Source organism: Brienomyrus brachyistius, chromosome 14 (genome assembly GCF_023856365.1).
Source record: "Brienomyrus brachyistius isolate T26 chromosome 14, BBRACH_0.4, whole genome shotgun sequence".
Lineage (NCBI taxonomy): Eukaryota > Metazoa > Chordata > Actinopteri > Osteoglossiformes > Mormyridae > Brienomyrus > Brienomyrus brachyistius.
The window spans coordinates 20,348,457-20,601,863 of record NC_064546.1 but is presented as its reverse complement, the minus strand read 5'-3'; the positions used below and the strand labels follow the sequence as shown (position 1 = coordinate 20,601,863).

The window sequence follows — 253,407 nt, the reverse complement described above, 5'->3', positions numbered from 1 at the left end:
TTACGCACCTTCATAATGCAATCATTATGCATTCATAGAACATTCAGTACACCTTCATAATGCATTCATAGAACATTCATGAGGAGCATGTAAGTACACCTTAACATCCTAACATGCCTTAGCTTAAATGTACATTAATCATGAACATTATATGATTATAACAATCATTATAATCATATAATCATATAATGTCTCTTATTAATATATACTACCGCTGTATGTTATAGTAGTATGTTAAAGTATACTTACATGCTGCTTTTGAGTGTTCTATAAATGCTTTATCAATGCATTATGAAGGTGCACTGAATGTTCTATGAATGCATTGTAAAGGAATTACAAAGCATTACTGTTTATTTTTTATTGGTATTTTCCGTCCATTTTTTTAATAAAACTAATTTTCAAGAATTCCTGAGGCCCTAAAGAACTTATCCTGTCCCTAAAAGGTGGAACATCATCCATCTTCTGAAATCACTTATCCTATCCAGGGTCACAGGGGGTCTATCCCAGAAGCTACAGTACAGCCACAAGGCAGGGAACAACCCTGGATGGGGCGCCAACTCATCACAGGGCACACTCACAGACATCTATGGGCAATTCGGCAACTGCAATTAGCCGTAGCATGTTTTTGGACTGTGGGGGTAAAATGGAATATCCAGAGGAAACCCCACAACAACATGGGGAAAACATGCAAACTCCACACACATGGAGCTATGGCAGAGACTCAAACCCAGGTCGTGCTGGTGGGAGGCAACAGTGCTAACCACTGCACCACTGAAGATCAAGGTTTCAAAAATATAAAAATTTAGATGTATATGTTTTGGACATTTTTTGGTATTTTGGATATTCCTGTGAAAAACATATCTTACAATTTCAAAAACTGAAATTTCATTTCAGCATCTCAAGGCAGTTACTGAAATACAGGGAAATGCAGTTTGACCTTAATATGTTTATAGTGTCGCATTTTCTTGACAAAACTGGAAAAGGGAACATGAACTGCTGTCAGAATTGTTGTCGTTAGTGGTGAGTTAAAATCAATACTGTGTTGAGGAGGAAAAAAGTCAACATTTAAAGGGTGAGTAATTGATGTCTTCTATTACCTGTGCTATTTTCTGTTAAAGAACTGCAGACAAGTCAAGATTTATGGATGCATAAGGGCAAAACCATAAAAATGCGAATTCTGCTAACTAACTAGTCAAAGTGCCATAATCATAGGGTAAGCATCACATGATTTATTTAGATTAATAATATAAACAATTCTGATTTTAGATCAGAGCATAGTTGACGCTTATAAGTCCATGGTTCGCAGTAATTTCCTGCTTTTTTTTTGTCTTTCAGAGTGGTCTGTTTAAGGCTTTAGAATCCAGTGTAGAAACTGCAGTCTCTGTTTCCAAGACCTTCTTCTACTACAATGCAGCTGAACCTGCACTGGTTTTATTATTTAAAAATCGTTTATACAGATCGTATTAATTTCACTCAAATGTCACGTTTTCTGGTTTTCTGAGTGAAAAACATTCCTTATACTGAAACACAGTGCGCTTAATGTAGCAAAGCAAATCCTGTCAACTTGTGACCACATCATTCTGCAACATCTAGGCCAATAAAATCCATCCATCTTCTAAACGTTCTCCTAGTCAGGGTCACAGACGGCTTGGAGCCGATCCCTGGTAGCACAGGGTGCAAGGCCAGGGTACACCCTGAGCAGGATGGCCCGATAGATTACAACAGAAGATACCTGCTTTAAAATTCAGGACAGCCCCAAGTAAATACCTCTTTATAAAGAAAATTCTGGTCACAGAACAACATAATTCCACTGCATTCCAATGGGTTTAGCCTCTTATTAAAATATTTATCATTTCTCATAAAAAATAAACAGGTGCAGGTTTGGCGTGGTGGACATCATTAATAGCCATAAACCATTTGCAAACATCAGTCCCTGAAATCAGATTTTTATCACGCTTGCGTGTTCTGTATTGAAGATTGCCTAGCTGTAATGCCATGGCATTGAATGTTATAATCGTAACATTAGTCAATATGTTAGCAAGTCTGAGCTACACAAACGTAAGTATAGCTTGTTTGGGGCCTTTTGAGTAGCATGCAGATGAAAGAAGTTCACGAAAGCAGCCACATAAGCTATATGGCATCCAATGTCTTTATTATCTCATAGTTAGAAACACAATGGTGGAAATTATGAGTCAGACACTGATGAATACGCCTGTAAACCTAGATGATATGAAATAGAAATAATTACGACTAATATTATACTACCATTATTTCTGAGTACATTAGAGAAGCTAGCAGGCTTCTGTTGGCTCTGAACAGTGGATGATTGTGTGCAGATGGCCATTGTTAGTATGATAGGTCTTTGAAAAGGAGCACTGTAAAACTCGTTTGTTTGGCGAGCCTGGGTCACCCATTACAGTAAAGACAAAGGAGATTCTTTGTTCTCGTCGACTGCTGAATGCTGGTGAACCCATTTTACACCGACAGATGGTCGGAGACACCGTCACAGATTAGTTAAAAAAAAAACAGGGCATCTACTGGAGATATAATTCTGAATGCTTCACAATTTACTTGTTCAACACTGCTTATGATATTATGGAGAGAATGATATTCTTTAGTGGAAAGACTTTCTGTTTACAGTTGATGCCTTCAGTTTGCTGCTGTCATTTTTAAGTACTGTAAATATACTATCTTCCTTTGGAAACAGGTATGAAGCGACTTAGCTATACATAAAGTTCAGTTATATAATCAATCTTTTGCCTTTTTATGCTCCAATGATGACTTCATTAATACAATGTAAAGACAAGGTTTTGTTTGAACAAATTCTCTTCCTTGTACAGAAAAATGGTCATTTACCTGGCAAATATTCATCTGTTTACCTTTTTGCTTTCATAATATCTTGAACTGCTCGAATCTTTCATTATACCCCTGATCCATAGCAAATATAAATAACCTCTGGGTTTTCACATACAGTATGTCTTGAAAAAGAGATTTTTACTTGGTAGGTGAGTAATTACCGCGGACCGTTACCTTAACGTTGAAACGAACAAGGAAACCAGGTTCGTTCCAGTTCCAGATTTCTCGGTACCGGATTGCGATCACAGTATGTCATAATCATAAGTCTGGGAAATAAATTGTCAGATGAAACTGTTAGTCACCGAGCTACGGTAAAAGCTGAAATGGAATAAAACGAAAACAGCCCACCAAATTACTCAGCTTGCCATCTTTCTCCCTCCGATTTCAGTTTCTTTTGACAAAAAAACAAAAGGCATTGAAAAGTTACCGCCGTTTATGGCCATGCCTTACGGCACATTGATTTTTTTTTCCTCATAACCGGCATAAGGCGATAATTTCTGTTTTATATTCATCAGAATTTCATGCTTCCCTAATTATATTCATTAAAATCAGATGGTTGCCAGCATGTATCATTTACTATGGCATTGTTTTACGTGCTCCCTCATTTAAATTTAACAGTTACTTGTTGTGTGGCTGTGGGTGAAAGTGAGGACTTGCAGACAATCAGGGATAATTACGTCACATATTAACAGGATCGTAAGATAGATGTGAATTATAAAGCCACGTCTAGGTGAATTTCCTTTTTATAACTTTAGTGCTACCACCTCTAAATATTAATCAGCCTGTCTGTATTTCTTCTGCATTGCCAGTGCCATCTGTGATGCCATGTTACCCATGCCAGGCTGACAGAAAGACAAAAATAATTAAATAAATAAACTGTCATGCTCTGTCTAACGTTTATTGTGTCATTTGTTTCAAGGCCGAGGTCGACCTTTCCACCCAAGGCAGCCGCGTGTCGCGGAGAGCAGTAAATTTGCACAGGTGGGGTGCGAGAATCGCTTTGCTGCGTGCGTGTGAATCCATCGGAAGTGGAAGGTAGCTCTCGTGCTGCGTGGGATAAACAACAGTCCGCTAACTCTTACAGAAATGATTTCGCTGTGAAGCTACTTTGATTGTGACTTCCAAGATTCTAAGCCTTGCCTCCCGTTTACTGTCCTGTTTTCTTAACAACGAGGAGGAGTTCTTTGCGCAAGGTCCTGGCGATGACAGCTTCGAATGCCGCAGACCGTGTGATGGGAAGTGCCACGATCTGTCTGGCCAGTTTGATTAGCGGGCTGGCGGGCAGCTTACTGCTGTACCTCCCGACTGGGAGCTTGGCATAGTCGGCCTCGTCGATTCCCCCACTGAAAGCCCCCCTCCCCTCCCCCCACCCCACACCACTCTCACTTCACGGAACAGTACCCATCGCGCCTGCAAACATTCTGTCCTTTTCCCGTCGCTCCTGCACCTCCAGCCTCCCTCTGTCACAACTCTGGCGGGCGGCAGTCTCAACCGAGAGTCAGCCGCGGCTGCTGAGATTTCCACGGTGCTGTCACTGAGCAAATGTGGGGGTGGGGGGACCGGTACTGGAGACAAAATGATGTAATGTATGATCTCTATCGGTGCTCTTCGACAAAGTACTTAGCCTGAATTTATCCATTCAGGCACGGGGCTGCTTGGAATGGTCAAAAATGATCCAACTGCTTTAGAAGAGACTGTCAGCCATGGATTTAAACATTAAAGCTGATCAATCATGGAAATTTATTATAGAATATCCCTTTCAGACACCTCATACAGAATGTGCTAATTTGTCTTGAACCTAGTGAACACATCTGCGTTACCGCAAGTGCATCGAATACCACATTACCATACAGCACAGTATGGTACTGCGGTTACTTCTCTTTCTAAACTTTCCATCCCTTTGTGTTTCTGTATTTACGTCACAAATCCACTATAGCTGACAGCAACACCATATTATGCTGCATAACAAGTTCCTTCTAGTCTGCAGCAGATCTGCTTTTGCATTCCTTCGATTGCTTTGAGTTCTCAAGAGTTTAAAAGGTTTTATGTGCATATGCTGTGCCAATTTGTTCCTTTTATAAGTTATGCAACAATATTTTTAAGACACAATGCTTAGAGACGTGATTCAGCTGGCTCCGTTTATGTCGAAGTCCTATGAAACTCAGAAAGTCAGCAGGAATTCCCACTACTACTTGATAGCTATAGATTTGGAAGAAGCCAGACATCTTCCATCACATCTGTCTGCAGTAAACAAGACCCTGCCTTCTTTCCTTGATATATAAGAGCTGATAATGTTCAACCTTCTAGAGATACTCTGAAGTCCTCCAAAGGATATACTTTCGTCCTCTGAAAAAGGCTTTGTATTTTATGTACTTAGTTCCAGATGGGTTTGACAGTTTTGCTCGAACATTGCCAACGGGGCACAGCACAAACCGGATCTCTGAAGGACGCAGCATTTTAATGTTCCATCTTCTGGGGCTTTTGTTAGTTCTTGTTTAAAGTGCAAGAACTTGCATTTGAAACTCATGGTTGAATTGTTAATGTGCATTTTAGCTCTTACACACTCCTACAATAATTGTGTTAATATGGGAAGTCACCTGACATGTCCCTTTGGGGGTCAATTTGACCCCAAGGTAGGCGTGAGAGTTAGAAAAGTCGTGATGTGGGATGATCTGATACAAAGTAACGGCAGTGCCCTTTGACAACCAGCCTAATTTTGCTTGAAGTTCGGTCCCTGAGTGTCGCAGCTCTTCGCTTCTGTATCGCCAACATTTTGTGTCTGCTTTGAATCATTTCTCTGCGCACAGTATGGTGCGTGTGACTGACCTCGAAAGGAACGGCAGTTCTTGTAGGAACAATCATATCTGTGGGTGTTAAGTGCATGATTCATAACCCAAACAAGTCGAATTTTTCAGAACATGGATTGAATAGATCAAATATAACATTAATTTACTCATTAACTGAGGTACAAAACATATACTTCTACGTAAGCAGATATTTTTTCTTTCAAATCCACCACAGGCCTGCAATTAAAAAATAGACTGCTTCTGTAATTAGACAAATTTGAATTTAATGACAAATTCTCCTTATTGCATTGTGCTGGCAGATAATTAGGTGGCTGTAAATACTATCCGTCTTGTTCTGTCATTTACTTGCTGCCATCAACGTGTGAGCGTTTCACAGTGGGATGTAGACAAAAGCTGGAAAAGTTTGTGCAGCTAACGCTATGATACATTAACGCTGGAAAGTGTCCAAAAGAAAATCCTTTCATGCACATGCTGCTGGAAGTCAATCAAAAGCACACTGTACTTTTCAAACACTGATAAACAGCATACTCTACCTGCTCTCAGCAGAGAGAATTTGTTTGGAATCAAGATTCACTCATGACTGCCAGTTTCCCTCACAAAGAGGATTTGTACAGCCGTGTAATGCATTTTACATAACCTTTTTTAAACTTCTTAATTCTTCTCATAACGCAAAAAACTCAAGTGCAGACAGAATCAATTAATTGCGCTTATTTTCTTATTTAAACTCTATTTTTTTTAGCTACTTACAGTAATGGAACACAGCCAGGAAATTTTCTGTTTTTCTTTGGAGAGACAACCCCGTGCTTAATCACACCGATTGTCTGTTTTGGCATAGAAGCTTTTTTTTTTTCATAATGTTCGTGAAAATATTGAAGTTTTCGAAAACTTCACACTTCTATTCAGTCCAGATGGATTAAGTGTTGCCATAAAGAAAGTTATCAAGCTGTGTGCACTATAAGTCTTTCAAACAAGTCATATGAAAAGTCACATATAATATCATAAATTAATTTTCTTTCACAGCTTCAGCTATTAATTACAAGAAGAACATCTAAAAGAGAGAATTTAAATCATTTACTAATGATTTTATAGTCACAATATAATCTGTAGTTCCTCCATAAAATACAAACCCTCAGATCTACAATAAATGATATAAACAACTTGGAGAAAAACAGCAAACTGGAATATTGTGTGTGCAGAGGTACGCACTTGGCACATCTGAGTGGTAAACAACGGCCAGCATAAAGCTGTATGGAGTACGGCATATGGTGTTGTTGAGTACATGACACACACAGTTCCCGACACTGCTGGGAAAGGTGTATCTGGCCAAGTTTAGCTCGTAATGATGCCCAGTGAACAGCAATCCAAATACTGCAGATGGGTCTAACAGTCACAGGAATTGTGGGGCCCAGTTAGGAGCCATTTGAACAAGTCGTCCTTGAGAATAAGGCCACTCAAAGCCAGTCCAGACGGGATACAACGTCCGCGGGCTTTTTTTTTTTATTTAGTATAGTAGTATAGTATAGTATAGTATAAGATCCGTTTTCCGTAATAAAACACATTTTTCGTGTTTGGGCTCAGGGGCCGTTACGGTTCGCCCGGCAAAGCTAAATAAATAAATAACAACATCTGGCAAAGCATGCATGTCACCTGCTAGAAATCAGCGGCAAAAAAATCTGCATTTCATAAGCGATAATGAACAGCGTGCAGACACCGTTAGACCCCTTCAAGATATTTGTTTCTTGCACGTGTTAGTATGTGTGTGCGCGAGTTAAATTTAGACATAAACTTAGAACCGGATTTGAAAGCCATGCTGCATTCTTCTGGACAGAGCCTACATATCGGACAGCTTTTATTCGCTCTTTCTGAAGTGTTCCCTGCACCGAATCTTGTACAGTTCACTTTAATTGCCCAGCATAAAGTCTGGCTACCTACCTGCAGTGACCCCCCCCCACTCCCCCCCGATACCCCGGCCGGTATCTGAAAAAGCAATATTCTGGTCAGAACTCCCTAAAGGGGAAAAAAACATAAAATTAAATAGAACATCTGAACTCAGTCCATTTCAGGTTATTGTTACATTCTTCATCATTAAAGGAACATTAGCGGTTACCATAGGCAGGTGTATGCCGCATAGAAATATTAAAGGGGCTTTTTATCGATTTTACTTGTGAGTGAATCGTGCCCCACACTAAAGCCGCAGCCTAAACTTGAGCGATAGCCCCCCCCCCCCCCCCCCCCAAATATCGAGGACTGCAAGGAATGGAAGAGAAGCCAACTTACCTGTCAAAGTGTGTGGCAGGGGAGCTGTTTAACAGCTTTATGTAACAGCCTGGCCAAAGGAACAAGGCTTTAGGTGAAAAAAGACATCCCCCGGCAGAACATATATATACAGTATATATACACCGTTATAAAAATATACTAAAAGGACATCATTCCCTCTTTATACAGTCACATATACATGTGTATGTTTAACTAAGTTTTGCTGTGATTGTTGCACAATGGGGAAAACTGTTTTTTGGTTATTTGCTGTAATGTTTAAGTGAATTAGCAGTTCTAAAATTCCCATTGTCTGTGTGTCTGGGCCATGTGTCCGTTACATTGTCATAAATACCTCTTATTCTGACATTGTTGAGACCACTGTTTTGGTCCCTACAAGCGGAAACTCTTGATGTATAAAATTCTATGAGTGCATTCAAAAAACTAATGGTCACTTATGGTTAAGGTTAGGCCTGGGTAGTGGTTAAGGTTGTCATTGCTGGGATTAGGGTTTTGCCCATAGAAATGAATGGATGGTCCCCCCAAAGATATGAATACAAACATGTTTATGTTTGTGTGTGTGTGTGTGTGTGTGTGTGTGTGTGCACCCCACAATGGTATCTCATTCTGGATCCACCCCTGCTTGTACCCAAGGCCCCACACCACTATGTGATCCCATCTATCCATCCATTTTCCAAACCGCTAGTCCTACTGGGTTGCGGGGGGTCCGGAGCCTATCCCGGAAGCAATGGGCACGAGGCAGGGAACAACCCAGGATGGGGGGCCAGCTCATCGCAGGGCACATTCATACACCATTCATTCACACAGGCACACCTATGGGCAATTTAGCAAGTCCAATCAGCCTCAGCATGTCTTTGGACTGTGGGGGGAAACCGGAGTACCCGGAGGAAACCCCACGACGACATGGGGAGAACATGCAAACTCCACACACGTGACCCCAGTGGAGATTCAAACTTGGGTCCCAGAGGTGTGAGGCAACAGTGCTAACCACTGCACCACCATGCCGCCCCCCTATGTGATCCCATAGAGGATAAATTTATCATATTAGATTTTGAGCTTACTTTAGTTGAAAAACTTTAAAAACTGCTACCGAAATATAAACTACATAAAAGACTTTTTGTTCAGGTTCACATTTTCCTAGCAAAATGTTTTATTTTCTTGATCAATAGTACCAAAACACTTTTATAGTGATTTTAGCCTCGCAATATGTTATTAAATTACTGACTTCGTAGGCCTACTTTGGTGTTTTTCAGAGTTTACCATAATGTGTGACAGAGGGACTTTAACTTAACCTTAGAACAGACAAATACTGAATGCGGTTCAAGACAAAGCTTCACTTTTCAGGACCATCAGCAGACAAGGGGGCACTAACCGCGGCTCAAGCTGCCTCGACGACAAACTCCAAACACACCTCAAGTTATTCAAGAGCTAATTCCCAAAATTATTCTTTATAGATTACCCACAAAATTAAAAAACTATTCTGCCCCGCAAATGATTATTTGACTTATGTTAATTTGCCTGCGCTTCTTTTCTTCAATACGCCCCAGTGCGTTCCTGCACACCTCGGCAGCTAGTAAAACAAATCCTCGTTCCCTGGCATCATTATTGCATGTGGAACCAAGATGCATTGTAATCATTAGAATGGGCCTTTGTGTTTTTCTAGAATCCCCTGCGCCTCAGCCATAGCCGTAATAGAACAATGCTTCGTCAATTCACATGCATTATTAAGTAGCTGAATATGATGACTCAATTTCTAGATTTCTTTTTCCCTCCACTGTATTTCATAATACATTTTATAACACAATAGGTCACAGAAACTCAGATTCTGAAACTTTAATGGTCAAAGGCTTTTAAAGTCCAAAGCGATCTTGTCCGTATGTGTTCGGTCACGTGCAGTTGCTCCTTACCTATTAGTGTGTTCCTTGGAGTCCATCTGGAATATTAACTGCCCTCATCCTTCACAAAATAGCTTGGCTGCTCTCTGTATTGGCAGCCCTCACAACGAACACCAGACGCTTGAGCACAACTCTGAATAATCACTTGATTTTGCAAGGTGACATTTAAAAATGAGATCTCAATTCTAAAGAGCATCAATAAGCTATGGACAAAAGAACGATATCCAGAGTTGAGAGGCTGTAAAATGTTATGTATATTCATTCTCAGTTTTTAGTTTAACATAATGACAAAGTCAGCCTTTACGTCCCTATCAAGACCTCCTATTTAGGCTGTGTATGTCTCCAAAGGAAATTAATTAATAAATTTGTGACACAATGGTGTTATATTACCTCTTACTGTCATAAGAAAAAGATTACCTTGAAGGTTTTGAACCATATCGTCCTAGAGAGTACTACTATTTATAGTAGTAATCATTTTAGAAGTAATTTGAAAAATTATATGTGAGACTCAGGGGGGACGTGGATGTTCTGCGGGACGAGAACGCCCCAAGAGCAGGATCATTGCTCCTGGTCTCTCTCTCTTCCTAATAAGGGGGAACTCACTCTATATCTGTGACAACCGATGTAGAGGTGAGAGGGGGCACCTGTTCACTAACCCGGCCCATCCCCCACAACAATGTACCATACTCTCACTGCATCTCACAGTGTAATAACATACATTTATATACTGTACATTTCTATACATGCATATATATATATATATATATATATATATATATATATAGGACATAGGATGTACATTTCATTTGTAGTAAAGAAAAATGAAAAAGGTCCCCAATATCCGTTATTCTGAAAAGCGTTCACTCCTGTTTGAAAATTGCAAATATGCTCATGGCCAAGTGGAAATTTTTCTGTTATTTAGAGTAAATGGGGCCTGTTCTTCACTGTACATTTTTTTGTTAATGTAAAATTCATGGGGTTCCAATCAGGTCATCTTCTCTGCACCAATTTGCGGTGCTGATTGCAGATTTTCCATTCCACTTTGCAATTTATAATTAGCCCTGTGAATAGTGACGTTCCGGAAGAATACATGGCCGGGTCAGATAACCCTAACCCAGAGGAGCACAAGCAAACAAACTATACCATTCCATACCATTTATATGCGCATTTTTTAACAATTCATATATTTTTATAACATTTATCACATTTTACTATGTGATATTCACTTTCAAGTTCACATTCTATCTATCTATATATCTACTTTTTTTGTGGCAAAAAGACGCACATCCTGATAAAGCTATTTATGTATTGATTTATTTATTAAGCAAATGTGTCTGTTCCCTCCCCAGTCAGCAGTCCCACACACATTTTTTTCTCTCTATGTTACTGTAAATACATCCATCCATCCATCCAGTTTCCAAACCGCTTATCCTACTGGGTCGCAGGGGGTCCGGAGCCTATCCCGGAAGCAATGAGCGAGCCACGAGGCTGGGAACAACCCAGGATGGGGGTTCAGCCCATCACAGGGTACACTCACACACCATTACTGTAAATACAGTTTAACATAATTAAATAATAATGATTATTTGGTGTATATAGTACCTAGCCGCATTAAGAAAATAGAACATTTCCAGTCAAACCTTATTTGGATTTAGTATATTTGCACAGTGAAACATTGCTTCATTTGTACTTCATTTGTCTATATAAAATATAAGTAAATTTTCAAAATAATAGCATTCTTTTTCAGTAAATTAATGATTGGTCCCAGTGGTAAAAAGTTCCAAAAAAGTGGTGATAATTATTGATTTCCCCCCTCTGCTCCCCCTTACTTGCGCTGAGTGAAGTTCAGGGATAATCCTCACTCAGAGCTCCGTCTCTCTCTTTGGCCATCCACCCTTTGGAGAGAGAGTAGCTCCTTGGATTAGTTCAATCGAATTACAGCTACTTGTCTCCCAGGGTGTGTCTCGGCCCTGTTAACGGCTGAGCAGAGAACACGCAAGAACAGGCATGCTCGAATTTCAGTCAACCTCAAATCCTCCAAACGTGGTAAATGCTTCAGTTGAAATAATGGGTACTTCATTTTTTGGTTCACCTTCCAGCACCTTGCCAGCAGACTTATTCACTTGCTCGCGGTCCAACCTTGTCGATCCTTGCCTGCTTTCATACTGCTATTCTTGTTCTCATGTATCATTTCTGATTGTGCGTGACGGGGGTCCAGCACAATGTAATTGATTCCTTGAGTGGAAATGAGGCGGAGCGGTAAATGAGCACCGGCCTGCTATAGTGTGGCAGAGGAATGTACATATTGGTCACATCGTGACCAATTTATGCATATTTGTGGCAACCAGTGCTGGTCAAAGCTCATGAGGCAGCTTGGGAAACCTCCCCACCTAATTGCACTCTGTGTTTGCGGGGTTGGGGGGGGGGCAGTGGTGACAAGAAATGTTGTTGACTGGGGAGGACCGATGACGGTAAAAGTCATCGACCAGTGGGAGGCGGCAAAGCTAAAATTTGTTCAGCGGGGGAATTCGGCAAGTTTGCTAAGCGACACCCCCGCAGAATACACCGCTCTGGGCAATCGCCCATCTTACTCATGCCAGGGTCTGCCCCTGCTGACAATACAGGGATATACCAGGTACAACAGAGAACTGATTTTTACTTAGACAGCTGGTGCCTTTTCCCTGTATTAATGATTTAAAAAAACAAGTCTCTCTCTCCGTTAACCTTGGACACCAGTCCGCTACTCCCATGTGACCTGCCATGGTTTCATCCCTATTTGTTCATTCCCACTAACCAAATGTACAGAATTTATATTTAAATAATGTTTTTGAATTCTGCAATAGCTAAACAACTTGGGAAAACAGAACATGGCAACAAATATCTAAATTTAAAAACACAGTTATTACAAAATATGAAGTAATAGCTTTAGTCTGACAGTGAGGCCTGCAAAGGACAGTTTCAGCGGTAAAAGAATACCCAGTGAGAGAGGCCAAGAATATCCCTGAGGAACCTGGCTTCAGCAGCCGAAAGACTGCTCCCTCCCACAGTAAAGACCTACACGATGACAGCTCAGTTCTGTACCATTGCTGTTCCTGAGGCTCAAGTATCCAGGTTCAGCCACGGAACAGTTCGTAAAACTAGCCTGGACCAGCAAGGATAGGAAAAAGATGAGAAGGATGGCATACACACACAGCACACAAACCACGGGCCTCTGGAGAGGCCCACTGCCTGGGGAGCTGTCCTTCAGCGCAGCACTTGACCGGCAGCCTGGCTCGGCAATGGCATTTGGCCAAAATTAAACACAGCTGAGGACTCTTCCACTCTGATTGTGGAACACTATCTAGGAGAGAGTGCAAAGGGCTGAGGAAGCAGGGCTTGGATACAACTCCTGCCAGCTAACTACTATCTCTTGATCTATAGACAAAAGCCAAGTAGGTGAGAAAGCAGTGAGCGGAGGGTGCAGACAGAGAGCATTCATCTGCTAGCTTTAGGTAGCGGTGTCAGGAGCATTTAGACACTCTCAGTGGTGGAATAAAACGGCCGAGCTGGTCCTGTAACACCAGAGTTGCGCTCGGACGCAGGTTACGTTGCACGCCTGGCGCGCTCAGTGGCAACGTCAGTGGTCAGCATCACCAACCGTCACTTCGACATCACCTCCTATCTTTGTAATGCTCACTTTCCGGCATTAAATAGTAAAAAAACCACGGAACACTTATTGATTTTATTCATACGCGTATCCATTTTAATCGTATACTAGCTATGCTATGTGTAAATTAGCCAGGTTAGTTTGTATATCTGAAGAATTCAAAGATGACTCTGTCGCTGTTGCCTTGGTGCTGTCTTTGTAATATTGACCTGAATATTGATCTGCATTAAACAATAAAAACATGGCTGACATTCATTTTATTCATATTAATTTTATTCAGAAACATCTAACTAGCTATTGTAGTGGCAGGTGCTATGTGTAAATTAAGTTAGTTTTGATATCTGAAATATTCGAAGATGCTTTTCTTGCTCCTCACTTCTGTCTTTTCTTCTCATATTTTGCCTCCGGCAGCTTCTTGCTCTGAAACATGGCCATTTATTTAGAAACTAGTATTATACCATCTGCAACAGGCCTACAGGCATCACATGCGTGTGATTTATGACGGCATGCCCCAAATAATAAAGGGACCAGCTGAACAGAGTGACTGCAGCAGTCATTGATTTTCCTGTGCAGTTCACAAAGGCCTCAGTAAATAATATCCAGCGATACGCCCTACGAAATGGGGTCGTCTTCTTCTGATTCTCCAGAGCAGAACGTATTCACCATCTACATGGCTAACTTGGTTAATTTCCTTTGATGTAAGTTTTCGAAACGTACAGAGATTCCTGCCGCCTCAGGAATTTTCCTTTAAGGGTTACAAATGTATGTTACTCAATACAACTGATGCAATGCTGCTTTGCAAATGCCTGACCATCTGTTATTTCTTTGCTTCTATATCTAGAACTCTAAAGCCTGGTTATGTAGGGATTTATTTGACTGGAAGGGGGGATAGGCTTTCTGCGGTCTCCGTACTGGAAAAAACAACTTCGACCGTTAGCATAGTACGAGCAGAAGCTAAGACGTCTTCATGAACCCTTTGAAATATCTATGAGTAGGTTTCATTATGTAAACATATCACATACGCAGCCAAATACGATTTTGCTGAAGAATGCTAAATTCGGATGCTGTACGAAATAAGAAACTCAGGTGCAGATAAAAAAAGAAAAAAAAAGTTCTTTGTATCTTTGGTTTACTTTCATTTTTTTTTTATTCACAGAAAATGTCGCTATTAGTGGTGCGACTTCATGCAGCAATGTCTTAATAATCTGATTATAACAACTTGAGGATGGAGACATTAATTAGCAAAGAGACTCTGTCACTGCTTGGGTCAAATTTTGTATTACATCTAAATTCATTTACTCTTTTCTATCAAAGCCACAAATATCTAGTTGGAAGTTATATAACTTAATAAGCACAGAAATTGGATGCTGCATTGGCTTCTTTCTTCCAGGGTAGCTGGTTAGAATGACTCCAGCATACCGTTTGTGTGCATTTTCTTCCCATGTTACATTTCAATTAACTGACATCCCTAAAGCTGCCTTTATGCATCCTGTGGTGAATAGGCATTCTGTCCAGGGTATAAACCTCAGCCTTTTGCCCTGTGCTGCCTGGGATCGGCTCCAGGTGATGCTTGAAGATGGATTGAAGAACAACTGAAATATTCAACATAGAGAAGCAATGGCTTTTTAAATGCTAAAAATTAATTAATTATTAAATGTTTGTTATAAAGATAGGTCGAATGTTATGCATGCATTTAATATGCATCTCAATTCAGTTTTCTTGGTATAGCGCATTTTCACATCATTACATCGACTCAGAGAGCAAGCCAGAGGCGACAGTGGCAAGTGAAACCTCCCCAGGAGGAAGTAACCTTGGGAGGAACCAGATTCAAAGGGGGGGCTACCCTCCCTGGCCTGGCAGAGGAAGGCTGAAATAACAAAGTCCTGATTTAATGTCTATGTGCTTTTGTTTTGAAGTTTTTAAGGTCAGGGTGAGCCTGGAGCCCATCCTAAGAAGCAGAGGATTGGGAACAAGGCTGGGAGCACCCAGTGCAGGACGCCAGTGCATTGCAGAGCTCGAACATGCTATGGATATTTCAGTGGCACCAATTCACATTACACAAACTTAGAAAGAATAAATTCCACACAGAGTGAATTTGAGATGGAATTCACACCCCAATCAAGGAAGTGGAAGACCAGACAAGCCACTGTGACGGCCATAATTTATTCTACCGTTTGATGTTAAATGCAAAGCATGTAAAAACTGAAACAACACAAGACAAGCATATTATGGATGGTTTTTAGGGATGGATTGACTGATTTAATCATCTAAATGTATTATTACCTATTTTTTTAATGATTTTACATTGATGACCAAAAGACAGCAACATGCAAATGTCACTGCGGCAGCCTTGTGCTTTGCTGGGGCAAAAGATTACAGCAGAACGGTGGAATCAGGAAAACCGCAGTTATTCAGCTGAAAGAGGTTCCATTTTCATACGCAGTAGATTGGCTGCACTGCTACATTATTCACTGCACATATCGGAATTAAAAGCCATAGGTTGTGAAACGTCAGTTTCTCATTTTAGGGTAAACTGAAAAAAGAAATTATGCATATATATATTGATGTGCTATGCTGCACATAGGAAGTTAAATTATATGGAAAAAAACACAGTAGCAAATCTTTACCAGTTAAGAAAGTATTGGTATTCATTCCAATTGCCTAATGGACATTAGCATAATTGGATTTCAGTCATATTCAACTGTGAGACAAGTCTTAGCGATTTAACTTGCTTGCAGTGACCTGGAAATCTTTAAATTAAAACTGTGTAAAATGAGGAACATTCTTCCCAATTTAAAAGTCATTGGACAGACTGGGGGTTAAAAGGAAATTATATATGCAGATACTGTAGGTGCATGTGTTTGTGTATGTGCGTGCGTTCCAGGTATACATTACATCGTGGGGTGCAAATGCCCCCACAATGTGAAAAAAACCTGTTCTTTTGATGTTGTGCGGACCATTTTTTTGGTCCCCGTAAGGGGAAATTCCGTAACTGCAATCAAAAAAGTCAAAATGTCAAAAGAGTTTGTTGTTTGGTTACTTATGGTTAAGGTTGTCATTATTGGGATTAGGGTTTTGTCCATAGAAATAAATGCACATCTTCCATGTCACGTATCTGGCAGTCAGTGGTAGTGAATCTGATTGTTAATCCAGACAGCGGACAGTGATTTGCAGTGAGGACTGAAATGAGATTGGAAACATAAATGTTTTGTCCAGTAAACGGTGCAATGAATTGTGTCACGTCTATGAATGAAGTAGTATTGAAAAAAGTAAAAACCATCTGAAGGATTTAACAGTAATTCACATTGGAGTCAAAATGGGAAATCGCACTTGAAGCAGAACACATCTTTACACGGTCCATTTGTCCTAATTTTTAAGTTTTGTGTCCAAAAGTGGTGGGCTTGGTTCTGCCCCGTTCATATCCCTAAGACAGTCCGGGGCCGTGCCCTTTGCTTGAGTGTATAAAAAGAACATCTCACATGCTTCACAAACCCCCAAGCTTATTCTCATCCGCGCTCCCTGCCGGTGTCCCACAATGCAATGCTAGGCGTGAAAGCAGAATCCACAGGTAAACAAATAGAGCTGAGCAGGGTGTAGACAGGCTTCGTCTGCATGGAAAGTAAACAAACAAGGATGAAAGACGACGGAGGACTGAGAGGAGAGCGGCTGGAAATGTTTTTGGGCCCCCCCCCCCCCCACCTTCTCTGAAGCAAAGTGAGGTCAGCAATTTGTCTCACGGAGGTTTCCATCCGTTTGGGAAGTCATTTCAGAGGAGCACACATTTGAATGGCTCCCATCTATTCTTCCCAGGTCTTTTATTGAAAGAAAACTGCTGACCGTTTACACAACTCAGTTTTTCCGGAACCTTCCGAAGTTGTCTGAGGGAGAGAGAGAGAGAGAGAGAGAGTGCAGATGGGGGGAGGGGGTGCTCTGGGTAACCTGACATCCCAGAAATAAATGAATGCGTCTGGCAATCAAAAACACATCACCGAAGGCATTTTTCCCATTCAAAGGATATAAAGAAAAGCAGGAGATGCAGGCTATGCAAAGCGATACCTTCTTTGTTTACAAATTCTTCAGGGAGATAAAATGAAAATTCTTATTATTTGATGACACTCTAAAGCAGCTGAGATTATTTCAGGATTCGTGGAAATATGTAAAATTTTACCCCTTTAGCCTTTCCCCTGTACCTACAACAATGTGAGCACTAATAATAAAGTGAGTTACAGTATATATTACTAATAATAATAGCCATCATACTGACAGTCATTAAGTAAATTGTGCCTGATCACTTCCATAGGTTGTACTGCATAAATAAAAATCTATTACTCTATCCTTGAAGCTTAATGTTTTGGTGAAGATTAAAAGGAATCTGCCCTATCCTTACATTATGTTGTAAGATTGCTGTTGTTCGTATTCCCATATTCAAAAAAGGGGATAGAAGTATTCCGGCAAACTATAGGCCAGTCAGTTTAACTAGCATTATTGGAAAAATAATGGAAGCTATAATCCAAGTGAAAATGGTAGATTACCTGGATGCAAATAACATTCTGAGGGATAGCCAGCATGTATGTTGCCTCACACCTCTGGGACCCGGGTTCGAGTCTCCGCCTGGGTCACATGTGTGTGGAGGTTGCATGTTTTCCCCAAGTCGTCGTGGGGTTTCCTCTAGGTACTCCGGTTTCCCCCTACAGTCCAAAGACATGCTGAGGCTAATTGGACTTGCTAAATTGTCTTTAGGTGTGCATGTGAGAGTGAATGGTGTGTGAGTGTGCCCTGCGATGGGCTGGCCCCCCGTCCTGGGTTGTTCCCTGCCTCGTGCCCATTGCTTCTGGGATAGGCTCCAGACCCCCCACGACCCAATAGGATAAGCGGTTTGGAAAATAGATGGATGGATAGATCCTGTTTACTGAATTTACTTGAGTTCTTTGAGGAAGCTACAAGAGCAATTGATCACAAAATGGCCTATGATGTGATCTACTTAGATTTCCAGAAGGCCTTTGATGTTGTCCCCCACAAACGGCTCTTGCTTAAGCTCAGAGCAGCAGGGATTTTAGGAACTGGAGCAGCTTTGACCGAAAACTGGTTAACTGACAGGAAGCAGCAAGTAGTTATTAGAGGCACAATGTCACAGTGGGCCTGTGTTCATAGTGGGGTACTGCAGGGTTCAATTTTAGGACCACTATTGTTCCTAATTTACATTAATGATATTGACACCAATACATACAGTAAACTGGTTACATTTGCAGATGACACCAAGGTGGGTGGTGTAGCAGATACTGGCCTAGCAGCGGAGAGGCTACAACAGGATCTGGATTTAGTTAGCGACTGGGCTGATACCTGGCAGATGAAATTTAACGTAGATAAATATAAGGTAATCCATGCAGGGACCAGATATATAAAGTACAGATATTTTATGGGGTTTCGTCTGGGTACACCGGTTTCCCCCTACAGTCCAAAGACATTTTGAGGCTAACTGGAGTTTGGAATTGGCCATAGGAGTGCATGTGTGAGTGAATGGTATGTGAGTTGTGCCCTGCGATGGGCTGGCCCCCGTCCTGGGTTGTTCCCTGCCTCGTGCCCATTGCTTCCGGGATAGGCTCCGGACCCCCCGCGACCCAGTAGGATAAGCGGTTTGGAAAATGGATGGATGGATGGATGGATATTTTATGGGTTCCACTGAAATAAAGGTAGCTGATTATTAGACCTCTGAGTGTATGTTGATGCTTCCATGTCTCACTCTCGCCAGTGTAGGGAAGCAATAAAAAAGGCCAATAGGATGTTGGGTTACATCTCTAGGTGTGTGGAGTTTAAGTCAAGGTAGGTGATGCTACGATTATACAATTCCTTGGTAAGACCCCACCTAGAATATTGTGTGCCTTGGAAAAGGTGCAACATAGAGCTACGAGAATTATTCCTGGTCTTAGAGGAATGTCTTATGAGGAGAGGTTAGCTGAGCTGAATCTGTTCAGCCTTGAGCAAAGGAGACTAAGGGGGGACATGATCCAGGTATATAAGATTCCAACAGGTCTGGATGTTGTTCAGCCAAATGGCTACTTCAATATCAGTTTAAATACTAGAACTTGTGGCCATAGGTGGAAATTAGCTGTTTTAAAACAAATTTGAGGAAGCACTTCTTTACACAGTGCGTACTCAGAGTATGGCATAGTCTTCCTACTAGTGTTGCGCAAGCTAAAACCCTGGGTTCCTTTAAATCAGAGCTAGATAAGATTTTAACAACTCTGAGCTATTAGTTAAGTTCTCCCCAAACGAGCTTGATGGGCCGAATGGCCTCCTCTCGTTTGTAAATGTTCTTATGTTCAGACATGTTCCTATCCATTTATGTTCAGTCGTACTTGGATGAAAACTGCTAGGAAATATATATGGTCACATGACTGACTGATTCCTGCAATTAAGATCAGGAAACAGACAAAAACGTTGAGAGAAAGTAACGGTTTATGCCTGAAAGTTCATTTTGTATTTTTAGCAGCAGACATTGCAGTTCTTTTCTGTCTGTTATCTCTTTTTGTGTAATGGGGAGGTAGGGCATCCAGTCTATCAAAAACTCAAGCTGAAACTCAAAGGCAGTACAGCAGAAACCGCTATGATTGGACCCCAAGGGGTGCAGAGTCCGTTTCATGATGAATATTGCGTTGGACTTTTGGCCATTGAGGTACTGGGTCCCTTCAATCCATTGTAGTTAACGACAATTTACGCAGAACAAAGATTTTAAAAAATAAATTTAAAAAACCTTTTCCTAGCAAAGACTTGGCATAATTTCCATCTGCCGAATGCAGAACTTCAGACATAGTGAACATGACAGCATCCTGCTACTGAAACCTAGGAAAGAACCGTAAAAGGCAAAAAAAAAAAGCAAAAAAAGAAAACTCATAGGCCATAAAAGAGACCAACAGCAATAGTCGACAAGAACAAATGACAGTTCTTTAATCAGAGTGAATCCAGTTTCACTGATGTGATAGATTTCTGGAGTGAGTGGAATAAATCACCATAGCCCTTTAAAGATATGTGATTTCTGAAAATGAATGATTCAACTGCTAGATGATTAGACGTGTAGTTTTAATACCACTTATCCAGAACGAATTTACATTCACGTTACATAAATTTGGGTCAATTCCAGGTAAATTAAATAGCCATTTGTCCTGCATATTAATCGCGGGTGACAATGTACACTGGAGGGAAGTGGTAATCAGTGGAATTCTCGTTCATCAAAGTAGCTGGAAATTTTGTTGACTGCCTGAAGCTCCCATAGATACCTGCAAAGGGAAAAACAACCTAAAGGTGCTGCAGGATGATCAGGCACCATATGGACGACTGCAAAGATGACCTGGAAAGTGACCTGAAGCCTGGGGAGGCTGGGTGATTCACCTATGGAAACTGGAGGCCGTACAGAAGACGGTGGATTACCTGCGGGGGCCTGGCTGGATCAACATGTGGAGGAAAGCCAGGAGAAAATCACAGCGACCCAGCCTAGGAGCAGGGGCCCGATGCGGTATAATACCTGCACTTCTTTCGCTTTTCATTTCAGGTGTCGGACCTTTCGAGATAATATTGTCTATAATTCATGGATGCAGCTCGAGCCCCTTGGACAGCAGTGGCTTTTCTAGGATTCACAGATTTTATAAAATGGAAAAAATGAATCCAAAATAGCTTATTGCAAAGGCAGTGAGATATTTATGTGACAATTTAAGTGATGATCTTGCAGCTGAAGCATCTACTTGGGGAAAACTATGCAAATTTTTTTAATCAGATACTGAAGACAGTTAAATGTGATGCTGTAAGCTGTGAATCATTGTTTTATTTGTCTAGATGTCTAGTTTATAAACTACAATATTGCTCCATGCACAAAAAAACAGAAGTTGACCCAAAATGAATCTTAAAACCAGGGGGAAAAAAAGGGGGAAATTAAGCAGTAATAATTCTTTACTCTGCGATGTTCGATAGTAAGACTTCTCTGGTTAAAGCAATTGTATTTATTGCAAAGCATGATGGGAAAGGCAATTACTGAGTAAGAATGAAAAATTTTACTTGAATCAGCAAGGCTCAGGGTATCAGAAATCTTTCAGTATCAGCTCCATTGGAAACAAGATGCAATCTTAATTTCCCAAAAAGAAAGAGATTTGGGTGGAAACACTGATTTCGGATCCATTTTCTCTCTGGATGACATCAGTTTATCAGATATCAGGTTTGGACAAAGGGTGTGAATGTCTTACCGGAAAGCACAGACTGCATCTTGTGGATGCTGTGTGGGAAAACGGGAGTGTGGTTTTGTGCATACAGAGGCATTGCGGGCTCACGCATAGCTTAGCCTTTTATGTTTGCCAGCAGGGTCGGGCTCCCGAGGGGCTAAAACCTTGGCTTTACAGCCCTGGTTGGTGGGTAGGGATCACAAGAGCTGCAGAAGCAGCTGGCAGAGAATGCCTTCGCCACCTGTGGACCTGGATCACAGGCCCTCATCCAAAGCCATACCCTCTCAGCTCTCAGACATTACTAAACACCTCAGCTTAATATCAGACGGTTGTCAAATGTAAACAGACAGAAAGTCCGACAGAGCAATATTTAACAGGTTAATCTGGTGACAATTGTTTAGTTTGATGCTTAAGCTTTTTTTTTTTTTTTTGCTGTTCTAAAGCAGTAGTGCTATACTGTGCTGGACTTATGAACGTCTTAACCCGAGAAAAAAAAAGTAATTGGATTTAAAGGTCAGGATTCATTTTGTTCATTTTTACTTGGATGAGAATCCGATTATTCTGTTGCAAAGAACAAAATAACTGATATTTAAAAAGCCTCCTGAGGGCATTTTGGAGAATGGTACTTTGAACATCAGAGCCATCGTGGATACAATTCAGGTGGAATTGCACTGAAGTATTCTGTGAGATGTTTTGTCTGTTTGTCTGGAAATGTGCATATTCCAGCAGTTAGTCAGCAAAATGGAAACTATCAGTAAAAATCACACAGATCAGGTATCTATGTCTTTGTGGGGACTCTCCATTCATTTCTATGGGCAAAACCCTAATTCCCAGTATGACCACTTTAACCCCCATCCAGCCCTAACCTTAACCATAAGTAACCAAACAAAATACAAGACATTTTATAGTTGTTTTATAACTGAATTTCCCCTTGTGGGGACTGAAAAAAAACGTCCCCACAAGGTCATTTGGTCCCCAAAGTATAATATACTATACACCTAACACCCCCCCCCCCCACACACACACACACATTCCTGTCTGTTATGAAGTTAAAGAAGGGCTATTGTGGCACAGTAACGTGTCACAGCACGCAGGCCATCGAGCCCGGTCGCATTTAGGGCTGCGTAGCGACTGAGCATCCTAAGGACGTCCACATCATGCAACAGAAAACATGAGTCATCATACCAGGCCACCTTCTTCCACGGCTTCAAGGTGCAGCTCTGACACTCGGACACTGTGGAGCCTTCGGCAGCGGATAAGGGTCAGCATGAGCAGTCTGACTGGCCTCTGGCTACTGTGTTATACATCCCATACCCAGACACATTGTGGACTTGTAGTGAATGAAAATTTCTTAGCTTATATATATAGATATATATATATATATACACACACAGACACACACATATGTATACATATATGTGTTAGTGAGTACACACACTACCAGTCAAAAGCATCTGCACATACTCAGATTTTCTATATTTGCATGTTACTTATCATTCACTAAAAATGCTCTCAGTTTTCTTTGCTAACAAATAAACTTACAGTATTTTCACCATTTGAGTACCATTATTAGCAAGAAAATATATCATTGCCTCATCATAGTAACCTTCTCTAGCAGTTATAACGGCAGAGAAAATTCAAGGTGTTCTTTCTGCAAGGGATACTTGTGCTGCTGTTTTGTGCGGTGAGATGGACGGCCTAGAATATGCCTGCACCATCACCACATAACCAGTTAATAAGATGCCAGGGATACATTGTTACATGCCCTTGCCATGTCATTAAGGATTATATATATTTCTTTTTCTTTTCTCATCGCAAAAGAAAGTTGTTCATTTAAAAGTTTGAACTGCCAGTCAAAGAAAAAGTAAAGACATAAGGTACTGGTTTCGCCTTACGCAGGGGGTCTAAAATTGCTCCACTTGGGAGTCGACTGAAGATAATTGTGTGTATACTGGTGAGAGTCCACTGAATCATCGTCTCCATCAGCCCAGCAGTGGTCCAGCTCTTCCACACTCTTGAGTGGGGAAAGCACTTGCCTACATTCCGGAGTTCTGGAACGTGAAGGGTGAAAGAGCATTCTAGAAAAAAAAAAACACACACCCTACTGCTTTTAAGAGCAGCGTTAACAACGCCAGTCCCAGCAAGGAAGAGGTATTTACTTAATCAGCCACAGGATCTCGTCACATATATAAACCCAGCTATGTAGTGCTTCCTGTGCTTTCAGCTAATTCCTTCCCAAGCCAATGAAGAAAGCAATGATATTATCGAGTGAAAGGATACTGAGGCGATACACACTGCCGCTCATCTACTGCGCATCTGCCTAAGGCTTAGCGCCTAGCGCGTCGGAAGCTATTCCGGCACCAGTCCCAGTCACTTCGTGGGATACCCATTTTCTCAAATCCGCAAGTATTCATCCACTTATTACATTTGAACACAATTACTTGCTAATTTCTACAGAATTCTTAATAAAGAGCATCGATTCCCATCTCTTGCTATGTCAATAAACCGCAGCATTTTGAATGCAATCGAAAACATTTGCGTTGCGGAGGACGGATAAGCTCCGGAATATCGAAAGATCAAACGGATCAGAATCTACCCTTCCTCATAATTCATATTAGGAAGACACACATATGCTAAGACATTTAAAATCAAGCAAACTGGATATTATGGCTGAGTTTTGACTATATTGATATCAGTCTATTGAAGTGTTACTTCCCTGGCTTTCGCAGAGACCACCAGCAGAGTTCCTGTGATGGATGGGCTAAGAGTGTTACTGTGGGTGGCAATTCCCCCACCTGCCAGTCGCGGTCACTGAGTGAACAACAGTGTGTGCTAAAGAGACAATCAGACATTTTTCCCTGTGGCTTTGGGGCAGTAAATGTATGTGAGTGGCAACAGAGGGAGGTGAGGCCAGCAGGAGTGTCTCCATACTGCCTCCATACAGGTTACAGTGGCCATGTACGTGTTTTTAATGCACAATGAAGGTCAGGTTTCTCAGCACATCAAGAGCTATGGGGTTTAAGGGTCCTCAGGTCCTCCTTTCTTAACCTTCATCACAAGAGTTTAGCTCATTGTGTTTCAACGGACCTTTAAATATGGTCGGAAAGAAAAAAAAAGTGGAGAATTTTGTTTTAGCCGGCGTTGACCTTTTCTGCAGTCATGAAAAAATGTGAAAGTATAAAATAAGCACATAAAGCCTCAAAAGTATCAGGAAGACAATATTCCTGAATATTTTATGTTTTAATACCTCAGACACTTGGTTTAGTATCTTACAAGTGAAATTTTCCATTCAGGAAAAGTATTACGGACCATGCCATGCATCATTGTTAAACTGCATGATAATATTTATGACTAAAAACCTGTTTCTTTTGAGATGGCCGTCCTGCACAAAAGGGAAAGTTAATTCCTGTCTGAGAGGCCAAGGCTAAAAAGATATTTCCTGCCTTTTGGACGGAGGAGAATCAGGCATCCTTGATGGGGCACTGGGTTTAATAAAGTGTAGAATGCAAGACAGTTCTGTTCCCCTGACAACCTCGCATGTTTGCACCAAGGTTTTGAACTTAATCGAAACTGTTATCAGAATCTGGTGGAGAGAGACTGGCTGAGGTTTTAAGCAGTTTACGAGGTAAAAAGACAAGGAATGTTCTCGCATTATAAATGGGATGTAGTATGCTCATCCCACTATAAGCTACATCAGTCAATCAAACATTATTGTAAAATGAACAAGCAAGGCTGAAATTAAGGTCATCTCCAACTCGATAAAGTTAAGTTTCAAATACTGATCAGTCAATCAGGCGGAAATGCATGCGATAAGAACCCATGAAAGATGAGGTCTGTGTGTCCATGGAGCAGAAGAGAGGGTTGAGTCATCGGTGTAACAGCGGCCATGAAGAGAGGAAGAAAGGAATGTGAGAGAAAACAGAAGTGGATCTCAGTGGGAACCTTCTACTGTAGGTACGTATCCAAGGTACTCAGGCAAAACCTGCCAGATCACTTGGTAGGACTTGCCTGAGAAAAACATGTTAAAGCAGAACAGAACAGCACCCGTGATATTTAGTCAACAGCTACCACAGGCAAAGGTTAGAAAAGCAAAAGGACGTTGTTCTATCAAAATGAAAATTTCATAAGAGATGACTATTTCAGTAGCTTTGAGGTGATTGGTGTACATCCTACACTTCATTGTGAAAAAAAGGAACATCGATTCATTAAGCACACAATATCTTTGTATTGTAGAGAGAAGGGATGGGAAATAAACACTTTTTTTCAGTTTTAAAATTTGGGATAATCCAGAGTACGCTTCTGAAGGAAGGTGCAACTTTGCTTGCTTGAAAAATATGGGTAAGGATTCAGCAGACGTTGGGGTGCCCAAGACACAAGCCAAAAAGGAAAACTGGTTTAGAAAAGAGGGGAATAGGTTGCAAGTGGGTGATAGAAAAAATAATGCAGGATAAACAGCTTAATGGCGCACAAAGTTATCAGGGAGACGGTAGGTAGTGGCAGAGACACCTGGAAGGTTAAGGATAGTTTCCGTCAGTTTCCATAAGTTATGAGCACTTAAGTACTCAACTAAACAAACTGTTACTATAGCTGTCAATTTAGCCTTTCCCTCAGTACTGAAGATTTTAGTAGTTTAAAGAGAGAACCAGATCTGGACCAGATCTGAAAATGTCCATGTAACAGAATTATTAATGCATTCAATAGAAATCCTTTTAATTAGATTTAATGCTAAACACAAGTAGTTGTAGGTCTGCCCAGCCACAAGAGGGCAACCTCTGAACTTTGACTTTATACCACCATGGACAGGAGGTCACAAGGCCACACCCACTAATTAAGCCACAGAGGGATGCTCCTGGTGTAAAAAGCTGAGGTCAGTAGATCTGCTTCAAGAGTCCTGGTCCCTGCCTTTATAAAAAGACATAAAAAAGAACCAAGATTGTTTTTGATTTTGTGCTTCTTGCCTGTCTTGTCATCATCTGGGCATCTTTGCTTTGCCATATTCCTTCAGTATTTTCCTTTGCATCTCTGCACCCTCTGCCTTTTCAGAGCATTGAATACTCAGCTTTTTGGCCTTCTTTTAATAATCCACTAGGACCTGTCTCTCATTTCTCAACTGGTTTGAGACTCAACCAATAGGGCTGGGGGATTCCTGTAAGTACCAGACGTATTGGGATACATTAGAATTGGCCATGGTAGATGTCAAAATATTATAAAAGTGATTTTGAACAACATGAAAATGAAGACTCATTTCTCCTATAGGACATATTGGACTTACAGGTATTATCTACTGTAATCTTTTAGATCATCTCTAAATATAGCTTATGAGCTGACATAGTCCTGGATGGTGAGGGCTCTTATCACAGAAACATAACTGTTTGCACAACATAAAGCTCAACAGGAAAAAACAGTACTGAGCATGTGAGGAAAACACGAGGTAGAAAGAATAATGGCTGGGTGGTACCAGTATACCTACCATGTATTTCTTTAAGTTACAAAAATGCATGATTCATCACTTCAGAGCATATAAAATAGAAACAGTCTAAGGACAAGTCTGATAAAGTGCTCCCAGTTAGTAAAATAGCACTGAAATCTTAGTTTAGTAGCTAAATGGTCTATAAATCACACTACGACAAAATAATCGACGATAAAAGATGAGGTACTTAGCTAGCTAGTTAACATGGTTCTTTTTTTAGGGTATACTTCGTTAGCTAAACATAAATGCCAGCAGTCGTGTCAAAGTTACCATGTAATCATTTACTAAATTAAAAGAAATGGCTTACCTTCTAGGAAATCCTCAGCACTAAAATATTTTTTCTCGAATCTGTCTCATTTGATATTTCATATAACGAATGAAGCACAGTTCATTTTTGGGATATTGCACATATTTGGCATGACACATTAGTATAGAGGGTAGCACAATTTTGTCAGTGCTTCAGGGTTAGAGGTTTGAACCTTGCTTTCCGTGTGTGGAATTTAGATGTTCGCCTCCTCTTAAGTGGTTTTCCTCCATATGCTTTCTCCTGTGGTTGAAAGACATGCCTTGTGACCTCGCACTGGATAAATTGTTGGAAGACGGCCGTGCGGTTTATAAACATTTTGATGTGAAGTGCACTCAACCTGTTCAGACGTAATCAAGAATTTGCTTTTTTTTCTCCCTACTGGCCAGGTAATTATGCATCTAATCAGACTGTTAATTTGCAGCTTTGCAAGTCAATCATGTTTTATTAATGCAATTTAATTAGTACCTATGGTTGTCGAGTAGATTCTATGTGAAATGCTCATCACTTCTATTGATTTAAATTAATTCTTAATAAATGCATTAATAATATGGACATGCCTCGACTTATAAATGAATCGTGTGCCATTAGGTTCCCTACTGAAATATCTTTTTTTTCCCACAAATGATCTAAACAAAGAAAATTAATTTCCAGGCTGCAGGTTAGAGCAATCCAGGCTGTTGTGAGCGACAGGCTATGCCAGAAATGTGTTTTTGGTCAGATGGCAGACACACCTCACCAGCTGCACTGGGAATCTCTGTTGCTGTTCAGTAATCCCCTGCCTTCCATGACAGACTGCTGTATTTATACTCCATGGTAACCACAAGAAGCAGGCACTTACAGGCCCACACAGACAACTCGCCAAAACAGACCAGTACACCCACACGTGAAGACTGACATTTGACATGCACACTAATTTTTAAAAGTTATTCATAGATTCTTTTCTTTTTGGTTTTATGTTTGTCTTTAATTATGGGCTTTATTTTGAGTCAGCAGCATAATAAACTGCATAGATCTGCATTAATTAATGCAATTAATAAAATTAGTCCTGGCATCAAGCAAAAAAAAAAAGGCAGGACTGCATTCTCACACCAGGATAGCTTTAAATTGGGTTTATTGTGACTGCTGCCAAATTTTAAATTTTAGATTTTAGATTCCAGTGCTCAACCAGGGTAAAGACACAAACCAGTTGGACAGTTTTGCATTTTAAACATGTGGTGTTCATACTGCCTGTAGTTGGCTTTTAAACCTCAACTTTAAAAGCAATACCTTGGCAGAATCAAACGTTACCACTTTCTTTGATGTCTGCCACTGAAAACAAGCCTAATAGCACATAATTTGTCTAATTTCTGATGCTGATATTTTGCATCAGGCACATTTCCAGGCTAAATGTAATTTTTTTTAAATATAGTGGAAATTTTCCTTTTATAGTCATTATCTCCTGTTTTTGTCACAGAAGACTAAACCCAAAAGGTTTATTACCAGGAATAGTTGGTCAATCAGACCAATATGGTAATAGCTTCTACCATAGGTTTCCACTAGGAATTCACTTGAGAATTTTCATTCACTGTGATGTGGTGTATTGCAGTGCTGTGTTGCACTGTTAGTGCCATATTATGGATTACTACAAAGATGTCTTCTAACAAACAGGCTTATTTATATCCAATCAATCTTGTCATAACAGATCTGACAGCTGTTAACATTTGATAACTGATTTTGAACATTTTCCAACATTTTTTTTAACAAAAACTACATATTTTTTTTTATACATTTTTTTTAATTTAAAAAAATGTATCAAAATAATTTCAAACATTTCAATCTTCAGCTTCCCTATTCACATTTTGATAGAAATAAACTTCAAGTATTAAAGCATAAGCCTTTAGATCAATATGTCTTATGACACTTAGGAAACATATTCAAGTGTCTTCAAATCTGCTATCTACTGCTTTGCCCAAGTACTCAAAATGAAGAGTATTTAATATTCTGTGATAGATTAGCATGTACACCTATGCACTTTTTAATACTAGATACACTGAAATATACACCCATGAGCACAAACATTATGAGCACCCCCCATGTGAAGCATACTGGTTGTCCATCACCCTGTCAGCAGTCCATGGCTCACCATGAGCACCCTACAAGCCTTGCCAGTTTAGAGATGCTCTGACCCAGTCGTCTGGCCATAATGACTTATGGTCACTCAGATCTTTATCCCTGCCCATGTCGAATATGAATCTCAGTTGTGAGCTTGCCGTCTAATACATCCCACACTTTGACATTCACTGTTTTTAAGAGGCAGTCAACATTATTTGCTTCACATGGGGGTCCTCAGAATGTTTTGGTTCATCAGTGAATAACTATTAAGCAAGGCAAATGGACCAAACTCATGTGCAGCTGATAGAGAAAAAATGGATTTTACTTCCCAGTAACATACATTTTTTAAAATAAAAAATGACATCTGGAAAGAGTTAAATTTTGATTTTAGTTTCATATTAACTGGTTGATTGATTTAGTAGACTTCATCTTCACCCTATACTTGCAGGCTCCCTGAGGCCGATTCGTAAAGATAGCATATCGTTTCCTCTTCTGTAAATTGGATTTTTCTTTTGTTTGAAATTTTAAATAATAATAAAATGCCTGCATCAGACATGAACTTCTACTAGTCAAATGACATACCTGTATTGTCACATCCGAGCAAATATGGTGTTATTATTCTATACATATGTGTCAGAAACAGGAAAAGGAATTTCTGAAATTCAAGCACAAAAATATATATATATATATAAGGATAGGCCATTTGGAAGATATTCGCACCTTTAAATCTTTTAAAATGAATTCAAAGGTTTTGTTACAACAATAAATCCAGTGTTGAAGGTAAGTATTACAATAAAACATCTGTTTTATCCCCCGGCAACATTTGTTTTGTTAATGTTTTAGTATAATCTTCCATTATAAGATTAAATAAGAGAACTTGTTCTATATAAACTGCTATAATTTCTTAAATGTTCCTAAGGTTTTTCGTAATTGCAGTGATGCTAATTTATCACACTGCCTAAGACCAGCTAAAGCACTGTGTAGTCCTACTTTTTAAGAAGGTTATTTCAACTGTACATTTTTTTTTGTATTTTCCTTTATTGAAATGTAGGGCACTAGCTGTTTCGCAACAAAGACTCTAACATACGATTCAATAATTCCGTGCACACTCTGCGACATCCGCATGCAGATAATTCAGCAGATAATGTATAATAATTTACAATGGTGTTTCATCTGTTTTCTATCATTACAGCCGGGATGATTATTACATTATGTTGGTATAACATGACCTCCTTTTAAAGAACACATGCTTCTCCGTGTAATAACATTATTTTGCAGGACTGCATAATGGCTTTCAAAATGTGCCATGCATTCTTGCCAAGCTTGTCCACAGATCTGATTTGTATATGGAAAAAAAAACAGTCTCTTTTCTGTCATTTACCATTTCACCAGTATATCTAATTCCTCTCTAAAGTTTCTAGGGGAGAAACGTGTTTACAGATTTTTATTTATTTATGTATTATGACAATTTCTTGATTCCTGGCTCATGAACTAGATGTTTTTTTTTTTTTTTTTTAAATACTGCAGCACAAAAGCTGTTGTAATACAGCTTTAGTGTGACTGTTTGTCAGTGTGTATTAAGAGCTCAGACTTACCATTGAAGCACCGATGGGAAAGATTCAAACCTATGAGTTCATGTTTCATTTTTGTTCTATGATGTAAAAAGGTAACCATGATGTTGTTGTGGGGCGTTTTCACTTCAGTAACGCCCCCGAGGCCCATTTTCATTATGCAGGTATTTTTAAGCAGATATTTTTATCCAAAGCGAATCGCAAGCGAGCGGTAAGTTTAAAAGTCATTCTTGACAATCTTTACTCCTGTATGGACAGTGATAAAAATACTTCTCTATACAAGAATCGTGTCTGAAATTTAGCCTAAGAAGGTATATATTGAGTGTTTTCTTGACAACCAGAAGAACTTTTACTGTTCTGAGGGGGAGGGAAAGCTTGTCCCACCACAACAGAACCTGACCCCCAAAATTCAATTCAACTCAATTGAAATTATATAGCGCCTTTCACAACAGTGTTGCCCCAGGGCACTTTACATGGGTGTGTAGTGATACAGCATCGCTAAGAAAGAACAATACAAAAAACAAAGAAAAGGGAACAGAGCAATGAGAGAAATAAAGCCAGATGACAATGGAGAAAAAAGACAAAAAACTCCCAATTAGGGAGGAAAAGAAACTCTGAGGGTCCAAAGTCAACTAGATGCCCCCCCCCCCCCCCCCGGCATGATAACATTATTAAAAAATTTGAGTCCTGCATCGTCTTACTGGAGTATCGTGCTAGGATTCTGGCATAAGTCATAACCTTTTGTTATGACCTCCCAAAACTTGCATGTGTTACATCAGACCTATTCAACCATCTGAATCAAAATACTTCTGTTTGTTTGGCAGGCATATCTTTCATCTTAACGCCAAAAAAACCTTAGTGTGGTTTCGAAGTTGGTGAACAAAGGATGGTTGAATAGGTCTGATCTAACACATGCAAGTTTTGGGAGGTCAAACATAATGGAGTTATGACTTATGCCAGAATCCTAGCTACAAAGCAGGGAAAACATGACGACCTGGACCAGCAACAGAGCTAACGGTGGGTGCAAAGGCTAATGCTCCGGATGATGCAGAGACGACACCTGCGAGAGATGGAGCTCCTGCCCAATACCACGGACGTTCGTGGCGCTTTCTAATGACACCACAATTAAGTTGTTAAGGGGATTGTGGCGGAGTCGCACTGGCCAGGTGGTGGAGTGTCTCCATTTTCCGTAATTGAGTCACAGATTACAAGCCGCTCTCCATGCAGAGATACTGGCAAGATGCAATTTAATTCAGTAGGAAACCTGAGTTTTGGAGGGGTATAGTTGCACGTCATTATCGTAATAGTGGCATAAAACGTCATGAAAGGAGACAATGGAGCCAGTGTGTGTCTATAATCTGCTTAGACTCATTGGTACTAAGGTTCTCCCTTATCCCATTAAAATCTTGCTATCTGAAATGGAAGCCATTTTTACCAGCTGGGGCTGATCTAAACTGCCAAAAAACTAAATGTGCGACCATATTTTTGTCACTGGTGCCCAGTGGTTCCTCTCTGTTTACTCTGCAGATTCAGCCCGGATTGCTGCAGAGGATTGAGTCCAAAGACAGGAACGAACACTGTGAGAAAACATTTATTCACAGCCTGTTTCATCTCCATCATTTTCTTTTCCAAATTAAGAGTAAGCCACGACCACTCACAAAAAAAAAATACATGTTGATAAGCAGACTGAATCGCTGAATATTTTAATACAATTTCATTCAAATTTAAAATTAACATGTCTAATTATTTCCTTAAAATGATCCCCATTTCCAGTTCTAAGTACATTCATTTATGGCTTTTTCGAAAATTAAGTTTTATGTAATGCTAAAAAAACTCAATTTCCCAAACAGATCTGTGCCGATAACACAATTAATCCCAGTGTCACGATTCTATTTTTCTTGACTTTGCTTTGGTATTTATTTATATGCCTATTCATACCCATCGCTGCAGTTCAGCTGGTATGAATGCAGTACCTGCTTAATGCTTACAGATAGAGGCAGCTTTGAAAGGCCAGTACATCTCATACGGCTCCTTTTATAGCGGATCGAGTCTGTTACCATGCACGCTGGCACTCCGCTTGCTGCGCTTTTGCCAAAGAGGAGATGCGACCACCCCCTGCAGCATTCAGATCGGACACGAGGACACACTCTGGCTTTATTAAGCAGCCGGAGTCCCCTGAGATATCAGACATGGTTTGTAAGCTGTGCTGCACCAGAATGAAATATTCTGGAAACACAACAAACCTTTGCGCACATCTGTGCAGGCATCATCCTGAGGCATTCTCACAGGCCACAAAAAGCACTGACCCATTGCAGGCAAGACTCAATGCATTGCTTGCCACAAAATTAAACCATAACACAAAAGACTGCTGCTGTTTGGCTCAGTGGGTTAGGCCACGGGGGTCTGTGACCAGAAGGTTGTTGGTTCAAATCCTGAGGCTGGCAGAATGATCCTGCCATAGGGCCTTGGGCAAGGTGTTTAACTGCTAACAGCTTGAACCTGCTTGCGCAAGAAAGATATTGCTTTTGATAAAAGGGGGGGGGGGGAAATATGTAGCGGAAATAAGAAGTAGAGCAATTCATTTTATGTGAAAAGATGTGCGACCTTAGTTTTGTGGAGAACAATGATTTCAGAAGCATTTTAATCACATTTGAACCCTGGTATGACACTCTTTCCCACCGCATTATCACATATATGGCTATTCCAAAATTGCACAGAGCTTCCTTCTAAATCAGGGATCTCCAGAGTGGCAAATTCCACATAAGAATAACCTCACACTTCATTTCAGAAGAGAGCAGAAATTGGTTACATTAACATATTTAGCAGACACATTTAACTATAGTGACATAATTGAGAAAGAAGACTCAACCTGTTCCTAGAGCAATTTTGAGGTAAGGGCCTTGCTCAAGGACCCAATGGTGAAACCACTCTACCCATAATGAGACTTGAACCTACTACCTCCCGGTCAACAGGTAGGGCATCCTACCCTGCTGAGCCATACCCAGCAAAGTACAAATAAGAGTCACATGTACGAGTCAGACTGGCACTAGCCCTGTCAATTTTCAGAAAAGCGTACTTGAAGAATGGAACACTGCAGGGGGAGAAGCTGTACTTCCTGCAGAAACTGTCCAATGTACAATTACATGAACTGTACATATGTTAGTCAGTCAGTTTGCCCATAAATAATGTTGCCAATTTTTGTCATTGGAGCGTTTGCTTCTTGTCAATTTTGGGATGAACCATCTATGCTAAGGTGGAAGATAAGCAAAAATCATCCAATTATCCAACTTCTAGCTGTTCACCCTGGTCAGGGTTGCGGGAAGATCTGGACCCTATCCCAGACAGCTGAGGCCACGAGGCTGGGGTGCACATAGGACTTGATGCAATTCCAAAATAATCCATCCACCCATCTTCTAAACTGCCCGCATGGTCAGGGTTGCAGAAGAGCTTGGAGCCTGTCCCAGGCAGTGTAGGGAGCAGAGCTGGGCTACGCTTTGTACCGGATGCGATTGCAAAGTATTATTCAGTTTATATTTCATGCACACTTGCATTCATAGATGGCATCTATTTTGTCCATTTCATATATTCGAGACAGATAATTTAAAACACTTGAAAAAAAAAAGCAAACTGGATATTTCTACTTGTATAAATATTTAACACATATAATTGGTCTCCAACATAAGTGTAAAACTATCCGTGGAGTAAATGGAGCGAAAAACTGTAATTAGCAAGGAAAACTGTGCTTTTTATTTGCCTTCTTTGTGTTTTTTTTTTGGACTCATTACCTTCTTGCACATCCATCAAATGTCTTGTACACTCCAGTGATCTTGAGTCTGCAGCCGTCTACAAAGAGAAAATAAAATGAAACGCAGAGACACAAAGAAGGGACAACGGCACCTTTGAAGGAGGCTTTGGAGAAACGTAGCAGAGGACTCTGGCTAAATGATTGTCAACAGGCCCCTTTCCTCTGTATCGCTGTATTATTTTAGCACTACAGATGCCTGGACACTTCCAACATACTGCCGAAGTGGCATCCTTTGCCCAGGCAAGTGTGCCGATCAATAAGGCAGTAAGGTTATGAATTGAAGATTATAGAGAAAGATTAAACAGATTTGCTAAACCAGAGAGCTCGGCTTTATGAATCTGGGAAGGGGGGAAAAAAAACCCCCAACTCACATGCACTGGAGTAAAACATCAATACCTTGACAATTATACAGTCGGAAATGTATAGTAGATTTGATTTATTAATTCAAACCACTATAAATCTGCGCAATTATGTTGTATAAAAAAAAGTATTAAGCAAATGATGCCGCAGTTACATGAGAACAAGATTGCCATTGAGAAGAATATAAAATTATTTTTGGGGGGGGGGGGGGGGTTGAGTGGTTGCAAAATTATAACCGAATCCAGTCCATGAAGCATGAAGCCTTTGCAAAGCATGTCATCAAAATAAGAGGAACAGTACCTTCATGGAGCAGGCTAATCACACACACACACACACACACACACCTACATATACACCCATATTAAAATTACTAGTTATTTTATATGAAAGCAGAACCTATACATGATGCATTGCAATCACATTTGTATCCCAGAATCATGTAACTTTTACAAAACTAAAACCCCATTTCTCCTTAGGTAGAAATACTTATAGCTAGAGTAAAGCTGATATATGCAGTGTACTTACCTGCCTTGCATTTACGTTGCTTTGGACAAAAGTGTCTATCGATTAAATAAATGTACATGTTGTGTAGAGGCTATTGTGCGTGTGTGTGTGTAACGACCCATGATTAATGGCAATAAAATCAGCGTTCCAAGGCCCAAACATAGATTGCTTTGTTTATGCATTACCACAGTCGCTTCAGGTCTAGCTTGCAGTGTCCATTAGTCTATAAAGACAGTCGCCGATTATCAGGAATTCCAGGAATCGGTGCAGTTTAAATAAAGAGCCGACAAAGTTAATTGCATGTTAGGTACTATTGTTGTAATTAAGGGCAGTTGTCACAGACAATTGTTTTTAATAACATATCCTTTTTTTACCTAAAAACATTTATACATCTTCAGAGTTCCTAAAATAAACATTTTCTCCATCCCTAATATACAAAGCCCAACCTCATACACATATCATCCCTATTTTGTTTTTACTCAACAGGATAGGAAAAACAACAAAGATATACTAAAAGAAACACAAAATTAAGACAATCTTTGGGGCCTCAAGTTAATTGTGCTTTTCCTGGGTGTAGAGATTGCTCCACTTATTAAATAGTTCATTTTTAGTACATAATCTTCTTTTAAATTCTCCACCATTGTTCTGTTTTTATCTTACAATGTCACCGATATTCTGAAGCCAGAATTCCGAACACCATCACCCGTTGCACCACGGGATATCATATTGCTGGAAATCGCTTTCTTGCCATTGAGTTCACGTTTACATTACGCTCAGAGCCAGCATTTTGCATTTCCTCTGAAGCTACTCTTAAGGTCTCCTTTTTTATTCAAACCCGAATTAGTTTGCAGAAGCTCCCGTTCCGGCATTTGCGGACCTACCGGTTCCCAAAGTCACAGCGAGGAAAGAGGCGGACTTAAATTTGCGCAACTCCTCTTTCAGTCATTAAAATTATGCTACAATTGTAAAAAGGACGATAAACAGTCCGATTCAAATTAAATAAAATAAAACAAATCAAATGGCAGAAACAAAGGTGGTGATCTGGGGGGGGGGGGGGGCGCTGCTTTTCCATCAAACTGACAGATTTAAATTGAATGTAACGCCATTTTCGAACATCCAGTCTCCCCGCCTCTGGGCAGGTTAAGTTACACTATGTTACATAGCTCAAGGCACTGGGCCCTGGATTGGCCTAATGGCAAAGATTAGCTCCCACGGGTCCATGTAGGTGGTGGGGGGGGGGGGGGGGGGGTCAGGGATGAGGGAGGACAAGTTCCACTGTAGGCATCCCGAGACGATCCCGAGAGAGTTGACTCCGGCCCCATCAGCCGCTCTGGATGTACTTCTTGATGACCACGCAGCCATGCCGGAAGAGCGGGCATGGCATGTTCTGCAGGAGTGTCCACGAGTTGGTACAGGGGTCAAAGGCCTCCATATTCCCCAGCGCCGGGCCCTCGCTGCTCACGATGCCTCCCGTGGCATGTATCTTCCCATCAAGGACGATGGCGCTAAAGGAAATGGCGCAACACCCAATTGTGATGTGAGACGGTGCAACACACATAAAATCATGAACATTTTACACTCTCTGTACGGGAATTCTCCGGTGTCCATGTATCTGAAAGTTTATTTTAGTTCACACACTGACATGTGAATTTTAGAGCTAAGGAAATATCCGCTGTCAGTGGTGTGCTCTCAAAAAAGATGAATGAGTTCCTTCATATGGATTTTTTTAAGCACCAAAAATACTTTGGCTTATTGGAGATGAGGAAAAAAATAGAGGAGATTCGCTTATAGACCATTACATAAGACCAAACAAACAAGGTCCATGTTTACAAAATCGAATCAAAACCAGTGTTGCAGCACTGTAATCTAACATTGATTTAAATCACAGCAATACATATTTTTTGAATTAGTTATTATTCCACGAGGGATCTGAGTCTGGAACGCAGACCGAATTGGATGCCACATAATAAATGAAAAGATAAATAGCGCCAACTCCTCTGCAAGCTTATCATGAATGGAGGGAGTACTGCCCAGGCTGGATTATCAAGGGCGGTGCATCTACCACGCGTCCATAGGCTAAGCATGCGAGGACTAATCACTGGACTGAAGGACTGGCACGTAGCCTTGGCTGGAGATAAACATGCCAAATGAAGTAGACGCATTGAGGGGACCTTGTTGACGGAGCTGTCAGAGGGATCGACACGCCGTTGCCACGCAAAGACAAACCTTGGTGGGTGATTAGGAGGACTTCTCAACGGTTGCCAAAACGGCACAAAAAAATAAAGATGGTAAATTACACGATAACAAATGCAACCCTGCGCGGTGGGGATAGCCTCTGAAACAAGATGGAACACCATGGCCTGCTGAGAATTGATCTCATTAGCGAAAACGGACACTCTCGCCCTGCTAGGCAAGCGCCTGGTTGGTCTATTTCTGCAGCGTTCAGATTTAATGTTGAACAGGTATAACAGGATTGTAACAAGGTAAGGCACCTGACAAAAAGCCAGCCATTATTAGTGTCATCGTGTGGGACGTCGTATAAGGGTATGTTGTTGAGCATAATAATAATAATAATAATAATAAAAACTGTCTTGCCCTCTCTTCTTTAATGTGCGCAGATAACCAAACTATAGCTGCTTCTTCCATTCAGGAGCTGTTTGTATCAGCTTCTAAGGAGAAGTCGTCAAGTTCTCTCCTCGTGAAGAGAAGGACTGGCAATCCTAGGGCCTGGCACGACGTGAGCTGCTTTCAGAGCCTTCTTCAGAGTGCCGTCATCTGAACCTCAGTATGCCTCTGGCGTCGTTATTTGGTTCAGATCATAAACTCACTTGATCCAAAGCAAAAGGGGAAAAAAAAGGAGGAAGCCGGTGTTCTCAAACTTCAAGTATTAACTGGGGACCGAATGGGAATTACTTTCATAAGAAATGTGCGCTTTGGGGAGTTCTTGCCATTGCAAAACAAACATCAGATATTCAAGAATAGCAGAGTTAGAATTCTTGTCAGTGCTAGAATGAAATGATCAGCAGGATGCCTTAGGACCTGAATCTGCCAATGACAGTTAATGCAATGTGACACCTCCATCCCAGCAACAGCCAATCAGTAAGGACTTGCTAGAGAATTAAATAATTACTTTCTCAGCTGTGCTTTTCTAGTACTGTCTTCCACAATGGGAGGTAGTGGCTAATGCATAATTGAAGAAAATGTATCTTTACTTATGAGCTCATAGACTCCTAGATTGTAGATATATAGTTTTTGTCTATTAGCTGTAAAAAAAGTCTTTGTTTATAAAAGGAAGTTGCTTAAAGTTCCAGAATAAGCGCAGAAATCAATTATGTATGTCAGATGGATTATATCTGTATCAGTCTACAGAAAACTCTGGTAGAAACTTGTTCCCATTGCAAAAGCTGAATGTTGAATGTGTCAATCTTAATATACCATATGCAATGCAATTATTTTTATATACAGTAATGATTAGCCTATAGATATATTTTAAAAAGATACATAATGTATGTATGCAATGGGTTTCATTAGTTAAATACAAGGATATTTCCTAGTTGTGTTAGAACAGTACAGTCTACATTCCTTATTCCACGCTAGAGCCACATCAGGAGAAAATTCAATGAAAAAGTCAAGGTAAAAAAATATATATAAAACAAAAAAAACGCCCAAAATGTGTGATATTTTGAAGAGCTTAAACGGGATCTTGGGCAGACTGTGGGGGGAAAGGATGAACGTATGTTGATTCTTAGCACTTAGCACTTGTGAAATTCCACTTCAGCGAGTCATGCTTTCATAACCTCGGATCAAAGCTACGGCAAACCAGAACACCTGCCATATTTGACACTGACATCCACGGTGAGGGTGAGGGTTTGAAAACGTAGTCTGGCGCCTCCTACAGTATAATGGAGTAAAAATAACCTCCTGGAGTCGTCAAGCCACATGCCTGCAAAACCGGCATCTCCTGCGGCTAACAGCCATAACTGATCACTCGGAAAATAGCCCCTTACCTGCAGAACTGCCTTGAATGGTTCATACTGGGCCCTGCTTTGATGTTGCCCTTTTCTGGGTCATAGATCGTGGTTGCTCTTGCATAGGCTCCGCCCAGAATGAAGATGAAGCCGTTCAGCGTGACAGCGGGGGCAAACTTGTTATCTGTTCAAAGCAGACATGGAGAAAGAGGTTTCGGCAGAATGTCGACTTTTTCCACGGAGGACTTAGAGACGCGCTCTTTTTCTGTAGAGGAATTTGTCATTAAAGTGATTATGCCACAGTCCAAAACACATGTTACAAAGATAAGCACAAACACAGTTCTTCTAAGGAGAATTTTTGAATGTCGGGATATTTGCTCAGTGAACAGTAATCTTGAATGACATAAAGCTACTTGATTATTCAAACCGATAAGAACTAAGCAACTGACTGTTTAAAACATAAAGTTTTAAGATGACAAAGTGAATTTAATGCAGCTGTATGGTGTTTACTCTGGGTGTGTGTGGGTGGGGTGTGGGGGTAACATTTACAGATATCTGATTTTCAATTGGATTAGAATAGTTATAATTTATGTGTAAAAAAGAAAAATCATCACATTGCGGACTGGCTTTAATTTTGTCTAAATAACACATTACTGCATCTTGTGTAGGCATAATACTTCATCTACGAAAATATTATCCCGTCCCATCTACAGGGTGCAAAATGAAATTATGCAATTAAGATTTAAATAGTGTTTTGATGCAATGTTTTATCCCTCGTCTGAGTAATCAGGTACACACAGGGGACTGGATTAAAAATAATAAATTACTGCTGGTGTCACAATTTATTATTATTATTATGTTATTATTATTATTATTATGTTATTAGTATAAAAGCAAAAATATTATTTGTATAACTGTACGCAGTTGTTTCTTGCATTTGTTTATTCGTACTAGGTAAGATATTCAGTGTATACAGGAACGTTCGCTGTGTATTGTGGGAGAGACTTCAGGCTCAACATAATCCAGTACTGAATAAGTGAATGAATGATGATGGATGGATGGATGAAAGATACCTGTACTGTAGGTGATTGCAACTGTTAATCTGCCTTGAGGTTGTATGTCCTAGATTTAAGAATGAGGTTTGGACCCCCCTCAGTATTACACACGTCTCAGGAGCAGCTTACGATGTTGCTCCATGGAACTCCACTGACGGACCTCGCTTTTCCTTAAAATACAATTATCCCTGCCTGACAGCTTGGTTCCATCACATCTGAGCTGCACCCCGAAGCTATGAACAAGGGCAAAAAAAAAAAATACAAAAAACACTAGAAGTCAGAAATCACCATCGGTCATTGAGATATCTGTATGTTCCTCAGGGAAAACAGCGGTTCAAAGCAAGGACATTAAGCACCCAAGTGATTCTTCTACATTTACCCAAAAGGGGGGTGGGGCAGTGGGGCAGGTCATCAATAATTTATACTTGCATGACAAAAAAAAAATTAAAAATCACTGTAGTCCTTCATAGTATCCATAAATACTGCATCTCCCTCATTTCTTTACTTTGTCGACGCTTAAATTTACAAACCAGGAGAGATTGAAACTGAACTTGAAGTACCATTTAACTTAATACTACTTCACATAAAATACATTGTACATAACACCACTGTCACATATTTTTTTTACGCCTCTGGTTTCCATATGTGCTGACATTTCTTGCTCTGATGACAATTTTATTTTCAGCATTTATTCCTAAAAAAGTATATCTATATAGCTAGGAGGAAATGCAAGGTGCAACAGTATCATTCCTGCAGAAACTATGAAATAAAGTTGCACTTAATTTCACACTTTGTAATAACAGCACTTTAAATATTATTATTGTTATAGCGGGTTAGTTCCAAATTCCACAGCAGAGCCAAAGAACCTTGGCAGATCCTGGACCAGAACCCAATTTCATATCAGGCAAGATGAGTGTGGCTGGGATTTTAAGACATCTAGGTCTAAGTCCAGAGACCTAATCTATCCAAGAGTTCTCAAACTGAGAGCCTGCTTGTTAAAATATTGGAGCCAAACTAATCGTTTGGGGCTCGTTCAGATTCATTTGGGGCTTCAGTCAGACAATATTACTGCATCGCTAAACTGCCGACAGCTTAGCCCAAAACTAAACAGTTAGAATTGCTTTTATTTTTAAGTGAATTTTACAAAAGTTCCAGACTCATACCACTCAGTACACAAAAAATGGCTTGTTTTTTTGCCGAATATTTGATAGACAGCAGCTTCCTAGCTACTGGGCCAACAGAGAAGACAAGAGCAAAAGACCGGAGATCTGCATGCTCCAATTGAAGCCTTACAGAACTTACAGAATGGTGCAATGGGAAAACAAGGTCATCCCAGCAGGGTTTCCCAGTCCGGTCCTCAGGAACCCACAGCCGGTCCGCATTTTTGCTCCCTCCAAGCTCCACCAAAAACGTGGTCTTTGTGTGGGTCCCAGAGGACCGGGTTGGGTAACATTGGAATACAGGATCACAGTGAGCCTCATCCTAAACATCACATGGCGTAAGGCATGGGACGCTCAGGAGCAGATGTCTGCCCATCAAAGGACAGTAATGAGGTAATAAACCACATGACACAGAGCCTAGTGGCAAAAAGAGTGTCGTTATTGTAGGAACAAAAAGGAGAGACACAAAAGAAGGGCTTGCGGGACCTTCAAGTCCCAGTCTGTCTGCACTGTTACTCAAAGTAAAGGAATAAGCAAACATTTCATGATGATTTTGGCTGCATCTAGCGTAAAACAATGATGCATAACAATCTTTTGTTAATGTACTAATGGAGAGTTGTTTTCTTATAAAATGATCCTCACAAGCAACAGTTAATTGTGTGTTAGTACAACAAGACAGTAGCCATCTATTAAGCAAGAACTTTATCAAGAATATAAACTCATAATCAATCTGCTCCCCCACCGTTCAAATCCCTGGTTCAAATATGAAAAAATTTACTATGTAATTTCCAACCTGCCCCGGGAGAAGAACATGGATCTTTTGCTTGATCTAATTTCCTGCATCTGGCTTTAATCTCCGCCACTACACTTCACAAACTCCTCTGTCTCTGATCTTTGATGCATTGTACCCTTCTCTCCAGCACCCGCACTGGGACCAGTATCAGGGAGAGGCCCCTCCCTTCCCTGAGGGAGCTTGATGAAGAACAAACAGGAGGTCTCCAGGAACGTTCTCAGCATATATTTTGCCAGACCCCCCACCCTCACTTAGATTGCGGAGCGTCAGTCTGCCGACCTGAGCAGGTGCGCACAAGCTGCAGGCAGGAATCAACAGAAAGACCAATAAGCACTTTACTTCAACTGATCCATTTTATAGACACCAATCATCTTGTAGTTTGTCAGCACTTACTGTATAGTGATTCACTATAAAGAATGGCAAATACAGTTTCCAAGAGTGGCTGAATATCTGGAAATCATTCGTTTATTCATTTTGATAAGGAAGATGACGGTGAATTAAAATTAAACTCTTTCTTCAGGTGTCCCTGCGGTTAAAGGCGCAAAGGAAGAGCAGCCGGAATTTGGTGCAAATGGACATTAAAGGGGGTTTGTTTACCGCGGGTCGCCTGCAGACTGTGAAGCAAATTATTCGCAGGTCGTGCCGCGAAATCAGCTTTCATCGCTCACGCCATCTCGCTGGCATGGAACGTGTGCGTCGGATTGTTTTCATACTTCCCTATAAAGACCAGCATCCCCTTCATCCTGCGCTGCTTTCACCCCTAGTCTATGATGACAGCTCGTTTATAGCAAAGCAACATGTACGACTGACTATACGAACGTGGAGGAAAAGAAAAGAGGGTCACTGGGGAAACCCAACCGAACGAAAGTGATGACAAAGGGCATGGAAAACAGCCGACAGCAGCAGGATACTGAACTGAAATACAGCAGAAACACGAAGAACGTAGACGACATGGATCTTTTACTTAGTCAAAAACACTGACCTTCTTCATCTAATTACAGAGGTGTCAAAGATGCAAATACACAATTTTCTATTTTGCCATGGCGAATGGTTGGGTGCGAAAATCTATCGCACCATCCGGATTCAATTCCGTTCCAATCGCTGATCTAGAAGCATCCAGGAATCCATTCAAAACACAAGTGAGAGGTCATTCTTAGGGTCTAAAGGAAAAGCATTTCACTCCACCAGGCCTCCAACTTCTCCATCCTTCCCAGTCCCTATCATACAGGCCTTTATCATCCTCACCATGGTGTTTATCTAATTTGAAGTCCTGAGGTAAACACAGAATCTCTGAGGATAATAGGTACACAGGGCTTGTTGTCATAATCACTAATGCTATAAAAATAATCAAAAAGTAATGAAGATGTGGTCCAGATGCTTACTGAGTCACACTGCCCTTATGGATTGCAAATCATACACAGCACTGTACAAAAGATTGAGGCTACCAAAGACAATTTTGTTTAAATTATCTTTATGTTAGTGTAATTTACGTCTGTAAAGGTGTGCTAACTTGTTCGTTTCAAAACCTCTCCTCAAGTTACCCCAGTATTTACAGTAACCATTTAATATACCCATGCATTAATGACTGGACCACAAGTATGCCATGTTTGTCTAATCAATATCTAGTCAAATTATTTAATTAATTAACAGAGAATGGGTGAGGCGCCCCCGAGGAAAGGTTTGGAAACCGAAACAGTGATCTTCTAGCCAGCCAACAAGACGTGTTACAAATATCGGTTATTTTTTATTGCATTACTGTTCATTTGCACATGCATGTATCCCAAACTTTATCACCATTCACTTTACGCCACTTTGCTTTTGCTTTCACTAACCGGAAAATATCCAAAGAGGATTTTCGTTTACACAAAAAAAAAAACAGAGAAAAAAAATCAACAAATGCAAAACGCTATTTTCATCAGCAAACCGATTACAGATATAGTTATGTACCGTAAAACAACATTTCTTCAACAGACCAGATGCGACGCTGGTCCCATAAGATTATAAAAGAGCTGTGAAATACCTACTGCTTAGTGACGCCACAGCACTACGCATTACCCTTGTGTCTGTGGGCATACCACCTGCACTGCAGTTATGTAAAAGTATAGCACAAGGAGTTATACTGCATAATAACTATGTTACTGGTTTATTATTTACGCTAGGTGTGTGGTAGGCTATACCATCAAATATACCAACAAATGTAAAACAAAGGTGGAAAGGTGCAAATAAATTAAACGCTTGGGCAAAAAAGTAGAAACATTCTGAGTAGATGCTAAGCACACCCATGCCCCCCGTCCTACACATACATTTACAGTAGCCATCACACACGTACACACGCACGCACATGGTTGCATTCATATCTTCCTGGACCATCCACAAAATCTTAATCCCAACATAACGCCCTTAACCCCTACCCCACCCTAACCTTAACATAAAGTAACCGAATAAAATTTGAGACTTTTGGCACTTTTAGTTTTTGATCGCTGTCACGATCTTTGTGGGGACCTGAGAAATGGTCCCCACAATGTCAAAGGCTGTCATAACATTTGGTCACCACAATGTAATATAAACATAATCCACACGCACTTAAAATTATGAATTCTGTATTATGTTTTCGAAATGGTAAGTCAGTGAACTAATTCCAAATGCCTTAATTACCCAGTTACGCGAGGGCACGCAACATAAGTTGATGTCTGATTTTATAAAGTGGAAGTTCTTAAGTGATCCGCTTCCCAAACATGAATATTTTACTAAGGCCAGCGGCTCCAGTAGTGGTAGAAGATCAAAAGGCCAATTCCTCGACTAAGGCCCCTGAAATGTATCCCATTTTAAAGCAATGGTAATTGCCACAGTAACAGATCTGACATAAATTGCATACAGTATGAAATGTGTGATCTATCAGGGAATAAGGTGATAAAACAAATTTCTCAATACCAAAAACTAGCTAAACAAAATGAAAAATGGTTGCATTACATTTAAGAAATGACTGAAACGGTCTGAGATTTTATGATTAAAAATGTGAGATCTTATTCCAAGGTCTTACCGATCATTGGTGACTCTATGAAGCTCCACGTATTTGTTTGAGGTATGAAAGACTGCAGGACGCCTGCTGACCGACCAGCTTCGTTCACCCCACCGAACACATAGATCCGGCCCCCACACACCGTAGCTGCTGCTGAGTAGACCGGTTTGGGCAACGGAGAAACAGTCTCCCATTGGTTCGTGATGGTGTCATACCTGAAATAAAAATCAAGCTTTGCTTACTAATCAAAAAGTTTAGCTCAGAGGTTTGCTAAGAGTTACACCCCCCCCCCCACCATCGATGTTTATATAAATATTCATGAAACAAGGATGCAATAGCTTTAATTTTTTTTTTTCACCTGTGCATTTCTTTTCGAATTACAAACAGGTAATATGGGGGGTAATATTCATCATAGTTAAACGAGATTCACAACACACCCGAACCTAATCTCTGAGTGGATTGTTTAGAGGATTAACACAATTGCACCAAAGATGAATCTTCCTTACCGTATCCAACAGAAGATACCTGCAGCTTGGAGCTGAAGTGATTGTGCAATATGATATCTGATGAGCCTTTGATTAAGGGCTGTGTGACCCAGATTCTAAATCCAGATTCAGAAGGGCTACAGGGACTGCGAGAGTGGCTGCTTTGGCTGCCTGCTGAGTGACGGTAAATTGGACAGGGAATGAGAATGAGGCGGATTCGCTAATGTGGACCGAAAACCCCAATTTTGCCGCAACATACAAGTCCCCTTATGAGTCAAATCGAAGCAAGCCAATCAGCTGGAATAGCAACATGATAGCGCAATTAAATATATGATATTCACATTTATTATAAATTAATTGCCTGCTAAACGAATAATTACATGATTCTGGAATTTGTGTGAAACATCTACCTTTGAGAGTGTTACGTATCCTGCAACATTCTGTAGTTCAAACCCTCACGCAGAATCCATTGTGTTAATTGATAAAACTTACATGCTTAGCTAACTGACCTCACTTTTAACACAAGTTTAGCTACAGAACTGTTACACTTAATGTCATTGTAATTCCATGTATGTTAGTTGCTATATATATATATATATATATATATATATATATATATATATATATATATATATATACATTCCTGCTTAAACCTCCACTTACTAATCACCATTTTGCTTGCTCATTATCATTAGCCTTCATTTGAATTTTGAGGCCAAGCACGAATAAGTTCAATATGTATACCTATGCTGCGTGCATGCAAACTGCTATATATTGTTCAACTTACCTTCACATTTAACGTGGTTTCATATTTGGGCCACATTGCATTTTCAAAAAGCAATTTCATAGCACAACTATACAAAACAATACTTGAAACGAGGGGACATTTTCCACAATTATAGGACTAATTTTCGGTTGAGAACTAGATGCATCTAAAATGTAACCAGAGATGCATTCTGAATTGTTGACCCATCACAGTAACATTAGTGGACATCTGGAAATGGCACAAACTCATTGGAAATGATGGTACCAGCCAAATGCGTTTGATCATATAGTGCATGCGAGCCAACGGCAGGCACCTGCGGGGCGGCGGTGAAAACACATCGCACGTGGCTGAAGCAAGACATGTTGATCTCCCAGCATGACTCCCGTGTACAGATGGCAATGAGACTAGCCTTAAAAAGGCATGCTGAGGCTGACAATATGAAACCGATGCTGAAACTCACGATCTCATTTACAGACATTAGACGTCTAACAGGTCGTGAAAAAAAAACGACCGGGTGGTGGAACATTATTTTTTTTTTTTTTTATGGATCTTTATGGATTTCAGTGGAAAGGGGCATAGATTATACATGGGAGGAGAACATCTGGGAACATCTGGAAGCAGAAATGTTGCAGGATGCCAAGGTTCTCTCTTGCGGCCAGTGAACTTTAAAAATATGTTCTAGTGGTTCTTGCGTTCCACCGATTTGGAATCTTTACTCAATGTTGATCCAATCCATTAACAAATTGCCAGAGGTGGAAAGTCCAGCTCCAGAAAGCAGAAATCCAGACCAAGATTTTGTCCCAACGACCAACTGAGTATAAAGTCACAGTCACAGAGTAGTCAACTGGTTGTTGAGAGAAAATCTTAGTCTGGATTTGCACTTTCTTGGACCAGAACTTTCCACCTCTGCAAATTATGCACGAGATGTTGCTGCATATGGTTTCAAAGGGAAAATACATTTTGAAAGAATGAGAAATATTCAATGATTATTAATCTTTTTACTTGGTTTTAGAGACCAGATAACATCACATGTACTGTATAGCATCGACAGTGGCACGGGGCGAACTCAGCTGGTTAAATTCAAAGTACCGCTGCACTTCCCATGGGAAATGTACCATGACACAACTGGTATTCAAGACCTCAGTAACCTACCGTGAGCTCATTGTGGCAATTCCCTGCCAATGCTGTTGTGACTTTGCATGGTTGAGGCTGGCTGAACTGTCAACACGAAAGCTGCCTTCCCATTGCCCAAGGTTTATAAATGCTGTGTTTCAGTGACTATGATTCAGGAATATGTGGTATTACCGATGACACTTTATACCGGATTTTCACAACAGCAACAATACAATGAATCGAATAAAGATCACTCTGACCTGCTGCAAGTTTTAATTATAATGTACAATGTTCCAGCATGCTAATGGATTTTCTAATTAGCTTCTCATAACTGTTTCCTGAGGCAGAAACGTCTTTAAATACACAAGTTAAATTATAAACAAACAGATAAGAAATATTTTGTTAAGCAGGAGTAAATTGCTTTCCGACTTGACAATTCCCTATCTGTAGCCAATACGAAACTACAGAATTTTGGACCGCGGGACAGAGCAATCAGTTTGTGTTTGCTCTGTTATTGGACAAACAATGGGAGCGAATGTTGGCTGAAGATAATCATGGAGGCTGAGTTTCAAAAGTTCCTTCAGAGCTGAATGAGCAAACACAATGGCTTCCCATTCACTGCAACTTTTTAAAAGTAGTTCCGCCACATTCTATGGAAAACACATCCCCAACAGAGGCAGAATACAGAGTTCTGTCCACAAGAGTTCCTGTGCAGTTATTCAATTATGTATCAACATTTGCACCTTTAATGCCAAAGGTTTATTTAGACCCACATCACTGACCATTCTTTCATATTCATCCCATGCACTAACATCCAATATTATAAGAAACTTGTTGTCTGTCTTTAATCCTGTTCATTAATTTATAAGAACAATCAATATTTACAGTATTTTTTCTGCTTAACAAAATTTTGAACAATAATTAACTTCACTCACTTATTAAACTGATCAATGTACAAAATAAACCAGTGTTTCATTCCACTGGGGAACTCACTAGAAAGGCTTATACTGGAACTTTGTAATTTATGACCAATATGATCATCATTCATTCATTCATTCATTCATTTTCCAAACTGCTTATCCTACTGGGTCGCGGGGGGTCCAGAGCCTATTCCGGAGGCAGGGAACAACCCAGGATGGGGGGCCAGCCCATCTCAGGACACACTCACACACCAGTCACACACACATGCATTCCTACGGGCAATTTAGCAACTCCAATTAGCCTCAGCATGTTTTTGGACTGTGGGGGGAAACCGGAGTACCCGGAGGAAACCCCACGACGACATGGGGAGAACATGCAAACTCCACACACATGTGACCCAGGCGGACCAATATGATCAATTTACTAAAAAAAAAAAAAACAATGTTTCGTTCCATTAGAGGACACCAGGAAAACTTGTATATGCACTTGATGTTTGGTCATAAATTACATCAATCCAGCAGTGTAACCAACAAAATAAAATAATCTACTTCTTGTATCTCTTCAAATAATATGAAAGATTGATCAAAGACTGCTGTTTTTTTATAAACTTAATAAGAAATCCAACACAATGTCATTACAAAAAAATAAATAAATAAAAAGCAAAGTGAAAATAGTAGACTGAGAAGAGGCAGGCCTTTCAGGAAAGTCTAAGATGCAATAAAGGAGACCTAATTTTAAATCTCCAGGTGTCCTAAGGAACAGGAACAGGAATCAGCCAGATGAAAGCCCAGCAGGCAGTCAAGTTTTTAAAGTTCCCTAATCCCATGAAGTACTGGATTATCCCGATGTGGTGCCCGCGCACAGCAAGAGATTAATATCCGCGGCAAACGGAGGGGAACGAGGTTTCTTTGCAAATGGACTGAAAGAAAAGACATCAAAGATCATTTTCATATGTGTATGGAATGCCAGGTGAAGAGAAGGAGACGAGATTCATCCCACATTTGTCGATGATGAGAATAACAATTTATATAATGGAAAAATCCATAGGAAAAGAAAGCCTAAGAATAATTTAGAGAAATGGTCGATTTGATTATTGCCTTAATGGTCAATAGAGGTGACCTGATTCTTAAGATTTCATTATGGTTATTGGAACAAAAATTGATTATGGCCAGCATGCATGCAACATTTCAAAACAGTAATCAAATCTATAAAAGAACAACAAATGAAACTTTTAATCACCGTGCGACTTTCGCAATAAAGGTAACGATGATTTGCCATGCAAGCAGTATTTGGAAATTATTTTCATTCATTGAAATTACTAAGCCTGCCAAAAATCTGGCTTTAAGAAACTAATACACAGCTTAATTTGGAAAGTGGATAATGTACCTCAAAATAGTTAAGGTAAGAGGCTAGAACTGTGAGATCTGTCAATAGGCTGAGCAATAAAGCAGGACAGGGCTTGGCAAAGAAACCTCTCGATATGCAACATTAGGCACAGTCAACCTTAAGGAAAGCCTGACTCACCGTAACTCAAAGCAAAGGACAAAAACAGGCTACTGATATACACTGATACCCTTATACTGTATCATCGCAGAAGTATTTCATTTAAAAAAATGCTGCGACGTCTACCACGAAGAGTCATACCTAAGCATGCATTGTTTGCATTGTCCTCTTTGTATAATACAAAGAATGGTACGTGCGGCATATCCAGCCCAGTTTATCGCATCTCTGTAGCATTTCATCAATATGAGATTCAGGGTTAAAGTAAATTTTCTATACTTCCTTCCCATCTGCATTTGTGTAACACCAGCTGTTCCAATTATAAATTCCTATATTACAGAACTGTTTGTTCATTTAAAAATGGCTGTTAAAAAGACACATACACACAAGGCTGTGTGCGGTATTACATATATAATTAAGTAATTAAGTATGTGTCCATTTTAATGCATGCCCTAATTACTGGACCTCTGTTTACATCTTGCTTTGTTAGTGCAATTGCAATTTTACATACAGTATGTGTAAAACCAGATGACTATTAAAATGCATAGAAACTGAATCATGGCTGTTAAATACTCCTTTATCTATCTGACATAACACTGCTTATATTTTTATTTCTGCCACATTGTTCTCTCTCTCTCTCTCTCTCTCTCTCTCTCTATCTACTCATCTAAGCTTTCCAAGTGTTCCTTTGCGTGGCAAATCTGTAACCGAGCGAAAGATGGATATCACGGAATGCGCCCAGTCACTTCCTGGCCAACACCAACAATTCCCGATTCTCTCAAAAGGATGAAGGCGGATACGCGTATCAGTCCAACTCCCGAAGCGCTCATTGGTAAATCTCCAAAAATAAGCACACACACACAAAACACAAAAAAAGCCACCAAACCGCTACAGTGCTACTTCATGCTTTCAACCCACAGTCAACCTGAAAAACGTTTGCACATGTCATCTGCCTTCATACATGCGCCATACTGATCACATCCTCCTAATTACTTTCAGTGTTAAAGCCCTGTTCTCCCAGACCTTCAGAAAAGCATGGGAGATTAAGTCCTTCTCACTGAAGGCAAAACCGTGTTAGCGTGGACAATAAAATGTAAGCAATAAGCAACACAGGACCATCGCCTACATAATGAGGCAGTGCCGAGTACAAGTCTGGCGGTCGCACATGACATTTATGCTAAAGCTGGGCTCGGTCGCTCTCCTTGAGCCGCAACCCGCATTCTCCACCCTGTTACAGATTCTGAAAGGGATGTGGGTCGGCAGTGAAGCGGATCTCCCTGCCAGACAGCAAGGTGCCAACCGTGCTTAATGTGGTCCAACTTACACGTCGATGGACCGCGCTTCCCTCCTAGAGGTCCCAGCGGTGCCATCTGTCATGTTTGGCCCCGGGGCAGGAAACGAGGCTCCCGACAAGGACACGATCAGAGGCGGTCAAGCTTTCAGCTCCGCTTGAAGCCTCGTCTGTTGCGGACACGGGCTCGAGGCGGCCAGGTAAGACCTGCGATATCGGAGACCTTTGAAATTGAGTCAGGGAACGGCGCCTGCACAGAACTCCAGGTTGGGGTTGGCGGGGGGAGGGTTTAATACTTCCAGGCCCCCCCCATTGTACCTTGGACAGCTTTTGCCCCAGGTGTGTGGATAATCGGCTCCATGTCGCAAGAGTGTTGGCTTCAATTTCTGCAGTTCCCCTCCCGCTGAGAGGAGATGCCATCCAACGTTCCCGACCCCGGTTGTCACACAGAGAAGCTCTTAGCAATGAAAGATAGGGGCTTGCCTCTCTGACCTAAGGGATGGACCAGTCGCAACACTCCAGCTTCAGTCCTCTGTAGGCCCTGATAGGCTGATCTGATTCTCCTTAGTCTTTTAAAAACACCGAAAACAAAGAGGACCAACTAAGCACATGTCATCTAAGTACTCCAAACACCACCCCTTCTCAAATGAAGTTTGAACTGTGATCATCTGAGACACTTTAGACCCTCGCGAATGCAGTCAAATGTACAATATAAGCCTTGTAGGAGCCACATTCCATTCCAATACTGCTAACATTTCTTGCATGGGGAGTAGGTTCCATGGTACCAAGAAACATCTGTGCAGGCTGATGACTCATGCAACTAAGCTCACTAATCAACCATTATGGCTTTCACGATGTCGCACAGCCAATCATTCAATAAAGGCAACCACTCTACCAATCAGAAATAATCACATTAGCAGGCATAATGTACTGAAAAACAACACATACCGCACACAGAACAGTGCCGATAACAGCAATCATCTATCCAGATGAGGGTTTCAGTCACAGCAGAAACTCATTAATATATAATGGTTGCACTTTGTTGACTTGCTTGCATCATGTATATTGTCTTTGCACTTTATTTTGCACTCTACTCTCAGAAAAAGGGTACCAGTCTGTACCTTTGTGTGTCACAGGGGCTTTTAAGGTATAGGTATGGACTCCTCAAGGGACAAACAACGTTAATGTTCCTCCCCCAATGGCACAAAATATTCCTCATACTCCATCTCTGTACCATACTGTAAATGTACAATTAGCTACAGGTAAGGGTACGATTGGCAGACCCTTGAGAGTACAGCCCCAGTATCAAGCTAGTACAAAACGGTATCCTTTTTTCTGAGAGTGTATATGCATGTTTGTCTGTACTCTACATGCCTTTCTGCTGTATGCACAGTGATTTCCAACTGGGATCAATAAAGTCGATTTTATCGTTATTTGAATATAAACTCAAGGGAGCAAGAATGAGCAGACTTAACTATACCTTTCCACATGATCCAGGTTCCCTGCCACCCCAAGTCCTCCAAGGGTGTAGAGTTTCCCATCATACACCACACTGTTGTGTCTATATCGAGGGACTGTCATCCGGGACACCAGGTTCCAATTATCCAGCAACGACATGTAACACCACACATCTGACAACAGAACTCCAGATTCCATGCCACCTACACGGAGAGATGATCCCTATGTTAATAAGTTGTGAAATCCACCCCCCCCCCCCCACACACACACACACACACACACACACATTCTTATTTCCCGTTAAAAAATAAAAACAAAAATGTCAGGTCACTGTCAGGTTCAGGTTCATCACAAATCCTTCAGAGATCAACTTCACATGAATTAAAACTGGCTCATCTAATGTGATGGCTAATGCATCTATGGTGGTGGGAGGGGAGAAGAAAATGAGGCGAATTGCGAGTTCCAACTAAATAACAGTAACTTCAAAAGTAGTTTACGTTACAATGACCGGAATTAAATCATGGAGCTGTACATGACGTTTTTTAGGACATTTAATTTTCGCTGCTAATATTAAAATGCAATTTATTCATTAATAGGCCCATTGAGATACATCAGATTTACAAGAAAATCTAAGTGTGCACACTGCAAAAAACACAGAAAAACCAGCATAAACGATACATAACAATATAGACAGATAAAAACTAAAATGAATACAAAATCAGAACCTTAAACAGGGAGATAGGATGGAGAAAATTAAAATCTATTTGATCCATAGAACTAAAGCGCATGGTTGAGATGCACTATAACGTGAGCTAACTGGTAGCCCAGCAGGAGGCAAAAGACCTGAAACTGACACTGCCAAGGCGTACAGACTGGCATACCTGACAGATAGATATTATCACCCGCTGAAATCACACTGAAGAACTCGCGGTCGTAGAAAGGCAAGCTCGCCAGGGGGTACCACTTGTTGTTCTGGGGGTTGAAGCACGTGACGGCGGTCAAGGAGCGCTGGTTCATCCCAATGGCCTGCCGACCGCCCACCAATACGATCACTTCTGCCACACCTAGGGATGGGGAGGGAGGGAGAGAGATATTAGGGCAGTAGGAGCTAACATGTGCTATGAGGTCGAGGTTTTAGGTGGAACATGGAACAGACGTAGCCGACGATCAAAGCTATGGGACAGTGAAAATGTGGCGGGTTCGTAAAAGCTGTAATCTGCATGATACCGTATAATATTTGCTTTGAGATATATGTCCTCATAATTTTTCAAAGCAGTAAGAGGTGCTTTGAGCATGAAATTATTAACTTGGCTTTAAACATCTTATTTTTATAGCCTTGTGGACAGAAGTATAAAATATCATAAAAAAAAAAAACAACATGCAACAAATTAAAATATTACTTAATTTTGGAGTTACGGCAGTCAAGTCTCCGCCATCTGTTCTCCTGCAGCATCTAAATACAGAGTGCATGTAGTCTATAAATAAAATGTGATTCCATTTAGTTTGGTCTGTTTTTCCTTAAAAAATAAATCATCTGGAACATTGGTTGTACACCGAGCAGATTGCTAATAAAATCCATCTATCCATCTTCCAAACACTTATCCTAGTCAGGCTCGAGTGGAGGGGAGGCTGCTGGCTGGATCTCAGGCTGGGACACACCTTGGAAGGCGTACCAGTCCATTCACATGCACCATATACAGACACAAATTAGCTTAGCTGCACGGTCTTTGACTGTAGAAGGAAAATGAAGTGCTCAGAGGAAACCAGCACAAACAGGGAAAATCCCCTCCCCTACAGGCATATACAGACCTATCTAAATGGGGACCTTCCATTCACCCTTAACCCCCCCGCAGCCCTAACCTTAACCATAAGTTACTAAACAAAATACAAGACTTTTGACATTTTTACTTTCTTGATCGCATTCACAGATTTTTATATAATTGAGGTTATCCAAACAGCTACCTAAAAATGTCCCCAAAAGTAAGGAAGTTTCAGGTTTTACCACACTTTGGGGACATTTTAGTCCGCAAATGTGATCTATGCAGACCCACACACCTAAGCAGGTGGAAGGACCCTTTCTGCAGGATTTCACCGGGTTGGCCTGTTTATACAGAGTATTTTTTTTCTTAAAGCGCAAGAAATGCATTTGACTTGTTTAGTAAGGGGGATATTGAGAGCATCACAAGCCTGAGTTCCTGTGCTTCAGAAACTATTACTTTTGATTCTCCGGTTGATACCAAGCTCACAAAGCTCAGAGCTCGGCTGCCGTTTCCTAACATTTCCACAGCTGAACAGGATTTACATGTTTTTTGGTAAACTTGCATTATTTGACTCAAAGCAGATGATGGCATGGCAGCCATTGAGTGCATGAGAAACGGCAAATTCATAGAATAGAATAGTGGTACTTTATTCATCCTGTGTCTTTTCACTTATCCAGCCTGGCATTCCACGTAACACAGATACATGTTCGGCAGCATTACTCTCTCAGCCCCAGGATCCGAACCAACACACTTCTGTTCACAGGCACAGTGACCTAACCCAGAGAGCCACACACTGCCCACAAGTGCACCAACTCCGAGCCTGCAACTCACTGAAGTCAGGGACCAACCAGAGGAAATTTAGAGGTATCTGTTATCAGCTTCTACCAATCACAGGAGTCCATTGTGTGTCCGTCTCTCCCCTGAACGATCCGTCGGCTGCATGCGTTCTCTCACTCTCACCTCTAGTTTGCTGTTTTTCGGTCAGGCAGGTAACGTAAAACAGCACCGTTGAATTTCCCAGAAATGCCCAAGAGGAATTTTCCCACGGATTTACAAGGTGTAATAAAGAAATAATTACAGCAGCGATACACAAAACAAAGCATTCCAGGAAACAATCTATTCCAAAGCCTAAAAAGGCAATAATGCCTTTTCCCCAAAGCCTAACAAATTGGGCTGTAAGTGAAGTTTTACAATGAAGAAACAAAACTTGAATCATGGGGACAAACTGAAGTGTTACAAGTGACACCTACATTTGGGACTTAACCTGGCCTAGTTGACCCAGCGGAGACACTGGCCCTCTGCTGATTCCCAGTCTGCTCACGTAGCCTATTCAGCGAAGGCACCCATCTATGCATCAATCTTCCATAACTAGTTATCCGGTGCAGCGTCATGGGAAAACACACGGGTCACAAGTCAGAGGACACCCTGGACGCAACGCCAGCCAGACCCATCACTGACTGCACACATACATCATCACGTAATATGGGCGATTCAGACGCAGCAATTGCCTTAAGGATGTGTTTTTGGGCCGGGGGAGGATGTGACCCCAGGAGGAACAGAATCAGGTTTATTCGGCCTAGTATGTTCATACTTACGGGGAATTTGTCTGTGGTTGTCAGAAGCTGTCATACATACACATACATGCAGTAAAGACAAGACAATGGTCACATACTGATACTGAACATGAGCACCCATCCACGCACACATGCAAACACACACACACGTATTCATATCTTTGTGGGGACCGTCCACTCATCTCTATGGGAAAAACCCTATTCCCAATAATGACAGCATTGACCGTAACGAAATAAAATATCTTACATAACTTTTGACATTTTAAATTTTTTGGTTGTAGTCACAGATTATACAAACAGGCACGCACACGCACACGCACATGCACACGCACGCACACACGCAAACATGCAACCAGGTGCTGGAATCAGATTTTCTGTGAGGCCACAGTGCTATGCACTGAGCTGTGGTTTCACTCAGAAAGCAATTAATTACAAAAAATAATATAAAAAAAGGACCCCCCCTCCAAACACACACCATGCAGCCGCACCCCCCTAAGTGGCTGAGCTGAGAAGACAAACTGAGTTATGGTGAGCTGCTAGAGGCTGCAGACCTGACTGTAGGCCATGTTCCCCCCGCAGAGCGCAGTATCACTGGAGTGTATCCGTAACTCAAGGGCATGAACTGCCATTCACGTCCCACTTACTCCCTGACACTTCTATTATGGGATCCTATTTAATTCCACCAGTGGAGTTACAAAAAAAAAAAAAAAAAAAACCCTAACACTAGCCTTACAATGGCAAACACTGGTACTAATCTCCCCTCGTACACTGTTGACAAAATACCAGCTAGAAAGGGAGACTTATCACTCCTAGATAACACCTGAGCTTGAGGCTGTGAGGGTTATGATGGAATTCAGTAATTAGACTCCCAGCCATATTACACGTCTGGGGTCTCTGGTCAGGAAAAGCCCGGATCTGAGAAGTGACCCGTATGATTACGACGAGGTGACACCTTGGAGGTCACAAGCAAAGTGAGCCACCATGTCTGAGCGCTATTCTATCAGCTACATAAAAAAAAAACAAACACAAAACAAATAATGAACCACGGATTGGAGAGCAGCAAGTCTCCTAAATCAATTCTCTCAAGAGTCACTTTCATATCTAATTTAAAGTACCTACTCAAAACGGTATCGGTTAAGTCATCTAGACTCTATTCAGTTCTTATTTCACTATATATCTTGCTCTTGTATGCGAATTAAAATCAGCATGAATTCGCATTATGAATGATTTTTCATACTTAAGCAGACTTGCATATCAGTTATGGTAATACGTATGAGCAAGAGAATTATACAGAGCTGATTTTTTTTTTTATTATTCTTAAGGGAACAAACACACTTGTCCCCATATTCATCCATACAGTTATACTTGCTTTCAGAGCAGAGGACTGTCTTTCCATCAAGAAATAAAAACCTGTCTCTTTCGAAGTGTTCAAAGATCTCAAGTTTCAAATATTGCTTGTTGGCTCTGAAAAAGCCTCCCATACCAAATCATATAGGCAACAAAAAATGCTTTTGTTTGTTACAGCACTCATACAGTATATTGAAATTATTTTTATGACATTCTTAAAATGTGTTGCTTTAATGATTCCAATAGTCTCAATTGATCTGCTAGGAATGTGATCAATATTTATTTCTGACATTATTAACATCAGCGTAGGACAAATACATGTACATCTATCTGCGTGGTTCATGATGCTGCTTAAGTGGTGTGTAAGAACATAAGAAATTTACAAAACGAGAGGAGGCCATTCGGCCCATAAAGCTCATTCGAGAACTTAACTAATAGCTCAGAGTTGTTAAAATCTTATCTAGCTCTGATTTAAAAGGAACCCAGGGTTTTAGCCTGCAGTACTCGAACTGGAAGACTATTCCATACTCTAACTACATGCTGTGTAAAGAAGTGTTTTCTCATATTCAGTTTAAAATGTTCTCCCGCTAATTTCCACCTATGGCCACAAGTTCTAGTGTTTAAATTGACACTGAAGTAGCCATTTGGCTGAACAACATCTAGACCTGTTAGAATCTTATATACCTGGATCATGTCCCCCCTTAGTCTCCTTTGCTCGAGGCTGAACAGATTCAGCTCAGCTAACCTCTCCTCATAAGACATTCCTCTAAGACCAGGAATCATTTTCATAGCCCTATGTTGCACCTTTTCCAAAGCAGCAATGTCCTTCTTAAGGTATGGTGACCAAACTTGCACACAACATTCTAGGTGGGGTCTTACCAAGGAATTATATAAACGTAGAATCACGTCCCTTGACTAAAACTCCAGTCACCTAGAGATGTAACCTAACATCCTATTGGCCTTTTTTAATTACTTCTCCACAATGTCGTGAGTGAGACATGGAAGCATCAACATACACTCAGAGGTCTAATAATCAGCTACCTTTATTTCAGTGGAACCCATAAAATATTTGTAAATAGTTTATATTCTTGCTCCCTGCAAAAATACATTTATCTATGTTAAATTTCATCTGTCAGGTATCAGCCCAGTTGTTAATTAGATCAAGATCCCGCTGTAGCCTCTGTACTACTAGTTTAGTATCTGCTACACCACCCACCTTGGTGTCGTCTGCAAATGTAACCAGTTTACTGTATGTATTGGTGTCAATATCATTCATGTAAATTAGGAACAATAGTGGTCCTAAAATTGAACCCTGCGGTACCCCACTATGAACGCAGGCCCACTGTGACATTGTGCCTCTAATAACTACTCACTGCTTCCTGTCTGTTAACCAATTTTCGATCCAAGCTGCTACAGTTCCTAAAATCCCTGCAGCTCTGAGCTTAAGCAAGAGCCGTTTGTGGGGGACAACATCAAAGGCCTTCTGGAAATCTAAGTAGATCACATCGTAGGCCTTTTTGTGATCAATTTCTCTTGTAGCTTCCTCAAAGAACACAGGTAAATTCATTAAACAAGATCTAACCTCTCCTAAATCCAAGTTAGCTATCCCTCAGAATGTTCTTTGAATCCAGGTAAACATGTAAACATGCTGAAATGTTTAAATATGCCTAAAAAACATTTGGCAAAAAATATGCATCTACAGTATATAGAGATTTTCATTGTTGGCTGCTACCATGTGATATACATAATTCATAGATCAACAGTATAGACATATTTTGTCAACTTAGAATTTTTTTGTCTTGCAAAAATCATCTCAGAGTTACCGTGGTGAAGTGTGTCAGCCCATCACGCAAACGTGAGCCCACATATACATTTAAATTGTGACCAGTGAGTGACTTTTTTTTGGCCCAGATTTTTTGGAGAGAGAAGTTCTTCCAAGTTTTCAATATGCAAGCAAAATTGCACTTCACTGCGGGCAGGTGCTCCATCATAACCAGCTACCTCATGGGCATCTGTTAAGCTTCCTGAGAAGACATCTGGGAATGCAGCTCTTTAGAGGGGACTTTAAAGCACAGCCACCATTTTAGACATGATGTGGAGAAAGAACAAAAGTTTTTTTTTTTTTTTCCAAAAAAACATGCAAATAAAGTAGCTTTCTTTGTTTTATATTCAAGGAAGGATACCTTTTATGTATTTCTGTCGATAAGTAGAATTTATTTATTTTTTGGCAGTTTAACATTTGCACAGCGTAAGCTAAATTCTCATAACTTGTACCCCGAGGACCTGACTATATCGCTGTTGTAATTTACAGAATTATCAGCGCGCAAATGTTAAAACTGTGATCTTTAAGCCATATGCTCAATTTAGCCAGCAGGAGACACAGGTATGAGGAGTAAGCGAGTAGACAGACTTAGCGGTAATGAATGATGTTTAGCCATGCATTTCAGCTGAGGGTGAGAGGTACCCCTGTGCACAGAGGACCGCCAGGTATGACAGAGCTTTGACTATTCACCGCTGCATCATTAGGAGAGGAACGTCTGGGACAAGTCGTGACGTCCTGCTAGGCTTGGCTTTCCAGCACCACAGGGGACAATAGGCAGGCAGAAAATACCCTTTGTCCTACAGTTTGTGCTTTTGAACCCACCATATCTTTTCAGGCTGACCTTGTTCCAGAATTTGTGTTTTTTCTTATTTATTTTTTTTAGATGACACCTCTTTGCTTGAGAGATTTATCCACCCGAATGAGACGGCTGCTGCGTGCTTGTCTCCAAAGAAAAAAACAAAAAGCCTAACTATATCTCCTGCCCACATTTTAAGTTTGAGGGCAAACAGCACAAAAAAAAAATCTCCTCTAAATCCAGCTTCGGGCTACAGCACACCTCACCGCACATCTCAAACTGTAAGGTTATGACCCTGACAGTCACCAGACTGCGCTCCAGATGGTCAATGCAAAACTCAAAACGAAAAAAGAAAAACAATCCAACAAAGCTAAAATATCTTACTTTCCAGCAGACGCACAAACGCTATTTTTTTCAAAATGCAGGAAAAAAATACAAGAAATTTTTATTATTAATGCATTTAACAGAAAACCCTTGAGCATCATCCACAGAAAAACCCTTAAAGTCAAGAGATAAATTATGCATTTTACACAACATCTATTCCCTCCCCCCGACTCCTTTTGCAATCAAAACGTTATAGCTACTTCTAAACCTGCAATCGCAGCATTATAGCTAAACCGACAGTATATGTTGCTCCTTTGACTCACAAAACTTCCTTAGTAAACTGTCGACTGCATCAAACTTAGTTTAAAAAGAACATTTGTGTAATGGAAACATCTTGATTAGAAAGAAAGCAATATGCAGCAGGCAAGTTACTACTTTATTTTAATATCGTCTTCAAGGAAACAAATGTCGAGCTGCATGCGCTAATATCATGGCTAGCCATCAGCTCAGCGGGTAATTTGTAAATTGGAATCATAAAACCTAAATTGTTGGTTAACGTATTCATCCTGATAGCTGTAATATCCTTCAAATGAGGCAATGTGGTTATGACTATATGAAGAATTCTGTTGTGAAGTCAGGAAATTGAATTTACACATTACTACCATAGGTATTAAAAGAAATATGTAGATGTATTTGGCTGACTTATTGAACTGTGTGTGTGGTCCTGATATTCCTTACCTTGTTGGAACCAAATGTCCCCACTATGTCATGAATACACGTTTTTTTTTTCCTTGAGGAAAAACTATTTTATAAAAATCCATGACTGCAATGAAAAAACTAAAAATGCAAAAACTTGTATTTTGTTTGGTTACTTATGGTTATGGTTAGGGCTGGGAAGGGGTTAAGGTTGTCATCATTAGCATTTTTCCCATAGAAAAATTCATTTCAAAAATTCAAAATTCAAAAATTCCCATAGAAATGAATGAGCGGTCCCCAAACAGATGCGTGTGTATGCTGTACGTTGAACTCACTCATTTAGCTATAATGAGATATATATATTTATCATTTTTTCTGTGCTGCTGTTCAGTTCAAAGTCCCTGCAAATTTCATCTTAGGGAAAATTACAGAAATGTTCAACTTTAAAATTCCAAATCTAAAACTTTATTTTTGTGTTTTTTTTTTGTTTGTTTTTTTAAGGGCTCTGGACCTCAGGGGAATGCAGATACTCTGACATGAGCAGTCACATCCTGCAGGTCTCGGAACCTGATTTTCACTGTTCGGATTAATTGGGGATGATTTGGGTCAAGGGGGTGCAGTGGCGGTTAGCATCATCTGTCATCTCCTTTACTGTGAATGAACCACCCCAATTAAAATCCTCCCAGACTGAAGCTGCATAGCTGACCCCAGAGATCATCTGAGTAAATATTCTTTCGCATCTTGTGAATTAGTTATGTAAAGCGTTCATGCCTTGAACTTCTTATGAGGGGGGGGGGGGGGATAATGGCTTGTTTTTACATTTATTTGAAACACCTGGTTGCTGTTCATTAAGTATATTAAGCGAATCTCATTTCCAACAATTACACCAAGGTTACCTAGTTACCACAGAACACAGGTTGGGTACGCCACTCTGTACTGGAGTCACCGCGGATGCTAAATAAAAATTTCATGACACGACCACCTTTTGAAAAATGACACCTTTGTTTGTGATACGGTTGTCGCTATAGTCAACAATAAGAGATTTCACAGGAAGCTGTCGAGGTCACGTACGTCTCAAAATAGCATTTGCCACCTCGGTTTACAGTTACCTGGCTACGATGCAGACTTATTACAAAACGACGGGTGGCTAAGGAGTTTGTTTGTCGTGGCGGCGAGACCTTATTATGTATACACTGACATTTGGCTGAAGGATTCAAATCAATAAGCAGAAGACGCGGAATGGGGAGGCGAAATAAAGCCGAAGTAGCTACTGAATATATAAACACTGCTGTTGCTGGGTTACAGGCTGGAAGGGAAGGGTCATACCTGCGGAGAGGCGCGGCCGAGTCCTGGGCGTCTGCATCTCCTGGCGCGCGTGGGGCAGCATGTGATAGCGCTTGGCCTCGTTGACCAGGTCGCGGCACGCTTCCGAGGATTTTATCAGGTCCTCGTTATCCACGACGTTCAGGAGGTAACTGGGGTGAATGAAAGGCAAACGCACCACGGCCAGCAGCTCGGAAACATGCTGAGAAAGTGAGAGAGAGAGAGTGAGAGACAGAGAGAGGAGGGGAGAATGTCACTGTCTGGTGCGGAGAAAGGGCAAAGCCAACACTGAGATCCAACAGAAAGCAACTCATGGGAGGAAGAAGCACACATACAATAGTATACATTACAAATACACAGCAGTCATGCTTAACATCAATCAGACCATACATTTGCTTGTGGTCCACGAGGTTTGGGGCCTCCCTGTTGGTCACAGTCAGTCACTACACTTGGCGGGGGGGGGGGGGGGGGTGGGTACCTTTTGAGTGGGGCCCAAGAAACAACAAACACACCCAAGCAGATTCATTCATAAAGAATAACCCCATACTTCACTACGTTCTATAGTCTAAAATAAGTGCAATAAGGAGATTACTTCCTGGGAAAAGGAGATTCAGCACACAGTGCAGGAAAAGAAAAACATTTCAACAATCTGTCATGGCACATAATTGCATTTATAACAACATCCGAGGAACAATCAGAAAGTGATTAACAGCATCAACAGTGACAAATGCACATCTCCTGTAGGGCAGCGATTATTGTCAGTGAGCAGTTCCGAGCCCAGCCTGTGTACCCGAGTACAGAATGAAAGTCCTCAATAAACTGAAGGATTGGGGGACAAGAAACACACTCTCAGTTAGATCCTACACAGCAGTGTCTCCCAACCTAGTCCTTGGGGAACCCTAGACAGTCCATGTTTTTGCTCCCTCCAGGCAATAAGGTGGACAGTCTGGCAGGGAGCAAAAATGTGGACCGTCTGGGAGTCGCTGAGGACCGGGTAGGGAAATACTGATATACAATAGCATTTGCTGGGAAACCTAAATGGGAACCTATATTTAACATAATCATCTGTTAAGTATGTCAATATTTATTTATCCGCTTTCATGCTTTGTAAAACACCATTTCCACTTTCTGTTAATATTTTAAAACATCTTCATAGCAGGCTGTCTTGACAGAAACTGGCTAGGGGATTTGGTCACTTTTAAAACATGGTTATGCATCATCATAAAACTGCACTAATCTTTTACTAGAAAATGTATTATTACTGCAGTATTGTATAAACTGTCGAATTACCGGTTATGGAAGTTCAAGGGTAGTAGACTCATTTAATTATACCTTACAGGCAGTAAGTATGAATCTATGTTCATCAATATTACCAGATTACTTTAAAAGAAAAAAATGTTTTTGTCTGAATGCCCACATAACATCTCAAAACAAAAATTATATATGCGCACACATAATAATTTTTAACAGCATTTAAAATGCTGGTATATTAGTGAAAAACTACCTGGACTGTACATCAATGCGGAATGAATATTGTGCATTACATGCATATTAACCACAAAGAAACCAAGCAGCACACCACATAATTTATTCATTAGTTTAATAACGTGTAATGCATCTTGACTGGCTGTACTAGGTTTCTGCAGAATTAATCAAAGAAAGACCAATTATTTCAAATAGCTCAAGAACTATGAACCTGTTACTGTATTTAACAAATACCTCCTGTGGCCTTTCATTCTTAAAAGGGTTGCATTCCACATGAATGTGGGCTCTACAGTGGGCTGGCAGCCCGTCCAGGGTGCCCCCTGCTTGTGCCCTGTGCTTCCTGGGATAGAGGCCAGGCTCACCATGATCCTCTACTGCAGTGTTTCCCAAGCCGATCCTCAGGGACCCCCAGCCGGTCCATGTTTTCGCTCCCTCCATCTCCCTGCAAAAACGTGGACTGTCTGTAGGTCCCCGAGGACCGGGTTGGGGAACACGGCTGTATGGCATAAGCAGAAATGGAAGACGTGCAATACATGTGTTTTGTTTTCTATTTATGTTTCAGGCCTTCTTGGAAAAACTAGTAAGAAAAAAAATTATTCAAAAAGGATATAAATATAAAATCTCTCTCTCTCTCACACACACACACCTGTATATATACACATATATACACGCACAAGCACTTAGTGCTACTATGCTCTCTCCAAAACTGTATGAGGTCTTCAACTGATTCACTAAACAAACATATTGGAAAGACATCGTGGATAAAACTATTCCATTAAGAGTTTTTTTCCCTCTTTTTTACTGCCCCGTCTGTTTCACCGGCGTCAATGTGGATCAGCAGATCAAACACTGCGAGAAGAGGCTCAGTGTGAAATGCAATTCCTTACCGCTGAACAGGGCAAAGTTATTTCGGTCATGCCTCTGTGCGGAGAATTATTTTCTTTAAATATAAACTGCAGCTCCGCTCTGAAATTGACCTGCTGAAACATACTTTTTATGCAATTGTCTGCCCGCCGAGTCTCCCAGCCAGACAACGGGGCCTTGAAGTCGACGCGAGTATTTACCTCTCAGGAGAGGTTTAAAAAAGGAAAAAGCAGTAAATATATGACTGAGATGGTTGGAACTGTCGTTCCCCCCCCCCCCCCCATCCCCCCAAGCCACAATACATCATTTTATGTGGAAACAAAACCAGAGGTTTCCATCATCTGACTATACAGTAAAGTTACATAAAACATATATGATCAACACAAAGTGAGGACAAATTTGGAGCACAATTTGCTTCCAAATACATACGAGCAGGTTTAATTTAGCACTTTGTCCTTGCTTTTCCATGCATATAAATATTTTATGAATCAAACATTTTGTGACCTCAGTTTCACCCTCTGGACCAATTCAACCCCTTCCAGATGATCTTCTGCGGCTGTGTGTCTCAGAGTAAAACTCTTCAAACTTTTTTTCGCTAAATTGCCATTTTTGGCGCGTCTGAAAGGAGTAGCGGAGATCAAGCATGAAATTATTATGAGAGGCAGTTCATCTAAAGACAGGTTTCCTCCATGTTTGTCCCACGGTACTTTTGGATCTGACATGTTACACAAACCATATATTTATGACACTTCACTATACACTTCACTGTTGTGCAGGTAAATGGTTATTTAACGTTATGACTGTCTTCAATATACATCAAAAATAATATCAGGAGGGTATGGAATGAAGATTTAAAATAATACATTTTATAGATTTTATTTATGCTTTTCCTTAAACTTATAATAATGGAAAATATTTTGCATTTACTACAACAAATACAGTCATAATGTACGAAGACCCAGTGCTGGATGTACGAACCCGTTGCAATTACAGGTTAAGGCTGCATTAAGTGGCTGAAAATATGACAACGAATATCGCTTATGCATTGTATTTATATTCTGCACACCGATGACAGGATTAAAGCAGAGAGAGACTGCAACAAAGAATGCATCTATCATGGACTCAATTTTGACCTATATGAAAGTATACGGTAATACGGAATTTTACGTTAACGTGGAATTTTTAAAATCCTGGTGATTGCTGTCTCCTGGCTAATTGTCTTGTGGGGGGAAACCCCTCAAGTCAGTGATTTTTACCACCAAAATTTGAAGAAGCCCGAATAGCGTCGCTTTTGTCAAAATAACGTATTGCATGTAATAATGTCTGGACGGTATGAAAAATGAGGTATCTGCCAAGCCCACGTAAACGTTTCACCAGGGGCTTGCTTTCCTCTCCCTCACCACAGACCAGCATTTAATTACAAGTTACCAAGTAATATTACATGCCACAGAACCCATATAAACTTTACAGATAGATGGCTGGACTTTTAACCTAATTACGTTGTTTTTGTCCACCCACTTACATTGCTTTATCTTTTCTATATACAGTAGAACCAGAAATTGAGTTTTTTTTCCCCCCATGCAATATCTAAAGCTACGGTCTATGCAATGACTTTTCAAGCCTAGACCACAGCTTTGAATGGCAGAAGATAAACTATTTCTATAAATGTTTTCAATACGAACCACAGAAAAGTGTGAATGCTTTACAGTAAGCCTAAATTACTTTTTGCGTGGCACGGCAATCCCAGTGAATTACTTCAGGTCAAAATATGCCCTAAGCATTACTGCTCGTTTGAAAATGATATTTGCGAGGGTTAAAAATACATAGACAAATCAAAAAGAACTATTTGTTTCATGTAAACACAAAATGTTTGAAATAGAAGCAAAAAAAAACATTTGTCTATATTTACTATGTACTGTGCAAATGAAACCTCAGACATTTATTTGGTTGCAACTTCCTAAAAGTCACTATTGCCTGATTGTAGTACAATCACTGCGCAATAACTGTCATTGAAATGGACAGTGCGTGACAGTAACTTGTCAATCAAACAGCAAGGAGTCATTCAGCAGATATCAATTACGAGCGATGGGGATGATGTGGAGGGCTGCTGTAATGCCAACAATTACAGGGAAACTTACTTCCTCTAGAGAAATTTAGTGATACTGAATAGGGAACAATGGTTTGCTGATCAAAAGAATCCATTTAATTCTTTGAATGACAATAGATTATGTAGGATAGTAAAACTAAAATTGCTAAAATATATTTAATGTGCCATGGTATGGAAATAATTGTACTTTTTTGATAATATCTATATATAGATATATATACACACGTCTTCTTATACTGTACTTTATTTTAACATTTTACTCTATTTGGCAATTGCTTTTATCCAAAGTGAAGCGACAGGGGTTAAGGGCCTTGCTCAGGGGCCCGATGATGACATCACTCTCATGACTCCGAGATTTGAGCCGGTGACCTTCTGATCACAGGTATGGCGTGCTAAACCACTAAGGCACACAGTGTTTGCAGGGACCAGACACACATAATTTATTTTTAAAAAAAGACAAAAAAAAAACACTTTAGTAGACATTACTAGAACCCACACAAAGCTGTTATGGAGATGGACCATTGGTTTTACACAGAATTTTTGTATGAATGAGCTCAGTGTAAGTAAATTTTTTTTATTTTTTTTTTATGTAAATATCCGCGACCCAGAGGGATAAGCAGTTTGGAAAATGGAAGCATGGATGGATGTTATATGGTTTCCACTTTGACTTGGATGGATTCAGACATTCAAACCAGTTTGCATGAATAATGTGATTAGTGCTACATTCTTCAGTTTATTCTCTTATACATATTTCCAAACCAAGTTTTTATGGTCAGGCACACCAGACGTTACTCAAGGTAAGATGGGTAACTGGCAGATACTGAAAAAGCGCACAATGAAACCATTATACATGTAAAGTGGGATTGGCCGCAGAAGAAATGAACAACTATGCTACACAAATATTCATACACATTCTATATATATATATATATATATATATATATACACTCCGGTTTCCCCCCACAGTCCAAAAACATGCTGAGGCTAATTGGAGTTGCTGAATTGCCCGTAGGTGTGCATGTGTGAGTGATTGGTGTGTGAGTGTGCCCTGCGATGGGCTGGCCCCCCATCCTGGGTTGTTCCCTGCCTCGTGCCCATTGATTCCGGGATAGGCTCCGGACCCCCCGCAACCCAATAGGATAAGCGGTTTGGAAAATGGATGGATGGATATATATATATATATATATATATATATATATATATATATATATATATAGAGAGAGAGAGAGAGAGAGAGAGAGTTCAAAGTTTCTCACATGACGTCCAACACTGGGGACACCAGGAGTGTTAGAGCTCTATTGCAATTGAAGTCAAACTGATTGCTTTCCCAAAGTTATCCTCAAAAGAGTCCATACAAGTCCGAACAAAGGTTCTGATGTTTCCCCCACTTAAAAGGGTCAAAGATTCTACACAGAGGATCCACAGACATGCTACGTTCACACAGACTGCGTAGTGTCTCAGATCTTCCTCTAAATATAAGATAAACATACATTTGGCACAGTTGGCATCTCAGTCACAAAATATTATACCTCAGCTGGGAGTTAATGGCTCTACAAGCTGAAGGAATTGCAAAATGTTTATATTAAATCAATTTTTTTCGAGCCTTTGGAAACTACATTTATAGCTTTGGAACATAAAAACGCTCCGGAAAATATAGTTGTGAGAATGAAAAATTAAACAGCAATAAATACATTTTTTGTGGATTAACATTTCACCGACTGTAGTATAAGTATCTCCTCTCATTAATCACACGTGTCACCAATAGTCATTTTCACATATCGTTCCAAAGTCACACGGTTACTGTATTTCCATATTTTCCCCCAAATAAGCAAGAAACTTCTCGCATAGTAAGACGTTACTATAGTTTCGAAAGCCCTGGTCCAGCATGTCGATGACGCACATAGTAGCTCACTGATTACTATAATCTGGAAGTGCCGTTATTTATGACAGCAAAACGTCACATCTCATAAGATTAGCCATTCTGATCAGTACATGAGCAACTTTACTGATGCGTCAAATGAGTGGATGAGTCTGATTAATAAAGTGAACGACAACAACAGCAAAAAGGAAGCAGCTCAAAGTGGTTTACAGAGAAGAATATACATGAAAAAGGTCAGAAAATACCACCTGGGAGATAATGGACCATGGTAACTTATCTTTGGTTAAGTATTCATTACCCAACGCCAGAGAACATGGGGAAAAAAAACTCCTTACAATCCAGCTGGTCTCTACCATTAAAGTTAATCCTCGGGGTTCCAGATTATTTATTAGATCCCTGTTTCAGCTCCAGTGTAGTTTCAAATGATCTCCTGCAAAAACTCTATAATGACCTATTCCAACCCCTGTTGGAAATGGAATTGCAAATTGACTCTGTTTTCCTCTTGAATTCTGCCAGGGCCAACACCGCGAGAAAGAAATGCAGATCCCCTGCTGTGCTTTGAATCTGAATTTTGGGTTAAACCATAAAAACCTGTGGGGGGGGGGGCGGTTATATTCGATCAAATATGGTAATTTCTATTTAAAATCTGGCACAAATCACAAGAGAAGCACAATCGAAACCCCTAGTTTTGGCAGAGCATGTGAATGACAGACAATAGAACTGCAAAGTTTAATTTGCATTTTCCATTTGTTTTCAAGTTTTGGCAGAAGCAAGTCATTTTTTATAGATTTGTGAAAGATATCAAACGCACAGTGGGCCGTCATTGGTTTCAAAAACGCCTTTTGGAATCTGATTGTACATGGCTCTCTCTCTCCAACTGTGATTAACAGAAACCAAATCTGCATCAATACAATATTTATGCGTAGGCTGCAACCAAATTGCTGTGACCTTGATTTGAAACTCATACGGACACTATAAACTAATCAAAACTGGCGAAGAATTGTTAGCCATGAGCAAAAACAATATGCACACTAAAAAAAAGGGTTATTCAGTCTAAACATTTAGCAATATATCTAGAAAATCTCTGTAGTCATCCAGCCACGGGCAAGGAGTAAGGATTTGCATCAGATACCATAGCAAAGCCAAGGAAAAAAATAAAAATGAAAATCAACCATCTCTTATTTCCTAGGATTGTAATACCAAGAATGCCAGATTCTCTAGATATCTCCTACTAAGGTAATGCACATTGGAATTTGTCATGTGTCATTTTAAAACCTCCATGCAGCTATAGTAATGCACACAGGAAAATAAGAAGTTTCCATATACCTCACTATGAACAGTCGTAGTACTATATAACGGTAACTAAATACTGTATAAATGCTGAACAGTGACTGTCTTTATTCAGCGCTGAAATTATTACATTTAAGGATATTGCTCTCCTCCGAAAAGCACTTAAGTTTTATAGCGTGGCCATATAAAATACGGCTTATGCATTATAAATAAATCTGCGGAACGTGGCTTTTATCGCAGACAGCTACTGCAGGGCTTGCTGTGTGTGTTAATATTTTTATTGTTAAACCGCCAGTTCACTGGACGACGGCATTATTAATCCTGAGCGAAATGGCACCATTGTTTTCTCCGATATAATCTGAATATAAAGCGTGTGCTAATTTTTGAGTTGTGGTTAAACCATAAGTTATTCCCATCCAAAAGGAAAAAAAGCACAATCCTTCCAGCGAATACATTGTGCATAATACAGGTTATAATATAGTGTATAACAGCAATCCTTATAAGGAGTAATTCTGCATATTCTGTCAGCACAACAAGACAAAAATATACGATTACACTTTATTTCATTATAATGATGCTTCTTTGCTTTGCTCTGCTTCTTTTCCGCCTGAATAATTAGATGCGGGTTTACTTACATACACCACTGCTTTGGCTACCTGAGATAGCCTGCTTATTTACCATTACCCCCAAGAACAGCACCTCTGGGACTCTTAACAGCTACTGCCATGTTTTTTTTTTAATGAATACCGTCCAAGCAGCTCCGTCTACCTGCCAGATAATAAGAGTAATCATGCAGAGGTGCAATCTTTCATTGCACGGATTTAAATGGTATTCTAGTGAATTAAATAGGTGGTATTATGGCAGGAAAGTGGTTTTCTATGAAAGAAATAGAACAGAATTTGCTAGCGGTATGGCTAGTAAATCTCCAGAACTGGGTAGGAGCAAGCAATGAAAACAGAATGCGTGTATTCACAGATCATCTTATCTATATAAAGTACTGTAAAGAACGGTCCGAGTGCTTCAGAGAGAAGCATGAGGGGCGTCCTGCACATCTGCTCAGTCACACTAAGTACAAATTCATGTCCACATCCCAGCGTAGGATCCATTCTTCCTTCAGCCGACTTGCCGGAGCTCACTGTCCTGCCAAAACGGCTCCGCGGGAGGCGTCGAATGCCGTGCGACTTAACGGTTCATGCTCCAAGAAATAGTAAATATCAGACGCGACGGGCCGTGATAGTTGAGGGCGCATTTTTTGATGCCAGCGTTGCTGATGCAGCTCCTGTGAGTTTAGGTTTCGTACCTTTGGAGTTACAGTAGGCGCTCAACGTAAAATGTCAATGATGAGTCTGGATGAAAGTATCAGGCACAAAGAAAAAGGCAACAGCATCATCCAATCAGCACATTCAGGACCGGGACGCTTCCTAACCTGTACTCTGCTGCCAGGGTCCTTCTTGATCCACTTGATGACGGTCTCGTAGACCAGCTCCTCGGCCTTGGTGTTGAGGCTGTCGTTGGACATGTAGCTGACGAAGTCCTCCTTGGAGATGTTGAGGATCTCCTCCTGGCAGGCAACCTCCGGGAAGTTCTGCAGGGCGAAGGCTTTGGCCATGTTGTGCAGCTCGTTGCACTGCATCGCCTCGGCCATGGCCAGCACCCCCAGGCAGTTAGCGGCTGTCAGCTGTTTTTCTGTGGGGGTGGGGGGGAGGGGAGAGGAACGGCCAAAAAAATAAATATATCAGGCACTGTTCTGATGTTGGGCTTGGTTCCTAATCGAGGAGACATCAGAGGCCAGGAAATGTTGGTGTGTGTGTACCCATGCATTTTTTGCATGTGTGTGTGTGTGTGTGTGTGTAGCAGTTTATATTTATCGAAGCGCAGAGCCATGACGCAGAGTGAGTAATAACTCAAGCAGCTGGAGGCAAAGGACAAACAAGAAGGGGAATCGATTGGACACAGGAAACAGGCTGTTCAGAGGGTCCCTCAGATTAGCCAAAGCAAGTAAAGACCATTTTCCGAGCCCTAAAAAAAGGTCAGTGGCATAACATCTGAGATAGCTACCCCTGGAGAGCTCCCGCTGGGTGTGCGGGCTTTCCCACAACGAATTAAGAAAATTCGGCCAGATACAGGTGCACGAAACACACACACGCGTCTGAATCCCGAGCATTTCGGCAACAAAGTCGTCATGTGGATGTGTGGAAATTGGAAAAATGACGGACAGTGCTGGGAAAATTTGTCCTTGAATTCTGAGTGCTACTTTTTTTCTTGGAAGGAAATAAGCATCCGTGTAAATATGTACAGGAGACCCTGCAGAGAAAGACCAGAGAGCAACCATGGGAAGTGCCCAAGTGTCACTGCCTGGCTCTGAAGTATCCAAACACACCTGCCAACTGACCAGGGGTCTCCCGAAACCTTCTTAATGCTACGCCATTCATTTTAACACAGAAGAGACAAATAATAATGCATTAAGAAGACTTCAGGAAACCTTTTTAGGCAAAGACACACACTACTACAATTAGCTAATCATTCAATTTGTAGAACTGGAAAAAAAATGCATGTGTGAGTATGCAGGCAGGCAGGCATTTGTAAACATTTAAATGGGTTGACCTACGGTTGACCTGAAGCTACATAGAGATTTGCTTCACAGCGCAAAGCTGGTTTGCATCAGTGGAGACTGAAGTAGCCGATGTGTGTTACAGGACATCATCTCCGTAAACTGGGATTTTCAAAACAGGGCTGAAGGCCGAACACACTGATTACAAATTTAAGACTGCAGATGGGGGGGCTGGGGATTATCCGTGTCTGTGTTTTGGATCTGGTGGCCGTACGTCTGGTGGATATGATGTCACCTTTCATTACTGGTTTGAGGGAAACAGACATTCAGCATCTATTTCATAATTTATAGTCTAGTCCAGTTACGCCAAAGAAGAGTAACATTATGGGTCACAGTTCAATGGCTGCTTAACACAAAAAAAAAGACAGATAAGAAAAATTCAAACAATATATCAGCATTCATTTGAATCATCTTTTGGGCAAAACATTTATTTTACTTATTACATTAACAGTAATCTGAATGTCTGCATTTCTGTGATCATTTTCCTTGAAATTACTTTTTCCTGTCATTTCAAACTTTTCTAGAGTTTTTGGATTTTTCGCACACATTTAGCAGAACAAGACATTGAAGCGGACAAAGACAAAGACAAAAGGCACAGTCTAAAAATCATCACTACTGAAGGGAACCAAACGTCAAGCAGAGCTGTTACAAAGCGCTTTCTGTGACACGCTGTTGTAAATGTTTCTCAGGCAGTTGCATGGCTAAGACAATGGTGTTGTTTTTGGTTTATGCACTCTCATTTTCCCCTGTTTTATTCTGGACGCTTTTATCGTGCTGTAGTTTGAAGCCAGCAAATAATTATTTCGGTGTTTTGGTTTTATTTGTACTAGTTTGAGTAGTAGCATCTAATGCAATTAAGGTTCTATGAATCACCTAGAGTAGGTCTGAAAAATATTTCATTGTCCCTCAAAACTGTTTATAAAGAAAAAAAAAATACTGTAACAAAGTGACTTTCCAGCTTTGTGGTTTTTCTCCCTGTCCTTCAGGTTGAGAGCGTATCAATGGATGAGAGCAACAGACAAATAAATAGACAAACAGAAATCTGTCATGGTGTCACAGAGTCGGCTGGAACTCACCTAAGAAGGACACACAAACTTTGCAAAAGGTATTGAATTGGAACTTGTTGGCTGCCTCCAGCAGGGTTTTTGCATTGGCGGAGTCGATGATAAGGGACCCCGTATAGACAAATTCCAGCAGCAGTTCCAGGACGTCCGCTCCGATGTTGCTCATCGACAGCTCAAGCTTCTCCTCCTTCCTGCTCTCCCCCGATGACCTAGTGACAGCGGAGAGACCGTTAAACAGACCCCTGGACACCTGGGCCTCTCACTGCGGCGACACACACTCAGGCAGCTTAAAAACATAACGACGTTTTTTAAAAACGCAGCAACAACCGATGTACAACTTGCACATAACCAAACGTTTCTCTTAGGTACACTATAGACAAAAGGGCATCTGAAAGAAATGCTATGGAAATCCAGCTGGCTTGCTTTCAAATCGATATACAGAGTTGGGAGGAAATGGCTGCACACTCACACAAAACTGCAGATTACGGTCTGATATTGTACATTAATAAATTGGCGCACACCCAGCAGCTCTGCACTTGGCATTTGAGTTACGGATTTGCCTCACCTTTATAAGACATGCCGCTTGGCATTTGCCTTGCTTAGAGTCTGAGTGTGAGCGTGCGTGTGTGTGTCTGTGTGTATGTGTGTGGAAATATTTGCACCACGAAATTACTGAGCTGGCCAACAAACGATAAATGTACGAAACACATAAATAAAATGGAAATGGGGAGAGCAGAGCAGACAGTACCATTTGTGTGCCAGCGTGGGGCCAATATCGGTACCGAAGAGCAGTACCTGTGACACCCCCACAAAACGTGGCTGCCTATTTTAACGCAATACACAACTCTAGGTGCAGCCCTGTCACGCACCACCTCCCCCCAATTTAACTCCACTAATTCCTACAGACGACAAAAGTCAGTTTTAGAATAGCTACACTTTGCTGATTGTTATGTGTCAGACTGCGGTCACGTTTGCTGGCGATGGCTACCATTTAAAATTTACAGGTTAATTAACTGGATAATTATCGATGTCCGAGAAACGATTTTGTGGGACTGACGGGCAGTAACCAAACATGCCCTGTGTGACTGCTCCTACTGTTATTTAATCAAACTGCTGTGGCCATTGCTGTGTCACCTGCAGCCTACGACATTTGCACATAATTCATTCCGGAAGCTTTGCACATGTATGCACTGGAGACAGGCAGGGCAGACAGATGAGATGCCAATGGGGGAGGGGGGGGGGACAATAGAATGGAGGGTAGGAAGCAAAGGATGATGGGAAGAGAACGAGTTCTGCCACAGGTAGCCAGCAGCCATCCTTCTGGTGGGTTCCATGACTGGGACCTGGGTGCTTTCAACAAGAGAAGGCCTAAATAAAGCATCTGTCCGTGCTGCCAAAAAATAATAATGACAGTAATAAAAATATCACCATTGCCTGCATACGAACTGAAATATTAGTCAATATGCAGAGTTGACTAGTGAAAGGCGAAAAAAAAAAAAAAAAAAAACGTACACGGAGGTGGCAATCTCGAAGCGGCTGGAAAGTGAAGAGTATTACTCCTGGAAAGTAAAAACTGGGATTTATCCGTCCGTCTTCCAAGCGCTTATCCTGGCCAGGGTTGTGGGGGTGGGGGTGGGGGAGGGGCGGCACCAAGGGCCACAAGGCTGGGGTAGACCCCGGAGACTGGATCTATCACTGTAAATAATAATCGCCTGAGTAACAGTATCAAGAAGCAAACGTAAGCCGAGATTAACTGGCGTAGGAGGCGGGGGGGGGGGGGGGGGGGGGAGGGAAGGAAAATAATAAGGTGCAGGCAGCATCATTACCACATTGTCAAGTAGCGGAATTAGAAAGGGTTCCAGGTGAAATCTTTATCAAGACGGCTTGATGCGTGTTTTTGCGCTACTCCATCTGACATTACGGATAACTGACCACAGAGCCAAGGAACATGCAGACAACACCAATAAAAAAGGATCAGCTTAAAAACAGAATTTTCAGTAATTTCTCAGAATGATCCATCGCCATTATATAAACAAATATAGAAATTGGCCTAAAGCCAACACATACTTCTGCCAGGATGATTTTACATTTTAATACCACCCTTACTCAAGTTAATTATGTTAATAAATGTGACATTTTAAAAAGTATACGTATTAGCTGCTATAAGTGTGAACTACCTTTTTAGAAGAACCAAGATGTGTATGTACAGATCTATGTGTTTGCGCATATACTGTATATAAATCCAGTTAGCAGTTGGATTGCATCTTCCTTGAAAGCTGTCTGCAGAACACCCTCCCCCGTGAAAAAATGCCACTGTAAAGGCTACGGGGGTAACATTTTACTGTTTTATTCCATCATGGCGGATAATTTCAAAAGCCCTTTGGTTCTAAAATGGATATTTTCCACAAAATTAAATGCCAGCCTATAGTGACACAACAGCAGAAAGCTCAAAAAGTTTTATATTACGCGGCAAATGTTATACAGAGAAATGAAACCCCCGTATATTGGACCTGTGGCAGAGCATACTTATTGGCGATCCAGAGGGGGAAAAATGAAATTACTGAGGCCAATCTATCTTTTGAGTCTATGCATTAAATGCTAAAAGGGAAGGTAATAGCTTTTCTGGGGGCATTGCACGCATGCTCAACTCGCACCAGGCGTTTCTGGGAATAAACCCAGTGTGCTTCTCTCTGGCTTTTCCAGTGTCATTAAAATGTCAGAAAGTTTCTCTTTTCATAAAATATTAACAACATTAATAATAACAATATATTATAATAAATTGTGAATGAAGAGGGATTGGGAATGCTGAAATCTGAAAATAAAGACAGGCTTCCAGGTTAAGTTTTTTACATCTGTTCAAAAAAAATGCACGTCTCCGGGAACATGCGTTGGATATCGGTGCATTAAAAACTGTCAGCCGCATTTAAATGCTAAACATCTAAGTGACGAGTTAAATAAAATAAAGTGAAAAAACAGATGATGACCCCAGAACGAAATGGAAAAAAAAGTCATTCCCACAAGGTCAGCGTCTCCAACTCCTCTGCAGTCAAAGACCAGCGAGTGCTGCAGCAAGAAATGGGTTTATCTGGGCTAAACAAGATTCCTTCGATAGGTGGCAACTTCAGAGTAAACAGCTTTGAGGAGATCGAATGCGATGGGGCACCGACGACGACGCAGGAAATGCACTTCCTTCATAATGCCTACTGCCTCCGCATTTACAAAGAAGCCCAGAAGCGTGCGAGATCCGTCGTTATGAGAATCGCATTTGAAGATGAGTCCCATCCAATACATAAATAGTGAACATTAATTTTATATGCTATTGTATTTTGGTCCTTTAACTATATTAAATATACTCTTCACAATATCATGCGCTGACACATTTGTGTACAACTATAAATGAAACTCATTTATATATGAACATTTACAGCACATTCTTAAAATAGATGTTTGTAGTAAATTCATGAATTCGTAATAGTTCAGATAATAATAGTTGCTTATTAAATGTAAGATCTTCTTATAGGTTTGGGGGCGGGGGGGGGGGGTATATCATAAACCTTCCAGATGGTTTTCGAGCAAAATGCACCAGGTACCCGCTAATATGATTTAACGGGCAGTAACCCGCAATTGGATTAAGAGACACGCGAAAGGTTATACGCCCACGCCCCTCCTCCCCAATAAGGAAGGTGGAAAGGCATTAAGGAATAACTCCCAGGCACATCCTGAAATCATTGTGTGTCCTGTCCTTCACTGAACAAAAGAAGGCAACAGGCATCCGTTCAGATTCCCGGCACAATAACTTTGTGGGAGGTCAGAGAACTGTCATCACTGGGGTAAGAACCAAAAAAAATAAGACTCAGTATTCATCTTCGTAAATGCCGAGTTACTCCGGCTAGTGACATGCACATACCTTAAACAAGCTTTTCAGAGCGTAATGCACAAATAACAAAAGACATGTGTCTTGCTACCCTGTAAAAAAAAAAGGCCATGCACACATTTCCAGGAGGTGGAAGGTCAAAGCAATCAGTGTGTGTTCTCTACATCTAGAAATGTTTATAAAAAGAACAGCAACGTTTATTTGGCTGGCAAAGCACAGCAACTAAAAGGTGATCAGGAAGGAAAAAAAAAAACAATACGCCAAATGAATACCTATAATTAAAGGTAAAGAACAAACTCTGGCCAATCAGAAAACTTAAATACCCTTTAAGGGGCAGGGAGATGGTTAGATGCTGTCTTATCTATATTATATTTGAGATGCATTATTAATATGGCATACATTTCTGCAATCCTCTGGCATCCCCCTCCCCAACTTTTTTTTTTTTTTAAAGAAATCCCCAGTCATGGAACGTTTTTCTGCCCATTAAAATGGAAATTTGTTCATTTACTCAATGGAGATGAAAGGGTAAGACAAGCATTGACCTTTTATCCCCCCCCCACATTGAAATACATTCATTTGAGCAGACAGAAGGAATGGCTACTGGCCCTGTGACAGCAACATCTGCCTTCGCACACCTGCAAAGAGAGGGGGGGGGGAGAGGAAGCGATATACATTCACCCTACGAAAAGAACAGATCGGATCAAGAAGCTGGAGGAAGGCAAACCTTTTAACCAGGTCCTTGAAATACAAGCTGCAGGAAGCTAGAACATTTTGGTGGACTTCAAACTCTTTGCCTTCAACAACAATTTTCAGGTCTGTAAACTCTTTCGCTCTGCGCTGCTGGTTCAACTCCTTCAACATCTCTGTAGAACGAAAAAGAAAGAAACGGCCACGTTCCAATTTAGAGACCTCGTTCCGATAAATCGCAGAAAATGCAAAGAAAGCACAAGAGAAAAAAATGGCTGCACACATTCATTTGGTAAATAATATTCAATACAATAGAGGGGAAGAAACGAACATGCACACAAATAAACTTAAACATATGCAGTCAATATATGCATTCATTGTGACCGTGAAACATGGGGGACAGGGAGGTCCGGCAGTCAAAAGAGCGACAAAATTGATAGGAAAAGTCTAATCGTTACGCATGTGTTAGTGGTAAAAGACTTCATGTTTTAAAGAGATTCACCTGGCAGAAACAATGGGAATTTACAGTAGCATGAAAAGGTTTCACTTCTGTGGAGACAATACACATTTAAGTCTACCAACGGAAATAATGTCACGTCAAGCATAAATCTGCAGATATAATCATTACCCTTGAAAATGCAAATGCTCGAGAGAGCGTGTTTCTCATCGGCAAGAACAAGTCAATGGCCAGAACTCTTCAAGGGCAGCGACGATAGTCAGGTCTGTCACATTAAAATATTCTTGGCAGGGGTGATTCTAGCTTTTTTTATGGGGGGAATAAAAGAGATATAATTCATACAGAGCAGCCAACCAATGAAATGTTTTGACTCTGAGTGACAGGGGGCAGGGCACTCTGGGGACCAATCAGCTTTCAGCTGACGCCAGTGCCCCAGTGGACCCACCCCTCTATATGCCCCTTCTTCTTGGTCACCATAGGTTCGATGGTTTCTTAGCAATAGTATTTCAACCAAGAGTGCAAGAAATGTTTTTAAGTGACTTAAATATACAAATGCAAACATACGTTCTGCCAGCTCAGCCTCATTAAATTCAGCCTTACTTGCTAAGTGAAAACCTTGAGATGATGCATGATCACCACCTATAAGACACAGAGGAAAAGCTGCGCAGTGACTTTTCAGCAACAAATCTCCACTTTTGGCAGCTGAAACAGGGAAAACCAGCCATATTTTCAACACTGCCTTGGGCTTTATTTTTATCCCATGCTACACACAGGGCAGTTTCCTAGTTAAATTATACCCAACTTCAAAGATCAAATGGCAAGCATGATGTTAGGGCATAAAGGTAGACTGAGCTGATTACCGAATAACAGATGGCTCTTGAAAATGGCCCGAATAGCATGTGACGTATTTGAAAACCTCCAATGGGGCTTGTGAGAGTTACTTACACAAACATGTTCTGAGGGCAGAAAGAAACATGATTGGTTCAAAGAGATTACCAATCAGATTGTAGAAGGAGGTGGGTCCAAACAACTGGAGGCAGGACCAGCCAATCAGATGTCTTGGTCCCGCCTCCTCTACAATCTGGTATTGGCACTCTCTCTCTCTCTGAACCAATCATTTTTCTTTCTGCCCATCAGAACATTTTCATGTAAAAGTTAAATTCCCAAGCTCCAATGAGACAATGATACAAAGTACAAGCGGGGAAATATTGGGATGATCTCTGTACCCAGTCACAAAAATGATTACACTCTGTCAGACGTCCACAGCTCTGTCACTTGGTGTCCACCCACCGAGCATCAAATGAGGGAATGTGTATAAATAACTGGTACTCAATCATGACCAGGCCTGGCCTATATAATCCAGGCAGACTCCATCTGATTACAGCCTCCTTTGTCAAACTGGATGAAATGGCTATATTTAAACTGCTAAATAAAACAATGAGTGCGACATCAGAATCAATAACCCTAATCAGATAAAGAACACTGCTCCAGAAAGGGCCGAAAATACGACTTGACATAGTTCAACATCTAAAATGTTTTTGCACTTAGTTACTCAGGCGCAGATTTCTGACAGAATTCTTAAAGAACCATAGCCATTACTCCAGTTTTACTCAAAGTGTGTCTGTATGTGAAATGGTCCTTTATTTTCCATCTGCACAGGTACACAGGAATGCTCCTCTTTCCTTTTGGGGGCCACAGTGCAGCACCCCTGGTGCTGGGGATTAAGGCCCTTGTGGAAGGCTACTAGATATGTGAGAATTCTGTGGAGGCAGAGGTTTGAACCAGCAACCTTCTGATCACAGGCATGGAGGCTTAGCCCATGGAGCCATTCACTGTCCCATGTATGTACGCATGCATGTACAGTACCAGTTAAAAGTTTGGACACGGCCAGTCGCCTACAAAAGAGAGTGAAAGTGTTGCGTCACATGACCTGACCAGTTGACCTAAACGCAGCAAAAATGGGTTTGAGGAGTTTGACCAGACTGTAAAGGAAAAAGTGGCTCGAGTGCTCAGCATATGTGGGGCCTCCCAGGAGCATCTTAGGAGGCCACCTCATGGAACTGGCATAGACGAGATTTGAACTGGCAACCTTCCGAGTCCCGACCCACAGAGCTGCCCCCCAACAAATTATTATTTTTTTTTTTTTCCAATACCTTTTTGGTCAGTGCATAATCCCATATATGGTATTTTATAGGCTTTATTCTAAAATGTAGAGAATAGTACAAATAAACCTTCCTATTGGTAGGTATGTCCAAATTTTTGACTGGTACTGTATGCATGTATGCACGTATAAGTGGCTTGAATATGCAGCTAGTTAGTACCACATTGTCGTCCATTCTCCATAGAATCTGGCTATTCTCACAGTTCACTCCTTCCAGGACTGTATTTCAGAAATTGGTGTCACATAGGAGACCAGATTTTTTGTTTTATATTTTACATTTTATTACACTGTAAGGTAAGCGGTGTTAATGGCGACCTACATCAACATAAGATCAGAACTAAAACCAACTGTTCAGTTAATCTGCTCTATTGTGTTTATTAAGATGTTAAACTATAATTTGATGTGGTTTTGAGTAGAAAGTGCTTGTGTTTTAATACTGCAGTATTATTCGTAATATTGGCCACATAGCATTTACACAGTGGACAAGTCTGGGATGAAGTTTTAGTTGAATCATTTCAGTCTAATTTGTCATGCATAAAATCGTGAATTAAGGGGCATATAGTTAATTGACATTTGTAGTAATCTTTATTTTAAGAATATTTTTTTGTTTTGAGTTTCATTTTGTGACTATTTTTTAACCTTGAGAGTTTATGGTTTATTACCTTGCAAGGTATGGAAGCAGGCAACCACTGTAGCGTACAATCAAGAGGCCTTCCTTCACCAATAAAGCCCCACATTGTTCTCAACCGCAAAGCAGTTAGAGAGATTTCCAAAACTGCATGCAACATAATGCACTGCATAACTGTAAATGGATCAGGTTCATTTTGACATTCTCGCCATCAAAATGTTAAACCTTTTGTGCTGACAGTAGATCATGAATTACAAAAATATTTTTAAAAAAAGATAAAAAGAGAAAAATTTGATGGACCACAGTCCTAAGTCTTAACACTGTTTTGTTATAAATCAAACCCCCATCAGAGAAGTACATCGCAAACTACAACCATTTAGCCATAGCTTTCTTTCATCTAGCGGGATAAAAATCAGTCATGATTCACCGCGTCTAACTAAAGCATTTTTTTTTTGATTTATATTTATAGTTGTATATCTTGCCATGGTTTTCTGTGAGATACGTCAGGCTGAAAGCTCCACGTGTTGAAGAACAGAGCGACTTGGAGGTTAACGTCCAATCAAAGCCCACTGGAGCAGGACTGCACGGGCATAGCCGGGCTACGGAGGCGCTGGGCTCATGGTTCATTAGCCGTCGTACCACCGCCAGGCCCAGGCCAAATATAGCAAATATGAGGCTAGCTTGAGCCAGAGGCTGTGTGACACACTCCTGATGGTGGGCCGGTTACAAATACACATACTGCACACCCCCCCCCCCCCAAAAAAAAAAAACCTTAAAAGATTTTGTAAAATAAACTGCTGTTTTGAGGCCAACATTCCATTCCTTGGTCTGGACAATCAAAGTGTTGCCAATTTCACTATTTCATAAAACCATACAACTTTCTCAAAATAGCAATCATGCATTTACGAATTACGTTGTGTATAACATTACAGAACGCATCAGTTTTAGAGCGTCTGAATTTGCTCCCTATACACACTTATGGACACTAACACAGAGAACCAATCTCGCAATGCATTTCAAAAGCTGTAGATCTGTATCTTTTATATTTTATATAAAAACACACACAGAGCTATATTCAAGTGCTAGCTAAATTTAAAGAGAGATTTTTATTAAGATATTGCAAGTAGAAACTGATAAGGCAATGTTGCTCACGCTATTTCAATTACTGATATCCAACTTAGACAACAGAAGGGGGGAGGGGCATTATGTGTACATTTACAGGAAGTACGACAGCAAGCAAGTTATCTGTCAGTTCTAACGGTTTGCTGGAGTACACACTCAGCTCACCTGCAAGATGTCATCGCTCTCTTTGCCGGACCCTGCATACGCTACTGCATAAGGGTGGCGTTAGTATGCATGGGATTATCTAGCATCGCTAAGCTAACAAACGCACAACCATGCGTCTGGCAAACTCTACCAAAACGCTTCACTTGGCTCGGGGCTCATATTCATTCTGCATTATTTTCAGGGACCGGATGACTCAAGAGGTTCCTCATGGTAAACTCTGATAAGGCGCAGACGTCAGGACCTGCTCGAATGCCACACATTCCCAGACTGTGCTGAATTTAACTGGATTCTAGGTTACTGCTGATGCTGCAATAAGATGGCCGCTTCATAATTGACCTGCACCTCTGAAGCTCACTTTAGAAAATTTTAGCAGTCTTTATTTTAGTTGCAGAATGCGGCAATTCAGGGGGGGAAAAGTGCTTTTTCTACCTGAGGCAGCAAAGCTAGTCCCATGTGTTACATCGTTGGGATTTCATTAGTCCAACACCCTCAATGTTTCGAGAAAGAGTTTCCCTGCAAAGATTCGTACAAAAACTAAAAATAAAAAAACATCAATCACCTACCGGCCTATACTGATGTTGTCATACAGAGAACATAATAAAATATTTAGGTGGTGTGTTGGCTCAGTGGTTAACCCTGTGACCTCCAAGGTGTTGGGTTCGATTCCAGGCCTTGGCAGTAAACACGCGGAGTTTGCATGGCCTCCCCTATTTCTGCAGGGGGCGCTCTCTCTCTGAGCACTCGAGGTCCTGGCAAAAACATGAGCTGAAGTGACTTGCACCCATGTTCAAGCACTTATCCTGGTCAGGGTGATTGGTGAGGGGCCCATGGGGTCTATCCCAGGCAACATAGGGCTGGGGTGCACCTTGGATGGGATGCCAATTTATTACAGCATGTGCGCACACACACACACACACACACACACACACACACACACACACACACTAACGCTACGTTCACAGTGCCATGCTGAAGTGACTCAAATCGGATTTTTTTTACCTTAATTTGACTCCATGATCTGATCTTTTCAGGGCTGTGTGGACACGCAAATCTGATCTTTTCAAATCAGATTTGTGTCACTTTCATATGTGGTACTAAATCTCATACGTATCCGATTCGCGGCCATGCGACCTGAATGTGATCAGTCAGATCGGAATTCATGCGGCTTTTTGCTTATACGCATGTGCTGACATCATCAGCCTGCGCCGGCAGCACAGGAAGGTAAAAATGTAGGAGAGCTGCGATAACAGGAAAAGCTAGACGCCTGGCCTTTTTTTCTCCTTTTCGACCTGCTCATGTACAGCTGATTCACTGTTTGTCGTCCTCCAGAGAAAAGTGTGAGACATGCGTAAGCCTCCATTTTTTATGCCGTGAGTCGTCCCACAGATATGACATTTTCTGTTGTTGCTGTCGCAGTTGACCTGTGTAAAAACGTGCGCATGCGTGACTTTTTGAGGACCGTCGCGTTCACATTACACTCAGATACAGGTTACTTGTAGTTACGAATGTGAACTGTCAAGACAGACAAATCCGATCTGAGCAAAAAAATCGGAACTGAACGATGTGGCTGGCAGTGTGAGCATAGCCATGACGACAGGGGTGGTTAGTCTTATCCATGAAGGGTCATTGTGTATGCGTGTTTTCACTCCAACTCCCTAATTAGATTACTAATTAGAGGTCTGTGATTGGGTAAGAGAGTCCTCACACCTGGGATTGAATAGCTAGCCTAAAGGCTACCCCAAAAACCTGAACGCACACTGGCCCTCTGCAGATATGACTAGCCATTCGTGCACTACTGAAAACCTGGAGACTCCAACTAGTCTACCTGCGTGGTTTTGGATTGCTAGGGGAAACTCAGGGTGGCCAGAGGAGACCAGCAGAACATGGAGAGAACATGCCAACTCTACACATTCAGCAGAAATCAGATTGAAACGCCCAACCCAGGAGGCGTGAACCACCAGGGCTACCCACTGAGCCACCATGCTACCATCAGGCGCCTGGGTTTCTCCAAATCACACATGGCATATTTGAGGGCATCGTGCCCCATGCCTCCACTTCCATAAGCCCCGTGCTTCCCGGCCGCAGACTCACTCTGACCCTGTTCTGGATATGCACTTATGGGTAGACAGATGACTATTAAATTTCTCAGATTTAAATCCAATTCAGTCTTCCATACAGTCACTTTGGGATTCCAACACGCTCTCGCACGACCATGCTTTCCAGACTGCGTCCTCAGTGCTGATGGACCCGCGCAGTGAATCTGCTGAATGCCTGAGCATCCAGCTCAAACACTGTGAGATTCCCACCGCCATTAGTTATGCTGTGCCATGATTGAGGTTGACGATCTCAGATCTCCCTTGTGAATTTTTTTTATATCCTTTGCCTCACATAATTTGATTATGTGGCAATGAGCCTATTCCACCGAGGTTATTCCATATTGAGCTGATCTCTATATCACACAAAGCATTTATAGTGAAAGTATTTAATTATTTATTTTGTTCGTTCTCCTGATTCTTGTGCGAGACTGTGAGCACTGGGGCTGTTAGACCATCGATACTGCCCTGAATTTTGATAACAGCGAGACCTAGGTGTGAGTCAGTAACGATCCAATCAGTGCCACCACAAATTGAACTGTCCAACCATGATTGCGAACCCCAACGTTATTATTAGCTATAATCACAGGGACTTCACATCTAATTTGTCGACGGTAGTCTCTCTTTTTTACGGACGCTGTTTTCCCCGTATAGAGTAATTTTCACCCCCACCCTGCCATTGGAAAATTTAAATTTTCTTTAATTCCCTCCAGAAGATCAACTGTGAAGCATTTTCGCAACAGACTGCTTACAAATATGTGCTACACTTAATAAAAACCTGATTGAGGGAAACTAAACCTGCTTAATAGCAGCACAAATCAGGCTTGAACAGCAGACAGTCAGCTGAATGAAGCCCCCTTCTGCCTCTGATGAGACTCACTCTAGGGCAAACTCACTCTCTTCCATACTGATTCTGCTAGATGTCTTTGCCATACCAGACTCAGCCAGCCAAGGGGCTTTCCTACACCTCCATACACTTTCATATAACTACATTACACAAGCATGCAAAATTCAATAATAAGATAAAAAGTTCATGTTGCGTTTAATGCCGCTTCCTGGGTATTTTGTATCAGACAAATGTCATCCATGATACATTTGAAATAAACCAGACACAAAAGTATGCAATAATGTCCATTTTTAAAGAGGGATCAAACCTTTACCTCCATGAGCACTACACATATATACACTTAATTTTTTCAATTTCCAGGTCTGTGTCCTCATTCACCAGCTTGTGTGACTTTATCTTCTACCATGATTCATTTCAACTGTCTGGTCCATTACATGTAACATAATGAAACATGTAAATAGCATTTGGGGTGTGGGGGACAATTGGTAGCCTAGAGCTACGTTGGGTTCTGCATCTGGCCAGTCAAGGATTCTGCATTAAAAACCAGGCCGGAACTGTAAACACCATCCGAAATACCTGAGGGTAGCAAAACCTAGCAATAAAGAGCAACATGTCCGTTCTCATCAAGTTGTGAATATTGCAGAACGCTGGTTCCTACCACTTAGCTCAATGCACACTATGGGAGAATATATAACAATACTCTCAGTTACTGAGACAAAGATAAAACTGTTTACTTAGCATTGTTAACCCTTCCAGAATAGGTTCTGGGCAGGGGAATTCAACTCTATTTTCACGGATACTATCAACAGAAAATTGAAGCTTCAGATTAACCTGCGTGAAAGACAACGCTTGAACTGACCACTGCCTGTTTTTGGAGAAATCAGATAAGGGTGGTTCTTGACAAGCTTAGCAGCGAGGCTGCAACAGAATCCATCAGGGAGCTTAAATGTCTTCAGTGCTAAAGCCCCAAATTGTACCAATAGGAGGAGGAGAACTGGGGGAAACTTTAACCACTGGTACAAACAACACTATTTAGCATTTTTAGAGCTGGTCCAGAGAGGAGACGAGGAAAGGTACTGGAACATGCTGAAGCCCCTGCCCAAAATCTGCTAACCGAAAACTGCAGGATGGAATGTCTCTGCTGACTAGAATATTTTTAGTATAGCAATTTAGTCAAAAAACTAATTCACAGCAATTTATCCCCTAAACCACTACCATCAAGGAAAAACAGGAAATTGTTTTCTCATCTGTACGAGTGAACTGATCACATTTTACTACTGGAAAATAGCAAATAGAAAAAACAAATGAACAAGGCAACCACACACACACATTCGTGCACAGAACCGCACATGGAAGAATTATCATGTAATATCTAACTTAGCTGACTAATATAATGAGATATATGATGTTTATAGTTAGGCTATTGTAATAAATCTTTAAAAAAAAATTTAAAAGAACTGTCTATGTTCTTTAGGTCCCTGGTACACTGGTTCTATGCCATTGTTCTGTGACATGGTGGTTTACACTGTGGTCATTAAATTATTTATTGCAAGTTTCTTTTTCCCTGCTTTAGGAAAACTGTCTCATAATTTGGCATTCTTTTCACCCAGAAAATCGCACACAGCTAGACTGGCTGACATTTTTGGCCTTTCAGTAGGGGAACAATATCACCCATGGCTTGTCACACAGGGCCATTCATACTCCACACGCGCGGAGCCCGAAAAAGCGAAGCGAAAGATAATTTGGAAAAAGTCTTCAAAAATTGTTTCCCGGCACATCTGATATCTGACGGAGGTACGCGAATAACCAAAGCTAATTATTCTTTTAAAGTGGGTCACTGTTCTCATGAGAATGACCCATCGTAAAATAGCACAGGGAATCATTTCCCCCCTACAACGCTGAAGAGGACGGAGTACATGGTGAAGGATCTGGCATCCTTCAACTGGCAGCGATACATGGTCAAAATTACTGGGAAAATACCAGTCTCTCTTAATACAACATGTTGGAAGAAAACCTGCAATCTAATACTAATAATGTACAATATATGCACTGTACCGGACAAAAATAAAGTCTTCAGTTGCCACAGATAATTGCTTAAATGATGATGACGGCAAGTTGAAGTAAAACGATTTTATATCTTGTGTGTCAGTTCACCATCTCACAACATCAAGCCACCCCAGTGTTTTCTGTCACTGCCCAGTACAGTATGGCCCAGATGTGTGTTAAACTCAACCACTGGCACACCTTGTTTAAAGAATCAATATCTCATGAAGTGTATTCAACTATTAAGTGAGCTGCTGGTGAAATTTAAAAATATATATGGAATGGCTGGGGTGCCCCTGAGGAGAGGTTGGCGTTCTTCAGCTGGTGCTCTTATAAGCAGCCAACACGAGATCAGTAACCATCCGAAAATAAGATGATCTCCATCCTGTTTTATTGTACATGTATTTGAATGAATTATGTCATTCTGGGGGGGCAGATATACAGTTACAGCCAAAATAATTCATCATACATATATATATGTATATATAGGGACCAGGAAACTGGTATTAATCACATTGTGGGGACATTTGATCCCCATAAGGTAAGGCATACCTGGACCACACACAAAATCTGTTCCAGGTTTTGTACCATCCACATTATAAAAGAAAGGATGCAATTTCCCCGCAATCTGGAAAATTAACGGAATTTTAAATTAATTTAATTAATGGCAGTCGTACTGAAAAAAGAAAGATGGCCAGAATCACTGCATACAAAGGCCATTTCATGACAACACTATTATACAGGGGGCTTTAAGTTTATTTTATACATACTATGAAAATAACTAAAAATGACGAGTAATTAAATGCAGCTTTATCTCCAAAATATTTGAAGGTCAAAATCAGAACTCAAACAGAATGAATGCTGTGTCTGTGTATCTAACAAACAAAAGCTACTTTCATTATGATTTGTCAAATGTTGAATACCTTAAGGGGTGGCATGGTGGTGCAGTGGTTAGCACTGTTGCCTCACACCTCTGGGACCCAGGTTCGAGTCTCCGCCTGGGTCCCATGTGTGCGGAGTTTGCATGTTCTCCCCATGTCGTCTTGGGGTTTCTTGCGGGTACTCCGGTTTCCCCCCAGAGTCCAAAAACTGAGTTGCTAAATTGCCCGTAGGTGTGCATGTGTGAGTGAATGGTGTGTGAGTGTGCCCTGCGATGGGCTGGCCCCCCATCCTGGGTTATTCCCTGCCTTGTGCCCATTGATTCCGGGATAGGCTCCGGACCCCCCCGTGACCCAGTAGGATAAGTGGGTTGGAAAATGGATGGATGAATACCTTAAGCTACCATTGATAATAGCTGCTATTCATTCTTATTCTCGTCTGTTTATATTTTTGAGTCCAAAGAAATAAACGAGAAACATGACAGTTTCACAGGATTGTGTCTCAATTAGCTATTATACATTATACTAAAAGTACACCTCTAAACTATCCAAAATGGCCCTAAGCTTTATAATATTCAGATGTCCATTTTTATCGATAGCCTTGCAGAAAAATACAAACCACTGCTAGTATTTACCTGGTTTATAAAGAGTTTAAATAATGCAATAAAACCATCACCACTTACTTCCGAAATGGAATATACCACAGTGTTTACCTCTGTAGCCCCTTTATCTCCCATCGCAACACAACGGAGATATTTATTGCCGGCGGATTTGAAACCGTCTGGAAACAAACGGCAAAGCTTTCGCTAAAAGCCTGTAACCGTGGGGGAGGCAGGGCTGCCAGCAGCCGTCGACGAGCGCATACGGACAGAAGGTGCCCCTGGACGAAGCGCTGTGCATGGAGGCACGTAAAGCGCGACACGACTGGGTCTAGAAAGCGGCAAAACGGGAGACCCGCCAAGACTCCTGGCCGTCAGAGGGAAAATCACGACAGAGCTGGACCCTGCGAGTTCTGGCTACTGCCAGCTATACGCGCAGTCACGACAAGCGTTGTGTGCATCAGAACTTACCATTCGTACTAAATATAAATTATATACGTATTATATGCACACATGCGCAAATACATAAATAATATAACACAGATATTTAGGTTCTTTCCCATAAGGTCCTCAAAGGTAGTTTGTCACACCAAGAATCCTTTAATTTAATTTTAATTTACTTAAATATTCAAGTACAAGATTCTTAATTTTTCTGCAAAACAAGAACTCTATAAAAAGCCATCCATCTGCACAATCTTTGCACTGTACAAAGAACACCTCTGCCATTTCCTCTCCATTAAGCTATAACAATGGTCCAAATGTAATTAAAATAGACGCACATATAGAGTAGTCCATGAACAGACTCTCTCACTGTAAATTAGTCTCCGTAAAATGAAGAGGCCTTCCAGTAGACAATGGTTCACAGAGCCCAGTAGGATCATTTCTGCATGGTTATTTAATGTGAGAAAGTTGCTAAAAATCTCTCCCCCCTTCATTCATTCTCCACATCCCCATCCTAAATGTATTGTCAGCATCATCATGCAGGCGAACTCAGCCAGAAGGAGTTCGGATGAAAGTCACACTATTCAGAAACACTTTCATGGGAAAAACTAACATCCTCAGGCCCAGACTTACACTGGGAGCTGCTAGCACAACTTTTGAAAATCAGGACGAACATGCAAAGAGTTATTTAGCATTCTAATCTATAACATAATAAAAGAATGCAATATTTTTACTTTATCTAATGGCATTCAATTTCTGGTTCTCACGCTGAACTCAACCGTCAATGTGAGCTTGTACACAAAAGTAGTTTAAAAAAAAAAAACGCTATTATACAGCCTTATTCTCAATGTTTCCACAGAGCTTAAAATGTTCACAGTACATGTTCACTTTACAAGAAAGGGCCAGCCCATCTCACGCCCACAGCTACTACCAAAATCCAATATTTCGAATTCAGTTGTAATAAACATCAGTCGTAGAATGCAGAAAGTAAGCATGGCAACAAAGAGAAACGCGTCACGTGACACAATGAAACTGACTGCAGCAGCATCAGCAGGCAAACATTAAATAATCTGTAACACTACAGTCTGCACCAACTTCGGTAAGTGATGTTTCATTCCCTGTTCATGTACCACTCCATTTACCAAACTCATACTACAAATTACCTTGTTAGCCTACATTGTCCACCCACCCGGTTATATTGAATGCCAGACTTCAACCGAGCAAAGACGCAACCGAGCATGCCATGAAAGAAACGCATCTCAGGTGTGATAGAAACCTTGACATTAGGCTAAGTGCCTGATTGTTGCCAGTCAGTAGTTTAAAATCCTATAATCAGGCAGCTAAAGTTGAGTTACTGTTCTCACACTCAGCATTCATTACAGTTTCCTCTTTTTTAAAAAAGAAAATGAAGCAAAGACGTGAGAAGCATTTGGGTTCAATGAATCGCCACATGTTTTGCATCTGCTTAAAGGAGACGGGGCATCTGCATTTAATTTTTTAACTGTTCATGCACCCAGATCTTCACAACTCTCCCTTAGCCAGACTCCAAATCATGATGATATGGTAATTAACATCCTGGATACACTTTAAAAAAACTAAGATGACGGAGAAGAGCGTTTGTTAGGGCGTAGGAATTCTAAGTTGCAGGGAAAGGCACTACAATCGTTTTCCAATACGCGATTATGCTAATGCATCCCGTAATAAGCTTGCTGAAAGAAACTTTCAATTCACTAGCACATGTAAAGGAAAGCAACTGAAAATAAGGCTTTTCTGTGGACAGTGAACATAGAATATGTTTTGCATTGAGAGCTAACGTATTGAACGTCAACAATTTACATTGCGTCCTTAACGTAACTACTGTATAAGCCTAGATTAAAATAAATGGAATAAGGAGAGTCCAACAAACAGCCATCAAGCCCCCCCCCCCCCCGCCCAAAACCACACTAACTTTCTTATTTATTATTTATCAGTTGTCTTTTTGGTTTATTTCAGACAAATAATCATTTGTCGTTAATAATTGAATAGTGGGTTATTTATTGTACCTGTGGTATTTTTCTGTGGAAACATCTAGTCAGTTACTGTGTTTATTCCTGTCCTCAGCCTATACATTTTACAGATGCAGATCAGGTAGGCCTCCTTCTGTGAAATCCATGCCTAGCGTTAAATAAATGCTGCCTTATAATAGAAGTATAGCATTACATTTAACATAACGTCTGAGAGTTTGACACTGAATAATTCATGTTTTGCATGATTAATGCAATTTCCCTGGCCAGTTACAGTACAAATTAACTCATTCTAGGTGGCCCACAACTGCAATACACTGAAGGACCATTAAAGAATTAGATTTATACCAAAAACAAACACGGCGACATTTTAGCCAAATGAACGTCAACGTTAACCTTACAGGCTGAAGTCGTGAAATTCCAGGCTTTAATCGGCAGGTTATTTGGGTCATCCCTCTACATGAGTTCTTAATTAAATAGGCCCTGCTTTAATAAGTTGATTAAATGCATCAAGATTCTAAGCGTGTTAAACCAGAATTCATTAAGAATTTTTCCCACATTCATATTAAACTGCGTTTGCGTTACGTTTTACTATAAGGGTGAGCTCTTAGTGTTTATATACATGATGGGCAGGAGACAGTCGATTAATCCGCAGACTTGCAGCTGTAATTTCTGCCCTGTATGGAATGTACAGTGGCTGTGCTTTTCCTCCTGAGGGATATATGTAGGTGTAGTTTCCAGCCCATGCCGCCTACCCACGAGACGCGTCAACAACGCTTGGGAGTAAGAACTTTCTGTGGCTTCTTTTAGCTCACTACTCTGTTTGCTATGCCAAGTTGTACTCATCTGCAAAATATGGAGCCTTAAATAACCACATACCACAACGAACACCACACTTTTGAATAAGAAAATACTGTCAGATGTTCTACAGTTAATAAAATACATTACTACAGAATAGTAATCTTACATTAAGGATGTATAGCACTGCAGGACCCAAAATTAGTAACAGATAGAATTCATTCCGATTTAAAATTTATCCGCTGCAAACATTTCATAATCACAAGGTGTCGTCAACAGAACAAGCAGGAAACGAGAATGAAGGTGTGTATCACAAATAAGCAAGTATTACAGGTAAAACACAAGGAACGATGGACAAGAACCTTTTTGAAGTGCAAAGAGAACATATCTTTAGGTCTATCAGTCTATCTATATGTATGTAAAGAAACCTGACAAGCAAGACACAGGGGGCTAATTGTACTTATTGTAAATATGACGATCCTGATAGAAAATGGGTGTTAGGAATTGGGAAATCAAATTCTGAACTTTCTGTCCTTACCTTTAGGGTGCCCAGGGTCAGTGAACTCATACTTTCCCATCCCGACAGTCCGCAGCATCTGCAGTCCATTGGAATGCTCCTGATTGGTCGGAGGCAGGGGCACAGCATGGGTAACCGCTTGCCCATTGGTCAGCGGGGGTACCGCCTGGCAGGGTGGAGGGAGGCAGGGCGGATGGCGGAATTAGAGGGTGGGACATGTGACCGTTGCCCACGGCGCTGTGCACGGAAGGCGCCACCTGACAGAGTCCGCTCAGCGGGGCCATGGTGATGGGCGGCTGGCTACCGCCGTGTAGGGGTTGACTCATGGCCATCACCATGCTGGGGAGAGGCTGGGCGGGTTGCGGTGGGAGTGGGAAGTGAGCCGGCATGAGCGGGTGTGGAGAGGGGACGGGGGTCTGCAGTGCCGGCTTAACGCCAATGGCGGGGGCCTGGACAGTCACTCCTTGGCTGTATATGGGGGCTTGGGGCATCCCGTACGTATGCGCTAAGAGGCTCGGCTGGCTCACTGCAGTGGGGGGGGGCCACAACGGACCTGCACACAAAAACACAAAAATTCATTTCAGCAATTTGAACCTCATTTCTTTATAAACAAGCAAGCAAACAAATAATGATAATTAATATTTCAGACAGCTTAATTAAAACCAAAACATAATAACGAAGATGCAAATACCCCTCGGAACATTATCAGCATTATAAAAAGTGATAACTCTAGTTTTCATAAACATATAGCACACTATGCTGAACAGGGGTGATACTGCACAGTGAACTTCATTCAGCCACCGTTTTATTTCATGTATTCCATTTGTGTGTGTGTGTGTGGGGGGGGGGGGGGGATGTGTGCATAGATCACATTTGGGGACCAAAATGTATAACCTGAAACTTCCTTTCTCTTGGGGACACTTCTTCAGGTCCCCATTTGGATAACCTCAATTTAATAAAAATCCGTGAATGCAATAAAAAAAGTAAAAATGCCAAAAGTCTTGTATTTGGGTTGGTTACTTATGGTTAAGGTTAGGGCTGGGTAGGGGTTAAGGGTGTCGTGACTGGAATTACGTTTTTTCCCATAGAAATGAATGGACGGTCCCCATTTAGATAGGTAGGTGTGTGTGTGCCTGTGTGCCTGTATGTGTGTGTGTGTGTGTGTGTGTACGCACGCCTTTGTTTTTAAGCTCATTAACAGCAGTTTCGATGGTGCATAAAGTTGCGCGGATCGTGGACCGTCCTCGCCGGCGGTCATTAATCAGGAGACCGATCGGCTCATTAATCAACGTGGAGAAGTTCCTTGTGGAAATTAACATTCACAAGTGAATTGAGAATATTAATCTCCAGAAAGAGCGGCCCTTTCGGGAATCCCGCCCTCACTTTCAGGTTAAATACAAAAATATCTCTTTACACAACGCGGGTCAGTAATGGCCCAAATACTAAATTAGTCCCTCCCTTTAAATATATCTACAAATAACATTACTGATCCCAGCAGGTAAAATGTCATTTTAACACCATGTTACATATATAAATTACTACCATCCATTGTACAGTAAACAAAGGTGTTTGTCTTTCCAAACTGGAGACCATTCTTACAAGACTGAAGAGCTGAAACAAGAACTAGTTTTATAATGGCATGTGTGTTACCTGTATATTCCCATAATTGCATTACACATTTCATACTGTCTCTTGTTATTAGTGAATCTCAGGCACAGATTTTAAATTAAAAACAAATGAAGCAGACTTATTGGCACTTGTCTCCTACTAGTAAATATTTCAAAGCTCCCAGTCATGCTTAAAGTCTGCAGAATAAAATACTTTTGCTTAAATATACAGGCATATTCATCCATTTCCATTGTGCTCTTGTGCAAGTATTTGAGTAAATGAGTGTGTGTTAAATTGGAATATTGGCAGTTTTGTTTGTGGTCCTTTATTAATTCCTTTACATGTTTTGAGTTTCATAGTCAACTTAATCCTCACAATTGTTAACAAGTAATTGTTTGAGGCAATAGTCTAGTTTCAGTTATTTTAAATTAAGTGCAAATAAATTCACAAAATTTTGATATCCCAATGTAGTTCCTTGGACTAGGTGATCTAGTTTTTGCCCTTAAAGTGTGTTCTTATCCAGCAGTAAAACTTTGTTCCCACTCTTACTAAGTTCAATGAAGTTTGTAAGCCTCACAGAAGACAACATTCACAACTGCCTGGTTAAGATTTTAAACGAAAGCTTTCCAAGATGAAACAAAAGGGAAAAAAATGGTATTACACACAGATATCTATTTATTTATTTTACTTGATTTATTTGTTTGTTATCAAATCATGGTATAATGACTAAAGCTATAGGGGGCTAGAGCTGCAATCATATTATAAAAGGAAAAACTTTTAAAGAAACTCTATGGTACTTTTGATTATTTGACTAAATCAGATGTAATTACATTTGTTTTTAATTATGAAATGAGTTTAATGGAATGTCTGTTTGTTGTCACACAGCACCCTGCCCACAACATTCTTTAAAATAACCACAAAATATGATGCACGTAAACAGCTCATGGTTAAATACTTGGGATTCATTCCCTTAATCTTTATACAGGACTTTCAAAAGCAAACAAAACACAGATACCTTAAAAACACATACAGCCATCCTCCCCATTCTCCCCATTAATAGTGTTTTTTGGTCTGTGTGAAGTGTTCCTTTAAATCATTAGCAACTCAGGGAAAGTTTTCCGTATACATACTGTGAAAGTGGTGCAAATTGGGAAAGGCTTTCCGAGAGAGAAGGTCGTGCCTGGCACACTTTGTAGCTTTTCCAAGTATTTTCATTTAAGTAAAAAAACCCTTAGTTTGCAGAAGACGTCCAGCAGGTATAAACAGGAGCGCTTGACCCAGCATCATTACCCTGGTGTTGCAAAGGGACAAAGCTCATCGCTGCCCTATCAAGACAGACACATGGTGCCACAGTACCCGCGTTGCTGGTCTCACGCATCTGTTTGGCGGGAGGTTCGTCCGTCTCCCAGGGCGTGGACTGGTCGATCGGCGTCTGACCCCACCGGATCCCTGGGGCCAAGATTTGCCCCTGCGCCTGACTTTCACTCATTGAAAGGCCAGAAACCTACATTTGAAGAGAAGAGCAGACAATCAGACCGACTACCTTTTAATCATCATCAGCAGAAATAATCACACTCGTTACTGGCAAGATTTTTTTTCCCCTCATTAATATTCTTTCCTTATTCTTTGTTTACCTGATTGTTCCAGATTTATTCCACTGATAAGGTGGATGGAAGTCAAGATAGGTAGGTTTGCCCTTACTAACCTCCCGTTTTGTTAAAGCTAAAAAAGTAAGAGAAGCTATCTGTCCCTTAATGAAAGAACCGATTTACTAACAGGAACCACGTTGGCCCACATCTCCCAATGCGGAAAAACTGAAATTGAGGTTATAGAGCAGAGATAACCTGAAATCACAGATTCACCCAGGGCAATTAAAAGGAAAAAAGACAGGGTCGCCAACCCATACCGTTTCTCATTTGATGTTCTACTCCTTTTTTTTTAAATATCGCTCCAATATGTCGTAATGTCATGTTATTGTCTGATTTAAAGAAAAAAACAGATAGTGGACTAAATGAATACAAATTAGTTAAAAAAAAAAACACAACGAAAAACACAATGCGATTAATGCAGCACATACTCGATCTATGGTTAATAATACAAACAGTCAATGGTATGTGTGTCACTAAGCAACCATCAGTCCTCCGCTAACAATCCTCCATCATCAAAACTGCTTATCCGGTGCAGGGTCACTGTGCTTCCACCGACATTCAAGTGGAGTTATTTTTCGCCATTTGTGACATTCAATTACCACCAGGAGACTGCCGCATAAATTTACAAATGGAAAAAAGTGTTTATTTTCTTTTTACCCTACTAAATCCTTGTCTCTTCTTCAAAAATGCGGTCATTAACTTCTGAAGCCTAAAAACCTGGCAATCCCAATTCTTCCCCAATGCTTTGTGAAAAACCACCAGTAATATGACAATCGTCGGGGGCTGGTGTTTTGCCGCACAGTAGTATTATAGTAGTGTTAAAGAATTACAATGTATCAAATCGAGAAATGGCACCTTGATTAAGTTGTAACAACCAGAATGCTTTGATGATTCTTAAAAAGCCAGAAGCAGCCATTTAGCAAAGAGAACCAGGCAAGTTCAGCCAAAGCACAGGTGTTTTATTGGAATATTTCTGCCGTAGGTGTCAAATGTTAAGCTTTAAATTGAAGTTGATATTTATACACAGGGAAGATCCATAGCTGAGCAGAAAGATCAACAGAACCTGAGAATTAATTCCCCCTACCAAGGTTCGAAAAGTTCTCAAAACACTACGCAAAATATCAAATTAAATCTGAATTAAAAATCAGCATTTTTTTCCATACCTTTTAAACTTTGACCTGTAAATGCTGCAGAGGAAGGTACAATATACATATATATTTTAAGCTTGGGAGAAAAGCAGAGTGTAAATGACGGACACAAAGAGCTGGAATATCCCTCAGCACCGCTAGTGTGTGGACCTTACAGGCCATTAAGTGCTTTTCTATGCTTATTTCACATGCTGTGGAAAGAGAGAAACAAGCATCATACCCAGTTGCAGCTGGGCTTTGGAGACTTGGTCACACCCCTACAACTATCCTTTCAATGCAAAGACATTACTTAGACAGAAATCGAGAGCTTCTCACCCAGATCATAAAAGTACGTTACTCTCTGCTGAGGCACGTGTGGCAGGATACCCCCTCCCCCATTACTTTTTCATTAAACTTCACCCCCTTTAAAAATCTCCATTCTCCAGATAACCTCACAGAAAGCAGGATTTCCTATGACAAAGTAGGATTAAATCATGAGGAAGAGATAACGGAAAGGAAACATGCACTTTGTACATTCCATACAAAAATAACTTCTCCCTAGGTAGCGGCTAAAAGACTTCTGTTACATATATTACGCAGTGAAAGCACCTGCCTGTTCATATTTAGTGTCTATTTGTACTTTCAATCCCTTTCTGCTCCCAAGGGATGACAGCAGAGTTGTTGTCAGCTGTTCCAGGAGGTAGACGCAGAAAGTTCAAGTCAGCAGACTGAGTCAGACACCTTCAGACGTGTTTATTTGGTAGGAGCTTTTGTCCGAAAAGTGTGGACAAGCTAGAGCTAGCGGCGGTAAAGGCATTAAATGACACAGCAATGTCTTCAACTAGACCTTAAAAAATAAGGACCAAATGCAGCAAATCATCATTATGCGAATATTATTTCATCCATCAGACGCCAGGAACTAAAACAGGATCGAGGCGCAATTCCCAAATAACGTGTCGTTCAAGTATAGGTGCATAAACGCACTTTAAAGCTTTTTCGAAATGCAGCTCAGAGAGACACAAACATGTCAGAGACTATGCGCCGACGCGACGGTCGCCCTGAATAATGCATAAATACACGTTTCTCCCAACTTATTTACCCCTCACTGCAAATGCATCATTTACTGCATGCAAGCTGTTTGCAAACACATGCAGCATTTTGTCAAGGACGGGATGTACCTGCGAACAAATGATAATAGGAGAGGGGCTTAGCGGAGGTCTGGAGTATGCAAAGGGAGGCTGCAAAATGAGAGTCATCCAAAGCATTTTATTTACCGCACAGACACCGAACACATTTCTGTAGAGGGATGATTGTAGCTCTAATTTTACATGGTTTTTAAGTGAAGTAAGATGAAACAAAACAAGAGCACAGACAAGTGCAATTACATTATAAAATATGAACACTACAGCCAAAATGGTAACACCATTGCAACTACAGTACTACCACCACTGCTACTACTACATTACTCATGGTATGAGTACATTACTCTTGGTATTTCAATACTTCAATATATAATATTAGATGATATTGAAATATATATATATATATATATATATATATATATATATATATATATATATATATATATATATAATGTGTATGAGTTTAGAATATAGGCCTACTTCACCTACTACAGGCCTACTTCACCTAGTCTAAAGGGCAGCTACTTGCTTTCCTTAATTACTAACCGGCAGTAATGGATACATTTCAAACTGGAAGTAAGCGTACAGTAATACAACATATATAATTTTTCCAAATAAAATAACAACCTAGGCATTTTGTAAATACCACAATACAGGTAAGAACACACCACACATGTTATGCTGGTTGCTAGAATTAAAATAAAAAAATAAATTGAGAAAAAAAATCTTTCCAGGTGACTCACACAAGCAAACTATATTTATTGTCATGGGCACCAGAGAATTAGTGTAGGGCCACCTACGGCTAACAGACAGAAGATATTGAGTTCATGCAGTGTGCAGCTGTTTTGCTAGAGCTGTGGTCAACAATGTTATGTCGGTCATTCCCGAGGGCAGACTGTTCTCAAAATGTAATATACTCATTATCAGAGCATGACTGATAAGCCTAGAAAAAATGCATTAAAAAATTCATAGCAATCCATCAGTAGTATATATGGGTTTGGTACAGAGGAAACAAAAGGTATTTGTGAAAACAACAAAATTGCAGGCGTCCTTCTAAGTTGCTTGAAACCTTCAGATGAGTGGTTTCCCAATCCGATCCTCAAAGACCCACAGTCAGTCCACATTTATGCCCCCTGCCAGTCAGTCCACATTTATGCCCCCTGCCAGTCAGTCCACACTTATGCCCCCTGCCAGTCAGTCCACACTTATGCCCCCTGCCAGTCAGTCCACACTTATGCCCCCTGCCAGACAGTCCACATTTATGCCCTCTGCCAGTCAGTCCACACTTATGCCCTCTGCCAGTCAGTCCACATTTATGCCCTCTGCCAGTCAGTCCACATTTATGCCCCCTGCCAGACAGTCCACACTTATGCCCCCTGCCAGACAGTCCACACTTATGCCCTCTGCCAGTCAGTCCACATTTATGCCCTCTGCCAGTCAGTCCACATTTATGCCCTCTGCCAGTCAGTCCACATTTATGCCCTCTGCCAGTCAGTCCACATTTTTGCTCTCTCCCTTCTAAAAACATGAACTGTCTGCGGGTCCCCGAGGACTAGACTGGGAATCACTGCTTTAGATAAAAACAACCCAAATAAACTCTTTAAGCTGAAACTCACATTTCACCACTAAAATGATGCAACCTGCCACATTTTTGGGTTGCGGTTAATTTTGCAAATATTTCTCTATAAACATCAGGATATGAATTCAATATAAAACAAAAAAACAAGATCACCTCCCCACCATTGATACGGGATAAATATCAACTAAATCAATACTTCTTGCCTTTGGCTCAAAAGATTGAAATAACAAACAACATTCCCCCCCCCCTCCACCCCCCTTCTTTAATGTAGTATCATTCTACAAGCTTCAGTCACAATAGCAAAGGATTTTTTCTTGCATAATAAAATATCACAACACTCGTCTCGCTGTGAGGGCAGAGAAAGGAGCAAAAGTGGGAACCGGCCCCATCAGCAAAATTGCGGCATATCAGGTATGGAAATAAACTCGTCCGGGGACGAGATGACGAAGCGTGGATCTGAAATTCGGGGCCACGGTTGGGTCGACCCAGTGGAGCGGTGCGTCGAGGTGTCAAAAAGACACAGGGCATTCAGCCTGTGAACAACATCCTGTTAGCAGGCCCTGTTCCAGAGATCGATCATTTGCAGCATGAAATACAGCTATTCTGGAGGCGCGTACAAGCAATCGGGCCCCTTTCGGCTCCCACCGGCGGTGCCAGCTGCGCCCTTGAGCGTGATGAGTTGGCGAGCAGACGGGCGTTCATCACGCACGCTCGGGGCTGGCGGAGCAGACCTCCAAACACTTCTGATGCGGATACTTCCAGCGCAGCTGCATGCCGTTGACTGGTAAATGGGCCCGTTCCATTTTTAAATTGAGGTTTTAAGAAGCTGCACAAACATCTGCTTTTATTTAAAGGGAATCATATGCAACCATTGTGGAGCCGATGCTTCTCAGCTAAGGATTTAAAAAGTTTTAGTTAACGAACACATACACGTTAACTCTTCCAGGGGTTCAAAGTGGCATGGCACATGAGGATAATGGGGGGGGGGGGGCTTCTAAACCCCCCCATAATCATGTCTCCCCCTAAATGAGTATAGACCTCAATGTTCAAACCAAAGTTATGCCCTTGGCACGACACCTCAGGGTTCCAGGGTGAAATCCTGCTGCCAGTCGTCTGATGTCTGCATGTTCACCCTCTGTTGTGCCCGTATTGCTAGCATATGGGGCGAATTCCATCCAAGCCATTCTCCTGACTTCAGCCCTGCACTTCCTGGTGGGTTTTGGTTTTACCGTGACCTTGTATTGCATGTGTGGTTATGGGCGGTGGACAGATGATGTTTATAATCACAACACAGGGCCCTGCTCTCACTAACCGTGAAAAACAAACATTGCCTCTCAACTTCACACCCAAAACAGAAATTGATAGGTCCATTAAACGGCTATTGATGTCCTTGTTGCCCATTTACAGTAGGGGAGGGGCTCCGATTTAAGGGTTTCACACTTTCTAGAACCGCAAAAATCACGTCGAATTGTAAATGTCTAAATCAGTTTCAATAATTACCGCAATTAAAAGTATTTCAGGATTTATTATTATATGTCAATCACTCAAACCTAGAAAAGGATTAAAATAGCTTGAAATGTTTAAAAAATATTGCAAGGGCTCAATTGCCTGTGGGGTAAATATAAACATAAAGGTACCAGTTCTAGAACAAGCAGGCTTTGCAGTTCAAGGTCGGGGTCTCCGCAACCCTGGAAACGGTGCAAGTCAGGAAAGGGTTCAAGTCCAATAATGGAACCACAGCGCTCTGTCACCTGTGATGGATTAATGGAAGCACTAGCAAGAAATGAATGAACAAGCTTCCCCATGTGGAAGTTTGTGAAGGTTCATTGTGAGTAAGCAGATTCAATCTCGGCTGAGTGCTACGGTGGTATTACACCATTTGTTCTGACCTACAGGTAAGCTAGGGTCAAGTAATAGGGAGTCAACATCAATAGCTACAAGCTCTAACTATAAGTCCATTCAGAGCAAGACATTTGGTACAAGCACAAGAAAAGCCACAAGGATCACCATTCATAGTAAGCTTCCTTTCTGAACAAATGAAAACTAAAGCACATTTTTACCATCAAGTTGTTAAAAGCTTTCTAAAAGCTTGCTTATCAAGCCTCTGGGAGAGTGTGAAAAAAATAAAAATAAATTTGAAATGTTTATTCTAAAATGAATTTCATGAATTCTACCACCACAGTAACTGATCTGGGGTAGGATACTGTGCTCAAGGTGCTATAAAACAGCAAATCTTAGCAAAGAAACAAAAAATGTTCACGTTAAACACACACAAATTCGTGTTTGCATAGCAGAGTTTTCTGCGATATCAAAATGTTTAAATGTTTTACTGAGGCAACGCAAAAAACATTGACCACAAGGAGCCAACCGCTTTAAGAATGACTACCAAGTGCAGACACCTCATGACGTGACTTGCGCGTAGCGCTGCAGGCACTATAACGAGGTTCCCCACCCGATTACACCATCCGCTTTCACGTTGAGCAGATCTGAAATATCCAGAGGTCCTAACAGAATGAAGAAAAATTAAACAAACCATCCAAACAAAAATAAATTGTATTGCGCACCAGCACTGCAGCTTCAGCTAGGAACAATGCAGATTGACAAAGAGATTGAACACCACCCCCAACCGAACTGATAGTAAATAAAATGTAATTCTGAAGCTCATTTCCTCTAAAGCCAGAGCAATTCCTTACATGAGCTCTAATCGGTTTTCACTAAACTTTTTTTTTTTAAATTCCATGTAGGATGTTGGTCTTTGTAATAAAGAAAAAAAACACACAAACAGACGCCCCCCCCCCCCCCCCCCCCCCAAAAAAAAAAAAAAAAAAAAACCGTTGTCCACCTATAACATCACACACCATGTATGAGTTCCTCTCTTATCAGGATACAGCTGTAGCCCTGTCTGGGTGATAGGAACCAGTTCTGCAATATAGAAGTATTGTGCCATCAATTACTATTCAATATTACACTTTGACAGCATAGACAATAACCAAAGTTGTATTTACTTTCATCTCTTGTCAATGTCCGGGGTGATTCTGAGGTAGATACTGCTGTTACAGACAAAGACCCAGATACAAAAAAACGTGAAAAGCATTGATAACATGAGGAAACACTTTCTGTGCCTAAATCTAGTCGTACTGGTTCTATAAAAATACCATGTTACTAAAACTGACATTAAACTGCATATTAGATAAAACAGTTCCCAGGATTTGACCGCATATATTGAAGATATATGGAAGCATTAGATTATCCATCCATCCATCCATCCATCCATCTTTCAACTTCTAATCCAGTACAGGGTCGTAGGACGCCTAGAGCCAGTCCAAGGGGGCACAGGGCACAAAGCAGGAGAATCCCCTGGACGGAATGCTAATATTAGATAAAATGTTTTTTAATTTAAAGCTCAAAATGCAAATTTTTTTTGTATTTTTGTTATGTATTACTATTGAAATACGTAAAGGAACACTCACTCAAATCACAGTGTCTTACGTTGAGGAAAAGGCAGCCTGGAATATCATTGTCTGCCGAAGATTAATACTGTAATAAACTAAACCCGAAGGTTCCAGTGATTATTCATTCTCCCATCAGATTTGCAGACACTGTGTTAAATGGCTAACATGATTTACAATAGAGCTGGTCACTTCACTTCCCTTTGCAATGTAACAAGGGACTGAGTGGAGACACAAATGGGGGGGGGGGGGGGCTGCTCTGCTGACAAAAGTCATAGCTGATGATGTCACAATGCTGCACAAACTCTTGTAATTTCATGTAATTACTGAATTAAAAAAGTCGTAAGAATTCAGATGTATTATCAATAAAATCTATGCAAAAAAAAAACACATTCTACCAAGTAATGTCTCTCAATTTCATTTTATACGTTCCCTCAGTATTCTCAACACACTTACATATTTAAACAAAGCTAATTTAATTTTGACTAACTTTGGGGGAGGGGTGTCTATTTTCAGCACTTAATATCCTTTTGGGGAGAAAACATTCCCACAAGTATGGGAATGCATGTACACAAACACACATCCCTTTATTTAGATTTGCAATTCAAATTAAAAAAAAATAAAAAATGGAGACGAACATGAATTATAAAACAATAGACATACAGTACTTTAACCATTTATCTTTAGGCGAGATAGTCACTCAGTTGTAAGAATGTGGGCGTTAAATTTATGCAAAGCAGCCTCTATCGTTCTCCAAGGTTTTGTAATAGGGGAAAAAAAAGAAGAATTGGGGAAAAAAATCTGTAGAAATAATGAATTTCAACGGTGGCTTAGTTGCTTTGGAAAGTACACTTATACTGACAAGGCCAAGAGGTAAACCAATAATTTTATTATTTTTTGTGTGTTTTCTGTTACAGTACATGTCTCTTGCTACATTTATACGGGTAGGGAATTTAATCAGGTCTCGAGTAGTCTACGGATGTGAAATGTTCCGCCGGCTTTCTCCGTGAGCGTGTCATTTTCCTCGTCATGCCTCTAGGCTTTACATCTTCGGAAACAAAAACGCGCAAAGGAGGACGTCACGCGCCGAGCCGGAGCCGTACTCCCGCCCAATTCGCACCAGATCACAGCTACACTGACTGGATAAGCAGTCAGATAACAGGTGCATGTAGGGCTGCAACAACTAGCCAATAACGTCGATGATAATGACGGGCAATAAAAAGAACTGACGACAAATATTGTCATCAACTGGTTGCATTTTTTGCAGTATTCCGTATGAACTGCATACTGCGTGATGACATCACCACCAATCAATGCTAAGTTTTGTGTGTTAAATACACCATTAGCAAGCTAAGTATCTCAGAGAGCAGGTTTGTCCGTTGAGGGTCAACATAAGACTGATACATCAAAAGTGTAGAGTCACTTTAATCAAGCCGACTTGGCATGGTAGTACAGCCGTAACAGCACTGTCACATTAAATGGTGATTCTCAACAATGTGTAAAGTTTTCATTACAATTGTAAAAACACCTCGAATGGAGACTTTTTTTTTAAAAGAGCACATTTGCACTTTTCTTTAAATGTAACGTTTTGGCGCAACTAATTGACGAGTTGACGGCCTGATCACAGGATTAATGAATTACCACAATGATTGTTTTTTGCATGGATGGATGGATGGATGGATGGAGGGATGGACGGATAGATGAATGGAAGTATACACGGCTGGAAAATCGGACGGATGGTCAGTGGCTGGAAATATTTTATCCACACAGTACAAACCTGGTGACCTTATCTATTTATTGACAGCCACTGTTTTTGCCCTCCACATTCTGAGCGTCCACTAAAAATATCCGCGTCTCGCATCCCGACATTAACCGAGCGCCTTAAGCCGCCTAAAGCTGCCAATCTCCAATCTGCCGTGTCCTAGGAGGCCATCCTCGCAACCTCTGGGCAATTTTTAAACACGCCAAATTACGGGATCCAGCCGCTGAACCCTGCGGCACTCGGAGCATCAGACGGCACCATGGGACAATCTGTCACAGTGCTCATCCAGTCCGCAGGACCAGGCACCATGACATTGTTTGCAGTGCTGTGACTTTGGCACCATAAAGTATTTTATTATAGCTAATGAACAGCAAATGTCTGTCTATCTGCAGTCTACCAAATAAATAAATAAATAAATAAAAACACTAACCAGCTGCTTGACAAAAAGTACACACGTCGGAGGGGCAAAGCTTAAAAATCCCTTCACGTTCATTTACAACGGCAATAGCCTAGAATCTGAAGATTAACCATTATACAAGGTTTCTTTTGGAATTCCAGATTTTTAATAAAAAGAATTCATATAGAAAATAAGGTGATTCTGTAAATTGCTTATATATAGAAAGTTGGACTTAATGCTTCAGAACATACCTACATTTCCCCCACACCCCAAAAAATAGTTAAAAAAAAAAAAAATCTCGTTGCTAAAACACGTTTGTCCAGATTAGTCTGGCATTTATTGCTGAATAGTGATACTGGAAAAAAGTACAAATTTCCAAGTTTCCTTCAGTTCTGACGTATAAAAGGCATCAAATATACATGTTGCACTGGAAAGAGAGATGTATATTCATCCATCCATATTTCAAGCACATATTCCGGTCAGGGTTGTGGGGAGGGTCTGGAGCCTGTCCCAGGCAGCACAGGGCGGAGGCAGGGTGCATCCTGGGCGAGATGCCAGCCCATTACAGGGTGCATACACACTCACACACTACAGGCAATTTAGAGATGCTAATTAGCCTAAGTGCATGTCTTTGGACTGCAGGAGGGAACCAGACAATCCAGAGGGAACCTGGGCAAGACAAAACATACCTCAGGAACAGCGACCTTCAGTTTGTGAAAGGTGCCGTTTTTATTATTATTATTATTATTATTAGCCAATTAGTGTGTTTGTTTATATTTTTGTTATTGTTAACAACAAACATGCAAACTCCACATACAGAGTGGGGGTGGAATTCAAAGCTATAAGCCTGGAGGTGTAAGGGCTGCCACGCTAAACAATCTGTGCAGCTTAGTTTAGTTTTGTTTTCCAAAAGACACATACTATATTATAAATGCACACACACACACACACACACACACACACACACACACACACACACACACACACACACACACACACACACACACACACACACACATATATCTCCATCTTCCATAACCACTTATCTCCATCACAAATAAGCAGGAGGCGGGGAAGACACTGAACAGGATCCATTGCACTGCACACATTTATTGGAAGAAAATTAAAAGATAAAAAAAAAAAAAAAGTGGCAGCAAATGTCCAGTTGTACGCCACGCAGCATGCGTATTAAATAGCGTATTCAAAGCTATCCTAAATTTTCCCCCAGAGACACCTTATCTAGGTTAAAAAGAGATTATATTGCACTTTGTATTCTTATTTGCCCTACACGCTACCAGCAGTAATTCATCATACAAACAGCTACTTTTTAACGGCCTCTAACATCTACGTACATTTCCATTTGTGAATGCACGCCTCAAGCTCAATTCTAAAAGTACTGCATTTTTGTGCCACTGAAACACCCTGTTTCTTTTTCCCCCCATAGCAGACAAACGCATTACAGCTTTACTGTAAGCAGATGAACGACATCTACTTACTAGACATTCTGGGTTCTCTTACAGACTAATTGTCAGTCAGGCGAAAACGGAACAGATTATGCCACAGTAGGCTTAACAAAACGGATATAATTTCGCTGGTCAATTTTGAATGAAATATGGCAAAATTTTCCAGAACAACTGCATAACACACCTTCAAGTGTTGCAGCTGAATTATATGAGATACATCTGAAATTCATATCTGGAGCAGGAGCAAAAGTTTGTATACCGTTATAAAGACTTTAGCAGAAAATTTATCCATCAGTAACTAACATCAGTTGAAGCAAGGGGAGAATAGAATAGGCATTGCTAAGGCATGTGGAGGTGGGGGGGGGGGGGGGAGGGGATCTGTCTCACCTGTCCCTCATCTTAAGCCATTTAAGTGTACTTCCCCATTCTGTAATGCTTAAAAGACATGAATGAATGAATGAATGAATAAAGGAATGATAGAAAAATTACAGAAAGTTGGTTCAAGAGGCAGAAACATTTGTCAGTGTGTAGCTCAGGGTTAAGACTTGGTGCCCATAATCATGAAGACTCTTAACCCCAGATTAGTCCAGGGGGCGCCGCATGCTGGCTGACTCCAAGCTCCTCTCTTGTGTGTGTGTGTGCGTGTGTGTGTGTGTGCGTGCGCATGCATGTCTCAAAGGGCGAGCAAGTGGAATATGTGAAATGTGAAAAGCATTCCAGCATCTCCAACCTCTACACATTTTGTACAAACAGCAAATAAAGCATCGCTACGTTTTGCACAGGTGATGCCAAAGCTGTGCAAGTCACTGGTTAAAATCGCCCCGCTCTCCCAAAAACACTACATGTTCTCTAAACCGCATTCCCAGTCACGTAGATCTCGCATAACAAGGTCATGTTGCCCAACCAATTCTGCCCACGCAACACAAAACATTTAGGAGCAGTTACACAGGATGTTACGCTGTTCGGGCAGTTCCAAAACCTGACACTCCTATCTACTGCCAGAATGTCGAAAAGGCAAATGTGGAGTCAATTTTGAGCCCATCCTATTCCCCGAATCGATGAATTACTGGACACTGTTCAATTTTATTCAACGCTGATTTATTTATTTTTTTAAAGTAATGCAAGGCTTCCCATTGTCCCCAGAGTCGAGGTTGGGGGGGGGGGGGGAATGGGTGCTTTTACTCCATCTGCATTACTCCTCTGCATTCTTTGAGCCTCAGCGGGGTCCCGGGGCTATGTTACTGTACCACCCATCATGCAATGTTGCGGGCAGCAAATATGCACTGCAGCAAGCAGCCACAATAAGAAACCGCAGACTTCTGGTCCACCTGACCGTTTTTGGTTCGAACATAAACAAACGTACATTCATTTATTTAGCGGATGTTTTTACCCAAAATCACTGTAAAAATTAGACAGTTGGGTCAGTCTGTTCCCGGAACAACTGGGGTTAAGGCCATTGTTGTGGTCCGTGCTCGGGGGGCCAGTAGTGAAATCACTGTGCCGACCATGGTATTCGAACCAGCAACCTTCCGATCACAGTCACAAAGTGTGAACCCACTAATCCACACACCTCTGCAAACCTGCCAGCCTCATCAGAAACTGCATATTTCTTTGCCCCTTCTCCATATCCCTGTAATGGTTTCAGGGTCAAGCATAACCTTAATTGGCACAAGATGACAGTGAGACTAGTGACAGTGGTGTTTTCACACCGGGCATCACAATCGGCCTGGAATGACTCCTCTTAATACGAGAGCCCCAAACGCTCATAGTGTCTTATAAAGCTTGGTTCCATGCTTGTCGAAAGGTGCAGAGTATAACTGTGCAGCTGAGAGGAGACCTTCGAGCACCTTGAATGTCACAAGCTTTGACAAACACTCCCAACACATTTAAAAATAAATGCAATAAATACTTCTTTGCCACCAGCACAGAAAAAGATCTGAAATGGCAAATGTGACACTTCAATACAAAAGAAGTCTAGGTTGGTTATATAACGTTTTTTTTAAGCTAAGGAGCAAATTCTTAAAAAATAAAATTCAAGAGATTGACTAGCGTCCCTTAAAAGGACAGAAAGGGCTGTCTATTTATGACCCAATTACAACAAAAAGCCTTGAGACATTTTTAACACAATTATTCCAGAATTATCAGTTATCTGCTATTAAGATGATTACGTTAAAAAAAAAAAAAAGACATTTATGATACCATTCGGCCAATTTATATCGTTTGAGAGCTTTTTCCTGAAATTGGTCAATGAAATATTTGACGGTTTTATAAAATTAAGAGGGGTTTGAAACATATTGAATAATTATGATTTGTGAATAAGTAGCTAAATAAGGAATTTAACGACAAAACGCCATAATCACAATAGGCTGATTGAGTAATGTGAAGTAAAGATTAAGACTGCGGGTCTCTACACAAAGATGGATCCACAGATCCGTTAACCTGTCCCAGCCACTTATGGGAGCCTTGCTCATTCATGCAGTTTCATTGAACGCTGGGAAGGATTTTCACCCAACGGATACGGCTTCCTCATTTGTAACATGATTACGTAATGAAGGTGTGATATTGGATCGCTAAATATAAAAATGTATTTCTTTGTTTCAATCTTTGCACTGCCAATTTACTTTCATGAGTTCTTTCACTTGCACTCCATCACCTCAGGTATTTTTCAATATCGAACCTTTTTTTGACACTGTGGAGTGTATTTTCCTGAGTGTAGTATAAAGTCAGATTGTTTTAAAAATGGGTTAAACAGTCAGGTATTCTTGGTAATTGAGTTTTACATAAGTTGTTCTTTTATTCTTTAAGTAGCTCAGTGGGTAGTGCCATCACCTCAGTCCTCTGGGGGGGGGGGGGGGGGGGCAGCTCTGAAATAGGCTACAGTCACTCGGGCGTGTGGCGTTTGAATGATGCACATGCGGGTTTCCTTCACGTGCTCCAGTTTCCTCACACAGAGACGTGTCTATGTGCAGCTGGCACTGGAGTATAGTCCTGTGTGTGTGTGTGTGTGTGTGTGCGTGTGTGTGTGTGTGTGCGTGTGTGTGCGTGTGTGTGTGTGTGTGCGTGTGTGTGCGTGTTTGCGTGTGTGTGCGTGTGCGCGTGTGTGTGTGTGTGTGCGTGCGTGTGTGTGTGTGTGTGTGTGTGCGTGCGTGCGTGTGTGTGTGTGTGTGTGTGTGTGTGTGCGGACATATACAGATGAAAAATAAAGGTTCAGTGCCTCTTCCAAGCATACAGCAGCACTCGTTGCAGGGATCTGAAGAACATTCTGATTACAGGCCTAATGCATTAACCATTAGTCCACGTTGTTAAGCTATCAGAGCGATGGGGGGGATTTTAAGATTATGCGGCTGACTTGTCCTTGATACACATAAAGCGTTACAAATGGCAGGCTCTGGGAACGCACCACGAGGCACCATTACACGTCCAGGACGTATGCATGCAGTTTCCGCTGAAAGATTCTGCATTTATTACGCTGAATTGTGAAGCTCCCAGACAGGTTATTGTTATAGCTAGCATAATATGTAATACACGTAAAAAAAATATATATATATATATATATATATGTATATATTTATTAGACACACACAAAACACTATATATACCCATTAATGTGAACCACACTTCAGGATAATGGAAGGTCAGTTTGTAAGAAAGTCAATGCGAAGAATTTATTTAAAACTAAAGTAATTAAGACAGACAATTCATAACTTTAAAATCTGATCACTTATTTTTTATTATCATTATTTTTTATGCCGCTCACTGCTCCACACTATCGGCCCCTCACCCCAATTAGGTAAAAACACATGGAAGAAAGCAGGAATGAACACATTGTTAATAGGAAGAAAAATTGATTTTAAGCGTCAAAACAGCTTTATCATAGAAGCAGGATTTAATACAACGTAAGGAGATCCCACCCTCCCTCCCCCCCCCAGATTCCTCCAACAGCCTGAAACCAGACTTGGCTGTTTGCATAAATTTTCCAGAGAACAAATCTATCATTTTGTTTCACGTTTCATTAAAGAAGAGGGAAGAAAAAACACAACAGGCTCGGTTTTCTATATTCTGAACATGGGCTCTTTGCATTTCCCGCGGAAACTGTATAATGTCCAGAAAGTAAATTCTTACAAGCAGATTCTCCAAAAACAGCCTGTGCCCGTTCCTAAGATATGACAGACAGGTGTGCATGAACCATACATTACACTGCGGTGCGTATAAGACGCTGAGAAACCGATGGCAGCGTGCATTCGTAACCAGAGGAAGTGGCAAGAAGCCAAATCCGAAATAGCCGTCACTCTGCTGTCCACACCAATCAGGTATTCGTAATAAGTCATGCAGCCTGTTCCATCCATGCTGAGCAGGGACACAGTCCCACAATGGCTGAAGAACATTACAAATTGCTTTCCGGCTAATCATAAATTCCTACCGTACATTTCTGCGGCTCAGACAGTGGTGATTGATTAGCCTCATTTTCACACGTGCTTGAGGGCGTCCAGCTCCTCCTGAATTATCTGACGGCTCGTGGATCAGAAACCGCCCTCGCCTAATGAAGAGGTCAGGAGCCGCCACTCGCAGATGATCACAACGCACAACCTGGCAACCCAGGCTGCGGTCAGCTGAGCGATCATCATTAAGCAGGACCTTATGTAGGCAGACTTGCGCAAACCGTGGCACCTGGAGTCATAATATGTGCTGGATCAGTATCCATTCGTCACAGATTTAAAGAGTCAGATTTAAACCCCCAAACACAGCACCACATCAAATGGCACAATTTTATTACTGTAGTATTATACAATTTTCTGCGCAACAATTTTAACCTGAGAAACGGAGATGATTCACTTAGGTCAGAACATAAGGCTTAAGGTTTAAAAAGTATTAACATGAAAATTTCTGCATTAAGGTGATTCTGAATGAATTCAATAGAACACGACTACATAGTATCTTGTATGGTAAGCGAAACCCAATTTGGACATTTCCCTTAAGCCAGTGGTTCTCAAACTCGGTCCTCAGGCCCCACTGCCCTGCTTGTTTTCCAGTTACCTTAAAAGACAGTTTTTCCAGTTACCTTTCCATTACCTGAAAGACAGCTGGGACTTGTGTGTGGGGCACTGACCCTAAATAGGTGAGATTGTCTTAATGTTTTTAAATCCTTGAGTTGTCTCCACATCAATAACAGTCTATGCAAATGATCTATATTTTTATTTTATGGAGGAGATACAAAAATTTTTGCATCTTTACTGAATCTTCAAACAAACCATCCTTATAGGCCAACCCCGTCACAACAGTGACACTTCAAATCGGAAAATTCTGGAAAATATCCAGAAATGAATCCAAAAGTATATTTATTTGCTCAGTGCGACATTAACATTACGATTGGCCACCGCTAGAGCTTTCAGCAGGAAGTCGCCCTTCGAGCAGAAACCCAGACGTACCTTCGCTGTGGCAGTGGTGGAGGCGGGGCCAATGCGCTTGCATACCAGGTCACTGCTGGAGGTGGTCATGGCGACGGAGACGGGGGTCGGAAGGAGGGAGGAGATCACAGGCAGGGGGAGGAGACCAGGCCGGTTGTTGGCACCTCCACAGCTGTTGGTCGTGTTGCAGCTGCTGTTGGCGGCGATCCCTGGGCCAGTTCCCCGGTCCCTCCGCTCCCACGCGCCGCGGTAATCTCTCTCGAATCGGTTATGGTGCCGTGACATCTCCAGAGAGCACTCTTCTTGCTGGGTGAAAACTGGAGCCTGGCTGGAAGACAGAAGGAAAATACCCCTGAAAGCTATTCGGAGGGCTAATGACTGGCAAATGGAATAGAAGAGTCCCCTATGCGTCTTTTCATCCAACGAATTACAGTCCTAACCAAAGAATTTTTGAGCCATTACCGAGTTTCTTTTCTATCTGGGAAAGTTTTTTGACAAGCTCAGCTCCGGCGCCAAGTCGTGGGATGGGCTGCAGGATTCTGTGTGGGGACCAAGTGTGTAAGGGGTTAAAAAGTATGTTCTAAAAATAATTGACCGACTCACTTCCCATACACAATAAACAAGAAAAAAAAAATGATTGGTTGGCATTTGCCTAGCCAATGGGGAGGAAGCACTAGTGGAACTCATGATGAGCTGCTAGACTGCTAGACTTGAAGTCAATTTATGTCCACCATAAGAAAGTGCAGGGGGAATTTAATTTGTTCAGGCCACCTTGTCCCTGTTCAATTCTTATTCAATGCTGCGTCAAAAAAAAAAAAAAAAAACTCCATTTCACTCAAAATCCACAACTGCTTTTCCACTCTGCCGGCCAGCTGATTTGAATGCAGAGCACAATGAGCATGATCAGAAAAGCAAACATTCAAAGGGAAAAACACTGACATATTGGAACTGCTCGCTTCTTAAATGGCAACACTAATAAAGCTACTGGTGAAGAGTGAGAGCAAACAATGAGCAATGGGGTCTCATGAACTGCTTCAATTCACAATAGAAACGGAAAAGGAAATAATGTATTGACTAGACCTATCCTTCCTTAAAGCATTACCCTTCATTTCCATAAAAGGAAAGCAATTAAAATGAAACATCTATAAAACTTTCATGTAGATTTTATTTATTTCTTTATTTAAGTCACACACAGACAGAGAGAGGTAAAGGGGCCCAGTCAGCATAAATCTACCAACGGAGATGCCCCCCTCCATTCCGCAAGGGGGCCCAAGGTGACATTTTGTCAGGTCACCCAATATTCCTTGCTACACCCCTGTACACAATTGCCAGTTACAGGGTTCATATGAAAATCGTGACAATTCAGAAAAATACTCTAAACAATTATTAATTGTGAACATTTTTATGCATATGCTCATAGTTTGTAAAATGATCAAGGAAAATCATATGCAATATTGCTTGCTTAATTTAGCATGGTTTTAACTATTTGCCTTTTGCAAACAGACCGCAGTATTTATATCGAGTACTAAGAACTAAAAATCCTACTTTACCAGAAAGTGCAGCTGTCAAAATCAGCTTCCCAAGTTTATAAATCACACAGCAGATGGAGGAATATTGCTCCCTGCGACCATTTCAGGAGTTGGGGATCACCCTCCAAAGCGCCCGTAACAAGCTGCACGGCATTTCCATTTATTTTTAGGACTTAATACCCCATCATTTCTTACAAGCCAATTTATCCGTCTGGTGTGCAGAGAGGACAAACGCTAGCATTTACATCACTGCTAACCTCTGAAATGAGTCTAGGACATACAGCTCCTTGGAGACAAGGCCTCTGCATCTGAGAAGGTGACGTTTTTACAGTCAGGGACATAAATAATTTTAACGAATGAAATAAAGTTCACTTAACGTAATGAAATCCAGAAAAAAAAAAAACAACAAACAAGGGACCAAGAAATCGCTCCCCATTTGACCGGAGCGATTTACAAGGCTAGAAGAGGAAGCAGATAAATGAAGTAGTTCGGAAAAACTGAACATGTTCAAAATATCCGGTAGGATGTACAGACCAAAATCTCCAGGGTTCGTTAAAAATTTATTTTTAAAATACATTTTGAAAACTGATATGTTACATCGGGGGAATTGGAGGGTTTATCAAGAACAATAACAAAAAGAACAAAAGAATTAGAGCACAGGGATTTATAGTTTAGTCTGGAACCAGGGATGGGGGGGGGGGGGGAGGGCGGGGGGTGAGGCAGCACGAATAAGCCTGGTTATCAAGCCACCCCCTCCTCTGCCCCCCACCCCCCGAAAGGCAGCCATAGTGCCACCCTCTCACAATGCCAACTGGGGATCAACTCAAGCATTTTTCCCCATCACATATTTTGCAAAAGTAGATAGCTCTATAATTAACTGCCGATAAAACACAGCCTTTCCGTTAAACATCTGCACTAAAAATGATCGATTTCGCATGGCCTCAACCCGTTACAGCCTGGGATTACAGCAAAGCCCTATTTTTACGAGACTGAGATTAACTATGCATGGAGCTTTTCTTCCGACGCACCATGTCCTTGAGGTTGGCCCGGTGATAAGGTCCACAGCTACAGCTGGCTGGTGCCGCTTGGGCTTGACTAGACCGCAGGACAGACCACCGGGTCTCAGCAGAGTCATTTATTTTGAAGTGCCGCATGCAATCCCCATCTACAAGACTTCCAGGTCAGTCCATTTCATTAATAATAATATTCCCACACAATTCAAGATTCAGTGTCACACTGAGGGCCCAGGAAATGTCCAACACACACACACACACACACACACACACACACCCTGCCATATCAGGAAAAAAAAATTTTATTGACAAAATAAGCATTGGCATCATAAAGAATGTAAAGAAAGATTGCAGTCATGGGAAAAACCAATACAAAACAGTCTTTACATATTTGAACATCACGCTAACATATGGCACGAGGCGTGAATCAGCTCTCGGAGAAGAGGAAAATAACGGCAGGAACCAACCGGGTCGTTGGGGTCGGCAAGGCAGTAAACAAAAATTTAAGCAATCCCCTGATCCCCTCGGTGGAACTCCGAGTCAGCGTCAGCAGATGACAAAGTCAAGACAGGCTGCTGTATAAGCTGCCGGACTCAACTTGCACTCGGGAAAATGCTTTTACTAACAAAGGAGTTTTGCAGGGACAGGAAAACATACAAATATGGATGCATTCCAGAAAAGCTCAACGTGTAGCAGAAAACCTATTACACGCACACATGCAATGCATACAAAATGTCGACGTTTAAAAAAAAAAAAATAAACGTAAGATTATATAAATGTTTACTTTGTTCTGGGTCTCATCTGCTAATTAAATTTCAGATCAAAGTGAATTAATTACAGCAACATTCCTCTAAACTGAACACGTCAGAAAAGTATGCAGAATTTTATGCAAATTCTTATCAGTCTTAGATTAACAGCATAACGCTTCACATTTCTCTCAGTGTCGCTAATGGCAGACTAGGGTTTTAAAATCTGATTTCATTACTCAAATTGAAAAGACAACAATAGGTGCAGCCGCAGAATGGGTGATTAACTGATAAATTGTTGAAGTAAAAAAATAAAAAAAATAAAAAAATGTACATTTGGCGCATACTATTGTGATAGCTTTATTAGAAAGATTTGAATCCAATTTCCTTCTAAATCTGCTCAAATAATTAAATCAAGAGGGTCATAAACTTGAAATGACCCGAATATAAAACTGAGAAATTGCCTGATAGCCAGCTCAGGCACAGGACGTGGTGTTTAAAAAGGCAGAAAGTATAATATGTCATGCATTAATAAGCTGCGTGTTTAACCGCACGGTGACTGGGCAAGTAGGCATACTACGGCTACCTGACCCCTCAGCCTGCTTACAGTCTGAATCTGGCTTGGCCCACACTGTTCATCCATGTGATACCACAGGTCACATGATCTAGTGATGGGCATATTACGAATTAATACCCCGCACTGGTACAGTCACCTGCCTGCTGTGTGGTCCATCAACCGACCCATTCCTTCCATCCAGATAACTGATAATTGCATAAGCAGTAACTGGAAATGTATCATGCCGATAGTAACATCACACCATATTTGTATTGCAAAAAAAATAAAATAAAAAAATAAAGATTGTCTGACAGGAAATTCGCTGCGTAAGACGATACTTTACTTAGGGTTAGAGTTTACTGGGTCTTTTGTCTTTGGTGAAGGGAGGGAATAATAATAATAATAATAATAATAATAATAATAATCTTCCATCAGAATTCAGCTCCACTCATTCAAAATCACCAGAGACCTGGCATTAGGTGGAAAACCATGCTGTCTTGCCCTCCCTCCCACTTCCCCCACAAAAGATGATAAAAATGCAAAGCTTGCTATCCCCACCCACCCCCCCCCCCCCCAATCCATACCCAGCTTCGTGGATGCAAAAACCCAAACCAAGAATCGATGAAGAGTCAGCTCTTTGCGAGCCTTCAGAGGCACGAGAGAGTTACAAAATATACACTAAATTTGGTCTTGTATGCGACATACTTTGAGTGAACAAGCTCACATTCGCTCACGCACTCCTTATCAGGGATATCGTGAGGCAGGAAGCACTCTCACTGGCCTTTAAGTACACTACTGTATGTAACAATACGATTCTGGAAGTATTGGAAGGAAATACCTAGCTTAGGTTAAACTTCTGCACTTTCTCCAGGCATCGGCTGTGTCCGTCATGCAAAGTCTCCGTTACATTCAGACTGCAACTGTGAACCCCCTGGCACAGGAATAAATTGGCTTTGTTCTGCCTAGGGAGCGAAGGAGGGAAATCAGCTGGGACCTACTCTCCCATGGCCGCCAGTATGCCGACTCAGCAAGTCTACTGGGTGCCCGCGAGTCACTGGGTTGCCGATGGTGGGCGTCACACTGCACCACCTTCTGGTCTCCCACAAGAGCAGCAGTTCGATTTGAGAGAGAGAGAGAGACTCGGTAGAGGGTGGAAATCAGCAGGGATGCGAAAAGTACATCCGTCTCCGCCGCTCTCCACGCGTCAAAGGAGACCGCTGATCTTAAGGCTGTTAAAATAGAGTGGCTGAAGTGAAAAGGGTCTAAATTCAGCAAACGCAGTTATTCACTGCAAGACGGAAAGAGCAGAACAAGCTTAGCTGTATGATGAATTTTGTATTACGAGAGTAAAAGCTTGCTATGAAATGAAATGTAGAAAGGGGGGGGTTTATATTAAAGCCAAAGCTTTAAAAAGAAAGAAAGAAGCAGCATACAAGTAAACACATACCCACACCTTTTAAAAAAGCAAAAATACAATTAAGCCAAAGAAAGGACTCTTATTTTAGGTAAGGGGTAGGCCAGAAAATAACTAACAGAAACAAAATTAAAATGGGAGGGGGGTAACTAAATTAAAGCTTGCAGGGTGCAAAAGATATATTTTATTTTAAATTGCAGTGTTTCAACTCAGGAGTGTTTGTCACCGGGGAGGAAGAGAGAAAAAAAATGTCATTGACAGCTTGCATAGTCAGTGTCAGAAGCACTGAAGGGCAGAAACTTTTGTTTTAGATTTTGGTTTTAGAAAAACAACAAAAAAAAAAACAATTTAATATTAAGCCTCAGCAGGTCAACGGTTTGCAACAGTTTCTCGGGCTGCGCATCCACCGAATGCAGTGGCACGAAGAAATGCTCGCCGCGGCTTGGGGCGGAACATTTCACGACCAGAATATACACCGAAAAACACTTTTAGAATTAAACCTGGTGGTAGGTTTTGAACACAGGCGACACGGGACTCAGGAGGTCCGTCAAAACAAATGCGTTCTGACAAGGGAAGGGTATGCTTGGCGTGTAAAGATTATAACACGTCACAGCAGAGACTAAGGACACCTCACGGACAAAACTGACGATCCGTAACAAGGAGGGACAAAGCCTTGTGTAACCTGGGTGGTCCAGTGGAGCCCAGATTGTAGTTGCATACATGGACAAGTCAATGCAAACACAATAATAAATACACACACACACACACACACACACACACCTTCAACACACCTGTAAGGATCAGGATTCTTATATCACTTGCCTCCAGACAGACAGAGTACATTTTCATCATGTGTACTTTGGCAGGATGCCAGAAGAAGGAACCACAACTAAATTTTGTTTTTGAATAGCGAATTGCCAGGAACATCCCAATATAAAGGTTTACCAGGAATGGGGGGGGCGGGGGGGGGGTGAGGCCGCCTCAATCATTATTCCATTCATAGGTACACTCCGCAATAAATACCCACAAATTAAGGAAGTGTGTACAGTGTACAGCTGCGGAGCGTCCAAGGTGGAGCTGAATGCATTAAGCTGAGAGCATCTAGATGCCAGCTAATGCCGACTACTAAATATTTCAGAAAATACAGGAGCCAGGTTGGTGTGAAACTGATGCAGCAGAACTCCACAGAGCAAGAATAAAAAAAACAAAAAAAAAAAACAGAAAACTCATTTTAGCCTCATATAATATACATGCCCCCCCCCCCCAAACACACTCACACGGGAGTAAAAATCCCATTTACCTACATGCATTTTGTAAATAGATCCAGCCAGACGGTATTCATACATATGAAAGCATGTTTTTTTTTCCCCCTAAGGTACGATAATTCCTGTTAAGTGCAGCTATGCAGCAAAAGGGACTGAAAATGTACAACTATGGCAACATGCCGCTCTGCCTCATCTCTGCCCGTCTCTGATACTGAGGGTGACAGGCAAAGATTTCACTGCATAGCTTGTAATTATCATCTTGCACTGTACTCCACACTGTATGCAATAACAATGATGATGTCATCATCATCATCAATAGTAGCAGCAGAAGTAGCCTAGTAGACAACCATTATTTGATATGCAATATCAAGCAGACTTCAAAATAAAATGATATACGGCTGGACCGGTAGCTCAGTCACTGTATTTGGGTGAAGCCAGTGAGGTTATATTCAGTAGTAGTGGTGGTAACAGTACTGGTGGTAGGGATAGTGGTAGGGATAGTGGTAGGGGTGGTAGCAGCAGCAGCAATAATCAGTAGTAATAACAATACTACTATGACTTATTATGTATCATGGTCTAAAAGCCCTGTTGCTCCACACTTCTGGTGGAAAGTTCTGGTCTCTCGCTGTGCGTGTGTCCATTGCATTTGCATGTTTTTCCCCACAACACACCGTGTCCTACAGGTGCTCTGTTTCCCTATTTTAGCCTGGACACATGCAATTAGGCTAATTGCCCCGAGTGTGTGTCCCTTGCTTTGTGCCCTATGCTGCCAGGAACAGTCAGAAGATACATAGAGGGATGGATGAAAGGGTTTTTTTTTTTCGTTGTCGTTGTTTTCATTACGAATTACCATTTTTATTATCAACCCATCTATCATATTGCATATCAAGGAAAAGGGTTGCTGCCGTTTGCTATTAAAGCAAGTATTTCCTTGCAAATGTAACATCCAGACAAAACACCAGCTATTACATCACCATTTGCCAGTAGCATCGAAAAGCTATTCCACTCCATCCGAATATAAATCTCACTCGCTTCACCCGAACACAGTCACCCACGGCTGAGCTACTGGTTCATCCATATATTGCTTTATTTTGAAGTCTGTGTTTGTGTTGCCACTCATCAGGCAAATGTATTTGCATGAGAAGCTAAGACCTTGGTAGAAGCACCGTGCAAGTTGAAGGAAGCAGTTGCCATGAAGTTGCTTTTGTCCCAAGAAACTTCCATAGCCAAGAAATCAATGCTTAGGTATTTTCTAACATCTTTATTGAAGTGACACATGACAAGTGGTATTCACAAGGTCTGAAAGCCTTTTCGGTCACCAGTTGAACCCATCAGCTACAACGGTACTTGCAACACAAACCCTCCAAGGCTAAACTTGCCGCCTACTCCCTAGACTACATTTCTAAGCATTACAGATTTATTTCATTCGTTATAGTCATAGCTTGTTATAATCAATAATACATTACAAGTATACATTCATCCCATTTAGGCTGGTCTGAAGTCTCAAAATGGACATCAGCAGATCTACGTCGCAGCTGAAAAGCGAACACACCTGTCTGTCGCCACGCTTTCGGCTTTATTTGTTTGCCATAAATTACTCATCTTGACAAGCTGTGACCGTGACATACCGGCACGTCACACCCCTCTCCCCCCACCTTTCCCATAACAGGGAAGACATCTTCCTGAATTTTATTAATCTTGCAAATGGATTCATCGTGGCCTGGGAAGGCATCTCTTAGTTTTAAGCAGGTGTCTTTGGCAGGACTTGAAGCGCACTATGCCTGTCAGCCTCGCAAACTATTTTTTTTGTGCTATTTACGGTACAAAGCCTCAGTGAGCATAAGGTTACTAATGAGAAGTTGTCACACATCATCAGCACAGCACTTACAACCCTGTCACTATGCTTGACGGACAACCTAGAGAAGCGCTGAATTCCCGAACACATTTAAGCGATCATGCAAGTTTCAAGTCCAAGGTATACTTCAACTTTAATGTTAATTTGTTCAATTAACAACTGAAACCAATTAATGCTTTCCAATTTTCTGAAATTCCACTAAATTTCCCAGGTTAGCATGCCAACATCAATCATGTTTACATTTCAGTTTATTTGGACACTCACAGTATGCATTGGCCAAAGATATAACGATTCTGTAAAGTAAATCGGCCACCCTATCGTAGGTGAACCTATATCAGAACCAGAACAGAAATGCACATGCCAGAGCAAGCAGAAAGGGGAGGGGTTACTGAGTGGCTCCACCCTAAAAGTTGGGTCAATCAGGTGCCTCACCCATTTTTCATTGCTCCTGAGTGCTATCAGTGTATTTTGTGCCAGTAATATGGCGAGTTGGTGAGACCCTTTATATTTTTCCTCTTAGGACGCCCAAATTTTGTTGCCCCTCCCCCCATCCCTCCTCTGAGAGAAAATAAGATACACTACATTGCCAAAAGTAATGGGACACCTGCCTTTACACACACACATACACACAGACACGAACTTTAATGACATCCCATTTTTAATACATAGACTTTAATATGGAGTTGGCCCACCCTTTGCAGCTATAACAGCTTCAACTCTTCTGGGAAGGCTGTCCACAACATTTAGGAGTGTATTTATGGGAATTTTTGACCGCTCTTCCAGGAGAGCATTTGTGAGGTCAGGCACTGATGTTGGATGAGAAGGCCTGGCTCACAGTCTCCGCTCTAATTCATCCCAAAGGTGTTCTATTGGGTTGAGGTCAGGGCTCTGTGCAGGCCAGTCAAGATCCTCCACACCAGACTCGTTCATCCATTTCCTTATGGACCTTGCTTTGTGCACTGGTGCGTAGTCATGTTGGAACAGGAAGGGGCCGTCCCCAAACTGCTCCCACAAGGGTGGGAGCACGAAATTGTCCAAAATGGCTTTGAGTGCTGCAGTATTTCATTGGAATTAAGGGGCCAAACCCAACCCCTGAAAAAACAACCCCACACCGTAATCCCCCCTCCACCAAACTTTACACTTGGCACAACGCAGTCAGGCAAGTACCGTTCTCCTGGTAACTGCCAAACCCAGACTTGTCCATCGGATTGCCAGACAGAGAAGCGTGATTTGTCACTCCAGAGAACATGCCTCTAGAGTCTAGTGGCACCGTGCTTTACACCACTGCATCTGATGCTTTGCATTGCACTTGGTGATGCAAGGCTTGGATGCGGCTGCTCAGCCATGGAAACCCATTCCATGAAGTTCAACGCACTGTTCTTGTGCTAATCTGAAGGCCACACAAAGTTTGGAGGTCTGTAACTACTGAATCCGCAGAGAGTTGGCGAATTCTGCAAACTGTGCGCCTCAGCATGTGTTGTCCCCGCTCTATGATTTTACTTTGTGACTGAGTTGCTGTTGTTCCCAATTGATTCCATTTTGTTATAATACCACTAACAGTTGATTATGGAATTTTTAGTAGCAAGGAAATTTCACATATGGACTTATTGGCATCCTATCACGGTACCACGCTTGAATTCACTGAGCTCCTAAGAGTGACCCATTCTTTCGCAAATGGTTGTAGAAGCAGTCTGCTTGCCTAGGTGCTTGGTTTTATACACCTGTGGCTATGGAAGTGATTGGAACACCTGAATTCAATTATTTGGTGGGGTGTCCCAAAACTTCTGGTAATATGGTGTAGGTATACATACACACACACACACGCACATATATTAGAACTGCCATAAGCCGTTACATGATGTTTGCATTGAATCAGGCTGAAAACAGGTTTCCTAGAAGCATTTTTAAAAATATCACTCTACCTGACGTTTGACGTTTTGCCAATAATGCACAACTATAATCTAGCATTCAAGAATAGGCAGTCGCTAGACAAGGCGGGATTTGACTGACAAGCCTATACCACAAGCCGAAAATAGGCAACTTCTCCATTATCCACAGAAAACTGAAGAATAAAGTGGATCACGTAAAATCAAGTCACATATTACCAAAATGTTATACAAATCTTATTTCCCAAACTCACTGTAACTTAAATCTGCAAACCCACATTCACTATACATGCCCACACAACTCCCGCTTTTCTGAACGTGTATACAAACCACTGTCGGACAATAAATTGCAAGCATTTCTGTCTGTTTAGCAGCTAGCTGTTTACAAAGGCATTAAAAAACTGAACAGAGGGGAGTAGGTTAGAATGCGAACCACATTTTCCATGTCATGTATTTGAAAGTGGGGAAAAAAAAACAATAAATGAACAGAAATGCCAGGAAAGCACATAATCCATGGATCAATATGGCAGTACGTTCCCTTACAGAAAACAACTAGCAATTCACGCTCATAAGGGCAGTTATTACCTGAGAATTACTAATGACATTAACGAAAAACCAAAAACACCTTCTCTGCCAAGAACATATTGTCTGAGTAAATACCTCTCATATGTAACTCAGTAAGATTATGATAGTTATCTGTTAAAACACACATTCTCTTCAGATGTGCTATATGCATTGAATGTAAAATAATAATAAAACAGGCGCCAGAGTAACACCAAGGGACTGGGTTAACCTGGTCAAAATACTAATATTTCAGTAATAATCTCATAGTGCAGTAGCAGTTGGCAGCAGTGTAATGAATGACTCCGTGAAGTTGCATATTGTATAGACAGAACAATAAATAAGTTTCAAGTTTGATAGTATGGTTTCACTCCAGCCAATATTTCACATACTTCAGAACTGTGTGCATGTTAAGTGATGATGTCTGAAGAGACTCATATCATAATACATAATACTCATATCACAACAACTACTACTGGTACTATTATTGAAGGCACACTTTCCAATCCTGTAGAGTGTGTGGTGTCCTTCCAAAAACAGTTGTCACAAACGTGTCAAGACTTTGCAACAGAATTACAAGCTCGTTTTTACAAATTAACAGCAGCATAACAGAGGCAGGGGTGTAAAATGTTTTACAACAACAGATGCGTCTTCTGAAACTGGTACAATAAAGAGCATAAAGAAAAGCAGAGAAGGGGAAAGACAAAGAAAAAAAAAAAACACACACATCCGAGGTCCAAGCCTGTCTGCTGAATCTCTCCAGACCCATTAACTGCATATAAGGTCATTAGTTGTTAGTCTGCAAGAAACATCCACAGTTTATCTAGTATAGGGTTATGGTTTACCTGGACAGCACAGGACACAAGGCTGAGGGAAACCCTGGGAGAAATGCCGGGCATTTATAGGGCGCATAATTTCATGCCAAGGAAATTTACAGTTAACTCTAGCTATATAAAAACTGTGTGTAAATCAGAGGGAAACTCTGAACATAAAGGGGAACCGGCAAACTCCACATACACAGAGCCTTGGGAACAAAATGAAACCCACAACCGATTCCTGTAATACATTATATGGAATTTTTTTTTTTTTTTTAAGCAATCAATAAACAGAATCCTCCGGCATGTAAAACAGGCGCCAGAGTAACACCAAGGGACTGGGTTAACCTGGTCAAATGCATCTCTATGACAACCAATCAACAAAAAAAAGCGCTTTAGCTGACTTAATTAGACGCCAGTTCTCATCAGGATTTAAATATACCGTTAGCGGAGTGGTCTGACAGAACCGGGAGCGTGAGGTACTCTCCAAGACGTACACCATGTTTTTCTCATGTCCTTTTTTTTGGACTCAAGTACTTCAGTTAAAGTGGTCTCGTCTCTGATTTTTGTCATTTGGAATAACAAAGTCCTTTTCTATTATATTTGCTGTACTGGGCTTCTCTTGCAAGCAAACATCTGCCACATAATCTGTTACGCCATTTACAACTATTGTGGGAAAAAAAGGGGGTCTGTTGATGGAAATGAACCATTTCAGGAACCCAATACATTTCTGTAGGTAGCAAAGCCGAAAGGGTACATACCCCTTTAACAGTTTATCAATTTTGTAACATTTATCTTCGTCAAGATTGAAAATGGGGTTTGGAACCCGTGAAAGACAGCACAGGGGAACAAGGCTGGGGGACACCCTGGATGGGATGCCGGTCCATCACAGGGCACAGGGCTGGGGCGCACCCTGGATGGGATGCCGGTCCATCAGTCAGCCACATGTAACACGTCAACCGAGATGCCAAATGGTCTCCTCCCTGTTTGCGACTGTGGGATGAAACCCACATGACAAGTGGAGAATATGTCGATTCCATACACTCCAACAGAACTCCCCGTCCTCTTGCTGCGAAGCAACAATGTCACCCACCGAGCTACCAGGACTCCTTCTTAATAAAAATAAAGCAATTTTACTTAAAATCAGACTGTCCTTATTATTATTATGACTTAGATTGAAGATCAGAACACATTTTAGGAGCCATTCTTGCGTAAAGTTGGATTATGCCAAAGGGCATAATTGCCAGTTCTGAACTTTCTCATAACTGTATGATGGCTTGGACAAAGATAAAATTGCAATTATAGCATATTTCACAGCTGGGCTAAGATGGCAATCAATTAAGACAAACTCCTTTGACACGACTCTTGGAGCTTTTCCGAAATCCACAACAAAATTATAATGAGAACTCACCATTAGCATCATAATTTGTTTTTAAGTGGATACTCATCAGTAATGATTTAGAAATGCTTATTTGCTGTATAAGGATTAACATTTAGGTTCACATAAAAGCTAAATATATAGAACTATTTCTACATTTTTTTCCTGACATTCCACTTTTTCTTACCATAGATTTAATATTAGTTGTCTTCGGGCATTTCTTAATGAGTCTAAAAACAGATTTTTTTTTTCAAACATCAAAAACAAATGAATAAATAACAAGATTAACAGACAATTACTTAACTCTCTGAAGAGCCACTTAACCGATTAAATCTGAAACCCACATCATTTCAAATGAGGAAAGGACCCAAAAACACGACAAATCTACTTACAAGTGCGATGGCTCTCATTTCCAAATCAAAAATGCCATGCATCCTTTGTTAATTTCATTTTGTATAATTGTGGAAATTGGTTGCCGGCAGCCAATCCGATTCCTCATGGAAAGAAAAAAACGGAACGTCCCAGTTGTGCTTCTCCGAGTTAAAACAGCAGAGGTCAATGGCAAAGTGCCAGGTAGGGAAGGGTTTCTAGACACAGAACGAAGTCTTTCAACTTCTTCAAAACAAAATCGCCTGTTGGCTTTGGATGCCTGGCCTCAAATGATATAGTTCTGATCTTATGTAGATGGAAACAGAGCAGGATTTAATTGCATATAATAGACACATACATAAGCATGCGCACAGTGGCATGGGGTAGTGTGCAGCCCGTGGGGTAGGCGTGTCGCCATTAAATCTCACATTTCATAATTATTCGTTTGGACCCCCCCTCCCCACATTTAATATAAAATATTAGTTTTATGCCAGTGTGCCCTCCCCACCCCACACACACGCATTCAAAATGCTTCTGACGCCCCTAGGGTTAGGAATCTATACCCATGTCCAGAAAGATGTAGGTTCGCATCCAGGGGCTGGCAAAATAATCATATCTTTCTCGCACTGAGCTCAGTCCTTAAACTAGTGTTTCTTTACTCGAGAACACTTGGTCTCGTAATCAACTTTATTTTGAGTATATCTTGTCTGTCTAGAGAGAGAACCTTGAGTCCTCTATGTCCAAGACCACTCATCAGAAAGCCTCAATATTTATCACAATGCCTTAATATTCATTGGTTTGTTAAATGTCTTCGATTGAAGCAGAATGTTTTACACCCAAAGTTCAACTAATATGGTGGTGTGTCTTATTTGAAAAAATAATTTGAAAATCTTATATATTTGTATAGAAGCATTTATATTGAAATTCTAAGAACAAGACATCCATGGCTCAAGCTATACTGTGACGCAAATTTTAGACCATACTGCCTGGGCCCAGGATGGTACCTATGCTCCACATTTTATAGGGGGCTATATTTGAGTTCACATAATGCTCGCCTGTTTCTTATCTTGACTTGGTCTAGCCCTGCCTCGATACACTCTGGTCTTGATAACGACTTGGTCTCGGTTTAAGTGGTCTTGACTACATCACTACCTTAAACCCAACTGCTCCCCACTACCTTAAACCCAACTGCCATGCTTTCGGATGAAAGTGAAAATGACGTGCATAATGCATTTACAAATTAATAATGTATTTTCAACATACAAATAATAGATTTTCAACAAACAAAATCTATGCTTATATCCGTTAATTTTCAGTCACAAATAACCATTACCGTTCAATGAATTGTTCTCTTGAATTACACACCCTTATGAAAAAAGTGGCTGCTCAGTTGAATGAATCTCTACCCTAAGGTGACCGCTGGCGGTTGAAAATTCAATTTTGTCATATTTTCCATGTGAAAGTCAAATGCAAAGCAACAACCAATCAGCACCAACTAGCCTACATTCTTTCAAGTGAATTTATAATGAGACAAAAAAAAATATTTGAAACCGCCCTTTTTAAATTTTGTGAATGTTTATGAAAAATAGATATAAAAATGAATATTTTGGAGCCTGTGATGGTGGGTGCTGGAGCGTGTGCAGGGGGGGCGTGGCGACTCACTAGGGGGGGGCAATGCCTTCGAATGGCCCACCTTGACGCCAACACTGGGAAAGTCAATGACGCTTATGTAACCCAAATAAGACAAGTGGGGGGATGGGCTCACTCATTTAAATGCTGCAGTGAACAATCAGGCCTAACTTAGACCAGCACTAATGGACAATCCACCTTATCTTCCGAGGGATGGCTCAACTGCCAAAGCCTCCTCTAGGGAAGGACATAAATTAATCCAGGAAGTCACAAAGAACCAAAGAACATCCTCCTTAGGTCAGTCAAGACAGACAATGGGCAATAATAAGCTATAAATCAGAACCAGTGCAGGAATGACATACTCTGCCATGTACTGCATAACTCTGGGCACAAGCAGGGTCATGCAGTGGAACAATGACCCCCTCAAAAAAAAGAATGACAAAATATATATATATATATATTAATCTTTTGACTGGCCTAGTTAAAGTCCGGGCCCCAACGGGATGCTGCAGCAATTATTAACACAAGCAGTTCAGAAAACCCACAAGTACCGGAGTTGTTCCGCATGGAAGAGTGGGCAATAATTCTCACACGATGCTGTGAGGGCCTGATCAATAACTAAAGGAAGTGTTCACTGCAATCACTGCCCCAACAGCAAAATAACCAGTTAGTGAAGACAAGGGCACAATCGCCGGGACACGAGTGAAATACAAATGAAAGAAGGACATTTTGATGCTCTGTTATCTAGTCCTTAGACCTGAGACAAGATTCCATCATTTTCATGTTTGATTGCAAAAATGTTTTTTCATTAAAACTTAAAATCTTTTGCATATATGAACCCATTTACAAGGTGTTGACCATTAACTACCATTCAGTACTAAACGATCTGAAAATCTGAAGCTAAAAGCAAAGATATGGCAAAAGGCAACAATTAGAGATCTTCACTAGGTCATAACCCCCCTCCCTGGCTCTCTCTGCTGTTACAGCCATTACAGACGACGCGATTTCAGAAATGACACACATGACAGTTTCACTTGTACCTTAAGGAAAAGTTGGGCTTTTATACAACATGGGAAGGGGATCATTCACATTTCAAAAACAATTGCAAAAAAAAATGTGTGATCAGACAACAAAAGCAAATAATGTAAATTGTTCCTAAAACAATTCATAAGAATGAAAAAAAAGGGGGAAAAAAACCACTTGCAACACTGGCAGGCATGTATGTACCCCCCCCCCCCCCCCCCCCGATGAAATTCAACTGAATATTCCAGAAGTTATGCCGTATGTATGAGAGCAGAGAGGGAGCGAGAGAGCGAGAGAGAGAAAGTAGGAGATTAAATTCCCACAATTGTGGTAGTAACCTGAGGGATTCACACGCAATTCACAAATACTCCCAAAAGAAGCTCGTAAACTGAAAGCAGCCTGAAACAGGTTATTGAAAAAAAAAAATAAAAGTAAAAAGGACTAATTGATTGGGGGAAATGCTTTGAGAATTGTCGTGGATGCTAATGTCCACATAATAACAATGAAAATTCCTGTAAAAGTAATATATGAAAATGTCATATAGTAACAACGTTAAGTTTAGCAGTGATTACAATCCAACTTATCCCAGGACTAGGCTGTACACAGATTTATACATAGTTCTTTAACTCATAAAAATGTGACATATAACATCAAGTGGCAAAGCACGTCATTGTTTCCATTAACATTTCAACCAGATATTAAAAAATTGGAGATCAGAGGTGGTTACTTCCTGAAAACAAGGATGGTAGAACAGAGGGTTTCATAAAAACGGTGAGTTTCTCTTAAAGTTAGGTCATAAATTATATTACATTAATATTCAGATTACATTTGTCTAGCGGATGTTTTTACCCAAAGTGATTCCCAACTTTGAAAGTAGCATCACAAAAAATTGCTGGAACAACTGTGGGTTAAGGGCCTTGGTGAAGGACCGAGAAGCAGAAATCGCTTTGACAACCATGGGACTTGAACAGACAACCTTCTGATCGCAGGTTCATCATCCTAACCTGCTAAACTGGACAACGCCCGGACCATCATGATCAAGCAGCAGGAACACTTGTATGTGTTTGTATTTCAGATGACTGGCAGAAAGACATTAAGATCATCAGGCCTACATTCATCTGCAACAGAAGCCAGGACAAATTCACGCAGCCTAAATGTCAGAAAAAATATCAACGCTCACATCCGTTTCTTTTGTATATTATGCTCACTTAAATTTTAAGAATACTGTAACAGAACCATATGAATAAGAGGAGACCGAGGATGATTCTGACTTCTGAAGGGGTGACTTTGAGCCAGCCACAATTTCAGCTCTGTGATAAGCAGTCACTTGCTGGAAGATGCATATTGATCAAATCGGATTAAAGATAAAGTACCCACATTCAGTGATGTAGAGATTTCTCTCTTTAAAAAAAAAGAATTTGCTTCTGGATAGACTAAGCACTGCTCTAAGAAGTGACAAATGTCTCTGGACAAAGCTTTAGACAACGAGGCGGTAATAATATCTCCCGGGGGAGTTCAGGGAATCGCTGTTAAGGAGGGTGATTCTCTTTAGAATGGAAACGATTACCAAGATACTCTGGGTGGCTATAAAATGCTTTAGCGATGGCATTCCTGGGCATGCAGCATATATAGGTCATACCTAGAAAAAAAAGGGCATTTTTACAGCAAAACAATACAATACTACCACAAGACCCGCAAGTCTGAACTACAATACTACGGCCCGCCTCATGACAGTCGTGCGGCGTCCTGGTAAAATACATCCTCGAATCGCTGGCGACACTATTCCAAGCAGATAAACCCCGGAGGGTCACTAAGATTCAATGTATACAAGCAAAACTAAAAACAAAAAAGATTCCGTTAATTTTAAAAATGTTGAAAATGTGAAGCATCTTTGTATGATCAAAATGTCTGGATTTTTCATCCAATAACCCTAACCACCCACCCTCTATACCTGATCGTCCAATGCAGAATTATTTCCCCTTAAAATTAATTACTATGTTAAGTGTAACCACTTACACACGCAAAACACCACATTAGTTGACAGAATGGCTGGATAAAAATTTCCAGCTGCTTTAATTACACACAAACCAAAATTTTGTCAATTTTCTTTCCCACACTTTTAAAATTGTAACCTTTGTCTTTGCCATTTAATTACAACAGGAAAAAATCAGGCCTCTCAAGACTGATTATTAACAAGTAACAGGGTTAGGCAACTGGAACGAATCACACCATTTAGAGACTCGATTAAACCTCCTTCAAAATCAAAAGTTTAAAAACCAAACCAAAAAAACTGACATATGAGAAGAAAGATAAATGGAAAAAGCAGTAATAATGCAATTGTGTCAGGAAGGCAGTGGGTGAACTGAAAAACAAACAATATCACACGGATACTGAAAAGAATTACATTCCTTTATATATTGAAAGACCTTACTGAGCCCCAAAATGCAATAGTGAATTCAGAAGTGCAGTCTTTATTGCACTGCTCAGAAGGGATGGCATTTTTTTAAAATGTATTCTTTTTATATTGCATTTAATGAAATGTGCAGTGTTGATGGTTTACAGTATAAACAGCCCAACTCCTACTGCCTATCCTCAGTTTTTAATTAAATAACAGTCACCAGGGGATTTCTTAACGCTCACAAACTGACGGACTAAAACGGTTTCACGATCAAAACTGGCACAGTGCGATTTTATTATTAACTCTGAAGCCCTAATGTCTGATCCTAAGCTAATATTTCCAAGGAAAATATTGCACGGCAGGGGGACGCCTGAAGGAACCTCGGTTACTGCTGTTTAAATTATTCATTCATCAACAAAGCATGGGAAGGGCTGACGAATTCTCAACGCTATTGAAACTACAAGTTAAACAATGCCAGTTAATCGTAACAGTCTGTTCTTTTGGGGGGGGGGGGGGGGTGTCTCAAAATCTGGAAACATAAATGTGAATTTGCTTGATCTGGTTCTTTAGCACTTCTCAAAAAAAAGGAAAAAAAAACAAATTACATGCAGCAGTCTGAGAATGTAAAAGCCTGTGGTGAGCAGATAATTTGAGATAGGTGGCTATATTGTGATAGGTGGCTATATTGTGATAGGTGGCTATATTTCAGCTAAACCACATCTTAAGCTTTCTTTCTTTGTCACCTTGTCCTTATTACTAGTACAGACTCACGAACCGGAGCCAAAATACCGCTCATTTCTGCTTGAATACTTTCTTTCCTTAACTAAATCAATGGCATAACGTGTCAAAACGCCATCCATATCATCATGCAACTTATCGGCAAGTCATCCTACGGCGCTTAACTGTTGCGGGAAGGAAAAGCAAAACCAAACCGGCCGTTTATTTCCACTCGGTGGCTAATGAAGCCGCACGGCGACATCACACCACCCTGGTCTTGAATGACAAGTAAAACTTAGAACTGCTTGGGTAGGCGGCTTCGAGTGAGGTCAGCTGTTTGCATGCTCTATTTTTAGAAATGGCTTTGATAGCATTAGCGAAAGCAATTAACCTTTTAAAAGTGCTATCACTCCCTTGCAGTGACAAGGGGGTAAAATATATATACGTTCTCCATAATGGGCATTGGCACTACAGTATGGGTCTGCTAGAGGCAAAGTAAAAAGACCTAAGACTTCATTTTGCACATTTGAGACGGACTTAACTACCATATTGCGTTCCAGCGTAAAATTCCACTTCTTTCAAAAGAAAGATTGTTAAAAATACATTCGTAAAAGCTAATAAAATTTTTCCACAAAACAATAAAAGGTTTAAAATATTAAAAAGAGACATAACCCATTTTTCAATACCTCCAATTTTAGCAAGCCAGAAATGCCACAAAAAAGGGACCTACAGACTATGGCTGACCACCAAACACCAACCCCAAAGGCACTAAGCAGGACAAGGACAGGAGGCCAATGATCCAAGAAAAATCGCTGGGCCTGGAGGAGGCAAGTCCAGCAGAATGACAAGCTGGGGCACAATCAGGCCTGATTAGATGCTAAGTAGGCGCTCGGCTGCTTTGGGAGGAGGCCGGGGAGTTAAAGGTGGACAAGCGGGGGCTGATAAAGCAGAGCTGTACCATGACCTGCCCCAGGTAACTAGGCTGACCATCTAATGGCAGCCACAGGAGCTCAGCATTAGACGGTGATGAGCCATTATCCAGCCTATTTCATGTGAGAGCTAAAATTCTTATTATATATAGGATTACTCAGGGTGGCATGGTAGCTTAGGGGGAACATTGATGCCTCACACATTCAGGGTTGGGGGGGGGGGGGATCTCGATCCACACTGCCTACAGTACCAGTTAAAAGCCAGTTAAAAGGACACGATGGCTTTTAATGTATAACAAAATGGAGACCTATGCATGTTATTCACCTTATAGTGAAAGGCTTCAAGGGAATGAAGTAATACATATCAAATATGTATACAACAAAAGAGAAGTGTTCAACATCTCACGATTCTCAAATTTTAGACTCTTCAAAATAGCCCTGTTTTGCTTTGATGACAGCATTGCAGGCTCTTGGCATTCATTCAACCAGCTTCCAGAAGCATTCCACGTGGCTACAACAGTCCTGAAGGAGTTTCCACAAGTTCTGGGCACAAGTTGGCTACTTGGCTCCTACTATTTGATCCAACTCATCCCAGACCAGCTATATAGGGTCTAGTTTGGGGGGTGTTGGGGGCCAGGTCACCCTTCACAGCACTCCATCTCTGCCCTTGTTTGTAAGATACTACTTAGTACATAACCTTGGAGGTGTGTTTAGGGTCATTATTTTGTTGGAAAACAAATGATTTTCAGGTGGTGTGTCCAGACTTGACTGAAACAAAACTGTGGTCTGGATTTGTACTTCCTGGACCTGAATTCCCCACCTGCTCACAAGGTCAAAACATTGTGATAGGTTAGCACATTTTGAGGACATTTGGGCCACACAAGGTAAGGTGTGTCTGAACCAGACACACACACACACACACACTGCCTAGAGCCCTGTGTTTCTGGGGACAGGCTCCAGGCTCATTATAAACCTGTCCTGGAAATAGCAGAGGGATGGATGAATGAACGGATGGGATTATACACGACCAGCACATGACTGTGTGCAGCAATCCTTAGCCTCTCTAATAGCCTATCAGTGATGCAGTTAAGGTTTCTGCCTTCTGCCTGACAGACAAGGGTTCAGTTCTCATTGATATGGAAATCTGAATTTCGACAGTAGTAAAAGCAGAGAGACCCCCCGATTACACGTTCGGCAACTCTGTGGATACGTAGCGTTCATGCACAGTTGCTAATAATGTTGTGCGGCTACATGCTTTTGATACGCAATGTGAAATCCAGCCCAACAATGAAGTCAGAATTGTCTTACAAGACCTTAAACCATCCATCCATCTTATGAAGCCATTTGCCCTATTCAGGGTCGCAGAGGACCTGGAGTCTACGTGTGCAAGCAGGAAACGACCCAGGATGGGGTGTCGACCCTTCGCAGGGGCCTTAAACTAGTAACATACAAATTTGAATTTCATCACATTGATATTCATCACATTGTGGGGACATTGTGTCCCCATAAGTTAAGGTATACCAGCTCACACAGACACACACACACAAAGTACTGGTCACACAGGTCTGAGTTTAAAAAAAAAAAAAAAAAGTACGAGGCCAAATACTGGCCACAACGTTGGCTTTGACCATATTGAAAGTACTCTATAAATAACAAAGTACAATTGATGAAACTGCTGTGGGAGGCACATTATAATGTCTTACAATTTAATCTGACAACTGACCAATAAGCTCTATTTCAACTCAAATCGATTGATTGACCACCTTGAATATTTTAGTATGGCCAATTTGGTGTCTGAATAGAAGCAATACGAATTTTTCCTGCTACAGACTGGTAATCATTCCGGGAAGGAAAAACAAACAGCAGACCGGATGACAGACAGGAAAATGCGAGGCAGGACGGACTAAAACGGCAGCCGTCAGAGAGAAATGAAAATGCAAAATGCATGATAGCGATCGACAGCAAAAGCTGCAGTAGAACCAAAGGTCAAAGGTCACTTATCTCAGCTGTATATTTCATCTGTGTATGATGCATGCATCATTGTTCATTTGGTCACAGTGCACATAAAAGTAATAAAATAATGTCTTTATATGTCTTTTACATATTTAAGACATAAAATGGTCAGATCTAGACCTATATATCAGACAAAGACAAAAGCTAAAATGAAGCGCTAACTGGACGAAAACGAAATGCATCGTGTCATTGGGTGGAAACAGTTGATATGAAAAAGGACTAAAGAAAATCCTACATGATTTCTTGGCCAGTAAGATCTCACAAGCTGATAAATAACATTACAGAAATGGAAGGTGGGATACCTAACCAATATAACTACTACACCATATGCAGAAAATAAAATAATTGTAATACTAATTCAAAATAGACAAAGAATAAAAATAAACCATTCTTCATATTATGAACTTGGTGGCCAGTTTCGGAACTTACTTAACTGACATCCTATTCATGTGGCCTAGATGGATGGATGGATGCACACAAATTCAGGAGGATCTTCATGAAAAATCAAGTACTGTACTAAGCTGCAAGCAAATACACCATACTGAAAAATACACACATTCCCCAATTCATAAATTTGTATTACATAAGACTTTAATAGCCTTTTTGGGAGTCTTACATACTATGTTTCTACTGGTAATGCTTTTCAGCTGGAGCAAGACAAAAGGTTTCTTTTGATCACTACTAATGTATTTTCCTTGTTTGTAAAAAAAAAAAAAAACGCAGTTCCGCGACACCCCTGCTGAAAACACACTGCATTTCTTTCATTGCTCATTTATGATGTGAATTCCTCTCGCGCTCAGATTTATACAAGGAAAGCGCGCCGTGACACGACTCCTAAATTTCTTGCGTAGCAGAGGTGCGAAATATCTCCGTAGCAGGAGGGGCAAGGGGGCATGTAATAAATAAGAAAAGGAGCCGTCTATGGTAACTGTTTGCACCCTGACATTTCAGTGGAGGAGGTGCCAGGGTTCCACTCGGGCCGCCAGCCGAAACTGCCAGCTGGACGGCTTACTACGGTCCCTGTACTGTTTCGCGTACTATTACATTTTCGTGTAATTCGCTATTGCATTTCATTTCACCGCGCCTCGCAGTGCATTTTTTATTCTGGTTAAACTCTATAACCGATCCCTCACCCAGTGCGCCCACCCACATGTACCGGTCACAGTCTGGTTACCTTTTACCATTACCGGTAAGCCTCCGCGACGACATAAAGAAAGAGAGACTGCAAACTGAGCATGTGCATAACTAGATAATAGACGAACAGTTCAAGCTCCTATATATTGCCACTGCGTACAGACACACACACGTCAGCAATAATATAAGAAAAATTAAAACTTAACCGAGTTAAAATTTAACCGAATGTATAACAGTAGATTGTTTACTGCTTTTAATGTCTAATTACTAGTTCAAGGAGAACTGTATAAATTTGCTGCAGGAAACCTGTACCAAAGAAAAATTCAGATATGATTTTCAAGGTCTCTGTATTCTTCAGTACACTCTTGGGGTTTCAGTGTTGTTTTCTGTATAGTTAGTAGCTTAAAATTTACTAGACTCATTATGCATTAATAGTGTACATATTTATATTAAATTTTAGCGACAAAAGGTAAAATGTAAAATTCACAAAATTTATTGAGAGTACAAGTTTTTAATTGTAGCCTCAAGCATTTACTCAAACACCTAAATATACATAATCATGCATGTTTTAAAAGACTGTTAGTAATCACATCTGGGTCTGGAACTTGATATAATCGGTTACTCATACTGCATAGTTTAATACATTTTGGATGAGTTTCAGAAAGGTCTGGGGATGTGGGGAAAAAAAAGATGTAAATATTGAATGCTTGACTGAATCTATTGCTTTTTGTCCCCCCTTATGTATAAAAGCACAGAAGGTTACCATGCTGGAGATGCCGTGTCAAATGTTACAGAACGACACTGTACACCTGGATCAAAATTACGCGACTCAAGTCAAGCCACACAGGCATTCTGCACATTCTCTTTAAAAACAGAGTCACCAGGAAAAACAACAGACGATGCCCGAAAGAGCCAGAAGGTTGAAGTGGTTTAACTCGAATTCATGTCATGCTTTGTGATACTAGTCTCCATTATACTCCAGCATGGGGGGGGGGGGCACCTTGTGAACTACTACTACTACTCCTCCACCCAAGCTTAAAAACGACTGGCCCATAACAAATACTTACATGCCTACATCGAGACTTTATGTAACGTGACAACCCCACACTGTGTATCCATTTCACAGATATTATCGTCAATAGCTTAGCGACGGCGCCATGCTGTGACCCCCCCCGATGTAGTTGCTCAGGGATGGAGTATTGCCTCGGCCTCTTCGATCGCAACGTCTTAATTGCTACGCGCCAACATGTTTACGTGCAGATTACAGAGGAGCACTAGCAGAAGGAGAGAAGGACCCATTGTTTTTAGGAAGTCAAGTGTAAATTATCCTGAAAGGCTACAAATTTTAGTAGCATCCTGCATGTATGGTTGGTTAGGAGGTTCACATAATGGGTACTATTTTGAGACCTTTTTTTTCTGAAAGCTTGATGCAACATGAAAGTGCAACGCCTTAATAGCTGGAGCCATAATTTTCATCAGTGGCTTACACTGGCTTGCTAGAACATTCTGTAATTTCAGTTTCCATTTATGCATCCAAAATCGCAAAAACATTCCTGGTATTTATGCAAGATGTGCATAAGAGATAGGTTACAAAATGTTACAACCAAATATAAATGTTCACAGTAAAACTAAGGAACCACGAAAGGTTTGCAAACCTTACTTTACTTTGCTAGAAAATAACACATGGAGTTCTTTGCAATTCCAGATACTCCAGTTAATAGCCCAGGCTTGTGTTTGCATTGGACTCCTGCAATCCTGAGAAGTAGGCAGGAGGCCAGGGGATAGCTGAGTGATGGCAGGGAAGGCTACCCCCCCCCCCCCTTTACAAATGCAGAATTTAAATGAATAATTTAGAATGTAGTCTGTCCCGTAATGGCCTGAGGCAGTGAGAAGTTGTCCACATCACAGTCAAAGGCCAAACAAATCCAAAGTGCAGAAATTGCTCAGAAGAATTAAGCCAATTGCCGATCCAAAGTGACTCTTAAATATTTATAAAAACAAGTTCACAGAAGAGTTTTTTTAAGCATATCCAACAGCACATGGAAAGTATTTCCCAGGGATATGTATGAGCATGAGGAGCGATAACGTCCCAAAAAAGCACAGCGTAAGAACAGTATGTATGGGCAGTACCACTGACATAATTTTCCATCAGTTGCAAAATGTCAGCATCATTAGCAGCAAGACCATTTCATTTGAATGGTACAGAATGTCATGGGAACCCTCCCTTACTCCTAGTGTAGCTCCCCCTAGAGCCTTGGAGGTAAACTTCTCAAGTTAGACGACAAGATATCCTCACCGTTTTTACAATAACTGTTGGAGGAGGAGGAACATCCACAAAGACTTGTCTTCTCATGACACATCAGAGCTCATCCTGAACTTCGCTGCAGAACCAGCTACACTATGCACAGTTCAATCGCAGATCGATAATCTACCTTCACCTCCACACAAAGGTGGCTACATATCCAGAGTTTTAATATAATGAAAGAATTTCTATACATAAAAAGCAATTTATGGTGTCACCTTGACCGCAACAATCAACTAAACGGTGGGGGAGAGTTATTGTGACACTGCAGAAATTCGAGCATAAGAGGTCGGAGGTTTGTTTATTTTATTCATTTGGTTCATTCATTCTGATTTCAGTCTCTGTGGAATTCACGTCCCACTTGAGGATCAGAAGCCCCATTAGGAGGGCAAGTATGTAAAGCTACTATGACATTTAATAACTTGTCTCATATCCCATCCTATTACAGAATCTATTGTGGGACAGAGCAGAGAGAAACTGTGCAATTTCGTTTTATGTACTATCAAGGACAAATTCTGAAAATATTGACTAGTGTTTTCCGTCGCTTTCGTCAATGGGGATTATTCCTTGCAAATTCACAGAAAAATGAACAGTAAATAGTCGTAATAATATGTGATGACCGACAAAATCCATCTCACACACATGGCACTGCAGAATAGTATGTCAGTTCTGTCTTCAAATGTCACTAACAAATTCCTTCATGGAAAACAAAAGACTGAAAAACTTTAGAAATCTGAAAAAGAGCACACGCCATTCAGTTAATACACGGATATACAATTTGCCCCACTTTTGCGACATTAAATAAAAATAGGCCTCACTGTAGCTGTACTTGGGTTAACACACACCAGGAAATGGTGAATGATTTTTTTTCGCCTTTTTTCTGTGTCCTGTGTGCTGCTGTGCATAGAGTGTTTTAACCTTCCTCTCTGGTGATTTAATATGCTTACTCACACCAAATCTGCTCAGCACACATCAGCACAGCTATTTATCGGTTCACACAAAGTTCACAAGAGGACAAAACCGGAAAAGCATCCGCTGCGGATGTTACGGTGGACCTCAGACACCCCTCCAAAATTAAAGCCGAAGATCCAAAACGAACAAAAAGTTCCGGAATATTGTATTGATCAGTGGTCATCGCTGACACACCACAGCACACAAGAAATGCGTCCTCTGCATTTAACCCATATGTGATGTCATGACATAGCAGGGGGCAGTTAATTCAGAACCCAGAAAGCAGGGCTTGGGGGCAGAACTTTGCTCAGTGCACCTCAGTGGTGCCTTGCTGGTTGGGGGATTCAAACCTGCAATCTTTCAATTACAAGTGCACTTCCCTAACCATTAAGCCAAGACTGTGCACATCAAAGCATGCATGTAATAAATGTACACCCTGCACCTAGGAGCGACACAGTTGACGGTGGTTGATGAATAAAAGCTAGAAATGTTCAAAAAGGGATATTTTTCAAATATTCATATAGCACACATTTTACACAAGCGTCTGTTTCTTGAGCCTTACAGGGGAAATAAATACAAAAAAAAGCACATACACAAAACCCTGCAATTGATTCTGTAAATGTAAACGTTGCTATACATTCTTTAGATGGAAGATATTTTAAACTCTAAAAGAAACAAAAAAGGTCTTATTCTGAGCAGTGTATGGCACATATTTAATGGTACGTTTTATAAAGTCGTTCAACATACTCCATTTATAATCATGGTATTACCATTGTGGATGGGATGTATATTATATCTACATATAAACACGTGTGTCTGGAAAATAAGCCATCAGGATAGAAGTCTGGAGGTCACACTGGCCTTTAAACATAACATGATGAGCGTGTGACAAATACGAGGCCAGACTGCAGCCTTGCAGTTTAAAAACAAAACGCATCAGTTTTGCCGCACTGTATTCAATCGGCTATTTCAACGGTGTTGAGTATTGAAAACCTGGCAGCTTTGAACTGTGCATGTTAGTCAGGCAGTTGCAGGAGGCAAAACGGTCAGTTTGGCAGTTTTGCTGTCCAATCAGCCTGGGGTGAATTCAGCGAGAATTGCTGTGTTTGTAGAAGCCGGAACGGCTATACTGACTGTATACTCATTACTCCTACAGCAAAATCAGCAGGAGACCATTAATAAATTTTAATCCTACAAGGATATTGCAGATTTCTGCATGATTTTTGTATTGTATTTAAAACTGGACTTATGCATTGTCTTAATATAAAATGTGATATTGTGGACTAGTGCCACAATGGATACGGCCTCTGACTATGGACCAGAAGATTCTAGGTTCAACTCCTGGAAAGCCTGAGCATTTATCTTTAGGAGGCGCAGTGTGGCTCACCGAGTTAGGACTCAGATCGGAAGGTCACTTGTTCGATTCCCTAGTCTGCTAGACTAATGTCGCCGTCGGGCCCCTGAGTAAGGCCCTTAATCCCCAATTGCTCTCGGGCGGTACACACTGGCTGACACTGTACCACACACACCCCGAATATTTTATCATGCACCCATTGCCTAGCAGTCCATTGCGTACAAAGCCTCAGCAAGCACTGTGTGTCATTAAACAAATGGTGAACGGACAAACGGTGCATGTCAGACTTAAAAGTCATGCTAACCATATGCACAGAAGCATTAGAAATACTATTTGCTAAAGAGTGCATACATATACACATATACATACATACACACACACACAGTGTTGTACATCTGTTTAAAAAAGATAAGATGGTACCATATTTAAAATGTATAGCAACGTTTTTCGACCCAGTCCTTGCCCCCCCCCCCCCAAGTCTACATTTTTGCTCCCTCACACCTGGAGGCAGCAAATAAAAATGGATTTTCTGTTGATCTCTGATGCCCAGGTTGCGAAACACCAACCTATAGAATAATAATAATAAAAAACAAAACACTAACCAATAGAGAGCCATTCCTTGGGCTCCCCCAGCCATTTCGCATATTCATCGTAGTCCATCACCAAACAATCTGATAAAGTTAATTCGATAATCTGAGTCCATTATACAAATCAAGATACACAACGTACACAGCCTGTGACACTGAAGTACGCTACTCAAATGATACTGATAATTAGTTCAACATGTTTGTTTGAACTGTGACACCAGGACCACTTATGGGACAAAAACAGGGAAGAATGGGGGAGCAGAATCCCCATCACTAGACAGGCCGAGGTACCAGCATTGACCTGGAACCCTGGATAATGAAGCAAATCCTTATACAGGTGCTAGGAGCTACCCAGAGACAGAGGCAATGTTTATCACCACAAACTATGCATTTACCGTTGGGTAAAAACAGTCATTATACATAATGCTAAATAAAATGCTCCTTATTTAGGAGATGCTACTGCAGCAGCAGCATGTGACCAGCTAGCTAGCGATGATCTGATTCAACATACCAGCTAATATTAACGTCAGAGGCGACCATGAGGCAAATCGCAACCCAGCAGAGCCACAATGAAGAAGATGATCAAAGATAGGAAGTCAAACAAATTTGCCTAGGCTGACCGCTTCAGATAATGAGATGTTTTTATGGGGATGCAGTGAACTTAAAAACGCATAGTGGAGGGGCAGCAGACCCCAGAAAGGAGGACAAACCCACCCGAAACCGGAGATGCAAAACCAGCGTCTACATCTTGGCAAGCAGGAAGCCTGAAGTATCGCCGACTGGGACAGAACAAGGAGACTCGTCAGTCCTGCACAGCTTTTTGGGGGATGGGGGTGCTTTTGGGGAGACTGAAGTACATCAAGGACCTTCATGTAACATTTGCTTTAAATATACTGACCATCATATTTCTTTTAAAAAGTCAGCGATTGGTTGATCCTTGGGAGTGGATGACTGACACAGAGGGAGGCTTTGGCAGAGTCTGACAATCTCGGCCCACTTTGCGGCCTCTTTAAGCGACAGACCCTCATTGAGGTATTACTACATTTAAATTTCAATCACACGTTACGTTTCCTCATAACAAAAATGTTAAGGGAATTTGAGACAAAAAAAAAAAAAAAAAAAAAAACACCAAAAAGGAGACAAACCTTTTCAAAAAATAGGCAAACAAAACAATGAAAGTACAAAGACGACTTCATAGATGTAAAAGCTCATATTTAAATTGCAGTATTTTTGATTTTTTTTTTTGTCATTGCGAGCTATATCACCACTCTGCACAGAGACAAATCTTACAAGCACTGAGCGATCAATAAAAAGTAAGAGACTACAAGTGCATTATAACCCAACCTAAAGTTGTCCTTTACAATATGCCCTATCAGTCACATTAAAGTAGGTGTCAGGCTTATGCTGTGGAGCAGTACGTCTGGGCTGCTTTTTATGCCGGTACATTCCTTGGACTTAATCATTTAGTTAATTGTCTCCCTTATTACTTTCTTAGCCACACACACACACACACACACAGTTCCACTTATCCAGGGCGAGGCAACCCTCATCCTGGAATGCCGGTATCACCTGATCTCGTACAGATAATAACTCATCATAAAGGATGATTTTTTAATTATTATTTATTTGCCATTTGATGGATAAGTACATTGGAAAGCTTCTCTTCACCAATCCCATCTTGCTCTCCATAACAGGGTCTTCTAAACGTGCAGCCCCACTGGAGCCAAGGGTTAAGGGTCCTGCTTAAGGGGTCCCCAGACATATGACTGTTCTGCAGAGGCCGGGGCTCAAACCAATGACCTTCTGATAACAGGCACAGAGACTTAGTCCCCTGAGCCAATCAAAGATGAGTTACTATCTGCCTGAGATTAGGATGGAAAACATGCTGGGTACCAGCACTCCAGGATCAGGGCGGCCAACCCCAGTGATGATCCATCAGCCGCACGGGTAAGAAATTAATAAACCACAAAATAAGCAGCTGTCTAGGAACATTTCAAGACCCCGAATTTAATAATTATTAAAAATGCGTCACTGATTTTGGATACAGTGAAACTGCTGATAATCTTAAAAATAAAGAATAAAAATACACAGATAAAATTGCGCACTAGAAAAAAAAGCAGGGTTCCATTCTACCTGTCGAGACGTCTATAAACTTATTTTTGAAAGCCACAAGAAAGATGCCTCAACACCCTTAATAAACATGGGGTCGAGTAATGAGAAAATGTAGCAATGAAAATTGTTGGACAAATAAGCTTCTGTCGGTCAGCAGCTCCACCTGCAACTCAAACCAAAAGGTTTCTGCACATTAGGTCATGTTTTGCCATTTGCAGATTAGGTCATTAACAGCAGTATTGTGTGACACATTTAAGGGGCTCACTCTACACGGGCCAAACACCCCCCCCCAGACAACGAGATCTAATGTAGCACAGCTGAAATTCCCCAATTTGCTTCCCGGGTTCTCTCCTAGGCACCCACATATTGCACATGGTATAGGACTGGAAGTATTCACTTGACTGACAAGTTTAGTCCAGGTTACATTACAGAAGCTATGAAAGCAGTCCATCTCCCACGCCGCACCTACTGCTCGCTCGTGTCACAGCCAAGTTAATGCACGGGGGCGCCCCCACATTTCCTCTCTATGTTAGAGATTTCATCCGGAGAAGGTTAGCATAGCATAGCACAGCACAGCACAGCACAGTATACAAAGCAGATTATGCTTAAAGTATTAAGCTTCTGATGAGCCAACAAAAATTAGACAAAATGATGTGTGTATGTGCACCTATAAAACACACAGTCTTTGTGGGGACTTCTCCCTTCATCCCTACAGGCATAACCCGAATCCCAGCAATGGCAAATTTAACCCCCTACCCAGATCTAACCTTAACCATACGTATCCAAACAAAATAAGAGTTTTCAAATCTTTAGGCTTTTGCTCGCATTCACAAATATTCTTTAAAATTGAGCTTCCCCTTATGGGGCCCATGACAAATGTCCCCACACAGTGAAAATAACAAGTTTTTATAACATTGTGTGGGACATTTACAGATCTGGCTTTGCATAGCAATTCAAGCAAACAAAAGAAAGAGAGTCACCACATGTAAAATTAATTGTAGCGTCCGTTATGACAGACTTTAATCATGATCAGTGATACTACATTTTATTGATTGGTCTTCAAGTGCATGGAGTGGGTAGAGTCCAACACCAAACATGATCACTATGCTAATGATATACTGGTACCCAGAGTTTTAAGCGGAACTGCCAATCACACCCTATCAAACGGCTACAATGGACACTCTGACAAATAAATAAACAAAGGCAAATGTGAATGGTCACAGTGATTATAATGGAAGCTCTCTCTCTCTTTCATGCGTCAACAAGAACACGACTATTGTGGATATAATACAGAGCCGCTTTATCAGGACTCAGATTCGTTATGACAAACGCTCCGTCGGAAAACAACGTCACAGCGCTGAGCCGCAGCTACCACGGGCTGCACGTCGAAGTGCTTTAGACGTATGGCTCTAACTACACAACATCTTGTAATAACACCGGAGGTCGGAGTCCACAGAGAAGGATATTGAGGGAAAACCTCAAAAGCTTGGGGAGAACAAACAGAAATGGGAATCCGAGGTGGGTGAACGGGGAAATGTACTGGTGTTATGATGGCTAGGCAAACGCCACTGAAATTACCAGCTTTGTGCCGTCTATTAAACGAGCAGCTGGTTAACCACCGAGAGTGGAGACGCTCACAAAGCAAACTCTACAATTCGATCACTCACAGTGATGCGCGAGCAAAGGATCTTCTCCCCAGTTCCCTTCCCTCCTCCAAAAACACCCCCACCAGCAGCGTTTCATATATATACACAGATAAAGATAAATAAAATGTAGAGCAGATGCTTTCATCCAAAGTAACGCACAGCTGAGGAAGCAGGATCAGACATTTCCCAGAGCAAACGGGGGGGGGGGGGGGGGGGGGTTTGTTCAAGGGCCCAACGGTGAAATCAGTCTGCCGGCCACAGGGGCTGGCAGCTTTCCGACCCCAGGCACAGTGTCCCAACCTGCTGAGGCACACAGGACCCCCAGAAACAAGAACACTTAGGGGAGGGTGACGAAAAAAAAGCAGGCTAACTTTTAGTTAAAAAAACTTAAAGTACCCTGCACCGAGATCATTTCTGAATATGAGAGACAAGTGCTATCGAGTAAAACTCACAGCATCCTATTAATGAATCAAGTTGGAGCAAAACGAGCAACTGGTGAATGTTTAGGCCAAACTATTAGTGTCATTAGAAACTTTCACTGTAAATAAAATACGGTCATTTACAAAATCAAACACAGAACACTTTTTTGAAACTGAACCATGATTAGCTATGTGTTCATTTGTTTTATAGGTAATTTTTTGTAATTTTATGAATAATATATACATAACCTTACTAATTTACTTGAGTTAAGGCAGTGAAAGCTCATTGTGCAGCAGCTAAAGTATATGTCTGTCATAACCCCACGAATTCATCCTACGGCTCTTTTTAAACAGCGACGTTTATTAGAGGAAACATTGCCTTACAAAAGCCACTAGACTCTGGCAGCTACCCAGAGGTCATTGGAAATCATCTTCTCCCAAGCCTGGGCTGTGATCAACAAAACACACCGCAACTAATTCTTCTTGGACATCTGCCGAACACAAGTCATGCACAGGACACTGGCACCTTGTAACAATATGGCCACCGCACAGATACACGTTTCATATTTTTGCAGGGTATGGAACTTAGGATGTCGTGCGGAATGATTAAAACCTCCATGTACAATTGCATCAGAATTTCAAAGAGAAAAGGACTTTAACACCAGCTAGACAACTTTCATGAAATCATTCAGAGGACACTCAACTTAAAAACTAGTACTTAACATTGTCACTGAGATGGACATAAAATTTAAGAAATATGGCATGAGGAATTGGGATTAAAATAGTGTGATCTAAGAGAATGTAGTTAACTAAAAATCATTTGGATTTTATAAATAGCTTAACTACAGCAATAAACCAGGTATTGGAGATGACACTCTGAACCAAATCAGCATGCTAATTTCTCAAAATTGCTCTTCATGTGGGGCTTAAGTACCAGCAACAAGTAGAACCCCTGAAATCTAATGTGCTGCATCTCTTAAATCAAGCAAAATTTCAAAAAGTCTCCTCACATGCAGCTTTTAAAGGTACAGCTAAGAGTTGCAAAACTGTGGCTTGCAGCTATATTTTAGAATCTATTTTTGTGCCACATTAAAATTAACATAAATTAGCCCCCTTAGCAGTAAATAAGTTTTAAAAAATCTGCAATGAGAGCATTTTTGTGTAAATCCATTTTATAGACAACAAATTCAATGGAAAGCCATGATGCTGCATACGATTGTATTTTTAGTACCTAAATGTTCCACTGTTTGGCAGTAGTTTTACACCAATATGCAGGGGGTGGGTGGGAATCCAAATAGAAGCTTATTTTTACCAATTAATGCTTTGCTTACCAGTTCAATCATCAATATATTAATTTCACGAAATGCATTTTTTAAAAATGTACTCGGATTGGAGATTAAGAAGCCAGAACAAGATCAATTAAAATAGTAAATTAAACTTTGATGCCGTTTACAGTCTGTGCAGGAAGGATTTTTGTACTGAAAGAGAAAGTCGCTGCCAGGTCAGTGATGTGTTTTTTCCCCCCTAAAAGCCGTAAATAAATTTACAGCAGTTACACTGTAGTTATAAGCATCCCTGGGCTTTGCCCACCAGTGATGTCAGAAAAGTTTTACGGGTTCACATTGAAGGTCATTAACACGGCAAAGAAATGACCATTTTGTGTATATGAAGGCCTATTTAGGAAAGAGATACATGGCAATATTTATAGGACTGTCAGCCACCAGGGACCACAGCGCTGATAGCAGTAAAGCTGACAGGATTCCTACCAGGATGTCATCAATTCATAGCGAGTATTTAAATGATCCTCTAAACTGGGGCGTAAATACTGCACACAATGCAAGGACACCAGATTCATTTTTTATTTTTTTTAACTACGTGTGATCTTTACATGCAAATGTCATTTTGGGTGGGGAGGGGGGGTAGGCTGTCATATGCAAAATGTAACATCTCTCGGGTGACAGGATATAGGAAGCTTGGATGTTTAGGGGGTGGAAATAAAATTTAAAAAGTGCTTAGAGGTCAAAATTAGATTTGAGGGGGGGAGAGAAATTTTTTTTTTTAAAAATGAAAAAAAAAAACCGCCCCTTCAGAAGAGCGAAGCCGTGCACGAATTGTAGATAATAAACAGCCTGTGCTGCAAGTAATTATTTTTTTGCGCCGCTGTGGGAAAAGGCTATCTGTCATTTCTCTTTTTATCAATACATCACTGCGGTTCCTTTAATGTGGCTTCTCTTTACTAAGTGTTGTGCAGACACTTAACAATTAAGTAAGAAAATGCAGATAGGATCTTCGTCTAAGCTCTTTGTACAGAATGAAAAAAAAACACCCAAATATGCAAAACTAGCACTTTGAAGGGAATTCCTGCCAAGATAATTACCCAAGAAAATCAGGCTGAATCCAATGTGCATTACATTTAAGTCAGCATCCACACATCACCCCTCAGGTACCATGGGGGGAAAACAGTATCAAGCGTCACCAAATAATGCCCAGGGGCAGAATCCTGGAAAAGACACCAGTATTAATTATACAGGTGATCGGAAACGTGGATCTTTCTCACTAACCTCAGATTCATACCGTTACACTTACAAATAGGTTTAAGTGTTTCCCCCCCCCTTTTTAAAAGTTTAGAAAAATCAGGTGAGCACTGCCACAAAGAATTAAAACAAAAAAAAAAAAGACTAGCACAATTTGCTTTCTGATGTAATAATTCGCTCCATTTTTTCCCTGATAAAATTTCCTAATCACCCGCATCCTGCACAGACAAAGGGCTCCTGGGGAAGCTGCTGATAATGAATTTTTAAGATACCATGTAAAAATGAAAATAATACAGAAACTCAGCCACAAATCCACCTTATTAACAATCTCGTAAAGTTGTAAGCGCATTGCGAAACATGTGTAAAAGTGTAATAAATTAAGCCAACAGTTTTTCCTCAAACACTTGTTTCACATACTACACTACAGGTCAACAGCAAACAATTTCTAGTACAAGTACAGGAGATTTGTGCAGCTGGATAGATGTTCCAGGTACTGTAATGACAATTTTACAGCACATCCAACAGCAAGCCTAAGAACCACTGCTGATCACTGCCATTTCAATTAAAACATACCCAGAAATTATAGCCTAGAATAGCCATTACTACCAAATAACAGAACTTTGTCATCCCCCCCAAGACCTATTCCTTTGGAATTTGACACTGAACAACAAGCAGCCCATATTAACATCCAGAAAAATTCACACAAATCCCCAGAATTGTACCACATTAGTTCCCATTCTACTCTGCTAGGGTGTAGTAGTGGTTAGTGGTCACGCATTTACGAAGCATGTTAATTACCAATTTACCAAGATTCATAACCAAATAATGCTCTAAATATTAAAATTTGCCATTTAAAAAATTCCCTACGACAAAAAAAGAAAATTAACTGCATTAGCAGCATCATCATGGGTAATAATCATGCATCATAATAAATTACAACAATGACATTATGTAGCAGAATCATAAAACAAGATATTTAATGAAACTACAGGATAAGCAAAATTTATGTGGCTGGATGTGTCACATTAACAGATCCAGTTAAGTAGCTTTATAGAAAGAAAAACAGACATTTAATTATTTGGCTGCAAAGCCGTCTCCCTTTTAGCCAATATACAACCACGAGATACACTCAGTGGACAGTTTATTAGGTACACCTGCCTGTTAATACAGAACATCCTGCTCCTTCAGGTAGTGAATCATGTGGCTGCCACTAAATGCATAAAGCACACAGACTGGGTCAGGAGGATCAGGTGATGTGTGGCGGAGACAGTCACACAGCATCCGACGGCCAAGATACGCAGTCCAAGCGATTCTGAACACGGCGTGACTGTTGGGGCCAAATGTGACGGTTCCAGCATTTCAGAAAAAGCCCCCCTCACCCCCAGGGATTTTCACACGCAACAGTGCGTATAGTTTACAGAGTGTGGTGCGATAAACAACAACAAAAAAAAGCGCCACACACATCCAGCCAGCAATAGCTCTGCAGCTGAAAACACCTTGTTAATGAGAGAGGTCAGAGGAAAACGGCCAGACTCATTAAAGCTAACAGGAAGGCCACAAGTGCAAAAAATAACAGCTCAGTATGGAACCATGCACAGAAAGCTACCGCTGAACGCACAACTCGTTTATCCTTGAAGGGGTTCCTGCAGCAGTAATGAGTCCTACCCAGTACTAGCAGGCGCTACGCAAGATCGTTGCCACTATGATGTGTAAACTTTAGTAAACGCAGTGGTTTAATGCTTAGCGCATTCTCTTCGGACCTGCCTAACAGTATATGCAAACACAATATGAATAATGTGCGATGGTGCTTCTGTTTTTCCACAAAGGACACCTTTTAACGTTGATATTAGATTTATAGCTTGAAGTACAGCATACTGCAAACGGTAACTCTACTCTGTCCTCAAGGCTTGGCTGCTCACCAGCACTACTACTCTCAGCTCAAACCAATATTGAGCTCGTGCCTATAAATTCATGGCAGAAAAGGGAATAAACCACTCTGAAGAAAGAAAAATTAATCATAGAAATGGCCTATAAGACTTGTGGGGTTCCTGTTTGTTTGAAAAGTCCAAGAAACAACATTTACAAAACTGACGCTTTCATGAGCGCACAAGTTACCTTCAAAGTAGTTTATTATTTGTGATAATAATAAACTGAATAGTGATAAAAATAATCAATAACCAAACAAAAACAATTTAGTTATGATAACAGACACGGTCATCACATACACAAATAAAAGAAGTTTAACAAAATAAAAATGCCCTCCGCAATATATACTTTGAGTTAAAATGCATAGTGGGCTTCGTAAATCAGAATTAAACACATCATTTAAATGTTCGATTAAAATAAATGGACTGGTATCGCACTAGCAGACAAGGAACAGTTTATGATTAATGCAACGCAGCACAGACGGGAAAACAAACAGTGACATTTAATCGTCCTGTGTATAAAGTCAAGGTAAGAACAAACACAAATAAACTGCAATTAATGACTGCTGAAACTGGGTGTAACATTTTCGCTTGTCAATTCGAGAAAGGGGGGGGGGGTTAGAAAGAAAGAGTTTTGAAATTATTGGTTAACAAAATGTCAAAACATTTTAATGTCTCTGTACAGTTCAGTAAAAAAAGCTACTATATGGTTAATATAATGAGATGTTGTAACAGATGTTGAGAACCGGTGTGTTGCGAGTGATGAGGAAGCCTCCTTTTAATATAATGCACAGTTTGCACAATCAGACTTCCTTTAATGTTTAACGGTGTCCCATTATCCTTCTGGCTATGCACTTACTGAACTTCAATTAGATCAGATGAGGGACGTTAGTGCGACTGTCGACAGCGGAGCAAACCAGTGTTATGCATTCAACGTTTTCAGGAAAAGCTGAACAGTAAGAACATTCATAAACGATGACACTGTGATCAGACACTCGCCTCTCCCTAATGCTAACTTATTATAGCCCCCATCTTTACGTATTACTCTGCTAGTCAAGAAACAAGAAATTGTTCGGCTGAAATTTAGAGAGCTTACTCCGCTCCCACTCCCCCAGTCCGAGCGCATGCGCAGAACCGCTAATCGCGCACAGACCATATGCTGCTCAAGGGATGACAACACGCAGTCACTGCTCAGTCGCCTCTCTATTCCTGTCACCATCGCGTACCAGAAAGGCAATCTATAAAGCCCCCTAAAAAGCCACAAAAGTAGCCGCATGCATGTCAGCGCCGTTACGGTCCCCCGGTCCTCTTACCTCACCGGTCGCCGCGAGCCTCAAGCCCCCGTGTCCGTCCTTGTTCGCTTAAAAACCCGGAGCGCTTCTCCGCTTCACAGTCAACGACGTTTCATTATATACCAAAGAAAAAGTACAGAGCTTGGATATTTCTAAAGTACCTCCCTAATACAAACCAGGGGCCGTCAAGAGGATGCGTACAACTACTCGATCACAGCGATAAAGTGAATAGGGACCGGCAGATGGCACGGAGATCCATACTGCCGACAGCAAACGCCTGCTATTCAAGTACAAGCGACTGTCTAATCACACACTCTATGAAGCCGTTTTAGTCCAGATTTTGCTCCTCCCCTCTTTTACGCCTCCCAATTTGTCGGGCCGCATAGCGCCCCGCTTTCTCCAAGCCGGGGAACTGCAATCGTGCTGTCGGATTTCACGGATAGAAATAACACCGTAATTTATAAATTATAATCTCCAAGAGTTAAGACCGCAGTGGAAGCGCACTATCCGATAACACAATTACACGCAGAAGCGCGGATACGCATTACTTCCTTATATAAAACCTGAACAATGATTTATAATATGCAGGATATTTTGGCCGGTGTTTTTATTGAATTAAAGTGACTACCCCTGGCACAGTGTAAGAGTATATCACCTCTGACAGTCATGGTTTCGGATTTTGTGCCTACCGTTTACACTTAAATCCTACTTACATCCGATTTTTACTGCATGAGCCATGCAATACTGTCAGCTAATTCAAGACATCCCATCTTATAATTTGATTTCGGTGTAACATTGTTACGTTTATTAAATTAAGGTGGAATCATTGTATCTTTTTAAAGAATCTTGAGTTGATTCAGCATTAATGTTGTCTTGCATCAGTGTTGCTTTTTTACGCTAGTATCTTTTAAAGTAGTGAATAAATAGCCGTATGTACTAAATACTACATATAAGCTGATTTCAGAGTGAAGTCCAAGATAAAGTGAGCTCGGTTCTGCCTAAATTGTTTTTACGCATGTTTTTACATAAAATAACTTTGGCTATAATATTTCCAAGTATAATTATGTTAATTTAATCGCAAAAGGGTGTGGGGTCACTAAATATTATGTCACCATGGATTAAAGAAACATGAAAATTGGACATAACCCTAACGCTGCATTTTCAGATACTGTGCACAGTTGTTTAGGTTGGGGTTGTCTGTTTTTGTCATACGACATTACGGGGTTAGAAGGTCAAGTTGTTTGTTTCTGCAGCAAAGAAATGTCTAAATAGCAAATATGCAAATTTAACCGATCCACGTTTAATTACCCAGAAACATTTTAGGTTCTATGCAATTGAAGTATCTATATTATTGGAATTTCCACAATTTTGACTTCACTAAAGGTGTTGTTGATATCGGGACTGGTTTTCCTCATAACGTTATGGTAGGTAATGTATTATTTCGTAGTGAATATAGCACACAATAAGATTGGGTTAACTTTGAGAAAACACAGCTAATTAAATAACATTTACACAACATAATTGGGTGTGAATAGTAAATGAGTTTAACATAATCAGAATTAATATACAATGTAAAGTTGTTCATCTTGAAAAAGCAAATATTTAATTTAATTTATTCAACAGTTCCAAGTTTGTTTGTTTCGTCCCTTTTATTGCTGCCATTTAAGCAACTTCAACGGCAGTTGGTATTGACCATATTCAAAAGTGTTTAAACTCAAACTTTATTCATTTGCAGACACACATACTTAAAGTTAACAAATGCATCTCGTTAACGCATTAATGTTATATTATATTAAAGGCTTGCGACTTTGTTTTGGGCCAAAATAATGATGTTGTTGTTTTTAAATATCAACATGTGTGGATTGTGGTAAGCAGTGTGAATGATCCTTTTTGTGCTTGGAGTTGTTCCGATATCTGCATTACCCTGTTTTGTTTGGAGTTACAACATGCACAATACAAAACACTGTGAAGTCAACCTGGTATATTTGTGATGCCAAAAAAACAAACATTCAAACAAACAAACAAAAAAATCCATTGCGAGACATTTAGTTTACACATATGATAAAGGAGTAATGTTTTACTGACACTAAATTAAAAATAATGTAATAATAATTGTAGTGGAAAAGTAATTTTATCATTGCTGAACAAAACAATTATTTTGACCACAACTAACAACAGCACATGAAAAGAACTGAAGTTCCAATGCTAAAATGTTTAAATAAATAAGTTGAATAACTACATTATATCAGACCCAAAATGTACAAAAGTTTGCTGGATTGGCTGTGACACAGACGGGTAAATGACTAAATAAAATCTAAACGACGATAACAGCAAAACAAAAAAACTAGTAGCTGCTGTGTATTTACATGCAAACATTATCAAACTGACATTTGAATGGGTGTGTTTATCCTGCAAACACTCCCGGCGAGTAGCTAGGCAGAGTGCAAACGAAGAGGAAGTGACACGCGGTGAGATTTTCATTTCCATTCGTTAGGAGACAAGCAAAGAACAGGTGCAGAAACAGTGAACGGTTCCCCGAATGTTAGCTGAGGGAGGCCATGGAGCGGCTCACACAGTCTCTGCCTTTGATGCTCCTGTGTGCCCTATTTTTAGAATGTGGTCCTTACCTCCTACTCATTGTACCTAAAGGCCAGTTATAAAAAAAAGTATGTTTTTCTAAAGCTCATAAAAGGGCTGCAGTGGTCAACACTCAATACACGAACCAAGGATGTTTCAGTTGATTTCCTATTTTACATTTTTATTTATTTTAGCAGGTGCCATTACCCATAATCCAACGTGGGTTAAGGGCCTGGCTCAAGGACCTAATGGTGACATCACTGTACCGACCTTCCAATCACAGACAACCTCCTAACCTGCAGAGCCACACGTTTCCTCGGGTTAACAACAGGGGAAACTCTTTATTGTAGGGACTTGCATGTTAAGTGCGCCAGATGATTTCTGAATGCTGCACTTTGTAACGAACAAAAAGCAACGGATATATTTTACACAGAATTTTTAAAATAAAGGTGCCTCCCAGACATCTGAATTACACCACAGTTTCAATGCCTGTCTTCTGTATTCTGCTTCATGAAATGTTATAATAAATTATTTTGCTATTTCAATGTGTTATCAATAAGTGCTTTTATATTAAACCTAAAACTGCACCTGTCTGCTATCTCAGAAACGATGGCACATGTCTGCCATACATATACACTTACAGCTGGAATTTCTCGGCAAGGAATACGCTCTTGTGCAGCCAACACACTTACTAAGTGCATGTAACACCATGGAAGCATTCAGGAGACAAAATATCGGCCAAGTGCGATGGCTTAAATCAAGCCAATACTGTCACTCTGGTTAAGTAAGTACATGATGAAGTAATATAACATTCAACAAACTGAGGACATTTTTGAATTGATAATTAGCAAAATACATTTGTGAACTCTTTTCTCCAAAGCGATAATTGGGGAAGCAGGGTCAGGCCGTCTCTGGAGCAATTGAGGGTTAAGAGCCTCACTCATGGGCCCTACGGTGACATCACTCTGCTGACCACTGATGACCTTCTTTCTGCACATGAGCACAGCAAGCTAACCTGGGGCCAAGCACCACCCCCACATGAAAACACACAAAATATGTAAATGTTGCTGAAAATAGCGCTATCGTTATTTTTGGTTGATTGTTAGAGTAATATGACTTCCTGGGACATGACTTCCTGAGTCCAGATTCATTATTATACTGTGTTGGATAAGAGTGTATGGAAGAGTGATGGGTCGTTGAATATCACTATAGTTAAATAGAGTAATTCAATCAAGTATGTTTATTTAATTTAATATATTTGTATTTTCACATTTAAGTGGTGCACTTAAGATCCTTGTTCAGTAAAAATACTCAAAAATTAAATCATAGCTTAGACAATTCAGCTGATTAATAAAAAAAAAGACAATTCCAAAGTGACTTTGAAGTGAAAATACGTGAATGCTCTGGAGGTCTCACCAAGATGCTCATCTCCCAAAAGCCACAACTGGAGGCCCCAAAGATTCATTGAACTATGCTGATAAGGGACATGGAATGAAGGCACAGGAACAGAGGTCAGCACAATTAGCATTGGAAAGCCCCAGAGAAACCAAGCTGTTTGTCCGGGCAAATCCTAAATTGCTTTACTCCACTGTGGATCTTCCATACACCAAAGCAATCGGAATGGAGCTGACGGACCTGGGCTCTATTTACTAATGAATGTTTAATGTATCTGTTGAGCTACTATTGCGTATTGTGGGGTTTACTCTTTACCCAGTGAGCTGTGCATCAAGCCCATATACAGTGCTGTGACAGTGCTGTGTGTCTTCCCATTGCCGACCTTTTTTGCTCATCTAAAATACCTAATTGCGTCTGACCCCAAAGAAATTTAGGATAATACAAAGGGCGACATGAGTAAACAACACACAGCTTTTAATGATTGTTTGATTGATTGAAGAAAAAATATATAACAATATATAATTATTATACATAGCATTTTTGCCCAAAGAACCCTCGCTGCTACCATACAGTCATTCCACTGTTAATTTGCACTGTATGTTGTCTTGTCTTGCCAATTTATACTGTTATGCATGTGTCCTGTCTGCACTTATGATGTCGCTCTGTTTGTCCTGCTCTGTGTTGCCCCATGGTCCTGGAGGAACGTTATCTCATTTCACTGTATACTGTGTGTATGGTTGAAATGACAATAAAAACCTACTTGACTACTTGACTTGACTAATAAAAATAGACCAACACCCATATCACCCATATGACAAAGTAATCCCCCCACCCCCGCCAAATGTAATACTCGGTTGTGGCAGTTTTAGCAGCAACAACTGCAATCAAACTTTTGCAGTAAGAGGAGGTCTTTGGCATCACTGACGAGAAATTTTGGCTCACTGTGCCCTACAGAATTATTTCTGTAAGTTGTGCTTGAGCTTCTAATCAAGGAGTGATGACTGGACCGGAGTCTCCTTCAGTACTTTCTGATAGACTCATAGAAGCTCTGAATTCATGCATCACATAATTTTAGCAAATCGCTCCGGCCCTGAAGCAGCAAAGCATCCCAACACCATTGCACTTCCTCCACCATGTTTAACTGTAGGCATGATTTTCTTTGTGTGGATAGCGGTGCTAGCTGAGGTAGCAGAATCCATGTCTTCCGAATAGTTCATGCAGAATCATTAACGGGCCTAAGAAATGCCTGCAGTTCCTTAGATGTTCATTTGGGGTCTGCTATGACCTCCCTGTTGAGTTTTTATGTGGCCTTGGAGTACTTCTGCTAGGCCAGCCACTCCTGGGCAGATTTGCTACAGTTCCAGGATTTTTCCATTTGGAGATGATGGCTCTCACAGTGTGGTCTACTGGAGTCGAAGCGTTTTAGAGAATGCTTTGAAATACCAGTCGGGGAAAAGGGTACAATTACTTTCATTCTCAGGTCTTCAGTAAGTTCTTTTGATCGAGGCCTGGCGTGCTGCTGCTTCTTGCGACCTCATATCCAACTCCATTCATTGCTAGAACGGTTCTATCTAAGACATGGGTAGATTCAACAGTGCTGGCAGTAACCAAGCATGTGCGTATCGACTTTCCTTTAACCCAGTATTATGTAGATTTGGTTCATTGGTTGATTGAGTGACTAATTGGCCAATTGGATTGGCACACAGGTGATATGGATGTTTGCGAACAATGAAGCAAATGGCCATTTAAAACCCGTGCTTTGCGTTTGTTCAGGTTGTCTTTTGTATTGTGCTAAACGCGTTTGGGGATCAGATACAACTAAGTGTTATAAATAAGAAAAAAATCGAAAGAATCAGGATGGGGCAAATATTTTGTCACGTGATTCATTTAATTGCTTTTAGTTTGTTTAAAATCATCTACCTTACTAAGCTTGTATTCATTTAATATGTACCAAAAAGTATGTATAATATATACATAAGAACATAACAACATAAGAAATTTACAAACGAGAGGAGGCCATTCGGCCCATCAAGCTCGTTTGGGGAGAAAATAACTAATAGCTCAGAGTTGTTAAAGTCTTATCTAGCTGATTTAAAGGCACTTGACATGTTTGAATCTTATATACCTGGATCATGTCCCCCCTTTGCCTCCTTTGCGCGAGGCTGAATAGATTTTTCATTGCTTCCCCACACTGACGAGAGTGGGACATAGAACATACACACCGAGATCTTTCTTGTAATCAGCTACCTTTATTTCAGTGGAACCCATAAAACATCTGTATTTTGCATTTCTGCTTCCTGCATGGATTACATTACATTTATCTATGTTAAATTTCATCTGCCAGGTATCAGCCTAGACGCTAATTAAGTCCAGATCTTGTTGTAGCCTCTCCGCTGCAAGATCAGTCTCTGCTACACCACCCACCTTGGTGTCATCTGCAAATGTAACCAGTTTACTGTATGTATTGGTGTCCATATCATTAATGTAGATTAGGAACAATAGTGGTCCTAAAATTGAACCCTGCGGTACCCCAATATGAACACAGGCCCACTGTGACATTGTGCCTCTAATAACTACTTGCTGCTTCCTGTCAGTTAACCAGTTTTCGGTCAAAGCTACTACAGTCCCTAAAATCCCTGCAGCTTTAAGCTTAAGCAAGAGCCGTTTGTGGGGGACAACATCAAAGGCCTTCTGGAAATCTAAGTAGATCACATCATAGGCCTTTTTGTGATCAATTTCTCTTGTAGCTTCCTCAAAGAACTGAATTAAATTCATTAAGGATCTACCTCTCCTAAATTCTTGTTGGCTACCCCTCAGAATGTTATTTGCATCCAGGTAATCTACCATTTTCACTTGGATTATAGCTTCCATTATTTTTCCAGTAATAGTAGTTAAATTGATTGCCCAATAGTTTGCTGGATTACTTCTATCCCCTTTTTTGAATATGGGTGTTATATTAGCATGCTTCCAGTCAGAAGGTACCACATCCACAGATAACAATTTCTGAAATATTAAAGTTAAAGGTTGGCTAATAATCCTTCATCTCTTTTAAAACTATAGGTAAGATGCCATCAGGGCCTTGCGATTTATTTATTTTGAGCTTAGCTAGGCTTAGTACCACATCAGCCTCAGTTACACCTATATTGGTCAAAGATGACATCGTATTCGTACTAAATGGTGGTAAGTTACTCATATTGTCCACTGTGAACACCCGTGTAAAATAATCATTCAACTCATTTACTATATGAATTTAATTTTCAATTATATGGCCCTTACTATCCTGCAAATTAGTGATTTCAGCTTTTATAGCTCTTTTGGAGTTAAAATATTGGAAGAAACTTTTATTGTCATCCTTGCAATTTTTCTTTCTACATTCCTCTTAGAATATATACTACATACTGCATGGGTTATGCATAGCATACACAGATAGGGACATAACATTTACCAGCAGTCCAGCAGTGACTTGCAAATAATCTCATCCCATGATTCATCAGATGCGACAAAATGATGATGCGTATAATCGTTGTGTAGTATTTCTATATTGTATATCATCTTGTGTGATCTGTCATCTTTTTGTAGTTTTGCATAAATGTCAATAAGACATTGTACTGCCTTCAGAGCTTCGCAGACTGACAGCATACGTTAATTGCTGACTTTCTTCTGTGGCTGAATAATGCTATCATATGCGATGCTTTGCTAGAGCACAGGACATAGCTAATAGCATTTTTATGTTTCGTAGGGGGGCGGCATGGTGGTGCAGTGGTTCGCACTGTTACCTCACACCTCTGGGACCCGGGTTCGAATCTCTGCCTGGGTCACATGTGTGTGGAGTTTGCATGTTCTCCCCATGTCGTCGTGGGGTTTCCTCCGGGTACTCCGGTTTCCCCTCCCAGTCCAAAGACATGCTGAGGCTAATTGGACTTGCTAAATTGCCCGTAGGAATGCATGTGAGGGTGAATGGTGTGTGAGTGTGCCCTGCGATGGGCTGGCCCCCCATCCTGGGTTGTTCCCAGCCTCATGCCCATTGCTTCCGGGATAGGCTCCGGACCCCCCGCGACCCAGTACGATAAGCGGTTTGGAAAATGGATGGATGGATGTTTCGTAGGAGTAGCCCTGCTGATAAATGCTACATTCAATCACAGACCCTTAGAAATAAATAAATAATCATATATAAATGGAGATTTACTAGTTCAGAAAAAAGCAGCTGGATATTTTATATTTTAAATTTATACGTTAGATATATTCTGCGGGCTGTGTGTGTGTGTGTGGTCCAGATATACCTTACCTTGTGGGGACCAAATGGCCTCATGTATGATTACAGGTCTCTCTCTCTCTCTCTCTCTCTCTCTCTCTGTCCGCAGGCTAGGAGACTATGCCTGTGACAGGAAGATCCAACGTTTAAATCCTAAGGCTAACATTGTGTGTAACCATTGGGCCCCTGAGCGAGGCCCTTAATCCCCAGTTGCTCCTGGAACGGTCTGACCATGCTTTTGCAAGTACATGTCATTTTGGATAAAAGCATCTGGCAAATAAATACAGCATTTAACAAACATCTATGCCCTGCATTATTAAAAATTCAGTAAAAGTAACCTTCCAATAGTGTGAATTGACTCCAGACAAAAGCAGCCAACCCTATGACACAGAAGTCGCGCCCAATCCAGTTCATTCCATTTTGCTTCGCACGGTCAATTATTTTTTTCTATGCAACTCCAGCAATAGCCAATCACTGATTCAGTATTTCTCTGAGTCCAGCTACACTCCCTACGGGCGATCAGAAACGAGTCTCCCCACTTTCTCGCTAATGTGGCAAGGTTATCGTCGTGACGGAAATAGCGGAGTGCCTCGCCATTATCGCTACACTCCAGATGTGGCGGAGGGAGCCGACTTATGCAAGGCGGCGGGACGTGGTCTGCGTGTGGAAGGGTGGCCGCGCACGGTTGGCCGTCTCCCGTCCGCACGGAGCCAGGAGTCTCTAATCCGTATGCTTCCTTTACAGGATCCCATCCGCAGATACAGCTGAATATAAATGCCTGTGTCAAGAGGATGACGGGGGCCACGATAGCAGGGAAGACGGCAGAATTACCCATCAGCCACACCCAGGTTTACGCGACAGTCGAGGAATGTAAGCGAAGCAGCATAAAGACTCGGTTAGGGGTCACAGATTGTTAGCCTACTGTCCCCTGTCCCGACCCACAATCCCCTTCAGCAGACGAGCTCAGGTATGGAGGACGAATTTAACTGACTTTATGGTCCATGCAACATACAGTATGCATTTGTTCTGTGTCTATGCTTTTGGGATTTATAGTGATATTGGTGTGGGGGAGGAGTGGTGAAGTTACGTCACCCAAAACATTGGAGGACACTGGACAGGCAGTGGAAGACCAGATAATTATATCCTCTGTGGGCCTCTGTCTGTCCTATTTTTCAGTTAATTGTAACAAACAGTAATTACTCTCTTCTTGATGTTCTGAGCTGAATAGCATGCTCAGGGAACAAAGCCCTTGGTACGTTTAGTTACCTGGGAATCCTGAGCTTTTAGGGGGAATGATTTTTTTCTATGCAGCCATTAAGCTATGCCTCTTGTCAGTGCTATATTTAAATATTTAAAATATACGTTTTTCTTCCTAATAATGCATAGGAGCTTATCGATTCTGAAGCCCCATGTTAAACAAGGAACCATGAAAATGCACTGATAATTATGCTTGGTTTAACGGCAGCATTAAAGGTAAACTTTATTTCCACGCATACAGTATAACACAAATTACTCCTGAATCATTCAAACAGGCCGGTAATTTCTCAATGAGATGTTTGGTGATTTATAATGAAATTGGACTGTGCGAATCTTCAATGCCCTGAGTGTCTGGCTGATCGGTGCTGCCTCACATTTACACTGGAAATGGCTGATTATGAAGATACTGAGAAAAGTCCCACTGCTTGCTGTTATCACATAACAATGCTATTATCACGGCCAGAGAACGGCTGGCTCGCACAGTCATGGGCTTAGGGATGGCTTCTTGCCTGCTGAGAGTCAGAATGGGCTAACTTACAAACTCAGAGACGGGCAAATCGGGACTCTGCCTCACGCAACGTGGAACACATGGTGCGAGAGATCCTCATCTGGACCCATCACTGACAGGGCACTCATGCACTCACAAATGCATACTTTCACTCCCTCAGTCACATGGCAACCGTAATCTGGACCCTTACTCACTGTCTTAAACTGCATGTTTTTGTACTGTCGGTAGTTAATGCCACGTTTGGGGAATGTAAACTCCACACACACAAATGCAGCTTGGGTATGGTACGAACCAAAAATGGAAGTGTCAGCCAACGGCGATATTTATTGTATGACTATTTAGATATTTGCCTGTCATTTCTGGTACCGAAGATCATGACACGTTGAGTTTAATGACAGTACATATTAAATCAAAATTACAGAGGCAAAGCTTTCAGTCTCCCTTAGCATCCATATGATAGTAGTTCCATGACCACTTCATTCACAGCTGTCAGAAGGCATGGAAATAGCACATCTCACAACGTTACCCGCAGTCTCTTTTGTGATTTCCTGCAAGATACATCCCTTTCAAGCCAGCACTGTTGTATCCCGTTTGGTAAAAGGTCTTTGTTGTAGAGGTATCTAAGAGACGGGTGTAATTCTTGGAGAAGACCATTCTAGAATCTCCAGTGCATACTTCACATACAACCTCCTTCCCCTTGTCTTCTCACCACATTTGCAAATAGCCTTTGAACCTTGCGTTTCGTTAATCTCCGGCTTTTAATTGCATTTTTTGCCGTAGGTGACGTCTTCCAGGTAGATGCTTCTGCAGTGTTCATTGTTAAATAATATAGGTGTCGTCTGTAGCCATCCATCAACTATCCATCTTCCCTACTGTTCATGCAGTGTACAAGGTCAAGGTGAGTCTGCAGGCCTCCACAGGGAGTGCAGGTAGGCAGGGGTATACTCCAGGATGCCCGTCCATCACAGGTCATTATAGACTTGATGTTTTTTTTATTCTTGTCTTAACTGACAAAAGCAGAAAAAGTAAATAACTATGGCCGCGAAAAAATTCCACAAAGACTCTCTATACATAACATAAATACTTATTTAATTGACAAACGAGGAGAGTGGAATTTGGAAGTAAAATTGAATGGCCGCACGCTTTAATAAGCGTTTCCGACACTTATAAGCATGAGCCTGTAGTGGCGACGTGCCATCTGCCTGCTTTGTGTGTGTTATTCTTAATCAGCTCATTTGACGTGGGCGAAAAGAGAGTCGGGAAGCTTTGCGTGTGCGGTGATAAGCACGCGGGGGAAAAATGGGGTAAAACCTCAAGCTGCAGTGGAAATGTTGCAGAAGGTTAATTAATTCCTCCTATAGCGTGCTCTGTGCAGCAATTGATTTCATTCATTTTAAATTGGTCGGCTTGAATAAAAAAAACGAAAACAACCTTAATAATAATAATAAATATAGCACGGTATGGCATTAAATAAAAAAATATTTTGCGTTGGATCTCAGGTTTGCAGTCTTGCTAATTCCGGCTCGATCTACATAAATGTCAGGGCAAGATATCCTTATGAAACTAAACTGCAAAGTCATTGATAACCTGGAGAAAGGTTTACAAAGTGCATGCAGCCTTTCGAAATCCACCTCAACTAAAATAACCTTACTAGTGTGATGAATATAACCACAAACGTACAAAATCTGACAAATCAGTTTAAAAAGTAACACCGGTAACGTACGTTAGAAAACCTTTTCGCAAACGTGGTTTGACAAGTACCGTTGTAATATGCTTACATTCACGCTATAGACTACATATTCCCATGGTGTAAACATGGCCTATAAGTAGGAGAAGCGTAAAAATAATAAGGATAGCGCCAGGAAACGGTAACGGAAACTCTACGGGACAAACACATTAACAGATGGACCTAACAGCAGTTACTCAGAGGCCATAAGCTGATAAGCCAAGGGGACGGGCGAATTGATGCTGTGATTTCGGTACCTGAAGATAATGTGACAGACTGAATATCGATTCCTCAGAAAAAGCTGAAAATGGACGCGTTACTGATAATATCTGACATGCAAGAACAGTATAATCCTGGGAAGCCTCTTAGGTTGCGGTTGACCCGTCACGTGAAGGTAAAGGAGTTCATTCAAAACCCCAAACTGGGATAAACTCACCTGACAATCTTAGACATACCCCACCTGTTGTTATTTTTAAGTCCAAATTAAAAACCCGCCTGTTGCGCCTCTGATTAGTTTCTCAGGTTAATCACAAGAACAGCACCATTGCATGTTTTATATATTATTTATTAATTTTTATTTTATTCACGCTACTAAATAAATGCCCAGAATGTTTCTTATTTCTCTTTTAATTAGCTTTTCATCTTCTAAATTGTGACGTCAGATTGATTATTATCTTATTTACATAATAGTTGCTTTAATTGCTTCTAATAAATGGTTGTACAAATTAAGTCGCGTTCCTTTGCCTTTTTCTAAAATAAGGACTCCGAGGTCCGAAACATTGCGATTTGCATTCTGATGACTTGCTGGTTCTGAAGTCTTGATGTTGCAGATGCGTCATTAAGATAAAATAAACTTTATTGATCCGTGGGGAAAACTACAAAAAATATATAATGTCAGTATAATGTGGTGAAGCTTATTATTAATATTATCCTTAATATCCTTAACATGAATTTTAGTTGATGAGCAGATATGTTTTTATGTTGCCCGGAGAATATAACGTATTAGAAGCTATTATCCATTTTTTACTGAAGAATTTCAGTGTAGCTATTTTAAACTTGACCTTAACCACAGTTACCCTTGGTTTTAAAATAGAATGTATTAGTGACAGTTTCAGTTCCTTAACCACAAAGTGATTTGTGGAAACTCGCAAAGGGTATTTATTTGTGTACTTCTTACATATCCAGTATCTCAAAGGCATGAATAAAGAACTACTGTTGTGGTTGACAAAGTGACAGAAATCAGAAAATACGCACTATCACTTTTCCAGAATTACTCTGCCACTGCAGGATCACAACAAGCCTGGAGATACAGGACATACCAGGCAAACACACTCACACAAATACACACAAACACATACACACTCTCACACACACACACAAACACACACACACTCACACAAATACACACAAACACATACACACTCACACACAAACACATACACACTCACACACAAAAACGCACACAGATACACACACACAAATGCACACACACTCACACAGACACATACACACACACACACACACAGACTCACACACAAAAACGCACACAGATACACACACACAAATCAAGGATTTGGACTGTACGCACATAAACTTAAGGAGGAAATGCAAACTCCAGACACACAAACCACTGACCCTAGACATCTGAGGCCACAGTGCCGACCACTGAGCCAGATCTATAACACCGATAACTATTGTTATCTTGTAACGGTGCATAGCATAGGGGAGGCCCACTAGGTATCAATGCTTTCTTCCTTCCCTGGGGTCACAGGTTCGAATGTTGCCCACAATTCAGTGTGTCGGCTTTCCAGGTACACCGGTGTCCTCCTGCAGTACGAAAACATGTGGCTGATTATGTGTGGATGTGATTCCCAGGAGCATCACCTGAAATTTATGAAAGGGGGGGCTGAGCCTTTACTGGGGGAGGGGGGGGATTAATTTTAATAAAAATCATTGAGAACATGCTATTTAAACTAATTAGTGCACATTTATTTCAGAAGGGTGCCGATGCCCCCCTAGCAGCCCTGGTGATGCCGCTGGTGTTTTCTGAGCTGGTCTGACATCCCATCCTGGCTGCAGGTGTCTCCAGGAAAAGGCTCCAGGCTCGGTGTAACCTTGTCATTACGGGAGATACATCAACGGATGGCGAGTTAAAACAACAACAACAACTTTGTACTCCGACTTGATAATTTCCCACATTAGAGAAAAGTGAATCTTTGTGACTTATGAAAGCCAGATATAAAATTAATCACATAAATAATTCCCACGGCCAGTTACAATCTCCTGTATCTTTTATATATGTAGTCTTTAATAATTATTCTATTGCGAGTAACTAGAAGCCATCTTTTTTTTGTCTCCTACAATGCTGTACTCACTCTGCTCGCCCGACAGCCGTTAAATCAGCAGCTGGATTCTGTCCACAGCTACAGGTCGATCAGTCTAGCAGCGTGACCATATACCTGTCCACCGAGCCGCACTTACTTTCACCATTTTATTCCAGTGCGACTCCATTCCCTGCCAGGGTTTTACAGAAGAGAGGTGGCTGCCCTCCTTTATTAGCCCTAAAAGTTTCATCCTTCACAGTTGCCTATAAATGAGTAATAAGATCATGTCTGCTACATAGCATAAGACCTGACGTCTCATTTCCTGAAGCGCAGGGAGAGGAGACTTCCTGACAGAGTACAATAAAGGCACCCAGCTTGGAAGAACCAAAATACCACCCAGACACGGTGCGTCTTCTTCATTATGGCTCACTTACCATAAACAGGAGATGTTACAGTGGTTGGACCCTTCACTCAACATCAACCTTGACCTGACAGTTGGCAGCAAATGTGTTTCGAAGAACTTTCAAAGAGAGAGCTACATTTCCCGACCGTGGATAGAATTCTGAGTGCATTCTAATGGGGTCCACTGTTGAATAACTGCAAGCTATGTAACATCTGATTGTGTGTTTGAATGAGAGAGGTTGAGAATTGGCCCTCTGTATGTGTTTGTGTTTTTAAAAGCAATTAAAGGAAACAATGACTAAGGACTACATTCCATCAGGGGCAATACTCGTATTGTGTTTATCGATTATCATCATCATTATTGTTACTATATCTTTGGTAAATGAAGTCTCATTTATGTTTGCTTTGCTTAATTTTTGGTATTTTAAGAGAATATTAGCACTGCAAGTTATTAGATCTTATCTGAAGGTAATACTGTTTGTTTATTTTTTGTTTATTTCTGCCTCACTCTCCTTTGTGTTCTTCTTCTTCTTAAAAATAATAATAACAACAACAATAATAATCCAGAACATATCCTGTACTTTTTTTATAGAAATTGTACAGTTTCAATTCCAGCTGTGTAAGTTTGACCCAAGCGCACCGCTTAATAATCTTATTATCCCACTAAATGAATAAAATACTCCCCGTGATGAATTTAATCCTTTCGAGTATTCGGTCACCTGCTTCACTGGAGCACTGCGCGACAGCGGTCCAGATGCAAACTGGTGCAGTAGCACAACGCGATCCTTCTAGGAGTACTGCGATCATAATGGGAACGGCAGCGCGCGTGGCGACGTTCGGAGCAGGCCAAAGAACAAACCGCGCATTACTATCGCGTTTCCCGGACCCCAATGTGAATCCGCCGGGCTATTCCTAAATAATGAGCGCCATCTGCTGGTAATAAGTTATTTTACGCAAAAATATTTATGTTACAATATGAAAGGGAATTAATGCGAGGGATACAGGGCTAAAACTCAAACGTTAAGGACATGCGTAGAATACCGTTTTATTTATGAGAACAAGAAATTATGGCGTAAGCCTTATTTGAAAGAAAATGAAAACCTTTAAACGGATTATGTCTAAAAAGGATAACTGGCTTTCTTTGATTTTTCTTCAATTAAAAAACATAAAAATATCAAGTGTTATGTGGATATTTTTGCCCCTCCTGAGAATAATTAAACTGATAGATTAGGAACTAGCTCGCGGGATGTTTCTAGGTAACATTAAAGATTTTAAGGTAGAAATGCCAGCAGAATAACTGAGCTTATTTTTCTCCGTTAGTGTCTACTGTACAGTATGCATATTTACGTCAACTTGATGGCACCTAATAATCAGAGGATGTCTTTTGCCGTATGCTGCCTGGGATAGGCTCCAGGCCCCCTGTGACCAAGTTCTGGACGAGCCGCTAGAAGATAGATATAAACGGATATATTTATTTAAATAAATAACACACCGCGATACGTACATTTTTCATGTATTTTTCTGTAAGGAATCATGTATACGATTTTGTTATTGCTTTTAAAGATAAATATTTCAGTGTCTGATTATTGTATTTGAGGAAACAACAGACCTCTCCTCGTTGATAACACTTTATATTTTATGATACAGGATTGTACTTATTTTGACAAAGATGTCCAAAGAACATATCGTGGATGGTATTTTTAAGAGTAACTAATCGATACCACCGTTTCCCCTAATCATTTATCCAACACTGTCAAAAAAAGAGAGTACCAGTGTGTACCTTTGCTTGTCACTGGTGCTGTACTCTCAAGGGTCTGCCAATTGTAGTCTTTGTTGTAGGTAAACGTACTTTTTAAGATACAGAAATTGACTCTGAGGAACATTTTTGTACCATTGTGGGTATATTAATGTTGTTTGTACCTTGGGGATGTTCCTCAGAGTCCATTTATGTACCTTAAATTAGACTAAAAGGTACATGTCCCTACTGCTATGATACAATTTGCAGACCTTTGAGAGTACAGCTCCAGTGACAGCCGAGGTACAGATTGGTACTTTCTCTGAGAGTAAGTACAAGGTGGTGATAATCCTGGCACTTCTCATAGGAAGCACAAGGCAGGTGGAAGGGGATACTGAATTGGATACGAGTCTGTCATAGGACAAAGACCTGCCAGTCCACTTAACGTCACGCCTTTAATGGAGACTATGCAATCACACTCCAATGCTAGGCTTATGAATCAAACCCAGATCCCTAGAGGTAACAGGATGCTACCCACAGAGCCCTGAATTGTAATTTATTTATTACTAAATTAATTCTTTTCTGCTGGTATTTACTGTTGAGTTGGTTCCACTAACCCAAATTTAAATATTGCTTAATATAAACATTTATTCAGTTACACAGTGTCCGATATGCCCCAGAGGAAGTGATGACTAAGGTTTATAATTAATTTTGCTATATGTATATGTGAGAAGGACCCTGAGACGTTTTCACGGCATTTCAAGTGCAGATAGCATGTATTGTCAATTTCCAGAAGTAGAGTCTAGTTATAGAACACGCCTGAGGAACCGGGGGGAACATTGGACCTGTGGCGTCCATGCATGTGTTCATGTAGAAGAAAATGTCCCAGCATGCTTTGCAGAGATCTTCTGGTCAGATATGGCTGCCTTTAATTATGGCTAACATTGCTATAAGAAATTATTTCTGTTATCCTGGGGCGGGAGAGGAGGTGACTTCTTGACGGTGGTGTCTTTATCGACAGCCCGGTTGACAGTTTCGGTTCCTCTTGATCATGTTGTACAGACACAATCCTGGCAGTTGTGTGACATCAGCCATGTTCTCAGCTTTCCGACAGCCATGCGCTCATCAGCAAGCCCGAGCCTCACCTCCGCTAATCGTCACTGGCTTATTACGATCACCCCCTCCTCTGCGGGGGTGGGGAGGGGTGTTAGTACCCCCTATGCGGGGAGCACATGTGCCCGTCCCGGGATTTGATGAATGTGACATTAACGTTATCAATAAGCTGTCATCCTCGCAGTGCCCAGGCATGAGCGATGTCAAGCATGTCTGCCACGTTTGTCTCCCAGAATTATTAGCATTTGGTAACATTCCGACCAAAGCTGCAGACTATAAAAGATCCCTTCAGTGGTGAACACAGATGACTTTATGTTGTTTATATTTGTGTCATTCTTATGACGTCATTATTATGGCTTCCTGCCTCTGGGGCGGGGGGGGGGGGGGGGGGGGGGGGGTTATTGCACATGACATGGCCTTCCCATCATGCCTTTCTCCAGTTGAGAGCCAACCCAAAGACTGCATGTGAGCTGCCATTACATTATATCTTTCAGTTAACCACATCAAGCAAGACAATAGTCCTGGTTAGGAAATGCTATATAGATTTATAGTACATTATAAAAATGGATGGACAGGATTTTGTATTGGCCATAGAATCCATTGTCCTTGTGCTTCATTTCAATCTTAAAGAGACAGAGGATTAAACTTCAGCAAACCTACAATCAAGGAGTTACACCCCTCCTCTGCTGTTCACACAGGGATATTTATGATTGTCCCACTTCGCTTTCACTCGCAGGGTGATACCACAGGCAGGTGTCAATACTCAAAGTATCCAACTGTTGTTTGGGTTAAAGAAACATTATGGCCAATTAAACACGGTAGAGACCCCCCACTTACACAACGCCGTACAACCTCCCATTAACAGGCCTTCCTGCGCCCCCCCCCAGAGTAAGAACGAATATAATTTAAATGCAGTATGTGAGAGAAGGGTCCTGAAAAGTCAAACAGCACAGAAAAGCTGAGCATAAATTTTCATATATGAGCTAATAATTGCAAATTTTAGTTTGTCCTTGCTAACATCCAAGGGAACAAGGCAACATTGTTTCCCAAGAGATTAATGCAACTTGCTGAGAGATTTTTCCTTAATTAAATTCAAGTGTAATATGGTTGTGTAACTGCACAGACATTTGCCATTTGGTAAACAATGGAATTTTGGAACACTCACCATCCAGTATATATATATATATATATATATATATATATATATATATATATATATATATATATATATATATATATAATGTTTTGTTTTCATTCAGTTCTCTTGCCATCTCTACCTTACATGCATCATTATGAATTCTGAGTAGAATGTTACACAACAGACTGACACTTGAATATATAAACATATACAAATACTGTGTATTCCATTGTGATTTCAATTATTTTAAAGAAAAACATTTGTTGGAGGACCAAAGCAAAATTAAGTTCGTCTGAGCAATACATCAAATTAAGAGCCGTGTGAAACCTGACATCTCCAGAACTCATCCATTTTCAGAAACAAATCAAGAATCATATAGTGATCCAAGGGCCTGACAGTTATTGATGTACCACTATTGCACTGTACTCGCCTGGAATTTCACTCCTCAGATAACCACAGATGCCTCCCCAAAAATGACATCACACATCCATCCTGCATTTATAAACAGGGCAGGTTGTGCAAATTATGAGCAAAAACTTTGGAAAGCACAAGAGGAGAGAGAGTAGTAAAATCATATAGCAACTTTATTCGCCGTTTATATCACCTTACTGCAACTTCTTTAACATCTGTGAACTATTTAAGATGAGGGATTATCTAAAAATTACACAGCACCAAATGTCAAGGCATATATAAATACATAAATGGGGGAGACCAGAATTTTTAAATGCATTTCACAATTTACTAAGAATCTCTTGAACAAATCATTCATCCATATAGATTACAATCAAAACAGAGGCAGAGATGTTCCACCATGCACATTTCTGAAAACATTCCCCTTTCAATACACAAATATATTATTCCTTTAGCATCAGCACCAGTCCCATAGCTTCAAAATAACTCCTCTATATCTTTGTTAAAATAAGAGAATGCAATCTATTAAATAGCAAATCTATCAATTTCATTAACAAAGCTTTTAATCGCCAGGCATGACATAGCATCTGCAAGAGAAATGCCAAGAAATGGTACGCACATGCCACAGATTCTTAAACAAAAACAGTAATTAAAAAATAAAATAAACACCTATTCAAGTAACATTGAAATACTGTAAAACACCCTTAGGTACCTACCCTGGATATCTCCAGATCTTACATGAATATCTTCTGAGGTACTGGATGGAGTGTAGTTATATGGCTTGAAACTAAAATTACGCCAAAAGGTTAAAAAACAGAAGAAAACTAAAATAAAAGTCACAAAAACATTACCGATAAAATGCCATTCTCTAACCCGCAGGTTAATACATGGACTCGATACAATGCACTGACATTCCACCGACACCTTCAAGAACACATTTTAAATGTCTTCGTTTAGATGCATGGTATGGACGACACTTCCTAACAGCGACTATTATTTTTTCAAGCGGCGAAAGAATTTATGGATCAATTCTGACACGGCTTCTCATCTATAATTACACCGAAGTACCAAAATTGCACAATTGTGTCGTCCTCGTATGAAAGGTCTGCAGGATACTGAGGCACCAACAGAAAACTCAAAATGCTTCATCTAAGCTTTAGTGTTACCTTGTTCGCTTATGCGTGTCACACATGCATGTTATATAGAAACGTTTAATTAATAATTTACATTTAAACAAGACAGCCACTGCCTTGTTCACAGGGTAAAACAAACAAGCTTAACTTAAATACCAGCCAATGAGTATTAAAAGCACAGTTTATCACACCAATAATATGAAGTGCATGTCAGTTCTTAAGGAAAAAAAAACCTACATTAAACTAAAAATCTGTCGCAACAAGAGATACTCAAAAAAAACAAAAAAAAAAACAGCCAACTACAATCCTCCATTTTGAGAATTTGTCACAAGGTTCTAGAAGATGCCATGAATGAAAGGCAGAGGCTGAAAGCTACAAAAACAATAAATAAAGTTGTATTGTACCTGCTATTTTAAAATTTACCCAAGAGCACACTTTAAAACCTGGAGGTGGGGATGGATCCTGAATAAAATTCAATGGTTAATGAGTTACATCTTGAGGCTCAAAATATAAATATATAAAAATATAAAAGGAAAAAGTGACCCTGCAATTTGACGTACGAGCAGCTTGTTTTATTATCCTTGGCTCTGTAAGATGAGGAAAAAACGAAAAGAAAAAAAAATAAGTTAGGATCTACTAGACGACCATTTTTAACTTTCTTTGAACAGATGTTTAAAAACCTACTTGAGATCCAAAAGCACAGGATAGCCCCCTCCCCTGATCCCCCCTCCCTCCCCGCCCCCACCACCCACATTGCATATGTACTTCTTGTGACGAGCAGCTCCTTGACGATCCACATGAGACACCCCCTGCTTCCTGCTGGGATCGACCCAGCTCCCACCTGGATGGAATTACGATGTCCTTCACTTAATTTCCCGATTTCCGACCTGGGGACTTCTGGAGGTACGACCCCCCTCCTCAATTGAAGAATTTCTCCTCCTCCATATTCACGTCAGGAACAACCTGATCTGACGCGTCCTTCTCTCCCGTCCCACACCCCAATCCAGGACCGTGGAATTCTCCGGAAAACCATGGGTGGTCCAAGATCTCCCGGGACGTGAGTCTCTCGGCCGGCTCCCGCCTCAGCATGCTGCGGATGAGGCACTTGGCCCTCGGCGTGAGCGTGTCGGGGATGCTGAACTTCCCCCGGCGGATCTTGCTGAACAAGGAACTGGGCTCGATGTCGTGAAACGGGTAGCGGCCCACCAGGATGGTGTAGAGCATGACGCCCAGGCTCCACACGTCCGCCGCCTTGCCGGAGTATCTGCCACTCATGTTCAGGATCTCCGGGCTGACGTAGGCCGGGCAGCCATGCTTGTCTGACAGGAAGTCGTCGTCCCCCTTCAGGATGTACGCGTCCTCCAAGCTCTCCAACTTAATGAGGCTCCTGGATGAAAATGACACTTCATGTAAGAAGTCATAGTTGCTAACCTCACACCCTTAGCTGTGACATCACAAACCCCTAACAGCAAAACACTCATTTGTGCACCCCCCCCACCTCAGTGTACAGCTGAATAACTGAATATCTGATACAGAAACTCCAATTCTCAATCCTATCAGACATTTAATGCCATAAACAAACATGAAAAACCAACTAGGGTGTAAAAAGCATGTATATTAATGACTAAAAAGCACCTTTAAGGAGAACACAACTGAGCGCCCCCCCCCAAATCCATATCATACATCAGTTGGGTAATCACCACACTGTACTGCACCAGAATCCCAAACACTGCAGGTTAACAGTTCTGCATCCCTTAATATAAAGAGCATCTACTGCTCTTCATGGTGCAGCCTCTCTTGGTTGCCAGGCAACAATTTCAAAGCGATTCCAGGAGTTTAAAACCTGGTATAATTCAATTTACTAGCAATTGGAAGAGAACCAATGTAACGTATTTTTAAGTTGTGGTTGCTAAACCTGGTTACTTTAACCAATGACTGATTTCATGATCTTTCCCTGTTACAGGCACAACACAGACATCAGCTATATTAATAGCTACCCAGTAATAACCAACATCAAGTACATGTCAAGTACAGCTACCCGCCAATTATGCTTATTACAAAATCCAACAATCACAGATTCTTCAGACATATCAAAACAAATTGCTCATAACGCTATACAATCTAAACATAACCATATCGCTTGGCGACAGCTGCCGATCGTGCGTTTGTTTCACCCTTAAGTACAGCATTCACAGACGGGACAGGGAGGCTCACCTGTCTTCGTTAGTGAAGACGAATTTTCTCAGTTTGAGGTCTCTGAGCACGAGGCCGCCGTCGTGGCAGTGAGCGACGGCCGACGCTATCTGATAGAAGAGGCGCGCTGCCTCGCCCTCGCGCAGCCGCTTGCAGGTCCGCACGAATGAGTGCATGTCGCCATGGCTCCTCTCGAAGAACACGTAGGCCAGGGTATCGCCCAGGATTATCTCCACGATCTGGTTGAGGTTTTTGTGCGCCGAGAGACAGAAGTACGCAGCCAGAGATTCTCGGTATCGCGCGATATCGAACACCTGGAAAGAAGAAATTACGAATGTGTACAATTACCACGCAAATCCACATTTGTATTTGAAAATACTAACAAATGACAAATTCATAAGTTATTTCTGATGAATAAAGCCCAGATTTTCCTTCTTGAATCCTGCACTCAGGGGAAAAAAAAGGTACCAATTTGTACCTTTGAGGGTACAATTACTTGTCATTGGTCTGCTAATTGTACCCTAACTGTAGGTAAATGTACCTTTAAGATACATTAATGATGTTTGTACCTTGGGAAACAAAACTCTACCAGGGTTTGTACTCTTTCTGACAGTGAGGCCTGCTTTTCAGTTCTCCTTCAGCAAGAGGGGGGCCAGGTTTGTCAAACCAATGAACCCTTATATCAAACTGCGCCTGTACAGTTATTCAATTGCAGCAATTGTCTGTTGATCATTCAGTCACTACCAATGTGTCAGACTTGTGAGCTCGACTCATCTGCCCATTGGTCTTTCAAACACTTATCCAATAAAGGGTTTTGGGGAACATAGATTCCACGCTGGGAAGCAGAGCAGACAACAGTTTTTCAACCAGGTCCTAAGGGACCCCCAGACGGTCCACATTTTTGCTCCCTCCCAGCTCCGGAATACCGAACATTCGATACGGGTTGGGAGCTGGGAGGGAGCAAAAACATGAACTGCCTGGGGGTCCCTGAGGACCAGGTTGAGAAACAATGGCATACAAAGCTGGGGAACAACAAGGATGGGACTGCAGCCCATCGTGACTCACTCACACTCTCACACACACACACAGCAATTTAGAGTTGCTAATTCACCAAACTGGGTCTACAGAAACTCGCATAATGCACCGCACACCTGCGAAAACATGGCACTTCCATATTAGACACTTTCCTACTGAAGTTCAGGAACCTATTCCCTGGTTCCGGGATCCTGGGCCACTTTGACCACAAACTTTGCAGCTCCTGGCCATTTTCATGTGTCACTTTCCCATCGCGCAACAGGAACTGTGACCATTTCGCTAAGTAAGCATGGGAGGCTGCTGAACTTAATACACATTATTTCATAAACTACATCAACAAGCCAAAAAAAGCGGACAGTCATTTTATTGTTGGAGGGACCAATCGTGCGGCCCAAAAATACAGTCACATTTTATTAATATGACCCATAAACATTTATAATTCATTATAAAAACTAGTCTAGATTATTCTGCGGAAAACAAAAAAAAAAAAGATGTAAAGTTATTCTGCTAATAATCACTGGCAAGTTTCAATGCTGACGACAGACAGAAGTATGTCAATTATCAATTGAATTTTCCAATGCAGAAATATGAAGATATAACCAAAAATATAAAAATAATTCCAACAGTTCAAATTTCACTGTACTACTACCACCATCTCTTTTTGCCAGCATTCCACATAACTCCCAAGTTAACGCTGGGGCATGTGGTCAACTAATCAATAAAGTCTCTCTCTATAAGCCCCACCCAGCAGTTCTTGGTTGGGCAAAAAGTTCCTTTCTCCGGAGTAGGGACTAAACAGGTTTAGGAACTTTCTCCATGAAACTAGTAATCAGGCCAAGTTCCTGCAGTGGAAATGAGAAATTCCTTATTCCAGAAAAAGGTTCCTACCGTAGAAAAGTGCCTATAGACAGGGCTGTACTATATAAAATCAAAGAACTGATCAAAGGGACCAAAACGTAATGGAATTGTGTGGCAGTAAGGTTTTCAAATTTGTTTTGCAGGGACAATCAATAATGGGATTTTGGAGGCAAACTAGCAGATGGCCTGAAATACCTCACTGTGGCAGAAAGCACAGGAAAATCTTCCAATGCACATGACATGAATTTAAATATGCATAAAGGGTTTGACAAAAAAAAAAAAGACTGCTAAATGACCATGGCTTGAAAGACATTCAATTTATTCAGGGCATGAAAGCAAGAGGATGGACATTTTACTGTATGTCACAATATTACAGAAGCCGAAATTACTGTTCCAGTAAGATAGAAATGGTTTGAGGAAAAGAATTCTTGCAACTGAGAACCATAAGATGATCAGAGAATCCATAAAGTCCACCAAAACCTACAAATACGACCAGCTCTTGACCAGCAGCAATCAATAAAAAATGTACTAAAACAATCATTGTATTAAGGCAGCTTATAACAAAGCTAAACAATAGGCTAGTTCCCCCCCCCTCCCTATTTTTTTTTGGGGGGGGGGGGGGTGCACCACATTCACCATTGCCCCACAAATCAGCAAAATTTAGCAGTCGCGGCCCAGTCTCTTTAAATATATTCCTGAATGTCAAATTTGTGGTGACAAAAGACTGGTTTGGATGTTACCTCAACGCATCTCGACTGCTGCTCAGAGAAAATCTTTACCACGAGTCACTAGTCGAATCAGGACATCCACATGAACTACAGAACCGCATCCTCCAACAGGCAAGTGTTCAGACTGAGTTCAGAATTTCCTGGTTGTTTTTATTCCATAAAATCCTATTTGTACAAAGGGCGCCCTTTCAAAACTATGAGTTTTAAATGCTCCATTTTGCAAGACATGTGTAGGAATCATCATCATTCTTCATACGGCTAATTAAGTCATCATTTATAGTAAATATACACGTAAGTTAAATGACTAACATATGACTGCCACAATTGAAATAAGGAAACAATTCACATTTTTTTATAAACCTAAAAATGCAAGTGGGGGGGGGCATTTCCAATCATATGCTAATATGGATTACCAAATTATTGAAGATTTGGTGCCTACAGGGACACCTTGAGGAAAACCTACGAAATACAGCTTGTAGATCACATGGTCCGGGAAACATCCTGGCTTTTACAAGTAACTGGAGTAAATTGGATAAGCGGCAAAAGCAACACCCCTTTAGGAAATTTAAGGAGAAAAAAGAATTGAATGAACAAAGCAACATTGTTACTCTCATTCCAAACACAATAACATCATTAGCAGCGCTAAAATGATCAGCTTGTTGAATTAACATTTATATCTTGGACCAACTGGCTATCTAGCCACCTAGAATTATTCTCCGAACACGCACTTACTATAAGATACTCAGTTTATTCATTAAGTAAAGAATCTCAAAGCATCAAGAAATTAATGCATTGAATAATTTCTCTATTATTATTATTATTATTGAGAATCCAATATAGGACTGCTCGACACTTAAAATGCAACATTCATTGCACATCCCCCATTGGCTCCATAAGCCATAACACTCATGCAGCACTTAAGAACAACTTTAATAGCTGGGACCATCAATTAGGACTGAAAGGAGATCCCAACCCACTTTCAGGACATCCGGCGAAGTGTTACACGATAACAAGCCGCCGGTGCTTTTCAGTGATGCAGGAGGCTGACGAAGCAGCGGCTTTGGGGCTCACCTTGCAAACCAGCTCCTCTCCGCTGTGCAGATGCGCGGCCCTGAACACGCGGTCCCCATCCAGCGGCTCCAGCAGCAGGTACTTGCCGATGCAGGAGACGCTGTGCGGCGAGCTGGGGGTCTCCGGGGGGCTCGGCGATCCCAAATTGGGACTGAAACTTTGTGCGGACTCGCTCAGATAAGACGACTCCTCGAAGTCCTGCGCTTTGCGCCTCGGCCTCCCATAACGCGTTAAGTGGACGGGATTTGATCGCCGTATGTTCATTAGTGTAAAAAAGGGGGATCGCCAGGGGAACCGTGCGGCACAAAAACGAGAGGACGCTACCTGAAACGCTTGGGAATATCAATGCAAATTATTCTCCCTGATTAAAAAAATCCTCTCTTTTTAGACACAATCCATGCACATCTTTAGAGTCCAGTCCAACGGAGCATCGCTCAGTGCATATTCCCTATATAACAGTCACAACGTCGCACGTTGACACAACATTAAAAAAAATTGCCAGTTTCTAAAAATAACATTCGAGTGCGAGTCCAAGAAAACGACGGTTTGTTTGCATTGCAAATCCCCCTATATCGGCTGCTAGCGAGAGCCCGGTTTTAAAAAACAAACAAAAGCAACTCTGCCAAACATTAGGTAGCTTTATGCAAAAAATGCAATCGAGATATTAAGGTTTATGATCCCTGGACACGGATGCATTGGCAGGCATCTGCATCTCGATTGCAATGGGGACTTGGAGCTATCTGGCTGGCTGTGTAACGTCGTTAGATGGCTGGTTAGATATAAGGGTAGCACAGAACCCCAAGTTTTCCAGATCTGGCCGGGCAAAGGCAAGCCTGCTTGCTGTAGCTAGTTATTTCGGATAGGCTGAATGAAAGTGGCTGTCTGGCTTGCTAAATACACTTTGCACAGCGGCTCTGCAAGTTCGTAGATACACCAAACACTGAATCGGACTCAACAAATAAAGAGCCAAAAAATTATCTGATGTACATGCATGTGCAAAAACTACTAGCAGAAAAATAATGTATTGAATGAGAAACAAAAACCAAACAAAGCGAGCCTGGTAGCAAATATAGCAGCCAAACGCACGGTAACCACAAAGTGGATCTTAAAAAGAAAGAGGCTTTTGCTAGCTACCAGGATACTCTATGGTCTTATTACGACCAACGAGCTTAGCTTGCAAGCCCGGTTTCCCCGCTGTTTAAAGGCCTCCTTCAAATAATATCCATTGCATAGCTAGTGCTAAGCTTCCTCGCACCGAAGCCTCAGAAAATAACACCGTGACGCGAAATTATCTCCTTTACGTGGACACCGATGGCCGGTATTTGTTTTGTTCAGTCCAGATTATATTGGGATAAATTCGGAATAAATTCCGGTGCGTAGAATAGGAAGCCCCGGTATCCTGCAATGTTTCTCTTAATTCCCGTTAAGCAACTTGTCTTCTGGTGTATTTTTAGTACTTACGTGGTTTGGAAGGTACTTCATTGAGTGTTACAAAGCCAGCGACATCATTCACACCGCTCACCGTGTAGCCGCTGACTACACTGGCGCTTACTACGGCCTGCACACCAAACCTAGTCGTGTTAGTCCCGCCTCTCCGCCGACGTTACCAAAGTTAACGATGTCTATTGGACTCGACAGATGCCCGTCAAATAGTCTATTTAAATAATAAATAAATAAATAATAGAGCGGGACGCGATGTTCTCCGGTGCTATGAATCGAAAAAAAGAGGATGCTTGAAGGATGCATTCAAACAAAAGCAAGTGTTCAGCTTTCAAAGGATCTGCAATTGTGCGAAGGCTTCAATGAAATGGAAGAAGATGTGTGTTAATGCTTAAAACATGATGTTTAAGACGTTCTGTAAATCGTTCCTAAGAACTATGGTGGGAATAATTATGGGATCAAGTGTTATTTTGCCGTGATACTTTAGATTAGCTTACTTGGTATCAGATCTTTTTAAATTAATGCAGTTGTCTAGGGAAGTACATCGTGTCCCTTGCAGTATTACAAAATGTACACTTCTGCATGCAACATATTGTGTTAAGAATATAAAATAGTAAAGAATGGGCAATAGAAAAATAGGCCTATTTATAATCAAATCAAACATGAGTTTGGCTGGAGTGGGGGTATTAGTACCTTTCTGGCATGTCTGCTCTTCAGCAAGCCCATTTTCATAGACCTAGTCAGTGTCTTTGTGTAGGATAAGTAGATCAGGTGGTTAGGGCAGTATTGACCTTCTCCCAACTTGACAGTGGTTCCTTAGTTTCCAGCAGAGATGCTTACCCCTTTCTCTGTGCAAGCTATATTCTTACCTTTTTAGAATATCATTTCCCACAGACCTCAGTTTCTTCTCTCAGCAGTAACAGAAGAGCTCCTTGAATCTTTTATGTTGTATCTTAAAGTAGCTTCTTATGCACAACTACAAAATTTGCATATATGAAGAGGTATTACTCCTCATGGCGTAGCAGAATGTGATTGCATTGTGCAATCCACCTAACTATAATGCAAGTGTGGTGCAACAGAGATCAGTGCAGTTCGCTACGTCACTCTACAGATAATCTCTGTCCTATTGTGCTAGATTCCGTCTTGTTGTTAATGATGCCTTCAAATGTTCATGGGCTGGTAAATAACATAATGGTTTTTGGGCATCGTGGCTGAAACTGGTTCAATAAGAAGTCATTCACCCATACATCCATTTTCCATAAGTGCTTATCCAGCGTGGGGTTGTGGTGAATTGAGAGCTTTACCCTGGAAACACATTGCTCTTTGATAGCCTGGGATGCCATCTATTACAGGGCAACAGAAAGACCCAACTGCTAAAATCTTTTACATATAATAACAAATTAAATTGTTTGGTAGGTAGGTATCCTTTAAAGATCCCAAGAGGAGATTTGCTATTCCCTTGGATATAGCAGGTTGATAAACAAAAGCAGTAGTAGTAATAAGTCAATAAATGATGTTATGGCAGTTTTGGCACTTATCAGTCTTTTCGTAGCTTAGTCATGTAGAATGTAACACGTTTGCCTTGCATTTATAAACACAATGACTTGCCATCAGATTAAAGTATCGCTTCTCAACTCGGTCCTCCGTCGTCCACGAGCCGGTTCACGTTTTTGTTCCAGTCCTTCACCTGCATAGTAATCAAGGGTTTTGTAACTGGTTGCCAGAACGTGTAGGTGGTGGGAGAGAACAAAAATTTGGACTGGCTGGTAGAGGGGGCTGGATACTGGGTCTCGCGCTACTGGATTAATGAAAAAGAAGGCCACAATCATTCTGCACGATGGATCCCAACATTTTATACCACTTGTTATGAGGTATCTAGAGACATTCAATGCTTGTTACAATCTGTCAGCATAATCAATCATGCATAAATGACTAGGCTGAAATATGTTAACAAACCAAAATCGTGCTTTCTTCCTGTAAATTTCGTATCAGAACAGCTTTTTTCCCTTGGTGAGAGCAGATGGTGATATAAATGGAAAGGAAAAGCTACCTTTAGATTATTGTGAGATTTTATTGTGTTCTTGACTGGAGGTCCAGCATTGTGCCGTTCATGAATAACCAGATTGTCGAATCGGTTAAAAGCAGGGACCGAGGTAACGCGAACCTGTCGCTACCAGAGAGCTGGACACCCCAGCAGGCTTATGTGAGGCTCATAATGCAGGAAGTGGGCGGTGGACTTCAGGCGCAGAATTTTGATGCACCTCATGGAATTCAGTCCTGCAGAAGGAATGCGAGCGGCGGCTGGGGGGGGTGCATGAGGCGGTCCTGTAGTGTATAGCAATCTGCGTACGCCCCAGTGCAGCAAGAGACTGCAACCTTTTCATTCCCCCCCCCCTCCAAATTTCTTTATTTCCAACTCTGCTGTTCTTAGCCTACACATCATGCAAATTACATCTCATAAAGATGTTTCATTATGAATCCCCTGCCCTCACTGCCGATTTCTTTAAATTATGTTTAAGACGATGATATGCTGTAAACAATAGGCTGCCTGTTTCTCTCCCCCCCCTACACACTCACACAATCAACCCAAGCAGAGACTGTTACTGTACTGTACTGTTTCCACTGAGGCTGCTTGGTATGTTCATTCTGTTGAAAGAAAGAGAGAGCAAGGCATGCATTAGTAAGTTAATATACTTCCATCCCTTGGTGGAGTCACTCACTGTGCAAGCCAATAAATGGTTTTAATTATTCCCTTTAAATGAGTTCTCTTGTCAGTTCCAACTGTGAAAGCTTTCAAATAGCTTTTTACTTTATTTAATATTGTAGTTACCAATCAAAATATCATGTTTGTCCATCATGAATTTCCCGGTTAATTAAAGCACTTATTTTTGTCTAATGCAGGTGCTCTTTAACACAATAAAGATACTTGCAGCTTGAATTATTGTAAAATAAAACTTTAAGCATATTTAATAAGGTCACCCATCATCCTTTCATCTGTTGCACTATTTTCTATTTCACACCTTTTCTATTGCTCTATTTCACACCTTTGGGGTTGGTGGTTCAAATCTCTTTTCCACTCTAAGTTATGCAGGTTTACTCTTGATATTCTGGATTTCGTCCCACAGTCCAAAGACATATTTTTAGAACACTGGCCGGTTGAGGTATGGGTGACATCGGCGTTCACCCAGGGCGGCACCTTGTCACCCCGCACAAAAAAATGTGATTGTGCCATTTGAACAACCGGTTTTCGTTGCTTATTTACACGTCACATCAGTGATGTCACGTCACCATGTGGGTCAGTTAACCTTGTCAGAGTGGGGGCCCTGATTCCAGTTAGGCAGCTCAGGTCACCCAACTGGGACTCCAAGGTAGGGGGAGTGGGGGAATATATCAAACAGCACACCGCTAACTTTGGACAATACTAGTGCAATTAGTCAAATCAGTTTTAAATGTGTGCTTATTTATTTGAATCATTGCAAATTTCTTAATAAAAAAGACAATCTGTGCCAAAGGTGTTTTTTTTTCTTTTTTTGCAATTTTTGTTTGCGAGGGGTCTTGGGGTGGAGAGGGGCGGTTCGCCTAGGGTGCCATACAAGCTGGAACCACCACTGTTTTAGGCTAACTGGTGTCTCTCATTTTCCCATAGTGCATGTGTGTATGTGCTCTGCAATGGAATGGTGTCCCGTCCAGGCTGTACCCCTGCCCTGTACCCTGGGATGGACTGGCGTCCCGTCCAGGCTGTACCCCTGCCCTGTACCCTGGGATGGACTGGCGTCCCGTCCAGGCTGTACCCCTGCCCTGTACCCTGGGATGGACTGGCGTCCCGTCCAGGCTGTACCCCTGCCCTGTACCCTGGGATGGACTGGCGTCCAGTCCAGGCTGTACCCCTGCCCTGTACCCTGGGATGGACTGGCGTCCCGTCCAGGCTGTACCCCTGCCCTGTACCCTATGCTGCCTGGGACAGTATCCACGCTGCCCTGACTCTGACCAAGAAAAGCAGTTAAACAATGGATAGATACTTTAACCCACTTTCTGTTTTACATTTGTGTCACAGTACATTAATAATACATACATTGTAGTGCACTCATTATACATGCACACATACAATATACGGACGCATATACATACTTGGACATTATATTTAATATTCACTAAAAACCAGGCTGTAGAAACTGTTGATGTTCATGAGATTTTCAAAATTTAGCTGTATGATAAATAACAATAATGACACAAATGCATGAAAAATGCATTAGTATGGTCCAGTAATAAAGTATCAAGTGTATATTTTCATTATACAGAAAAACCAGCCAAGCTGTGGTGATTAGGGATGGTAAGCAACCTTTCTATAAGTGATATTTTACGATATATTTTATTTATACATTATGTTGTTTTGTGACATTACTGGATAAGCGGTTATGGTCAATGGATGGATGGACATAAATGTTATACAGTCTGTTCATTCTATTGGTCGGGCTCTCAATACCCTATGTGAGACAATGAGTCTTTCACGGCAATTTGCATTGCAACATGCATTTAGGGGAACTGCCACCTTGAATGCCCATACTGTGTATGACCTGGTACCTCATCCAGGGAGTTCCCCTGCCTTGTGCCCCATGCTGTCTGGAATAAGGTTCTGTCTCCCCCCCCCCCCGCCCCCGGTACTGCATAAAAGATTTTAAGATGGATGGATGGGTTCGGCACAGGCCCGTTCCCTGTATGTAATCAGCTCCGCTCTGCGGACGTGAATGAACACGGTCTGCGATCGCGGTGCATGCTTCCCCTTTCCATCACGCTCCGCTTCATAAACATGCTATTGTGCCCGGCGGATGCCCGCCTGCCAAACCGGCAGATGACGTGGAAACCGACAGCTCCTGTTACGTCTGCTGGCATTGGTGATCTACGATTAATTTTTTTTTTAATGGAACAGAAACAGCTTCAGTCCTGGATTAAAAAAAAATGCGGTTAATATTTCAGCTTTGTGATCAAAGACACATTCAGTGCAATCAATCAAAATAATCAATGATTTGCTGAAACATATAATTACCAGAAACAGCTGGATTACTTTCCGGTAAAATGTGCAGAGAATACAATTGAAAGGCAGTCTGTTGTATCAAATTTTTTTTAAAAAAGAAAAACAGATGTATTACTTTAACTCAGCAATATTGTGCAGTGTAATTGCTGGAGGAGCTCATTGTTTTCCAGCTCCTAAAGAAATTCCCAGTAAGATAAAAGGTTTTGGAAACCTGCATCTTGGCAATCGTCACTTAAGTGTTGACGTGCGTCATGCGACTCCACAGACACACAGACGCAAATAGGGCAGCTCGGATTCTGCTGCTGCATTTGCACTCCGCTCACCACCGCAAGGTGTTTCACCTGAGTTGCTTCAGCCAAAAGCTCAACTGCAGGATTGAGGAGGGGGGGTTGGGGGAAGTTACCAAACACCTGACGCCTAATGCCAAGAGACCAGGGCATCTGCATTGCAAATGAACCCATAGAACCTGCATTCCTTAACCCCCCCCCCCACCACCACCACCACCACCACCAGTAGCTGCCACAGCATCTCAGCTATGTAAATTTGTTTACGCCATGGAGGGCAGCCTGGCAACCTGAGGGCTAAATCAATAGACCTCTTGAAGCACCTTGCAGGAGGGAACGGGAGCTCAGTGCCAGTGTTTGTCAGATGCCGGGCTCTCTTCCATTTCCTGAGCTCACTGCTAGTCTACAAAACAATAGACCGTATGGAACCTTCTCCTGGCTGTTCATATAGTCAGGGCTTTATCATTCATCTTCTGCGTAACTTTCACGGGTGGAGGTTCCATTCCAAAAAAACCCTAGTCCACCTGAGAGTTGCAGCTGTAGCAGTAAATACGTTTGACCAGGCATATGAAATCGACAGAATAGGGTGACTAATTTATTTCTGATAATTACACAGTGGTGTTTGTACCTGGTATAAACCTCCCAGGACAGGCTCCAGGACCCCAGAATTGATTATGGAAAATTAAGGTCAATAATTATATTTTCCAGACTGCTAATATCTCAGTTTGTCTTCCCTACTAACTTCTTACTCACGGTGTAAGGATCCGCAGTCCATGCTATTGATTGGGAGTAATGCATATGTGCAAACACTAATTGCTAGTCCTTCTCAAGCCCTTTAGCAGTAAAAATAGCCAGCAGCAATCTACCGTCTGTCGGTTTTTTGATTCGGCCTTGTTTGACACTATTTCACACATAACATCCACCTTCATCTGTTTTCAAATATCTTATGCTATTATGTCATTATACGTTTGCTGCAATAATGTTTTTGCTTTACGTTTCCCCGATTCTTCTCTGCATGTTTTCCTGTTATCGTCCAATTTACGCAGTACATACTGTAAAGCCGGATGCTGCAGAACACTCCTTATTGTTACAGGGGTATTTTTAGTTTTTAAGATGTATTTGTGACCCATCGTAGATATCTTTAGCGATTTCCAAATGTAAACAATGCATGTCAGTGTAAACAACAATGCACGATAGTGCAAACGTGGATGCAAAAAGGAATCAATTTTTATGCGTCACACATGTCGCAATTCTACCCCACCCATCTCTAGCCACCATTCAGGAGTGTCCATACAACAAACTGTGGACGCTGTTGCAAAGACGATGCATTGTTGCTTTGGTGTGTTCTGAATCACAGGCTCGTCGAAATGTATGTTTGTAAATATCATTTATTTTAATGCATCACAGCTATTAATATCACAGTTACAGATAACATTTGTGGCATATAAGTGCAGCCTAACACAGTTAAATCGAGGACAGAACTATGCATCACCAGCACCTACTCGAAACATGAAGATTCCTTCAGAATTTCAGATGAACCGCTGAACGGTTAGATAAGAATATGAATGTTTTCGACACATCTATGTTTCTGTAGTGACACCAATATCAGCTGACAGCCCTGAGTGGTCGGTTCCATTTGTCATGATGTTCAGTGGTTCTACATCTCCCAGTCTTCCTACAGTGTGTTCACCGGATGATTTGGGAAGATGTTCAATAGGGATCTTTTTCCACAGCAAAGTGAAATTCCTTCAACGCAGTACTAAATAAGAGTGGGTATGTTAGCATCATAATCTGGAAATGCAGATCTCCAACATCCTTGTTATAAACACAAGTTCAATACATGTCACAGAAATCTGAACGACTGCCCCGTAAATCCACACCAACTGTGTTCCAAGCCCACGATTCGATAATGTTAAATGATAGCTTAGATTCAAGTCTTTCCCATACTACAAACGCCTTTCTCCCAACATTCTTGTAAACGTACTATAAATTCCACCCAGCTGTAAATTCAGCACAGTTCTAGAAAGCACCAGAAACCAGGTTCTTTTTCCAGAGTAGCGCATCTGTGTCAGCAACTGCCCCCGTTCTCGTGACCTGACCTCCACGTAACCTACACCCTGGTGAGAATCCCCGGTGATGAGATCCACCCTCCCCAGGAGAAACTGCATCCTCGGCATTTATGTCAAGAGAAAAGGCCTTCAGGCTGATGCCGGATGAGAGGGGCCGGCTGTAGTACGTTCATAAAAAATTCGGCTGCGAGTAAATTTACATACAAATGAAAAAACCTCCCGTTTGATTACATCGCTTAAGGAAACACATTTGATATCGATGATAATTGGCAGAATTCTTTTTCCACAATTCTGGGATTTCAGTATTTATAACAATAAACTTCAGAGGCTTACTATGAGTTTACAACAGCACAGTTTGGTATAAACGTGGAGACTGATACGGAAGCGCAGACACTGGAAGTCAGGTTTGAAATATAAATTCAGAACATTTCACACTGCATGCCAACACTATGTCATCGGCACAACAATAATATGTAGACAGTGCCACGATAGGGCAACAGTGGCCAACACTAACATTAAACAGACCTGAGCACATTTTCCCTATAAAATCATAGAAATAATACAAAAAAACTACATCAACCCAGTGTGCAGATTTAAAAAGACAAAACAGTATAGATTCAAATTCATATTGTATTATATGGTAACTTTAAAATGCATATTTGTGTGATATGCAAAAATTTATTACATTACTGTAGATTGTATACCCATTAATATCAAAATAAAATTTAAACTTTAGCTCGACAAAAAAATAAGCTTTTTCACATTTACAAAATACTGTTCATTTCCACTTAAGCAACACGACTGTACTTATATTAATAATTTTCTATATATTATGTATAATAAAAACAAATAAGTCTTTGATGTTGATCGGCATTCCGGAATGTTCACAAGCCTGGTTCCTATGAAAATAAAGACAATGTAACCAAGATAAACCAAAGCTACCTCACTAAAAGCCCTTAAGAGATTATATTTTTCAATTGACCTTGTACGGAGAAACCCATGAGAGAGAGAGAAATCGATCTCCATATCAATAGTAATTAAAATGACATATTCTGTACTCTTGTGCTGAAAAATGGCTTGTTTCTTTCACATGAAGTTGATTGCATTGCTTCCAGGATACAATACACCAGTTAGATGTAAAATGTAGTTAATTGTAACAGGTGACTCAGAGGCATTACATCCATTATTGTTTTTGAGAAACATGCATGCATTTTATTTTTAACAATGGAATTTAGAAACCCCAATGAAATTGCTTCCAAATAGATTTAACTTCTTAGCGAAATATATTAGAAATGCAGGGTAATTTTGAGATTAGTAGATTAGTAGTGCACCCTTTTTAATAAAAAATAAAAAATAAAAATCATGGTGGAGAACGTTTTGGCTCAAGAGTAGGCAGTTTGAAGAGAACCTGTTTTCTCCAAACTCTGGGGTGCATCCAAAAATCGCACACTTGTTTGCTAATTAGGATGCAAAATATAGTACACAAAGTGAGCAGTACGTCCAAATCCTCAGTATGGATGAGATAGTAGCCGAACGATACCTGGATGACATACTACATTCTGAGAAATTCCGAAGTGTGCAACCGATGAACGCTACGCTATCCCACAAGGCCATAGGAGCTGCAACCAGAGACAAAGAACTTTGCTTGCTCAGAAATTTCTCACAAGGAAAAGCCATCTTTGTACAAATCTAAGAAAGCAATACCCAATTACATAAGTCGCTTAGATTATATATATTTTTTCACTGATAGTTTTTAACGTTTTTAACTTTTGAGGGGGTCAAGCTACATTATTGGTAAATGTCTAGGCCAGGTAATATACATGAAGGTGACTGCAGTTTGTCCAAGTGCATGCATACTATTCTCATGCATAAATACAGTATGTACTACATTAATGGTCAAGTAGTAGGCTTCTAATGATATTCAGTATGGACTAATTTTGGATGTACCCCTGGTCTGGCATGACACTGTTAATGAAGGATTTGAACAGCTCAGAAATGGGTTGAGACAATCCTAATGACCTATTGTTCTGAAAACACATGTACAGACAAAGCAACGTCACTGATAGTTAGGTGATTGGCAACGTCCTTCACTTCATATCTCCAACATCCTCCTGGATGGTCTTCTTGACGCGCAGCAACATAGTAGTCAGCCACTGGTCAATGCGGGAGATGGAGTCAAACTCCTTCACCTAAATAAGAAATAATATCATTTGGCAGACTCAAAACTGCACATTATAATGCTCACCATACAATGCAATACATTTAGGAGTCTTATTGTCAAACATTCAAAATATCCATCTTCATAAGCATTTATCTAATATAGGATCAGCAGAAGCCTGGAGCACATCTGACGAAGCATAGGACAGGAGACACCTGGGATAGGATGTCAGTCCAAAATAGGACACACAATGACACACCATAAAGCTGACTGGTTCCAGTTCCCAGGAAAGTAGGTACTCTCTCAAGCAGAGAGTGTTTTTTAGCACAATATACTTCCACACTGGAAAACATCCTAGAAAGTCACCACAACATGAAGGACATGTTCATTCATGACTACTACTGATCAAACATTTTTTTTTTAACATAAACCTATGGCAATGGGAGGAGAGACTTGGAGGATCCAAAATTAATGACTGAATATTATTCTCTGCATCCACAGTTGGATGAGAAGACTTTGTTATATTTTACGAGTTTACTGCAGGAGTGCAAACATACGGCTTCGGTGAAAGCCTCGCTGTTCTGTTCCTCGTGGGCTTCCAGAAGTTTCTGTGAAGGATATATTCGAAGCCGTGATTAGGGCAGATACAGCCAATTATTATTATGCAGTTTTAATTATAATTTTATGTTACATTCTCCCCAAAAAGACAAAAACCCACATTCTTTCGGCTTGATCTGTGTTTCTAACGAGACGGACTAAAAACTACTGTACATAAATTAAACAGGCTTCAGTAATCAAGGATTGTTTCCTCTCTTGGAAGAGAAGCCATGGTTCCAAATGACCTTCCTTATGCAGAATGACAGAAATGTGTCACTTTAATTATACTGCTATAGAAAAAGGGGGGGGGGGGGGGGGGGGGTACCAGAGTGCTTCCCTGTACTTACTGGCTTCGTAGGTTCTTATTTGGACAAAGTGGCTTTCCAAGGGGTACTCCTTTTTCGTGTACTAAAGTATATCCTTAAATGTTCCAAAGTTTACTTCAAAGTGTTTTTGAAACATTACCATAATGTTAGGAGGAGATAAACCACTTCATTCCTCTTTTTATACGTAATAATTACACTAAAATAACCAAAAAAAAAATGCTAACATTTCCCAAGTGGGTGATTTCCTAGAAAGGTTTCTGAAAAAGTGTTGCCTGATAAATTAAGTGATGTAATTATTTAGCTAATCGTACAGAGTTACACATATCTTTACACACCCTTCACTGATGTTCCATTTACTATGAAATAAAATGCTTTCAATATCTGTACATTCCCCATTCAGACCACTGAGGGGGGGGGAAATTATTGACGGGTGGCAATGAATCCTAAAGCAACTTTTTAAAAAAAATTAAAACTTACAGACCTTCAGAAGCTTGCATTCTCTTGAATCAGAAAACGCCGGAAACATTCCCTCATACTTCTCCAAGGCAAGCTGCAGGACACAAAGTATTAATTTGAAAGTAACGAGGCGACCATGGGGATTTTAGCCTCAAACAAACAAATCAAAATTACTCTGGTGATATTTCGCCTACCACAAAATAATGAATCGAATTATTATGAATCAAGGGGAAAACTGTCAACACACACATATGAAAATGACAACTGGCACCGAAATGCTAAATGCATTTCCCCGGGCAGTGTTTCCTAATCTTCGCATAACAAAACACACAAACAATATCATTTATAAAGTAGATTACAAATGTAATGCATTTCGGCCTTTCTTATGGATAAGGTATCGAAATAGACTCAATGCACATCTACCCTGGATTTAATAGCTAATGAGGTTTTATTTAATTTTTTTTATTCCTACATCATGAACAATTTAGTATCCAAGAATTAATTATGTGTATTAATGCGTCACTTAATGACACTGATACGCTCTGATAAATGTTTCACTTGCCGATTTCGTCATTGTGCAAACATCATAGAGTATATTTACACAAACCCAGATGGTATAGCCTACTACACACCTAGTATACTACAGCCTAAATAATGATTTAAAAACTACAGTACAGTAAATACATTAACTAGTTCCATAGTTATTACCATTATCAGGTATTATGTACTGTACATAACTGTATGTGCTGTACTTTAATGCGACTGGCAATGCAGTGAGTTTGCTTACCCCAGCATCATCACTAACACGTGAGAAATGCGTCGCACTGCAATGTTACTATGGCTATGATGTCACTAGCTGACAGGAATTGTCCAGCTCCATTTCAATCTTTTGTGCTCACCATCATATATGGTGGTCCGTCGCTGACCGAAACGACTATATTGCCACATTCTTGTTAAGTGCCTTAGAATAACTATGTGTGAAAGGCACTATATAAAAAGAAACGGAATTTAATTACTGGATTGAATTTATACTAACCTTTGCATTTAATTCATCCACAATGAAATGGCAGAGGGCAGCCTTAAAGAAATGTTCTTTTGCATTGTGCTTCATCAGAGGGTCATCCATGCAATTAGTTCCGACCTACAAGGAAACGACATTCTTAGCCTCGACGCGGAAATCCTCAGTTCAATCTGAAACTTCTGGGTAATGCAGAAGCAACACTGACCTGTTCGTATATTTCTATGGCCTTCTGGTACTGCTCCAGCTGGGCACTGTAGAAGCCTACTTTCACCAGACATTTGTTGGCTGAGCTTTAACAAGGAGGGGGAAAATGTACAGTTAATTACGAAATCCAATTATAGCAGAAGGTGGACATTAACTCACGATACCAACACAATTTATCTCCCCGAGGTATATTACACTGATGTAAACTGAAGTATGACCAAATTATATTTAGGTTTCAGATCATTAAATCTAATGACGGCCAACATAATGATGTTGCGTCCGCATGGTAAATGGGCACCTTTTGGAATCTTCTCCCTTGTAGTAGTCAGCTGCTTGTTCATAGTGTATGATTGCCTGAGAGCAGACAAAAACACAATGATAAAGAACTCTGGTTCAATTTCAATTAAAACCGTAACCCATAAACCTTCTTCTAAGAGTCACACCAGGAATATTAAAGAATAGCACACAATGCTAAGACTTAAAAACATCAGAAATGTCATGCTTTTAGGAGCGTGAAGGTAATAATGTGGACGCCTGTGGTGCATGAATGAGTAATACTGCGAAGTAACCTCTCCTTTAGTTCAGAAACTATTAAGATAAGGATTAAGGAACTAATCTATTTCCCAACTAGGATGTACTCTTCCACTTTGTCATGGCTAGCAGTTCTATAAAGAAAATTCATAAATCCTTCTTCAATCTCACATCTGCATTTGCCCTGAAATCAATCCTGCAAATACGTACAGAAATAAATTACATGCTATCCCCTCATGAATAAATAATTAGATTAATTAAACTAAAAGCTGTTTGACTATCAACGTTGTGTAATTGCGATAGCTTAATAGACAATGTATCTTCATGGCCCTTTAACCAACTCAATTAAAACACCAGGAGCACATAAAGCAAACAGATAACAATGCCAACGACATTCATTACTCTTCTACAATTAAAAAAAAAAAAACAATTAAGATATATGTTACTTTCTTACTGTATCACAAAGTCCAGAGGTTTGTTTGTAGATATTTTCTGTATCATAACAGGACTTTTGTATGTTCTATTTTGTCATTTTAAGCATCCAGATATTCTGATGTCAGCCAACCAAGCACAGATGTGCTAACAAGCCAAATCTCTTAATCTGCAAGTTACCCCCTACTGTACATCTGAGTGGTTTTCAGCAACAGTCCAAAAACTTGGGACAGGCTCTCCATGAACATACAGGAGAAAGCAGTCATGGACTGACTAACCTAAAACTTCACTGCTGGACTTAAGGGAAGCACCTATCACACCATGTAATTTCACAGTGCAACTCCTCACTGCAACCAATATAGTCTTTCGCAACTTATAATGTTTTGCCGAAATGCAGAAATTAAACCAGAAAAAAATGTACCTTATCTGTATCTTACATCTCAATTATTTTTAATAGAAATTATTTTATTTTCCCCTCAGCTTCTCCTGTAACAAATGCAATTCATTAGACTAAGAGCCAGCTAGTTATAAAATTGCGAGAGCTCTGTGTTCCTAATAAAAACACACACTCGCTCATTTACTCACTCGCACACGCACGCACGCACCAAAGTGTAAAAAATACAGCTGACCAGTTCATTTTGTGAGATGTGCAACATTTTAAAACATTCCTCACCTTTTCGACGTCCACCATTTCAGACTCATATATCTCGGCGATACTGACATGATGTCTGGCAGCAATAGTAAACCTTCCCTAATAGAAAAATCATAAACATGCTAACAAACGTGTTTCAGCGCATACTATGTACTGTTTTCTTGCATTCACATAGATGCATACTAACATGTACAGCAGAATACATGGTTTGGCTTTGACATATATTTGTCATCCTTTAGCTATGATCATAATGCTATGCACCCAATGGGGAGCTTACCATGTCTGTATATATATCAATGGCTGCACTTAAACAGTTGATGGCCTCTTGGTGCATTAAGGAGAAGGAGGAAATTGGTAAATTTCAATAAATGCTATATGTCAGGAACAACACATAGGTCTCCAGTCACAGGGTAACAATACGGTAACATCGCTGTTAATCCTTGATTAACGTAAACACTGACGTCAGGATCACTGCATTGCTTTTTTTTCTGTCACAGAAAAAGAACATATATTTTAATCCACTGAAAATCCAGTTAAACAAAATATTTCAACAAATACCAACCGAAAAAAATAATCTGAACCTTAATTTACACCATTCGCAGAAAGTTGTATTCTTTACAAATGAAAAAATAAACAAAATAAACTATTGAATATTACCATATTCACTTCAACTCGTAGGTTTTTAATATAGTTAAACTAGGCATTCACTTTATTAATAATATGCAAACAATTTAAAATCTTATGACATTTAAGCATAATTAACCAGTCCATAAGAATGCATAATTTTTAAATATAACATTCTCATGTATGTAAAATGGAGTAAAACTGCTAAACAAATGGTGTGATTCTACAGTGACCATCAACAAAGTCTATCCACTTAACACCAGAGTCCCTTCTCTTTAAATGACATCTATAACTTGGACATCAGACCTGCATCTATGCATCAGACATCAGCAACTATGCATCAGACATCAGTAACTATGCATCAGACATCAGCATCCAACCTATATTTTTAATGCACCAAAATCTGCATGCAACGACAGTCCATCCCGCCTCACCTTGCGGGTCGACCTTCTTGTAAGCAGTGCCTGCATCGATGAAGCTGGTGGCGGAGTCGTGCTTATTCTGCAGCTGCATGTGGATCTTGGCCACTTGGCGGAATGCATTTCCTGCAGCTGGGCAACGATGACATTAAAGAGTATTAGCGGAAGTCCTCAAATACAAACCCAAGCAAACACTTCAGAAATAACTGTAAAATAGGGTAAAGACACAGCCTAAGTGATTTTTCTTGAATTTTAAGGTGCAGGATGAAGAATGTAAAAAAGTTATAAATACTTTAATGTGAAATTTCCTTCCAGGCAATTTAAACAAATAAACAGCTTTTCCTTTTTTCAAACTCCTCTCCACTTGGTGCGACATGAACCCAACAGAGGCAACAAAACAGCAGCAGGAGAATAACAAACCTACTGCCAAAGAAATAGCGCCAAGTGTCGCCATATGCATGCTGGCGTTTTACATTGACTTTATGGTGGATGATTTCTAATTACTAACAGCTGCCTTGGCAGCTGGAGACAGAAAATTCCTTAAAATAATATGCTTAGTTAAAACCTACCGCTCCAGTTTTTGGCCATCTTAAACATATTGGCCGCTCTGGCGTACATCTCGCAGGCTTCCTCTACCTTGTGACTCCCCCTGAAAGACAACATGGAAGGGAAGCCCTGAAACACCCATGAAGGCAATAAATCAGAGTGTGAAGAGCACTGAGTGAGACAGTGTTTTTAACCGAGGAAACGGATGAAAAAAATGAAGCAGAATGAAATGAGAAAGTCGCTGCATCAATTAGTATAATATGGTCATACCAACCTGACAAGTTACTAGAAAGTTGCACAGGGAGGAGCTATGAATCTTTAACGATTTACACATCATGCCACAAATTAAGAATAATAATAATAATAATATAAATTTAGCTGCAGGCGGCGATTAACGGGGTCTAAGCAGTATAATCTGAATAGATGCTTTGGCCACATTTAACATCAAATGTTTCATTACAATGTCTTTACATGAATATGTATTACATATGGAAGCATTTTGTGAATGTACCGTATGACTACATAATATCTACATTATTGTATATGGGCCTATGAACTATGGGCGCTACAGGACCACCACAAGCCCAGACTGTGTCTTTTTCTGGTCTGAATACAGGAAGGAACAGGGAACAGTGCCCCATTACCCCAAATGTCATGATTCTCATTCATATACAAGGGTAATTATAGCTTGCTGAAATTTGATTGGCTGTTGTCAGCCATACTTGATCAGTAAAACTTTTTATGGGACATCTGACCACAAACATGTGCACAAAATTTCATCCTTTTATGTTATGAGTTATTTTGAGTTGTCACGTCCCCTATCGGGCAATTTTGACAAAATTTGGAAAGTCAACTCAAAATTGAATAAATTCATACTTTATTGTCCCCGTGGGGAAATTGGTGTTACACCTCCTTCAACTTGCTCTTTGTAGCGTAAGCTGTCTGCGAAGGGCAGCCACCCGTAGCAGCACCCAGGGAGCTGGGGGTTAAAGGCCTGGCTCAAGGATCCACAGATGTGCTGAGGCTGGGTTTGAACCAGCGACCTTCTGATTACAGGCACACTACAGGAAATGTCATACTAACCATAGATTGCAGGTTCCGTGAGAATTGGATGTTCCCCTGATTAGAAATTGGCTGTTAAGTGCGAAAAGGCCGTACCCAAGACATGAAGTGGTCTGTAGCATCGGAACAATAATCCTTATCAAAATCCTAAGGACAAATTTTTGTGTACATGGTCTCAAGATGCTGCAGTTCAAATTTTGTTTGAATTGGACGAACAGCCTAGGACAAGATTGAAAAAATAGATTTTAAAAATTTTGCCAATTAGATAAAGATGTACGGGGCAAAGGTTGCTGAACTTATTAACAAAGTCAAGTCAAAGTCAAGGATTTTGGAGAAAAAAAAAGTACTTTCTATAATCCACAGTTCAGAAAATGTGGCCCAAAATCTAAAACATAGTACTATAGCGCCACCATTAGGCTGACTAGTGTGTCTTTACAGCTCTGGACAGTGGAGGGAATGTTGCATCACGACACCAAATTTCATGATTTTCCATTATATACAAGGGCAATTATAGAGGTAAGAATCGTGTGGTGATTCCAGCACGTTGTGTGATTCCACCACACAACAAACCACCTCAGGGATGAGAACCTGTGCAGCTGTGTGGCAGGTGACACCTCAGCACCACACTAGGCTGAATGGACCAGTGTGAGCATTTCCCAGTGGCTGGAGTGCCAGTCCTGCCACCAACCCCCAAGCTTTTCCCAGTACGTTGGAGGGCTGGATGTAGATTAACGTCATACCCTGGATGAAGTAATTGCAGGTTAAGGGCCTTGCTGAAGGGCCTAGCGGAGTAGAATCACTCCTGGCATTCACGGGATTGAAACCAGCAACCTTCGGATTGCTGGCACAGATCCTTAGCCTCAGAGCCACCCCTGCTGAAAGCCTGATGAAATTTGACTGGCTGTCGTCAGCCATGTTTGATGAGTAGATGAACTTTTACTAAATGATTAGTTGGGACATCTGGCCATTTACAAGTATACAAAATTTAATCTTTCTGTGTCCAGTGGTTTCTGAGTTATACATTTTTAGTTATTGGGTGATTTTTGCAAAACTTGGGGAGCGTCTTCAGAATGTCTTACCAACTACACATAGTAAGCTTGGTGAGAACTGGATCTTCTGTTGATGAGAAATCGACTATTAAATGCTAAAAGTTCATGCCCAAGAAGTTCATTGGTCATCGGGACAATTTGCTTGATCAAAATGCTACAGACAACTTTTTGTCTACATTCTGCAGTTCATATTTTGTGTGAATGGGATGATTGACCTAGAAAAAGTTTGAGAAAGTACGTTTTCCACATTATGCAAAATAGCTAAAAATCTAAGTAGGCGGAGCTTCATAGTCTCACAGCAGTATTGTTTGCTATGAGCTAAGGAATGTCTCGAAAAAACTTTTGTTTCTGAGACCGACAGTTCCGAAGATACAGCCATAAATAAATAAATAAATAGTACTATGGCGCCCCCATCAGGCCAATGGTAGTGATTTTGTTTGCCTGAGTAGTGGGATGGGGGAGGGTTTTGCGCCACTCGACCAAAATTATGGTCTCTGTTCCACGGGGGTGTCGTTAGGCCTATTTTAGTGCGGCTGTAGTACTCTGTGACTCTTTATGCTCAACTGGTTGGTTGAAACAAAATCTTGGTCTGGATTTGTACTCTCTGGACCTGAAACCACCACCTCTGCTACTTAGTTTAGATAATGTGGGCCATTTCCATCAGACCCCCCTAATAAAAGCTTACCCCCCCCCCCTTTCATAAATCTCTACAGAGGCACCAGCTGCTCCACATATCGTTTTATTGCAGAAGAAGAAGAATACTAAGATACATGTGAGGCTAATGTACTAAAAACTCAGACATTAGTAAAACCTTCTGTAACAGGAGTTTTTATCTGAACATGTTGCCGTTACAGTAGAAACGCTCACCAAATTAGGATTATGAAAAGCGCTACACGCTTTGCACCCCGAATAATAAAATAATAATAATAATATTATTATTATTATGAGGAAAATCCTAACAAAACAGTAGTGGTCCCAGTGCTAAAGACCCCTAAAAATCCCAGCAAATACAATAAGGTTCCAGCATAGCTTGTTTGGACCCCTAATTAGTTACATATAATCATAATATGAAGCAAATATACCATGTTCTATGAAATTGCAAGAGCTTGCTTGCACGAATGTGCCGAACTCAAATAAATTGATGTACGTATTATAGGTTCATAGGATTTTGTTTTTGAAGGTGTATTTCAATCACAGTAAATGGAAAAATCAGCTGTCCACATTTCCCACGGGAATTACCGCTTATATGACACAAACATGGACGAGAAAGAAGGCTCCGCCAGCAGTGGTGAATGCGTGAAAATCGCGTTCTATTTCCAAATACCACATAGTCTAATAAAGACTCATGTCTTAAATGCAACGTTTGGTTTTATTTCCCTCATGATGAACGGAGCCATCCACAATTTCCGAGGGTAATCGATCCACTGGGAAGGAAGGACAAGATCAGTGCGTGAGATCATTGATGCATCCCGCCTACTCGAATCAAGCTACCAAACACATCACCTTGTATATACTGCAGCATTAATTTATATATATAAAATACAACCCATAAATGCACCCTTAAACCAGCTAGATATCCGAGCACATCCACCTTGTACCTACATAACTCGTTTTCCCTTGTAAACCAATAGTTTGCGTTTTTTTTTGTGCCCGCTGGCATGTCACTAATGAAATAAATCTTACCCAAACATCCCTCCCAGAAATGAAGTAGATGACTTCATTTTCTTATCTGCTTCAGCCATAAGCCGAAGAGCTTCCTCTTCCTTACCGGCGTTATCCATTTCTTATATAATGATATATAAACGCGTCTGAACCACAAGCACCGCCGGGTTCACCTGCTGCGCCGTAATGCCTAGTTGATTTCGGGGAGACGGAAAACGTGAGAAATCCCGTTAAAGGTTTTCCGGGCCGTAGACAATGTTTCCGGTTCTCAGCACGCTTTTGTTATGTACACTGAAAATCCAGATAATCTGCTGCATTCATCCAATTAAAATATCAAATTAACGCCGTTTATTCCCCGACACCTTCTTTTTTGCTCGTGAGCACGTACTGTACGACATGCACCAGTTACGACACCAAAAGATGGATCATTTTAAGGATAAAATTTATTTTTGATGTTTCTTTAATGTTTTATAAACAAACGTATGAAATTCGAAAACTTTCATCGGTTCAAAATAAATTTGAACAATTTATTATCTATATTCAATACATATAGCATATTACGCATTTATGTTATCCATCTATCTTCCAACCTGTAGTCTAGTATAGGTAGTACTAGGCTACGGTATTATTTTTAAAAGGTTGTAAATCTGTCCTCCGTACTGTTGGGGGCAGTGTTGTTTTTTTGCAGACTATGAATCTGCATCATCAGACAATCGAACAAGTACTAAAGGCGGCCAGTACAAAATAAGTTTTCCGCGAGCGATGGAAACTGCCAGAGTAGTAAGTTACATGCTACAAAAAAGACTAAATAAGTTACGTATTAGATTATTGTCAACTCCTTTATAAGTGACGAAAAATATTTAGTGTACGCTTAGCAACATCTCAAGATTTATTTTATCGGTATTGAACTTGATTAAGACTTTCCGATCAATTTATCTGCAAAAACCAGCTGACATGGCAGAGGAATAGCCCGCTGTGTAAGTTATGGTGTACGTTATGAGTGTTTTTCATATAATTTAACAAGTTTTTAACGGTTTCTATTTTTTAGTTCACTGAGGTTCAATAGATTGTAAACATACAAACAGGCCGACTTGAATGTCAGTAGTTTTGACGTATAATGGAAATAACATCCTTCGTAGCCATTAAGCTGTCAGCTTGCTAAACCTTTTACAGATATTTATAAACGGTCTTAACATGCCTTAGTAAGTGTTAGTTTTAGAGGTGAAATTGCATAGTGTAGCTTGCTATGTTTATCAATTTCTATATATTTATCTGTCTGTCTAGACACATTGTGGTTAATAATACGTCATGGAAACTGGCTCTGCTGCCCTTATGTCTTCAAATTATGTTTTTCCTAATCACAAAAAAAGTCGACACATTATTTTAACCTGTACTTTAATCCAGTAATACACCCATCCATGTCTGTTCACCCAGCAGTGTACGGTTCATTGGGTCAGAATGCTGTGTCTGTAAGTAAGCCCCATAACCCCAAAGCTCCAGGCACTGGTCAGCTGTGCTTTCTCAGCAGTATGTTTTGGATACTGAGGCAATGACATTGACATTCTGTTGTGTGCAGTGCCGGTGAAAAGTCTGGCCACAACTGCTTTCGAAGCATTTGTCTCTATTTTAGCTATGTGATTCACCTTATAGTAAAAGGCTTCAAGGCGATGAAGTAATACATTTCAGAAAGAACTGTTTAACATATTCTCAAATTTAGACTCTCCAAATACCCCCCTTTGCCTTTGACATCATTACAATCTTTTTCTGTTCTTTCAACCCGCTTTCAGATGTAGCCACCTGGAATGCTTCTCCAACTGTCCTGAAGGACGTTTCCACAAGTTCTGGGCACAAGTTGGCTACCTTGCTCTTAGTCTTTAACTTATTCCAAACCAGCTATATAGGACTCTATAGTAGATTATGGGAGCCAGGTTGTGTGTCATAGCACTCTATCTCTTTCCTTGTTCACAAGATTATGCAGTATTTACGTATCTTTAAGATGTGTAGGGTCATTATCTGGTTGAAAAACAAATGATTTACAGTTGGTGTGTCCAGACTTTTGACTGGTGCTGTATTTTACATTCTTCCTGTCCTCAAATTTCACCTTAACAGGAGGTAAAGGAAATAAAGGACAATGAATGAAAGCCAGGGGGCCTGGGGTACAGGAGGGCAATCACAGGGAAATGGGAGAGGCTCAGGAACCTGGAACAGCAGTGGCAGCTGGAGAGGAGGAGGTGGGAGAGGATGGAGAGGTGGAGGAGGTGGGAGAGGATGGAGAGGTGGAGGAGGTGGCTGGAAGCGAAGACCTTGGCGAGGAGGATATGTCAACCCAAAAACAAACCAAACTGAAAGAGGTTAATCCTGTTTGACAGCATTTATGCAGTATGACTGCTATTATTAAACAAGTTGAATGGACACCCCTGCATTTCTTTTTGACTAATCATATGTTATTGGCACCCCGTCATCATTTTTCTCACCAGTAGATTGACCTCTGGTGACGAATGCTGTACACTACAATACATCACCTCAATACATCATCTCTGTTTCAGCTTAACAGTTTCAGCTTAACAGTCATTGGAGTTTATAATACTGGGGTATACCGTGATACCTGTCCAAGTCTACTATTTACTGAATAGTTTGTCGCCGAAATAAATAACATTGCATGCATTTTCAGTATTTTTTACATCTTTATATCAAAAACAAATGACATAAAATGACAATATGCACTTAGGAAGCAGCCCTGGAAATGCATTATGGGTGCCATTGCATGGTGCGGGAGCTTCATAAGGAAATTTCTTTGTCTTTATAAGGGGGTGGATCTCAGCAGCCACAAATGACCCAAACAACCCTGATTGAAAAGTGTCACTACAAAGGATGGAGACTCTACTTTTCTGAAGGTCAGATCTTCCTGTGTTTTCCTTTAAATTAACTCTTGACTGGATGTAATGATCAGCTTTTTGTGGTTCACATGCTTAGAGATATAATCATACTTGTACTTTTTGAACTGTACTTTGTATCAACAGAAGATGTGAATGATGGTCATCAAAGTTTCACTGTCATCCTTCGGTGAATGATTTTCTTTTTCCCAATTGTCTTAGCAATTTTCTCCGCTTTTGCCAGGTTTCATGGAAAGTTCTCCATACGTGCAGAAAATCCAGGCATTTGAAAGTTACTTCTCGTCACGGATTGAACTGTATGACAAAGTATGTAAATTCACAGTTTAAAATTTTATGTTTTAAACGATCAGTATGCCTAAACTGGATTAAAATTGCCAAAACTTGTATGTCTCCCCTTTATACATTGAGTGTAGTAATGACCCCCATGGCTTGGTGTTTCAACAGGATGAAATTGAAAGGAAAGGCAGCATTTTAGTGGACTATAAAGACCTCATTCAGGATGAACAGCTGTCTTTGGCTCAGCCTAACTTAGCTACTGAGTTTAAAGACATGCCGGAGAAGCTATTGGATTGTCTGGGTTTGGCCATCCATCAGGTATGAGTTCTTCGGAGTTAGCCCCCAAACTTTGAGTTGTTGTGGCAATGCTTTAATTGTTCAATCAATTAAAATGTATTTATATTGCACTGCTTTAACTAAAGGGTTTACAAATTACATTTTAATAGAAGAAAAGAATAAGCACACAAACAAAACAAACACAATAAAATACATTTGATTTAATTGTCGAGCTGCAGATGCTGTATATGTATCTAGTCACATCCTATTTTGATGTTAAATTCATCTTCCTTCCTCTATTTTGGGGTTATTTAGGTGTTGACGATGGATCTGGAGAGACATGCAGTAGAACTGCAGAGACAGGAAGGGTTGCCAAGTGGCACAGCAGCTGTTGTGAACATACCCTACATCAATGCCAGGTAGTGCAGCAGGCCTGTCCGTTTAATGAAACGTTATTGTTAGCGCTCGCATGCATTCATGTGCGTGGGATGGTGTGTGGTTCTGCTGCTTAGGACTCTGGGCTCGTGATTGGAAGGTCGCTGGTTCAAACTCCTGTGGCTTTAAGAGTGATTTCACCCTTGATCAAAACCTTTAACCCCCCCTGTAGCTTTAGAGGCTGAAAGACTCTGCCTTCTGAGCTGTACGTTGCTTTGGATAAAAGCATCTGCTAAGTAAGGATATAAGTCAAAATCCATCCGGGTGATAAATTACTACAAAGGACTAAAAAATAAGTTGGCTTTTTAATTAATGATAGGGAGGGGGGGGATGATAAATATGTGGACTAATTTTACAGTGAAAAATTTAGGTTTGCCAGCGGCTGCTCTAGTTCCCGCTCCATACAGCTTTGAGAAATTGTTTGTGTTCGTAGAGTTTACAACTTCGAGCCGCTCACACCGCTGAAGATGCTCAGGGCAAATCTGTACGGGAAGTACGTAGCACTCAGAGGCACGGTCGTGAGGGTCAGCAACATCAAACCGATGTGCGTCAAGATGGCCTTCGTCTGCAGTAACTGTGGCGACACACAGAGTTTTCATTTGCCGGACGGCAAGTTCGCTACCCCCACCAAGGTACCCCTCACCATTTTGAAGATGTTTTTGTCTCTTCGCAATCAGTTTCTAACTTAAGTATTATGTCTCTTTGCTATTCAGAAGATTTCTCATTTATATTTGCTGTAGGTTGTCGCTGTATTAATTATCAAACTCTATCTGAGCAAACTTGATCTATGAAAGGGATTTTCTGTATAGTTGTTTATTTTTTTCTCCAGTGTTTACAGCCGGGATGCAGAAGCCGTTCATTTACACCCAACAGAAGTTCACCTCTAACACTAACTGCGGATTATCAGACTATAAAGTAGGTTTTTAGTTTTTCTGTGTATCAAAATAAAGCGCTTGGTATCCTGTAGTGCGTACTGCCTTATAAACAGCCCGACAGGCATAATTGAAGTTTTATTGTAAATGGATTTAGTGCAGACATTTTAGTGTTTATCAATACGGTGATGGGTTTGTAAGTTTTGACCAAAGTAGTTGATATCTGTTCTTCAGAGTTCAGGAGTTGATATCCGATGATCAGAGAGAAGCAGGACGAATCCCTCGGACCATCGAGTGTGAACTCACCCAGGACCTCGTAGACAGCAGTGTTCCAGGAGACACCGTCACCATCACAGGGGTGGTTAAAGTGTCCAGTGAGGAAGGTGGGCTTGATCACCATACTATATGCTGCTTAGACATTGAGATGTTAGTAAGAAATATTGGCACAAATTTTAATCTAATAGGCATTTATATTCAATAATATTCAATATTCAGTACATATTTAAAAAAAATATTGGCTGCTTTCCAATTTCCTGACAATTACATGACTTGAGCTAATTATGCTACAATTCTTTATCCTTAAGTTAGTGGATGTGTGATCTACATACAGCAGTCGTACTCTTGCAGACCACCAGGGGGAAGTGTCCATCTTTTTCAGGCACACTTGTGGAAGTTTACCTATTAAAAAGCTTGTTTTTTTTGTTTTTTTTTCTCAATGGCTTCGACCTCCAGGCTATGGAAGGAACAAGAAGGACCGCTGCATGTTCCTGCTGTTCCTCAAGGCGAACTCCATCAGCAACTCCAAGGGGCAGAAGTCGAAGGAGGAGGCCGAACCGGAGAGTCAGGGGACCTCGGTGGAGTTTTCCCTCAAGGACCTGTACGCTATCCAGGAGATCCAAGCTCAGGGAGACCTCCTGAAGCTGATCGTCCAGTAAGAATCCCTGATAAATGATAGTTTTTGGGGTTTTTTTTGTTTTTTTTTTTTTAGCAGTAAGAGATAATGGGTGTCATGAATTGTATGTGAAATATTGTAATATAAACTCAACAAAGCTACCTCATCTTATTCCATTGCAAAGTTTTCTTTTGCTGTTTGTGTTGCAGTTCACTATGTCCGGCCATTTATGGACATCTGGTAAGTAGAATTACTTGTGTTGTTTGTTTCTCCCGAAAGATGTCATGCCCTAAACCGAAGCTGTGCGTGAATTTTTCCTGCATCACCTAGAACAGGCTTTGTCTTTATTGCACAGCTGGTGAAGGCAGGTTTGGTATTGGCTCTTTTCGGGGGCTGTCAGAAGTACATGGACGACAAAAACCGAATTCCCATCAGGGGAGACCCTCACATTCTTGTGGTGGGGGACCCAGGTTTGGGAAAGAGCCAGATGTTACAGGTGTGTTGCTTGGAAATGGCGTCTCTGTGTGAAGTCAGACGGTACTGCATATTACGCTGCATACACAAAGTGTCTTAAGGCCCTAATATTTAGATCAAACTGAAGAGTTAATAGTTAATTAGACTTTATAAATAGGTGTTGGGTATTTACATATTTTCCTACACATGTATGGTGTTGTTTTTTTTATGAATTACTGTTAAAGACTGAAGCCTTTGTCCGTTGCCCTGTACTGGATAGGCTTCTGAAAGATGAGTTGGCTTGATTTATATATGTTAATTCTTTTAGTCGGTGTGTAACGTCGCCCCACGCGGCGTCTATGTTTGTGGAAACACCACGACCACATCTGGACTGACGGTGACTCTGTCCCGGGACTCTGCTTCTGGGGATTATGCTTTGGAGGCCGGGGCTTTGGTCTTGAGTGACCAAGGTATTTATAGCATAACTACTAACCTACCAACCCATGACATCTTTCAGTTCAGTCTCATAACCATCTTTTTGTTGATTGGCTTTTATTGGTTGCTAATCTAAACTGTTCTGTTTCATTAGGCCAAGCTTATACTATAAGCGTTTATAACTACTTGCAGGTGAAGATCCTTCTGTGTGTCTTACATGTAGCACAACTTTAACTCTTAGTTACCATTTTATTGACTCTTTAAAAGAGGGTTTTAGTAAAGTGAACCCAGAGCCTTTTTTATATTCGATATTTATTTTGTTTTAACTGTGACATTTTGTAGATATTTCTAAAGTTTTTATCTTTTCGTTTCCTAATCTGTCTTAATTCCATTTTTGCTCTTTTTTACTAGTTGCAGATAGGGTGGTAAAAATGTGCATAATTGACTTAGAGCAATAGATTGTGCAGTTTGACTGTGTTGACATAGCAGGTTAGGACTTGGAAGGTTGCTGGTTTGAATCCCGTGGTCAGCTGACTGCTGCTCTCACCTATATATGTGTATATTTGTTTCATGGAAAGCAAGATAGCATAGGCAAAATGGCAATTTCCCCCAGGGATACTTTTTTTTTTTTTGACTGAAATTCAGTAAAACGTCACCAGTTGTTCCCCCTAATTGTCCCACCTATTTCCCTGTCTGTAACTGTCGGCTTATGTCTCACACAGGAATCTGCTGCATAGACGAGTTTGACAAGATGGGCAGTCAGCACCAAGCCTTGCTTGAGGCCATGGAGCAGCAGAGTATCAGCCTGGCCAAAGCCGGCATCGTGTGCTCCCTCCCGGCTCGCACGTCCATCGTCGCGGCGGCCAACCCGGTGGGGGGCCACTACAACAAGGGAAAGACCGTCTCCGAGAACCTAAAGTATGCTCCGCCCTTTGAGGGCTCGGTGCCGCTCTGCGATTGGCTGCAGCGGTGCTCAGTGAGAGCACATGCTTTCAAGACATGTTTTATTGTTGCGGTAATGTTAGCAGGGAATCTTCTCCTGCACATCTACAGATTATACTGCTTTGGAGGAAAAGCCCAATAAAGCCTTTAATGAAGAATATGATAGGGATTGATGCACACTGATGTTCTTGTGGAATGGAAACCAACTCACTCGGATGTGTTAAACCCAGCAATCAAATCTAAAATCATCTCAGCGTTAAAACAATTATCAAAATATTTTTGTTGGTATTATAAATGTTGAATTGTCCTAATCATGTGTGGCATGTCCTATTCTCTGATGTTTAGATGGTAACACTGTATGTTTCCTTCCCTCAGGATGGGGAGTGCCCTTCTGTCAAGGTTTGACCTGGTCTTCATCCTACTCGATACCCCCAATGAGGACCATGACCACATGGTCTCAGACCACGTGATTGCCATGCGCTCAGGGAAAACTGGGGTCCGAGCTGGTGCCACAGTCAGCCGGATTGGCACTCAAGAGTCAGAAATTTCCATATTGGAGGCGGTCGGGGACAAACCCCTATCAGAAAGTTTGAAGGTAGTGATTTTTCACAGGCTTTCAAGCACATGGGATTTGTATATTTATTTAGAATTTCATATGTTAGATTAGCTTTAATTTGTCAATTTGTGGGTATTAATAACTATGATTAATCACTTTTGCATGTTTGCTTATTCGTGCCAGATTGGTATGAATGGGATTTCTTGAAGCTAATTGTATGATTTTAATTAAAGTCGACATATTTATCAGAAGTATGGCATGGTGGAGTAGTAGGTAGCTCTGTCACCTCACACCTTCGCGAGATTCCTCACGCAGTCTACAAACGTGTGATTGGGCGAACCAGTGTCTCTGAATTGCTCATGATGTCTTATTGTACGTATCCCTGCTCTGCGATGGGCTGGCACCCCATTCAGGGTCTTGCCCCGCCTTCCACCTTGAAGGGTAGACCTTGGGCTCACAATGACTCTAGTGGAAAATTGGTTAAGTAAACCAGATGGAAATTTATCTGATTTCCTGAAATACTTTAATCATAGGTTGGTCCTAGGGAGAGTTTGGACCTAATTCCTCACCAGCTCCTGAGGAAGTACATTGGATATGCTAGACACTACGTTCACCCCAAGCTGTCTGCAGAAGCTGCGCAGATACTTCAAGACTTCTACCTTGAGCTGCGCAGACAGAACCAGTCTGCAGACAGTACGCCCATTACCACGCGGCAGTTGGAATCGCTCATACGGCTGACGGAGGTAGAGTACGTGGGGTAAAGACACTGCTGCTTGGATTCATGAGTAAACGAGTAACAAAACTAGATAGAAGAGACCAGCTTGACTGCAGTTTGGTTGCTGCTGTGTTCAGATACCTACTGTAGTGAAACTGAAAGCTGTTAGCGTTTTGATACAATGTAAAAGATGCTTTTTTCCAACCAGTTATCATAACTTCATGTTTCTGATTACTATTACTGTTTCTTGAAACAAATATTATGCTTTTTTAATTTTTACATTATCTTTTATTTTTATATTTTTACTTATTTGCGTAAATATTTTTTTTAATGTAATGTTTTTGTTTTGCCCATCGTGTAGGCCAGAGCAAGACTAGAACTGCGGGAGGTAGCCACTAAAAGTGATGCAGAAGATGTTGTGGAGATAATGAAGCACAGGTAGGGACTGAATCAGTGCTAACCTGAATGCATATATGGAGTGTTTACTGGGTCCACAATACTACATTTATAGTTACTTCTCATATAGGGTTTTTGCAACTAAGTAGGATTATTATAAACTGTTACATTGTATAGAACAGATTTTACAGGATGATGCCATGGAATTTAGTACCGGCATTGCCCCATTGTTTCTAGCTATTAAAAATCAGTGTTGTTCAAATTCATAAGTATATAAAATAAAGACACCAACATGTTTTAGGTGTAATGCCTATTTAAAGTCATAACTCAACTTTACACTTAAAATCACATTTATGTCACATGACGGCCTTTCTGTTTTGATTAAGGCACTGTTTTCTGTCTAATCTCTCACAGCTTACTGGACACCTATTCGGATGAATTCGGTAGAATCGATTTTGATCGTTCTCAGCTGGGATCTGGAATGAGCAACAGGTCCCAGAAGAAGAAATTTGTGACTGCTCTGAACAGGATCGCCGAGCGCACTTACAAAACAGTGTTTGAATACCAGCAGCTGCGGCAACTAGCCATGGAGTTAAACATACAGGTGGGATCACTGACTGGCACTCTCAGGTTGTTATGTAGCATATAATATCATTAATATACTGAATGAGTATGTACTCAGTGCAGATGTGTCCTAACTCAGAAGAATTTCTTTGATATTTGATATATAAGTGTATTTGACATGAAGTAAGCCAGGATGCAGTTCAGGCTCTGTTGCAGTAAGTTCTGCTGTGTGCATTTAAGTTGTTTATATTTCAGGTAGCTGATTTTGAAGGTTTTATCAGTGGCCTGAACGAACAAGGTTACCTCCTGAAAAAGGGACCAAAGACATACCAGCTCCAGACAGTTTGAATAAAAATTATTCAAATGATTGTTCTGTTTTTATGCTATTTCAAGTATCAAAATGTAACATATACTGTTGATATTGTAAAGGTTCTCTTAACTGTGGTTAAGATACAAAATAGCATGAATGAATAGTCTGAATTTAATTTTTTAAATTATTTTACTGTGAAGTTACTTTTGTTTGCTACATATATTATATCGTTACTTTAACTAAAAAAAAGATTTATAAAATAAACTGAATGCTGGGTTTGATTAAAATATGACATTTTCCCTGTGATTTCTGGGATGATTGGGTGTTTAACAAAATCATTTATTATACTGTTGCTAAAGATGCTTGCGTTATTCCTTATAATGCCATTTTACACTAGATTAAAATGCCAGCTAATAAGCAGCATCAATTGCACATAACCCTAGTAGAAAAATTCAACCATATCACACGTAACTTCCTGTCTGAACGCCTCGTGCTACGTCACATGAACCAAAAGCAAGAACCCGGTATCGGATCGCTGCCAGATGCTGAGTGTGCCGTTTCATCAGATCCAGTATATTTTCACTTGCTTTACAACTCCACTAAGACATTTGTTTTAAAAGGAACAAAAAACGTAAATGTTTCTATTTCATATTCAGAATCAAAATGGCGAATTCCGTTTCATCCACCATATATCGTAAAACAGACCAACATTTAGAAGGACTTCGGGGCGAAGAGGAAACTGGATAAAATTAAGGGAGATAAAAGGTACACATGGCTCGAAGCTTGGACCCTGTAACCAATAGAAACGCCTGCCTTTTATCCTGTCGTAAAGTTACTGTCAAACCGGAATACGGCACGGTGGCACATGTAAAGTGGACTGGTGTGTTTCGGACTTAGAAAGAAGAAAAGTGATATAAAATGACAAATGTTCCTGATCGCTGGATGTTTTGGGAAAGTCGAAAGCTGTATTTTTAGTTAATTCAGAAAGCTGACTGAGTAATTTTTAAATCTGAGATGTTCCTGGCGGTTTATAGAAATATCTTGGTAACTTGTGCGAAAGGGCAAGTGTTGAGCTTTGCAAAGAGTTGTATCGCAGCGCGTCAGACGAGAGCTGCTCCGAGCTCGTGCGTTTGGACGAATGCATTAACATCTTGGGGACATCAAATGTCACAGAAGTGTTTCTGGGACGAGAAGATTAAATTTCTCCAGAGAGTGAAAGTGACGCTTTCTTCTTTGGGGGAGTGGCCCAGCCTGCGGCATTTTCCAGCGGATAAACTACATGGTCATGTACCAACTTTTAGAACTGCCTTTCCTGAACCTTGGGGTGGTCGACCAATGCCTGCTTTCTCATTGGGTGCCCAACTAACAAACCAGGGAAGCTGTCAAATACAGAAAAGGACACATCCTTACTGTCCAGCTGTAAACAGTTCGGGAATTTCCAGGTTAAGCCCTAAACCCCTTGTGCACAGGATTAAGAGCGTCTCCCATTTCAGCATAACCGGAAGTTCATTCGTACTTCAAGGTTACAGGGGGTACAGTAACTCTGCAAAGCCCAAACCTCAGGGCGATGAAGACTCTTTACAAAGCAATACGTCAAAGGAGCGTGACTCTACAAAGCCATCAAAAGAAGGGTTGTCAAATTTTAAAGAACTGGTAAGCGTCCTAGACAGAACTCCGTATTAACTTCTTAAAAAAATACGTTTAAGTCCTTTCTCTTTAAAATGAAACAGCAGTGTATGGTAACTTTATTACTGGACATTAATATGAACTCGCTTAGCTTAACTAGCAGTGTGTTACTGGGTGAGCAATGGTTTTTGATATGATTCAATAACCAGTTAAGGAAAAATGAATGGATGTTTTCTAATTATACTCTGAGATTGGTAATTTTTGATAGTAACATGAAAAACTCTTTAACTGTTTTTAGTATGAAAATCCATGGACCATACCAAATTTCCTGTGCATGGCGAGAATTGCTCTGGCCCCAGTCCTGGGATACTTGATTGTGGAACAGTGTTTTCATCTCTCTCTTGGCCTATTTGTTTTAGCTGGAGTAACAGATTTGGTAGGTTACTTTTAATATATTCAATGATTAAAAATGTAAAACAGTATTGGCACTAAGTTAATTTTAAGATCTGTCTTCCAGCTAATTATCCTGGATAGGGTGACCGTGTTTACGATCCTGAACATACTTATTCAATGACTATTACACTTAACCTCTTGCATACCACCAATCAGTCTTCATGGTCTTCATTTTTATGTATGTATATAAATTGTAAATTAAAGTACTTGTATATTAAACTGATGATATTTTAAATGCATTCTGTTTACAGCTGGATGGATACATTGCTCGCAACTGGGCCAATCAGAAATCAGCTCTGGGGAGTGCTCTTGACCCATTGGCTGATAAAATACTCATCAGTGTGCTATATATAAGTTTGACTTATGCCAGTCTTATCCCAGGTAAGCAAAATCAGCAGGACATAGTTGCAGTCGACTGGCGTGTTGATATTTTGGCATCAAATTTCATATTTCTGGAATTGTGAAAGTGTTGATGTCTTTATCTGCAATTTTCCCTGTAATGGTGGCCAATCTTAACCTTGTTAACAAACCCCAAAACACTTGCTAGTGTGTTTTCTTATGTTTTATTTCAATAAATATTTGCAGCATTACTCACTTATACGATCACATTGTCACCAAATTCATTGGTTCAATTAGATAGTGCCCTGCCAGTCGTGAGTTATTTGACTGTCCTTATGCTCTTAGTAAAGTTTTAAGTATGTTTTGCATACTGAGGGTTTCACTATAAGGAGAGTCTCCAAATGTTTGCCCCAGTACCTGTGCTGGATTTCTGCGACTCATTGTCTCTCTCGCTAAGTTTTGTTTTTAATAGTGAGCTTCGTTCCTCTCAGCTCCTCTTACAGTGTTGGTGATCTCCAGAGATGTGGCCTTGATTGCTGCGGTTTTCTACGTTCGCTACAAAACGGTTCCCCCTCCGGCAAGTACACTGGTCACCTGAATGTGTGCAGTGATGTCTGTCCAGTTACACTTAACCTGGAGATCTGGTAGAGGTGATGTCTTGTAGATACAAGCATGAACTCTGTGCCATTTTGGCTTCCAGCACGGACTTTGCCGTTTCCGTACCAATGGGAATGTTAATCACCTCCTTTCTTCTCTCTTCACCTACAGCGGACGCTCAGCAAATTCTTCAATCCCTGCTATGCTACAGCTCAGCTTAAACCAACGTTCATCAGCAAGGTACCTTGTGCATTTTTTGCACTCTGCCTTTTCTGTTCCATTGTAACATTTTCCACTGATTTACTACAATAAAATACCATTGGGGTTTCAACTTGTTCCACTTTTGATATAATAGTTCATTCAAAGTCTTTATTAGATGCATTCTAATGCTGACAGTGAGTTAGTCTTAATATGGGTCCCAAAATCTGTAGCAGGTACATGCAGGCAAGTCAATTGTTCTACTTTTGGTATGTGATCTAGAGATGAAAGTTACCAGTTTCGTTGTGAACCACGGTAAATTCCTGACGGTTAGTATTATCATTTCAAACTTCAATCAGTGTTAAAGATGTGGTTGATTATCGAGCCTAATCTAAATTAAATACCATCCAGCATCAACCAAAGTTAGCAACAGTCTACCAGACTCCCAGATGCACATGCAACGTGGCAGTTGGCTATGACAACACTCCGGCTCATTTGAGACTGCTTTCCTGTGTTTACATTATTATCTTAATCTTTATATGAAAAAAACAGCATTTTTTGTTTGTGCTTTTCAATATAAAACTTGGTGGAATGATTTCAGTATGTGTGTCAGTACGTACCTTTTGAACATTTTCAACGTATTTTATCAATACTGTGATAGTACAATCATTAATATAATGCAATGCATTAGGACTAATTCTACACTCTTGTCCATCTGTAAAAAGCCTTTTGGTTCATGTGAAATGGACTGTGATTGGCTTTTCCTGGCTGTCACATGCCCTGTAGTATTTCAGGAGACCTCTTGAGATAAATTAAATCTGAGCGGACACTTAGGTCTGAAGGAAAGTTGTCAATGTCCTTTATTTTTTAAGTGTAAAATAAGGGCTGAATTGTGTTATTCAGAGTTGATAAGTACTTACACTGCTTTGAATATGGGTCCTGATCCAGAATTTAACTATTAAGCTCTTAAAGGGATTTCTTGTGTGATTTTAAAGGTAAACACTGCAATCCAGCTAGTACTTGTGGCGGCATCACTGGCTGCCCCGGTATTCCAGTACACGGACAGTGTGTTTCTTCAGACCCTCTGGTAAGCCTGTCCACAGTTGCACACTTGAATATTCAAGTCCTCTGATGAGCCGAAATGCAGGAAATCTTCAGTTTGTTTTACAGTGTTTTATATACTCCCGCAGTCTCTAAATCAGTATTTTTAAGGAAGCTTAAAGTGGCATTTTTCTGTTTTCATAATATGAATTCCAATGGTATATTGACTCAGGTGTTGATTTTAAAAGCGTCACGTAGTGTGGACAGTGCATTGTCCTGTAGCTTGTGCTGTAACTTCACCCATACAGTGCCGTGGGTTTCATTCCTGTCTCAGCCTCTGTATATATGGAGTTTCTGCCCATATTTGCATGCATTTCGGCTTGCAGTCCAGATTAGGTGAATCGGTGTCTCTTAAGTTTTGCTTAGTGCATGTTTGTATGCTAGAAGTAGTTCTTAGAATCCAGAAACCTGCACTAGGTACACATATGGATTACAGTGCAGGGTAGTAATTGCTGAGGCATTCACAGTGAGATATATCCAGAGGTATTGAGATTTATTTCTCTTTGTTGTTCTCTTTCAGGCTTATAACTGCACTGACAACTGCGGCATCTGGTTACAGTTACTACCATTATGGGAAAAAGACTGTAGAGGTCTTAAACAAGTCAAAGTGATTTTTCCATAAGAACAGAGGATTATTTGGAGGCGGTGTTTAGAAAATCGAGTACTAATGACAGCCTGGAAACTACTATGAAGAACCAGACTGAATTTCTGCATCTGCTGAATGGGAACCGATCCTTTGAATTTTAGGCAGGAAGGGCTTTTGTCGTATTATTTAATATGATCTTAAATTGAGGGGACATTTTCTCATTGAATCACATGTAAATGCCTTGTATACAAATAAAAATCAAAAGTCAGCGTTTAAGTTTGTCTTAAGTGATCATATAAACACACAAGATGCACCAACAAAGACTTCATTCATAACGTCTGTAAAAACTTTAGTCAAAAGCACTGATACGTATCCCACTGTAATACATTCAGCTACAATTTTTAAAATGCAAGACATAAAAATGGCTTTGCTCCTAAATTTTTACTTTCTTTTAAAATATATATTTTTTGTTTTATTTAGCCGGGTTTTAGTGTTTACCGATGTCATATTCTTTGTTATCTTTAAGATTATACTGTAATTTTACTTAAATAAAGATTTTATATATACTTCTCCAATGGATCCATAATGCTCACAGCCAAACTACTATTTTTTGTTTAGTGTATTTCAGCAGTAAATACTCAGGCATGTATGACTATGTGGGTCTAACTAAGTTAAAATGCCACCTTATCCAATATCCCCTCTGATTTGGCTTTTCTTATAACAGGTCACGTGTTCGGCTCAAGTGTCAGAACTCCAAGCAGTTGTTGACAGAGACACCATGTTTAAAACCAGTTAACCCATAATGCCTGGGTCAGGGGTGGCCAATCTTATCCGCAAAGGGCCAGTGTGTGTGCAGGTTTTTGGGATAACCTGTAGGTCAGCTGTTCAAATCGAGGTGTCGACCTGGCCTAGGTTCGGTTGGGGAAGCCAAACCAATTTCAGTATTGACATCATATACAATACTTCACTTTGCTGTAAGTTTTACAGGGATAACCTGTTAAAAGACCTCAGTCCGTATCTTAACATTAATGGATGAACCCATTCTATATTGTTGTTATCGATGACTTCAGGGATGATAATCAAACTGGATTTACTAATACATTCACATTTTAACATCAATTTTATAATAGACCCCTAACTTGTACCCTAAACCTCCTGACATAAACATCATGCTGAGTGTGATCCTGTACTGGATAAGCAATGTGGGAAATCAGATACTTATGCTTTACCTAATGCAAAAGAAATTAAAATTAATGCTTTAGTAGGGAAAAGCGGGTTTTTAAATTAGAGTTTTGAAAAAGATATGTATAGTTTCAGGAAATGCGACCAATAATTGTGAAATCCCGTTAAAAATAAAACAAACCTAGTGCAATAGAAGCGTTAAAAAGCAGTCAAGTCAATCACAATCAATAAAGCACTTTTAAGTAAATGAGCTTCTCGAGTAACTTTTTTCACACACAACACAACAGAAAGAATGGATACCGTAATTAAATGCTAGGAGTCCTGCCCCTAGGTTCCCCCAGTTTTCAGGCCCTGCCACATCCTCCTGAATGCCTCGCTTATCTCCGAAAAGGAGGTTACATTAGGCAGTGCTTATACACGGCGTCATTTACGTTTACATGTGTGAGGGCTACGCCATGCTCCCCCGTGCTCTGAGACATGCACGTAACCTTTGATTGATCCCAGCGCCGAGGGGAGTGCGTGCTTCCCCCGTAATGATCCAACACAGGCTACCCCCGAAAATCTCACCTTGGCAGCTATTAAGATAAGGCTGCGCCTGAAACATTTAGCTTGGTGATATTCATGTTACATTTGAGAATGATCGAATGCCTGGAAATCGGGAACAATGTTGCATTTTTTGTCTGATTAGTCTCAGATCTGACTAGCACCTGAAATGATTAAATATTTACCTTGCAAAGCCATATGATACTTATGTGGTACTTTTGGGATATGAAGTGAAGATTGTTCTTCAGTAACTGCCCACAATTCACTCTGCAGTTTTTTTTTCTCTTTCTTTTCAATTTGAAGTCACAAATGTTTATTTAGAATACTTTCGCCTTTGTTGTATTTCCGCACCTTTAAATTTAATAGACTGCATTTTCAACTGACCTTTTATTACTATACCAAAAAGTAGGAAATAGTTATATGGGCTTCTTCAAACGTGCCCAAGATTTTGAGAACGGGCCAGTGGGGTTTCTCGATCTCTACCACAATTTGATCTGCTCACATGCTGTTCCCGTTTACTGTGGTAGGAATGCAAGCCGAGTAGCACGTTATTTCCGTAAGAAATATAAATAACACGGGTTGTATTTTACATGCTCCTAATATTTTCCATAAGAGTTCACTAAAGTTCAACCTCCTCTTAACATATTCAGTAGATCAATAGGGATTCAACTGAAAGTTAAAAGTTGGAAATGGAGCCAGGACCCTCTGTTTGTGACAATGATAAAAATCACAGTGTTGCAACATGATTTTGTTGGTTGTTGATCCTAATTTGCACAGTGATGGACTGGCTTTCATTCCAGAGCCCTGCCTTGTGGCTTCGACTTCCTGGGATAGGTTCACCATGACCTTGGATAAGTGGACAAGGAAAATGGATGTTGCACATTAAGATGCAAATCCTGCTTTATGTACCAATATACACTTCTAGGATATTAATTCTGTGGTTTAAAAAATTTGAAGAATTCGGTGCATTGTGGATCAGGTGAGTAGCCTGCGTGAGGTTGAGAGATACCGACTTCATATAGTCGGGCTCATCTCAACGCATAGTGTGGGTTCTGGAACCAATCTCCTGGAGAGGGGCTGGATGCTCTTTTCTTCTGGAATTGTGGCGGGCTACTGGTGGCCCCACAGCTCGGTGCATTAACAACGGAGTTTACTCTGGTGAACAAGAGGGCTGTCTCCCTGTGCCTGCGGGTCAGGGATAGGTCTCTGACTGTAATCTGCACTTATACCCGCCCTTCTTGGACTCCCTGAGTGGTGTGCTGGTTAGTGCACCATGAGAGGATTCCATCGTTTTGCTGGGGGACGTCAATGCTCACGTGAGCAATGACAGTGTGGCCTGGAGGGGGGTGGTTGGGAGGAACGGCCTCCTTGATCTGAACCCGAGTGGTGTTCCGTTATTGGACTTCTGTGCAATGCATGGTTTGTCCATAATGAACACCATGTTCGAGCGTAAGGGTGTCCATAAGTGAACATGGTAGAAACATGCCCGGGGCTGCAAGTTGATGATCGATTTCTTAATTGCATCATCTGATCTGCGGCCTTCTGTCTTGGACACTCAGGTGAAGAGAGGGGCAGACCTGTCAACTGATCACCACCTGGTAGTGAGCTGGCTCAGATGGCAGGGGAGGAAGCCGGTCAGACCAGGTAGGCCAAAGTGCATAGTGAAGATCTACTGGGAACGTCTGGCAGAGGCTCCTGTTCGCTGGAGCTTTAACTTGCACCTCCGGCAGAATTCCAACTGCATACCGGGGGAGGTTGGGGACACTGAGTCTGAATGAACACTGTTCCGGACCTCCATTGTGGAAGCGGCCTTACGGAGCTGTGGCTGCAGAGTGGTTGATGCCAGTCGTGGCGGGGACCCTCGTACCCGATGGTGGACACCAGAGGTGAGGGGGGCTGTCAAGATGAAGAAGGAGGCCTACCGGGAATTATTAGCCTGGGGGTCTCCGGAGGCAGCTGAGAGGTACTGGCAGGCCAGGCGGAACGCGGCTCGGGTGGCTGCGGAAGCAAAAAGCAAAAACCCGGGCGAGGGAGGAGTTTGGTGGGGCCATGGAAAGTGGCTTTCGGTCAGCCTCAAAAAGGTTCTGGCAAACCATCCACAATATCAGGAGGGGGAAGCAGCTCCTGGTTCCTACTATTTATAGTGGGGAGGGGGTGCTGTTGACCTCACCTGGGGACTCTCTGTTACATCTGTACGCACTGCCTCCGAGACATCTGAGGGCATGGGGCCCAAGGGAGCTGGGGAGGACTTGTGCATCACTGGGGCTGAGGTGTCCAGGGTGGTTAAAGAGCTAGATGGTGGCCGGGCCCCGGGGTTGGACAAAATCCACCCAGAGTACCTAAAGGCTCTGGATGTTGTGGGGCTGTCACTACTGACACGCCTTCTCAAGTGCATGGAGGTCAGGGGCAGTACCGCTGGATTGGCAGACCAGGGTGGTGTTCCCTTATGTAAGAAAGGGGACTGGAGGGTGTCTTCCAACTATAGGGGGATCACACTTCTCAGCCTTCCTGAGATTCCGGAGTACTGGAGAGGAAGGTGAGATCGACAGTCGAATCTCGGATTCAGGAGGAACAATGCGGTTTTCGTCCTGGCCGTGGAACACTGGAGTTTTGTAGGTGCTTAACGGGTTCGTCATGGCTAAGAAAGAACTGAGCCGAAAAGCAAAGCTCTCGATCTATTGGTCCATCTTCGTACCTACACTCGCCTATGGTCATGAGCTATGGGTAATGACCGAAAGAATGAGATCACGAATACAGGCGGCTGAAATGAGGTTTCTCTGCAGGGTGTCTGGGCTTCCCCTTAGAGATAGGGTGAGAAGTTCGGATATCCGGGAGAGTCTCAGAGTAGAACCGCTGCTTCTCCACGTCGAAAGGAGCCAGTTGAGGTGGTTTGGACACCTGACGTGGAAACCTCCTGGGTAGCTATCCGGAGAGGTTTTCCATGTATGTCCTACAGGGAGGAGGCCCCGGGGCAGACCCAGAACACGCTGGAGGGATTATATCTCTCGGTTGGCCTGGGAATCCCTCCCCCCCCCCCCCCCCCCCCCCCCCCCCCTGGTCGCTGGGGAGAGGGAGGTCTGGGTATCTCTCCTGAAAGTACTACCTCCGCGACCCAAACCCCGGACAAGCGGAAGGTGATGGATGGATAGACGGATGGATGGATGGATGGATTGAAGAATTTAGGTTCTGTGTTCCATATATTTATACAGTTTATAAGGCTGGTTTTATGGGTACTAATATTTGGTTTTAATTACATCTTAAAATTTTATCATCAATATAATATGTTGATTGTATTGTAGAGGACATTGTACTAAAGCTGCCTCTGTTATCTATTTCCAATTAGGAACCATTATATAGCTACCTGAACTCACCATTCTGAGTTTCAAATTCTTAATGTGTTCTTCTGATTATGTTGAAACATTCCAAAATTTTCCCTTGCAGCCCATTACAACAGTTTTTTTCTTATTCCCATCAGTTTTAGCACCATATTGTGGCTGTACTAGGAAAGACAGAACTGTGCTGTTGAAAACAACAGAAGGAAACACTGAACGTTTTACATTTTGGTTTGCAGCCTTTTGTTGTTACATTTCAACATCTTTATTAGCTAGCTCGTAATGAATCTACACTTCTGTATTCCCGATTAAATTAAAACCTTTATTAAGTAATTGTTATTTTTTTTGTCAGACCCAACTATTTCAATGCAATTGCAAATAACTAAAAATAATTATTTTAAGGTTCTTTTGTTAGGCCAGAGAAAATTGTTATACAGAAGCTACTGGTCATGAAACTGCAGTCCATATTGTCACAAAGGTCTTTCAACATTCTCAGTCCAAGCTAAGCGTATGATTTTAGAAATTAGACCCAATCAGCTAATGTCTAAAGGACATTCTTTCATTATAGCTTTACTTTCAACACTCGACAGCAGTGACTGTTGACAAGTATCCCAGTGTTACTATAAATCAAAAGACACAATGAAAAAACACAGGTCATTTCACCCACCCTCCCCACCACCCCCGCAACACTCTGAAAAAAACCTGTATCTTGTGAAAAATGTTACTCTTTGCATATCTAACAGACGTCCGACCCGCAGGAGGGAACTACATGCCTGAGGCAGCTACTTCTATCCTAACATCTCATCGGTCTCTGGAACCTTCTTGTTTCCGTTTGCCTGTCTCGAGATAAAGAAGAGAAATCTGGCAGGTGTCCCAACCCCCCCCCCCCCCCCCGCCCCCGCCCCCAGGCGACAAACACCTGCTTCTAATACCCCAAATAAGAAAGATGACAATGGAGAGACATGGGAGAGAAGAGCAGAAACTCAGGCAGGAGGCCTTATACACCAGCATCTTCTGCTTCATGCTCTTGATGAAGTTAGGAGATGCAGTTTTTATACACATTATATATATATATACATATATATATATATATATATATGTGTGTGTGTGTGTGTGTGTGTGTGTGTGTGTCTGTCACGCCCAGCTCGTACGATCCTCGTGTGTGCCACGCCCCTCTGATTATCCACGTGTGCTTCCCTGATCGTACCCAGCTGTGTCTAGTTATTTTGATCAGTCCTGTCTATTTCAGTCCGTGTCTTACCTCAGTTCCCTGTCCGTCATTGATGTGAGTCGATGTTCGTGCTTCGTACCCTGAATAAACCCCTAGTTCTGCCCTGTATTCTGGCTGTTTGCCTGATCCTTGCCTGCCTGCCTGTCCGTGCGCCTTACCCGCAATCCACGATCACTACAATGTGTGTGTGTGTGTGTATATATGTGTATATATATATATATATATATATATATATATATATATATATATTAGTTTTAAACTAATTTCATGTCATAATTTATGTGTGTAATAAATATATGTGTGTAATTTATCACACACATAAATTATGACCTATATCTGGTAGTTCAGAATAAAGAAAGTTTAAGAAACAAAGTTGTTGATTAATTTATAATTAAAAATCACTTCATAATCTGAGAATAAATTATATTTTTAAGTGAAAGACTTAAACCCCATGAAACCTCTTCCTGCATTCAGAGATGGGCACAAATATATCACAAATACAAAAATGCCTGTAACATTGTAACGGTACAGCCATAGTAATGTTCAATATTTACACAATATTCTGCTTGTCCTAACTTTAAACAGAGTGATGGTTTTGTGACTTACATGTGTTACAGTGTTCATTATGAAGTGAAAAATGGCTTTTGTAACATTAGTAACGTACTGAAAACTGAACAGGCAGCACCTGCGGCAGTGGGTTGGGGGAAGTATCGCGGTTCCCTGTTCACTCCGCAGAAGATATTACCGGGATCAGTATCTTCTGCGGGGTGATACGTTTGGTGTGTGGAGTTCAGTAGAAGATTGTTTGTACATTAAACTGCTCCTCATAAAATTTGTGGATTCTTTACAGTAACCGTGTCACGATTTCTGATAAGAGACATTGCTGTTGAATGTTTCATCATTTTTCATTTGCTGCCATCTTAGCCAGGACTTCCTGGAAGAAGAGATATTGTACCTCGATGGACCCTTCCTGGTAAAATAAAGGATAAATAAAATATATCTCAGCTTCTCAAGTGGCCACATATTGTTTGAAGGCAGAGGGTCTATAGGAACTACAGGGACTATTGAGACTTCTACTGCAGAAGGATTGTTCCTGGACCCAGCAGAATACAGGTCAAGGCTCGGGCATATGAGACGGTATAATGATTCTTTGGAGGGAGCCCACCAATCACAACAACGATGGATTCAGGCTCAATTATAGCACCTCGTATATGGGAAAATGCTATTGAAACCTGTTTCCAATTTTTGTTAACATTGGAATGACCAAAACATAGGACCAGTTGTAACTTGATTACTTTGGCATCTAGGGCACTCAGCACTTACATCAAGGTATATACTGACCAACCTTTCATTTCTGTGATGTAAGTGGTTACTTCTTTAAACTGAGTTTTTATTCAGCTACACAGTATCACCTCGACAGATTACTCAGTTTTAATTCAAGATACTAATTTAGACTTGCATGGTTTGATACAAATTCATCTGTTGTTTGCACTTAAGTACAAACACTTCAGGATGGTAATACTACTACAACTTCGCTCACTGAGGAAGCTGGATGTTTTTACTAGAACAATTCCATTTAAGCTCCTTGTATAGGGACAGTACAGCATACCTCCCTGAGTCATGAGATGACGTATTTAACCTCAGTGCCAAAGTTTACATTTAACATGCTCCATGAAACTAAACACTGAGGAAAGTACACTCTAATCAAAGAAGTCAAACACATCTAACTAACCCATTACAGAGACAGAGGCACAGTACACTTAAGCAATGACTTTTTACATAGAAAAAAGGTTCCTGTGTTTATTAGTATGCCTTTCAATAATTAAAATCAAACCACAAAATGTTCCGCTGAACACATTAAAATCAGTTTAATATTACCTCAATCAATTAAACTTATTTATAATGTGTATGACTATGTTGTAATGAAAAAAATCCTGCATTTGTTATTGATAAACCACAAGACAGAAATGTGGCACAATTTATGTTAAATAACAATAAGAATAAGTAACAGGGTCTTAAAATGTATTGATAAACACATGCTAAAAGGAAATAAAGTTTGAGTGGCAGGAAAATGTATGGGTAGAAACATGGTAGTATGCTTGCTGGGGTATATTAAGAAGAATATTCTAGCTGCAGCATGCTAGCAGGAGTATGCTTGCTGGGGTATACTAAGAGGAGTATTCTAGCTGCAGCATGCTATAGCGTGGTCTCTTAATTTTTTCTAGAGGACTATGCCAGGACAGTCCAATGCTTATGAAAGCCCAAGACCCCCCTTTTCAAAATGCAACATAAATGGTAGCCTTGGAGTCTGCATCTCTGATTTAGGTTCATGTACTATTCATTGCCTCCGAAACACCAATGAGCATCCAGCATGCGGCTCCCAGCCGACCACGCGTGGCATCCGCACTCCATCATTATGACCATCTGAGGGCCTCCCGCTCAGACCGTTTTGCCATAAACATCATTAAGCATTACAAAGCTTATTTTGAGCTGGTGGAAACCTCGTGTGGCAGCTGCGTTCGGCCAGCGGTTTCCGTGTCTTCTTACTGTAAGTCAGTTCCTCTCTGTGGAAGAGAGAAAGAAAAGCCTCAGTAAAATCCACAAGACCACGGGATTGCAGGGCTCCAGTCATGTGGACTATGTTTTGCAAAGGGGGTGTAGCATTATGCATTGACCTTAAATGTCTCGACTCATCAAAAATTTGATTTCTGGATGAGCTAATCCTAAATTTATGATTCATACACTTATGTCGTATTGCCAATTTAGATATTTAAACTGCTGCGTATTTACATTAGTTGAGAATTCTTGTTTCTTGTTCCAGAACTAGTCTCAACATGTAGACAAAGTAAGGTTGATGACACTTTTTGCAATTTGTTTGACTTTCTTATAAGACTCAACACCTAGGACACATTCCCAACACTATTTGCACTATACACAACAAAGACACCAACATCAAATGGCAGAGTCTCAGCCAAAGCCAACCAATGAAAATACAGCACGGCCAACATTGCGTCATTCCATTGGATAAGGAAAAGCTCTGTCACTCAGTAGAACAAAATTAATAATACTCTACATCTAAACAAGTTTAGCTGCGTCCAATGGAAATACAATGTTGTACCCCTAAATGGAGTTTTGAAAACGATAAGCTATGGGTGGTGGCATGGTGGTCTGTGTTGTATCATATTTCCAAGTTTGTAGGCTTGAATCCTGCCTCCTGTGCATGTGTGGTTTTCCTCTGTCAGTATGTACATCTAGGCTAATTAGCAGCTTTAAATTGCCCTTAGAATGTGTGTGTGTCCTTCATGTGTCCTTGGATAGACTTCAGACCAACAATGGACATTCAGATAAGTAATTACATCTTTTACATTGTTCCCTTGTCTTCTCTTGATAACAGCTTTGCATTTAATGCATTTCATTAACTAAATTGCACAATGTATTTTTAGGAACGACTAGTGTTACACTATCTGGATATTTCATGAAGAGTTGCAATGTGAGCTGTATTTCATCTTAAAGGTGAACTTGTTTTACATTTTTGTCTAAGAAAACAATAAATGATGGGCGTGATAAATATTGCATAATACTAGGCAAATACCTGTCACTAGGAACGTACCCGGTACTTGAAAGATACCTGTCACTACCTGGGATAGCATACGTTTCCTTCCCTAGACAAACGTGACGAAGGGCTGTTCTGTCAGATCCCGCATCTATCCATTGCAGATGTCTGGCACGCTCTGCAAACTAAGAAATTAGCTGAGCATCACAGTGACAGCATCTGTTTCCAATATGTAGCAGAGCGGAAGGGTGGCTGCCCTGTTTGGTGGTGGAAAAACTACAGCCTACTGTTCCTTTAAATAGGCTGTGGGTAAGGGCAGGACGGATGTGAGGCATATTGTTTTATCCCATATTCCATGAATCTGGCCAACAGCTTCGTCCCCTAGAAGACAACAAATGTACAATTAGGAAGGAATGCGTGCAATGCTGTCTGCAGTTCCCTTGCTCTCCGCAACATCGCAGGGCTTTCAAATCCCCTTCTGCTGAAGCAGGTCTCGCCAACATGACTCTCCGCATTTATATATACATTTGGAGACTTTTTTTTCTCCACCTGCCAGTTACAAAGCTGTGGCATAAGCAAAACAATTAACTCAGATTATGGGGACATCAAACATGCCGGAGAGAAGCTTTGAAGTAGGAGATTAAAAACCTATCCGTGCAAAGACGTTTCAGCAGCTGTCTTGTTTTTTAGTGGTTTTATATGTCTGATGAGCAAGAACAATTAAAACTCTGAAATATTCTGCCAAAGACGTAACATATTGTTCTACAGGTTTATTTACCGCATAATTTCTTACAGCATCATTATATGGCCTTATAAACTCATATGTAGGACGACACGTAATCGCTACACTGTGATTTGTGACACAGCATCTTCATTTTACACGATAAGCGAGTGATATTATTATTATTATATTACTTTATTATATTAAGTTATTGAATGGGGTGCATTCCTACCAGTGAATGAATATTATCTTTCCCTTAACAGAAACAAGGGAAGTGCACGCAGAAATCCCTGGGATAAGATAAGCCGCACGACTAGCTACAGTGTAGCAATGACATTCCCCCCTGGCGGGCCAGCATGCTGAAATGTAGATTGCCCGTACAGCCCCTTCACTCAGCTGCCAGCATGTCCCTGGCCTCCGCCCGGCATGTCGGCCAGCTAACAATGGCCTCCTGTACCCATCCAATGGCCCCGGCTCCGCGGAAACAATGCTAAGCACAGATAGTGCATCGAGTCAGGTAGTCGCGGACGGAACAGATTCGACTCCAGAAGAATGCTGTCAAAACCCGGGTGACAGAGAAGTAGTTCTTATATCAAAGGCAGGGACATGGGGAACTCTCAAAATGATCATGATTACCAGTCTGTACCTATCCTGCACTCTTCCATGTCTGTACTGGATAACAGTGCGACTGTTAAGTTCTGATTATAGATTTTTAATAGGCACAGATGTTACCTGTATTGGCATTTGCAATGCATATTATTGTTTATATTCTGCTTGTATTGCATGCAAGCATAATAATGCGTAATAATCCACTTCTGCACTTTTCTGTACTATCTCTGTGGCTATTTGTCTTTTTATTACACCACCTATTTATTGCATATTTTTTATCACACCCTACCTTCAACTGTCTTTTGTCTTGCACTCCACTGTCTTTTGTCTTGCACTGCACTGTCTTGCAATGTTGCTTGGAATATGTGACAATAAAACTAGAAACGCTATTCATGACTCTCTTACAATGACTGGTCACAGGTCTAATATACTCAGTAGAGATATTTAAATCTGCTGGATCTTGTTTGTTTTTAAGTATTATGTCACCAAACATGATTCGGTGATGTGACCAATTCTCACAAATTGACCTCAAGTTCAAAGCTACACCGGATTATGCCACAACAAGAAAAGCACTTTAATGCTTAAAAAGATTTTTGCTTGCTTTAAAAATCTTGCTAGAATGGGTGATGATAAACTAGAATTTTCCAGCTGTTATGAGTGTTAAGAGAAAACACACTGCTATCCTGTAAGAGATGTATCCAGGATAAAGCACGCTAGTTTCTGGTAGCTAACTTTGATAGGAATTTTTAGTTTTTATATATATCAAGTTACAGAATCCCAGCCAATTCCATCCATGAAAACACCGTACAGCCTACAGGCTTCCAAGAATCTCTGTTCCCGATTGCACGACATTATCTCCATCCCATATGCATGTTATGGTGAAGATCGTACACAGATTACACATGCAATCATCTGACAAGCATCACAAAGTAACACGGTGAACAAAACATTTCAGGGGGTGGCAGTTTCATCACGCAGAGTCGGTAAACATATCTGTGTGGCTACTTGTTGTGTTTATAAACACGTTAAACACATGATTACAAGATTAGAATGAAAGTATGCGTGCGCTATCTGGATTTAAATGATTTCAACACAGCATAAAGTTACTTAAAAAGTTTGACGTCAAGATCACAATGTTTGTTTCATCTGCCTTCACCAATTTTGATGCTTCATCTTAAATTATAATACTATTCGTTTCATATAACACAAGTAAAAAGGAATCTCATTTGAACCATCCTGTACCCTATTTATGACCAAATGTTTTATTTGTTGATCAGATTTAATCCTCTTCATATTTCATGTATAGTTGCAAAGCACAGTTCATACATTTATACAAACAAGTGTCCACGCTCTTTTAAGAAAGAAATTCATGCTTTTATTTGTGCTTTAATTATTTTGACAGTTTGCACAATTCAGCAGACAAACTATTTTAAATGCAGGAGCTCAATTTACTGCCACATAGTCAGACCACCAGAATGAAGTAGCAGTTAGCGACACATAGCTTTCAGGATTATCATGGAAACTCAGTATTGCCGTACCCTAATAGATTAAAGCACAGAAAGAAATGATTTAATTTGGTTTCCTATAAATCTAGACTATAGATCTAGCAAGTACCTATATTGTTCTTTCATGTGTTTGTGTGGAATGAGACACCAATCAACACTGCATTGTATTCTCTCTTATGCTGCTACTTCTCTATAAATCTCGGAGAGGCACAAAAACGGGGTGAATAGTTTATAAATCAATTGAATCTGTTGTCTCGTACCCAGTTTATTGCTGTTTTTGTTAAGAGCCAGTCAACCAGACACGGTTCCTTTTTTTTTTGTCAGTCATCGGGTTGTAATAACTGCATCCCTCACTGGATTTGCCAGGTAAATTTTCCTCTCTGTCAACCTGTGTCTCTCCATCTGGACTGTAACCCTAGAATTCAGGGTTTGCAGGACAAGGAGAAAAAAAAAAGTTATCTGGAATGGAGTAAACGGCCTGGCACTCAGCACGAATGACTCGGAGTTCTGTATAAGATCCCATTGAAGTCCGAGACGAGTGGCTCTGGGATGGTCGGGACCTGAGAGAGGGAAAAACGACATGTTTTATCAAATATTACTGTTTTCTTTTTTTAAGAATGCTGCTTTCATGCCGTGCAACCACTTTTATCTGCCCAATAGGTGCCCGGCGATCTGTGTTTGTGGGTAAACAGTATCCTTATTACCTAGTTCTCTTTCAAGTACTGTATAATCAGAATTTATAATATACTTCCAAATAAATTTTGATTAAAAGGATAATTCAGAAAAGGTTTCAAAAGGTTTCACGTTAGTTATAAGTTAGACGGCGAACGTTGAGGCATTTACAAATATGTTTTGAAAGAAGACACTAAAAACATGTAGGCCTACATCAAACGCAGTAGACAAAACAAGATCAGAGGGGCATATCACCTCCCCCATCACAAGTTAAAATCTGCTTTGTGCCATTCATACCTTTCCTTTTGCTCAGGTGTGGATACACATCCTGTATCCTGTGGCAACAATCTGAGATCTGTATGATTTCAGACCTTCAAATGATGAAGATAAAGGTCAGATCTGGAGAGCTTAGTACCATTAAATGCTTCTGGAGATAAATGGGTTTTTTGCAAAAATGTTACTGGGGATGATGGTGGAGGGTATCTTCAATCAGCAACTGGGTTTTCTAGCCTGTGTGCTTCCTCATTGTTAAAAATATAGTCATTTTATATGAGTTTTTTTTTATTATGATAATTATGCCATTGGTCAACTGAAGAAGTTTGAAATAAAGAAAAATGCCCACATAACTTCAATTGCATAAAGACTACGTTTAGAGATAATCTGTAAAATCTGTTAAATACTATACACTTTTTTTTGCTTGCTTAAATTCAGACAATATTAAGATTTTATTTTCAGACGTGTTGCTCATTAAATAGACCAAAAGCAGACCAAAAGGAAAATATTGCAATAGCTTTTCAAAAGCAGCTTGCACATGGCAATGACCATCGCTGAAGAGGAAGCATTAAGTATTTTGCACTGACCAGAAAATAAACATAAAAAGACCCGCAAGTACAAAGTGGCACAGTGAGCCCTTCAGCAGGACGGCCGGTACAGTACAGCACAACAACAAGATGGTACAACAACAAGATGAGAGTAGAAGTGACTAAAACATTGAACACGTGGCAGATGAGAGTACAAGTGGTGAGTTAAATTTCAGTATCAAGGTATGAGTGAGTCACAACAAAGGATACGTCTCTAGCAAGGTACAACATTGTCTGAGATGCAGAAGAAGTTCACTTCCTGTTCCAGCCCTGAGACATGCTGATGAGGCAGAATGGATATTTTTCCTTGACATTGACTTGGCAGTTGCACATTATATTTCTTGAATGTGTCATTCATTTGGATTTTTTACTTCGTTCTTTACAGCACCTTTGGAGTACCGAAATACTGCAAACATAACATATTGCCCTACATATAGAACACACTTTTTAAAACTATGTACATTTGGTTTCCATTGCTACTCAACATGTGACAGATCATATCCACAGTAGGCATGATTCTCTGTATGCGCCTGGAGCAGTTTTGACTAGTAGTGTTTTCAATTTGTTGCTGTGGTGTGTAATGACTGCTCAGTAGGATTTATGTATTGACCGGCTTTGTGTGTGATCTGAAAGTAGTGTTTGGTTTTGAGCAAAGATGAAATAGCTTTGAGTAGATTGTTTGATCTTCCAGTATGAGTAAAAGGTTTTGTAAATGTAGTTTGATTGCGATTTATGTTTACTGTTTTGAGAAAATGAGGGAAGGTTTCAGGAAATCTGCTTTATCAAGTCTGAAAAACAGTAAATGAGGAATACTGACTGTGTTTAGCTTGCCGCAGCCTGTATTTTCCATCTTGCATCAAAGTTCACCACGGTGCAAAATGTATTTTGATGAATAAGGGCAAGTGGGTATAGAAAATGGATGGATGTGAAGGATGTGTTTAGAGTTTTGAAAGAAAGGGTGACCCGTATTTGCAAGTTTGGTTCCCAGAATGGGGTATAGTGTTTTAACAATTCAGAAAAGCTGCAATGGTGCATGTTTGTGTGCTTTTGCATGTGTTCTGTTTTTTGTGAATAACCATTGACAATTGCAATTCCAGGTGCATTATTAGAAAATAGAATAGTATCTGAAGGTCATGCATTTTTTTAACATCATCGACCAGTCTGCATACACACTGGCCCCTTGCAGATATGATTATCCACCACTGCTTAATGTATTAGTGCTGGAGTAACTGGATCTTTCAATCTTGAAATATCTTGGGATTTATCACAACCATTGATTGATATTTTGGAAAATCATAAAGTCTCCCCAAAATTGACATAACAATATAACAAATTTATAGTAGACTATGGATTTTGATTAAATATTTCAGTATATTAGACAAGGTAGAATGTTTATGCAAGAATCTGAGACTGATAAATCAGCTAATTCTAATAATATTCAACTTTGCTTTGTCGCCTAATTTTTATCACTGCCCCCAACTCTATGAGATTACAAGGGAAACCATTGTGTCCATGTAGCACCCATTAAGGGGCTTAGTCATTTCCCTGTGTTTGTTAGACATTTAAGTCTGTGATTCAACAAGGTGTGTCTAACCCTGAAGTGTTCTGGGAAAAAAAGTGAAACACAGTGTTTACTTATTTACTTTTTGATCAATTTAATATCATTTTAATTAAAAATACAGGCATTTCGTACAAATACTACTGGGATTGACGTTCATAACAAATCAAAAGAAATCTAAATCTCCCCCTTGGCATAACAAGGTTACTGGACCTGAAATAAAATAAAATAAAAGTTGGGTGTCACGCTCTTGACGGAGTATAACGGTGTGGCCTGTCTACCGTAAATGTCATCTGTCGAGGCCACAGATACAGGGAAAACAATGTCAAACTTGGTTGAGATAGATGAGGCTTTGAAACCCACATTGAGTGGGAAGAGAAGAGGCTGAAAATCATTTCAAATAAGCAATGGGGAGGGGTTAGACACGCTCATTTGACAAGGATTCATATGTACATTAATCACTCATGTTTTCAAGTGAATTTTCCAATTATATGAATTTAATTGAGGGAATCAAGCCTTTAGTGCCACTAATGGCAACTTTGATTGCTGCTGTTTTGTTGAATGTGAAACTAAATGTAATGTTGTTCATTGATTATTGATCATTATAGTGATTTTTTTTTAAAACAATTCCATTTGAAAGTGTTCTGGTATATTGAGATGTCTAATTTAGCAGTTGACAAAGATGATAAGCAGAAACTGAGAGCTGTGGATTTGCATTTGCATTTTATTTAGGAATGTCTATTTTTCTCTGCATCTGACACATGAAAATATTAAAAATCCATTATCATGCAGTCACTTTAACTGGTAGTTTTGACAATTAGAGAATGCGCTAATTAAGAGAACAGCGATGATATAGATTCCTGCACTCAGCTGTTTTTTCCTTTGCACTGCAAGCATCAAAAACTTTGATCCCAAGAGACTGAATTTTGTTTGTTCGTCGACAGTGCTGCTATTATGGTGAAAAAATGCTTTCAAGAAATAACTCTATAAGAAGGAGAAAGGTTAATGCCCATTATTCAGCATTAGACGCTCAAACAATAAACAATAAGTCATTAATCCTAACACACTCACCTTGTTTTCTATCATCTTTGCATGTCTGGATCCCAGAAACATGGCAACTTGCAGCATTTTGAAATGTTATGCGATATGCATTCCATTATGCAAACCAACCTCGAAGTGCCAGAGTTAAGACAATCCCTGCTAACAGTATAAATGTAACAGTCATAGCTAAATGATGATAACAAAGATAACTTTGCAGGTTACAACTGTGGGCTGACGATATCGCATGGTGAAGAAGTTTGTAATTGTAAGGCGAGAATGAAATATCTAATCAAAATGGGCAACTTTAATCAAAATGTGATTTGGGCAAATCATATCGGCTACCAAAGCCTGTTATATACATAACTACGTATTCAATAAGGGTTTAAAGTGTGCCTGTAGGTTATCGCAAGATAGGAAAGGGCAAAAGCAGGGGACACCCAGGATGTAATGACAGTCCATCACAAGGCACACATTTTATGGCCAATTTAGAGGCACAAGGTCACTAAGAATCAGAGAATAAAACTCATGAACATACACCCCACCTACAGTATAGGGTAGGAGCTGAACCCACAACCTTGGCACTGTGAGGCTTTCATGTTAACCACAAAGCCACTTTGTCACCCTGGGCTTTTCTGTACTATGAATGAAATAATTATGATAGAAAAGAGGAGTAAATATAGTGATTTAAAGTAAATGTCTAAATAGTGACAAATATACATGAGCATGTGTGTGTATGTGTGTGTGTGTGGGGAGGGGTCATGTATGTATGTATGTATATATATATATATATATGTATATACACATTTGTAAACCTGTAATCTTGGTATTGTGGGACCATTTCTATGATCCTCACAAAGGGAAACTCAATTTTATAAAAATTTGTGACTGCAATGAAAAAACTAAAAATGGGCTGGGTAGGGGTTAAGGTTGTTGTTGTTGTTCAGATTAGGGTTTTCCCCATAGAAGTGAATACAGAGTCCCCACAAAGACATGAATATAATCATGGCTGTGTGTGTGCGTGTGCGTGTGTGTTTGTGTGCGTGTGTGTGTGTGTGTGTTTGTGTGTGTGTGTGTGAGAGAGAGAGAGAGAGAGAGAGAGAGAGAGAGAGAGAGATGTAATGTACCCTTTACCTACCTGTGACACAAATCTAAGACTGTGGAGTACAGAAGCATATTAAACAATGTCTTTGTCCCAAACATTACGCCATTATGCTATGCTATTGCTTGGAACATCTAATTCCACGTTTTGGCAACAAAACCATTTCTAAAACTATATTACCAATTTAAATTAAACCAAGTGATATATTGGCATACACAGGACGGAACACACACACCGTATTATTTAGTGGTGTATGGGATTATATTTAACTGACTCTAAGTGAACTTTCGTTTCCTTTTTTCAAGAAGAAATTATAATAAAGTGAAATATAAGAACCTTGGAAAAGATTGTGGCCCGGCTGTTACTGAAACAAGATAATGTTTTCCAGACAGATGTTCATTGTATCTGTAAAAACAGTTCACATAATAGCTTATGTCACATCTGCGTTTGAAACCTAAACTTTTAAGTACACTTAAGTTACATATTAGCCTAAAGAATACAATTATATTGCAAGCTGACATATTTCTCATTTCACGTGTACTAAAAATTTCCACAACAGTGAAAACAATAACACAACCATAAAGACTGACCCCGTCGAACAGGGAATTAATGTCTAGCATGCAAAATCAGAGTTTCTTTTAAATGCTTGTTTTGTATGTTTTCTTTCACACATTCGATTCAGGGTGACACGTAAGATGGCGGTAGACAGATGTCCAAATGTATGCTGACTGAGTATTCTCAATGAAATAGAATTTTACCTGACACTTTCCTATTTGTCCTTCATAATCTTTTTTTGTCAGTGTCAACAAGTAATACCCAATTCCACCTCCCTTCATCCCCGAGGCAAGTATATATTCTGTTGTGTTGACAAATGTGGGTTTGGCATCATTTGGAGAACTTTAGAAGTTCTAACTCTCATTTTTCATGCGAAACCTTCTTCTCCCCAGCGGCTGTACACAATCTCGCCACCGTCTCCTTATAAATCGTACACCTGTTGGCCCCCACCCTTGCTCTACCTTGCCCGTTGAGGCTCTCTTATGCATATTGCTCATGCCACCCAGCTTAAGCTGAAAAAAAGAGCACAATAAGAGCCGCAGGTCCATTTGCAATAAATACAGATCAGCGAGACGAAAACGACAAGCTGTATGGGTGTGACTTCAAGGCTGTAATATGCATTTGTTACAGTATAAATTATGAGTATATAAACGTAACAAACCATATAGCTAAGCCGGTTTGGAGGATAGGGTTAGCGGTTAGCAGCTTCGTTTAAAGGCTTTTCAGTCACTTGCACGCTGCCAATTTCCAATACTGACAGGTATGCACTTATTTATCTGCAGGGCGGCCAGCATGCGACCTGCAGTATGTAAAGCAAGCAGTTGTCTTGGCAGGGAATATTTCAGAACAGCACATTCCTTACCTTTGGGGCACATTTTGATACTTGCCTTCTCTTTTATCTTTTTTTTATTTGCAATGTGAATACCATTTACAATTCAGCACACATGCTCGGGAATATTTTCGAGAGCACATGTGGTGTATCTTAGGTGAAAACGGAGGTGGAACTCAAAACTAATGTTTCCTCTCTATAAAAAAAAAATCATCATTCAGCCATTTACTATTACATATAATGGTAAACAAAAACGGCCGTACTACAAGTACCAAAATGCAAAATTTCACTTAAATATTCCCAAATATATTCCCAAAGTGTGCATAATTCATAAGCTTAATAAACAGGCAGTGAGTGGTCCTTAACTGTAGGCTTAATCATAAACATACTAACTCTACTCGAAATCATCACCAGTATTATTCTGAGTATTCCCTGGACACCAGCAAGTTAAATAGTTGGTTCCACGTTAAGAAATGCAGTGGAATGCAGTCAGAGGCCTCAGCCAATGAGCTGTTAACAGTAAGGGGAGTTAATGGATTGATCTGCTGCGTCTTGTCAGTATATTTACTGCTGACTTCAGGAATGTGCTAGATGAAAAAACAAGTTTCACACTGCAGTTAGAAAACACGATTAGACCCTGCTATGTTTAGGGTCTGCTGGAACAATAAAAAGCTATTTAAAGACATTAAGTATCTGCTACGATATTTTTTACAACTGTGATGTAAGATTTTTTTGAAAAATACCCACGCCAAGGTGTGCCATATTCACATTACATGATGCACTCACTATCTCATATTGTCAGTCATAGGCCTATTTTCATATCCGCTGCTTGCTGAACTGGTGGATTTTCTGAAATTGATTGTGGTGGTGGTGTTCTCATATGAAACGAATGATAAAATGTAAACTATAAATGTAGATATTTTATCAACTTCAGCAATAAACTTTATGATGAAAAGTACAACAAGTACTCAGGCATGTAGCCAAGTAGTGAAAGTGGATAAAATCTACCAAGAAGGATGCCGGACACCTCATTACATTTATTTCTGGCTACGGGTCTGACTTGTTTATATCCAGATAAGCTGCCTGTGATTTTAAAACTTAGAATATAATGAAATTATTCAATTGTTAATATCATTCACAAGAAAACAACCGGCTAATTTCGCACGGTGCATAATGTTAGATTATGACCCGAATGTGGGATTATTCACAAGTATCTGTGCCTTAGGTAAATTCTATGGTTTCTAGAGTAAAACCAGCCTTTATTGTGCTGTAAAAGAAAACACATGCACTGTAGGACAATACAGATATTAGTAAGCAACTGTGATAATTCACTGCTAAAGGATGTCTAGGCCTGGGAAATCCTTTGATTCATTTGAAGGTTCGGTTGCTGGTTACTTGGTCGTTTCATTTATTTGACGAGTTTATGGGAACATATCATGGATCCATCCATCCATCCATCCATCCATCTTCCAACCACTTAACTAGTAGGGTGGCCTGGAGCCTATCCCAGACAGTATTGCGCACAAGATCTCTTTGCAGCAGTAATTGCATTTATGCTTCTTATTGCCCAAGGAACAATATGGAATTGTTTTGAAATTCTTCCAAAAAGGAACATATATCCATGGATTTGGTTCAAAGAGGCATGTATCACTGATCAGAAAGATAGAAATAGGGAATTTGACAGGACCCTGTTATTAAATGACATTGAAACGATTGCGAAATTTGATCTCCATGGGTGCATTAATGGTATGAATTGTGCAATATTTTAAATGATTTTTGCTAACAAAAATACAAAAAGTCAGCTGTATTTCAAATATTTCTGTGACAAGCATGCAAGTGTTTGATCAAAGTATTCAAACATATCTTAACACCTAAATGTATTCTATATTTAATTGTGGGATACGGAGAAGACATATGGTTTTGGGACCAGTCCACCACCACAGGCAATTTCTCAATAACTCAAAAAGTATTTGATGACATTTTTTCAAACTTTGCAGAGGGATTGTGTAGATGATGAACTTTTCAGATAAAGCACACTACTATTAAGGCAACACCACTGTGGCAGAAGGGTGACTGCAGAAGATATTTGATTTTGTTACTTTGTGTACTCTATATGATCTTTGATGGATTTGATTATCCATCCATCCATTTTCCAAACCGCTTATCCTACTGGGTTGCGGGGGGTCCGGAGCCTATCCCGGAATCAATGGGCACGAGGCAGTGAACAACCCAGGATGGGAGGCCAGCCCATCGCAGGGCACATTCACACACCAGTCACTCACGCATGCATACCTACGGGCAATTTCGTAACTCCAATTAGCCTCAGCATGTTTTTGGACTGTGGGGGGAAACCGGAGTACCCGGAGGAAACCCCACGACAACATGGGGAGAACACGCAAACTCCACACACATGTGACCCAGGCGGAGACTCGAACCCAGGTCCCAGAGGTATGAGGCAACAGTGCTAACCATTGCACCACCATGCCGCCCAGATTTGATTATTAATTCACAAAATCCTTATATGGATGAGCATCACCACTAAATTGAAGCAACAGGCTACAGAAACCATCTTGTGAACACAGCCATCTGAACCATCTAAACGTGTTCTGTATTCCCAGGAACATTGTACTGGTCAGTGATCCTCAAACTGTGTGGCGCAAGATGACTGATATTCATATAAACACGAATACGCTCATATATTATGAATAAGTTCTTTTTTTTTGTCACCAGCCCCCCCCTCACTTGGCACATTTTATCAATAGCAGTTTGGCAAGGTAGGTAAAATTTGTTGCGGAGAACTCTGAAATTTATGGTAGGCAAAGCATGATGGGTAGGTAATATTTTCATTATACCGCGATATTTTTGTCCATCAAAATTTATCATGGGCTGGTGTGACACCCCCCCCCCATTCATGTTGTGGGTGAATCCTCCCTCTCCATGAGATTTATCCTGAAGGAATTTAATCTTGTCACATTGCTCTAGTAAATATATCATTGTTTTTTCAGCTACATTGTCATTTGAATCCATGCTTATTTGAACTAGTCTAGTGTCACAGTAGATATATAAGTTTATTACCAAAGTTTTGAATTTCTGCTGTAAAATCATTGATTTTGTTCACAAATAAACAACTTAATATTTCTAATAACTGAGAAAAATAAACCTATTCAGTTTCTGAATGTATTCTCTGCCTTTATTAGAGTGGGTCTTTTTGTTTGACAATCGTGCATTAGCAATTATGCCTCCTTCTTGCTCAGGCAATTCCCTATTTAGGATTTAATTTGCATTGAATTTAGCATAATATTTTTATCATGTGATATGAGAGAAGTTTTTGTTATAGTTGTTATAGTTTCTGAGGTGTTGTCAGACACCCATGTTTTGGTTTTGGAAAATGCAATGATCTCTTCCAATCTGTAGGCCACCAGCTTGTTTTGAAGGTTATGTTTCTGCAATAATGTCAACACTTTGATTCCTCTTCCATTGTTTGTCATGTCTCTGTAGTTTTTTTCTTTAAAAATGTTTTGTCTGCCAAATAATTGATTTTGTCATTGACAAACCATTGTGAGACACTATGAGTTTGTAATAAAAATGTATGACACATTTGTATGTGTCATATATAATTCAGGTCTATCTGATCAGTTGGCCGTGGATGTCTTTGCTAAGGAGATCTACTGTGTTATCCTTCCATATCTGTTTGATCTTCTTTCCTTCCATCAATCATTATTTCCCCATTGATGTCATTCAGCAGACCCACACGGAGCTTTTTTACTCTCATAGGAAGACATCCATGTTTTTCAATGTTTGTTTATTTTTTCCAAGAACTTTTTGCAATATTTGCCTTTCTTGGTAGTTTTCTGCTGTTCTCCACTTGTACGAGATCTTTATCTCTCCTGACATTGGCTTCTCTTTCCAGCTTCTAATGTACCTTCTGTCATCCAGTTTGATTTCATTGGCTCTGCCTTTTTCACCACTCTTTCCTCAGATTCTCATTTTCACCAGTCTTTTCTCAGAATGTATCATTCTGTCCACACTGTCAAGTCAAATTGGATTCTGATGTTTTCCTTTAACGCAATGTGTATATTCTCCAGGTAATTTCTTGGAAGGCTTTGCTGTACTTAGTAAGCTTGACTAGTTCATGATTTATTCTGTAATCCTATCTGGGCCATGTCTTTGCTATGAGACGGGGCTCTTCCATTGTCTATTACTAATGATACTGTCAATTAAATTTGTCCATCTGGCGATGTCCAGTTGTATGGATGGTGCTTGGATGTTTAAGGAAGCATTGGCGATGAAGAGTTCTCCCAGAAGTTGATTAGTTGCTGTTCTGTGTGTGTGTGTCTTAGTGCAGTTGGACATCCACTTGAGGGGTTCAAAAGCTCAGTGACAGTAACAGCACACAGTAAAGTGACCTTTGAACTCACCTATGAGGAGTTCCTGAAGTTGCACCTGGGGCAGTATGAGCCCATAAAGCTGAGCCCACGCTAGTTGTCAAGGATTTCAAGGTGCATAGAAGTAATGATGACATATCGGAAATATAGCAATGGTGTAGTGTTATAATGATCCTCTTCAGCTGCCTTACAGTGCCTACAGTTTTGATCCCTTGTGTGGCAGACCTAAGTTCAGGTATATAACAGGCAGGGTATCCACTTCCTGCAGAAAACTTATTTTCAAAGAGTTGGCCAAGGTCATCAGTACCACACTATCAGTACAAGGTAACTTTTCATAGCCAATTTGAAGGTATACAACTTCCCTATTCATTAAACTGTCAACTGTCAGATATTGTAATATCTTCTACAATAGTCATAATGATCAATTTTGAGCATCATATGATGAAATTGCTGTGTGGCTTGAAAGAGATCTTGACATATATCTGGATGGTTATGGGTTCGAATCCTCTGGCCGTAAGAGAAATAACACCATTGGGCCACTTTGTGAGAATGTCTGGCACAGCATCTACTGAGAAATATTGGTATTACAGGAACAGAACTGAGGAAGACATCGAAGGAGGCAGCTGAAAGGTTGAGTTTGCAATTGTGGCGTCGAAGGGCAGTTAACAACTAGGAAACACGGTTCCCAAAGCCAAAAGCAGGCTAGTATTATCAATATTAGGTGTTACTGCAAGTACGTGTGGATGTAGAAGAGGTTTATCGGGGATTCCATGAGACACTCTGGAGATGTACAGTACAGGCACTGTCAATGAAACTTCAAGGAAGGATGTCATCAACCTGATTATCCTACTCATGTATCTAGGCCACCTGGCCTATAACCCCTGTTAGCATAACACTGTTGTTCCAGTTGGCGACATTTACTGATGGTTTTGTATTAATGTTAGCTTGATACTGTGTATTGTTAGGTTAATGAAATTAGTAAAGGGATGGAAGGTAAAAATCTTGAAATGTGAATCTCTTACAATGACATTCCCGGAGGTGTGACAGACAGCAAGGTTATGTATCTACCTGTGTATCTAATTTACCAGGAAGGATGATAACTTACTACATTCCTTCTGCCTGCCTCTCCCTGTCCCAGGCAAAGTGAAGTTTGCTCCCACAAAGCAGCAGCAACAGCAGTGCCCAGGCTGTGGGACAAATGGCGACCTGTTCATTGTCTATGACGTCAATAGGCCCAAATCAAAGGGTGATTCTTAGATAGGGTGGCTTGACTATATATATATGAGATGAGGCTGCCAAGTAGGACAATGGGTGGAAAAAACTACTGCTGACTTCTTGGGTTGCAGTAAATTTAGAATTTTAATGGACCACTCTTGGTGGTGACTGATACATGAGTGTTTAATTACATTTCAAAACTAGCACACCATATTAATTTAACATCAATGGCATGAACCGTCAAAAAGTCATTTATATATACTCAGCAAGAAGTGTTTGAACTTTTTGTTATATTACTTGGGCTAGAATTCCCACTACTACAATTTTAACACAGGCACAATTAGTTTGATCATGAAACATGACTGCTTGGATTCTGGGTAATGTATTTTTACATTAAACAATGTAATTATTCTGGACAATGTGCAATTTGAACAAAGCACAGATTCATGTTTTTGCACTGCAAAAACTAAGTTGATAAATTATACTGCATAACTTGTAATACATAAATTATGATCAAACATTTATCTTTATTAAATGTTTAGTTTTACATGTATAATATTTAGCAAATCAAGACAACCTCTTAGAAGTGAAATTTCTTGGAATTTAGTTTCCTGTAATTCCAAATCACTTTCAATTCTTTTCCCCTATAGCAGCGAGCCAGTCCAATTTCAATTTCAACTCCAGGAAGAGAAATGGAATTTACAATGCATTAAATTCCTGAATGGCCCCTACCCTGAATTATACAGACAGTATAATTGTGTATAAGAAATATATCAACACATGAATAAAACATTACGGTGACTCTTCTCCCAGGCACATATAAATGAACTGCATAATAATGAAAATCTTCAGTTCCCCATCAGCCTCGGATGTAAAAGGCGCAGTGCTGGAAGGAATGAGGATGCTGGAGAGCCTGTCTGACAGCCGTAATACTGAATACTCCAGCTCCATTCTCATTCCTCTCACAGACAGAGACCTGACTCCATGTACTTCAATATTTCATGTAGACCTTTTTCTTTGCGTTTTTTCCTATCACAAAGGAACATGTATGCAATTTTCTTCTGAAACCAAAGCTGCCTTTTGGGAGGCTGACATTCAAAATAACTTTGTTGTCTCCTAACTGACATGCTCAGTTCAAGCACTGAGTCACTGCCATGCAACTAGGGTCTGACGGGTCCCACTTTCACTGCACTATCCCGTGTCTCACTGCATATAGCAGCTGTCCTAAGACACTCAGAGTTGCACATGTCAAATACAGCACTGGACAACTGTTACAGCTTGAATCAGTGTGAAACGTGAAATGTAGATGCTTAGAATGTTGAGATTTTTTACACTGATTTTGAATCGTTTGTGGAGGCAACAGATAAACATATTAGGTAAACATATCCTTCTGTATGTTATTTCAAACAAAAACTGAGTAGCAAGTGAAGAGAAATTCAGTGACACTAACAGTATTTTAAGAAATGTCAGCTAACTTTCTGGCATTTGTTACATTGACTGTTCAAGCATTTAGCTACTCCTAGATTATCCATCCATCCATCCATCCATCCATCCATCCATCCATCTTCTAACTGCTTATGTAGGTTAGGGTCACTAGAAGGGCCTAGAACCTATCCCAGGCAACACAGGGCCCAACACTGTAAGGGCTGATGTATTTGTGATTAATTAATGTGCAAATGAGAGGTATGGAGTCAAAAACAGCCTTCTCTTCCCGGCAGGTGTAATCAATCTATACAGTATTCAGTATTCATTTAAACTTTGCAGAGTTATTGTATGGATGCCGCACCACAAATGATTAAATTTTGAGACAAATTGCCCCAAATTTAAAGCAATGCCATCTAGTGGAAGCATAGCAAAAGATAACTGCAGACAACATTTGACGTATGAATGTGATTTTCTTCAATTATCTATTCTTCAGTTAGTCTCTGTGGATCTCAACTTAGGAACTAAGTACTGACTCATTAAAAATTTAACTGATCTTTTTTCAAGCCCGGAAGTCTGATTATCAAAATGACCTGTATGGTACCAGATTTTGTGTCCAAAGGAATATTGTGTGAGTCCCTCAAGCTCAAGATCAAACATTTCTGTTGCTTACTAACCTTAATTATTATGGTTCATGGTATTGGAACTGACTAATTCAGTTGAGCTGCATTGTAACATCAGGTAAATGGTCCTAAATGGTGCATTTTATAAATAGGAGGGTTATTCGCTGGACCGAATAGCCAGTGCCCAACTCGTGTGGAGAAACGCAAGTTCTTCAACATATCTGTGCTTGAGATGGTGGAACAGCTGACTCTGGCACAACTGAAAGTAAAATTCAAGCAACCAGTTTCCACAAGCAGGCATAGAGATATTTAACATCTATCTCTATAGGGTGTTAAAAACTGCGTTAAAAGGGGTACATGACGAATCCGGTAGAAAGCTTCAGTCGATTCATCTAATCCAGGGGTGTCAAACTCCAGTCCTGGAAGGTAAAAGTCCTGCACATTTTTGGGTTTCCCCTCATTCAACACACCTGATTCAACTCCTTGTGCTAGTTACCACACAGCTCTTGAGCTCAATCATTGGTGGTGAAACCGGGAAAGAACTAAGCTACACAGGTATCCGGCCCCCCAGGACTGCAGTTGGACACCCCTGATCTAATCCCTGGTCCGTCACCCTGAACCTGACTGAGATCACAGAAACTTGGAGGAATGCAAGTAGAAAGTTCGGGTTTATTATTGCGCTCCACCCCAACTCTGTAAACCCCATGTTGGCTTGGAGATGGTCCCGGAGCTGCTCTCCTCCTTGGTGACAGTGTCTCTAAACCCCCTGCAGTGCAGATCGAGAAGGAGGAGGAGTGCGCAGCATCTGCCTGTGACGCCCAGCAGCGTGTGCAAACCCAGGCGCTTGTACATCGACTTCAAGGATGTCGGGTGGCAAGATTGGATCATCGCGCCTCAGGGTTACATGGCTAACTACTGTCACGGCGAGTGTCCCTTTCCTCTGAGTGAAAGCTTAAATGGGACCAATCATGCCATATTGCAGACCCTGGTTCATTCCTTCAATCCCAAGGGGACGCCGCAGCCGTGCTGTGTCCCGATCAAATTTTCCCCGATTTATGTTCTTCATTTGCATGGCAACATCCTCTTGGTCTTGAGAAAATTTGAGGACATGGTGATGGATGAGTGTGACTGCAGCTGAATGTATGTATTTTAAAAAGAGGAAATCCTCATTTGGCCCGTCATCGATTATTCAATCAATCCATACATCCATCTTCCAACCTGTTATTCAGAAGGGTGGCCTGGAACCTATCCCACACTGTAGAGCACAAAATATCTTTGCTGCAGTAATTGCATTTATGCTTCCTATTGCCCAAGGGACAATATGGAATTGTTTTGAAATTCTTCCAAAAAGGAACATATATCCTTACAGGATTTGGTTCAAAGAGGCATGTATCTCTGATCAGAAAGATGGAACTTGGGAATTCGACATTATGACACCTAGACCTTGTTATTAAATGAAACTGAAACGATTGCAATATTTGATCTCCATGGGTACATTATTGGTAAGAACTGTGCAAAATTCTAAATCGGGAAAAAAGGGACGAAAAACCGATTACCAGCAAACTGTTTCAAGGCTATTTCCGTGACAAGCACGCAACTAAGTGTTTGATCAACGTATTCTTAACACATAATCGAATTCTACATTTATTTTTACTGATTTTTATTTCTTTATCGATAAATAAAACTGCAAGATGTAGGACAGTAATCGGTTTAATATTCATATTTTTAAACCTCGCAATCGCTCTCTACGAAGCACCTAATAAATAAGTTCAGAAATGTACACCTCGTAGCTTAGACCCACTGATTCCGCCTCTTTTATACGATTTGAAATTGTCGACGCTGCTGAACCCTTATTAATTAGATACACGTGGGGAAATAGAAACAAAGTCCTTGCACCTGTTAATAAAGCCGCTGCGACCGCTGGTTGGTTCAGTTTAAAGAAATGTTGCACGACTGATAACATTTTGCGCAGTATAACGGGAAAATGGTCTGAAGATTCGACGTGCTTGGGTGTACGCCTTTTCTACAATGATTAATCTGAAAATTGGCGTTTTCCTTGTTTTATTTTGGGGGGTAGCTTGTTCTGAAAGCGCGGACAGCGTGCAGGAGCGATTGTTTTTAAACGCGCTTGGTCTTTCAAGCCGGCCGAAGCCAGTGCATCATGCCCCGGTACCTTCAGTCCTCTGGAAGATCTTCAGGAAAAGCAAAGCCCAGGAGTCCGAGCCGCATCAAAACGAGCCTTGTACTGTACCAGAGTTTGGTGTCCAAGGAAATATTGTGCGAATCCTTCAAGATCAAGGTCGGATACTTTGTTGCTTACCTCGATAATTATGAGTAATGCTATTGGAATTGACTAATTCAGCTAAGATGCATTGTGACATCCAAATGGTCCTAAGTGGTGCACTTATTTATATTATTTATATACTTATTTTTTTTCCATAGGAGGGTTATTTTCTGGACCGAATAGCCAGTGCCCAACTTGTGTGGAGAAACACATGTTCTTCAACATATCTGTGCTTGAGACGGTGGAACAGCTGACTCTGGCGCAACTGGAAATAAAATTCAAACATCCCTTCTATCATTTTCCACAAGCAGGCGTAGAGATATTTAGCATGTACCTCTATAAGGTGTTAAAGACTGCGTTAAAAGGGGTACATGACGAATCCAGTCGGAAGCTCCTGCTCTCTCAGTCGATTCAACTAATCCCCGGCTCCGTCACCCTGAACCTGACTGAGATCGCAGAGACCTGGAGGAAACCGGGCAGAAACTTCGGGTTTATTATTGCGCTCCACCCCAACTCCGTAAACCCCATGTTGCATGGCTTGGAGATGGTCCCGGAGCTGCACTCGTCCTTGGTGACAGTGTCTCTAAACCCCCTGCAGTGCAGATCGAGAAGGAGGAGGAGTGCGCAGCATCTGCCTGTGACGCCCAGCAGCGTGTGCAAACCCAGGCGCTTGTACATCGACTTCAAGGATGTCGGGTGGCAAGATTGGATCATCGCGCCTCAGGGTTACATGGCTAACTATTGTCACGGCGAGTGTCCCTTTCCTCTGAGCGAAAGCTTAAATGGGACCAATCATGCCATATTGCAGACCCTGGTTCATTCCTTCAATCCCAAGGGGACGCCGCAGCCGTGCTGTGTCCCGATCAAATTGTCCCCGATTTCTATGCTTTATTACGACAACAATGACAACGTGGTCTTGAGGCATTATGAGGACATGGTGGTGGACGAGTGTGGGTGTAGATGAATTTATGCTTTATATGGGGGTGAGGTTAAATTAACAATAAAGTTGTTTTAAACTTATTTCGTCTCTCTTCCCCGTCTTTAACGATGTTTGCTCTAGTGCAAGCCCCAACTCAAAGTGTTTTGTAAGTAGATTATAAATAGCGGTTACCTATGGCTGCACTTTTGGACGATTAGCATATAAACTTCTTTATTCGGTGCCATAAATTCCAATTTACGCACCCTCAGAATTGCCAGCGTAACCGCTGAAATTCAAGTCGTAAGATGTTTAATATTCAGGCTATTGGAATAGTTGGATTTGGTGCCAGCTTGTGAACGCGGCAGAAATTCACAGGCAGCCTTTCTTGGTTGTTTCCAAGAAAATGCATACTGGAGAACAAGAGTAGACTAGAGACGTAAACACCCCGAGGACGGGAATCAAACATCTGTCACATCAGAATCTGAGTAACAGTGTCCTTAGAAAATGTATCCCATGTGACTCGTGTTTTTAAATTCACTGATACCCTAATTGTAGACAGAACACGGGTACTCAATCTGCCGAACCCAATAGTTGTTGGTGCCACTGCATACCTGTTTAATACATTAAGCTGTTTATTTTCTGTATTTTGTGGGTTGTCATTTCTGATAGGCCCAAATGTTATCAGAACAATAGTTATCGGTGTTTTAATAAAACTTGTCTACTAGTTGAATTGCGTAAAATACATCAATCACAATATGTAGAGTTATGCAAGTACTCAGTGTTTTCAGTGCATCATGATATTAGAACGGTTTCGCGGCTAAAAAAAAAGCATTCCAGGAACTGATGCTGCGATTTTAAACGTTTATGATCTGCCGTTATGACATGAAGACCTATTTCGAAGAACAGATACAACGATTTAACAATTCGACTACTTCGCAGGTTTAAGTCTTTTGCATCTCAGGAAAAAAGAAACTTGGGTTCAGCCTTGCGTCAATGACATCACCGGCCAAGTAAAACGCGTCAGTGAAAACCAGAAGCCTCCTTTCACTTCCACCAAAGCAACCTGCGCCAAGTCGAGGAAACGGTAAAAGTTCGCCTTGTCTAATAAAAACGCTTATAGTGATGTAACCTACTGGGATACTTCCATATTAGTATGTAACGGTGCCGGCGTGTTTTAACGGAGCCAATTAATCCAAGGGATACTTTTACACCAATTTGGCTGAACATTTACATCCCGGACCAACTTATCCGATGAGAATGTACAATAAGGAGCGTACTGTGTTGTGGAGGCTTCACGGAAATAAGCGAAAAGCCTAGGAATTAACAGTGGTGCCACTTGAACCAGCTCTGAGTTCTCATTTTCACTTTATGTGGACAACTTGTCTTTGTATGGGAATAATGAGGGCATTTTAAGAAGACCGACAGGGCTTATGACCGCACAGTACGCCGAGATACGGAAAGATTCTCCTCATTCATGATCACAGTCACTTTTCTTCCGTGTGAAAAGCTTCCCTGGACCATTCGGAGAATATTTCGGGAGAATCACAATGTAAGGTGCAGCTCTTCTTCAATGGACAGAGACGCGACTGGAAATCCGCCGGGCTCTTAGTAATTCTGTGATCTTTTTATACCTGTATGGAACTACTAAACGTAAAACGTTTTCATAGAATATTTCATAGTAGCCTAAATACTTCACTGCGCTCTTCTATCCGCCGTGTTTTGAGATTTTGGAAGTCGAATACTTGTCTTGTAAACGCAGACATATATACTATATAATGTCATTTGTATTGCGTTATGTTTCTCAGATTCGTCCTGTCCCGTATACTTACGTGGTAGGTTGTGTTTCTTCGCTCGAAACCTTTTTTTTCTTAGAAAAGAATGTCTGCTGTGGCACTTGGTGCTTAAGTTACGACAATTTAACCATAGTACTTCATGTCCAATTCCAAATCTTTTTTTTTTCAGTATCTGAAGTAATATGTTAGTTATGTTTTATAAGTAGTTACTGTACTATTACAGTTGATGTACTTACACATATAGTGGTGACTAGGTTAACTGCAGACAAGCTTATTGCAATTGAGACCAATTGATAAGGTCGGCTGGTTTAAAGTGATTTTTCAAGGGATGGATTCTTGCAAGAGAACATCGTAAATATAACTTGCTGATGTGTATATTGTAGCAGCACCCCAAGCACTGACGACTCGCTCGCCATTCCTAAGGTACAGACTGATCATGGTCTCCGGGGTTCGTGCCCTTACAGTTCTGCTGCTTGCTCAGGTGTTGCTTGGCGGGTCAATAGGACTTATCCCCGAGGTGGGCCGTCGGAGGTATAGCGAATCGGGCCGCCAGAGTCCACCACTCCCGGAGGATATCCTTAACGAGTTTGAGCTTCGATTGCTGAACATGTTCGGACTGAAGCGGAGACCAAACCCAAGTCGGTCCGCCGTAGTGCCACAGTACATGATGGACCTCTATCGAATGCACTCGGGGAATGGAGAAGAGAAACTGAACAGGGCGAGATCCTCCTCTGCAAAAACTGCGGAGCGCTCTGCCAGCAGGGCCAATACGATTAGGAGTTTTTATCACGAAGGTAAGACTTTAAGGATACAAACTCAGTACTACGTGCTACGCGGGCTATGTGTTGGTGTGCGTGTCTGTCTTTATTTGTTGATCTACGTCCGTTACAATGTATCGAAAACTGCTTGCTGGAGATCTGTGCCGTTCTAGCAATGACAGATTCATTGGTGTGTTTAACTGATGTTATGTAAATTTTTCAGAAATAGCTAAAAACATCACGCAACCGCAATAGCAAGCCTTTAAATACTTAATACAATACAGATAATAATAGACGAAAAGTCTTATATAGCTACATTAGGGCACTCCATAGGTAGCAGAACAGAGTTGACTATAAGTTAAGGAAGACTGAACATTAGAACAGCCACTGGTAACTTATGTGCGACAAAAGTTGTGCTTCCTTTGGTTCAATACGAAGCGGAAAAATACTAATATATTAAAAAAAATTCATTGTTAATACCTGTTTGAACTCATTCGGAGTAATGCGCGTATCAAGAGTATTATTTTGCGTACACCGCGTACACCTCGTGAGCACATCTTAACTATTTATACTGGATTAGTAATCGGGAAGTAAACTGGGTTACTGGTACTTCGGGGGCAGCCTACTCCTGAAAAATCACAGTTGTTAATGATCTGATATGTTAGTGTCGGTAACACTGTTCAAGAAGTAAGAGCAGATCTGTCGTTTGACATTTTTTCGTTTTCCCCTTAGAAAAAAAAATCGAAATAAGTCAAACAATAGCGACTTTCATGCACTTGTGGTTAGCTGCGTATTTGTGAAAGTATGCTTATTTTCTGCTTTACTTAATGACTCCTGGAAATGCTCAAATCAGCTCGCCATGCAAAGGGTTTTATGTAAAGTTGCTTTGACGCCAGCTGTTGCGTATGACGGGTATTCATATTGCGTATTTATCGTGTGTTGAATTTGCGTTTTACGTTCCGTTCATCGATATATCCATTTTAATACGTACATAAATTCTTCTTATTTAGCCACATTCATTCACCAGCAGCGCCAATTCACTGTGAACAGTTTCCTCCTTTTTTGAAAAGGGGTAAATGTCTGGTCACAGAGCAGTGATGTTAAGTGCTGCAGTTTAACTGCCCAGTTCACTGGGAACTTTCCCAGAACGTTAGCCAATGTAGGGTCTTCACAAAGTTAGCAGAGAATGGGAATTTAAATTAAAATTTTAACAAAGGTTCTGTCAATGTCAGTACAATAACATTATTGCCTAAACATCATTTTAACGCAATTAATGTTGAAAAAATATTGTTTTATAATGAAATATTATTATGAACTTTGATGTGTAAAACGACACCTGCTGCCCTACCATGCCATCTTTTTTAATGCTATTAATTTTAGTTGCAGTAGTAGTTGTAGCAGTGGTATAACGTTCTGGGAACGTCCGGAACACTGGACACTGAGCATTTCAATACCTTAATCGTAACATTCGGTAACGTTCCTATCACGAAAAATGATTAGCGGTTTTAATACTAATGTTGATGTAAAGGTTAACAGGAGAAAATGTTTTATAGCGGAGTTTGCTTTGTTTGTGTCATGCAGAAGTAATGTAAAAGCCCTAATATTAATGCAACTCATTGTGAAGGGGTTTTTTGGGTTCATATAGCGTTCACAGGTAAATAAATAGGCCCATCTCAGTTATATTCCAAGGAATAATGTTAATATACCGTGGCTTAATGATTTAATAGATTAAGATTAAATTTCTACTAAAATCATCAACTGTATATGTCTCTTATATCAGTCCAAAACAGGTTGGGACACTTTCATCCTTTTATCTAGAAGATCAGGGCTTTAAGTTTGGACCATCTGGGAATCTAGCAGATAACTAAGGGTGGTTGTGTCTGTGTGTGTGGTTGTTTCCATAAAAAACAATTGTTTTCCAATAAATGAAATTTACGAATGTAGTATTTGGAAAACAATATCTTAACCTTCCATTCATTGCGTAATTGTAGTGAATCACACACACAGGTTTTGTGATGGTTGATTGGACATCTGTTATCCGTGCTTATCATTTGTTCAGCTTTCAGAAGTTTTACTCTTAAGTCTTGCAACTCTGAGATATGGGAAGTTGAATGGGGTTCAAGGCGATTATTGGACTGAGAGTCCATTGTGCACGTGGATTGTAGTCACCTTCCTTGGTGTCTAATGATAGTGTTTTCACACAAATATTCACCGCTAAGACTTTTGTTTTTGTTTTCTTTTTTCATTCCTAACCCTACAAGCAGGTTGGCACGAGGAATTCACTGTAATTTAAAAACCGCGTACAGAATTTGACCTGACAGAGACTTATTAATATCACCACAGCACACTAATAGCTCTTGAGAAAAACCTTAGGCTATATCAGTCATTTGTATGTAGCACCAGAAAAAAAATCTGTTTATTGTCTAGAGCTCTTCGGGGTGGAGTTTTGAAGGGAAATCACTAAGTGCAAACACCTAAAGGACAGTGATTGTAAATCACAATGGATAATAATGTATAACCCAAATATTGAGCAGTACACTAAATAAACACATGTAGTTTGAACAGTGTTAAGTAGATGTGTTTTTGTCAGTGCATAACAGACCTGTATAGAGACGGGTCAGTTTACAAGTCTGTGTCCGCTTGCAGAAGCAGGCTTGAGGGGTGCCATGCTCTTCAAGGGTGGCTGATAACCCTTTTCTATTAAAGCTAATCTGAAAATAGTAGCAATATATTTACGGTAAGGCCTTTAGGTGTTTGCATTTAGTGATTCATCGCGAAGCTATATGAGTTCACACAGAATTTATAGCAAAATAAATGATCCCATTAAACAGTGAGGGAAAATGTTTTGGATCCTATGACTTGTTGAATCAGATCATTAAGGTTTGAGGTTTAATCAGATCATTAAGTTTTAAAAATTTAAATAGATGTCACTTTTTCCAGGATTTTTCTTACGGAAGGTAACAATTACTTAAACCATGTAAAGCAGTCTTAAATATTATGTCCTAGTAATTAGATTGAAGTAGATCCATCCATATTCTTTAGCACCTTTATCCTATTCAGGGTTGTGGGGGGGGGTCTGGAGCCTATCAGCACAAGGCAGGGTACAACCCAGGATGGGGGGCCAACCCGTTGCAGGGCACATTCACACACCATTCACTCACACACCATTCACTCACACACCATTCACTCACACACCATTCACTCACACACCATTCACTCACACACCATTCACTCACACACCATTCACTCACACACCATTCACACCTATATGCAATTTCGCAACGCCAGTTAACCTCCACATGTTTTTGGATTGTGCGGGAAAACCAGAGTACCTAGAGGGGGGGGGGGGACTCGAACCCTGGTCCAATAGATGTGAGCAGATTTCACATTTCTCAGTTTTCAAATTGAAAATATATAACATATAAGCATTGTGGTGTATATTCTATTTGGGAAATGATTCATATTGCAACAGATTTGCTTTTGATATCCTGTAATCTTTTTAGGCTGATGTTACTATAAGGTCAACTGGTGTGGAGCATTGCATGGATACTTGATAACAATGCAATTTTCTTTTTCCCATCAGAGTCTTTGGAAGCTCTTTCCAGCTTACGTGGCAAAACGGCGCAGAAGTTCTTCTTCAATCTCACCACCATTCCCGAAGAGGAACTCATCACGTCAGCAGAGCTGAGGGTTTTCCGAGAACAGATGAAGGGAGGAGAGAACTCTAGGGCCACCTTTCACCGCATCAACGTCTACGAGATTTTAAGGACAGACTCGTGCTCTAAGGAGCTCATCACCAGACTTTTAGACACGAGGCTACTGCAGCCCGATTCGGGCAAGTGGGAGAGCTTCGACGTCAGCCCGGCCGTCATGAGGTGGACGAAGGAAGGGCACGCCAACCATGGCTTCCTCCTGGAGGTGGTCCACCTTAACGGCACCGGCAGGGATGCTAGGAGGCACGTAAGGATCAGCAGGTCCTTACATGAGGATGAGAATTCCTGGCCTCACATAAGGCCCCTGTTGGTGACCTTTAGCCACGACGGCCGTGGTGATGTCCTCCATAACAGGGAGAAACGACAAGCTAGAACAAAGCAGAGGAGAAAGCACAAGAGCAGCTGTAGACGGCACTCACTCTACGTGGACTTTATCAACGTAGGTTGGAATGATTGGATAGTTGCTCCACCTGGATACCATGCTTTCTACTGCCATGGGGAGTGTCCGTTCCCACTGGCCGATCACCTCAACTCAACAAATCATGCTATTGTTCAAACTCTAGTCAACTCAGTGAACACAAACATTCCCAGAGCTTGCTGTGTACCAACAGAACTCAGTCCGATATCCCTGCTGTACCTGGATGAGTATGAGAAGGTCGTCCTTAAAAACTATCAGGACATGGTGGTTGAAGGCTGTGGTTGTCGTTGAAAAGATTATGATCACATGTTTTTTATTTTTCCTGAGAAGACTGTCCATCATACAGTTACAAGCAGTTGGGAAAGTAAATATTTATGAGAAATATTTCAAGTTAATCATTATGTTTTTCTGATGTACATTTCTTTAGTGGCCAAATCCCACTCATGAAGTCTAATTATCAGATATGTATTTATTTCTATTAAACTTTCTTTATCTAGTAAATAATTCATATCTATTTATGTGTTATCATGAGGAAAAATATGGATTTTATAATAGTCTCTGAGAATGTGTGTAAGCTGTTTATTTCTTTTAAAATGGTAGATTATATAAAAGAGTGATCAGTTTTTACAGACTAACATAAGACTTTAATATAATTCTAAAAACCATATAGCTAAGGGAAGTACACTTATAAAATGAAAAAAATATATATAATATGACAGTTCTTAACATGGTATTCCAATAACCTTTGCAGTGATTTTGAATGAAATGGTCCGTTTCTCCACAAGGATGTGGCAAAGATATGAGCAGAACGTGGATTACAGTTATGAGAGTCATTGCAGGCGCAGAGAACAGCGGAAGCATCATTAATGTGAATGCACTTATCTGGAAGCAATGTGAGATGCAGTCGTCGACACTGAACGCCCGGGATCGTAGCTCGTGGAGCGAGGTGTGTGCTTTGTCTCAAACCCATGTATTCTGTCTAATGTCATTATGGCTCTGATGAGTAAGGATTGTATTTATAAATGCGTCTCTTTAAGGCTCATACGTTTAATTGTTCATTTCAGGACATTCTACACTTTCATCTAAACACCCCTCCCCCCACCTAGTCTTTGTTGAGAATCTCTAATTAAAATTTCCTCATCTTCATCTGCTAACCTCAGTTCTTTAATCGTCGACATCACTTGCAATTATGACTCACCTATACAATAAAACTGGGCTATTTGTTATCTAGTAAACCCTTTTAACGTCTCTATCGTGTAATTGTATGTAATCATTGGACTTACTTTAGATAGTCGATGTGTTACCGTGACTAGATTCCCAGGTAAAAGCTAGCTAGATAATCACAGAATTCTACATAGCTGCATATGTGGCAGGAAACCACAGGTTCTTATACCTAAATATGTATTTGTTTAATGAAAACAGATGGTCTTTGATGGAGCGAAATTGTCTCCAAACGCTCATCTTGAACCTTTTGAGTTAAATGTTTAGCTTACTCATGTGTAATTTGAGTAGTGAAAAGTTGCAGGAAAATGTAAGCGTTGGACAAGCCGCCCAGCTGCAAGATAGGTAAATGTGAAGGACGAGAAAGGGTGTAAAAATGAACAAGAATCGACAACAATGAGGATGTTTCAAATCAGAATGAAGGTGCCTGAATTGTGGAGATGCTAAAATGTGCCGAACTGACCATTGTTGACACGATATGCATCTCTCTGTACCAGCCTTTGCTGTATTTTTTCCTTTCGTCTTTTTGTAAACTGATTCGACGCAAAATCAAAGGGCTGCTGTATTGAAATGATTTTTATTCGGAGAGATCAGCAAACTCAAAAGTGAGATTAATAAAAATATGGCATCTGCTGCTTGTTCTGTAAACTACAGTAATATGTGAACAAAATATGTGTCCCTCTTTGGTGAAACTGCTGACCCTTCTTACAGTCAGCGTGTTGTATTTACTTCTTGCCATGTTACTTGAAGTAAGATGTGTGTGAACTTCAAGCGACCAAATATAACCACATTTTATGTGTATGAGATACGTAGCTGCATCTTATATTGTTACAAAGCCTGCACTGTTCAGTTTATTTTCCTTAAGCTCTGTTATCGTAAAGTTTTGGTACGACTCTAATGACTTGGAAATAACTGCCATACGTACATAAATGCAGAGTTAAAAAAAAGCTCAAATTGTGTCAGTACTTCTTCAGTTGACTGGTTGTTTTTTTGACGCTGACTTTGGAAGCGGCACATGACATGTTTAGATGTCTGTCACGGAAAACAAAGCCAGAACAAAGACCACTTCCTGGTTTACGGTCATATGGAGCATATAGTTCGCAGTTTCTATACTGAGGATAATCCATCCATCCATCCATTTCCCAAACCGCTTATCCTACTGGGTCGCGGGGGGTCCGGAGCCTATCCCGGAAGCAATGGGCACGAGGCAGGGAACAACCCAGGATGGGGGGGCCAGCCCATCGCAGGGCACACTCACACACCATTCACACACACATGCGCTATGGGCAATTTAGTAACTCCATTTAGCCTCAGCATGTTTTTGGACTGTGGGGGGGAAACCGGAGTACCTGGAGGAAACCCCACGACGACATGGGGAGAACATGCAAACTCCGCATACATGTGACCCAGGCGGAGACTCGAACCCGGGTCCCAGAGGTGTGAGGCAACAGTGCTAACCATGCCACCCCATACTGAGTATAATAATATTTATTATTATTAATAATACTAATTAAAGAAAAAAACATCATGCCCTCAGGTCTATTATGGCCTAGAGTTTTCTTCTACTGCGCTCCATTAACTGCCATGATCATTTGCTATATTCCATATAGAAATCAACTATGCAATTTGCCTGACAAATACGCAAGATTTTTGTTGTTTGAAATATCTCAATATTTCACACATTGTACATGAATATAATGCAGTATGATTTGCAAAACCCTGTGCTATTGATGGATAGGTGATCACCATTGTTGACTCATTTGTATGCCATCGTGAGATAGCTCAGATTATGAAATTGCTTTAGATACTTTTAATATTGCTTATTTTGAAGGTTGTCCACCTAGTTTCTATTGAATTTCTCGTTATCATTCATAAATGATGACCTCATTAAATAGCGATAATGTTATTTCCTTTCCCTCAGCTGCTGCTGACTCCACTTCTGTCATGTGACCAAGCCGTGCCTGTCTATTGGTTCTCAGTTCGAAATCTGAAAATTTGGAAAGACCATGGGGGGAACTGGTCCCCAAGTCTTCCATTTTGCTAATCATCTTTACCCGGGATCTCATCTGGTCTGAATTTGCACTGTAGGGGTGCGACCACATGGCGCTATGAAGAATATACTTACAAAATTACTTTGCTATGATGCCAGTAGCCAATATCTGAGTCTTTTACTGACTTTGGGAGGCAGCAAATTGCTGAATCCTGACTCAAACCTGTAAGTTTTAATCAAAATCAGAAAGGAAGTGGCAGTAAAACACACACTGCTGCTTCCAGGGCTACCAGGAAGGGGGGGGTGTAAGATGCTTGCAAGTTTGATTTTACTGCTTAAATGTGTAAACTTTACCTTAAGAGGAGGGTGAGTGGAAAATATACTCTCATCCAGGCTTACACATTGCCCTCTCATGGGAATTTTCCCCTCGGCTTCAGAGGAATCAAGTAATTCCTGGTTCAATGAGTCACCAAGGGCCCCATCTCAGCGCTGAGTAAGGCCATAGAGCAGCCCTCCATGATTCAGTTTGG

General features: G+C 40.7%; 7 protein-coding genes and 1 pseudogene across 13 annotated transcripts; 5 read left to right on the top strand and 3 right to left on the bottom strand.

Moving 5' to 3' along the window:
* Positions 1-37,037: 37,037 nt before the first annotated feature.
* Positions 37,038-151,844, bottom strand: LOC125708027 (kelch-like protein 29). Its single transcript, XM_048975497.1, is given in 14 exon segments — positions 37,038-37,298; positions 39,801-39,945; positions 45,810-46,003; positions 53,345-53,525; positions 54,204-54,386; positions 62,968-63,166; positions 72,016-72,275; positions 74,277-74,473; positions 78,863-79,001; positions 93,599-93,728; positions 93,730-94,130; positions 96,542-96,689; positions 113,180-113,486; positions 151,532-151,844. Coding segments are annotated over 13 exon segments (2,625 nt in total). The 5' UTR covers positions 113,444-113,486; positions 151,532-151,844; the 3' UTR covers positions 37,038-37,114.
* A 20,390-nt stretch (positions 151,845-172,234) lies between these two features.
* Positions 172,235-179,014, bottom strand: LOC125708035 (tribbles homolog 2-like). The gene is made up of 3 exons (XM_048975515.1): positions 177,367-179,014; positions 173,696-173,988; positions 172,235-172,868 (listed from the first exon to the last, which is right to left on the bottom strand). The coding sequence occupies exons 1-3, from the start codon at positions 177,628-177,630 to the stop codon at positions 172,400-172,402; spliced, it is 1,026 nt and encodes a 341-aa protein (XP_048831472.1). The 5' UTR covers positions 177,631-179,014; the 3' UTR covers positions 172,235-172,399.
* A 6,478-nt stretch (positions 179,015-185,492) lies between these two features.
* Positions 185,493-198,278, bottom strand: napba (N-ethylmaleimide-sensitive factor attachment protein, beta a). 2 transcript variants are annotated; one of them, XM_048975516.1, is made up of 11 exons: positions 197,952-198,278; positions 194,181-194,260; positions 193,627-193,743; positions 192,846-192,892; positions 192,590-192,667; positions 191,252-191,307; positions 190,955-191,039; positions 190,765-190,869; positions 189,754-189,822; positions 188,907-188,957; positions 185,493-188,380 (listed from the first exon to the last, which is right to left on the bottom strand). In XM_048975516.1, the coding sequence occupies exons 1-11, from the start codon at positions 198,047-198,049 to the stop codon at positions 188,279-188,281; spliced, it is 888 nt and encodes a 295-aa protein (XP_048831473.1). In that variant the 5' UTR covers positions 198,050-198,278; the 3' UTR covers positions 185,493-188,278. The 2 variants fall into 2 exon arrangements, with proteins under 2 accessions (XP_048831473.1, XP_048831475.1); XM_048975518.1 differs by lacking the exons at positions 192,846-192,892; positions 194,181-194,260; positions 197,952-198,278 and having other exon boundaries at positions 193,627-193,734.
* A 352-nt stretch (positions 198,279-198,630) lies between these two features.
* mcm8 (minichromosome maintenance 8 homologous recombination repair factor) lies at positions 198,631-208,227 on the top strand. 5 transcript variants are annotated; one of them, XM_048975500.1, is made up of 20 exons: positions 198,721-198,907; positions 199,365-199,399; positions 200,040-200,281; positions 200,738-200,824; positions 201,048-201,130; positions 201,269-201,418; positions 201,692-201,795; positions 202,245-202,443; positions 202,641-202,726; positions 202,918-203,066; positions 203,416-203,614; positions 203,785-203,815; positions 203,931-204,071; positions 204,357-204,498; positions 205,186-205,381; positions 205,781-206,000; positions 206,495-206,704; positions 207,038-207,114; positions 207,487-207,676; positions 207,892-208,227. In XM_048975500.1, exons 3-20 carry the CDS (start codon positions 200,062-200,064, stop codon positions 207,982-207,984), a joined length of 2,577 nt encoding a protein of 858 aa, XP_048831457.1. In that variant the 5' UTR covers positions 198,721-198,907; positions 199,365-199,399; positions 200,040-200,061; the 3' UTR covers positions 207,985-208,227. The 5 variants fall into 5 exon arrangements, with proteins under 5 accessions (XP_048831456.1, XP_048831459.1, XP_048831457.1 ...); XM_048975499.1 differs by lacking the exons at positions 198,721-198,907; positions 199,365-199,399 and adding an exon at positions 198,631-198,710; XM_048975502.1 differs by lacking the exon at positions 199,365-199,399 and having other exon boundaries at positions 198,681-198,742.
* Positions 208,228-208,448: 221 nt separating this feature from the next.
* crls1 (cardiolipin synthase 1) lies at positions 208,449-213,122 on the top strand. The gene is made up of 7 exons (XM_048975507.1): positions 208,449-209,599; positions 209,871-210,008; positions 210,277-210,406; positions 210,856-210,941; positions 211,133-211,201; positions 212,155-212,246; positions 212,781-213,122. The coding sequence occupies exons 1-7, from the start codon at positions 208,961-208,963 to the stop codon at positions 212,869-212,871; spliced, it is 1,245 nt and encodes a 414-aa protein (XP_048831464.1). The 5' UTR covers positions 208,449-208,960; the 3' UTR covers positions 212,872-213,122.
* A 26,290-nt stretch (positions 213,123-239,412) lies between these two features.
* Positions 239,413-240,919, top strand: LOC125707235 (protein DVR-1-like; annotated as a pseudogene).
* A 780-nt stretch (positions 240,920-241,699) lies between these two features.
* Positions 241,700-243,085, top strand: gdf3 (growth differentiation factor 3). Its single transcript, XM_048974747.1, has 2 exons — positions 241,700-242,080; positions 242,224-243,085. The coding sequence occupies exons 1-2, from the start codon at positions 241,810-241,812 to the stop codon at positions 243,027-243,029; spliced, it is 1,077 nt and encodes a 358-aa protein (XP_048830704.1). The 5' UTR covers positions 241,700-241,809; the 3' UTR covers positions 243,030-243,085.
* Positions 243,086-244,032: 947 nt separating this feature from the next.
* Positions 244,033-250,901, top strand: bmp2a (bone morphogenetic protein 2a). 2 transcript variants are annotated; one of them, XM_048975573.1, is made up of 3 exons: positions 244,033-244,068; positions 245,259-245,571; positions 249,119-250,901. In XM_048975573.1, the coding sequence occupies exons 2-3, from the start codon at positions 245,385-245,387 to the stop codon at positions 249,955-249,957; spliced, it is 1,026 nt and encodes a 341-aa protein (XP_048831530.1). In that variant the 5' UTR covers positions 244,033-244,068; positions 245,259-245,384; the 3' UTR covers positions 249,958-250,901. The 2 variants fall into 2 exon arrangements, with proteins under 2 accessions (XP_048831530.1, XP_048831529.1); XM_048975572.1 differs by having other exon boundaries at positions 244,039-245,571.
* The last annotated feature ends 2,506 nt before the right edge of the window (positions 250,902-253,407 follow it).

What these genes read in the sequence shown, in the direction of transcription:
- gdf3 (XM_048974747.1), top strand. Translation starts at nt 241,810, where the DNA reads ATGATTAATCTGAAAATTGGCGTTTTCCTTGTTTTATTTTGGGGGGTA. An exon ending in GCGAATCCTTCAAGATCAAG is followed by an intron (nt 242,081 to 242,223) that starts GTCGGATACTTT and finishes TTTTTTCCATAG; the next exon opens with GAGGGTTATTTTCTGGACCG.
- mcm8 (XM_048975499.1), top strand. Translation starts at nt 200,062, where the DNA reads ATGAATGAAAGCCAGGGGGCCTGGGGTACAGGAGGGCAATCACAGGGA. An exon ending in TGGGTTTGGCCATCCATCAG is followed by an intron (nt 201,419 to 201,691) that starts GTATGAGTTCTT and finishes GGGGTTATTTAG; the next exon opens with GTGTTGACGATGGATCTGGA. An exon ending in CCCTATCAGAAAGTTTGAAG is followed by an intron (nt 206,001 to 206,494) that starts GTAGTGATTTTT and finishes CTTTAATCATAG; the next exon opens with GTTGGTCCTAGGGAGAGTTT.
- napba (XM_048975516.1), bottom strand. Translation starts at nt 198,049, where the DNA reads ATGGATAACGCCGGTAAGGAAGAGGAAGCTCTTCGGCTTATGGCTGAA. An exon ending in CCATAGAAATATACGAACAG is followed by an intron (nt 190,870 to 190,954) that starts GTCAGTGTTGCT and finishes GTTTCCTTGTAG; the next exon opens with GTCGGAACTAATTGCATGGA. An exon ending in GCGAGGCTTTCACCGAAGCC is followed by an intron (nt 188,381 to 188,906) that starts GTATGTTTGCAC and finishes TTTCTTATTTAG; the next exon opens with GTGAAGGAGTTTGACTCCAT.
- bmp2a (XM_048975572.1), top strand. Translation starts at nt 245,214, where the DNA reads ATGGTCTCCGGGGTTCGTGCCCTTACAGTTCTGCTGCTTGCTCAGGTG. An exon ending in TAGGAGTTTTTATCACGAAG is followed by an intron (nt 245,572 to 249,118) that starts GTAAGACTTTAA and finishes TTTTCCCATCAG; the next exon opens with AGTCTTTGGAAGCTCTTTCC.
- LOC125708035 (XM_048975515.1), bottom strand. Translation starts at nt 177,630, where the DNA reads ATGAACATACGGCGATCAAATCCCGTCCACTTAACGCGTTATGGGAGG. An exon ending in GAGAGGAGCTGGTTTGCAAG is followed by an intron (nt 173,989 to 177,366) that starts GTGAGCCCCAAA and finishes TCTTCTTTCCAG; the next exon opens with GTGTTCGATATCGCGCGATA. An exon ending in GTCTTCACTAACGAAGACAG is followed by an intron (nt 172,869 to 173,695) that starts GTGAGCCTCCCT and finishes ATTTTCATCCAG; the next exon opens with GAGCCTCATTAAGTTGGAGA.
- crls1 (XM_048975507.1), top strand. Translation starts at nt 208,961, where the DNA reads ATGTTCCTGGCGGTTTATAGAAATATCTTGGTAACTTGTGCGAAAGGG. An exon ending in TAGCTGGAGTAACAGATTTG is followed by an intron (nt 210,009 to 210,276) that starts GTAGGTTACTTT and finishes TTCTGTTTACAG; the next exon opens with CTGGATGGATACATTGCTCG. An exon ending in AACCAACGTTCATCAGCAAG is followed by an intron (nt 211,202 to 212,154) that starts GTACCTTGTGCA and finishes GTGATTTTAAAG; the next exon opens with GTAAACACTGCAATCCAGCT.